The sequence below is a fragment of the Staurois parvus genome, unplaced genomic scaffold (genome assembly GCF_062004578.1).
Source record: "Staurois parvus isolate SC_StPar_1 unplaced genomic scaffold, SC_StPar_1.0 ptg000886l, whole genome shotgun sequence".
Taxonomy (NCBI): domain Eukaryota; kingdom Metazoa; phylum Chordata; class Amphibia; order Anura; family Ranidae; genus Staurois; species Staurois parvus.
In genome coordinates, this window is record NW_028318682.1 from 2557220 (window position 1) to 2790261 (window position 233042).

The 233042-nt window shown below is 42.1% G+C and overlaps 1 protein-coding gene and 1 long non-coding RNA gene across 5 annotated transcripts; one reads left to right on the forward strand and one right to left on the reverse strand.

The window, feature by feature from the left end:
- Positions 1-39155: 39155 nt before the first annotated feature.
- On the reverse strand, positions 39156-232528 carry ATAD2B (ATPase family AAA domain containing 2B). Of its 4 annotated transcripts, none has more exons than XM_089656091.1 (29): positions 232232-232528; positions 197712-197866; positions 193922-193971; positions 192495-192648; positions 189337-189439; positions 186780-186869; positions 185266-185395; positions 184405-184533; positions 183810-183885; positions 174905-175006; positions 173173-173284; positions 163009-163124; positions 149950-150124; positions 146942-147030; positions 140573-140732; positions 135970-136060; positions 132538-132849; positions 131547-131676; positions 129346-129532; positions 124611-124796; positions 115872-116007; positions 114173-114354; positions 100046-100205; positions 90900-91022; positions 87033-87170; positions 63028-63651; positions 58390-58484; positions 58165-58293; positions 39156-48900 (listed from the first exon to the last, which is right to left on the reverse strand). In XM_089656091.1, exons 1-29 carry the CDS (start codon positions 232340-232342, stop codon positions 48859-48861), a joined length of 4287 nt encoding a protein of 1428 aa, XP_089512217.1. In that variant the 5' UTR covers positions 232343-232528; the 3' UTR covers positions 39156-48858. The 4 variants fall into 4 exon arrangements, with proteins under 4 accessions (XP_089512217.1, XP_089512216.1, XP_089512219.1 ...); XM_089656090.1 differs by having other exon boundaries at positions 114158-114354; XM_089656093.1 differs by lacking the exon at positions 186780-186869.
- LOC149442429 (uncharacterized) lies at positions 154085-174502 on the forward strand. The gene is made up of 2 exons (XR_016307192.1): positions 154085-154453; positions 173894-174502. It is a non-coding gene; the product is annotated as an uncharacterized LOC149442429 (long non-coding RNA).
- Positions 232529-233042: the final 514 nt, after the last annotated feature.

Consider the following 233042-nt stretch of genomic DNA (forward strand, 5'->3'; position numbering starts at 1 on the left):
GCATGGGTAGAAATACCGATAGTGCAGGAGGAAATCCAGGAAGCACTGAAGGGTACAGTTGCAGAGAGGAGCCCGGGGCCAGACGGGTACACTGTGAGATACTATCAAAAATTTAAAGAACAACTAATCCCCAAACAGTGTATATATGGATGCATTAGGAGATGGGATGGAAATCAGGGAGGAATCATTGCAAGCATATATTACAATAATACAGAAAGAGGGGAATACGGGATCCAATGTGCTAGCTACAGGCCTATCTCACTGTTAAATACAGATACCAAACTATACACAAAGGTCCTGGCAACTAGATTGAAAGATTTTATGCTGGAATGGATTCACCTAGACCAGTGGTCGGCAAGCCGCGGCTCGGGAGCCACATGTGGCTTTTTGCACACTTCAATGCGGCTCTTCTGTGTGCCGGGCGCCCGCTCCCCTCCCTCCTCTCGGGCGGCCGCCCCAAAAGTCAGGACTCTGCAGCTAGCCCAGCAATGGGCAAACTACGGCCCGGCGGACCTTTTAATCCGGCCCGCGGAGCGTGGCAAACATTGGCTGTCAGGATGTAGGTGGGGCAGCGTGATGAACTCCTCTCCTCTCACAGCCCGCCCTGAAGACCGGAATGGCGCGGGAACACGGCGAGAGGAACGCGCGGAGCAAAGGTAAGTGAATTGACACAATATGGGGAATGAATTACTATAGGGGGGATGAATTACTATGGGGGATGAATTACTATAGGGGGGATGAATTACTATGGGGGATGAATTACTATATGGGGGATGAATTACTATGGGGGATGAATTACTATATGGGGGATGAATTACTATGGGGGATGAATTACTATATGGGGGATGAATTACTATATGGGGGATGAATTACTATATGGGGGATGAATTACTATAGGGGGGATGAATTACTATAGGGGGGGATGAATTACTATAGGAGGAATGAATTACTATAGGGGGGATGAATTACTATGGGGGATGAATTACTATGGGGGATGAATTACTATGGGGGATGAATTACTATGGGGGATGAATTACTATATGGGGGATGTATTTTCAGTTTTAAAAATGTGGCTCTCAAAATAAATTTCAATCGTGGTTTTGGCGAGATTTGGCTCAGTTGAAAAAAAAGGTTGCCCACCACTGACCTAGACCAAGTGGGATTTGTCCCCAGGAGGGAGGGAAGAGATAATGGATTAAGATCATTGTTCCTCATACAAAAAAAGTAAGAGGGAAAAATCCCCTGTACTGATGTTATCAGTGGATGCAGATAAGGCTTTTTATAGGGTAGACTGGGGCTTTATGTTAGATATGTTGGAGGTTTTGGGACACAGTCCCAAAATAAGAGAGTGGATAGGAAAGCTTTACAGTCGACCCTTGGCAGCAGTAAAGGTCAATGGTTCGTTATCAGAGTTCTTCAAGATATTTTATGGGTCAAGACAGGGATGTCTGCTCTCGCCACTGTTGTTTGTTTTATCCTTAGAACCTCTTTTGGCAACAGTAAGAAATAGTGTAGATGTGAAAGGGATATGGATAGGAGAGTTAGAACATAAAGTGGCAGCGTATGCTGACGATATGCTATTTTATGTGGTCAGCCCTAGGTTGTCATTACCCAATCTAATGAAAATAATGAAATGTTATGGAGAGCTGTCAAATTTAAAAATTAACCCGGCGAAATCAGAGATTTTAAATGTTAATGTCCTGATAACTGAAAAAAAAGGTCTCAAAAGAGAATTTCCATTTGCATGGAGAGAAAGAGAATTAAAATATTTGGTAATGAAACTGACCTTGTCCTTAAAATACTTATATAAAATAAACGATATCCCATTAATAAATGAGATCGAGGAGGAGCTAAGGGGATTATTGGTTTGACCTCTTTCTTGGATAGGACGAATAACCCTGATAGAAATGGTAATTGTCCAAAAAATTCTATATAAATTCCATATGCTACCTATACAGCTTCTGGGAACCTATTTTAAAGTAATTTAAAAAATGATATTGAAGTTTATTTGGGGGAATAAAAAAAATGAGAATAAGCTAAAAAGTGTTATGTAGAGATAAAGAGAGTGGGGGTTTAAGTGTGCCTGATTTTAATAGATAATATTACTCAGTGTTTTCACGTATTTTTGACTGGACACACAATGCACTAAAGAAAAGTTGGGTAAATATAGAAAACACGTTAAGTGGGATACAATTGGACTGGATGGTGTGGTTGCCACATCAATATCGTAAAAGAGCAGAAAGCACAAACACTTATACATGAAATGTAATTAGGGTTTGGGATTTACAGTATTTTCTGGCGTATAAGACTACTTTTTATACTTAAAAATATACCCCAAAAATTGGGGGTCGTCTTATACGCGGGGTATAAAATGTGAACCTTGAGTTTGTTTGGGTCAAGCTGGCTGGATGTGTGGTAATACTGTACATACAGTATACCGTGCTGAGCCAAGCTGGCTCAAAACAAATGTCCCTATGACAGATTAATCTGCCGGCCCGCTGGATGTGCGGTATATACAGTATACTGCGCTGAGCCAAGCGGTTTCAAAACATACCGGTACGTCCCTACTGTAATCAGCCCGCTGGATGCGTGTATGTACGGTAGCTGCGGCTACATACAGTATACACTGGGCCAATCACGGCGAGTGATGTATTCTACTAATGAATACAAAGCCTGCTCGGATTGGCTGAGTCAGAGAGGTGGGCTGATGATGTCACAACCTCAGTCAATCCGAGCAGGCTTTGTATTCATTAGTAGAATACATCGCTCGCTGTGATTGGCGACAATATTAAACAATAAAACACAAAATTAAAAAAAAAACTGCAAGAAAAGGGGAAGGGGCTTTTTGTGAAGCAAGGAAAGTTTAAAGCAGTATTAAACCAAAAGCAAACAATTATTATATTGCTTACCAATTCTTAGATTTGATGGCTGCATTAGTTTTCTTTTTTAGGCTTTCTTCTAGTTTCATCTGCTGATCTGACATGGCTTCACATCACTTATTCCATATCCAGCGCTATACACTTCAAATCAAAGGTGGTTGTACCTTATAAAATGATCCTCTTAGAATCCCCTCACTATAGCTCAATAGGCATCCCCAGATTAACAGCATAAATGAAAGCATGGGCACACAAAAAAATAGAAATAAAAAGAACTCCCAAAGTGTAGTATGCTCAATAAAATATAAATGTATTCCACATATTACACTCACATGAAATCCAATAAAAAGCTCTTGTAAGTAAACATCAAAATGGCCATGGTGTTCAGCATACTGATGTCATATGCCACAGGTCCCACCCTACGCATTTCGTCACAAAATTTACATTTTTATTTATGTAAACCTTTTATCCCAAAAGGAACAAAATGGTTACTGTCATTGCTTTTAAAGTGTTAGTTGGAATTTGGCTCCATTTTGTTAGAGTATTTAAATCTGATAGTACATCTAACACTCCCCTTACCCAGATTAACAATGCTGTTGTTCAAATGTGTGCCCTGTGCTCTTTCATCCAGAGTGGGAGCACTCTAATACAAGAGGTGTGCTACTGGCCAGAACACCAGATGAAAACAGAGGGAAAAAGCCTAAAAAAATAATGCAGCCACCTCATCTAATGATTGGTAAGGTGCAATATGTAACATTTTTGGTTTTGGGTTTAACCAGTTGCCGCCTGGCCTATAGCCAGGTGGCGGCTGGGCGAACAGCTCATCCCTCCGGGTGGACGCCGTACGGCGTCCTTTCCGGAACACATATTGTGCATGCCCACAGGGCCATGCTGCGGCGCGATCTGTCAATGGCCGTGTATCTCGGACACGGCCGATGACAGATCTGTGTACCGACCCCGTTGCCAGGACCCCGTGACCTGCTGTGACCAATCACAGCAGGTCACATGACAGTTGTATACAATGGATGTCTTCCTTTCATGCCATCCATTGTATACAAGTGTGTCTAGCTGTGAATGGTCACAGCAATCACATGCACGAGCTGGGCCAATCACAGCCCAGCCGTGTCATGCGATTAGCCGTGGCCAAATCACAGCTAATCACAAAAAAAAAACCCTGAATAAATCGATTTCATTCAGGCAAATGCTTGCTTAAAGCAAAGTAATTCTTTGCTATAAGCAAATTATGTAAAAAAAAAATACCGATCACTTCCCCAAAGTAGTACAATGTTACTATGGTAACATTATACTACTTTGGTCATAGTGAAATATGAAAAAAAATCTTAAAAAAAGAGAAAAAAATGTAATAACAAATTTAAAATAATAAAAAAATAATAAAAATTATAAATTGTTTTCATATTGTCACCAGTCAGTGTCCCTGATCATCGCCATGCCAGTTATATGATGACGCTGTACTGCACTGGTGACGGTATGTAAAAAAAAAAAAAGTGAAAATAATTTTTTTAATCTCTTCATTTTCCGAAAAATTATGACAAAAGGATTACAACTTCAAAAAACTCGCCATGCCTGTTATGAAATACATCAGACTGCCTACTTTGCAAAAAGGGGTCATTTGGGGGATATCTGTACTGATCTGACATTCTTGGACCTCAAGAAATTAGATTGGTCGTCAGTACTTCAGGATTGATCAATATTCAGATATATCCCATAGTTTGTGAACTCTAACTTTCCTACAGACTAAATAATAAACACTGATTTGGATTATTTTCACCAAAGACGTAGTAGAATACAACTCGGCCTAAATTTATGAACAATTATTTATTTGCAAACTTTTATAACAGAAACAAAGAAAACCCTGTTTTGTTTTTTTTTTTAATTTTCTGCCTTTTTTTGTTAATTTAGCAAAAAATAAAAACCCCAGTGTTGCTTAAATACCACCAAAAGAAAGCTCTAGTTGTGTGAACAAAATGATACAATTTTAGTTTGGGTACAGTGCTGTATGACCGCGCAATTGTCATTCAAAGTGTGAGAGCGCTGAAACCTGAAAATTGGCCTGGGCAGGAAGGGGGTAAAAGTGCCCGGTATGGAAGTGGTTAATACTGCTTTAACAGTTGAGGCCAGGGGCGGACTGACCATTTGGAAACTCGGGCACTGCCTGAGGGCCCGGGGTCAGTAGGGGGGCCCATGAGATGCCCCTGGTACCTTTTTCATAGGCTTTTTTGAGTTTGGGCAAGGACACAGGGGCCCCATGATCTCCTATTGCCCGGGGGCCCCATGAGTTGTCAGTCCGCCCCTGGTTGAGGCAATTCCCTATTGCTTCCTATTGTGTCTCTGGGACAAGAAATGAAGTGAAATCTGGCAGAGTGGTGACCATTCCTTGCATTAACCAAAATCAACATGTTATATTTTGGGTAGACTGACTTGTTATTAGTTCTGTCTCCAATGGGAAGATGGATTCACATGTGAAATGCAGCATGTTCCGAACAGATATTTCTAAGAGCAAATAAATCAAAGTTTCTTCCTTCTCTCCATGGGGCCTTGCCTGTTATTCATCATGGCTGTGACACCAGCGACCCTGAGTGTGATGAATGTAAAGTTGGTACATTGTGGCCGGAGGAGGATGTTTCCTCAAGGCTGTACACTGCATTGTTTTCCCTGCTGTACTATATATGTATTATAATCTGTACACAGCCAACTCCTTCTACCTCACACCACCCTACCCTTGTGTTCAGGCCTGCTGGGATTTTGAAGTGTTGAATAGTGTGTGGCCTCTGTCAGTACATGTAGCCTTTGTTTGCTCATAAAGAGCTCCGTTCCTTATCTTTGTGAGGGGAGAGGTAACTGTACATAATGGAAATCTTTGGATGTATTCATTACACCTGTGCAAGAACATCACGAATGAACGCTAATCAGATTTCCTCCGTTACTAACGTGACCTCAGTGAACAATAATTTGTAGTTCAACCTTTTGGGTTGGGGCCTGTTTGGATTGACCCGGAAGTGTTTAGGAATTCAGGTATAACTAAAGGCAAAACTTTTTATTTTAACATGTTTTTATAGAGAATGGAGCGGGATTAGAACACCTGTCAAGTTTTTATTTCTGTCTGTGTTCCAGTTAGGGAGATTCAACCTCTCGATTTGACCTGTTTACCGAAAGTGAAAGAAAATTCCAAATCTTGGGTTGTCATCCAATGGGGACACTAGTTCTGGTGACAACCAGGAATTCCCTCACTTTAAAAGAGATTTCCTCATTTCCTGTTTTGGTCATGGAACAGGAAGTGAAGAGAAATGTAGCGCTAACCCTGTAGGGGCCGATGATATTTAACCAGTTCTTTCCTAACAGTACTGTTAGGATCCGCCAGGTGGTGCCTCAGGCTGCCCACTGGACAGACCTACCCAGAGCGTGGAGTCTAAGCCCGGTCTGTGCTTTCACCAGGGCCCCTGATGGTGGGGATGGACTTGTAACAGACCAGGGCCAGGTCACGACCTCCGAGCAGGCCCACCAGTGGCAGAGGGAGCCTCCGGGGATGTATGTAGGTACCGGGAGAGCCAGATGTGAAGAGGACGGCGGGACCTAGCAGGATGGTCACGAGCCATGGTCCCGTGGGGTAAGCGGGGTACCGAATCGGCAGGCGAAGAGTAGTCAGGTCACACGCAGGGTCAGCAGGATAAGTCAGTCCGCAGAATGGTCAGACAAGCCGGGGGTCAGAATAGGAGAAGGCAGAGTAGTCAGGGCAATCCGGGTCAAGGCACAGGAGAAGGCAGCATAGTCAGGACAATCCGGGTCAAAGCACAGGAGAAGGCAGCATAGTCAGGGCAATCCGGGTCAAGGCACAGGAGAAGGCAGCATAGTCAGGGCAATCCGGGTCAAATCACAGGAGAAGGCAGCGTAGTCAGGGCAATCAGGGTCACTAAACAGGTACAGGAACTCAGGATCACAGATAGACCTTGCGGCAATCTGTGACAGTGCAGGGCATCTTTAAATAGTGCGCCCTGCACTGTCATTGGCCGGCCAGGACGCGCCAACGGGCTGTCATTGGACGCCTGAGGCGCGCCTGCGGCTCCTACTGCGCATGCGCGGCGTCCTGTCAGCCGCGGCCCGCCGGGACCTAGTGCCTGTGTCCCGGCGTGATCTGCCACCAGTGCGCGTGCGCCTGGAGAGGAGCCGCAATCCCTGACAAGTACAGAGGCTGCCCGTCCACACAAGCAGTCCATTCACACAGACTCCAATAAACAGTCTAGAGCAGGGGTGTCAAAATTAATTTTATCGCAGGCCGCATCAGCATTATGATTGCCCTTAACCACTTTCCGACCGCAGATAGCCGAATGACGGCTTCACTGTGGACGGCCAGTTCTGGGAGGGAGTCATATGATGTCCTCCCAGAACGCGCTCTCCCAAGTGGCACACACCTACGGACACAGCTGATCACGCGATGTGGTAAAAGGTCAATCACACCAGCCTTTTACCACATGATCAGCTGTCTAATGACACAGCAGATCACCGGTAAATCCATTTGCTCGTTATCGGCCGCGCTCTCCTCACACTGTCATAGCGTGAGGAAAGGACTGCCGATGACCAGCAATTGTCAGAGGACAGTGCCACCCACCAGTGCCACCCACAAGTGCCCAGCAGTGCCACCCACCTGTGCCCATAGGTGCCCAGCAGAAAGTGCAGGATCTGAAGAAGGACCAGAGGAGGGCTGGAGCCAGCTGCCAGAGCCTGCAGAATAATGAAACCAAGGAAAACAGAGACGAGGGGGTCCTGCAGCTGCACAGAGTGGTGCAGGATATGTAGGAGTTCTGTCCTACTCTGCTGCCAACTGCTAAGACAGAAGGGGCAGAGTCAAGGGGGGTGCCGCAGCTGACCTGGCAAGCCAGAGTCGGCCCACATTTGTGTTACACATGTAGTCTAGGGGATGTCTTTTAGTATTTTATTGCTTGAAGAACGTTAACAGGAGAGGGGAACTTGGGCATGGGATACTTCAAAACGCTCAGCAGTTACTAATAAGAGGACAATCTTCTCTAAGAGCAGTCGCTAGCATTAAATGGTCTAAGGCACCTGTCATGTTTCACATGACTGTCATATGCCTTTAAGTGTTCTTTGTATTTTGTCTCTGCTCCTCCCTTTCCTCTGGTTTAGTTCTTGCTGTATAAATAGCCCACCCCTTTTCCCAGTAATGCATTTCAGCTTGATGCCTCATGTCTTATGGAAGCAGATCACATTATGATCTTTTGACCTATCAGATGTTCTTTGTTGTAAGATTCTCTCAGTTTATGGAATAAACTTGACAAGACGTACAAGGTGTTATCCGATTGAGTCACTGCCTGTGTAATTCAACTAAGATTGGAGTTATCGCTATCTCATCACAACTGTAAATTACAGAGATTATACTTTGAATGCTTAGATTGGAGAGACAGAACAGAGCCATAGCTGAAGACTGTGGGGAAAGTCTTTGAACTGGCTTCTGAAAACCTTGTGCCAATGCAATACTGCTGGTACCCAGTGCAGCTTTCAGCACACTTCCCAGTCACAGGAATCAGTTTTAATGTCACTACTCAAGTCTTCAGGACAATTGCCACCTTCCAGCTTTCTCCAGACATGATCTCCTGTAGTATGTTTCTGCAATCGGCTCAAACCATACAGCATATACAGGAACAAATCCTCTCCATTTTCCTCCTGCAACTGGCGAAAGCTGTCTTCTGCTCCTCTCCCTCCTGCCTGAATTCAGGGGCTGCAGGAGGAAAATGTTCAGCATGCTATTCAAAATAAAACATTTGAAATTCTCAACAATTTAATTTCATTGTGGCAAGCGACAGTTTACCAAAAAAAGTCAGCAGCTACAAAAACTGTAGCTGCTGTATTTTAAAATGCAGCCACTTACCTGTCCCTTGGTCCAGCTGTGTCCTCACCACCGCTGGTTTCACTGGCCGTCTTCTCTCCCTGGCACCGGCATCTTTAGTGTGGGCACCCGGCTGTGACAGCTTGTGGCTTCACAGCCAGTTGCCCACTGCAAATGCGCGAGAAGCACTGCGCTTTGTGAATGGTCCTGTAGTCTTCTGGGACCTGTCACATGTCCCAGAAGACTATGGGGGGGTAGGACAACTTCCACTTCCGATCGCCTAGGTGATGGCAGCGGAAGTGGGGGCAGGTACCTGACCGCACCCCAAAGGTCTGCAGTCTCTGGTCATCTCCTGCACCATGTCCGCAGTCTCTGGTCATCTCCTGCACCATGTCCGCAGTCTCTGGTCATCTCCTGCACTATGTCCGCAGTCTCTGGTCATCTCCTGCACTATGTCCGCAGTCTCTGGTCATCTCCTGCACTATGTCCGCAGTCTCTGGTCATCTCCTGTAGTATGTCCGCAGTCTTTGGTCATCTCCTGCAGTATGTCTGCAGTCTTTGGTCATCTCCTGCAGTATGTCCGCAGTCTCTGGTCATCTCCTGTACTGTGTCCGCAGTCTCTGGTCATCTCCTGCACTGTGTCCGCAGTCTCTGGTCATCTCCTGCACTGTGTCCGCAGTCTCTGGTCATCTCCTGCACTATGTCCGCAGTCTCTGGTCATCTCCTGCACTATGTCCGCAGTCTCTGGTCATCTCCTGTACTATGTCCGCAGTCTCTGGTCATCCCCTGTACTATGTCCGCAGTCTCTGGTCATCTCCTGTGCTATGTCCGCAGTCTCTGGTCATCTCCTGCGCTATGTCTGTAGTCTCTGGTCATCCTAAGCAATATGATAGTGTGACAAGGACACACCTATCAGAAAAAGAAGGTTTCTAAATAATCCACGCGGAGTAATATGAATTCAAAGGAATTTTAACAATACTTTATTTGATCACATAGATCATAGGGAGGTTAAACATGAGCACGGTGTACATATGAAAAAAATAAAATCATGTTAAAAAAGCACTTAGCGTCTTCAATTTAGGGTCATCTTAGCCAACAGAGCACCATATAAGGCGGAGTGGTGCTCTGTTGGCTAAGATGACCCTAAATTGAAGACGCTAAGTGCTTTTTTAACATGATTTTATTTTTTTCATATGTACACCGTGCTCATGTTTAACCTCCCTATGATCTATGTGATCAAATAAAGTATTGTTAAAATTCCTTTGAATTCATATTACTCCGCGTGGATTATTTAGAAACCTTCTTTTTCTGATAGGTGTGTCCTTGTCACACTATCATATTGCTTAGTATGCTGTTCTTTGGGTTTATGTATCCACACTTATACAAGTGAGTCGGAGATATGCTAATGACATCAGTAATTCGTGTCATTTTTGGTGGCCTGTTTTTGCTTTATTGTTGTGAGTCTCTGGTCATCTCCTGCACTATTTCTGTAGTCTCTGGTCATCTCCTGCACTATGTCTGTAGTCTCTGGTTATCTCCTGTACTATGTCTGTAGTCTCTGGTTATCTCCTGTACTATGTCTGCAGTCTCTGGTCATCTCCTGTACGATCGAACTGGATATCGTATGTACTCTCCAGCGCCTCAGGAAATGCCAAAAAGGAAGCCAAGAAAACCAGGACAGCGACATCCAAAGGAAATGCTTCAGGGGTGCAGCCCTCCTCAAACGGGGAGATCAGCCACTAGATAGAGAATAAACAGGTGGCACACACACCTAGTGCATTTTCCAAGGTTTATTGAAAGGTATGAAAGGGAAAAACATACAGACGAAGCATGTATCTAAAAAGCATTTGCATAATGACGATGGCCACAACAGCAAGCAAGGTGTTCCAACTGTCAGTGCGGTCAAATGGCTGACGCTTTTCGGGGACAAATACCTTTCCTCAGAGCTACTGACCAGCCTCTGGTGCAGATGTGTAGTCTATGGATGATGGGAGCCTTGCTGGTGATTCCTCATCACCAGCAAGGCTCCCATCATCCTTTCAATAAACCTTGGATAATGCACTAGGTGTGTGCGCCACCTGTTTATTCTCTATCTCCTGTACTATGTCTGTGGTCTCTGGTTATCTCCTGTACTGTGTCCGCGGTCTCTGGTCATCTCCCGTACTGTGTCCGCGGTCTCTGGTCATCTCCCGTACTGTGTCTGCGGTCTCTGGTCATCTCCCGTACCGTGTCCGCAATCTCTGGTCATCTCCCGTACTGTGTCCGCGGTCTCTGGTCATCTCCCGTACTGTGTCCGCGGTCTCTGGTCATCTCCCGTACTGTGTCCGCGGTCTCTGGTCATCCCCTGCACTATGTCCGCGGTCTCTGGTCATCCCCTGCACTATGTCCGCAGTCTCTGGTCATCCCCTGCACTATGTCCGCAGTCTCTGGTCATCCCCTGCACTATGTCCGCAGTCTCTGGTCATCCCCTGCACTATGTCCGCAGTCTCTGGTCATCTCCTGTACTATGTCCGCAGTCTCTGGTCATCTCCTGTACTGTGTCCGCAGTCTCTGGTCATCTCCTGTACTGTGTCCGCAGTCTCTGGTCATCCCCTGTACTGTGTCCGCAGTCTCTGGTCATCTCCTGTACTATGTCCGCAGTCTCTGGTCATCTCCTGTACTATGTCCGCAGTCTCTGGTCATCTCCTGTACTATGTCCGCAGTCTCTGGTCATCTCCTGTACTATGTCCGCAGTCTCTGGTCATCTGCTGTACTATGTCCGCAGTCTCTGGTCATCTCCTGTACTATGTTTGCAGTCTATTGTCATCTCCTGTACTATGTTTGCAGTCTATTGTCATCTCCTGTACTATGTCTGCAGTCTCTGGTCATCTCCTGCACTATGTCTGCAGTCCATTGTTTCAGAATATTTTTTTTTCTTGTTTTCCTCCTCTAAAACCTAGGTGCGTCTTATGGAGCAAAAAATATGGTAAGTTACCCACGCTCTTCAAAAGGTAGAGCACCCCTGTACTAAAGTAATAGAGAAATCGGAAAGAAGTATACAGATAAGGACATATTTTATTTTGGCTTTCCTGCACACTCCCAAGACACCACTGCTCACATACTCTTTAGTGCACCACAACACACAAATGTGAACCATACATGTACTGAGCCACTCTGCCTTAAAAAAAAAAAAAAAAAGAATGTCGTCCCAGTATCCAAATAGTTGTACTGTGTCCTGGAGGATTTTTCTCTAGAACTACCTTATGTATTGGAGGCTACATGCTTTTCTGGCTCTATCATTTGCTGCCTAAAATGTTACTGTGTAAGATTTGGTAGCCAGGTGTGTCAGTTAGGCTACGAAGTGAAACAACAAGAAGCGCACCAACCTTGTGCATTACCTCAATAACCAAAATTTATTAAATGAAGGAAAGGTACTCACAAACAGCGAATAAAAACAGGCATGTAAGTCCACCCAGGGACTTCAAAGGTAAGAGGCCAGCGCGAATCCCATCATGGGTGTAGGTACTCAGTCCACCTGACGCGTTTCGAAGGTCATGCCTTCTTCCTCAGCTCTGAATGAATCAAGGTAAATAAATGTTTAGTCTTTACAACTACTTTCACCCATTTCCACCAGCCATACGAATATACGTGGCATCATGGAATGTAACTGTATCCTTTCACACTCCGGCACTGAGACTGCACTGTTACTGTAAGCTCCTGCTCACTGTTTGCAATCATGATCTGGTAGGTTGGGCTTCCAATCATGTGACTACTGTGACAGCCAATCACAGAGATCACATGGTTGGGAAGCCCTGAAAAGGAATCCCACCGGCCGTAAGGGGTTGAAGTTTTTGTAAACCCTAACAATGACATTTTTTGCTTATTATTGGTCTGTTAAACATACCATTTAATGTATTTTCTAATATTTGTTTGACAAGTGCAAAAAAATACCTGCTAGATACCTTGCGAAATGCCTGTGCTGCACTTATATCAGTCATAATGTTCCCGGTTGACCTCAAAAAACCTTCCAACTATCTGATGGAGATAAGAAGAGGAGGTGTTCTTGGGGACAGCACTGCTCCTCCATAGATACAGGGGGGTAAATGGGTGTTGTCGCTGGGGGGGACATCAGGCTGAAAAATGAAAGTGAAATCAGTCACAGCTTCTAAGACCTGGTAAACTGCAATATATTAAACTTTTGTACTTGGGTTTAGCTATGCTTTAAATTGCTTAAGTGAAACAAATTCATAAAACGGCAAAAAAATCAGCTTCCGTGAAGATAATCCTCAAATATACAAATTTATTTAAATTTTAGCTACCTGTAGTTATCTTATCAATCCTGTGCAATAAAGAAAATAAGTATGGTAGGCGGCAGTGCTGGAAGCGTAACACAATCACACTACCGATAATGTTGTAGAGCGTGCCTTATATACAAAGTTCATCAGGTTGGCATTTAATTAAAAAAATGGAGCACAATAGTGTTACAAGGGGGCAATATGAAGAACACTCAGACTTCTAGACACATTCATAAGTTCCATATTTACCAAAAGCCCTGGTGCTGCTGGCTGTAACTATTACAGGGTTAGTCTAAATGTCAGCTTTTTGAGAAGACAGTAGAGCCTAACAGTTTCTTCCATCTCTTGGGGATCCATGTTATTTATTTCCCAGGCCTGCACACCTGCTCCTACAACTACAAGGGACTGTACAGCTCTACAAACAACCACCCTGATTCCACCCACACTCTAACCATCTGACCAACCATGATAGTAAATAAAACCAGCAAACCGAAGGGTGGAAAATTATGGCTGCGGCCCCTTTATATGGGTTTTAAATCTGAATCTGAAATAACCTTTAACTTTTCATTCCATCAGATTGTTAACACAATACAGCCGTTAAAACTTTCACCAAACCACCTGCTCAGTCTTTCAGGACTCCAACACCCAATATCTGTACCAGCCACCAGGTACCACCATAAACACTGTCCAACCACACCTGTGGGGTGATATTACCCCTGCTCAGTCTTAGGACTCGAGTACCATGTAACCATACCAAACCACCATAAACTGTGTCCGCCCGCACCTGTGGGGTGATATTACCCCTGCTCAGTCTTAGGACTCGAGTACCATGTAACCATACCAAACCACCATAAACTGTGTCCGCCCGCACCTGTGGGGTGATATTACCCCTGCTCAGTCTTAGGACTTAAGTACCATGTAACCAAACCACCATAAACTGTGTCCGCCCGCACCTGTGGGGTGATATTACCCCTGCTCCAGGGGTGGACTGACCATTTGGAAACTCGGGAACTGCCCCAGGGCCCGGGGTCAGTAGGGGGCCCCATGAGATGCCCCTGGTACCTTTTTAATAGGCTTTTTTGAGTTTGGGCAAGGACACAGGGGCCCAAGCATCCCCTATTGCCCGGGGGCCCCATGAGTTGTCAGTCCGCCCCTGCCCTGCTCAGTCTTAGGACTCGAGTACCATGTAACCAAACCACCATGAACTGTGTCCGCCCGCACCTGTGGGGTGATATTACCCCTGCTCAGTCTTAGGACTCAAGTACCATGTAACCATACCACCATAAACTGTGTCCGCCCGCATCTGTGGGGCAACATTACCCAAATAAAGTTAGAGCTGCAAGGAAGGGAGGGGAGATGACAGCTTGATTGTTGAAGATTCAGGTCATTGTACCAGGCCACAGACGCTGGCACCTATAAAAGAAAACACTTCGTCCCCATTGGTTGCTTGATTTACTTTCAAATTTTGCTTCTAAGCATTTTTTGTTTGTTTATCTGCACAGGGTCAAAGCAGAGATGACGACCTGGCAATAGCGGTCTTCCTTCCTTCTGATCAGTGACCAAGATGTGGGGGGGGGGAAGATGTCCCAGAACCTGAAAAGATAAACAGAGAAAACCAGCAGAAAGATTCTGTACCTTTTATTGTGCTAATTCAATCGAAGCTGTGAACTATGGAAGTCCAATATAGGAGGGAAACGGGGGGGGGGGGGGGGGGGGAGGTGTTGTAAGGGCTGACAACTCCCATTGGGACACATGGTTAGCCCCTTGTCCCTAGCAAGAGTGCCAGACTTCCTGCATAGCCTGTTATTGTTCAGATAGTGCTTTTGGGCTCCAGCTTTCTTTCCAGGTTTAACTTAGCTGGCCATACTCTGAATACAGGATATGTGCTCAATATAAAAGGAAATAATAGTATAATTACTTTTAAATAGCATCCAGGTAATGATAGGATTAAAACAGGAGAACCTGAGGGTCCTACAGGGCCCCAGTACTCTACTTGTCCCCCACAACATCCTCCCATGCTCAAATTTCTCCACTATCCTGTCTTCCCCACCACCTCACCCCCACCAACCTTTCCTCCTCTAATTTCTCAAATACCCAATCCTTCTTTTCTCTTATCCCCTACCCTACTCCATCCTCCTTTCCTCTATTCCTGTCCTTTGTGTCCCCATTCCTCTGTACCCTTTCCCTATTTCATCCTCTTCCGTCTAACCCCATCCAATACTCCATCCTGCCTTCCTATAATCACCTCCCCTGCAACATCCCCCATTCCTCTAAACCTTACCCGTAACCCTCTTCTCTTACTGCACCTTGCCATCCTGTAAACCCCATCCACTACTCCATCTTCCCTTCCTCTATTCCCCTCCCCCTACTCTATCCTCTCTTTCTCTATTCCCCTCCTCCTAGTCCATCTTCTCTTTTTCTATTCCCCTTCCCCTACTCCATCCTCTCTTTCTCTATACTCCTCCCCCTACTCCATCCTCTCTTTCCCTATACTCCTCCCCCTACTCCATCCTCTCTTTCCCTATACTCCTCCCCCTACTCCATCCTCTCTTTCTCTATACTCCTCCCCCTACTCCATCCTCTCTCTATACTCCTCTCCCTACTCCATCCTCTGTTTCTCTATACCCCTCCCCCTACTTCATCCTCCCTTCCTCTAGTCCCCTCCCCCTACTCCATTTTACCTTCCTCTAATCCCCTCCCCCTACTTCATCCTCCCTTTCTCTAATCCCCTCCCCCTACTCCATTTTACCTTCCACTAATCCCCTCCCGTACTCCATTCTCCCTTTCTCTAATCCTGTCCCCTACTCTATCCTCCTTTCTGCTAACCCCCTCCCCTAGTGCATTCTCCCTTCTTCTAATCCCCTCCCCCTTGCATATAAACACTCTATCCATTTTTCCTCTAATGACTGGACCCTCTCTTCCTCTAAACCCCTTGCCCCTACTTTATACTCCTTTCCTCTAATCATCTCCGCTCCATCTTTTCATTCCTCTAATCCCCTCCCCTACTCCACCTACCTTTCCTCTACTCCACCCTCCCTTCTTCTAATCCCCTCCCCTACTCCATCCTGCCTTCCTCTAATCCCCTCCCCTACTCCATCCTGCCTTCCTCTAACCCCCTCCCCTACTCCCTCCTGCCTTCCTCTATCCCCCTCCCCTACTCCATCCTCCCTTCCTCTAACCCCCTCCCCTACTCCATCCTCCCTTCCTCTAACCCCCTCCCCTACTCCATCCTCCCGTCTAACCCCCTACCCTACTTCATGCTCCCTTCTTCTAACCCCACCTCCCTGGAACATACACTCTCCATTTTTTCCTCTGATGACTTGACCCCCTCTTCCTCTAATCCCCTCCCCTACCCCACCTTCCTATCCTCTAATCCCCTCCCCTACTCCATCCTCCCTTTCTATAATCCCCTCACCTTTCTCAATTCCTCCTCTTCCTCCATTCTTCACTCTTTTTTCTGCCACCACCCTATCCCTCCTCCCTTGGCTCATGTTCCCCCACTCTGGCTCCAACCTCCCCATTCCATTCTCCTTCCCCTCTCTATTCACACTACTCCATCCTTGCAGAGTTCTCCATACAACACTATCAGGAAAACACTGAAAGCGCAGCCTTAACACTTCCATTTCATCCAGTATATCAGTTCATTACAATGTGTCACAGAGCAATAACTCGGTCAGCCAGGTAGTTGGGGTTTACGTGTCCTTTCTCCAGAACTATGCATTGTGCTGGAGTCTTAATGGAAATAAGGTCAGGGGAAATATAAAGCCAAGCTGTGAGCAGATGGTAATCATTAACCTTTAGGCCCGGAGTTCTCGATAGGTGAAGCTTTCTAATGTGATCAGGTGCTTCGTACACAGTGTTCATTACATTCCCCACCACGGCTAACTCTCCTGCAAACTCATTCTAGACTAAATGTGATTATCAGCAATTTCCTCGTACAGAACGGGAACCTTCTATCAGATGCCGGGAACTTCTGTAATCTGGAGCTCTTTACCTATTACAGTATACATTCTGATATGCTGTAATCATCTTTTAAGCATAAAAAAGTACAGATTTCAGCAGAATATATATCAGTTGACACTTACACATGGCTATCGGCTATTTCTGATTTTAAAGCTGACTTCTGGCCTTCCCTTCGGTCTTGCACAATTGTACAGGCTTCTCTCCTCTACTGAATTTGCTTACTCGGATTTCAATGCACACTGTGAGCTTCTCACAGCATTATACGTTGTCTTAAAGTATATGTGAACCCTCATCTTGCATAACAACCCTGTCAGTTTAAAATAGAAATGAAAGGAAAAACATTTTTGTATACTTATAAAAACAATATAAATACCCTCTCTGTTCTCAGTAGCATAAGGAGCTTAAGGAGGAGAAACAGCAGGACACTGATCTTCCCAGCGAATGGCTGTGCAGAGGGGTGTGTCAGCACAAGTGTGGTCATTGGAGGAGTGCAGGCCGAGTTCCCAGCAAAGCTAGAGAACTAACCAAGCTGTGCTGTCCTGCCTAGTATGGTCAGTTGTGGAAAGCAGAAGGACTGGCAGGAACATCAGGGATTTCACACAAAGGAAGCAATACAAAGAGAACAGGATACATTTTCTTTCAAGTACCTGGTACAGCAGCACTTATCAGGAATAGGAAATGTTGGGTTTACATATTATTTAAGTCAGATAGAGACCGTCTTAGCTGTCTGGAGGGCATCCAGCCCTTTTTAGCCCAGCCTGTCTCTAGCCTACCTCTTTCATTTATTGGATTTCAGTCCTTTAAATCAAGGCCTTTTTTAAAATATTTTAATTGAATATTGTATTTTGATACAACTGTAGATAAAAAAAAAGCACAGTGGCTAAATGGTTAGCACTTCTGCCTGGCAGTATTAGGGTCGTTGGTTCAATTCCCAACCATGGCACCACCTGCTTGGAGTTTGCATGTTCTCCCTGAGTGGGTTTCCTCTGGGTACTCTGGTTTCCTCCCACACTCCAAAGACATGCTGGGAGGTTAATTGGATCCTGTCTATACTGGCTCTAGTATGTGTATGTATGAATGTGAATTAGGGATCTTAGATTGTACGCCCCTTGAGGGTTATAGACTGATTTGAATGTACAATATATATGTAAAAGAGCTGCGTAAATTGATGGTGCTATACAAGTACCTGTCATAAATAATAAATAAAAAAAATGTAATTTACTGCACGTCATCACTGTAAATATAGGCTTTTACAATCAAGCATCAAAATGAAAAATTAGCACAGTAGCACTAGGGTTCTTTGTTTGAACCACGGAACTATCTGCCTGGAGTCTGTGCCTGTGTGGGATTTCTTCCACACTCCAAAGACATGCTGAAAGGTTAAATTGACTCCTGTCTAAATTGGCCCTAGTATGTATGAATGTGAGATAGGAGCCTTAGATTGTAAGCTCCTTGAAAGCAGGGACTGCCGTGATTGTACAATATATATGTAATGCTCTGTGTAAATTGATGGTGCTATATATGCAAGTACCTATAATTATTAATAACAAATTGTAATATTCAACATTGTAGTAAGAGGCAAATAATATAAAAAGCAAACATACTGTATGCATATCACAAGCATATCCCCTACTCATAGATAACACCAGTGGCTCTAAACCTCCACTCTTACATAACACCAGACCCCCTGTATCCTCCACTCCTGGACAAAACCAGACCCTATAAACTCCCTGTCACGGAGCTGGCCCTTCCTCCCCTATCCTCTAGGCTTGCTGCCTGCCACCCCCCCACCAGCCCCTCACTCTTCTGCCCTGTCCATGCTGGGATTTCTAGTCCTCCGCATCCCTGACACAGGCAGCCCTCAGCAGCCCCTCAACCCCGTCGCCTGCAGTCTGGCCCCCTGCTGAGGGAATCCAAAAACAGGCCCCCACCCCCCCCCTTCCCCCTCTGCACATCTTCCCAGGCTCCATGCCAGACAGGGACAAAGGCCGTGTTCCCTGGGCGGGTCTGGAGACCTGGGGGACAGGGCCCATTGCCATGGTAACCCGACAGGAAGTCTCGGGTTACCACTGCAGCAGCAAGGCGCCCAGCTCTGTACTTGAGAGAGCAGGGCAACCCCCCTTCTGTTCCCTTGTCTGCATGTGTGAGAGAAGGCTGTGCTGAGCGCCAGTTTCTCTCATACGACCATCCCCCGTCCCCCTTCTCCTCTCCCTGGCTGACCTGACTGCCCGTCTGCTGCTGGATCCCTCTCCTGTGTGGGGTGAACTCTCTGCTGCCTGGAATCCCTTCCCTGCCTGGACTTAACCTCTTGTTCCCTGTGAGCCTGCGGGCTGGACACCTTCCCTGCCTGGATTTAACTCTTTGTTGCCGTGAGCCGAACGGACTTAACCCTTCCCTGCCTGGAGCTGCCTGTGTGGATTAACCCTGTGTTGCCGGCATGGACTGTAGCCCTCTGTGTCCGCTCCCCGCATCCAGTAAGTGGACTAACCCCGTGCTGCCCAAAAGACTGAGCCCAATTCTCCCCAGTAACCCGAAGTCCCACAAAACCACCATGCCCTTGCCTTACTGAACGCTGTGGATTACCATCCCCCTGTTGTTCCATATTACCTTCCAGAGAACTTTACTATGTTGCTGTGTCTGGTGTGGATCTGTGGACTAAAGGAACGGTTGTCTGTGCCCCAAAAATCTACCCAATAAACGCCCGCACGTCGGGTTCCGTGCAATCTGTCTCTGTGTGCTCTCTGGTTCTCTTGATCACTAGGGTTACAGGTGGCAGAGATCACATTGCTCTGCTGTCCTGGGAGGCTCAGTGGGTGTGGCGAAGTCCGAGTTGTCATTAGTAACTGGGCCACTGTCACCTAGGAACCACTGAAACCTCTGCTCTCCCAACTCTGCCCCCCAAATGGTCATTCTGTCCCTGGAGCTGGTATAAGGTGACTATGATCTATTGGTGGGTCTGTAAAGGGACACATGGAGGCACAGCCAACAGAAATCCTCACTGGGTTGAGGATACTCCACTGAGTGGAACGCAGTGCGCACACCCCCTCATGGGGCCCCCTACTGGCGCCAGGCCCACCCACCCTTGGACATTCCCGTTTGATCAACACAGCTTCGTTTTGCGAGAAGACATGCAGCATACATGAAGGATTTACTCAAAGGGTAGGATGACAGGAGGATCTCATAGCGTAGAACCACTCCAATAAGTTTATTTGGTAAAAATATAGACACACTCTCACTTGTTTTAGTGCCTTTTGAAACCGGCACCTGGTGTAATCAGCTTTATGTATGTGGAAAAATGGCAGCTACCCGCTCAAACCAGAAGTGGGGTGCATTTCACCGTCCAGAAGTGATGTCGGCAGAAGCTGCGTTGTGGCTATATAGGCCAAGCTTCAACGTGTGGGCAGCACAGTGGCTAAATGGTTAGCACTTCTGCCTGGCAGTACTAGGGTTGTTGGTTTGAATCCCAACCATGGCACCACCTGCCTGGAGTTTGCATGTTCTCCCTGTGCCTGCGTGGGTCTCCTCCAGGTACATGCTGGTAGGTGAATTGGCTCCTGTCTAATTTGTCCCTAGTATGTGTATGTATGAATGTAAGTTAAGGACCTTAGATTATGTGCCCCTTGAGGGTTAGGGACTGATGTGAATGTACTATATATGTAAAGTGCTGAGTAAATTGACGGTCCTACACAAGTACCTGTAATAAATACATAAATAAATCCTGATTGGTGGTCCTCAGGAAACTGAGCTGTGTTTTATATAGCACATATTAGTAACTGCAGCAGTCACTAGAAACCTTTATTACTATAAAGTATTTGACAGCACTGGTTTATCCAAGGCGCAGAGCTACATTTATTTTAAATATAAACTTTCCAAAGTTTCCAATTTACAGTTACTACTTATGATCATACAATCGAGTGAAAAGCAGGCTAGTCTCAGAGATTAGGTGCAAGTACCCCCCCCCCCCCTTCTTATTTAGCCCTGGTCTTCAACCCCTATCTACCTCTGAGTACTATCCCTTGGTTCCACCTCTACTAACCTTCCAGTACTGCCCAGTTTTGGAGAATACTGAACCAAGTATCATTTTGTGGCACTCAGTAATATGTATGGAATTTGTTAATGATAAGAAAAGCACTAAAATAGATCCCCTGCAGCCAGCAACAATATACCCCCAGAAACCATAGATCCACCCAAGCAACAATAGACCTTCACAGCAATAACAGATCTTCCTTTGACACCATAGAACCACCAGCAGCCAGCAACAATAGACCCTCCAGCACAACCCACTACCCTTTGCCATTACATACAGTCAGTGCTAGAGGTGCCAGATCTGTATTCCCGTGCGTTCCTGCTGACACAAGATGTACAATCCTAATAAAAAGAGATGTAAACAGCATCAGGATTATTTCCTAGTAAATTAAACCATCAACACTGTCAATGTTCTGTATCCTAGATTGTAAGCTCTAACGAGCAGGGCCCTCTATTTCCTCTTGTACCAAATTGTATTGTAACTGTAATGTCTGCCTTCATTTTGTAAAGCGCTGCGCAAACTGTTGGCGCTATATAAATCTTGTATAATAATAATAATAACAATAATATTATAACAATTGTTAAAGAACAAGAGATAGGGAGAAAAGCGCTGGAGTAGACAGCCATGGATCCCATAGTTTATTGCATTTATTAGTGCAGGTCCTGTGTTTAAAAACAGGTAATATGATGTTAATTGATGCAAACCATTCCTCTGGGGTTGGGGAAATGGGGGGGGGGGGATATCCTTTTTAAAGCAATTGTTTTCCTAGTAAAGAAAAGCAATCTGGTTATTGGTGCTCTGCTTTCTGGGTGTAGATGTTTTCATCAATAGCCTCCAGGATACAGCAAAGTGCTTCCAAGTAAATTGATGTCAGATAAATTTCGTTTAAAAAAATTCAGCCTGGGTTCACACTTGTGCGGTACAGTATATCGCATGCGATTTGCACAGGAACCGCACCACACTTCTGTGCAAATCATATGTGAATTCTGTGCGGTGAGATTTGAGCCATACATTTTGTATGGCACAAATTGTACTGCATCCGCACCAAAAACGTGCAGGACCCCTTTTTTTGGTCTGCACTAGAATCGGATTGCATGGGTATTCACACCGATGCAATCCAATTCTGCACATCACATTGCATTTTGCAGACCAACTTCGGGGTGTTGCTGACTTACAATACACACCCACAACTTTTGTATGAATGGGGTGCGATTGTGATGCGGTGCGGAATTCGCACAGAAACCGCTGCAAATTCCCCACCGCATCAGTGTGAACCCGGGCTTAGTCTCGTTTGCCAATGATGTAAAAGTTTTGGGCATTTCCATAACAAATGGAAAAGATCTGCTGGTGCACCCTGGCAACTCAGACAGTTGGATGTATCTCTACACTGCCAGCAGAATCATTTTTGTGGGGTATAGTAAACCCTATGGAGAATAAATCCACCTTACTAACCGCTCCGTATCCGCCACCCCCCTCTGCCAATCCCTCCACTGGCTTCCGATTGCCAAACGCATAAAATTCAAATTATTAACATTGACGTACAAAACTGTTCATAACACTGCCCCAAACTACCTCACCGACCTGATATCCATCTACCACACAAAACGCACTCTCCGCTCCTCACAAGACCTCCTACTCTCTAGTTCCCTGGTCTCCTCCTCCCATGCCCGTCTCCAGGACTTCCTCCATCCTCTGGAACTCACTACCCCATCCATCAGACTGTCACCTACCCTCCTCACCATTAGGCGCACCCTGAAAACCCATCTCTTCAGAGAAGCCTACCTCGCCCTCAGCTAATTGCCGATCTCCTCCACTCTTCCTACCACTCCATCCCCCATAGCTATTTCCTCCTGTACCACTCTCCCCTCCCTCCTGGATTGTAAGCTCCAAGGAGCAGGGCCCTCGAACCCCTCATGTATTGTATTGTAACTGTACTGTCTCGTGTAATGTCTCCCTTTATAATGTACAAAGCTGAGCAAACTGTTGGCGCTATAGAAATACTGTATAATAATAATAACTGCATTAAACCTTGTGTTGGTGATAGTATTCACGCTGTCAATAAATACAGGCGCTTGAGGCTTGTTTTTGCAGCTCCTCAAATGTCTAGTAAAGCAGTCTGCAATGAATATGGACAGAGCTCTCCACATTTGAAAAACCTATACCATTTGCATCGCTTTCCATCGCTGGTCGGCAAAAATGAAGCGGTGTGTCAAATCTAGGAGGAGTTGAAGTCCGTCAACTCATTCCATTCAAGTGTATGGTAACCCACTGTAAATGCACCTCTAGCATGTGCAGCTCATTTACAATGCTTTTGACAAGTGTATATCAAATATTTATTATTTATTTCAGGTACTTATATAGCACCGTCAATTTACGCAGCGCTTTATATACATATTGTACATTCACATCAGTGAGGTGGAAAAAATAATCACTACGAGGGCGTCTGGGGTTTATTTTTTAACATGCGTTAAGCACATATTAAACATGCCAAAAACATGCATTAACTTTATAGGCACATTGGTTTGCATTACTGTCATTGCCTAAACATTTGAAACAATTTTCTGGGCAAAGTGGTGCATTATCTGACAGAAATGCAGGAGTGGCAATAGTTTTGGTCATGACTGTAAACTATATGCTGAATAATGCAGGATTTATTTCATTTGACGCCATGTTTTATGTAATAACCTAAGTGTTGGAAATGTGATTGTATTACCCATAGCTCCCAGAGATGAGAGGATAGGTATCAGAGCGAATTAGTAAAAGTCCTTGGTTAGGATCATTACCATTAGAACAGCGGTTCTCAACCTGGGGGTCGAACGACCATTTCCCAGGGGTCGCCTAAGACCATCGGAAAACACATATTTCCGATGGTCTTAGGAACCGAGACACCGCTCCTGTCTCCGGCGATGTGTGGGCGGGATGATATGCTGCCCCTGTCACCGCCTCCTCGCCGCTGATTGGCCACCGGAACTGTAGCTCAGGAGAGGCACACAGGCAGCCAATCACCGGCGAGAAGGTGGAGCTTGGAGAGGAGGAGCCGAGCGGCAGCGCGCGGAGATCGAAGAAGATCGAGGGAGCTGCAGGAACGAGTGAAGAGAGAGGCCAGAGAAGGAAGACAGCTGACAGGTAAGTGCAAATTTTGCTGCTGCAGCCAGGTATGCAGGCTGTAGATGGGAGAGGGAGAGAGCGAGCCCAGGCTGGAGCAGGGGTCAGCAAGGTAAGTATCATTGGTGTCAGTGGGAGGAATAGTGCCCCATCATTTGTGTCACTAATACCAACGATGGGGCACTATTCCTCCCCCCACTGACACCAACGATGGGGCACTATTCCTCCCCCCACTGACACCAACGATGGGGCACTATTCCTCCCCCCACTGACACCAACGATGGGGCACAATTCCTCCCACTGACACCCACAATGGGGCACTATTCCTCCCACTGACACCCACAATGGGGCACTATTCCTCCCACTGACACCCACAATGGGGCACTATTCCTCCCACTGACACCCACGATGGGGCACTATTCCTCCCACTGACGCCAATGATGGGGCACTATTCCTCCCACTGACGCCAATGATGGGGCACTATTCCTCCCACTGACACCAATGATGGGGCACTATTCCTCCCACTGACACCAATGATGGGACACTATTCCTGCCACTGATACCAATGATGGGGCACTATTCCTTCCACTGACACCAATGATGGAGCACTATTCCTCCCACTGATACCAATGATGGGGCACTATTCTTCCCACTGACACCAATGATGGGGCACTATTCCTCCCACTGATACCAATGATGGGGCACTATTCCTCCCACTGACACCAATGATGGGGCACTATTCCTCCCACTGACACCAATGATGGGGCACTATTCCTCCCACTGACACCAATGATGGGGCACTATTCCTCCCACTGACACCAATGATGGAGCACTATTCCTCCCACTGACACCAATGATGGAACACTATTCCTCCCACTGACACTAATGATGGGGCACTATTCCTCCCACTGACACCAATGATGGGGCACTATTCCTCCCACTGACACTAATGATGGGGCACTATTCCTCCCACTGACACCAATGATGGAGCACTATTCCTCCCACTGACACCAATGATGGGACACTATTCCTCCCGCTGATACCAATGATGGGGCACTATTCCTCCCGCTGATACCAATGATGGGGCACTATTCCTCCCGCTGATACCAATGATGGGGCACTATTCCTCCCACTGATACCAATGATGGGGCACTATTCCTCCCACTGATACCAACGATGGGACACTATTCATCCCACTGACATCAGTGATGGGGCGCTAGTCCTCCCACTGCAAAATTACAGTTATGAAGTAGCAACGAAAATAATTTTATGGTTGGGGGTCACCACAACATGAGGAACTGTATTAAGGGGTCGCGACATTAGAAAGGTTGAGAACCACTGCATTAGAAGATCCCCATCCCACTATTTGTTGCAAACGGGCAGCTTAAAAAAAAAAAAAATGTTGTGATCATGTGCACTGCTGTATGTACACTACACATCCCATAGTCCCTAACCACTTGCCCTCCTGAGGATTTATCCCCCCCCCCCCTCCTTACCAGGTAATTTTTTGCATTACTGCACTGCGCTACATTAACTGACAATTGCGCAGTCATGCAATGCTGCACCCAAATTAAATTTACATCCTTTTTTCCCACGAATTGAGCTTTCTTTCAGTGGTATTTAATCGCTTGTGCAGTCTATTTTTTGCTCTATTAAAAAAAAAAGCGACAATTTTTAGAAAAAAATGGCACTGGGCAGGAAGGGGTTAACATGAAGGGCGATCAAAAGGTTAACTGTGTGCTGGGAGTGTTTTACTGGGGGGCGGTGTGTTGGTGCTTCACTGTAAGGACACTGCTCTGGATGGCTGTGCCCGAGCCTACAGGGAGGAGGGCTGTTAGTAAACAAAGCAGCCCTCTTCCCAGTTGGAGATCCTCAGTAATCACTGGGCACGGCTGGGGTAGGGCACGTGCACCCCCTACCCAGAAATGCAAAATCACATATATATATATATTTTGCGCACCCCCGCCGCTCTGTAGCAGTATATCTGCTATAGGGCGGAGGGAAGTCTAATCAAGCTCAGAAACAAGCTATGTTCTTACATTTTTGTGGTCCATGGAGAATAACCCTAACCACCATCTAACAGGCTGTGGTATCATGGCAGCAAAAAAAAAAAAAAAAGCAATAGAAGGGACTTTTTTTTTTTTTTTTAGATCGAACATAACATCAGCATTGGAATAGCAATACAAACAATAATTATTATTGACAATCCAATTTACTGTAGTTTGGTTTGAAAATTGTTCTGTCTGTCTGCTGGCCATCTCTGTGTCTCCAGTGACTAAAAGGTATCCAAATACACCACGTGTCACGCCACTCAGTGCTCAAGGGAGGCTTACCAGATGAGTCTGACCATCATATTATAGAGTGGTCAAATTAGGCACAAACATACTCAAATGGCAACCGCTCCAGTTTCCTCCACAGCCTCCGTATGGCAAACAGCATTCCCGAACTCCAAATAGATGGCAGATACATGTAACAGAAAGGTTTCCCATAGTATATAATCCTTAGCAAGCTTTATTTGAACCAAAGTAATGCACTGACATTAAAAAATCCAATACAGCGCTGTATAAAAGGACAAGAAAACCACGTGTACCACTTCAAACATGGCTGCGGGTGTCCGCGCATGCGTGGTGACATATGCCCTAGCTCCAGGATGTGGAGGAAACTGGAGCGGTTGTCATTTGAGTATGCTTGTGCCTAATTGGACCACTCTATAATAGGATGGTCAGACTCATCTGGTAACATGTGGTGGGGTGACACGTGGTGTATTTGGATACCTTTTAGACACTGGAGACACATGATTGGATTTATGGACATTTCAAGTGCTTTTTTGTTTTATTTAATCACATCACAGTGGTTGTTTTTAATTTGTTCGCATTTTGTGTAATTTTGGTAATTAGCGCTGTACTCTTACATTCATGTTCTTTATATTCTTAGGGTTCATGTGCACTGCAGCTGATAAACTGTCGTTTAGGCGCTGGCGAGCATTTTTTTCAGCAGCCCCTGATCTCTCCTTTATGTTTTCCTATGTGTCCATGTACACATAGTCGTTTACAGTAGTTTACAGGCAGTTGAGTTTACAGGCGGTTTCTTGAAAACTCAAAAATCGCGTTCAGGAGTACAGTTTACCGGCGTTTCAAACGCCAAAAGCTTGTAAACGCGTTTAGAAGTGTTTTTTAGCTGGTCCATATCCAGATGCTGTCCAGAGCCTTTTTTCTTCATCAAAAATGCATACACGGTGTTTTCCATGTATACAAAAGGACCCGGTACGCCAGCGCAGTCAACTCCAGGTTTCGCATGAAGGAATAAATGGTAGAACGTGCTGCATTATTCTCATGATGGGATCCAAAGTGAATACATCTAGAAAAGATAGGTCGTCTCAACACATACTGATCTCTCTGCTCCTGCTATATTTCTCTCAAAATGTCTGAAATAGTTAATTTACTATTTTTCAGCGCATTCTGGGTATTTGGGATGGTCTCCTGGGGTTATCTTTTAAAAACACTTCTAAAACGTAAATGCGCATAAACTGACATTTTTTAACCACTTCAAGTCTGGACACTTTCACCCCCTTCCTGTCCAGGCCAATTTCAGCTTTCAGCGATATCACACTTTGAATGATGATTGTGTGGTCATGCAACACTGTAGCCATATGAATTTTTTATCATTTTTTTTTAGACAAATAAAACTTTATTTTATGGTGGTATTTATTCACCACTGGGATTTCTATTTTTTTGCTATATAAATGAAAAAGTTCTAACATTTTGAAAAAAAAAGTGTTTTTCTTATAACATTTTGCAAATAAATAATCTTTCTTCATAAATCTTGGCCAAAATGTATTCAACTATTTTTTTAGTAAACAAAATTAGTTTATAACCAAAAATTATAATTTCAAAAAATGTTTTTACATTTTTATATTATTTAGGTTTTTTTTTTTTTAACATACTGTCACCCTAGCAGTACAGTTGTACACTGTACAACTTGGGGGGGTGATTTATTTTTTTTTCTTACAGTGATTGCTTTTACACCCATATAGGCTGTAAAAGCAATAATTTCTCCTCTCTAGCTGCATTCTTGCCACCATTGAGAAATACTGTGAGCTGTGATTGGTCACAAATGGTCACATGGTACAAGGCTGTTGTGAATAGCCTTGTACCATGTGACCTCTGTGATCATTCACAAATTTCACATGTAGTAAGCAATGTCAGGAAGTGACATCTTACTTACTATTCATGTGATCACTGATTGGCCAATCAGTGATCACATGATCGGGACCTCACACAGAGGTCCTGTACAGCGATCAATGGGTACTGGATCGCGGTGTGCGCGCTCCCAGGAAGCGCACACAGGCAGGGAATGCAGGAGGATGTTTATAAACGCCCACCCGCTCCTGCACTGCTCCCGTCCAGCCGTTTATATACATGGGCCGGACGGGAAGTGGTTAACCTACGTTTTCCAGCAGTCAAGTTTCCAGCGGTTAGAAGAGTTTTCCCAAACGCCCCGTGTACATGAGCCCCAAGTATCAGAATATAGTGCTGGCAGCTTCTGTGCTTTACTGACCAGCACAGCTTCTGTCACACATTTCACAGATGTGGAAATAGCATAAGTACCTAATCATAAGACTTTAAGTCTTAAGTAATTATGGAATGTGGAAATTTTAAGATTTTACATTTTGACCATAGACACTGTTTAGGAATACATACCTGAATTTTCTTTCTAAACCAGAGTTCAGTAGAGAAAAGTAAAGTCAGTGACCTGCATTAGAAGACAGGCAAACAGAAGCATACATCTTTTGGCAGTTAAAAGAGTAAAACTATATGTATTTCAGCAGTGCAAATAGCAGTTTGTCTGAAGCTTTAATAAGAGATATTTGTATTCTCAGTATAAACCGGAGCTTATTTCTTCTACTTTGATCCAGAGACTTATAGACAATGCTTGTTGCTGCAAATGAGATTTTTTTCCCCTCACCTGTGACTCTGGAAGGCATGGAAGAATGAATTTAAGATGAAAGGCAGCCGAAAAAAATACCTAAGTGCCTTAGACACCTCGGTGAGACAGGTTGAGCTCTTTAAACTTTGATCAGCTTTATCATAGACTGTACAGTTCACACCTGAATGACCAAGACTTTCATCACAGTGCTGATACAGTAAGGCGTAATTCCAGTCCAGCCTCATTCCGAGGAGTGCTTCTAATGATTTCAAGGTCAATTACGCTCCATCAAGGACACCTCCATGTATAGGAGCTGATCGCTGCTCATCCAAAGCCTTGTTACGAAAATGGAGCTCGCTCACAGATTATTCAGCTTGAAGCGGAAAACAAGTTGAAGGAGGTGGCCGTAGAACGTGGAAATAAAAGTGTAAAAATGCAAATGAGCGCACAGGTGCTGTGGTGACTCGGATAACCTTTGCTTGAATATGTGGTGATTCAAAGACAACAAATACCTTTTCGCAACGAAAGACATTTTCAGGGTTCTTAATTTAGAATAAATTAGAGCATGCTCACCGTCACTTACCTCCATGCTGCTAAATCTGATGGTGGATAGGCCCTTAACACATACATACATATATATATATATATATATATGTGATCTTATTCACATTTGTCTTGCATATTCATATTATTTAGCTGGACTATTATAGATTTTTTTTTGTTGTTGTTTCAACAGTAAAAGACCATTAGAGATTTTACATTTAAGTCTTCTAGGTTACAAATATTATTGCTGATCTAGTGGAGTCCAGCCATATTAAAGGTGATAGAAGACAAAGTGGAGCTGTACTGCATTTAAGCACCACAAACCAAAAATGTTATTTAATTTATTGTTAATATTCAAAGCAAACTTCTCCATCCATCCAGGTCTCCGTGCTTTATTTTGCTGAGAATTAATTTTGAAAAAACACCCCCTGGTATTTCTGGCTATCTTGAGTAAGGGCAGATGACTAATTTGCTTCCTGGAATCCATTTGCCCTTAGCTCAGACAATGGCTAAGTTGAGAAAAAAAAACCCATCCCCCCTTGAAGGCTCCTGGGATGTAAGACATCATTTGCCTAGGCATGGAAAGCAGGAAGTAACTGAGGAAACGTTAAAAAAAAAAGTTTAAGACAAGTAAATATGATATATTTTTCTATTTACTAATGCTAGCAGCACAAGGATTATAAATAGTCAATGTTGATTGAGTGAAGTTCCACTTTGACACTTTTTCTTATTTGTCTCAATAAATAAGCCCATAAGGGTGAAATGTGGCAGTACAAGGAGGTTCAACAGGCAAACTATAGGTTCGTTTTATAGCCTGAATGAAGTTGGTTTTAATCCCAGTTCCGTCATTGGTGTGCAATCCTTTTACTTCTGAATCACATGATGTATAGAGTGGCAATGATGCGCTTGTCGGCTGGTAACCGATCCACCAGAGGCTGAAAGAGAGCTGAATGTATGAAGTGGGGCAATTTTTCTTGGATAGCCTGAATAAAGTTGGTTTAAAGCCAAGTTGCTGCTGGCCATATCCTCACAAACGGTTTAAGTTATGCTTTTGCCACTTTCTAGGTTTCTCCAGTTTTAGTTAAGCTTTTGGCTCTCATTAGCCATAGTTCTGTTCCATAGCACAGTTTGAGATTTTGGATGTTTTGGTTTTATCTTAGTGCTCTTTAAACAAAACAACTGAATATTTTTTCTGTTGTGTGCAATTATTGTATACATTTTACTTTTTATATGGTATTATTTTTTCTTTTCCAAATAGTTATTTTTATAGATTAATAAATATAAATACCATTGTCATATAGGAACATATATGTTTCTTTATTTGCATTATAACCCTCACGAAGGGGGAGCGTTTAAAACGTGAAACCGCCATCCATTTGTTGAAACTGAATATTTCATGAAATGCCATCATGTGACACTCTCACTACAATTTATAGAGTTGGTCTGTGATTGTAAACAAAACAAACAAAAAAAACAACAACAAAACACTCTCTCTCTACCCAGGACCCCATTAGATGCAGTGGCATCCACCCACTGCTAGAGAAGGAAGAAGGTAAAGACTACCTGCAACATTCATTGGACCAGACCTAGTATATTTAAAAAAAAAAAAAAAGATATATCCAAAAAGTTTTTGTATAATGGAGAAAAGCAACAGGTTTACTTTAATGCCCCTTTCCCTAATGCCAAAACACTTTCCTTCATGCTCCAAAGGAATCTGTACTTTGAGCTACAAAAGGAGCATGAGACTCACTTTCCTTGCTTTCATGTGAAAGTGCCTGGGTTGCTTTTGCAGTGTGTTTTGGATCATTGTCCATCTGTACTGTGAAGTGCCGTCCAATCAACTTTGCTGAATTTGGCTCAATCTGTGCTGACAGTTATCTCTCTAAACACTGCAAAATTCATCGGGCTGCTTCTGACTTCTGCCACTGGAAGCCATGCATGCCTATGCCATCACACTGCCTTCACCATGTTTTACAGATGTGTGCTTTGGATCATGAGATGTTCCAAGCCTTCTCCAAACTTTTTTTCTTCCCGTCATTCTGGTACAGATTCATCTTAGTTTCATCCGTTCAAAGAATACTTTTCCAGAACTGGTCTGGCTTTTTTAGATGTTTTTTGGCAAAGTCTAATATGGCTTTTCTATTCTTCAGGCTTAGGAAAGGTTTGCACCTTGTGGTGAACCGTCTGAATTTGCTCTCGTGAAGTCTTCTCTTGATTGTAGACTTTAACGATACGCCCACCTCCTGGAGAGTATCCTTCACTTGTCTGGATGTTGTGAATGGGTTTTTCTTTACCATAGAGAGGATCCTGCGATCATCCACCACTGTTGTCTTCCATGGACATCCATACCTTTTTATGTTGCTGAGCTCACCAGTGCGTTCTTCTTTCCTCAGAATGTACCAGACTGTTGATTTGGCCATGCCTAATGTTGCTGCTCTCTCTCTGATGGATTTGTTTAATTTTTTAAGCCTTGCAATGGCCTGTTTCACTTAAATGGAGAGCTCCTTTGAACACATGATGTAGGTTCACAGCAATAGATTCCAAATGCAAAAAACAGCCTTAGAATCAACTCCAGACCATTTACCTGCTTAATTGATGAAGAAATAACAAAAGGAGTAGCCCACACCTGGCCATGAAACAGCTTTTGATTCAATTGTCCAATTACTTTTGGTCCCTTGAAAAAGGGGGGATGGCTACTCTTAAGAGCTATAATTCCTAAACCCTTCCTCCAATTCGGATGTACATACCCTCAAATTCAACCAGAGTATGCGCACTTTCAGCCCATATCATTATATGACTATAGCTTGAGTATGTTTTGGTATGTCCCTGAAAAAACTAAAATTGTGCCTGTGTCCAAATATATATGAACCTAACTGTAGGTATACAGTATGGTTCTACATATCAACCTAGGCCAAAATTCCTGGGAAGCACTTCCACAGCAAATAAAAACCATTACCCACATTTTCATGGCAACAAAGCAGACAATAGCAAGGCCATGGAGCCACCGACTCTTAGTTGCAAGGTAAAGAGTTGTGTACATGGCATGCTCATTAACAAGAACCTAATGACAGTTTTCAATGATACACACAATAAATGTTTACACACTTGGGAACCTTGGTGCAATCAAATACCATCATCAATGTAGACCACATATTTTTTTGAAGTTGTAATATAAGTGTCATGGAATTATCTTTGGTTTACATGAGCCTCTAGGGTACACTTTTCTTTCCTCCACATCCCCACTCTGCCTCGTTGGAGTCTTTCCTTAATCCCTCTTATATTCCTAGCTTCTCTTTTTCTTCCCTCAGCTGTTTTCTCCAACATACAAGTGACCCTCCTCACACAGCTGTGTAAGAACTACTCTGAGTAACTTACCTTGGTCCAATGCGGTCATTTACTTATGGGTTTCCTTTGTTTCCTAAACACCACTACCAGTTTGCTAGTATAAATCAAGGTCCCATTGTCTCAGGGATTACTCCTCTAGCATTTGATTAACGTATTATTTGCATTGTACTTTGGAGATAAACCATTATGTTGATGCTTACACTATCCCTTATTATGACGAGGGTTGAGACGTTGTATGGGCATTTTTGTGCGCAATACACCATATTTTGTATGTGTAAAACTTTTTGTGCTCTCTTAATAAAAATAAAGTGAAAAAAAAATGTCACTCCAGGTTGTTCACCCAGTTAAGGTGGGCCCTTTGAGACTGAGTGCTGCTGGAGCCAGTAAAGATGTAACCAGGCCAAAATGAAGGTAAAACGGTAAAAAGGTAAAACATGGACTATTGGCCAGAATGCTGGGAATTATGGGTTGTATTTAGCGTGCACCAGGAGGGAAAGACCACTTAAGAGCAGATTAGCTATGTGGTCCTGTCCTCAGCGTGTGCTTGGATTGGTACGATGCCTGCCTCTTTTCCTTGCCCTTTGATGCAAAACTCTCCCAGCAGTTTAACAACATCACAGGTACAGAAAACTAACTCCTGGAAAGCCAGTGAGCTCCTAAATTCCTGTTTAGGCCGATGACCGTGTCTCGGCTGCTCTGAAATCTCAAGAAGCGAAGTTGGTCTTGCACACTGGCCTATAGATTAGAGTCTACCCCACCCTTCTCTGTCCCATACATACACACACACAATATTGCCAAAAGTATTGGGCCAGCCCTCCAAATCATTGGATTCAGATGTTCCAATCCCCTCCATGGCCATAGGTGTATAAAATCAAGTACCTAGGCATGCAGACTGCTTCTACAAACATTTATGAAAGAATGGGTTGCTCTCAGGAGCTCAGTAAGTTAAAGTGTGGTACAGTGATAGGTTGGCACCTGTGCAATAAGTCCATTCATGACATTTTCTTGCTACAAAATATTCCACGGTCAACTGTTAGTGGTATTATAACAAAGTAGAAGCCACTGGGAACAGTGGTAACTCAGCCACGAAGTGGTAGGCCATGTAAAATGACAGAGCAGGGTCAGCACATGCTGAAGCGCACAGTGCGCAGAAGTTGCCAACTGTCTGCAGAGTCAATAGCTAAAGACCTCCAAACCTTTTGTGGCCTTCAGATTAGCACAACAGTGTGTAGAGAACTTCATAGAATGGGTTTCCATGGCCAAGCAGCTACATCCAAGTCTTACATCACCAAGTGCAATGCAAAGCATCGGATGCAGTGGTGTAAAGCACACCGCCACTGGACTCTAGAGCAATGGAGACGTGTTCTATGGAGTGACGAATCACGCTTCTCTGTCTGGCAATCTGATGGATGTGTCTGGGTTTAGCGGTTGCCAGGAGAATGGTACTTGCCTGACTGCATTGTGCTAAGTGTAAAGTTTGGTGGAGGAGGGATTATGGTGTGGAGTTGTTTTTCAGGGGTTGGGTTTGGTCCCTTAGTTCCAGTGAAGGGAACTCTTAATGCGTCAGCATACCAAGACATTTTGGACAATTTCATGCTCCCAACTATGTGGGAACAGTCTGGGGATGGCCCCTTCCTGTTCCAACATGACTGCACACCAGTGCACAAAGCAAGGTCCATAGAGACATGTATCAGCAAGTTTGGGGTGGAGGAATTTGACTGGCCTGCACAGAGTCCTGACCTCAACCAGATATAACACCTTTGGGATTAATTAGAGCAGAGACTGCGAGCCAGGCCTTCTCCTCCGACATCAGTACCTGACCTCACAAATGTTCTTCTGGAAGAATGATCAAACATTCCCATAGACACACTCCTAAACCTTGTGGACAGCCTTCCCAGAAGAGTTGAAGCTGTTATAGCTGCAAAGGGTGGGCCAACTCAATATTGAACCCTACGGACTAAGACTGGGATGCCATTAAAGTTCATGTGTGTGTAAAGGCAGGCAGACCAATACTTTTGGAAATATAGTGTGTGTAGAGAGATTTCCCAGCAAAACTCTTGAGATGTAGCTCTGGTGTTGTCTGCCCCTGAAAAAATGTTACAAGCTTGGTGATGAGTTATTAAAGATTGAGACTTCAGTAATGTCTGGAAATACAGTTAACAGCTGGACACGTTTTAAGCTTCATTCACCCTAGCGTTTTTTTAAGCACAAAAACACAATAAAAACGCTGATAATAGTGGTTTTTAGTAGCGTTTGCCAATGTTAACATTTTATTAGCATTTTTACAATACATGTAAAGAAAAAAAAAAAAAGTAGAAAAAAAGCATTTTAGCAGCATTTAGCTTTTTTTCTGCTGGAAAAAAAACGCTCCAAAAGAAAAAAACTGTACAAAACCAAATTTTTTTTCTGCTCCTAGATGCTGAAGCTCAAAAAAATGCTAATATCCTATAGTAAAGTGCATGGACACAAAGGATAACACCATTTGGCTTCTAGCAGAAAAAAATGCTAACAACAGATTCAAGGAGCTTTAAAAAACGCTAGTGTGCATGGAACCCAACTCATGTTTCCTCCAGGATCAGTATGGCACACAACAGTGAAATCCCTAAATCTCATTTACAATAATCTCAGAATTAAAAGATATACTTTGATATTATAGCAAATAATGGCTACAGACATTGCCAGAAAAGAACATCTGTACTAGCTTTGGATGCATCCCTCTGTTACTCACAAAATTGACCCATGAAGCTCCCCTGATAGAAGTTACTAACTGGTTTTTGTGCACAGACACACCACCAGTGCAGATTTAATGCCTCAACAACCAATCACCAAGGACAGGTGAACATGACAGAGAAAGAGAAGAAAATAAGTACTTTCCCTTTAACTTGGTGATGAGGGCAGCCCTTTATTATTGCAGACCTCTCTTGCGCATCCTAGTCTGCACTTTGAGCGACAGCCCAGCTAGAGCCATAAACTGCAATAGAAGAGCAGAAGGCAGCCGGCTATTGCTTAGGGTGACAGACAAGTGACATCTAATATTTATCCTGCAGTGATTTACAATCTTCACTTATTCTATAAGCATAAAACCTCCAAGGAACTCAGCAGTCTTTTGCTGTGTAGGATAGAAATTAGTTCACATTTAAATAGATTGAATAGCTCTGTACAGGTACAATAAATTGCTTTTGCTGACTAGTTATAGAATGATTATCATCTGCAAGAGACATGAAATACGGGGTTTAGAGGACCTGCATTTCCACCCCTCTGCCCAGAGCTAAATAATTGTTTTCCCAGTAGAAGAAATTTAGACTTTTAAAATACCCTGTATGACTGGACGCTTCTTTCCTTATTTAATCCTAAATTCTTTATGGATTTTTAGATTATACCACAATGCAAACAACGATCAAACAGCTGAGAACAGAAAATCTACAAAAAAAACAAAACCCTTCATAGGCCTGGGAAGATAGAATTCTGGGAGTTGCTATCAATTGTTAGCCACCTTGCTCATTCAAGGCAAAGCAACAGCATTTTAGCAAAGTGCCCCCGTCCACTGATACTCACCTTGCCAAAGGTTCTCCAGCAGCCAGTGCTTCCAGGTATGGGGGAGCGTGCGACCTCCTACTCTGACAGCACAATCACAAGCACTTTCACGGGACACATCACCACACCTCCAACATCTGACTCTGGGGATTTTAAAGCCCGCTATGACCAAATAAGGAACATTGGGGAAAAGCTGGCAAGATGAGTATTAGTGGCTCCGGGGCCCCTTTGCTAAGATTCTAATGTCTAGAGGCATAATCCGGAACCTTGCTTCCTGGAATAGCTCGCTCTATTGTTGACCGCTGACTTTTTTTTTTTTTCCTACTGCTATCCAGGAGACAGAGTGATTTCCCTTTACTGCCCTGCTGAAAACAGTTTCACTCAATATCCTTGCAAGACCTCTTGCTCTCTAGCTCCCTTGTCTTCTCCTCCCATGCTTGTCTCCAGGACTTCTCCAGAGCTTCCCCCATCCTCTGGAACTCTCTACCCCAATTTATCAGACTATCGCCTACTCTGCTCACTTTTAGGCAATCTCTGAAAACCTCTCTCTTCAGGGAAGCCTATTCTGCCCTCAGCTAATACTGGAATCTTCTACTCTTCCAACAAGTCCATCCCCCATACTTACTACCTTTTGTACCACTAGCCCCTCCCTCCTAGATTGTAAGCTCCAAGGAGCAGGGCCCTCAAATCCCTCTTGTATTGAACTGTATTGTTGCTGTATTGTCTCCTGTTATATTGTAAAGCGCTGAGCAAACTGTTGGCACCATATAAATCCTGTATAATAATAATAAAGTGATGGACAATCTGTAACAGGGAGACAAGAATTAAAATTCACATGTAGAAAGAGACAGCACACCAACTTGACATCCAGAATGACCATTTACTGAAGTAGTGTAGCAGTAAAACCAATATTTCCAGAGTACGCTTACCCTCTATCTAGCTGGTCTCTGCTTTTCACCTTGGGATACAAGATGAAATAATTCAGATTCATGGGGTTATGCTGCTGCTTCCAGGACAATACCTGGTTGATCCTGCCTGTTCCTGTGTTCCCCTTTTTACAATGACCACGTTTATCATGGCTGCTGATACCATGGTCAGTTTACGTGCCTCCATCATTCTGCTCTCCTCAGCATCTCTTCCCGTCACTTCTGTAGTCCGTGCGTGAGAACCTGATCTCCTCCCCATCCCGACCCTCCTGCCTTTAAGTTAGTTCCTATTCCTCGGCAGCTGCTACTCCCCTCCTCTTTGTTAAAGCTGCAGTGTCTCCAAGAGTTTACTATCTTTGGAGACAGCAGGATGTTTTTCCTGCTTTCACAATTTAAAGAACTGTATTTTTTTCAACTAACATTTCTAAATACCAAATTACTTAGTTTTTTTCATATAAACTATTTATTGCTATAAAGTAACATTGATCATTTGATTATCAAGGCTAGGTTCCTTCGATCGATCAATCCTTCCTTCAATTGATTGATCCATCATTAAAATCAATCAATCCTTCGATCAATCCTTCATTAGATAGATCCTTCATCTGATTGACCAATCCTTCCTGTGATTGACCGACCGTCCTTTCCTTCAATCTATCCTTTCATTGCTCAATCTTTTCTTTGATTGATCGACCAATCCTTCCTGCAATTCAACAAACCTTCCTGTAATCGATCGACCAATCCTTCCTTACGTTGATCCTTCCTGCGACCAATCCTTCGATCAATTGATCATTCAATCAATTTTTCCTTGTCTTTGATTCATTCTTCGAGTGATTGTTCCCTATCCATCTTCGATTGATCCTTCATTATTTTTTTGCTAATTTTTTCATAATGTTCTTTTTCTATATAGTATAATACCTTGTTGGCCCTACCAGAAAACTGTCAGCTTGATCTATCTGCAGCATCTATCTCCCTTCTGTCCTGTACGTTCTGTGGTCAGTGGGGTAGCCAATCCTCTCCCCTCCCCTACTGAAACAAACTAAACCATCAGAAGAATGTGAGCTCCTCTGCTTAGAAGTAGGACCCAAGAAAACCATGTGACTGCACAGAAGCACTGTAGGGAAAAGGTATTGAGAAATTATATTGCTGAAAAAACAAAACCTGCCTTTACTATTGCCCCATAAGAGAGTTTATTGTGGAGACTTAACCACTTTAATATACTGCATTATAGGTACCCTAAGGTTATTGCCCAATGTAGAGTCCAGTGCCAAAAAGAAAGGCTCAAAGAAAGGCTGCCCACCATTGAAGCAAGAGACAACCTTTCCAGCTGAAGAATGGAAACGTGTCTGCAATATAAAGCCTGGCTGGGTGACTTTTCCCAAAGGGGTTAGGCCTGTGACAGGAGATAAAGTCCTTGAGATCAGCATGCTTCAATGGATTTAAGATATGCACAAGCAGACCTGTTCAGCTCCTGGTACTAAAGCTTTGACCCACTGGGGTGGTCAACCCACTGTGCTCCAGGACTGAATTGAGGATAGAAACACTGGTGGTCCATGTGTTGGGCACCAGAGCATAGTGTAGGAAAGTCAGAATCAGCAAATTCAGCAGAAAGTCAGCAGTGCAGATCTCAACCCTGAAAAGTGCAATTGGAGAATTAGATACATCTTGAGGCAAGGGGGAAAACATTTATAACATGCTGTTCATGTGTGACAGGTTCATTTGACAACTTGAACAGCTAGCAGCAGAATGGAAGGTTTTCAACTAAATCAGCCAACAATCACATATTCCCCATCATCTCTTTATTCAAGTATGTCACAGCAGTTATATTACAAATTACAGTAATTTCTTTCAAAAGTCTTTAAGTCCATTTTTTATTTTTTTTTTTTAATAACTTACTTCAAAAACTAATAGAAAATGAAGCCAGGAAAATAAAAACAGACATCAAGTTTAAACACCGTATTTGGATAAAAACTACAGAATCCAGAAAATATGCCATGGTTATTGGAGAACTATTTGAATCTGAATAGTAATAATAAACAATAATAACAATAATATAAAAACAATATCAATGGCAAAATGTAAAAAAAAAGGGAAAAAAATCCAATTCAAGCTTATGTGGTGATCACGAAAGAAGGGTGTTAGGCTCCTGAGCAAAGAAAATTCCAAAACAATGGTAGTTGCAAACAAAGACAAATTAAACTGAAAAAACCCTACAGAACACACTGAACATCAGGGATATAAACAGAAGGAAAACAGCGGTGTTGTCCAAATCAACAAAATGCTTGCTTCAATTTTGTAGCCATTGATAACTATGGTAACATTTTATAGAGAGATTCAATGACAACCTTCTTGTGCTCGCCTCCAACTGTCAGCTACCTAAGCATTTTCCCAGCCAGCTCCCAGTGCTTGTAACATGTTAGGATAGGAACACAAAGAAAAAAACAAGTTAAAAGCTCATACTGCTTATACTCCAAGTCTGATTTCTTGTGAGCAGCAAGATTTGGGAAATATAAGGCAGATTAGTGTACCAGAATTGAATGACTTAAATAAACATGAATCTACAAAGCTAAATGGTATTGCCATGAGTTCTACTTTAGTTGTCCAGGTAGAGAAAATAAAAAGGTTTACTAAGCCCAGCCCCCTCCTCCTAGCAGCATGTACCCCTTCTCCAGTTGTGTTGCCAGGATAGATGAAAGCAAGGCCTGTGTAAGCTCCAAAATGTTAGAGCTTGCACAGGGCTATGGACTCCTTCCCCCTCCACCATGTGACAGTGCCACTCAAAAGCACCAGTGCCATCAAATACTCACCCATAAGTGCTGGGGTAATTAACTTTGGTCTCAGCAGCTGAACAGAGCAAATATGTGTAGGTGTGGTGGAGTTCAGCGACCCTTTTCCTGTGTTTTGCATGACCAAAGTCTATAAAGACTTGCAGGCGGCCAGTTGGGCTCTAGAAGAGGTAACTTTTCAGATGGAGTGTGCCTCCTGTTACTTTACAAACCTTACTATAGAAGTGCACCTCCCACATCATGTAAATTCATTGTAGGTCAGGACAGAAGAATAATAAAGTCTATAAATAACACATTGTCTCTTTGATTTAGGTCTGTACAGGCCATTGATTGATTTATTGCTTTAGAGTTTGCTTGTTGCATTATGATATTCTGTATTAAAAACTAAAATTGTTGGCTCTTACACTATTCTAAGCTGCTGCACACATTACAATATAAAGAGTCTCATGTTAGCGCTCTACACCTCCACTATTGCCTCTGGCTACTGTAAAGACTGTGGACCTCCAAGCACAAAAAGGTTGACCACTATGTCATAAATGCACCCGAATCCCAAGTGCCCTAAGCTGGTAAGTCATGGCTGAGCAGAATGCTGCTCCACCACTTCGGACATGCAGAAGAGAGTGACTGTTCATCCAAGGCACAGGTTATGGTAACAGGGTTCACAGCTTGTTTTGTTCCCCACACAGGTGACAGTAAACAATATCAACGTTTCAACTGTATCACCCTTGGTTATAATGTATTGCTGGGCCTGTGATTGTTTAGGAAAAGGCTGTGATATCCCCCATCTTAAAATTCAACTAGCTATAAAATGACAAAAATAAGCCCTAAGGGAAATAATAGGAGCCATAATATAATCATCTTCATTTGTTACTTGGGCCCTGTGAGATACCCAGGCTTCCAAAGTATTGGAGGAAGATCTGGCAACTAATCTCCCAGACAGTTTAAATAAATGTAGACGAATTTCAAATACAGCCATTGCTAACAGAAGTACCCTTCAGATTAGAAAAGCAAGAGCATCCATTGAAGACTTGTTTTTAATGGTGCTGATACGGAGCAGCATTTCAATTTTGCCTCCACTCCCAAGTGAATCACTGACTAGAATAAACAGGACAGGAGTTAATGGTTGTATGCTTGAACCAGATCAATGTAGTGAAGCCAAGAACAACGGTCTACAAAGTCAGCAACTACAGCTTCAGTATTTGTATCCTCAAAGGTTCACTCTGGTAAATTGGCAAGTATTAAATTATGCAATCGCTTGCAAGCTCCAATCAGCTTTCTGGAAGACCTTAGGGCACCCTTCAGCTCCAGTCTGGGAATGCTGGAAAGAGATGCTAACAGGCGTGCTGGCTCTAGGTTCAATAAATTCTATCAAGCTTCAGCAGTTTATTTGCAAGCCATGAGCATCTGAGCACTGTAAACCACAGTTTTCTATTTTGGGGTATGTTTGAAAGATTCTATGGACAATGGTGCTAGGCAGTGCATTTAAAAATTGTAAGTAGAACATTTAAAGGAACTTTACACTAAAAAAAACCATTGGATTTTTCACTATACATCTCTTAGAAAAGTGAGAGTGGCTCCAGTCAAAACTAGAGCAGCTGTGCATGACAATCAACTCCTATCTTTCATTTTCAAAGCTTAACCGAACTGAAGATAGAAGCCGATTGGTGACATAGGGATAACAAATTTCAATAGTGTACCGATTTTCTCACGTTCTCAGTTCAGTTTTCTTTTTGGAGATTCTGTTGTCATTTATAATCCAGATTGGTCTTGTAAAGCAAGCAAAGGAAACTCAGCTAAGAATAAGGGAAAAAAAGGTCATTTATAATTTTTTTTATATCTTTACACAAATAATTTGCCATCTAGATATGTAGGCCAATAAGCTAAGATTTTGAGATGTTTTCTCCAATATTTCCTGAAAACATGCTGTGGACAACTTACAAAGTAAATACAGAAAGTACCACAAGGCAACAAGCAAAATTGGACCTTTTGGATTGGGTACATCCGAAAAAAACCAAAGCAACAAGTTAAACAGGACAAACAAAACTATTCAAAACATTTTATATTCTGCTGTCCTGCTATGAAATACCAAACTTGTTACATCCCAGCATTGAATCTGTCAATAGGTGTACGGCAGTGGGTTAAAATGATAGAAGCAACATTTAAAACCCATTTGAATTGCAGAACACAGAATAGGTTAGGGCAATTCCAGCAATCTAGCTGCTAGAATCTAAAAGCACCAGCACACTCTGCATGGAAAGCAATTTCCTTGGAGACTGGCATAGGGGGGCAACTTGGCACATTGGTGAAGGCCTGAAGCTTGACTCTAAAATATGACCACCACCACTAAGCAGTATTCATAGACAGTTTCATTTTTTTTGTGGGTCAGGAACTTTTTGCATTGACCTACACAGGAGAAACACAGTTAAAATTTTGGTGATCTCATCCTGGGGAAACAAAATATAGCAAGTCCTGACTGCCATTAAAAGCTACTCTCAACCAATTATTGGTCAACGTAGGTTACTTAAATTCATTTTCCAGCTGTTAATATATGTAGGACAGCCACCATCTAACCATAAACAACTTAATATTGACTGGGTCTGTTGATCACAATGGTGGGTTTAGGTCAAGTGATTTCCTTTAATCTGCAATATCTGGTGATTTTAGCTGTATGTGTTTAAGAACGTCTTTCTCAAAAACCGATTACAGGTCAAAGAAGTTGGACAAAGTGAAATATGGATGTTGAACTTTAGGTTACCTTTACATTATCCGTATGCTGTGTAAATATCCTGGCTATTAGCCTCCATCTGTACAGGCTAATACATTCCCATTCACATGCATGGTCCTTGGGGTGAGTGCTGTATGAAATGTGGACAGATACTGCAGTTTTAATTCAGTTTAGAGCTGCAGAATCTGAAACAATTGGACACTTTGCTAAGTGCTCGTGTGTATTGGTCCATTTTTATCAAATGTTTTGTACATTAAGGATAGGAAGTGCTCATTAAATGCCTGTAGACAATTTATAGTGTGTATTGGGTGGGAAGTACTTACAGTTTGCCAAAAGAATGTGTACCAAGAGGGAGGGTTTGAATAAAGGCTGTCTAGTGCACGATTTTTAGATGGTAACACAACCAACCAGAACATGTAGAGTTTCACAAAAAACACCTTCTGATGGTGGTTCTCGGTGCTAGTCAAAGAAATTTTCAAGCAAGAAATCTTAAGCTGATCTTTTTGACAAGGGTTTCAGCTCTTAACCTGATGTCACACGAGTGACTCTGCATCTCACAATATATAGGCAGGAGCAGTCATGTTGGACAGCCTGTCACCTACCTATATGGAACTGTTCCCACGCTTGCCCCAAACAGTGAAATGAGGAGCCAGAAGAGAGGGAGCACTCCAATGGACACTACTTGTGTGACATCAGCCTTAAGGCTCAGCAATCAACAATATGGACGTATTTCTTGTAGCAGTGTACACTCACCCTAATCTTCTATTAAATGCAAGGTAAACACATGAGGCCTAATTAGCAAGCTGCTATTTTGATAGGAATACAGCATTTCAGAGGCAGTGACATCATTCACTATTAAGCCAAATCCTTTTCGTTTGGCTATCTGAGCATGAGAATTGCACATAAATTATGTAAATCCCGTATCTCAGTATGTTGAATACTCAGAAATAAGAAAACTAGCAGAGTCAACCAGGTCTGGTTATGACCAAAAAAAACTTATGGACATCAGTTCGCTTACCTCATGGCTGGAGGGCCAGGTCTGGACAGGACAGCAATATGCACAATACAAGGGAGCATATTTAGGAGACAAGGGAGTGTAGTTCGGTAAATGCATACCTTGCCAAAAGGGTGGGCAGACGACAGAAAATTACATTCTCCTAAATGGATAAAGTGACGTTGTCTGTTAATGGACCTAACTTGTTAAAACAAATTGCTAGAAAGTCCATTCTGGCTTACTTCTTATGGGGTACCTTTACTTTATACAGTGAAAGGTGGGAAAGCTATTGTACTATTGACCATTAGGCGTAAACAGGGACTGGCCGAGATTCGATCCATCTATGGGCAGGCTGGTTGTCCCTAAGTTGATCCATTGAAGGACTTGGGTACAACCAGACTATCAGGTTTATTACATGGGATTACTTCCGGTAGCTATAGGTGCCAGCACCAACTGTGTTCTGCCAGCCAAGAAGGCTCCCTGCCAGCAGGACACAACAGAGCTGTGGAAGGGATTTCCCCATCAACACTGAATGTGTTGATAGGGAAATCGAGCAATTGTGTTTTCTTCCACCCATGGTGGAAGGAAAGAAAATAAAATATATGGCTTGTCTTACAGAATGAAAGACTACATCAATTTGATTCTTAAACAATTGTGAATTTTTCATCTTCTAGCAGCAAATCCTCTCTATGTGAAAGCACAGTTACTGTGCGTGGAACTTACATTGTGAACAAATCTACAGTTGCTTCTGCCATTCCCCCCCCCCCCCCCCATTCCCATGGTACTTTGAAATGAGATGAGGTCATTGATTCAATAATCTTGCCGGTTGTGCACAGTTACTGCACTTGTGCAGCAGGGGGGTGACAGAACTGTAGTAAAATAACTAATCGCTATGGATTTTGGTCTCCTGGAAAAGTTCTGGTTGACTGAGCACTTCTGCTGAGAACAAGAGCCAAGGAAATATGCTTTTTCTCTTGCTACAATTTAAGGAACCTGTTTCTGCTATGTGGGAACCAAAGTTTCTGATTGCGTGACAGAGAAACGCACGGCAGGAATTAATAGCCAACTTCAGACACCAGTAAACTCCTCTTCTTAAACTGAAACTTTCATCTTTATTTGGATGCCCGTAAGATAAAAACACAAGGGGGTGTATAAGAAAACAGCAGTACAAAAATTATCCTATCTTATATACACATAAGCAATGCTTCAGAATGTAAACCCCATCCCCAGTGGAAAAGCAAAAAACAAAAGTTAATTCTAAAGAAATGTCATAAAAATATCTTCTACATTAACTACATTTTTTTTTCTAGCCAATGTTTATAGGCTGTGGTCAGGCTAAAAAGGGGAGGCAAAGTAAATTGTCCCCTCTGCTAGACACAGTGGAATCCATTTCGTTCCTGTTGGCTATAAAAAGCACCTAGCCTATCAATTAACCAGAAACTAACATGGCAAGGCCACAGAAATGTCAGCAATTGCTAGTCAACTGATAGGTTGAACCATTGCTCAGGGTACAAAATGGCTGCTTTTTGTTTTACCCATTTGTGCTCAGCGAAAAGTGCCCCCTTACCCGACAGCCGTGGCAACCATTTTGTATCTTGAGGCTTTGCTAATGATGATGCATCCTGCTGTTGTCACTGTGAACAGGACGCAGTGCAGCTCAGGCTTCAAAATGGCTGCCTCTAGTTTTGCCCAGTTGTGCTCAATGTAAAATCAATAAAGCTGTTGGGCAACATTTTTTTCCTTTTCACAAATCTATTCCTTAAAAAAAAAAAGAGGAAAAAAAACCAGCAGCAGTCCCATTTCAATACATCAGTTTTAAAAAAAAAGACATTTTTTATTTATTTTTAAATTTTATTAATAAAACTGACCTTGCTTTAAAGTACAGTTGATCCTGCTCAGTGAGGGTTAAAAAAACTTTTGTAAAAAGTTCCACTTTATACAAAGATTGATTGTAGAAAGTCTTGTTTTGTCAGAATTACTTTTGAGTTGTGAGAGCAAGTAGAATTTGTTTCTACAAAAAAGGAGGGGAGAAACACAGCAAACACCTGAGGTCTTCACAACCCTCAACCCTTTTTTACATTTATTTTTGGAGGGAAAAAATTGATAGGTTTCAATCATAAAAAGTGGTATAACTAATTAGCCAGGCTTGTTTAGTATTGAAAAAAAGGAAAAAAAAAAAAAAAACCAAAAAAAAAAAAAAACCAAACATGTATTTACTACAACTTTTGTTAACCTGAGGCCAAGAAAGTTGCAGTTCAACAAAGGTCCACAGGTCGACCAGACATAATCAACTCTTTATTCAAGAGTAAAACTGTCATTGGTGCTAACCGAATAATCAATTTCCATTTCACACAGATAAAAAAAACAAAACAAAAAACAGCAAAAACAAGACAGTGTGACATGACAAAAAAATTAGTTGATATTGAATTTAATAAATATGCTACATTGTTTGGTTTTGCATTTTCCTCAGTCTAGAAATGAACCCAAATGAAATGCTGACTGTACAAAATATATAGATATATATAAAACACAAAAAACTGCATCATTTACACTGAGCGGACATCCTTTCCTAACAACACACGCTAAACTGCAATGACACTGACGAGTCAGCCATTCTGTGTCGTGAACCAGTGCACATAAAGCAGCCTACCAAATGGCTAGGAACTAAAGTCTTGTGCCCTATATTGTCACCAGTTCCTTGCACCTTTACCAGATGTATTTAAATTTCATCCAACAGCTGCTACACAATATGAAAGTAAAGTATATTAACTACATAACCGCCAGAACGCTCTGAAATATAACACTCTAAGACAATAGTGCCTAGATCTTCCACTAAACACAAACCCCAGCCAATCAAGGCAAGTTGCCAACATGTAGATGACACCAATCAACCCCGAAATACCAGTCTAGTAGGACTGAATGTTTGGGTTTCTAGTGGAGGAAGATTACACATCAGCCCATTGTCAGCCAGTGACACCACTAGATGTTTGAGATACTGCAAATGAATGAGTCACAATGTAGGACTCTACTGTATATAGGGAGAAATACCAACCCTGTAAAAGACCACAAAAGCCATACTGACAACATTTACGTAACATTACATCGCTTTGAGTTACAGAGCAGATAAGACAAGACATTGCAGTGTCACACAAAAACACATGTAAAAACAGAAGCCAAAAAGTTTTAAAGTAACTTGTTCTCACATATTCAATACTGGACTGTATTTTTTTTCTTCTTTTAACACGCGCAACACCATTTTAAAAACGTATTTTAGGAGTTTTCAAAAGCAGGTGTGAACTTCAGGACCTTATGATTTTAGAAATCCTAAATAACTCAACCTATCAACTGAATAAAAGAAAAGAAGGAATATCAAAGTTGGAGCAATTGTCACTCTTGAATGGCAAAGATAACTCCATGTTTCTCCATGCCAAATTGCTTAAACACCAAGTCACGTAATAGTGTGTACAAGTAATAAAATGTGACAACAGTTGCACAAAGGAGCACCTTAACTCACACATCAAAAATATATAAAAAGAAAAAAACAAAACAAAAAAACAGGAGATTTAATAGCCACAAAAGCTGGTTCTTGTTGACAGTTTGAGTTCATGCTTGTATAAGTCACAAATGCATGCTGAACAAGGTGTGCTCTACAAACCTATCGGGTGGTGAAGTTCTTTTTTTGCAACACAAATTCAGCAATGCATAGATCAGGACATTTTTGGTGAACTGGGTGCTGACATGTATACAAGACTGATCTCTAACCTAGATGTATCTAAAAGGACTTTGGAGCACCTGTATAAAACTGGTAGTGATGAAGGAGAGTTTTAGTGAAGACTTAACACTTTGGAGTACCAAACATTACAAATACTAACTGGCTTGCAGAACACATACAAATAAGCTCACATTTGACATACAGGCAGCAATCTGTTTAACTCAAATGAACAATGATGAGGAAATCAACAGGTTTTAAACTAGTAATGGTCAACTTTTGGCTGTTGAGGACCCCCAGTACCAGCATGCCCTCTCAGGTGACTTTTGATGACGTATCACAGTTAAGCCACAAAGCTCTTAGTATGCCCTACCAGCCAGCAGCTTATGAACCAGGTTTGAGAAATCAGAGTCCCAGCATTCATTGCCAGCTAGCAGGTATTGAGGAGTCAAAGTTAAGTGTCCCACCAGTATCTAACCGTTAGCACCTGTTAAGGGAACGAGTAATGTCTACAAAGCCCTAACATTCAGCACCTGTTGAGAAACCAAAGCTAAAAGCCTGGGACTATGGCTCCTCAACAACCATAGGGTCACAGAGCTGGCCAGCTTTAATTGTTTAGATTTAAACCTGACAACTTTCCTAAGATAGTTTTGTTTGCTTCCTTCCTAACAATTAGACCCAATGGAAAATTCTAACAGTGTTAAAAAGGCACAAAAAAGCTTTGAGTCAGATTTTAGGGTAAGCTGCCACCAACTACTTCTGACACGTTTTCTGAAGAAAATATGAGACATGGTAGGGAAAAAAAAAGAACAAAAAAAGATCATTTAAGAGTTGATAAAATGAGACAAATAAATACAAGCATCTGGCTTTTTTTGTGATCCAGTTTTTTTTGTACAGTTCCATCACAAGAATTGAAGCCCTCCCAATAGTGAGAAGGGAATGACTGGTGCCGATGGCTTTCTAGCATTTGATATAGACAGATCAGTGGACTTCCCATCCACCCGCCATTAGCACCGCTATTCTTCAAGCTGTAATTGTTGGGTTTGTGTCCACCGGGGTTACGAAGTTCTGTTTGGTTCTAGTAGGCTGGTTGGCATCAAGTACCTGAGACGATAGCACCAATCTTGTTGAACAGCAGATGGTGAGAGGTTAAACACTGGAGAGCAAGGTTCAGAGCAGACTTGGTGCCATTGAAAATAAATAAAATCGATTAAAGGGGCTCTCCCTATGAAGAGTCACAGAAAATAAAAATGTTGCAGTTTTGGCAACGTTCACAGGAATGTTTGAAACTTCTCAACTGTCCTTTCCATCTCCTGCAAAAAATAAACAAAGCCATTTACCTTAAAAAGTCCTCTTCTAAAGCACATTTCTGCACACATTAATATCTGCAATTTTGGCTTTAAAATTACTTAAAACCTCCCCGAAAACACATTTTTCTGAAAACAGAGGACTTATAGAATAAAAACAATTGTAGTTGAAAAATTCTATACCACTTATATTTGTGTAACTGTTCATCAAACACATATTTTCATGAAAAATAACACTAAAAATACAGAAGTCAGATCCAGCGAATTGAGGCAAATTATCATGGGTATTGGTGGGTAAGTGTCCCTATTACCTGCCTCATTTCAGTGCAGTTTTCTGCATTGGTCAGGAGAATTCTCTCTCGGAGTGCAGCGAATGGCAGAGTACAGTTATATGCTGATTCGGTGTTTTGGCTTGCTTGGCTCGCTAGCCTAGGTTACTATGTAGGGATTGGTGGTTGTAAGCTGCCTGCCACGCTGTTTGAATGAATGGGGCTTCTCTTTTTTCTGGAGGGGCTTTGCGGCTGTGGGATGAGGAGCAAATAGCAAGCCCTCAGATATACCCCCCCCAGAATTCCGCCAATTCCTGGGGACAGTCCTAGTACTACTAATGTAGTCTCCTCACATAGACACACACTGCTCAGCATAAATGAGTACGCCCCAACAGATTTGTCAGAAAACCTTTACTTTCCTTTTAGAAACAACATTTTCTATGGGACACTAAAAAATACTCACACAAATGCAGACCCCACAGATTACAAACAAGATTTTTTAATTCGCACACACACAAAATAATTTTTCCTCACAAATTTATTCAAGACCATGTTGCAAAAATGAATACACCCCAATGAAAGTCTTAGGCGCAAAGCTAAATTTTAGAACACAAAATCCTAATTAACAAGAAATCAACTACAGGTGAGTCAATTATTCATTAAACAGGTGTCCAGCAGACAGTTGATTATAAAAGGGTGTTACTTAAAGAAAACCCCTCCCATTTCATGTCCTTGGCAATGGCACCACATGGAAGAGAAATTTTACAAGGCTGTGAAAGAAAATAATTTCTTTACACAAGAAAGGTGAAGGCTACAAGAAGATATCAGTAAGAATACTGTAATAAAAGTGATACAAAAATGTATCAAAGCTGAAACTGCAACCATCTCACAGACATCCAGGCCGTCCACGGACATTCACACGTCCACAGGAGCATTTTCTAAGAGAAGGGTCGAAGAAAAGTGTCAAGCAAGTTCACTGCAATTAGCTAAAGTAGTAGAAAGTCAAACTGGGGTGATTGTTTCCCGTGACACAAAACAGCGTACACTGCAGAGGAATGGCATGCATGGGTGTCATCTACGAAGGAAGCCTCTCCTAAAGCCCATGCACAAAAAAGCCAGCCTAGAATTTGCCAGGGCCCATGATGAAAAAATAGACGACTACTGGGACTCTGTACTCTGGAGTGATAAGACCAGGATAAATGTTTTGGAAGGGATGACTTCAAAACTGTATGCCATTGCAAAAGTGAGGAATACAAAGAAAAACACATGGTGCCTACAGTGAAACATGGTGGTGGAAGTGTCCTTCTGTGGGGCTGCATGAGTGCTGTTGGTATCGGGGAGCTGTATTTCATTGATTTTATCATGAATTCACAAACGTATTGCTCTATATCGAAAGAGAAGATGCTATCACTCTGTGCCCTTGGTCATCATGCACTTTTTCAACATGACAATGATCCAAAACACACATCTAAGGCCACTGTTGCATTTCTGAAGGAGAACAGGGTGAAAGTGATTCAGTGGCCAAGTATGTCTCCTGATCTGAACCCAATCGAACACCTATGGGGATTTTGAAGAGACAAGTTGAGCATCACTATCCATCCAGCAACCAGGCTCTAAAAAGAGGTCGTTCTGGCAGAATGGAAAAAAGATAGATGTCGCCAACTTGTTCATTCCATGCCTAGAAGACTTGGTACTGTCCTTACAAATCATGGGGATCATAAAAATACTAGATTGTAGTATTTTTTTTGTAGGGGGGTGTATTTTTGCATCAATTTGAGTAAAACGGAAGATTTTGTAATTAAGTTATATTATTAATCTTAGAAAATTGTTCTTGTGTGCACTGAGATATTGATTAAAATCTTACTTTTCAAAAAGGGGTGTACTCATTTATGCCGAGCACTAATATATATATATATATATATATATATATATATATATATATATATATATATAAATAACACACACATATATACAAACACACATACACACACACAGTGCCTTGAAAAAGGAAAATGATATTCAACATTTTTAAAAAAAATATTTGAAAAGTGTGGCATGCATTTGTTTTCAGCCCCCTTTACTCTGATACCCCTAAATAAAATCTAGTGGAACAAATTGCCTTCAGAAATCACCCTTTTAGTAAATAGAATCCACCTGTGTGAAATTTACTCAGTATAAATACAGCTGTTCTGTGAAGCCCTCAGAGGTTTGTTAGAGAACATAAGTGAACAAACAGCAGCATGAAGGCAAAGGAATATACCAGAAAGGTCAGGGATAATGTTGTGGAGAAGTTTAATGCAGGGTTAGGTTATAAGGAAAGTATCCCAAGCTTTGAACACCCCACAGAGCACTGTTCAATCCATCATCCAAAAACAGAAAGAGTATGGCGCAACTGCAAACCTACAAAGGCATGTCCGTCCACCTAAACTGACAGGCAGGGCAAGGAGAGCATTAATCAGAGAAGGAGCCAAGAGGCCCATGGTAACTATGGAGGAGCTGCAGAGATCCACAGCTCAGGTGGGAGAATCTGTCCTCAGGACAACTATTAGTTGCGCACTCCACAAATCTGGCCTTTATGGAAGGGTGGCAAGAAGAAAGCCGTTGTTGAAAGAAAGCCATAAGAAGTCCAGTTTGCAGTTTGTGAGAAGCCATGTGAGGGACACAGCAAACATGTTGAAGAAGGTGCTCTGGTCAGACGAGACCAAAATTGAACTTTTTAGCCTAAAAGCAAACCGGTAAGTGTGGCGGAAAACGAACACTGCACATCACCCTGAACACACCATCACCACCGTGAAACATGATGGTGGCAGAATCATGCTGTGGAGATGTATCAAACACAAAAATAGTGAAGCGCTCAAATGAATCCCTATATACACACACAGTGCATATAAAAAAGGAAAAAAAACCCTTTCCTTGCCCTTAATTGTTTCTTCAAATCAAACATTGATAGAAAATAAAAAATCCATAATAATGCAAATAAACAGTGCTGTGGGGATGCTTTTCTTCAACAGGGAAGCTGGTCAGAGTTGATAGGAAAATGGATGGAGACAAATACAGGGCAATCTTAGAAGAAAACCTGTTAAGAGTCTGCAAAAGACTTGAGACTGGGGCAGAGGTTCACCTTCCAGCAGAATAACTACCCTAAAACATATAGCCAAAGCTACAATGGAATGGTTTAGATAAATGGTTTAGATATATTCATGTGTTAGAATGGCCCAGTCAAAGTCCAGTCATTCGTAAACAAAAAACGTTAACCAAAGTGTTTGTAAACCGAGATACACCTGTATAACTATAATGGATATGGGCTGAAAGTGCACACTGTCAGGTTTAATTTGAGGGTATGTACATCCAAATTGGAGAAAGGATTTAGGATTTACAGCTCTTAAGAGTAGCCATCCCCCTTTTTCAAGGGATCAAAAGTAATTGGACAATTGAATCAAAAGCTGTTTCATGGCCAGGTGTGAACTACTCCGTTATTTCTTCATCAATTAAGCAGGTAAAAGGTCTGGAGTTGATTCTAAGTGTGGTATTTGCATTTGGAATCTACTGCTGTGAACCTACATCATGCATACAAAGGAGCTGTCCATGCAAGTGAAAATGCCATTATAAGGTTTCAAAAACTAAACAAATCCATCAGAGAGATAGCAGCAACATCAGGAATGGCCAAATCAACAGTTTAGTACATTCTGAGGAAAGAAGAATGCACTGGTGAGCTCAGCAACATAAAAAGGCATGGGCGTCCATGGAAGACAACAGTGGTGGATGATCGCAGGATCCTCTCTATGGTAAAGAAAAACCCATTCACAACATCCCGACAAGTGAAGCACTCTGTCCGGGAGGTGGGTGTATCATTGTCAAAGTCTACAATCAAGAGAAGACTTCATGAGAGCAAATACAGAGGGTTCACCACAAGGTGCAAACCATTCATAAGCCTGAAGAATAGAAAAGCTAGATTAGACTTTGCCAAAATAAAATCTAAAAAAGGCAGACCAGTTACGGAAAAGCATTCTTTGGATGGATGAAACATTAATCTGTACCAGAATGACGGGAAGAAAAAAGTGTGGAGAGGGCTTGGAAAAGCGCATGATCCAAAGCACAAAACGTCATCTGTAAAACATGGTGGAGGCAGTGTGATGGCATGGGCATGCATGGCTTCCAGTGGCGCTGGGTCATTGGTGTATATTGATGATGTAACAGAAGCAGCCGGATGAATTCTGCGAGATATACTGTCAGCCCAGATTCAGCCAAATGCAGCAAAGTTGATTGGACGGTACTTCACAGTATAGATGGACAATGATCCAAAACACACTGCAAAAGCAATCCAGGAGCTTTTGAAGGAAAAGAAGTGGAATATTCTGCAATGGCAGAGTCAATCACCTGATCTCAACCCAATTGAGCAGGCATTTCACTTGCTGAAGGCAAAACTAAAAGACAGACCCACAAAGAACAACTGAAGACAGCTGCAGTTAGAGCCTGGCAAAGCATCAGAAAGGGGGAAACCCAGTCTTTGGTAATGTCCATGGGTTTCAGACTTTAGGCAGTCATTGCCAGTAAAGGATTCTCCACAAAATATTAAAAATGAACATTTTATTTATGATTATATTCATTTTGTCCAATTACATTTGAGCACCTGAAAATGGAGGGACTGTATAAAACTGGTTGCAGTTCCTAAAATTTGTACTTGATATTTATGCTCAACCCCTTGAATTAAAGCTGAAAGTCAGCACTTCAAATTCATTTGGATTGTTTAGTTTGAATTTATTCTGGTGGCATACAGAGCCAAAAGTATGAAAATTGTGCCTGTGTCCAAATATATATGGACCTAACTGTATTACGTTCCTGAAGTCTCTCCTGATATGTTTTATTACTCAGGCTAGGCTAACACTATGAATCATATAGGAAAGCGCACTGCATTCTAGTGCAATTCATGTGTGATGCGGTGCACTGCAATTTGATTTCACCAACGATTTACTAACTGCAAAAACCAATGGAAACTACTCCATACTCCTACTACTAGACCTCTCTGTGGCTTTTGATACTGTTGATCATCTCCTCCTCCTCAAAACGCCAAAACTCCAATCTCTTAGCCTTCGAGACTCTGCTCTCCTCTGGTTCTCCTACCTATCACAGCGCACCTTCAGTGTTACCTATAACACTGTCTCTTCTCCACTTCCTCTTGCTGTAGAGGTTCCCCCAAGCTCCTGTCCTTGGACCCCTTCTTCATCTGCACCTCCTCCCTTGATCACTTTATTAACTCCCATGGCTTCAAGTACCATCTCTATGCTGATGACACACAAATCTACCTCTCGACCCCTCATCTATCACACCACTTCCTCAAACTCAAGTCTTTCTAAAACAGAGCTGATAATATTCCCTCCAGCCTGTGCCCCCTCCCCTGACTTCTCTATCAAAATCAATAATACAACCATCAGTCCCTCCCCTCATGCCCGGGTACTGGGTGTAATCCTAGACTTCGATCTGTCCTTTCAGCCCCAAATCACTGTCCCAATCTAACAGACTTCACCTCCACAACATCTCCAAAATACGCCCCTTTTTAACCATTGAAACCACTAAGCAGCTTATTCACTCTCTTGTTATCTCTTGCCTTGACTATTGTAACTGCCTCCTCATTGGCCTACCTAATCGCAGGATATCCCCTCTTCAGTCTATCATGAATGCTGCTGCCAAACTCATCCACTAAACCAACCATTCCATGTCTGCCATCCCTCTCTGCCAATCCCTCAACTGGCTTCCCATTGCCCAATGCATAAAATTCAAAACATTAACATATAAAGCCATATACAACTCTGCCCCAAATTACATCACTAATCTGGTTTCTAAATATTACCCAAACCCTTCTCTCCACTCCTCCCAAGACCTCCTGCTCTCCAGCTGCCTTGTCTCCTCCTCTCATGCTCATCTCCAGGACTTCTCCAGAGCCTCCCCCATCCTTTGGAACTCTCTACCCCAATCTGTCCGCTTATCACCTACTCTGCCCACTTTTAGGCGATCCCTGAAAACCTCTCTCCTCAAAGAAGCCTATTCCGCCTTCTGCTAATAACCAAATCTTCTATTTCTCCCTTCAGTCCATCCCACTACAGTTATTACCTTTTGTACCACGAGCCCGTCCCTATTAGATTGTAAGCTCCCAGCAGCAGGGCCCCTCCATACCCTCTTGTATTAAGCTGTATTGTCTCCCTTTATATTGTAAAGTACCGAGCAAACAGTTGGTGCTATATAAATCCTGTATAATAATAATAAAATGAATTTTAGTGAAACCAAACATAATACCCAATGTATTGCAGTTTAATGTTTCTAAATTTAAAATAATGCACCTAGTGAAAAAAAACCTTGAGAGTGTACAACATTGGGTGTACAGTGTTGGCCAGCACTTGAGAAGAAAGACTTATTTATTTCAGATGATTGCAAAAAGAGCAAACAATGTGACCAGGCAGTGGGGAAAGCGAATATCATTCTAGGATGCATCACTAGAAGGATCACCAGCAGGAAGGAGATACTGATTCCCCTATATAGATCTTTAGTAGATCTCATTTAGAATACTAGGTACAGTTCTGAAGACCTCACAAAAAGACACGGATAAGATAGAACGAGACCAGAGATGGGTAACAAAAATTGTGAAAGGTCTGAGGGATAAAACATATCAAGAGCGACTTCAAGGAACCTAACATGTACAGTCTGGAGGAAAAAAGGGAAAGAGGAGACATCACTGAAATTTTTAATTACATCAAGGGGGTGAATAAGGTTCAGGAAGGCAGTATTTTCAACATGACCTTAAACTAACTTGAGGAAACGTTCAAAACTAATCTCAGAAAGAACTATTTTACTGAAAGAGTAGTTGATGCTTGGGACAAACTTCCAACAGAGGTAGTGAGCAAGTCAACAGTAAATCACTTCAAAACGTGCTTAGGTCAAGCAAAAGATCGATCTATAAAGATTACCTATTAGATTCCCAATGTCTCCACCTGCCTTTCTCAGCAGCTAGTCAAGCACAGGTCGGCTGTGTTTGATTGGCTGCTTTCCTGGTTTTAGCAGCCAGGGAATGACTGCTCTGAAATCAGAAATGCTCAGAGCTGAGCACTACCAGAATCTGTATACAGCAGAGATGATCAAGGAATGGGTGTCTGATCTTCTCTCAGTTGACATCCCGACAATTTGAGACTTCGGGCTCCTAAAAAAGGGCGTGGTGGTGCCATATCATATCACTTTTACATGACAGCCAGCTGATCAAAATACTTTTGATACTGATGCTACTGTTCTGCATTTTGTAATTTGTGTTTAGTCTAAGTATTTTGTGCTGTTTTTTAGTTTTGAAATATATAGATCTACAGTGAATATAAAAAGTCTACACACCCCAGTTAAAATGTCAGGTTTCTGTGATGTAAAAGAATGAAAAGATAAATCATTTCAGAACTTTTTCCACCTTCAATGTGACCTATAAACTGTACAACTCAATTGAAAAAACAAACTGAAATCTTTTAGGGGTTGAAGTAAACATAAAAAACTAAAATAATGTGGTTGCATAAGTTTGCACACACTCTTATAACTGGGGATGTAGCTGTGTTCAGAATTAAGCAATCACATTCAATATCATGTTAAATAGGAGTCAGTACACACCTGCCATCATTTAAAGTGCCTCGGATTAACCTCAAATAACGTTCAGCTGTTCTAGTAGGTCTTTCATGACATTTCTTAGTTGCATCCTACAGCAAAAAGCCATGGTCCACAGAGAGCTTCCAAAGCATCAGAGGGATGACAGTCATCAAGTGGAGAAAATATTTTGGAACAGTGACATTACCAAGAACTGCACGTGCCTCCAAAATTGATGAAAAGATGAGAAAACTGGTCTGAGAGGCTGCCAAGAGGCCTACAGCAACATTAAAGGAGCTGCAGGAATATCCAGCAAAGACTGGCTGTGTGGTACATGTGACAACGATCTCTTGTATTTTTCATATGTCTGGGCTATGGAGTAGAGTGGTAAGACGGAAGCCTTTTCTTACGAAGAAAAGCATCCAAGCCTGGTTAAAATTTTGCAAAAACACATCTGAAGTCTCCCAAAAGCATGAGGGAAAATATGTGTTCTGGTCTGATGATACCAAGGTTGAACTTTTTGGCCATAATTCCAAAAGATATGTTTGGCACAAAAACAACACGGCACAAAGCCCAAAAGAACACCATAAAAACAGTGAAGCATGGTGGTGACAGCATCATGTTTTGGGGCTGTTTTTCTTCAGCTGGAACTGGGGTCTTAATCAAGGTAGAGGGAATTATGAACAGTTCCAAATACCAGTCAATATTGACACAAAACCTTCAAGCTTCTACTAGAAAGCTGAACATGACAAAGACCCAAAGCATGCATTTAAATCAACAAAGGAATGGCTTCACCAGAAGAAGATTAAAGTTTTGGAATGGCCCAGCCAGAGCTCAGACCTCAATCTGATCGAACATCTGTGAGGTGATTTGAAGAGGGCTCTGCAAAGGAGATGCCCTCACAATCTGACAGATTTGGAGTGTTTTTACATATTACCAAGTCAAGATGTGCCATGCTGATAGACTCATACCCAAAAAGACTGAGTGCTGTAATAAAATCAAAAGGTGCTTCAACAAAGTATTAGTTTAAGGGTGTGCACACTTATTCAACCATATTACTTTAGTTTTTTTTATTTTTTACTTCCCTCCACCTAAAAGATTTCAGTTTGTTGTTCAACTGGGTAGTACAGTTTATAGATCACATTAAAAGTGGAAAAAGTTTTGAAATGATTTATCTTATTCTCATTTTGTTACATCACAGAATCCTGACATTTTAACTGGGGTGTGTAGATTTTTTATATCCACTGCATGTAGTAAAAAAACATTTCGGGAACAGGGTTATAGGCTACATTAATAAGCTGGCTAGAAGTAAAGCCATAACTTATTTCAATGGAAATTGAGAAATCCATTGAGGACAGGGCCACCCTAATATTAAGCTGGAAATTCAACTTACCTCGACTAGGGCAGTTTTGTCATACTCCATCCTGTGGATGTAAATACACTGGCTGAGGACAGAGTACCACCTCTCCAATTCATCCACTGTCAGATTGCAGCTCTTCTTTACCACAGTATTAAGCAGTTTCTAAAAGGTGAAATATATATATCAGGAATCAGACCAATGTGGACAAACACCAGACATTTTATAGACCAGACATAAGAAAATCGGCAGTATCATTACCTCTAGTTTGTTGTGGTCAACAATCAAAGGTGGTTCTGGGTCATGGTTCTCATTCAAATAAAGGTCCTTGTGTAGAATTTTGCTGCCTGGATTACCTATGTCAGAACAAACAAGATGCATGTTAAGCAGATATTAAATGATTTTGTAGGAAAAATAGAACATTACCAGAAAAATGGTACAGCTCAAGTGTAAAGCTATTTTTTTTTGGAATAGAGAATGTTAAAGCCCTGGTTAGATTTATTTTTATGCCTGTGTTCCATGTAGATGTCATCTCTTAGGAGACAAATTTAATGTCAATTTTCCCCAAATAATCCCCATTGTATTTCAACATCTCCAGCACATTATATCACTCATCTGCTATTCAAGTAGTTGCTCCTGTCCACTTCCATACACATAGGCAGCCTGCCTGAAAAAACCTCCTTAGTAGCTGACCCCACTCCGATCTGCCTTAAAGACAAAACAGGACAGAAGTTAGATCTGTGCCCCCACACAGCCACTCTTGTGCTGTCAAATACTGTACTTTCACTGGGTTCACTAAGCTGTTGCTGCAACAGAGGGAGTGCATTATTTGAATGGGCCAGTGCTGGGAGTACATTTTTAACCTCCAGTAATGGCAAGAAAACCAGGAGAGTCAGCTACCAAGTAGTCCTTTAGGACAGGCTGCTCACAGCCTACATGTATATAGGGAGCCAGGAGCAACTGGTTGAACAGCAAAGAAGTGGTCTATAATGTGTTAGGAATGCATGTGGAATTTCTTTGGAAAATGGTTATTAAAGTTGAACTTACCCATGTGTCCCCAATGACACAAAAGAAAAAGGAAATGCCACCAGAAAAAAAAGTGTCCCCTTTGGAAAATTCCCCCTCTTCTGTTTTGATGACAACTTAAAGTGGTTGTAAAGGCTTGACATTTTTTACCTTAAAGGATAAGTTCATCTTTGGTCAATAATAATTTTTTTTTGCAGGTAAAAAAATGTGCATTATTTTTGTTCAAAAGGAGCCTGGAAAGCATTGCACCACCAATCAGTAGATCGCTGAAGCCATGCAGGTCTCCTGCAGACCTGTCAGAATATCTGTTTGCTGTATGGGATGTACGAGCAAGCAGATATACTGACAGGAAGCTTCAATGAACCACCACGGCACTGCACAGTCACATGTTTTACAAATGCCAGTAGGAAGAGGAAAGCACAGGGCCATCGCTGAAGGTTTATAGATAGATAGATTTTTTTTTTTTTTCACCCCCCACCCTCTCTCTAATCGGGTTATCTCCCAGCATATATCCACATGTAGCTTGTTTTCCTGTATTTAAGCCATTGTATAAGCCATGTGCTATGAATACAAAAATTCATCTCACATGACATTAATCATTAAGGAGAGCCTGACATCGAGCTCCTGATATTTGATATTTTAAGATGATGTTTGACTAAGGATCCAGAAGTGGTTGCTGCTTTGATTATCCAGCTGCTCAACATTTACAACCAGATGGATTCTTTGGGCATAACCTTTCTACACAGCACCAGACTCCCTCTGTCTTCAGGAAGCTCCAAGCAGCCATTTCCAAGGAGACCAAATGCTGAAGCTACTGAAACAGGGACACAAAGCAGAAATAGTTTGCCAGGCACTGGCTATGCAGAAGAGATTTAAAATGAAGTTTCCTCCTGCTTTACAGACTGGTGCAAACGTAACGAGCCAGTCAACATACATATCACACAAAATCCTATTTTATATAAATGAGTTTCTAATATCAGTATTACACATAAAGGAGCAAAGCACATAACCATAGATAAATATATAAAAGTTTCAGAAGATTGTTATAACAGAAGGCTATTTAAAATCAAGGTTACACTTTCTGCTCAGTACTTTCATAGATGTAAGCTGCCATCTTTAGCCTCTGATGGCGGCTAACAAAGTGATAGCTGAGGCCTGTGTCCTTGGGCCTTTGTGTCAGATAGGTTTACCCACACAAGTATATAAAGATGCAAAACCTGCAGGTCAAAAGCAGGTCAGAATGAGGTAAACTAGCGGTTACTGGATTCTGAATGAGCTCGGAAGCATCTTGAATTGATGCCATTGACACAGGCTCTAAAGCAGTGGTTCTTAACCTGGGTTCGATCGAACCCCAGGGGTTCGGTGAGTCAGTCTCACGGGTTCGGCGGAGGTGAAGACCCACACCCGACTCATATGATTCGTGATGACATGCCCCGCTTGTCCATCATTGGCTGCAGGTGGTCACGCAACATCGCTTAGCCCAGTGGTCGGCAAGCCGCGGCTCGCGAGCCACATGCGGCTCTTTACACGCTTTAATGCGGCTCTTGTGTGCCGGGAGCCCGCTCCCCTCCCTCCTCTCGGGCGGCAGGGACTCTGCAGCGTGATCCAAAAAAAAAAAAAACAGAAAGGGCAGCGCGCTCAAATGCAATGATTGGCCAGTCTCGCTGCCACTCACATCCTGATAGCCAGTGATTGGCTGTCAGGATGTGTGTAGGCGGGGCAGCGTGACGAACGTGAGAGGAGCTAGGCTCCTCTCACAGTCCGCCCTGAACACCGGAACGGTGCGGGAATACGGCGAGAGGAACGCGCGGAGCAAAGGTAAGTGAATTGACACAGGGGGGACTTGGCTTACTACTTGCTACTTACTTACTACTACTACTATATAAGGGATGAATTAATATGGGGGATGAATTACTATATGGGGGATGAATTACTATATGGGGGATGAATTACTACGGGGGATGAATTACTACGGGGGATGAATTACTATGGGGGATGAGTTACTATATGGGGGATGAATTACTATAGGGGGGATGAATTACTATAGGGGGGATGAATTACTATAGGGGGGATGAATTACTATAGGGGGGATGAATTACTATAGGGGGGATGAATTACTATGGGGGATGAATTACTATATGGGGGATGAATTACTACATGGGGGATGAATTACTATATGGGGGATGAATTACTATGGGGGATGAATTACTATAAAACAGTGGTTCTTAAACCTGGGTTCGATCGAACCCCAGGGGTTCAGTGAGTCAGTCTCGCGGGTTCGGCAGAGGTGAAGACCCACACCCGACTCATATGATTCGTGCAGTAAATATTCATCATTATGTTTTTGTTTTTGTGTGAAAATCATGTTTTAATGGTTTTGTTCTTTGTTCTTAACGGTTTTGTTCATTTTGTGCACCTATGTATAAATATATACCTATGTTTTGAATTTTAAAAATCATATTTTATTTTTCCAATTAAGAAGGGTTCGGTGAATGCGCATATGAAACTGGTGGGGTTCAGTACCTCCAACAAGGTTAAGAACCACTGCTCTAAAGCATACTGAACTAAATACACGTGTTCTTACTAAACTGATAAAGCCACTGCTGTTAATAATATATGTGCTGTATACGTAAAAGTAATATAGTTTTTTTTTTTTTTTTTTCTAAAAAAACAATACATCTATATAAATGAGACACATACATTGATTAAAAATGAATAACGGTTCTTGGGCTATAATTTCTCATGTATTCTAATCTCAAAGGGATAGCAGTGTTAACACCTTTGAAATATTTCAAACAGCAACAAGATTTGTATGGTTATCCAGCCAGAATTGAGATCTATGGCTTTCTTCTCCACTCTGAGGTTCCAGCTTCTGTTTATTCCTCATACTAATATATCCAGAACACCTGAGATTTTTCAAATAGATCTGTTCCACTTTCAGATGGAAGCATTTTATATAAGACTACATTGTCATATTTCCTACAACAAGCTATATGCAAGTTAAAGTGAACCTGGGCTTGCCCTTGCAGATCAATGCAACAGATTCACTGCCAACTCTTGTGCAGCTTATCCCCACCCTTTGCTCCCTTATCACTCCATGCACGCTTTTGGGAACAAAGAGAAGCGATGGCGTATACAGGAGAGACAAGGGCTCTGTCTCCCCTGGCCTACACAAACTGCTGTTCCTAACAATAGGTAACTCAGGCACCCAGAACTGTATTGTAAAGGTATCGCATTGCCTTTCTATACCTGAATGCATTGGGCCACGTGGAGTGAAGAAAATACACAGTGGCAGGGGAGCAAAGAACTGGGGATAATACAACGGGGATCATGGGCAGTAAGGCCTCATTCACGTGGGCATACCTATTTGTACACCCGTGCAAAAAGCCATCTTCTCCCGCATGGGATGTACAGCTATTCTGTGCAACCATGTGTAGGCAGTCCCATTCATGTCTACTGGGTTGCAGCGTTTGAACAGACCCAGCTGCTGGTATCAATTTAATAGCCGTGCAGGTGCGTGTCCCCGAACAAAGACAGTGTGCGGATAGGTATTCCCCTGCCTGAATAAGGCCTAAAGAAAACCCTTAGCCCGGGCAGGATTTGTGCTTAGTTTTGGGAAGGAAAAAAGTCAATTACAGTCGCAGGCAGTTGAGGATTTGGGAAACTCATGGACTTTAAGGCCCCTTTCACATGGATGCTGCTGACCCACCATAAACTATCAAATACGTGTGTAACATGTTATAAAAAGTGAACTTATCCTTTAAAATAGCCACAGTTCATGCTAAAACTGAATTAACAGTCTAGCCCTGAATGAAGTTAATGATAAATTGTTTAAAACAGATTTGATAAAAAACACAGAAAATACCACTTTACCTTCTGGCTCATCTCCTCTCTCCATTGCTTCCTGCTGGTTAAGCGGACCAGCTGCTAATATCAGCTGTGGTGCTTCATTACTATGCTGAATTTTAGAGTTGTGACAGTTGACCAATTCAATAACTGGGGGGTCTCTAGTCTCTGAATCTTTGTCTGTGGTTGCAAGGGCATTGTTTTCCCTCTTCCCATTATGGAAAGCAGATACAGGTGTGCTTTCTAAGCTATCCAACGAAGAGTTTCCGTTTAAATAGTCTGTGGCAAGAGGCTGGTTCTTGGCAGTAATTGTTTTGCCTTCCAGTGCTGAGTTGCTATTGACCAACATGGATTCATTGGAGCTTTCTTCCTCTGCGGACTCCAAACTGCTGCCCTTGCCAAGTATCCCGTTCTGGTGCTCCACGTCTCCATCTGTCACATCACAAGAGGACTCATCATTTGTCATGGAGTGGTCTCCAGTCTCTTCTCCGTTTTCCTCCAGGCAATCACCATTTTCTAATGGGTCATCATTTTCCTCATCATCTCGGAACTTAGAATCCTCATCTTTCTTTAAACAATAGTTGGACTTCTTCTTCTTAATTATCCCACGACCCCACTGTGAGCGACGGCGTTGCTTCCGGCGAACTGGGACTGTTAAAAGAAAAAAACATTAAAGAAAAAAAAAGATTCCATGTTTTGCGTAGAAAACAAATCATATTGCAAAACTTTTTCCTGAAGTGTGTCTGTATGAAATAAATGTTGGAACACATCTGACAGGAGGATTTTGATAGGGGCCCCCAGTTAGGGAGATTCAGTCCCTCTATGTGTCCTGTTTACCTTGATCATCAAAAGTGAAAATAAAGGAAAATCCCAAATTTTGGGTTGTCCTCGGAACAGTAATAGAGGGGAAATCTAGTTCGGGTGACCTGGGGAGCCCCAAGCGATTCTGTTAATTTGCAGGGATTTCCTCTCATTTCCTGTTTTGGCTATGGGACAGGAAGTGAAGGTAAATCGCCCCAATGGTAAAAAATCTGACAGGGGTTATAACCCTCCCTTACTTATTCAAAATTAAAAAAAAGTTCTGCCTACAGTTCTACTTTAAGGTGGAACTTTAGCCAGAAAATTAAAACCTGCTAGATCACTTCATGCTGGCCCCTTTTGTAGGTATAACTATAAAAACATTAAAAACAAATGTCTATACTGTTTAAAATCCAGCAATACACTGTTTCACCCTGCTCTGCACATGCGGAGTTGCTCTCTAATTTTCAGCATTGGCTGAAAAACAGAGGCCGATCTGTTGACAACCGCAAGACTTGCTGCTGGACTACAGGACCTACTACAGAGCCTTGTGGTACACCATAGTGACTGGTCTTCATATTCACCGAACCCAGCCAAGGGTTAAGTCCTAGCTTGAACAACTTTTATGCAAGACTGTGCTGTGTAACTGCCAATATAAAAAAAAGGCTATGATCACAGCACCACCCAGGTCCAAAATATTTTTAATACAGTCAAAATACACAAAGATAGAAAAAGTGTGAGACTTGTGTTTTAATGTATTGAGGGATAGGATACTCTATATACCCACTTACACCATTTTTTTGTAATTTATGATATAGTCAACATTTAATCAAATTAGTCTGACATTCTCCTCCCTTAGTAAAGCCATGCTGCTTTGGGTCCAGCAAGTTGTGCGTTTTCAAAGTATGATGCTTTTTAGGAGCGATTCCATTACTATTACTACTGCAGCTGTTAAACTCACTGGCCTTCAAAGTTGCCAACTTCTTCCTTACTTGTGCACAGTCCATTCAGAAAGTATTCAGACCCCCTTCAATTCTCAACTTTGTTAGGATGCAGTCTGATACTACAGTTGTTTAAATTCATTTACAAGGTTTTGCAAACTCCAAGTGGAATTTCATGTGTTTTGTATGTAGAAGAGGCTTTCGTCTAGCCACTCTGCCATAAAGCCAAGATCAATGGAGGGCTGCAGTGATGGTTTCCTTCTGGAAATTTGTTATATCTCCACACAGGATCTCTGGAGCTCAGTCAGAGTGACCATAAGGTTCTTTGTCACCTCTCTTACTAAGGCCCTTCTCTCCCAATTGCTCAGTTTGGCTGGGCGACGAGCTCTTGGAAGAGTCCTGGTTGTGTTAAACTTCTTCCATTTGATAATTATGGAGGCCACTGTGCTCTTGGGAACCTTGAGTGCAGCAGACTTTTCTTGCAGCCTTCCCCAGATCTGTGCCTTGCAATAACCCTGTCTATGAGCTCTGCATTTTCTTTGACCTCTTGCTTTTTGCTCATATACTGTATGCATTGTTAGCTGTGAGGTCTTTTATAAAAAGGTCTGTGCCTCTCCAAAGAAAAATGTGAGGCACCTAAGCTAAATTTCATGTTTTGTTGCAAAGGGTCTGAATACGTATGCCAATGTGATATCTCAGTTTTTTATCTGTAACAAATCCACAGACATTTCTAAAATTCTGTTTTCGTTTTGTCATTATGGGGTACTGAGTGTAGATTAATGAGTAAAACAAACAAATTTAACTGTAGTATCAGGCTGCAACATAAAACTGAAAAAAAAAAGTGAAGGGGGTTTGAATACTTTATGAATGCACTGTATATGTACAATATTAGCTTTCACCAGTCATGGGGAACTCCTCCTGTTAGAAGAGAATGTACACAAAAAGACCAGTTAATGGTCCAATAACTACACCTCACATTTCCCTTAGAATTCCAGGAGGAATACCAGCAAGTTTATCAAGCTTTAAGTCAGCCAGTTCATCTGCTACCTCTGCCTTTAAAAATACTTAAAACTAATTGAGCTAGAAACAATGTACTCCAACTTTTTTAGTGCAATTTCTGAGAAAACTTAACAGAAGTAATTGTTCAAATGGTTTGCAACATTCAGGTCTTGCTCAATACATACTGTACCCAGTTTTAATTTTTGTATACATATTTTGTGTATATGTTCTTCCGATTATTGATCTAATTAAAGGTTTCAAACTGAGGTTATCATTCAAGAAATATTGTACATATTGTAATATGCACATGCTAGGCACAAAAGAAAACAGATGAAAATGGATGAAATTTTAAGGGCTTTCAAACAAAGTGAACTCAAAGATGGCAAGAATTCGGTGACAAAAGAGATTTCAGAATTTTCATATGACTGAACAAAATTGTACTTGTATAAGGCAAGTTTTAAGGAAGCTCCCTCTTTGGTTTGTAGGTAGACAGAGGGCTTCAAAAAGTTAAAGAAGAGTTACAGGTATGAATTTCATACATACAGTTGTGGCCAAAATTATTCAACCCCCACTGAAATTGAGTGTTTTGGCCAGTTTGACATTGCTTTTGATCATTCAGTCATCTTGCTTACATTTACATTAAAGAGGCACTTGTAGGTCAGACAAATATAACATAACAGTTATAATGAAATAACCACAAATGTCTTTTCTGTGCTCACAGCATTATCAGTTTTATTCAACCCCCAAGTGACATTCAATCTTAGTACTTAGTACAGCATCCTTTTACAGTTATAACAGCTTTTAAACGTGAAGCATAGCTTGACACAAGTGTCTTGCAGCGATCTACGGGTATCTTCGCCCATTCTTCATGGGCAAAGGCCTCCAGTTCAGTCACATTCTTAGGCTTGCGCACTGCAACTGCTTTCTTTAAGTCCCACCAGAGGTTCTCAATCGGATTTAAGTCTGGTGACTGCGATGGCCACTCCAAAATGTTCCAGCCTTTCCTCTGCAACCATGCTCTAGTGGACTTGGAGGTATGCTTGGGATCATTGTCCTGTTGAAAGGTCCAACGTCTCCCAAGCCTCAGGTGTGTGACGGACTGCATCACGTTTCCATCCAATATCTCCTGGTACTGAAGAGAATTCATGGTACCTTGCACACGCTGAAGCTTCCCTGTACCTGCAGAAGCAAAACAGCCCCAAAGCATGATTGACCCTCCACCATGCTTCACAGTAGGCAAGGTGTTCTTTTCATCATAGGCCTTGTTCTTCCTCCTCCAAACATAGCGTTGATCCATGGGCCCAAACAGTTCTAATTTTGTTTCATCAGTCCACAGAACACTATCCCACAACTTTTGTGGTTTGTCCACATGGCTTTTGGCATACTGCAGTCGACTCTTCTTATTCTTTGGAGACAGCAAGGGGGTACGCCTGGGAGTTCTGGCACGGAGGCCTTCATTACGCAGTGTGCGTCTTATTGTCTGGGCTGAAACTTCTGTACCCACATCTGACAAATCTTTTCTCAGTTCCTCAGCAGTCACACGGGGACTTCTCTCCACTCTACGCTTCAGGTAGCGCACAGCAGTCGAAGTCAGCATCTTCTTTCTGCCACGACCAGGTAGCGTTTCAACAGTGCCCTTTGCCTTGAATTTGCGAATGATGCTTCCTAAGGTGTCTCTTGGTATGTTTAACATCTTTGCAATCTTCTTATAGCCATTGCCCTTCCTGTGAAGAGAAATCACCTCTTCTCTTGTCTTCCTGGACCATTCTCTTGCCTTCACCATGTTTGTAACCACACCAGTAAATGTCTAGAAGGAGCTGAGTATCACAGTCATTTTAAAGCTGCCTAATTGGTGCTTATTATGCTTGATTGCTGCTCGGTGACATCCACAGGTGTTTTCAATACCTGATGGAAAGCACCTGTATGAACCTCTGTTCTTCAGAGTGGTAGTCTTTAAGGGGTTGAATAATTGTGGCAATGAAGAAACCACATAAGAACCATTTACTACTGTATTACATAAACAATTGATGTCATTTTAGTTGCATTTGGGTAGTTACAACGTCCTTGTAGGATTTGATTCTGAATACAATTCCAAATGTACACTATAGTCCCTAAACCCCTTTACAGCATTGGGGGTTGAATAATTTTGGCCACAACTGTAGTTACATTGGCCCAAAATGGACTAATGCCTCTGGAATCTAGAAATTACTGAAGCAGACACTGCTACTGCAATGATCACCACTTGCCTCCAGATCCAGTACTGAGCAGCTGCCCTGCTGCATTCTGAATACAGGCGGCCAGCCACTCGGCATGGGTGCCACTAAGAGAATGCTTTGCATTTTCTGAACAAATTACATTACATCGAGTTTATATAGCGCCAAAGGGTTTGCTCAGCGCTGTACAATAGAGGTGGGGACAATACATGAAACAGTACAGCAACTACAAACAGCACACGAGGGGTTAGAGGGCCCTGCTCTTTCGAGCTTACAATCTAGGAGGGAGCGGGTAGTGGTACAGGAGGAAGTGGTTGTGGGGGATGGAGTGGTAGGAGGAATGAAGGAGAACGGCAGTTAGGTGAGGGTGGGGTAGGCTTCCCTGAAAAGGTGGGTTTTCAGGAAGCGCCTGAAGGTGAGGAGGGAAGGTGACAGTCTGATGGATTGGGGTAGTGAGTTCCAGAGGATGGGGGAGGACCTGGAGAAGTCTTGCAGACGTGCGTGGGAGGAGACCAGGGGGCAAGATAGAAGGAGGTCCTGAGAAGAGCGAAGGGTACGGGTAGGGTGATACCTGGGAATCAGGTTGGTGAGGTAGTTAGGGGCAGTGTTGTGAATGGCTTTGTAGGTCAGAGTGAGTAGTTTGAATTTGATGCGTTGGGCGATAGGGAGCCAGTGGAGGGATAGGCAGAGGGGGGTGGCAGAGGTGGAGCGGTTGGTGAGGTGGATGAGTCTAGCCGCTGAGTTTAGGATGGTCTGAAGTGGGGAGAGCCTGCACTGGGGTAGGCCGGTGAGGAGGGAGTTACAGTAGTCGAGGCGTGAGATAACCAGGGAGTGTACGAGTAGTTTAGTGGTGTCTGGGGTAAGGAAGGTGCGTTTTTGCTGATGTTGCGGAGGTGGAGCCTGCATGTGTTTGTAAGTGATTTGACATGAGGTTGGAAGGAAAGGTTTGAGTCCAGAATGACGCCAAGGACTTTGGCTTGCGGGGCTGGATTGATGGTGGTGTTGTTGGTAGTGATGGATAGGATGGGGGGGGCGCGGGCAGGGGGGAAGACGAGAAGCTCGGCTTTGGAGAGGTTAAGCTTGAGGAAATGGAGCTACATCCAGTTAGAGATGTCGTTTAGGAGGTGAGTGATGCGGGCGGAGAATGTGGGGGTGAGGTGGGGGGTGGAGAGGTAAATTTGAGTGTCATCAGCGTAGAGGTGGTAGTTGAAGCCGTGGGAGTGTATGAGTTTGCCAAGGGAGGAGGTGTAGATGGAGAAGAGAAGGGGTCCAAGGACAGAGCCCTGGGGGACCCCAACAGAGAGGGAAAGGGAAGGGGAGGTGGCACCGTTGTAGGAAATGCTGAAGGAGCCTCGGGATAGGTAAGAGGAGAACCAGGAGAGAGTGGTGTCTCTGATGCCAAGGAAGAGTAGTTTATTAAGGAGGAGGGGGTGGGCAACTGTATCGAAGGCCGCGGAGAGGTCCAGGAGGAGGAGGAAAGAGTAGTCGCCTTTGGCTTTGGCGGTTAGTAGGTCGTTGGTGATTTTGAGGAGGGCGGTTTCGGTGGAGTGTAGGGGGCGGAAGCCGGACTGTAGTGGATCAAGGAGGTTGTTGTCAGTTAGGTGGGCACTTAGGCGGTCGTAGACTAAGCGCTCAAGGAGCTTGGAAGTGAGTGGCAGCAGGGAGATGGGTCTGAGGTTGTTTGGGTCAGTGGGGTCCAGGGAGGGCTTTTTGAGTATGGGGGTGATGTGCACATGCTTTAGGGGGGAGGGGAATACGCCGGTAGAGAGATTGAAGATGCGGGTGAGGGAGCAGATGAGGGAAGAGGGGGGGTGACCGGAGGAGTTGAGAGGGGATAGGGTCCAGGGGGCAGGTAGTGAGGTGGGCTTCTGAGAAGACCCTGGTGACTTCCTCAGTGGTAGTGGGGCTAAAGGAGTGCAGAGCTGGGGGGGTTACGGTAAGCGGGGTCTTGGGTGTGGTGGGGGGCAGTGCGGTTGCGAGGTCAGAGGAGGAAAGAGATGAGGGGAGATGGGGGGGGGGGGGGAGGTAGATTGCGAGTTGACTATGTCCTTACGGATTGCATCAATCTTGCTGTGGAAATGAGTGGCAATCTCGCGGGCGGTGAGTGAGGTACTGAGTGGAGGAGGGGGGGGGAGAGAGTAGGGAGTTGAAGGTGGAGAAGAGTCGGCGAGGGCAGGAGGAGAGGGTGTTGATCAGGGTTACGAAGTAAGCCTGCTTGGCGGCGTGGAGGGAGGAGGTGTAAGTGAGGAAGGAAGATTTGTAGAGGGAGAACGCACGAGGGGACCTGGTTTTGCGCCATAGTCTCTCTAGCGCGCGACTGTGGCGTTTGAGGCATTTAGTGTGGTCGTTCTGCCATGGTTGGAGCGGTCTAGGTTTGATGTAGCGTGTGGTTAGGGGTGCCAGAGAGTCTAGGGTAGCTGAAAGTGAGTCGTCGTACGTGGTGGTGGCTAGGTCAGGACATGACAGTGAAAGGATGCCGTCGTGTAGGCGGTCGGCAGCCGAGTGGAGGGGGGCCGGGTTCAGTTTGCGGAGGTTGCGGCTGGTGATGGTTTGGCGCTCTGGGGGGGGAGTTAGGGGAAGGGGAGATGGAGAACGTGAGGAGGTGGTGGTCGGAGAGAGGGAAGGGGGTGTTAGTAAAATGGAGAGGTGGGAGAAGTCGAGGTCCAGGGTGTTCCCATTGATGTGGGTGGAGGATTGAGTGTGCTGTGTGAGTGCGAAGGAGGAGGTTAGGTGGAGGAGTTGGGAAGTAGCCAGGCTGTTGTCGTTGATGGGGATATTGAAGTCCCCAAGGATGATGGTCGGTAGCTCAGAGGAGAGGAAGAAGGGAAGCCAGGTGGCGAAGTCATCCAGGAAGCGGGGTATGGATCCGGGAGGCCTGTAGATCACTGCGATCCTTAGGGGGGTGGGGGTGAAGAGCCGGATGCAGTGAGCCTCGAAGGAGGAGAAGGTTAGGGAGGGGGGGTTAAGGAGGACCTGGAAGGTGCTCAGTGGTGATAGGAGCAGGCCAACACCACCACCTTTGTGACCGCTCAGTCTTGGTGAATGGGACCAGACGAGACCTCCATAGGAGAGTGCAATGCGTTCTCAGATTGGACGAGATGGAGAGGAGAGATGGTGACAGGGCCAGAGGTGGGGTGAGTATTGCAGCCAGAGCTGTTTTTTTTTTTTATTTATTTCTAACATGCCAGGCTGCTAACTTTATTAAATTATTTAGAAACCTAAAATTGGGCTTTAGTTCCCAGTCTGGAAAAAAAAAAAAATCTAAAGAGCTAGAGCCTATGAATGATATTAATTCCTAGCTATTGGCTTCCAATTTGTTTTTTTTTTTTTGTTTTTCTTTTTAAGAAAAGCTGCCTTTTCACTTAAACTTATCATACATATATGCTCTTTTTCCAGGTACTAGATGCTAAAAGAACAAAGCCTGCACACAGTTAGCAGGAGACAAAAACAGATGAGAGCGCCAACATTTCCGTTTGCCCGCAGCTGGGAAAGAGCGCTTGCACAGCCCACCTCAAATTTTGACAGGGAGACAGAGCTGGAGGCAGACAGGCTTGCTTAACAAATCCCAAGGAAAAAGGCAAATGTGTCGGGTAATAGCTGCAGGCTTTTCTTAAAGCTCACGATACATTTTACCTAAACTTTTGCTCTCTGGTTTTAGCATAATGTAAGGCTGTACTAGTTTTTGGAATCATAGTGTTTAATTTGTGTTTAAACAAGCAGAACTTAAAAGGAAACTTCAAGTTCCTCCCCATCTAATCCCCTAACTCAAAATTTTCCTTACTTTCAAATCCAAAACTTTCCACCCCCGGCACATACAGCTCTGTTCTCGATCTATTTTGTTGTTGCTTATAACAAAATGTGATTACAGGAATGGTTAATGGTACCAACTATAGTATGAAAACCGTTCACGTGAGTTTATAGCGATTATAAAAATTATTTTTGTTTTTTTGTAAAATAACAAACATATCTATACTTACCTACTGTGTGCAGTGGTTTTGCACAGAGCAGCCTGGATCCTCCTCTTCTCAGGACCCCCGCCGGTGCCCCTGGCTCCTCCTTTCTGTTGGATGCCCCCATAGCATGCAGCTTGCATCCAATCATTGCTCCATGTGTCCACATACACATGGAGCTGTGACTTGGCCCCTCCCCCTCTTTCTTCTCCTTGGCTGACTGGCAGTGATCGACAGCAGCAGGAGCCAATGGCTCCCGCTTGCTGTCTCAGCCAATGAGGAGGCAGAGGCCCATGACAGCTGAGGTTGTTGTACACATCGATGGATCTCTATGGGGCTCAGGTAAGTAATGAGGGGGCTGGGGACACTGCTGCACACAGGGTTTTTATCTTCATGCATAGAATACATAAAGGTAAAAAACCTTGAGCTTTCACAACCAATTTAAGTGATTTCATAAACATCTGCTTTGAAAGTAACACGCTTGCTAGTTGTAATGAACCCTTGGACTTCAATAAAAATCTTAAGGAAAACAAAACTAAGAATTAAAGCTGATCTCCACCTTTTGATATACTTTACATAGTTTGTTTGGGACAGCTTGGCCCAAATAAACTATGTCCCTCACTAACCTGTGAGGCTGCTGGATGTGCGGTATAAACTGAATGTAGCTATAGCTACATACAGCAGACCACACTGTGTTCCGGGTGCGAGCCAAGACTTCCAGTCTCATACCCCAGGGAGGCTGATGATGTCACAATCTCTGACTCAGCCAGACTTTGTATTCATTTATAGGATACATTGCTTTCTCTGAATGGCTGAGCGCCGCTGTGATAGACTCTGTGTTCCTGGTATGAGACTGGAACACAGTGCGGTGTGCTGTATGTGGCCGCAGCTGCACATTTAGTGGCCTCACATTATTGAGGCACATACTTTAGGCCCAGCTGGCCCAAACAAAGTATATCAAAAGGTGGAGATCTGCTTTAAAGTGTATTTAAACCAAATTAGAAATGTGTAAAATGTAATTGATTTTTTTTTTTTACGTCACATTTATGGATTGTCTCTCATATTATGAGTTGTAAATGCTCCCTCTAGTGGTTATATTCATATCAGGGAAAGGATTAGCAATCCCTTTCATACCAAACCACATGGTTATGTTCTGTAAAATGTACACTGGTATGCAACGTATAGGGTGATGTGAAGTATTCTAACACCACATTGCACAGTCTACATTTTCTACTGTATTCAAATATCATAAAATGACCCTTCATTCAGTTCTATGTACACAGCGCACTGTGACGTTCTGCAGAGCCGTTTAAGGCATTCTTGTGCTTTGCGCTGCAGAAATATGGCATGTTGCATTCTTATGCAAGACACCTGTATGGTGCGAACAGTGTGTTGAGCCTGTGTTGGACTGACACTGATCAGCACAACTTAATGCATCTGGTGTGGACAAACCTTAAAAATAGGTGCAAACACTATCTCAATACCATTTAGTTTGTTAAAGCACTGTATCACTCTTCCCTATAAAAGCCTTATAAAAGGTTCTTCCCTATAAGAGGCTGTCCTACCAAACACAATAAGGTATGGGACAGATGCTTGCAACATGTGTTTCAGGTGTTTCTCCCTTCATGCCATTGGGTTTCTATATTTGACTTCTAGACTTTATAATGCATCCATCAGATATAGCAAACAAATACCCATACATTAATATGTAACTATTTACTGTACTTTTCCTTTTATTTTCTTTAGTCAGTTTATCAACACGCGCAATTGGCTTACGTCATTTCATACGGACTCGTAAGCTATATGTGTACATTGCACTTAATTTCTTAATAAAGCAGTTTTTTTGGTTTTTTTTTAAACGTAAAAAAAAAAAAAAACCCACAGACTCCTATGGGTGTGGCCTGCAGTCCTCATAAAAATGACATCGCAAAACAACAAATAAAAAAAAAAAAAATTAAAAAAGCAGTCCCCTTGCTAGTCTCCAAAGAAGCTTCAGCTGGCAAGTCCTGCAGGTGTCCACAGGCAGCCATGTAGCAATGGGCCCCTTTATACTCATCTAATAATGACTGCATTATATGTCTTTAAAGCAAACCATAAAAACTGTATCTCAAGGAACACAGAAAGTAAACAAATTAGGAGACATTTTCTCTGGTAATCATAAGATACAAGTTCTTATTCACAGATGTTTCCATGATTAAAGCTAAAGGCATAATAGCAAAGCCAAGAAAACAGACATGAACATACTCCGTGGACACAGAGTATAGTGAAACAAGATCGCCATCTCTTGGTAATACCGAGAAAAGTGTGATCTAGGGAAAAAAAAAAAAAGATTGGACTCTTCTTGAATACTGGACATTAAAACTTTTTAAGGTACTACATTTCTGATGTACACAGATAAATTGTCATTGTCAGAGAGGAGGGAGAAAAAAAAAAAGTTTTCCTGCTGAAAACGCATTATTAGCATGCCTATAAATCTGAATTAGTTACCAACGCTCTGAAAAAATCAGAAATGCACTATTTCGTCAAGCGCAACACACCATAGCACACAATGGTAGAAAATGAATGGCACCATAACGCATGCATAGTGGGGTGCAGTGCAGAATGTGTGTATGAGTAGCCCTTCTAATTTATAAATAAATTAAAAAAGAAAAATAAAAAATCTACCAGTTATGAAGTGGAGCCATCATACCTACATACCCTGTATTTATTGTCCCCTTAGGCCCAAATATCCAATGCTTCTCTGAATTGGCAAAGCTCTGACAATTCTAAATAGTGTTATAGCTTACCTGCCAACACCCACATACATTCATTCCTACTGATCTGCTATGAAGAGATGCCTCACTGCCAATATGAATGTGTAAGAGATGGAAGACTACCGTATTTTTCGCCGTATAATACGCACTTTTTCTTCCCCAAAACTGGGGGGGAAATGTCAGTGCGTCTTATAAGGCGAATATGGAGCGGCCGGTCCGGTATTTCCACCACGGCCGTGTCAGAATACCGGGCCGGCCGCTCAGCTCTGCAGCGGGACCTTACCTGTTCCTCTATCCAGCGGCGTGCTGTCTTCCCGGCTTCTGTAGTGTGGGCACTGGGCATGACAGCCGGGTGCCAAGTGCGCATGCGCAAGAAGCGGTGCTTTTTGTGAATGGTAAGGCGGTACCTGGGACACATGACAGATCCCAGAAGCCGCCGGACCAATCACAAAGCGCAAGTGCTTCTCGCTCATTCGCACTGGGCACCCGGCTGTCATGCCGAGCGCCATTACAGAAGCCGGGAAGACAGCGCGCGGCTGGATCGAGGAACAGGTAAGATGAAAAAAAAACTCTGCGGAAGAGTGGGTACCTGTCAAATTCAGGTACCCGCTCCCCACCTCCCCAAAGGTCAGCAGTCATCTGTGCTGTCCGCAGTCTCTGGCCATCCCTGTGCTGTCCGCAGTCTCTGGCCATCCCTGTGCTGTCCGCAGTCTCTGGCCATCCCTGTGCTGTCCGCAGTCTCTGGCCATCCCTGTGCTGTCCGCAGTCTCTGGCCATCCCTGTGCTGTCCGCAGTCTCTGGCCATCCCTGTGCTGTCCGCAGTCTCTGGCCATCCCTGTGCTGTCCGCAGTCTCTGGCCATCCCTGTGCTGTCCGCAGTCTCTGGCCATCCCTGTGCTGTCCGCAGTCTCTGGCCATCCCTGTGCTGTCCGCAGTCTCTGGCCATCCCTGTGCTGTCCGCAGTCTCTGGCCATCCCTGTGCTGTCCGCAGTCTCTGGCCATCCCTGTGCTGTCCGCAGTCTCTGGTCATCCCTGTGCTGTCCGCAGTCTCTGGTCATCTCCTGTACTGTGTCTGCAGTCCATTAGTTCAGAATTTTTTTTGTCCTGTTTTCTGCCTCTAAAACCTAGGTGCGTCTTATGGTCAGGTGCGTCTTATACGGCGAAAAATACGGTAACTACATTACTTTCAGAAAGGGCTGGGAGCTTGTCCAATCAGAACATTCAGGCACAAAGGCAGCATTAAAAGCTGCTGCAGGTATGTGCGTGCACCTCTAGACATCTGCACTTTGTACAAGCTAGCAGCTACCTCTCTCCCAACTGTTACATTAACCACACACACAGTTAAGTCCATATATATTTGGACACCAGCACAATTTTAGTTTTTTCAGGTATTTACCAAAACATACTCAAGCTATAGTTATATAATGGATATGGGCTGAAAGTGCACACTCTCAGGTTTAATTTGAGGGTATGTACATCCACATTGGAGAAAGGGTTTAGGAATTACAGCCCTTAAGAGTAGCCACCCCCCCTTTATCAAGGGACCAAAAGTAATTAGACAACTGAATCAAAAACTGTTTCATGGCCAGGTGTGGGCTACGCCTTTGTTTTTTCTCTTCATCAGTTAAGCAGGTAAAAGGTCTAGAGTTGATTCTAAGTGTGGTATTTGCATTAGGAATCTATTGCTGTGAACCTACATCATGCGTTCAAAGGAGCTGTCCATGTAAGTGAATCAAGCCATTGTCAGGATTCAAAAACAAACAAATCCATCAGAGAGCTAGCAGCAACAACAGGAGCAGCCAAATCAACAGTTTGGTACATTCTGAGGAAAGAAGAACGCACTGGTGAGCTCAGCAACATAAAAAAGGCATGGGCATCCACGGAAGACAACAGTGGTGGATGATCGCAGGATCCTCTCTGTGGTAAATAAAAACCCATTCACAACATCCAGACAAGTGAAGGACACTCTCCAGGAGGTGGGCGTATCATTGTCAAAGTCTACAATCAAGAGAAGACTTCATGAGAGCAAATACAGAGGGTTCACCACAAGGTGCAAACCATTCATAAGCCTGAAGAATAGAAAAGGAAGATTAGATTTTGCCAAAAAAAATCTAAAAAAGCCAGACCAGTTCTGGAAAAGCATTCTTTGGATGGATGAAACTAAGATTAATCTGTATGAGAATGACGGGAAGAAAAAAGTGTGGAGAAGGCTTGGAACAGCTCATGATCCAAAGCACACAACGTCATCTGTAAAACATGGTGAAGGCAGTGTGATGGTATGGGCATGCATGGCTTCCAGTGGCACTGGGTCATTGGTGTTTATTGATAATGTCACAGAAGACAGAAGCAGCTGGATGAATTCTGATATACTGTCAGCCCAGATTCAGCCAAGTTGATTGGACAGCGCTTCACAGTACAGATGGACAATGATCCAAAACACTGCAAAAGCAACCTAGGAGCTTCTGAAAGAAAAGTGGAATATTCTGCAATGGCCAAGTCAATCACCTGATCAAGCCAATTGAGCAAGCATTTCACTTGCTGAAGGCAAAACTAAAAGGCAGAAAGGTGGTTCACACTGGGGAGGGGCGTGAGAATAGTGCCTTGTGGTGGTTTGGTGTAGGCGCTCCCGACCCCGAGCAATAGTGCTTACATGATTGCTCCATTTGCCCACCCGTGCAGCACGCTTGTGTTTCCGCTGAGATGTGGGAGGTTCCATACAGCTGTAGGCCCTGTAGAGTGGAGAGAGCCCTGCAGCTTGTGTGCCGGGACGACGCCTGTCGTCAGGAGGAGAGGGACCTGGCGGAGGAGAGGAGGACCTGCTTGACCAGTCAGGTGACCGGGTGGGGGAGTCTGGGAGTCGAGCGCTGGAATCGGGAGGATGCAGTCTCCCAGCTCCTCCCCAAAGGGCTTCTGGCCTCTACCCCTATTCAGTGTGACTGATCCCTGGTCAGGGAGCAGAGCGGGAGACATAAGAGGAGCATTCTGCAGAGCTGGCCAGGAGATGCGAAGCAGAGGCATGAGAAAGGGATCACCAGCGTTGGGAGCCCCCAATGCACTGGAGAAGAGCCAGCGTGACCAAGGAGGAAAGTTGAAAGCAACTGCCGGACAGTCAATGTGAACAGTGCACAGGAATGGGTGAGTGGCCAGGGGAGGCAATAAATCCCCAAAGCCAAACCCTGTATGCGACTGCAGAGGTTGGGAGGCATGAGGATAAAATATTAGTGTATTAGTGGGCCCCAGAGGTGAACGGGACAGTGTATCAATGACTTAGTCTGAAAAGTAAACCTTATCTTGCCATCACAATCTTCCGTATATCCTGAGAAATATGAAGAGCAGATCTGTCAAAGGAGGGGGAGTGAAAACCCCCCAACCGAAATACAAGTACAATAAAAAAAAGTACATGCCTGTGCATGAGAAAAGTTCAGAGGAACCAATCCTGGAAACCCAAGAAGAAGGTGGCCTTGGAAGCCAGGGAAGAGTATCTCTTTTGTAGCGGAAGGAAATTAACTGAAAGAAATTTCAAAGCTGGAGGGAGAAAAGAGAAAAATAAATATGGAGGAGCAAGAAGTAAGGTCTCAAATGCCCACAAAAGCAGAAATCGCTGAAACATTCACAAAATTAGAACATTTCATAAAAAGCAAAATGGTGGTGTTGCATGGTGATATGAGACAAATTCTATCACGAGTAGAGGAGATGGAAGAAAAGTTGGAGAAACAATCATAAGTAATTATTAAATTAGAAGAGCAAATGGAGGAAATGACGAGAACAGAGACTTTTCCCCTCTAAATACAAGACCTGGAAAACAGAGACAGGAGGAATAATTTGAGGGTTAGAGGTATACCGGAGATATCTCAAGGAGAAGATCTAAGGGACACTATGAGAAAATTGTTCAATCCAATAACGGGAAGAAGAGAAACAGAGCAAATGAAGATAGAAAGTGCATAGGATAAGAAAATCCCAAAAAGTTTCACCAGATACCCCTAGGGATGTAATAGTAAGGTTCTATCATTATGAAGACAGAAATCATTTGGAAAAAGCTACACAGGATGGCAGATATAAAGTTCGGTGAGACGAAAGTGCAAATCTTTGCAGGCACAGCGTTGAAGACACTTGCTAGAAGGAGATCAATGAAACCACTGCTGGACAAGATGAGAAGTAACAATATCCGCTATAACTGCTTGATTGGGTGTAAGGACGGGAAATCGGTAACACAGATTTCCAGAAGATCTTAATGACTTTTGTGAAAAATTAGAACTACAGACTTTGGATATTAAGGGATGGTCTGTCGGAGAACAAGAGAACATAAGAGTAGCAGAGGAGAAATGGCAAAGAGTTATTAAAAAGAGATAGGAGGAGGTCGTGGAGGGGAGGGGAGAGTAGAGGGGGGGGGGGGTGTGGAGGACCCAAAGGGGATGTTCTTTACTCCCTGTAATATGGGTTTCTTCCCGCCCCCTTTTTTTTTTTTTTAATTCTCTCACTTCTCCGCCATGTCTTTCCCACCATATCTGGAAATGCCTCGGAGGCAAGACCCCCTTCCTCTGAAGGTAAGTTACAATGGGGTACCAAGAGTTGAGAAGAGGTGTGTCAGACAGGCAAGAGAATTGTAATAAAGAAGAATGGGCATGTGGGGGAAGAAGCTGGAGCACCACGGCGAGCAGTAGGGAGGCCAATCATGCTGCCAATTTCAGATCTAAATATGAGAGATCGGGGTCTGAAGGGGTGTGCATGCTCAGAGTTCTATCCAGAAGAAAGAATCAACTGTGGCTGTGGGGAGGGAGGAAGAAAGGGAAGGTCCTCTTACTCCTAAATATCGTTTACTTCAGCCCCTATAAAGGATACATAGAGGAAAATAGTTAAAATGGGAGGAAAGAATACGGTTAACTTTATGACATATAATGTAAGAGGATTAAATACGCTAACGAAAAGACATAAGGTTTTAAGGGAAACAGGCCAACAATTGATAGAAGTGGTGTTTCTTCAGGAGACACGTATTTCCCAGGATTCAAATATTAAGTTATACTCTAAATTCTTATCAACCTAGTATTATGCGGACTCTCCAATAAAACGGGCAAAGGGAGTGGCGATAGGCTTTGGAAGAAATATCAAAATTTACTATAGATGAAAAGCAGGCTGCTACTTATTTTTAAGAGGAAGTTCGCAGGAAAAAGTGTACATTAACAAATATATATTGTCCTAATAAAAATCTGATAGTATACTTGGAAGGAATATTGACAAAACGTACAGATTTTAAAAGGGTGATTGTGGCAGGTGATTTAAACTTTTGCATGGACCCAGGGATGGATGCCTCTTCGTGTGCTAGGAGACAGGAGTCTCAAGAATATTAGAAAAAAGTTACACCAATGGCAGTTGATGGATGCTTGGAGGGTTAACACCCCAAGGAAAGAGATTATACCTTCTTCTCTGCGGTGCATAGGATATATTCAAGACTGGATTATATGTTAATCAAACATAGACTCTTAGAGTCTCTGGTGAAAACTAATATAGAGATAATGTCTATATCGGACCATGTCCCTGTCACAATGAGACTGCGGTTCGGAAGGGAAAATAATAAAGAAAGTATGTGGCGATTAAATGATACGATCTTACAAGACCCAGAAATGTAAAGTAGCGTAAAACAGGAAATAGATTAATATTTTAAGATTAATGAGACTGAGGAGGTGTCTATTGCCACGGTATGGGAAGTGCATAAAGCCTATATAAGGGAAATACTGATAGCAATAGGGGCTGAGATAAAGAAAGATCGTGGGAAAAGAATTAGGAGATTAATGGAAGAACTTCATCAGTTGGAAAAATTACATAAAAAAGTTAAATACAGAGTTACAACAAGAGACAATATTCAAAAGAGAGGAGTTAAAGGTTTTTCTTGTTTCTTGTTCCATAAAGTCTTTTAACGGGGTCTCGAAGGAAAGATATCGGTGGGGGAACAAACCAGGGAAATACTTAATGAGAAAGTTGAAAGAAAAAAAATCAAAGAACTTCATAGACAAAATTAAAAAAGGAAATGTTTTTTTCAACCACCGATATAGGCAACACATTTCACAGATTCTATAGTAGGCTATACGGGCTAGAAGGTAAAAACCAGAAGGAATCAGAAGAGAGGGGGGTGAAAAGTCAGATGTATCTGAATGAGGCCGGTATACCTAAGGTGGATAAAGGCAGATTAACAGCTTTAGATAGCTCAATATCAACAGAAGAAGTCTGTCTAGCATTAAAGGACACCGCTGTAGGGAACAGCCCAGGTCCCGATGGATTAACAGTGAGATACTACAAGAAGTTTAAAGAACAATTAGCCCCTAAACTGTGCACTTATATGAACACTCTGGAAGGGAAAGATTGGTCTCAGTGTACCAGTTACAGACCTATATCTCTGTTGAATACTGACTCAAAATTGTATGCGAAGGTATTAGCAACAAGGATGAAAGAGTTGATGTCCGACTGGATACCAAGTGGGTTTCATCCCGGGTAGAGAGAGAAAGGATAATGGCTTAAGAACACTGCTTATCCTACAAAAGGTTGAAAGAGGAGAGGTACCAGGAATTATTCTGTTGGTAGATGCTGAAAAAGCCTTCGAAAGAGTAGATTTGGGTTTTATGTTTGATATGCTGAGAACATTAGGAATAGGGCCTAGAATGATGCAGTGGATATAAGAGCTATATAGCTATCCCTCAGCGGAAGTGAAGGTAAACCGCTCATTATCCTAATTTTTTTTAAGATTCACAATGGAACTAGACAGGGATGTCCCTTATCCCCGCTGTTTGTGATATCCCTAGAACTGCTATTAGTTACTCTTAGAAATCGTATGGATGTAAAGGGAATGTGGATGGGGGATATTGAACATAAAGTGGCAGCATATGCAGATGATATGCTGTTTTATATAGCAAACTCCAGATTAACATTACCAAACCTAATGAGAAAATTGAAAGAATATGGAATTACCTAACCTGAAAATCAATCCCTTGAAAAGTGAGATCTTAAATATAAATGTTCCAAAGATGGAGAAACAAATGCTACAAAAAATTCCCTTTTGAATGAAAAGAAAAAGAATTAAAGTATTTCTGAATAAAACTAACATCGCCTATAAAAAACTTATATCCGGTAAATTACATCCTGTTAATACATGAGATAAAGGATGAGCTGAGGAAATCCTCCATGGGAAAGCTGTCCTTGATAGATCGGATAAATATAGATCAGATAGTAGTACCAAAAGTTTTGTATAAATTTAATATGCTCCCAATACCTCTCCCAGGGTCTTTTAGATTTCTTAAAAAAATGTTACTCAGATGTGTGGAATAACAAAAAACCAAGGGTTAAATACAAAGTTTTATGCAATAACAAAAAAAAGGGGGGATTAAATAAACCAGACTTTAAGAGATATTATAATTCAGTGATATTATCACGAATTGCAGATTGGATATATAACGCACAGGGGAGAAGTTGGGTAAAAATGGAGAGTTCACTTAATAAAGCACCATTAGATAAGTATATTTGAATACCACAGGAATTTCACACATGGGGTGAAGATACAAGTACTTTTACACAGAATGTATTTAGGATATGGGAAGAAACGCATAAGCAGAAGGACTGGAAGTTTAATTCACTGTCAATCCATTGGGGGGAACCAAGTTTTTTTCCGCCCGGAAATGACAATATTTCAGGGAAATGGATAACTGGTAGAAATGCACGTTTAAAAGATATTGTGGATAAAAGGGGTTTTATGTTCTTTACATGATCTGAAGAGCAAGAAGGGAATATTTTCTATAATAGATGAGTGGCAGTACGGTCAAATAAAGACATTTTGTTGCAAAGCTCCCACAACCACTAAGAACAAAGGACTGAATTCAAGGACACCATGAAGATCAAAGTGAAAAAATGATGCAGCAGGATAGTCCATTTTGCTGAAATTTCATTGCAGCAACTCAAAATGGTACTCAGTAGTTTGTATGGCCCCTACGTGCTTAAATGCATGCCTGACAAGGTCACGGCATGCTCCTAATGAGACAGATGGTGTCCTGGGGTATTTCCTCCCAGATCTGGACCAGGGCATCACTGAGCTCCTGGACAGTCTGAGGTGCAAGCTGGCGGTGTTGGATGGACCAAAACATGATATCCCAGAGGTGTTCTATTGGATTTAAGTGAGGCGAGCGTGGGGGACATTTAATGTTATCAATTCCTTCATCCTCCAGGAACTGCCTGCATACTCTCGCCACATGAGGCCGGGCATTGTCGTGCACCAGGAGGAACCCAGGACCAACTGCACCAGCGTAGGGTCTGACAATGGGTCCAAGGATTACATCACGATACCTAATGGCAGTCAGGGTGCCATTGTCTAGCCTGTAGAGGTCTGTGTGTCTCTCCATGGATATGCCTCCCCAGATCATCACTGACCCACCACCACAACGGTCATGCTGAACGATGTTACAGGCAGCAGAACGTTCTCCACAGCTTCTCCAGACCCTTCTATGTCTGTCATGTGCTCAGAGTGAATCTGTTCTCTGTGAAAAGCCCAGGGCGCCAGTGGCAGACCTGCCATTTCTGGTGTTCAACAGCAAATGCCAATCGAGCTCTATGTTGCTGGCCAGTGAGCACAGGGTCCTCAGGCCACCCTCATGAAGTCTGTTTCTGATTGTTTGGTTGGAGACATTCACACCAGTGGCCTGCTGGAGGTCATTTTGTAGGGCTCTGACAGTGCTCATCCTGTTCCTTCTTGCACAAAGGAGCAGATACCGGTCCTGCTGATGGGTTAAGGACCTTCTACGGCCCTGTCCAGCTCTAGTAGAGTAATGCTGGCGATAGACTGTTTGAAAATCGGCCGATTTTTCGGCCGATTTTTGCACTGTTAGTGGGTTAATTGGTCAGCCGTTTTTTGGGGTTTTTGCACTTTGAGATTTTCGGTCATGTCGGAAAATTCACAGCCAATTTTCCCAGCAATGATGGCCAAATCGGCCAATCGTTTTAACGATAAAAAAATCGGAGCATGAGCAGTGACCTGCAAGGGACAGAAGTTATGGGGTGAACTTTATGATTTAGTCGGCTGATTTTTTAAACTGTTGGTGGTAACGTCGGCCGAAAGAACAACCGATTTTTCGTTTATCGTTCGAAAAATCATCCAATGTTTGACCCGTCTACAGCCTGCATAACTGCCTGTCTTCTGGAATCTCCTCCACGCTCTTGAGACTCAGCAAACCTTCTGGCAATGGCACGTATTCATGTGCCATCCTGGAGGAGTTGGACTGCCTGTCCAACCTCTGTAGGGCCAAATATCGCCTCATGCTACTAGTAATGACACTGATCCTAGCCAAATGCAAAAATAGAGAAAAGCAGTCAGAAAAGATGAGCAGGGAAACAAATGTCAGTGGCCTCCACCTGTAAAACCATTCCTGTTTTGATGGTCGTCTCATTGTTGCTCATCTAGTGCACCTGTTGAAACTGGCTAAACAACCCCTCTGTGCTACATAACTGACCAGATCAATATCCCAGGAGTTTACTTGACGCTATACTCGGATTAAAAAAAAGTGTTCCTTTAATTTTTTTGAGCAGTGTGTATTTTATTTCTCTCTCTCACACACACATACATATATATATATATATATATATATATATATATATATATATATATATAAAAATAATCTTTTTGAAGATGCCGTACAGGGTAATGGGTTTTGCAAATCTTTTTTTATGTCACGTCATTTGTGCAATGGTTTTTCGAACAATTTTGGGGAAAAAATACATGGTACTTCAAAATCTCCATAGGTGACACTATAAAAGCCTTTACAGGTTACCAGTTCAGAGTTACACAGGATATCTGGTGCTAGAATTCTTGCTCTCGCTCTGCCATTTTCAGCAATACCTCACGTGTGGTGCACTTTCCATTTACATATGCGTGCAGGAGCGATGGTGCGTTCATCTTTGTGCACAAACATAGTGGGACAGGGGCACTTTAAAACTTTTTAAAATGTATTTTATTTAAAATATTTAGATTTTTACACTGTTTCTTTATTATCATCACAAGGAATGTAAACATCCCTTGTGACAGTAAATAAGCAGTGACAGGTCCTCTTTACTGAGACATCTGGGGTCTATTAGATTAGATTGCCCTTAAAAGCATCTGATCAACCCAGGAAAAAAAAAAACCCTTTTGCCTTTAGAACCACTTTAAGAATTTTAATAGAACACAATCAGAGCCAGCCTAAAATGTTGCAATGGAGCTGCGTAAAATCTGGCACACACTCTGAAAATAGCGCTAAGCATGAACTGGAATAGGAGTAGAGCACCCTCTCCTGGCAGTTCACACATAATGGCATCTATGCCATCGATGAGTACAGACCCATTAGCACAGCCTGGCTGTAGATGTTGGTGTACATGCCAGCTTCCTAAAAAGTAAAGCTTTATCATGTTCACAACAGTGCTTTATAAATAATAAATATTAAAAATGATTCTCCTAATTAAGGATTGCAGCTGATGCCCTTGTTACAGAGAAATACAAGAATTGCAGTGAGGAAGAAACAGAACTATATATTGTTCTTTCAGTCACTCACTGCCCTTTTATTCAATATTTAAGAGAACAGGAAAAGCATCTTGCAAGAAATGAGCTTTGCTTTGTAGCAGGAACTTGTGTGCTACATTGATATTCATGTCAGCTGTTTGCTAACTATGCACAGTCTCTCGGCTCCATTTCCATCAGGCCAGTGCACAAGCTTTCATATCAAGCTCTATAAAGCTCCATGTGGTGCATGCTGTGTCATTTTACACTTGGCAACCTTCTACAGGGTTCTGTTCAAATAGACATCCTGGCAAGTCACGCTCATGTATACTGAACAAACATGGGGGGCACCAGCTGTCATCTCCTCCAAAGCAACTCCAGTGATGGCAGGCTCCAGAGCAAGCCTGAGGGCTTCAGCACCACTTGTGTACAGCAGCCTCTCTCATCCTGCTTTATTCTGCTGGGTTTTTTTTTCAGTTAAAAATTGTAGGTATCAAATATAATTATTAAAAAATTGTTTTCTATTTGTTTTGCTGTGTGTCTGAGTTTATCTATGTTTTGCTGTGTGTCTGAGTTTATGTACACACAAGAGACTGCAATTAAAAACAAAAGCTAGTCCACAGCAGTACAAATGCTGAATATCTATATGTACTGTATTTCAGCTCTTTAGTCAGCTTTTCCTAAAGTTCTGCTTTCAGATGTGTTACCATTTAGATATTTCTCAATCTGTCCAATCCCCTTTTATGACTCAAATGAACCAGTCTTGCCACAAAACAATTTTGTGTGGCAGTCTTGCAGTGTCCAGTTTCACCTTCTGAGCCTGTGTCAATGGGAAAGTGCAGTTCGCTTCTGAAATCATGCAGGCAATGACAGGTGTATGTATTTGTATGGGGAGAGAAGCAGTTTTGACACCAACAAAACCCCATGAACACAGACCACAAATCTCACACAATCTGAACACACCAGGGAGGACCTCCCTGCAAACTTCTCTACTCCAGTATGCTGCCTACGCATCTCTCATTTCACTTCCATCAACTGAAAACATGAATGGCCTGACTGTCATTCCATGCAGCCCTTTCTAAACCTGATATGGGTTGTGCAGGCGGATTGTAGGAACCCAAAAAAGCTTTAAATCTGTCCTTTATCCAAATCAGAAAGCTTTCAGCCTTTACATATACTTGAAATTGTCTTTTTATTAAGCCACCTGTGTCTCATTTGGTGAGATTTCCATTCACTTTCTGTTCTGCAGACTCAACAGGAAGCAAGAGGATATCTTTTTCCAACTGAAGGGTTATCCCCTCTTGGAGAACTGTCACAGAACCAGTATTCCCTCATTTGTGGAAACTCAGAAGTTTGGCTTTACCCCCACGTTCATTCCTGCTGATCAGGACAATTGTACAGAGTGAAACTCTGTGTTTGGGGCCATGCACTCGCACAGCTATTAAATATGGAGCAGCATTCGTGTCCAAGCAGCCACTGCATCCCAACTGGCACAAATGGGACTGCCAACATAGAGATGCAGGAAACACATGAGCATCCCTGTGCAGGTAAACATGGCCCTCACACAGCTGTATGCTGTAGTACACCCATGTGAACAAGGCCTAAGAGTGAACATTCAGATTTCTTATAATGCACACTGAAGAAAGTGTAAGAAAACAATCAAGTCTATTTAAAGAGGCTGCCCAGAAGCAACCATGCTTTGCAAAGTGTCACTACCCATAGCAATATACAGTTTAAAACTGTCAGAAAGCTAACTATAGCATACTTGCTATGGGTTACTGCATTTTCTGCTTGATTAAGTTTACCGGCCCGCAATGTAAGGAAGGTCTCCGTGTTCCAGTCTCTTTGCATGACACTCCACATTATAAAGACACTTACAAACACATTTTGTTCCAGAGTGGTTCCCGACATCCAGTGCCATCCCGTGCTTGCTCCGTAATGCTTCCTCTCCCCCAGTATCTGCCTTCCGGGCCATGGAACTTTGAGGATTTACTTGCTCTGAAGTCACTGACAAACCTGCACATAGAAGATAAGAGGAAATTTTAAATTAGTCTTGGGTGACACCAGCAAAATATATTTTTCAGCTGTATTTTGAACTGTGGCGTTTTCTTTTGAGTCAGCAAGAATTTCAGAGGTCGAAATCAATTAAGATACCCCAGATTTGCACATCCACATCAGTCCTGCCATATGCCAATTTTTAATGGAAATACCATAAAATGAAATAGCAAGTAAGATTGTCAACCACACAAATTTTAGACAACCATTTTAATCAGAAATAAGGTTTCCATAAGAAAGACCATTCCTTTAGAGATACAATGCAGCTTAAAAATAAATAATAAAAACATTTACACTTAAACGTTTACCTTTCTTAAAGCAGAACTCCACTCACAGCTGCAAACCAACCTAGCACCAGATTTTTTTCATGGTGACACATCCTCAGGGGGTGTGTTGACAATAAACTGGGCTCACAAGGATCTTGCTGAATGATAATGGTTGCTCAGCCCTAAAGAGGTCTGGCAGTAAGACAGAAGTTAAAGTACATCTAAAGCCAAAACCTCCCCCCTTTTTTTTGGATGGGAAAGGGAAGGTTGATTCCCAATACACTTCCTATCCTGTAGGCTCACAGGAAGCAAGAGGATATCTTCCAATTGTGATGAATGTCACAGAAACAAGTGCCCCCAACTGAAACACTACCCCTCTATTCCTGTACTAGGAACAACTTGAAATTTTGGATTTAACCTATTCTTTTTTCCCGGTAATGTTGGTGATCAGGATAATGAAAGAGAGAGTTTCCCTAAAGGGGACACGACAAAAAATAAACAGAAATACTAACCCCTCACCATTCTATACAGAATAAATGGCTTTAATAGTATTTTAAGGTCATTTATTTTAATACAGGAGGAGTCAGAGAGTTCCAGAAATTAAAGTAAAACTAGAGTGCCACTTCAATGGCCCTAGTTATTTTTTTTTCCCCCATTCTGGTGCTCACCTTCCCACTAGCCCTAAATTTGTGTTTGAAAAAATGCAGACCAGGTTCTTCAAAGTATTGAAATCTTTCTGAGCCCTCTACTGCCTTACCTATACGCAAGGGAGCAAGAAAGAGCCAGTTTGCGCTTACAAAAACAATTGATACTTTTACCAAGTGGTTGTAACGCCCATTCTATGCATGAAGGTAAAGAAAATCCTGCAACTTAGATACCCCACCCCCCCCTTATATTAACCTGTACTCCGTCGGGATTCAGAACTGTGCATGAGTGCAGTGGCTCTCTCCTCTCTGTCCCTCCTCACTGGCTCAATGGCTCCCACTGCTGTCAAACTAACGAGGGAGCGGGGTTTGGGGCCGTGGCCTACTGTCTATGGATGCAGACTATGGGGCTTGGGAATGAACCCACACAAGTGCCCCCCATAGGAAGCGGCTTCCTATGGGGGGCACTGGATGAAGGGAAGAAGCCAGGAGCACCAGTGTGGAACCCCAGAAAAGGAGGATCGAGGCTGCTTTGTGCAAAGTATGACGCATTTGTTATTTTAATAAAACTAATTAAACATTACAATCACTTTAATTTTTGAATATCAGCTCTAATCATAAAAAGGATCACAATATATTTTGAATGTTTCGCTAACAAGGAACTCAAAAGTACAACTAAACCCTCAAAAAGTTATTAGGGTTTACCAAGTCCTTAGATGTGGTGGCTTCATTAGTTGTCATTTTCTAGGCCAGAATATTTGCAGCAAGTAAAATACACCTGTTATCTTGCCAGAAAAGCAGTATCCTTGTTTTCAGTGGCCTGACCAGAAAGGGCAAAACAAGCTTGTCTTATTTTTGTTAACTGATAAGCCCATCAACCCTCACATAATGTAGATGAACACAAAAGCAGAAATGGATGACAACCATGGTTCCCTTCATTGATTAAAAAAAAAGAAAAAAAAGAAGGAGGAGCAAGCGTGGACATCCATGGACAGAAACTTCGGTATTCAAGATCAGCAGCTAAAAATTCATGGGGAAATCCTCCTGAAGAGAGAAAAATAATGCAACCACCACAACTAGAAACTGGAAAGCTGCAATAGATTTAATTTTTGTTTTGGGGTTTAGAGGATTAAAAAAGGTGCACTATAGTAAACTTGTTTTTTTTTTTTTTAATAAATCTAAACTGTTCACACAGCCTAGCAGAGTTTCGTTATCCTCACAAAAACAAATATAAAAAAAAAACCCTTGGTCATCAGAGTTCTGGAACACCTAATCCTGAGATTCTGCAGAAATTCCCAGTTACATTAGAGTTTTGCTCTGCAGTCTAATTTTATGCAACTGGGATCATACAGAAATAAATTATATGAAACCCTATCCCTGGCAGGTTAAAGGAAGCTTTAGATTTAGAGATATGTATAGCTCAGGGATAGAAGATGCACTGCAAAAATTGAAGGCATGAAGTCTGCCTTTTTACACACAGACATTTTGAAAGTGCTGCTTAGTCTGGCTTCAAGAGATCATGGAAATTATATATAAAGTCAGCATAAGGAAAATAGAGAGAATGCTATGGGGTTTTAGAATGAAAAGTGGTATAAAGCAATAGCAAATTTGGTGTCCAATGCCACACAGGTTCTTTCATTTTTACAGTCTAGGTCTGGAAATAAATCAAAGTTTAAAGAGAGCTACTTTGGGAAGGGTTAGAAAAAGAACAGATCAGCAGTTTTCAGCGCAGAAATCATAGCGGTTGTAGAATTTGGTGCTGAAGCATAGGCTTCAAGGCTGATCCTTCACTTGATAAACTAAAGCATGGTCTAGCAGGGGATCATTTATATTTGGGTATAAGAGAAGTTTAAAAAGAAACCTATATTAAGAGTTGACTGAATATCAGCCCTGACTAATTCTTCTTCTCTAAACTATTCAAACTCTTCCCTTAGGCAGCTCATAGGCGATTCGATTTTCTGCTATTGTGTTCTGCCAGCAGGGGGTGTGTGGAGCCTTCCCGGACGGGAGAACACAATGATTACTGTTCGTGGCTGTAGCCGTTGGCAGTAATATTATGTAGAAGATCTGACAGGCTGGTTGTAACCAAGTCAGTCAATGTACCAACTTGGGCACAATCAGCCTGCCCATACATGGATCAAATCTCGGTTGGTCCTTGTTGAACCTCGATCCTTGTATGGCTGGCTTAAGTCCATTCTCCACATAAGGACAAACAATTCAGCAAATAAGAACTGGCAGGGTGACCGACAGGCAGACCACCCAAGATGAGATATAAAGAGTGCACATAGCTGCTCTTAATTTCTGCAAGATTAGCCAATTTTTTTTTTACATTTCACCTAACGAAATATCAAACTTTAGGACAGGTTAGAGGCCACAACCTTTGCAGTGAGGATTGGTGGGAGGTGGGAATGGGTCACTGGGTACTTCTGACACGGTTTCAGAGTCAAACATGCCAAGGAACCTACATTGCTAGGCTCCTAGCATTGAAAGTCAACACTTCTTGCAGAAAATGTTTCTTATGACTTTAGGAACAGTAACAGATCCCAAAAAGCAGCAGAAAATCAAAGCATTAATATATTTGTCGCATGGAGACAAAATGACATATCTCCTGTAAGAAATCACAACAGAATCTGAAGAAAGTCAATACAATATCCTCATTCACAAAGAAAAGTGTATCCAGGTATGCACAACACCAAGGTTAATCTGCATTTGACATTCTGCTGTTTGATATGAGTTTTAATTGAAACCGGTCAGGCATGAACGCATGTTAGAACACATACCTCGCTTGGTTCTGGATTCTTTAATTTCCTCACACAGTTTGTTGAATTCAGGATCCAGTTCAGCAGCAATGATGGCGTGTGCGGTGTCTTTCAGTGTGCAGGCGCGGTGCCTGATGATTTTATCTGTACAAGACAATGCAGTGAGACACCCCGGTCAAATGAATTTGAAAATATTCCTTTGTAGAACATACTACAGTAAATCAGCATATTGGGTTCCCTAATTTCTACAGGTCAAATCATCATTCATAGAAGCCTACAAAGCTAACAAAAACTTAACAGCATGGAGCTGTGACATAAAGCAGCCAAACATCTTTAATGAAATTAAAGTGGGCCTGGTTATAAATGGATAAACTGCATATTTGAAAAGGATCATATGATGGAAAAAAAAAAAAAACGCATATACGCAGGTATTTGTGACCAGTGGGTCTGACCAATAAGAAGGCTTGGGTCGTAAGAGGGTGGGGCAAATCTCAACAAGTCAAAATCTGCATAAAACTTCAGCTTTTTATATCTGTGGGTCTACAAATAGCACTGGCATGCAGTCTGCAATAGAGGTAACACTTGTGTATACATTTTTTTTTTTTTTTTTTTTTAATCACATGCACCATTTGAATTGTTCAGGTTCACTTTAATGCAGAACTTTACCCATAACAACTTGATAAAAATAATGTTCTTTAGCAAGAAACATACATTACACATTAATAAATTATGCAGCCCAAAATTGCCTCTAGTATTGCTCCTTGTTTTTCTTGCTGGAGGCTGCCACTTTGCTGAAGCCCAGAGTTGTTATGGGGTTCCTAGTCGTATACGATCTCTCTTCCATCTTTGATAACACATGCACCGGAAAAATGGTGGTTTTCCACCTGTTACACATCTATACTGGCAAGTATCCCAGATTGATATATTGTCCTGCATCTCTAGTTGAATATTATGGAGTATAGTATTTACTGCTCCATCCCTTGTGTTTTATCCTTTTTAGAGAGTTTTTTTTAAACTACATATCTGTCCCCTATTCCAATTGAGGCCTGCCTGCCTGTTGTACTAATTTACCAGAGATTTATATCTCACTCTTTCATCTTGAGCAGAGACATGGTTGCTTGCTTTGCATGCTTCCTATTTTTTTTTATCTATGGGTTTTAGCCATATTACGAAGCTTGTGTAAGTATGATGCAATTTGGGAGGAATCATTGCCCTAGACTTAGTGTCCATGTAATGGTTTCATTTGATATGTCTTTTTCTTTAGCCTATTCATACATTGGCGCTTTGGAATTGTTGATATGGTGCCTATGATTACCCATCTGTGGTCTCTGTTGCATGTCTCCCCTTGGTTCGGAAGGGGGTGATTATATACTGAGAGTCTTTGCAATGCCTTTGTAAGTGCTTTGGTCTACCTCCCCCCCCCCCCCTTTATTTTCTTTTCTTGGTGTTGTGTGTCCATTTTGCTCCCCTTATGGGCCGGATTCAAAGTATTCATGTTATGTACCAATGCATATAAGTGGATTGTATATATATATTTTCTATTTATAGAGATGCTATGAATATTTGTCACAACTGAGCGTAAAAGTCTGAAGAAGCGATTGTTACTGCAAAACGCTTCATTTTTCGCCAACAAGTGTAACTTATACATTATGATCTAGATATAGACATGTATCTAAATCTCCCTTACTTCTGAAGCCTGATCCATGTTTGCATTGCCTGCAGTTGTGGGGTGTTTGCAGTGCTTCTCCATTGACTTGAATGTGTGGTGTTCGGCGGGTGTCGATTGCTACAAGTCAGATCAACTTTGCTGCGGCGTAAAGTGAAGCATTGCAGCCGCAGCACGTAAACACCCCAGTCCACTGCCTATTGCAGCGTTAGGAGGGGAGGTTGTCAGCCGGCAAAAACACAGCTCAACTACAACCCCATCCCTCCACAACCAAAAGTCTAATCGAGACCCAAGTCCCCGTTCACACAGGGCACACTACAGCAGGGCAGTGTTTTACTGCACAAGGATGCACAGGTGTTCCACGCATCCCCATGCATACAGTTCCATTGAAGTCAGTTGGGACACAGAGTCTGCATGGACACAGGCACTGCTCCCACATCCGTATGGGTGTCATGTCCCTGAACTCACACTGCCTGCGTTTGGGGTCATGGACCTACACAGACATACATGGATGTCAGATGGGGAGCAGCGGCTCTGCCCCTGCATTCCAATTGACCCGAATGGGACTGCCTGCAGAGGGATGCACAGAACACTTGTGCATCCCCTTGTATGTAAACATGGCTCTGCATGGGCATACACTTTAGTACACTCTAGGCCTTAGGACGAATTTAGCAGGAATTTTGTAAATTATATTATGTTTGCAAAAAATATTTTGATTTTTTTTGGTGAAAATATGAATTTGATAAACATTTGCGACAGAAATGCACTAATACGGCTACAATCATTTCAAGCATAAACATTTGCGAAACTATCGTGGGCCTAAAAAGTCTGTAGCACACTTTTATTCTCCTGGTTATATGCTTTCAGAAAATGTATCATTGGGGGGGGGTCCTTTTACAAACTCTGAACAATAAGGGAAAAATTAAAACTCCCAGTTTAGACGTTTGGTTATTTCCAGTTCTGCATACCTTCCATTTTCACCATTTTTCAAAAAGGTGCAATTAAAAATCTACAAATATTTAACTCCATACAGGTTTAGCTTTTATATTCCATAGGAATTTAGCTGGAATTTTGTAAAATTTGCAATTTTGTTTTAATCTATTACTGATTTTAGTGTATTTTTAGAAAAAATATTGTTTTGATAAGCATTTGCGCAATTATGATGGGGCCTCAAAAATCAGTAGCTTTTATTCTTTATTCTACTGGTCATGTGCTTTCAAAATATATATGGGTTTTTTTTTGGGGGGGGAATGGCAAAAATGGTCTGGTGACACGAGTATAGAAACAGAGCACACGGCCTGTCAGTAAAAGGATTAATATAGCAGTTTAAAAACTGATGGAGTTATTACTCAAGTTTGTGATGCTTCTGTTTAACCCCTTCCTGCTCAGCCCCAGCATCCCTTTAGGGGATTGTTGACATGAACTTTTATTTCTAAAGAGCGATCTGCATTCAGATCACTCTTCAGAGAGAAGTTGGCAGGCAGTGAGATGTATAGCAACCACGCCACCTGGTTTAACCCCTAAGACCACTCACTAGCGAACTGCAACCACGTGTCATTGCGCACACAGTTGTGTGGTGCTTGCAGAGCAGTCTCATTCACTTGAATAGGTCACATCCAGAAGGCACTGTGCCCACAGAAAGCAACAGAGGATAGAATTTCTTCAACGGCCACAAAACTTCACAGTGGCAGTAGGTGTACAACCCTGTGCTGCCAATCATCCATAAATGTATAGACAGTGTGTATAAAACAGACACTTTCCTCCTATCCGTAAATGTTCATGGACAGGAGAAAAGTACCCGTAAAAATCCCTTTGTCATGGGCTCTGACGTAAGGGGGGGCACTCTAGATCTGATTTAAGGGGGACTCTGCAGACTAATGTAAAGTGGTTTCACTCTGGGGACACTGATGTAAGGGAGGACTCTGATGTGAACGTGGCTCTCATTCGGACTGCTACACTCCATATGTTTTGCCTTTTACTTATTCTGACCCCTGAACATTACTCAAAGATGTGCATAGACCCGACCAAGGTGTTCATTTTCTCAACAGTTGCAGGTTTTAATGGAGCTCCTAAGGTAGGCTCAGTAAGACAGCCCAGACATTAGTCATTTTTCATTCAACAATGTGTTGAACCAAAAAAAAAGAAAAAAAAATTATTTGATTCTCTCATCCACAAATTCAATGTGGATGGGGAATCACTCCCCTGGTAATGTGTTCTGACAGCGAAGAGACTTCAATGCCACCAGAATACACTGATCAGTGCTGCCAGCTATAGCCGGCAGTATTAACCGTGCAGAAATATTCCTAGAGGCCGACTGTACAATATCTGATTAGTAGATCGACTTCTGTACAACAAGCGTGCTCATACATGGATTGAAATTCAACCGGTCCCTACTTAAGATGAATTTTGATCAAGTATGGTCGCCTAGGGCAAAAATATCCTTTTTGTGTGCATAAAAACATGAAATGGCAACAATTAGGGCCAGTTCACACTACAAAATGCACTCCAGAAGCATTCCGGATACGTTTTTGCTTTCAGTTCACGCCACACGCAGTTCCAGTGTATTTTTTATGCAGTTTGCCATGTTCCAGTATGGTTCTGTGCAGCATCTTCTACTTTTTGCAGAGCACAGCCATGCAAAGCAGTGTGCTTACAGTGAAGCACACGGACACAGCACTTGGTAAAATAGCACACAGTTAACCCTTTGATCGCCCCTCATGTTAATCCCTTCCTGCCCAGTGCCACAGCTTTTTTTTTTTTTTTTTTTTTTTTTAGAACTGACCACTGTATTGGTGTCACTGAGGATCTCAGTGACACCAAGTCAGTTACCCCCAGTGTCAGAATGCCCGTCGCAGTCCGGCTATAAGTCGCTGATCTCCGCCATTACTAGTAAAAAGATTTTTTTAAAAAAATCCCAGTATATATACCATTTTTTAATATAACTTTCACGTAAACCAATTTACACATATTGGGATTTTTTTTTTTTTAGCAGACAGAATACATTTTGGCCTAAATTCATGACAAAATTTTACTTTAATTTTTTTACTGGGCATGTTTAATAGCAGAAAGTCAGAAATATTGTTTTTTTTTCTCAAAATTGTAGGTTTTTTTTATAGCGCAAAAAATATTAACAAATGCACAGGCGATCAAATACCACCGACAGAAAGCTCAATTCGTGGGGAAAAAAAAAGGACGTAAATTTAATTTGGGTGCAGCATTGCATGACCGCGCAATTGTCAGTTAAAATAAAGGCAGTTCGCCTTTAAAAACATATTATATGTCCTGTGCACTGCTGACCCCTGTACAATGCCATACTGACCGTCCTCTGCCCTGCTGACACCCTGTACACTGGCCTACAAACTGCTGACCCCTGCAATACACTACACCTGTCCTCCTGCTCAGATAATTCCTGTCCTCTGCCCTGCTGACCTCCCTAGTACACTCTGCTACTGATTCCTGTTCTTGTGCACTGTCCTGCTGACCCCCTATCCTCTGCCCCCTGACATTTTTTATTGCACCCCCATATCAGATTAGCTGGATCCAACCCTGCTGGACACCCCGCAGAATGCTCTGCTTTTACCACAGAATTGTACCCTTGGGACAAGGTAATCTTATAAACATTTTGGAAATGCCCAAGAAAACCCATCTTTGGTTTAGAAGAACTTTATAGGTGAAATGCTTGATTTATGGTGGCATATGTGTCTTACCAGTATCATACCAATTTGAGACATTTCCAATATGTGGATAAAATCACCTTGCCCCAAGGTACTATTCTACTGTAAAAGCAAAGCATTCTGGGGTGTTTCCAGTAAAAACTATGCAGGAACAATAGCTATGTAAGCCTCGAGGAGGGAGATACTATCAGTGACCAGAACCCTGTATTTGGCCAGGAAGACAGCACTTGTCATCCTCCCAACCTGCCACTTAATGTCAGTGGATAAAAAAAGGTAATCGCTATGTGATGACCAGGCTCATATAAGGGTGGAGGAACAGAAAAGGGTTTAGGGTGACACCAGTGCACTTAAGAGTAGATATTTTAGTTAAGTGCGCATATACCAAAACCAAAAAGTCGATATTAAAATGGATCTGGCGGCAGAATGTTAAAACTGAGGCTCATCCTGTTGAGTTGTAGAAGGCTCTGCAGTGGAAGATTCTACAGTAATAAGATCCCTAAATTTCTTTAGAAAGTAAAGGGAAAGTGAAAAATCACTGGTATTCATAAGAGTGTGTGAGCTGAGGTCATCCTTGCAGTAGGACTGTCCTTTGGACATCCGGGCAGAGACCAACTGTACTGTGTATTGAAAACAAACTAGTCCCAAGGATTGATGCAATTTGCTGCATACTCAGAAACTAAGAAGTTTGTATTAGAGCACGTTCACATTTCTGCAACTTTGGACGCAAAGTCACATTACAAGTCACACCCCATGTTTCCCAATGAGTACCATTCATACTTGAGCAACTTGAAAGTAGTTCCTGTACTACTTTCGTGCAACTTGAGGGCCATAGACGTCAATGTAAACCCTCCAAAGTCGCATGAAAGTCGCACCTGAATGATATACATGTGACTTGTGTGTGACTCTGTACATCCCAATCCTCCTTGATCAAAGCCACACTCATCCAAAGTTGCATCAAACTTGCCTCAAAATCGCATTAAGTCACACTGTAAAGTCGCAATGAAAATCGCACGATTTTGAGGTTGCACAAGTGTAAATGGAGCCTAAGTGAATGCTGTCAGCCACCAGCAGTGATAAAATCAGCGAGACCGTGGATTCATCCAGAGACCTGAAGCTCAACAGAGTACTGGAAGCAGGATCTGTGATCAAACAGACCTTCTTCCAGGCGGAGAGCAAATAAGAATTGTGCATGTGCAATAATCCCCCAGATGAATGACAGAGGTATTCAGTTACCTCAGTCTGAGGTGTCCCTGCAGCAAGGGTGGGAAAAGAAGTAAAAATGCCTAATAACTTCCAGTGATTTATTGGAAGATATTCAACTTACTATGAGATTGGGTGCAGTGAAAGCTTTGAGAACGTGCATGCGCACAAAATGCGTCAAGAGGAGGCTACGTGCTGACTTCACGCTGTCGCGTCCACGTGGTGGTCCGGTGGCCATCTTTGTAAGTGCTTTTTATCCATTGATGATTTTATGGCCCATGTGGTTGCTATCTTTTTAATAAAATATACTACACTATATGATACTGTCTCCGGGATCGGTCTGTGAGCTTGCCCTCTAGGAGGAATCCCTTTCCTTGGTTCACCGTGGGCTGGAGATGGAGACTTGGCTACTCTACTTTTGATTGTTCATTTGGTGTATCACTGGCTTCTGGAAAGATCCCACCTTCATCCGGGTCGCCGGCAGGAGAAACAAGCAGGAACACCCCTTAGTGTCATTCCACTCTAGGCTTGCTTGCTACTTACGTCTGGTGAGTGCATTATGGTGGAGGTGCAGTGCAGAAGTCACAGAAGTCACTACATTTTGTTGATTTGATCACATCACTTCTTTTGGGACTATTATGCTATTTAGTGGACTTATACATTTTAATTTGTTATACCGTCCATTTTGTTTCTTCATTGGTGTATGCACTATTCCCTATTTCTTTTTTATGATGTTTCCTTTCCCTTTTACTATCACACTGGTCATCCTTGATTATAACACACATTTTGATTAGTGCTACACATTGATATTAGAGTGTGTTTTGTTGGAGACAGAGGGTTTGCCATGTTGTGCTAGCTGCTTTACTTTTTCCTTTTTTGTCTTGCGCTCACCATTTATTCTTTTGAGTATGGAGAAATAGATGATCTGATGTACAGAAATAGGGTCAGGCAGCGTTAAGGAAGTTTTAATTGAAGAAAAAAAAAAATTAACAAAAAAAACCCCACATTTTTAATCTCCTGCGACACACATACAAAAAAAAAAAAAAAAAAAAGTATGATTGGTCTAGTCATGCTTATTCAAGGGATGGAATGAAGTTTTTGTTTTGCCAGTGCACAAACCTCCTGTAGGCAGCAGAATAACCCAAAAGTCGAAGAATTACTACTATTCTGTTTCCCTGGCTGGATGATATGCAGCCACACTACATTACAGTAATAAATGAAATGGGTTCAAAGTACAGGATCTAATGAGAGTAAAGATGAGAGGGGTATACAATGTGATGCATTGATTTAAGTGGAGATTCATAGCATCTATTACAGGACTTAATGGAATGTTTATACTGGGTACTCTGGGAATGTTTTACTTATTTGGCGGTTACTTGGCACTCTATTAAATCTCTATTTATTTGCATCTGCATGCTTTCCAGAATGTGTGTATAGTCGAGTCCTGTGACAAGAGGTTTTAGGTTAGATTTCAGTAGTGTACTGGTTCGATGATTTACATTAGGATCAGCACAGTGCATTCATTAATTGTACGGTTTTCTAATTGTACCTATACACACCTGCAGGCCATACATTATACAATTTTCTTGAGAATTTCACTTTAGATTTGCCAAAAACCATATAATATGAAGTCAAACCTAAACACTTTCAATTGTATCCAATTAAGCAGGCCCTTGCACTACATAGTTGAAGGTAAATCTGAATGAAATTGGACAGAAACTGGACAGAAAATTGTACAGTATATGGCCAGCCTTGGTTCAATAGAGGTTTTTATTTCCATTTGTGACCCCATTGGGGATACATTACCCCACTTACTGTACAAGAAAGGGGGGATGCAGAAGCCCCAGAAAGACAGAAAAATATTGTTGTCAGAAGTTCTAACCCTTCCTCACTCAACTACAAATGTGTTTTTGTCAATCTGCATAGAACAGAAGTGTGGGACAATCTACCAAAAAGGGACAGAGACATTGATAAAAACCCAACACACGTTTTACTTGTAAAACAAGTAATGTGGAATTGAGCTTTAGCCAGGGGGTCAGGTCAGCCTAACATCCATACAACTAGCATTTACAGAAAGAGAAAAATGGGCAGCCCCCATATTACCATCACAACAGGTTTATTTAACACTATTAAAGCAAACATTTGTAAAAAGCAGGAGCAGCAAACTATTTTTTTTGGAAAAGGCAGCACATCACTTTAACCTAGCAACTTTAGGAAAATGCCAAATGACCTCAGTGAATAGTACAGGATCTCTTGTGCTTTTAACAACTGCAAAATATGCTGGCTGATACAAAGTACAGCAAATAGCTGGGTAAAACATAACTTTATAGATTTCAAGACAGCATTTTATCTTATGCACTCGGCGATTCAGAGAATCAATAATAAAAATATACTACTGTAAAGCAATAAAAAAAAGCAGTTTTTTTTCTTGCAAAGTATTATCTATGTGCCAACGTGGCTCATGTCTTGCCGCACGAATTTTTCCCTTGACTGACAGAGCGGAGTAATTATGAGCTGCTTTTCAGCACATCTCCCATCTGGCAGAGAGAGGTTTAAAAATCAATAGTAGCCTGCAGAAGGGAGAACAATAATAATTGCAGGAGCACTTTGTTTCTTAGCATCATTACCTCCAGGTTCTTTGTCGGGATTGTACTCTAATGCGTTGCTGCAGATCAGGTCCACATCCAACAGGAAGTCCCGCACAGTCATGTAGTGGTGCTTGTCGATTTTGGTCATGATGGTAGAAAGGTCCATGGGTTCTCTGATAACTTCTAGGTAATCTGAGACCTGCAGAACAAATGCCTAGCAATTAGTTTAAACAGGCTCAAGAAAAAAAGATCGCAAACTGAACAGTATAGGATTTAAAAGAAGAGCTCCAGGCAAATGGATAAAACACTGTTTAGTTGCCTTTTCATTAAATGACAGTTTTATATTCAGCTTGTGCTATTCTCTGAACTCGGACTTTACCAGGCTTACAGTGGGAGTTCCTCCTCTGAATGCTCATAGCGAAGAAAAGTTAGGTACCTATATTTAGTTCCTCCTTTATAGAGTACCTATGTTCCATATATTTACAGACTACCCATAACTATTCATCTTACAGTCTTAATGAGCTAGCCACAGTCCAAGAACCTTTAGGTCTAAGTCTGGTCAGAAACACTGCGGTCTGTGGAAAAGGTCCTCAGCAGCCTCAACGCGCTGTTTTGGTAATAACAAGCATGTCCTGTTTCATTGGTAAAGAAACCATGGCACCAATTTAATAAATTGCAGGTAAAGAGCACAAAAAAATAAAAGTATTTAAAGGCTTACTTGAAGCCCTTTTTTCCATAAACCTTTTTTATAAAATAAAATAAAAAAAAAAATATAACCTTCAGTTTTTAAGCATGATTAGCAGAGATTTAATCACTTACCAAGTATGTAGCCTCTAACTTGAAAATTCTTTCCTATTTTCCAGTTAAGCTGGTGCCAGGAATGCTGCTGCTCTAGGTTTTCTGCTTCAGGGTGGCTCCTTTCCCTTGCAGTTTCCTATTGAGCCAACCTTGAATGCAGGAAATAGAGCCATGTCTCCCTACACTATGTGCATCAATACAAACACATAGCCCTGAAGCCTAGGATGGCAAGGTACTCCCCTGCTCCACCCCTTTCCCTTCTCCAAACTAACAGACTAGGGAGACTGCACTGACCACTGTAGACTCTTTCCTATGAAGCCCAAAAGTTCAAGGAAGCAGCACTGAGATAGGGGGAACAAGTAGCATTTAATGTTGCATACTGCAAATTATGGGGTAAGACTTTTAAAACCTTCTGTCCGCCCTGGTGTCCCTTTAAACAGTTTGGAAATCCCAGGGGTAGAAAGGATCGGCGACCATGTGACCACTATCACAGCAATCACATGATCAGAAGTCTGCCCCGCTGGCTACTGATCTTTAACCTGGACCGAGGGCAGTCAGTCTTTTTGTTGAATGCAGGCAGTAAGCGCAATCTCAGAATCAGCAACACATATGCAGCATATGGGCATAAAAGCCCACCCTTTTGCACCTGCACATGTGTTGGGCGGTTGTAAAGGGGATAACTCATAGTTTATTATTAGGGAATGTATATTTTATTGTGCTCAATGTGTTAACTAAAAATGTTGAGGTTTTAACACTACTAGAAGTGGCAATGTGCATTTGAACTTGCTTGCAAATTTGACTAGTCCGTTCCCTAGCACAGTCCCCTCGCTCAGGTCACATGATAGCCCTCTCCTCTTCCTTATTTTGGTCTATGCTGGCCCAGCTCATTCACTCACCACCCTATATAACCTTTTTACGTAGCAGTCAGAGGAGGTGTAAGGGGCATACCATATCAAGTGTCACTTCAATGATTGCTCAGAATCTGCTGACACCAAGCCCAAGATTACATCACTCAGTCTTTTACAGGTAAAGAACATGCATAAAATGTTAAATGCACATCATCTAAAGTGAACATTATTCTTTCAATGAAAGGTCTAGCAGCTGTTTTATAGAGACATGGGCACTGCATCCTGAAATGGGCAAAGTGATAGTAAAGCCATTTCAACTGTATGTCTTAACAGTTTACATGGGTTTTGATTTAAATAATTGCAGGAACATACAACCGCTTTCCTGGTATTTATAATGGTCATTATTTACTAGTAAAATTATTTTTTGTTTTCGTAGGCAGTCATATCTGTGTTTTATCAGTATCCCCCCTCTTTTCCTACAAAGCCTCTGCAGCCAAAGAAGCACCAGCTGCCACATGCCTAAAACTGTTATTGCTGCCTGAAATATGACCGTCTGAGGTACTATGTATTATGTAGACAGAGCTTGTGTTGTTCACTCCCGTTCTTTACTGAATCTCTCAATCCAGACACAGAAACTCCTGCTGTAAGTCAGGTATCCGCTAGTGCACGAGAGATGGAAAAACACATAGAATTACATACAACAGCCTAAAACACTCCTTGCAATCATTTATTATGATGCACCTAACAGAGGTTTTCACATCTGCCCAGAGTTTTAACAGTGCATCAGTCTGTCAAAATGAGCAGCTCATGCAGATAGATGCTGCTGAAACGACACATATAGAGGGAGATTTATTGCATAATGCAGAGACTATCCTTGGAAAATTGCCATTTTAGGCTCATAACGTACAAAAAAAACCACAGTAACTATACTACATGATTAGTGTTTAACCACTTGCCTACCGGGCACTTATACCCCCTTCCTTACCAGGCCAATTTTCAGCTTTCAGCGCTGTCGCACTTTGAATGACAATTGCGTAGTCATGCAACATTGTACACATATGAAATTTTAATTTTTTTCTCACAAATAGAGCTTTCTTTTGGTGGTATTTACTTGCTGCTGGGGAGTTTATTTTTTGCGCTATAAACAAAAAGAGCAAAAAATTTGAAGAAAAAAAAAAAAAAAAGGTTTCTTTGTTTCTATTATAACATTTTGCAAACAGGTAATTTTTCTCCTTCACTGATGTGCGTTGATGAGGCTGCACTGATAGGCAGCACTGATGGGCACAGATAGGCAGCACTAATGAGGCGGCACTGATGATGGGTACTGATAGTCAGCACTGACTGGCAGCACAGCTGGGCTGCACTTTTGGGCACTGGTGGGTGGCACAGGTGGGTGGCACTGAAGGGAACAGGTGGGTGACAATCATCATCAGGGCACTGATCATCAGTGCCCTGATGTTCGGTGCCGATAACTGCTCTAACAACTTCCGGTTCTCGGCAGTACTTTCCCCACGTTCTGACAGCGTGCGGAAAGTGCAGCCGGGAACCGGCAACTGCATTTCCCTGTGATCAGCGTGTCATTGGACACGGCTGATCACATGGTAAAAAGCAGCTGTGATTGGCCTTTTACCACATCAGGTGATCAGCTGTGTCCGTAGGACACGGCGATCATGGAGAACGCCGGGTGTGCACCCCTGGGAGGACGTCATTCGGCTATCTGCGTTCAGCAACTGGTTAATCTATGTGTGTCCTCAGACAAGGGACAGGAGGGCAAGAAAATCTGAACTTTACAAATGTCAACAATTTTTTTCAAATCCTTACCTGCTTTTGTCCTGTAGGCAATTTAAATGCACCTGCTAAAAGCTTTCAAAATGTATGTAGGTCATCTAAGCAGTTCCAGTACCGTAATATGAAAAACAGCACTCCAAGCATCCCAAAGGCTACTTTGCCAAAAATTGAACTCCCAGTACAGTACATTTTAGAATACTGGTGGGTGTTCCATATTCTGGAAGAGGCTGCGAGCTAATCACATGTGGGTTGTGAACGGTCTATAAACAAACTAAATACTGTTCCCATGGCGGACACTGTTTTGGGGGGTTTTTTTGGCTACAAACGGAAAGGGAACCCTTGTTCATTAAACATCATAACTGCTTGGATGGCTATTAGGGAGGTAATATTAATTTTTAATTAGTAGGCAGATTTTGTTTACGTTTGTGCAGGATTTCACAAAGGAAAAAAATGCTGGTGTTTTCAGACACAAACATACACAAAACCTGCACTAAACACTGGGGAGACTAATTTTGTAGCACAACAGAGCAGTGCTAAACAGAAGAATTAGACAAAGACCACACCACCTCAAATTCTCCTTCACCAATCACTGCCTAGTGCCAAGGCATATTAGCATTGCTGTTGCTGGCATCAACACGCCATGGACCGGGTCATTTAATAGGGCAGAGAAATGCTCATCTGTTTCCAAGCACTACACTCTTGCTTGCCAGATGAGTGAGGTGTCTGAGTAATAATGCATGCATTACATGCATGACAGTAAAATCTTCAGTGTGCAGCAGTTCCCCCAAACCCCCCAATACTTACCTGAGCCCCATCGCATTCCAGCAATGTGCATGACAGCCTCGGCTCTCTGTGAACTCTCCCTCTTCATTGGCTGAGACAGCAGCAGGAGACATGTTTTAAAATGTTTGTTATTTTAAAAAAATGCTTTTAATATCACTAAGTATTTCCTATGCACTTTTTAATGATTGCAAGTGTGCCGTGAGCTTTAGGGCACACGTGGTTGCTTGAGTGGTAAAAACAGCCAGTTGAGATATGTTTTTATCCCCTCAAGCTGTAGAGGCAGCAGGACAGGGGTGCACACATGCTGCAGGAAAAGTAATACCCCAGTCGTGTTTGGTGGGCAGTACTACTGACTAACGTGACCTATTCAAGTGAACTGGGTTGAGCCACAACTGTTCTGCTACCATGTGTAATGGACATGGTTGTAACACAGAGATGCAGCATTTACAGCAGTGCGGAGGTTACAAATTTAATGTTCATCGCTTTTCAAACACCTCTGAAAAATGGTCCACCGCAAATCTCTTTTCAGAGTTGTGGCAATGTTAGTTGCATGTCTAAACAGGGCCATCCCACTGCAGATGTTTGAAAAACTACACTATACAGCCAAGAAATGTATAAACACTTGACCATCACTTACCCAAGTACACTATATTGCCAAAAGTATTGAGACGCCTGCCTTTACCTGCACATGAACTTTAATGGCATCCCAGCCTTAGTCCGTAGGGTTCAATATTGAGTTTGGCCAACCCTCTGCAGCTATAACAGCTTCAACTCTTCTGGGAAGGCTGTCCATAAGGTCTAGGAGTGGGTCTATGGGAATGTTTGACCATTCTTCCAGAAGGGAATTGGTGAGGTCAGGCACTGATGTAGGAGGAGAAGGTCTGGCTTGCAGTCTCCGCTCCAATTCATCCCAAAAGTGTTCTAATCTGGTTGAGGTCAGGACTCTGTGCAGGCCAGTCAAGTTCCCCCACCCCAAACTCCCTCATCCATTTTTTTATAGACCTTGCTTTGTGCAGGAAGGGGCCATCCCCAAACTGTTCCCACAAAGTTGGGAACATAAAATTGTCCAAAATGTCTTGGTATGCTGACCCCTTAAGAATTCCCTTCCCTGGAACTAAGGGGCCAAGACCAACCCCTGAAAAACAACCCCACACCATAACCCCTCCTCCACCAAACTTTACACTTGGCACAATGCAGTCAGGCAAGTACTGTTCTCCTGGCAACCGTCAAAGCAGGACACATCCATCGGATTGCCAGACAGAGAAGCGTGATTCGTCACTCCATAGAACACGTCTCCATTGCTCTAGAGTCCAGTGGTGGAGTTCTTTACACCACTGCATCCGACGCTTTACATTGCACTTGGTGATGTAAGAGTTGGATGCAGCTGCTCCGCCATGGAAACCCATTCTATGAAGCTCTCTATGCACTACTGTTGTGCTAATCTGAAAGCCAAATGAAGTTTGGAGGTCTTTAGCTGTGCCAACTTTAGAACACATACAAGACATTTTTGCAAGAACAGTCTCTGTATGCCTAAAGAAAGTTGGTTTTAGTTCCACTTTTGTAACAAATGAATGGTCAGTATTTTATTATGAATTTGGTGCAGGTGTAGAAGTGGAGCAAATTAAAACTACCTGAATTTGGCACACTAGTCACTGTCAGAACCAAAACAACTGTCAAGGTTTTTTGACTTAGGTGCAATACATTAACATGCGCTATTAACACCCAGCTTTACTGAATTCCTGCCTTTAGTTTGTTAATTTTTTTGTGGAGGAACTCTGGTAGCCACCACAGAGCCCTGGGATACTAAATTCCTTTGGGATGAAATGAAACGCTAATTGGGAGCCAGGTTGTATTATCCAACACCAGTAGTTAACCTCAGTCTTTAGCCTGAATTGGTACAAATTGCTGAAGGTGTGCCAAAATCTTGTAGAAACCATTCCTAGAAAGTGGAGGCTGACAAGGCTGCAAAGAATGTGTGAATTTGGGGGGGGGGGGGGGGTGCCTGATTTTATTTCCCACAGTTTTGGAATGGGATGTCCAACAACCTCATATAGGTGTGATGGTAATGTACTCCAAAGTTTTGACCATAAAGTATCACAGTTGCACAGAGTTAACTGACCCCCCGCAAACATGGTCAGATATCCTTTGTTAATTTAGAGACAACCTAATTTATGCTAAATAGGCAACCTAATTTATGCTAAATAGGCAACCTAATTTAGGCAGGGATTCTGCAAGTAACTTGCTTGATAAATCTCCCTCAATGTGTACAAAGTTAAAACAAAATACAAAAGGAACATGCAAGACTAGCAAATAAAATAAAAAGCCAGCAATAAACACAGTAAATGGTTACAAGTTCATATAATACACTTAAAACTACACAGGGAACACACTGCTCAATTTTTTTTGTACATCTCCCCATTGGTCTGGCAATGATCAAAGGTTCAGAAGACCAGAGCTATGAGCAGATTCCATAGAACACAGGTATGGAACAAGGATGTGTCTTATGACACAAATCAAACTGATGAACTGCATGCAGATGACAGCGGTCTGCTGTGCATGTAGCACAAAGCTTTGAATGAGTAACGAGGCAGGTGATGGCTTTAAGGAGAAACTGCCATCAAATGTTTAGTGTTCTCAAACACAAGAGTCAATAGACAACAGAAAAACCATACTGAGGACCCCATCTGACTCCAAGACACAGACTTTACCTGAAGGCACAAGTGATGTAATGGGAAGGACACCTACCTCAAGAGTGATTCATAGGCAGACAAACTATGCTTTCTAAATTATAAATCCCAGGACTAGAAAAAGCTGTAATCCCCAGCAACAGAGGTGGACAAATTAGGCGGAAATTCAGGATTTTTCTTTTTTTTTTTAAAGCCACACGTGTCATTTAGATCTATGCTATTAAGTTTTTTTCTCTACCACACTTTGTATAAAGTATATGATTTTGTCTTCAGCCTATTTTTGTTTTTTTAGAGTACTACAGCAAGGTTAAAAAACACCCTTGGTAGAGTCAGATCACTGCTTTCACACAACTCAGCAGGCCAGATCTGAGACCCAGCTGCACGAGATTAACCCCCCCCCAAAAAAATTAAAGCATAACGAAAGGCGCTTTTTTTTTTTTTAGCTTTTGGTAGAGTGAAGAGGGAAGGGAAATCCCTGTTTTTATTGCGGTCTGTGGCTTTGTCAGGCAGATTCACCCTCTCTATTTGTCCTGTCTACCAGAATCATCCAAAGTGAAGTAAAGAAAACAAATCCCAATATTTGGGTTATAACCAAAACTGCAATAGAGCAGAATCTTCCAATGGGGAAGTTCTCGTTACAAGGGAGTCCCTTGCTTTGAAGGGGTTTCTCTCACTTCCTGTTTTGACTATGGGACAGGAAGTGAAGGGAAATCTCTCCAGTGGGAGAAAAGAGTGTTTAAACCCTCTCTTTACTCTATCCACTATGGAAAAATGTTTTGCCTTTAGTTCTACTTTAAATTACCGTAGTGGTATACTTATGAGAATGCAATGTAAAAATTATACTTGTGTTTGAAGAGGAAAAACTTACCAGCCATCCAAACTCTTCCTAAACTTCCACAAAACATCCCATTTCACTTGCCTGAAGCTAACTAATGTCTTTCAGTAGGCTAAGCCTGTTTCCAAGCAAATCTTGAATGAATCAGGGTGACTGTTCATAAATGCATACATAGCATTGTTCCAAAAACTAATTTAACATCCTTGTCTATACACCAGTCTCATGTCAGAGTTTTCACAGCTTTTGCTCATGTGTGCCATTTAGGCCTCCTTCTCACAGGTGTACAGAATAGGCATCTGGTTTGCAAAACATTCAGAAAGCTTTATTAACATGAAGCAAACGCCTGCTTTTACATGGGTAACAAACAATATTGTATACACAATGGGCTTGCATTGCTTCACATTAATTTTGATCTTGCCTGCAACATTTGGTATCCTTTGCAAGTTGTAAAACCTGCCAAACAGCTTCATTATAGTTGATGAAAGTGCACCACAAACACATTCTCAAGGCATTTGGCAGTACTTCAGGGGTCTTTTCCATGCCCCCCAAAAAACGTAGTTCAAAGAGCTTCCAAAATAGCCTGTGAAATGCCTCTAAAATGCAAACTTAGACAAGGTTAACATATGTGCAGGGCCTGTTTCAGTGCGGTTTGTAAAAAAAGAGTCCTGTGTGGTTTTTCCAGAGGTTCAGGTGAGACTCTGGTGCGAATTTATAAAGTGTAGGACACCGGAAAGCACACCTGAAGCGACTGAAAATCGTACCCCACTCTTTTTAAAATCGTACTGCATTCGGCACACACTTATGTGAACAGGCTTAATAGAAAGCCAGTTTGGTTTACATGTCATGCGAATCGGTTGCAGCTCAAAACGCATCCAATTTGCATACAGTGGGGCAAAAATGTATTTAGTCAGCCACCAATTGTGCAAGTTCTCCCACTTAAAAAGATGAGAGAGGCCTGTAATTGGCATCATAGGAAGACCTCAACTATGAGAGACAAAATGAGAAAAAAAAATCCAGACAATCACATTGGCTGATTTGGAAAGAATATATTTGCAAATTATGGTGGAAAATAAGTATTTGGTCACCTACAAACAAGCAAGATTTCTGGCTCTCACAGACCTGTACCTTCTTCTTTAAGAGGCTCCTCTGTCCTGCACTCATTACCTGTATCAATGGCACCTATTTGAGGTTGTGGACAGGTGTCTTTTATACTGACAACAAGTTCAAACAGTCACACTCCAAACTCCACTATGGTGAAGACCAAAGAGCTGTCGAAGGACACCAGAAACAAAATCGTAGACCTGCACCAGGCTGGGAAGACTGAATCTGCAATAGGCAAGCAGCTTGGTGTGAACAAATCAACTGTGGGAGCAATAATTAGAAAATGGAAGACATACAAGACCACTGATAATCTCCCTCGATCTGGGGCTCCACGCAAGATCTCACCCCGTGGGGTCAAAATGATCACAAGAACAATGAGCAAAAATCCCAGGACCACATGGGGGGACCTAGTGAATGACCTGCAGAGAGCTGGGACCAACCTAACAAAGGCTACCATCAGTAACACACTACACCGCCAGGGACTCAGATCCTGCAGTGCCAGCTGTGTCCTCCTGCTTAAGCTAGTACATGTCCGGGCCCATCTGACGTTTGCTAGAGAGCATTTGGATGATCCAGAAGAATATTGGGAGAATGACATATGGTCAGATGAAACCAAAATAGAACTGTTTGGTAGAAACACAACTCGTCCTGTTTGGAGGAGAGACAATGCTGAGTTGCATCCAAAGAACACCATACCTACTGTGAAGCATGGGGGTGGCAACATCATGCTTTGAGGCTGTTTCTCCGCAAAGGGATCAGGACGACTGATCCATGTACAGGACAGAATGAATGGGGCCATGTATCGTGAGATTTTGAGTGCAAACCTGCTTCCATCAGCAAAGGCATTGAAGATGAAACGTGGCCGGGTCTTCCAACATGACAATGATCCCAAACATACCGGCCGGGCAAAGGAGTGGCTTCATAAGAAGCATTTCAAGGTCCTGGAGTGGCCTAGCCAGTCTCCAGATCTCAACCCCATAGAAAACCTTTGGAGGGAGTTGAAAGTCTGTGTTGCCCAGCGACAGCCCCAAAACATCACTGCTCTAGAGGAGATCTGCATGGAGGAATGGGCCAATATACCAGCAACAGTGTGTGCCAACCTTGTGAAGACTTACAGGAAACGTTTGACCTCTGTCATTGCCAACAAAGGATATATAACAAAGTATTGAGATGAACTTTTGATATTGACCAAATACTTATTTTCCACCATAATTTGCAAATAAATTCTTTCCAAATCAGCCAATGTGATTGTCTGGATTTTTTTTCTCATTTTGTCTCTCATAGTTGAGGTCTACCTATGATGCCAATTACAGGCCTCTCTCATCTTTAAGTGGGAGTACTTGCACAATTGGTGGCTGACTAAATACTTTTTTGCCCCACTGTATATGTGATCCGGGGCTAAAGCTGCAGCCATTTCAGAGGCATTTTAGTCTTAACACCTGTGTGAACGTAGCCTCTGGTATGTGTAGTATTTTAAAATGGCTACAATTATAGGGCTTATTCAATACATACACCTGTCACTTCAAGAAGCTAGATAAAGGTTCTGCAGTTTGGATAAAGATTGAGGCCCAACTGCTGTCTTCATTTTAATAGTCTGCCTGCTGTGATGAGAGCAGAGTTTCAATCACTGATGAGAATGTGGCTTCATAGAGGTCAGCTACATGGATCAACCTTCACTGCACGAATTCAGACTTACTCTGGCCTTGTCTTGGAGTCACATGGTGAACCCTGCACGGGCATGCACAGAAGCGGAATTTGTTGTCAGTAAATACATTTTCTCTTGGAAAAGTAATTGCTTTGGTCATGGCAAAAGAATTTACAACTTTTTGTGAAATAGAACTATTAGGTCAGTACTGTTCAACACATTGTCTTGTCAGAATGCCAATTGCAAAATATCTGACAAAGATCGGTGATGGTTCCCAATGTTGCCAGGTTGTAGCAGTGGCTGCCGGTCACAATTGTGGATTTCCAGGCACACCTGAACACAAGCAGAATGACTATAAATAAGAGCAGAATTGTATTGTTCATACATAGTGAAAACACAAACTGGTAGCTCATAACTAATGCAAACCAGTGAGCAATTTCTAAGCCATAAAATCTCATAAAAATAAAGGTTACCAAACATGCTGAACATAGTGTCCAGTTAAACACATTAAAGGAGGAATTGCCCACTTTCTACAAATGTGGTTTAATATAAAAATGTCAGGACTACCACCTAAGTTACTGCTACATATTCATATTTTCTTAATTCTTTAACAAGAGAGAAGGTGCATTAAACACCATACAGACACCCATCTAGGACAAACTTTCACAAATGCCACTTGTAACTGATGAACATCAAAATGACACATTATAAAGTCAATTCCAGTGACCATGGTTTGAGAGAGAACACGCGTAATTAATACAGAAAAACCTCCATAGATTTGTAAATTCAGAACTCCAAATCTGTATATTTGTCCTGGGTCAGTAACATAGTACTGAAGCCAGTAGATTACTTTGACAGCCAGAGGCATTTGAAAAATAAGGCTCCAGCAATGGTACCCTCCCTGTTTCTCAGGAAAATGTCCTTCAAGTGAAAAAAAAAAAAGTGTGTGGGAGGAAACCTACACCAGCACAGATAGAGCATGCAAATTCTATAGGATAGTGTGATGATCAAGATATGAACAGAGTACTCCAGTGCTGCAAGACAGCAGACAAAAGAAATACTTTGCTTCTTTAATCAATGTAAAATTTAGTTGGGAAACAAAAAAAACAAAAAAAAAACTGACCACATCCCATGCCTTTATCTCTATAATGCTGCACATATAAACCATACTGCTTTTTTGTATGGCACAGAAACACTGACTTTTGGCTAACCTGCTGGAACAGGCTTGGCCTACTCTGGAATCTCTTCATGGAGAAGCAGCTAAAATTCCCGCACATGACACAGCAGGAGCTCAACTAAAGCAAAACACATGAGGTCACTGTTGTATGGGGGAAATGATTCCATGGAATGTTGGGAACAACCTGCCAATAACTAAATTTCATAATATAGGGACTGCTGCAGACTGTTGACCAAAAGCCAATATTGGCTGTACAAATTAACAAAAAAAAAACAAAAAAAAAACACAACTTTCACTGGAAGCTTTTCTATTACACATATAAACAAAATCCAAATTCATCTTTGTGCCAATTTGTAACCGTGAGGAGCTCAGGGTATGTTTTTGGGGAGTGTGAAAAGTCATTCAAATACACAGCTTTGGTCTGTGTGCATTTTTTATGGATATTCTATTGGCTTCTGACATGGCTTATTCAGAGGCTTCAGAAAAAAGGGTTCCAAGTAAATCTTCCTAAAATGACCACATCTGAAAATCTAAAATTACAGCTTGTTCCTTTACAACTCCAACTTGGTAACAAAATTATAATAGCATCTATAAAGACCTCCTAGGCACTATGCTGGTATTCATTTGCTTCACATGTCAGCAGCATGTTCAGAATCGCAATGTAAATAAGCCTTCTGGCAACACGAGTACCCTATTTCTGGATGTGCAACACAATAAGGGTTGCACAGTCACTTCCTGTCATGTGCTGCATCATTTAGACTCCCCTCTGTAGTTACAAAAACTACAAAAGGTGATATCACTATGTTAACTCTGATGGACGAGAAAAGTCCCTGTTCAACGCCTGCAGAACTTCCCAGAAACTACACTTTAGCCCAAAAGACTCATAGGACCTGAAATTTCAGAAAATGTGTGCTGCACACTGGAAGATCATTCTAAAGCACAACATCACAACATTTTTTTTTACAAAAGTGTGGGTATAGTGGACGTTTTGAGACATAGCCTGCTTGGGGGAGGTGTGTAGATCCTGGAATTGAGCTTTAACATCATAAATGACACTAAAAAAGTTCATATGTGGCTGGTATTCTCGGAGGATTAAAACACCCCATTACTCTTGAGAATCTATGTGGACAACTTTCCCTTATGGATACATGGGTGCTGCTATTGCTGGCTTGTGTTTGAAGGTGTAAGGTCTAGAGCTGCCATTTATGGCCTTGCTTCACTACTTATAAAGTCACTGACCTGCATACAACGTCAAACGCAAGTCAGTTTCCATTTTTCTTCCTCATAGGCTCATTCTGGTACTGCTTATTTTACACCAGTTGTGTTTTCACTGTGATAAACAGGTCAAAAGAACTCACATAAAAAAAAATCAGTGGAAATTAAAAGACCAGTAAACCTTCGGAGTTCCAATTTGTATTAAATGGAAACCAAGTTATTAAATACTTACCTTAATTTATTTTTTTTTTTAAAGCCCTACTATGTGATAAAAGAACTGTGCCGCACCCCCCACCCACCCCAAACCATATTTTTTTTTTTTAAATAAAAACACCTATCTAAAAGCCTTTGTTAATTACCTACAGCCAAAGTCATGTGATGCTCCAGTCCCAAGTCTTCTCTTCCGGTTACTTCCTAGTTTAGGTCTTTCTATGGGTGTCCACCTCTGTGCGTGACCAATGTGGACACTTCCTATTGGATGGGCTATAGCAGGATCTCCTCAGAACTGAGGAAACAGCTGACGTTAGCTGAGGGGATCGGTAGTCTCTGGGGGGCATCATATTGCTGGACCAGCGGTCCCTGCACCCGGAAGCAGTGGATGTGGGGCCTGGATGTGGCACTTAGGCGAGTATAACTGGCTTCAAAAAGTAAGGGGAAAGAAAAGCCTAAAAGAATGAGAGGTGGGTGGCAAAAAGTTTTTTGCACATAATGGAGCTTTAAAAAGATTACTAGAACTGAAAAACGTTGTTTTAGGGTCATCGCCTTCCTTATACAAGCGTTGAAGTTTGCTAATACCTTCAGACCATTCAGCATTCTAAGGAATTTTCCATTGGAAACAAAAGATGTAGGTCAGAGATAACGGCAACTCAGTTGAAAAGTAAAGTTTGGTCTGTCATACATGTGCTTGTAGTTGAGGTCAAAATCTCACTGCAGAGGTTTCACTCAGTACTAAATATGTAGCAAGGAACCAATCCTTACCCTGCACCACAGAGAAAAAAAAAAGCTGTCCTTCACTGAAAATGTTTAGGAAAGGTGTGGGTCAGGTGCAATTCCTCCCCCAGCCCATATCTCGCCTACTTAACCCACTTGCATTTTAAGGTTTTTAATTTGCAGTCTAGGTTTACTGACCCTTTAAGAGCCATATTACTGCAAGTCTGATTTACATTCCACTTCCTTGTGTGCGACCATATGCAACCTGGCAGATAATTTGGGTAAGAAATATAAAGTAAGAAAATACAATCCGCTTCATTGTTTGTGCATTACTGAAACAAGACCTCTTCAATATCCACCGGTTTGCTGAAGATGTTAAAGCGTTTGTCTGTGGCCAGCCGCTTGGTAACATCCCTGAGGAACAGTCTCAGCTCCCGCAAAGTGTTCTCTTCATGGTCCTCCATCCTTTGCTTCTCCACCTCAGACAATTGACGTGGGGGAGGAGGTGGTGCAGGTGGTAGAACTTCCAAAGATCGAATTTCTGAAAGACAAAAGTTTTTATCAGTCCTAAGAATTGATTCTTCTATCCATTATGAACGCTCACAGTGGAGGAACAAGGGGGAAAGGAACAGTGGTTGATGAAAGATAAATGACATTTTGACGGTAACAATTTCATTTTTATGCACAGAAGTATTTCGATTAATGTAGGGTGTTATCAGTGCATTGAGTTTTTATATCACTGTATTTTAGCCATCTACTGCCACTATCATAACAGATATTAGGGCAATCATTCCCTTTTTCTTCATGCAGTCAGACTATTCCATTAATAACATAAATCTGTTAAAATGACATTCCATTAAATGTAACAACGGATTACAAGTTATCTAGGTCATTTGCTGAAAGCTAAATCACCCAAGGAATGAATAAAGAGAAACATAAGGCCTAGCTCACACCAATGCAGTGTGCGTTTTGTCCATTTTGCAGTGCGGTTTGTGTTTTTGCCACGTTTGATTTTTTTTTTTTTTTTTTTTTCAGTTTTAGATCTTTTTGTTAAAGGGAAATGTTTTTGTTGCTGGGCAGAATAAAAATGCAAAACGTGGCAAAAACGCACTACGTGCATTTCAGCAGCATCTCCATTTAACTATTGTAGCAAAAACATTGCTTTTTGCATTTAAAAAGTCCACAACCCTCCATGGCACCTCCAGGAATACTGCATAAAGCGGCTCTACTGCATTGTGTGGAGCTGCTCTTCAGAGTGCTTAGGATCTGCCCACCACCAGAGGAAGGAAAGCGTTAAGATGACTTGTGGCGTTACTGGACTGTAAAAAATAAAAAAAAAGTATAAAGATTTTAGCCACCCCACCCCAAGGGTCAGACAGTGCACCTCCAGGGGTGAAGGAGCACCTGGTTGGATAATGCACATGAGTAGTGAACACGTGCTATGCCCATACTGTACATATGTAATGTACACATGTTGTGGCCATGCTGTTGCTAACAGCCGCAGTCCCCATGAAGGACATGAAGCTGAACAATACAACTCAAGCTGGTTGATTACAGTCACATGACAGGGATAACGTGACAACGTTGCATTGCCTAAATACGGATTTGTTTAAAAATTGTCTCCTTTTGCCCCTGCTGAAGCTTTTGGTTTACATGATACTCTGTCAAGAAGGGATCAATCCTTATGTGACAAGGGAAAGCAGTTTAGATGCCATGAAAGGAAAGGCTAATAAGCAGCATGCTTGCAAGCCTTTGATACATTTGTTCGGGCCGTGTTCTGGTTTATCATCTCTGCTGTTTAAGGGGTCACTGCTAAGCATGTAAATCCCATTATATTATCAACGACAAAGCTGCTAATTTACAGTGTACTATTGTGGCGTATGAAGAATAGAACAATGGTGAGAACTAGGCTGGGAATATAGTGCCATCTCCTCTGTCCCAAGAGTTATGGTCTCCTACTGCAGCTGCCTCTTGTGTAAATCAGAGATTAGAATTAAATCCGCTTTTTCCCAGCAAGTAACATATTAATGGGTGATTAAGTACTTCTTGAACACTCACCTGTTTTTTTCTTTTTTGGAGGTGGCATGGCTGCCTGACTGAGGATCAAATCTTGGAAAAAGTTAAACCGATCTTCTTCATTAGGTCTGCTAATGATGAAGACCTCTTCATACGGAGGTCTAAAAATACGCTTCACCTGCAGAGAAACAAAATTTGCAAAAAAATAAAGATATATTACAGCCTTGCAACCAGGAAAGCCTAACACAATGGGACATGCTGAGAATAATAAAGTTCTTATGCATAAAGCTAAATTCCAGGCAGATATAAGAAAATTAATGCCATTCTGTATTCCTTAATTATTAAGGCTTAATAGATCCTTAGATGTACCTGGAATCAGCTTACTAAAAGGCATGTACAACATGTTACATATTGGAGAGCAGGACAAGTAGAACAAGGATACAGTCATGCTGTAGAAGTAGGAATAGTTGCTCCGCCACACTCCTCACCTGGCCAGAGTAGTTAGTAGGTAAAAGCAGCCTCAGTTTGATTCATCCAAGCAATACCCCCATGGCTTGGATGAATGGAGCCGAGGCTGCTTTCACCTGCTAACAGGGGCGGACTGACAACTCATGGGGCCCCTGGCAAATAGGGGATCATGGGGCCCCTGTGTCCTTGCCCAAACTCAAAAAAGCCTATGAAAAAGGTACCAGGGGCATCTCATGGGGCCCCTACTGACCCCGGGCCCTCGAGCAGTGCCAGAGTTTCCGAATGGTCAGTCCGCCCCTGCCTTCTAACCAGGGTGAGGTGTGAGGCAGTAGGGCTATCTCTTCGCTCTTCTACAGCTTGCTTTGGATGAACCTTTCCCTAGTCTGCACTCTAATCAGCCGCATTCAAATCATCAGACTCAGTTAGCATGATCGGGGGCCACTAAGCATTTGTGGGTCATAAGGATCCAATCGGTTATGCTGTAGTGCAAGCAGCATGTCAATAGGAGGAGAGCGTGCAGTACAAGCAGAAAGCGAATAGGAAGAAAGCATATATAAGCAGCACACTGATAGGAGGAAGGTGCACAGTGACAAATGAGAACATCAGTCTGAGCTTCTCCTTTCCTTCCCCTGTTCCTGTCTTTAAAGACACCCTTCACCAATAAATATTAAGACTGAATTTATGTGAACCCCACTTCATTAATTCAATATTTATTCCTGTGAGATCACTATATTCAGTCACATGGTCCAGAGCAGGTTTTTTTTTGTTGTACACTTTTACAGAAGACACTATTGCGTTTGTGTCCTAGCTGCAGGACAATATATCTGGAACTGGAGAGCCCTATGACCAGTTTGCAGCTCTGAGGCAAATTCATGAATAACTACCTAGTATACCATACGAAGGCCCAGGCACGTTTTATATCCACTTTGATACATTATGGTTACCTTAACACCTACCAGGTGATTGGGTAGTAAAGAGGAATCACCGCACTCAGGTCAGTAAAGCATTCCCCTCTCCTTCAAAAAGCAATTCCAGAAAAATTAAAGCCATTAACTGCTAATGGGAGCCAGGAAACTCTGCAACTTTTCCAAAGTCAGAGTTCACCTAAAAGTAGCCTATTCCAAAGCTCTGCATCCAGATACCAAGCAGCTCCCCGATTTCGTCACCTTCCAATTCACACATCATTCAATGTAAGACTCTAAGATAGGGCTGAATCTGACCAGTGGCTGTAAGGCACCACTAAAAACTTTCCACTAATCAAATCATAAATCCTTCCAGGTGATATAGAACAGGCTGCCTTGTGGGTGAGAGGGTGGGTGCTGACTATTCAAGGCCAAGCTCGACTGTAAAGCACCTTTAAACATATTTCCAGTATTAGATTGACAGAACAGGGCGTTTACATTTTTCAGTGTGAAAAAGTCAAGCCAATCTAAAGAAATTTCAGAAAGTAAAAAAAACTTTTTAAATACTACATAACGGAATTAGCGGTGACTTGGATGTTTCTGGAGCTCACCTTTAGGTACAAAGGGGAAAAATGAAGTTTTGAATTTACTGTGGAGTGTGGATAATTATTTTGTACTTGCCTCAGAGAACCCAGTAGTTGCCAATTAGTCACTGTAAAGTTCGGCACACTATAACACTGTTTTTGCGTAAGTGTTTTAACAGGATACAATAGCATTATGTTATGATCTCAGTGAGTTAGAATTCAGTTTTCCGTTACAGCAGCGGAATAAGAGTTCAAGCAGAACATGACTTATTACAACACATTTTAATTCGCAAATACAAAAAAATAAATGTGTTTTAAATCCTCTCATCAAGGACTACTTGTGTGAAATCGAAATAAAATGATCTATTTTAAGGGAAAAAAGGTGTATTTTCCTTTGGAGGATTTTATTTGTGTTTAGTTACTTTATATTATTAAAGCAAACCTGTAGAGATAGGTCCCCAACAAGGACACAGAAAGCTACATTTGCTTTTGCAGCACTGTGGTAAACAAAGGAAGGTTGTAAACAACTGTCACAACCCATTAAAGTGCAGTATATTTTATGACATTTAACACAGACAGACATTGTGTTTAGTCATGCTGCAGTCCAGTCAGCTCTCCGTAGTATTACTCCTCCCGTCTCAACTGCTCTATCTTCCTGCCGGATCTGTTGGTGCAAAGTACAATTTGAGGAGCGGAGGTTACCAGGGGGGAGTAAGTTTATAAAAGTTCAGAAAGATAATGGGGTGCCAAGGCATGAAGAGCTCTATAGGTGAGCAAGAGGATTTTAAAGTCTATACAAAACCTGACGGGTAGCCCCTAGTGCCAGTATAAGGGTAATATAGTCACCTGTACCAGACCTAGTTTGTACGTATTGTATTTTGCATTTTCGAATAGGGGGCACTGCAGTTTCGTGATTTTGCGCACCTGTGCCGCCCTGTAGCAGTATTTTGCAATTCGCGGCCACGGCTGTCAATCACCGGGTCCCCGCCAGTGATTTCTGAGGATCTCTGACGGGGAGAACAGTTTTGTTTACTAACAGTTCTCCCTGTCAGCTCGGGCACACCGCTTTGGATGGCTGTGCACAGCACAGCCATGCAAAGCAGTGTGATTACAGTGAAGCAAACTGACATCAATCCCTAGTAAAACACTCCCAGCTACACAGTTAACCCTTTGATCGCCCCTCATGTTAACCCCTTCCTGCCCAGTGCCATTAGTACAGTGTCAGTGCTTTTTTTTTTTTAGCACTGATCACTGTATTGGTGTCACTGTGGATGTCAGTGACACCAAGTCAGCTCCCCCCCAGTGTCAGAATGTCCACCGCAGTCACGCTATAAGTCGCTTATTGGTGCCATTACTAGTAAAAAAAAAATTTAAAAATCCCAGTATATATACACCATTTGTAAACACTATAACTTTCACGTAAACCAGTTAATTAAATTTTCTAAATTGTCGTTTGTTATGGCACAAAAAAAAACACAAAAACGCACAGGCAATCAAATACCACCGAACCAAAGACGTAAATTTAAATTTGAGTGCAGCGTTGCATAACCACGCCAATTGTCAGTTAACGCAACGCAGTGCCATGTAACAAACAATGGTCTGGTCAGGAAGGGGGGTAAATCCACAGGAGGGCAATTTGCAATAGTGGATTTAGGTACACCAGCAAGTAGAGCATTGCAATAGTCAAGTCGGGAGAACACAAAAATATGGATCAGTTTTTCAGCTACAGTGTATGACAGCATAGGATGCAGCCGAGCCAGGTTTCTCAAGTGGAAAAAAGACGTTCTGACAACATTTTGTACATGAGGATCAAAGGTTAAGCTAGCATCAAATATCACCCCTAGATTTTTCCATTTTCAATTCAGACTGAAGCTCAAGTACAGACCCATCAATGGGCTGTCAGGACTGGCCTTACACAATTGATGTCACATCAGTGTGACATGTCTTGTCACAGTTTAATTGAAGGAAATTATGGGCCATCCAAGAATGCAAAGACTGAGTACATGAGCGTGTGCAGTGTCTGCACCAATGCTGCATTACCTTCGCTGGTGCCAATTTTGAATGTGAAATCTACATTGTTAAAACTTTCTGCATCAAGGCATTCTTGAATCAATTCTACTATCCGCATAGAATGTATTACACCCGGCCCGTTTGTTTAAAATGCATAAGAGAGACGCTCCTATCTGTCATAAATGTGAGAGTGAGACAGGTGACTTTCTACACATAGTTTGAGGATGTAATAGGATTCGACTTTTTTGGTCACAAGTGATGACATTTACTGCCGTTACCTTCTACCTTCCTAATATTTGTTGTCCTAAATGGTGTCTGTTGGGAATATTTGAAGATTTAGAAATGTCTGCCATTTCCAAAACACTTCCTTTGTCTTCTTCTGCTTTATTGTTCCTACAAGACGATTGTATTTAATTGGACTCGAACCGAGACCTTGCATATTGAGCCATGGAAGAAGGTTATTAGCCACACCTTACCATTGTACAAATTGACGTATGAAGCTACAGGATGTCCCAAAAGGTTTTATAAACTTTGGGGTCCTTGGCTTGATACTCAGGACACCAGTGACTATTATCCCTGATATCTGTTCCCATATAAAGAATTGTTATGTTGCTGGCCTAATGTATATCTGTAATTCAGTACTGGAACATGTATATCGCTTTATTGAGTGCTACCTTGACCAATAACCTATTTTCCTTCTCAGGTATAGGTGGATGGACATTTTCTTCTAACCCACTCTATTGGGGTAAATGCTGAGATTTCTTTTTTGTAGATTTCCTTTTTATATGCAGGATGTTTCTGCCAATTGGTTTGTTATGGTTTACATAAGACCATGGGTAAATGGCTTCTTATGCATATGTACCTGTAATTAGTGTGCAACAGATACTATTATAGTGACTGTCCAACTTATGAGGTATACAATCTTGTAATAAATGTATACCAGAGGGGCTGCATTTATCTTATGACACTATCCCTACATTTTTTTTGTACAGATAGTTTGATTGTTGCCACGTATATGCCTATGTCTGATGTGCCTTTTACTCAATACAACAGTTTAAAAAAAAAATTGCTTACTCTCTTGGTTCTCTGGAATTGTCTCACAATCTGCTCTAGCTTGCTGGTGACTCACCTCTGAATCTTCCCTGGATCACTGGACCTCTTTTTCACAATCTGCCCCAACTTGCTGCCAACTCATGTCCAAATCTTTCCTGGATCACTGGACTTCTTTCCTTGCACTGCACCGGTAACAATTGGACATTTCTTTTCTCCCCTACTGTACCCAGATCTCTCAGTCATGCTGCTTGGGTACACTGCACCTCCTGCAACTAAAGCAGAACTATTTTTTTGGCTAAAGGCGCATCTGATTTCTGCCAGAATATTGGGATTTTACGACCAAAGAGATGGTCGGCATGCATCGTGGCACTGGACGCCGTCTCCTTACTTCAAGTACCTGTGCTGTCTCAATCTGTACTTATCAGCGTAAAACTGCAAGACCATCCTGCACTGGCGCCAATCTCAAATTCCTACTTTCACTGACATGCCCTGACTCTACTCTGATTCCCATGGATCCTCCAAGGAAGGCCAGATCAGTGCTCCTGAACACTTGCTCTGCTAATAACAAGGCACTACTTATTTCGGACTTTGGCACAAACAAAATGATAGCATTGTTTTCAACCAAATCACCTCTGCAGGGCACAATTTGCTTGATCTCCCACGTCCCTCTGACAAAAGTTGGAGGTAGAATTGTTATTTACAGCTTGTACATTTAATCCCCTGTTAACGTACCCTCTTTCTCTTCATTTGAATGCCTGTTATCAAGATCTGTGCTCCGCACTCATCTGTTGTTACGGTTTATCGACCACCTAAGTCTTGTAGAGCATTCTTAGGTGAAGTTGCAAATATGCTTTCATTTTTAAGCCATAGTTTTAAGAGAAGAATCATCCTTGGGGATTTTAATACACACAGACTCAATCTTCCAGTTTAGCTAAAGATTTTTTGGCTTTACTTGAATGTTTTGACCCAACTCAATTTGTTTGCACCCCCACGCATATCAAATCACACACCCTGGACCTTATCATTGCTAATGGCTCTTTTGTCTTGGAATGTTCTTCCCTTGACTTAGGACTGTCTGACCACCTAGCTATTCTTTTCAATCTGGAATTAGCAACTTCTAACATCTCCCTGACTTGATCTATTATTGATCAGCCCAAATTTGCCAATTCTGTTCCTTCCTCTTTATCCGACATCTCTTCCTCGGACACCCTTGTTGACAAACTAGATGTCCTTAATGAAGCACTTCCATCTTTCCTTGACGCCTTTGCCCCATAAAAAAAAAAAAAAAGAAAAAAAGAAAAATCCTCCCACATGGCTCCATGGTATAATTCTCACTTACATTCAATGAAGGTAGTCTCATGGAGACTTGAGCATAAGTGGCGCCATTCTGGCCTTACTGTGCACTATTAGGTATGGAAAGATCATTTGTGTATCTATAAGGGTCAATATAAGACGGCTAGATCAAACCATTTTTACCATGCCATAGAAGAGAAAAAAAATCTTAGCAACCCTAGGCAACTCTTCAGCAGCATGGATTATTAAAACCTTGCAGTTCCTCCACATTATCATCCTTAACACAGCTCTGTAACACATTCTTAGATTTTTTTCTTTTCTCCTCAAAAATTGACAAAATACAAGGCAAACTTTTTCCTCACCACACGTTTCTTCCACATCACTTCCAGACCCACCCAGTTTTATTGGTGTTTCTCTCCCACTTCTCTGTACTTGTCCCTGCAATTCGGATTAAATTGGCCTCCAATATGAAATGTTCCACCTGCATACTTGATCCTATTCCCACCCATTTATTTAAAGCCTGTTTTAGTTCTCTATGCTCCATTATGCTCAGTATCATAAATGACTCCATTAGCAACAGTTCTGTACCAACAATCCTTAAAACTGTAAAAAAAAAAAAAACTAATCAAAAAACCCGAACATGGCTCTGGACAATTTAAACAAGATCCTCAAGTGAATTGTGATATCTCAGTTACATAATCACCTGGCTTTAAATAACCTATTTGAACCCCTTCACTCTGGTTTTCGGCAAATGCACAGCACAGAAAAACCACCTTGGTCAAAGTCCCACTCTTCTGTTAGCTTCTGATTCTGGCTCACTAACTATTCTTATTCTACTGGATCTTCGTTCTGCCTTTGATACTATAGACCAGCCTTTCTCAACCAGGGTGCCTTGAGGTTTCTTCAGGGGTTCCTTAGCAAAATGTCTAAAAATTGCCCAAAACTTGTATACAAGCCAGTGAGTGGAACAAGCCTGCCTTTTAGTTACACAAAGCCACAGGTTTTCATTGTGCACCATTACGACCTTCTAGCCACTGACGTCCTGACAACCAATGACATAAGTTGATGAGGATGTCAGCTGACTAGACAGCATCCTAGTTTGACCGTCCCCTGCCCCTCTCCATCAGGGCTGATGGAGAAAAACTGAAGGAGAAGAGAAACACTGGAATACTAGTCAGTACCAGAGTGCAAAAGCATATTTGCTTTTGAAGAATAAATCACCTCTAACGTTGGGTGTCCTACGTGTGTGGATGATGTTGTGTTATACAGTGAGGAACAGAAGTATTTGAACACCCCCCGATTTTGCAATTTCTCCCACTTAGAAATCATGGAGGGGTCTGAAATTAACATTGTAGGTGCATTCCCACTAAGACAGAATTTAAAAAAAAAAAAATCAGGAAATCACATTGTATGATTTTTAAAGAATTTATTTCTCTTGCACTGCTGAACATAAGTATTTGAACACCTGAGAAAATCAGTGTTAATATTTGGTACAGAAGCCTTTGTTTGCAATTACAGAGGTCAGGTTTCCTGTAGTTCTTGGCCAGGTTTGCACACTGCAACAGGGATTTTGGCCCACTCCTCCATAAATGTCAATTAACCTTTAATTGACATTTTAACCCGTGTGTATCATCTTGTGTGTCTGTACCAAGGCTAAACATTACAGGGTATGTAAGCTTTTGTTCCGGGCCATTTGGGTGATTTCTGTTATCATTATGATTTAAAATGCAGCCACACAACTATGTGATAATAAATGGCTTCATATGATCATCATCCTTCAATAAAAGAGCATTTTTTGGCATGATCGGTCATATTTTCAATATCAATGGCAAAATTGCACAATTTCTGGGTATGCAAACTTTTGAGCACAACTGTAAGTACAGGGGGTTTAGCATATAAGCTTTCCAGGAAACCGGTTACTTTGCCCATTCACTTTAAAGAGCAGTGAGGTACTACCCTGTTAAATCCATACCTGATGGCTCAGGACAAGCATGCAAATCAGAACTCCCTGCTGTACTTAAAAAAAAAAAAAAAAAAAAAAAGGGGGGGGGGGGGGGAGGCAAAGACCTGCATCTTTTAAATCCGATCAGAGATGGTATTGTTTCTTTCAGCGATAATCATATAAAAAAAAATTAACACAAGGGACCTGCAATGCTTTTTTTTTTTTTAATTATTTTAGTGTATCAGTAAAAACAAAGACTGATTGCATTTACCTCTGTGGTCATTTTTGCACTCCAAAGCTGCCTGAAAAATTTACACCTCCTGTCGTCAGCTTGAGTGCTCAATATGGCAGCGGTCTTGCCAGGTTGTATGCATTTCCACAAGGGGACACACAAAGCATACAAATATGTACCTCATGCCACAGCAATGTCACTAGATCCTTGTGGCTCCTGATGCAGACTACAGCTCTAACCCCTAATAGGTCTTCATTCTGCATAAATGAAAGGCATACAGATGAAGTGCTTTCTTACCTCATCAGGCAGCTCCCCGTACACCATTTCAGAGGTAGACAGTAATAATATGGGAGAGAAGGAAGGGATATCTTGCAGGAGTGTTAGAAAGGTAGCCCTCACAGTTTCACTGACAGCCTCCCACCATTCCCCGATATGAGGCATGTAAACAACACTGGGTACTGTTCTCCGAGCTTCCCGGAACACCTGTACAAAAAGGAATAAACCAGACTATTAGTCAGGTTAAAGTACAATAACTATTCAAATCTGGAGAAAGAGGCAGCCATGCACATCAACTCACAAACTCACACAGCAGCTCATTCACCAACAAATCAAGCCACATGGCCTGCAGAAGACTTGGGCATCTACAGAGAAACCAAAATCTAAAAGGAGGTATGTACCAAATCAGACATAGCTGTTTAAAAAGGAACATAAGTTCTGAAGTGAACCTCGCACAGTAACATCTTCCATTTTACTTCAAAGATCTGTGGAGCAGATGTGCACTGTGTGTTACACTTTGCATCATTGCAACCTTCCTCACCTCTAAAAAGCGGCTTCTAATCTCGCCTAGGCAAGAAGTACATGTACTCTGTGTGTCAGCAGCCTCCTGATATCCATGTCACACATCCCAAGAGACATCAGCTGGAGGTGGAAGGGCCTGGCTCCACATCAGGGGGCCAGCTTCAAGAACCCTGAAGAGACAGCAAGCTACCAGAGACCTAAGACAAGGGGATGGTGGCATGGAACTCGGCTGATTACAGCAGGACAATGTTAGATTTGCTGGATATGCAAGCACTGTGTATTTTGGTTTTGTGCTCCCTTTGGCAAGACTAAAAAAGAACAAAAAATTGGGCACCAATCCCCTTCCCCCCAAATCTAAATTGGAGCCAGTGGTGGCAAAGTGATGGAAGGGGACAAACAATCTAAGGTCTTCCATGATCACAAAGGTGGGGGGAAGGACAATGTGGCCATCTAGGGCCCCTGGGGGACTTGTACCACCATGACCTTCAGGAACTAAAGTGCAAGCAGTGCAGACAAGCATGAACCCCCTCAGAGGACCTGCCCCCCAAACCCCAACTAGTAAAGGACTACAAGTCCTAGCATGCAGCCCTGAGATCTAAGGATGTCACCCCCCCCCCCCCCCCCAAAAAAAAAATAAATAAAAAATTGATAGACTGAATGTCCCAGCATGAACCCCTCAGAGCTGAGGATGTGACCCTCCCCCAACTAGTGAAGAATTACAAGCCCCACTATGAAACCCTGAGATCTAAAGAAGTGACCCCCACAAATTGAAGGACTACAAGTACACTCCTCCTCCTATCTATCCTCTCTGTATAGGTATCTGCTCTCTGCCTGGCTCCCTCAGGTCATGACACAAATGGTTCCATCCACGGCGCTCGGCCTCACCTCACCTCAGAGTCGAGACTCAAATCCAGTTCCCTTTCCTCTGAGCAATGTAACTGCAGATGCAGGAGGAGGTGGTCGCTCCTAGAGCTAGCCACTAGGAGCGGAGGAGGAATTAAAATCCCCCTCCGCTGTGAATGTTGGGGCCTCGGCCACACTCTGCAATACATAATGTGACGTCACTGGTTGCTAGAAGCCAGGTGGTCCAAGCAACCAGGGGGCAGCACTGCGGCAGCCTTTTTTTTTTTTTTTTTTTTTAGGGGGCATCAGATTTTAAAGTGTGTTCCTTATGCCTGGGGGTGGCCCCGTGCCCCTCCCCCCTGAAAAATGTCACTCTAGGCAAATGCCTTGTTTGCCTCACGGTAAATACGTATAAGTGTGCATACAAGTGTGTTTATTGTGGATAACTCTTAGCGAAAAATATAGAAGGTAATCTTACAAAAAATAAATTTCAACTGACCTTGTTCAAGCACTTCCATTTATAGGGTGGCAACATTTAGCCTCTTTTCTCCCTCCCCTCCAACTTTGCTCCTAAAATTGTCACAATGACTTATAGACTTGCAATGGAGACTACAAGTGGGAGTTTCAGCACGTTATGCTGACATGGCACACTGTTGTCACCATCACGAAAAATAAATTACATGCAGCCATTACTGGAGCACATGTAGCCACAAAGTAGCTGCAGAAAATTGGCATAACGAAGATGTAACAAAGGAAGGTGAAAATTTCACTTAAAGTCAATTGTTTATGACACACAGTGCTTTAAAAAAAGGTCATTCAGTTAGGGCTTACATTTTAACATTTGAGCACAATCCCAAATTAAATAAGCTCCATTGCTACTGCTCTCTGAAATGTATCCATACAAGCTGGCTATTATGATATGTTATCATGCTGCCTCTACTGTTAAGCATTACATGCATCTCAGCTTTCAACTCTGGAAAAGTTAACATTTATTGTATATTCCCATCCAAAGAACATGGAATAAACTCACAAAAACATTCTGAATTTTGATGAGGCAAAGCGATGTATTTTTCCCACCCCAGGCCTCGTACGGCCTTAACAATGGCTTTATCATCTGGAACTCATTACTGGCTGACTAAAATAGATGGGATTTTCTGCCAAGTGACCTAACAAATGCAGATGTAGCTTGTGAATCCGTTTATAGTGGTGTTTCAACATTGCAAGTCAATTTCACCCTTAACTAAATCTAGGCAGCCTGCCCTGTAAAAGTCAGCATTTTAATTAGAATGGCGCATTGTGTGGAGCTGAGCAGCAGAGAGCCTCTCCACTGCTCCTATCAGGGTATTTACCGCGATAAAGTCAATCAAATGAACAATGCGGCAAATTGCTATTAGTGTCCTCAGACTGCAGTCACTCAATTTAAGCATACTGCTTTCTGTGTGAGCTGGAAAGAAGATATATGGCCAGAAATTGATCTACACCCAGGTCTGTCGTAACATGAGGGAAATGGGGTTGGAAGGATGTATTGACAGGCACTGATCCATCACAAAAAAAAACACAACAACATTGTTTTAGCACTTTTTTTTGGGGGGTACCTGGTTTCGGCAGCTACCCACTCCCAACAAATCTGCATTTTTTTTTAAAAGCAGTATATCACCACTAGTGCACTTATGCTTTGGTGTGTAACTTCTAATAAATGGTACTACAGTGCAAACTGCCTTACTGCAAAACATAGGCCTAAAGGACTTTAAATCGATCCTTTACACCCGTCAAACCGATCCTGACTTTAAAATCGCACAACTTACAGTGAAGTCGCATGATTTCAAAGTTGGATGACATGCCAATTTGAGGTGCGATTCGCAAGACATTTGACGCAGATGTCTATGCAAACTGCAGCAAAAGTAGAGCAAGCAATACTTTAGAAATCAGTGCGGCTCCGACCAAGTTAGAACCGCATCGATATGACCGCTGTAATTGCGGACAATAGGGTGCGACTTGCCATGTGATTTGCAAGTCATATGGCATGCAAATCGCAAGCCAAGTCGCGCCTAGTGTGACTGGGGACTAAGCCTTGGTTCACATAGAATGCAGCTTTGAAATCTCTCTACTTCACTTGAAGTAGCCCGATTTTTAAAGCTGCTGGTCAGTGCAATTTCAGGTGTGGCTTGCTGGACAACTGTGCGACTTCATGCACAGATGTCTATGCAAGTCACACATGAAATCACCAAAAATAGTGCAGAAACCTTTTTTCAAAATCGGTGCTGTAGCCCAAAGCTGGAGTCACATTGATTTGAACAGTTCCACAAGCACAAATAGGGTGCAACTTGTCATGTGATCTTGACCTGTCAAATTGCATTGGAATGAACGGGGGCTGAACCTCAATTACAGCCCACAAACCGACAAGGCGTTGGGCCACAAGATTCTGCATATCGGAACAAAGATTAGAGCAATTCTGGAAATTTGTGTCATTACTTGTTCTAAGTCATTCACACAAAAGAGCAGAGTAGGAGGTAATTGTAGTAACTGCTCATTTAAGGCACAATCCTGGAATGTAGGATCCTTGCTGTGTGTCAACGGAAAAAAAAGCAAGGCTTGAGAGCTAGCCTGATGTGTGCCCCCATAGCAAGCAGCTTGGTAAGGGAACATGCAGAAAGAGTCTGGAGCACCAGTGAGGGACTCCAGAAGAGGAGGTCCGGGGCTGCTTTGGGCAAAACCATTGCACAGAGCAGATAATAACGTTTGTTATTTTAAATAAAAAAAAAATAAATACTAGGCTTTACAATCACTAAGGAGAGGGGAAGAAATTACAATAAGGAAGTAGCTGCTCTGGGCTTCAACACAATGGCGGCTTCCAGTAAACTGAAACTGGAGCAATGCTTGAGGCAATTTGCAGCACACACTATGTTTGGCAGCCTGATTATCAAGTTGGAATGTATGTTCTTTTGTTAAAGAACATTGATTGTTATCAAACGGTTATGGGTAAAGTTCCACTTTAAGCATAGAAACTTCTCCATAAAGAATACACTGTTCCTCGCGTAAACAAGCCCACAGTTGAATGACTGCTGAATGAGACTGAGCCCAAACTTTCAAAACTTTGGGATCTAAAGTCTAATCTCAGGTCATACTTAAACATCCTTTACAATTCAGAGCCTAACAGAGGAATGCAAGTCGGGAAAATAACCAGTCCGTAGGTGACTGAGCATACCACCATCTACCCATAACTGAAACCTAAATTTCTGGCAAAAATAAGACTGCTCATGGATAATATACAGTAGAACAAGCAACGTCATTATTCAAGTGAGAATGAATGGCAGACCACATAAAAACGCAAGAAAAACACACACGCAAATCCAACATACAGACAAATAAAATGAAAGGCAGCCACACTAACCTGTGCACATGACTCCTCAGGAGTTTTTGCACTGACTGAGTAAAGTGCCGGTAGGTCCAGTCTATGCACGGAGAATTTTTCAAGCAAGTGCAAGACAGCTGGAGCAAGGTGCGAGGTTTGGCCAGAGCCAGGCTCCCCTGACAGGAGCAGCCTGGGCCGGTAGGAGGTCGGCTGGTGACAAGCGGATCTGTCCAATGAAAGGATTTACAGCATTAAAGGTCAAGCAAGACAAAAAAAAAAAAAGGTTTATGACTTCCTGTGTCCCTCAATGGACTCCAAGAAATTTATAGCAAGAGTAGAGGAACCATGACAGAGAATACTGGCTAAAAAAGTTAACTATTTTCTAAGTTTAATTACAGCGTTTAACAATATTCTGATGATCTCCAGACATGTATTATGAAGCAAGACTGAATAATTCGCAAAAGGTTATTTCATTTTTTAAGAACTTCCCTCCAATTTGCATAATATGAAGAGAAACTAAGCGCCATTAAATGAAAATACATCATTAATTCAAAGACTATTAGAGGAGGAATGGAAATAGTCTTCACCTGATAAAAACTATTAAAGGGGAGTTATAGTTCAGTACAGAAGTGACAGAACCAGCGCACTAATGTATGTTATTAAAGGAAAATTGTACCAAGAAAAATATGGGAACTGACAATGTAGGCCTCCTTGTGAAAATGCTAGTTGTCTAGAATACTTTGAGTAACTTACTTAAAACAAGCATGTATTTAGTGAATTCAGAATATTTTCATTATTCAATTCCTGCTGGGACAATGTACATGTATTACTTTGTCCCGGCCTCCTGGATGCCGTTACTATTGTTTTGAGTTCAGACAGGGCGCCCAACCTTGACGCGGGGTCGACCGTCACCCTATCTAGTAAAAAGGTGGCTGCTTTGATAGCAAGCGTTTTCTACACCTCCCAGCATTTGCCTGAGGCACACGCCAGAGAAAGGAATGAGGAGTGAGGCATGTCTCTTGGTGCTCCTCTTGATGGTGTTTGCCTCAGGCAAATTCTGGAAACTTGAGACCGAAGATCGCTGTCAAAGTAGCCGTCTCCCTCCTACCTGTGGTGTCAGGCGGCCATGCGTCATGGGGGAAGGAACATCCTGACAATGCAGCTAGTGCTAAAGGGCACCCAAGACGATGAGAAACAGTACATGCTGTTGAAACTTAAAAAAAAAAAAAAAATTCAAGCAACCAACATTTTCAAAAATGGGGAAGTCTACAATGACAGACCACATGTTGTTTTCTCACTACAGCTTTCTAAGTTACTTTGGAAAAAAATGTCAGTAAAAGCTCACTGTACTAGAACCCCTGAATACTTACTGCTCTGGAAGACAGAGTTCCAAACCTGCCATCTTCAGGCACTACAGCCTCTGGCACGGTCTAAAGCATTCAACACTTCCAGGATTTTCAGAGTGACAGAACACTTTAACCAAATTAAGCAGCAGAAAGATATAAGGAGCAAGATCTGCCTGTTTCTGTGAATAGCAAGGTCAGATCTCAATTCTTTCTTCCTAACCCAACCAACCATCTTCCCTAACACAAAACAAAGAAAATCAAATGAAACAGGCATTTATCTATGCTTCAACAAGCTGCAGGGTGCACACTGCCCATCCATCAACACACAGAAGAAAAGCTAATAAAATGTAGTGGGTTACTAGGATATTTTTTTTTTTTTTTATTTATTTATTTATATATTTTATACAAATACAGCATTTTGTGCGGCAAGGAAAAATACTAAATATCTTTTCTATAGCAACTAGCTCTCCCAAGGCTCATTCAGATGATTGATAAAAACAAACAAAAAAAAAACCACAATGCACAAAACACTAATACAAAATGCCAAGAGTACTTCCACTGGCTTCACTGGGATTGGATAAAGGTTGCACGCCATATTTCTTTTGGTGAGGAGTGTCTTAAACACTCTTTGAGCCTGTCACAAAGCAGTGACAGATTATCAAACTCATGCTTGGCATTGGTAAAATGGACAGAAGTGGCCAAACTGGCCTTATAAAAAAAACCAACAGACTTTCTATCCACAGAATGTCTTCTCTTTTAATTAAATCTTGCCATACTTATCCCATACAATTCTGTCTTTTCTACTATATTCGGGGAATGGGGCGTGCTGGATATATCTACTGCTTGAACTGCAGGAAACAAAGCGCTCACGGGTGTTTCAATCTTTCCACTTACGTTGTAAAATGGAGAAAGGGCTTGTGGGGAGCAGCTGGTTGCTTCTTTGGTGATCCTGAGACACAACTCACATCAAATATTGACACTGGATTCTCATCTTCACTATCATCCAAAAGAAGGCTCACATCATCTAAAAAGGAAATGCAAGAAAGCTCCGTTATCCTCACTCACCTATACAAGTAAATAACAAAGAACTCCAGGTAGGAAACAAACACACAGCTGGAATATACATGTGAAATATTTAGCAAATTTTGTTCAGGCAGTCTTATGATCCAGACCCTTCTGCCAGGCAGCTAGGTTCTGAACCTCCACTGGAGTAGCAGCACAGCTTCATTCAAGACACATCCCCAACCAATGAAGGAGCAAAAGCAAAACACAGTTATTGCATAAACCTCACACAAACGATGAGAATATCGGACACATGGTCGTCCATTGTATTTTGCATACTAGTTTCAATATTGACAATGAACTGGTTACTCAACTTACGAAAAATCTCATATGACTAAATACATTTCAGAGGTGATGCGATGTATTGTATTGGTATATGTTTGAATCATGTGATCACCAAGTCTGCTTTGACTAATGACCGCATGCAGACTGGAGGAGATATGACGAAATGCTGACATGGAAGGCAGAGAGTTGGTATCCAAAGCTAGGTGCAGTGAATAGCACTCCCCATAAGAAAAGCAAACATGTACACTTTAAAGTACATGGGAAGCTTTGAAATGAACAAGAGGTTAGTGTTTAATGCTACAGATTGGAAATGGAACATGCATATCTAGAGAGATCAGGGATGATTGCTTTAATAGAGCCAATTCTGGATCTGACGAGGTCTGTGCGGTCACGAGGTAGTAAAACTCAACTTCCCGAGACATTGAGCTTTCAGAGGATGGTGATAGATTTGATAATTCGCACTTCTCTAACTTCAAAACAGAAAATGCAGATGTTTCCACAGAGTAAATGATTGAATCAGATCACAAATGCTATTTACCATCCTTCCTGTGGTCTCTGCTGAACTTAGAGTGAGGAAAGACATCATGTAAGACACGGAGCACATCAGAGAACGTCCTCTGCAACAGCGGCCTGATAACTGGGGACAAGGCCTGTCCTGGAGACATCACAGCACGTTGAGAAGCAGGCACAATGTTTTTCATTGCATGGTAGAAATCCTGGGCACCAAGAACAACTGAAGAGATGTCCAGCTGCAGCTTTTGACTGCTGGCATAGATCTGAGGGTAGCGCCGTCGAAGGGCAATCAAGGCAGCCTCAGTGCAAAGTGCTTTAATGTCAGCTCCGCAGTAGCCTGGCTCAACACACAGAGAAAGAGGGGTTACGACACTGGGAATTCAGAATTTCAGATTCATTAACACCATCTAGGCAAATATAAAAATTGTAGCACAGATATGCAATTATAAAGCCTATGTAATTTTTAAACAATTTTTGTTTTTGTGCAAGAGCCGGTTCCCACATATGCAAATTGGATGTGTTTTTGAATCGCATCCAATTCGCATGATATGTGAAAGAAAACTGCTTTCTATTGAGCCTGTTCACATATGTCCGGTGAAACAGGAGTGCGGATTCAGCGTGAATTGAAAAAGAATCCTGTCAGTTTTCTGAGTAGTGCAGTCTGGCTCAGGTACAAATCTAGGCCCATTGACTTCTATGAGAATGCTTCTAAATTGCATGTGTCAATCAGTTGTGATTAGGATAAAATCCTGACCTGATCCGAAACGCTGAACTACTCTGTCAATTAGCTGTGAAAACGAAGCTTCAATTCGCACCGCACATGTGGGAGTCCACATTAAAGTTGCATCTGTGTGCACTTGCAAAACTATGTGTCTTGTAGCTTTTGCAGAATGTCCCCCAGCTGCTGTGCAGGCACCGTACATGACCTAAGATTCTCCATAACCCATTGGTTTCACCTCCTCTAACCGAAGAGCCATAGGCTTTCCACTCCCTTTGTATACCATTATGCTCCTAATTGGCACAGACCATCATGGCACAGAAGAGTGAGCCTCCTCCCAGCCCTGTGCACTCTCTTTGCATTTGTTGACAGCTGCTTTATATAAAACAAGTAGCAAGGGCTGTGGATGGAGCAAGAGAGGGGAAAGATTACGGAGGGGGATAGAACCGCACTATTAAACGCTTGAAAAGAATTTACAAATAAATAAAATTACCTGCCTCTTGGATGTGTGCCTGTGCATGTGTGTGCATCTACATATAGGTACACACATGTATATGCATATGTTTCTCTATTCACAGAGATGCATTACATCTTTTTGACTATGAAGGAGTGAGGTGTCTGTTTTAAATGGAGTCCTCCTGTGCCTGTAATTTGTTTGATGGAAACGGCTTGGGGAATGATGTTTGGAGCAACTTGATCTGCTAAAGAAACACTTTTATGCTAAACATTTGGACATGTTGCCTTATTGATATATACATGCCAGGGAGATATTTAGGATATCTCCTGACAGCTTATATATTCTTTAGATTATTAATCACTTGCCCTCCTGAAGATTTACCCCCCTTCCTGATCAGGCCATATTTTGCGATACAACACTGTGCTACTTTGACAATTACGCGGTCATGCAACGCTGCACCCAAATGAAATTTACATCCATTTTTTTCCAAAAATAGAGCTCTCTTTTGGTGGTATTTACATTTTTATTTTTTTGTGCTTAAAAAAAAAACCAGCCAATTTTGAGACAACTTTTTGCTACTAAACATGTCCAGTGAAAATTAAAAAAAAAAAAAATGAAAAATGTAGTCATAAAATTTAGGTCAACATTTATTCTCTATTTCTTTGTAAGTAGGCAAACTTACAAAATATGCAGGGGATCAACTACTCATTTCCCCCAGTGTATACCCAGAAAAAAAAAAGTATTGCTACAACCATTTTTCTGGTTTACCTGCAAAGGAATGATTACATCACTTCTCTCAGATGGTAGCAACCTTGCATTACCTCTCAGTAATGTAGAATAGCAAACTAGGCAAGATAGCATAAGGATGACAGGAAAACGATAATGTAAAAAGGTAATACTAGTAATGGCAGCCCCACACTTTACTCCTGACTGTGGCACTTTAATGCTGGTACCAGCAGCTGCTTTTACTACAAACTTTCTTTTGATCCCCTTGCCATTTTGTTTATTAGTGGGAGCAAAGAGGACAGCAGTGTGTAAGCTCCACATCTTATCAGGTCACAGCTTACACAAGATCTTTCTCCACTGTCATGTGACAAATGCTGGGTGTTAAAAGTCTAATACCAGCATTTTTAGGGTGGAGGTAGGACAGTGAGCTATATGCTTCTGCATGCCTAGAAATACCAGTTATGTCACTTTGTTTCCCCAGGAAAACAGAGCAGAAGAGATGCAAAGGGAATATGCATAAGCTATAGGGCCTGACAATAAAACTAACCTGTTGACTTGTGTTGCAAGGATAGAACACAGGTGCCCTTTAAGAATTGCTTGGAATGTGCAATGGGTGAAAATGTCATGAAAATGCATTATTATAGCGGTAATACTGAACCAGAAGGCGAATGTTCTCTGTGCTACATGCAGAACACATTAACCTTCTGGTCCAGTAATACACCCCCACCAAATTTCCAAGCACTAACACTGGTTCAGACAAAAACATCTTCCACAAGTCCAAAAAACAGAGCACCCCGCAGAAGGATCCTGGCAGCTCTGCTAATGAATTTTACAAGACCACACACACTAGAAATCACACCTAACAAAAAACTGATTTTCACGCCTGCTTTTCCCATTAGCTGCACTTCTAAAACAGTTCTAGACTTTGGAGAAGGCTTTCAGAAAACAATCTCTATTCATTAAGGAAACCCAAAAAAACAACATATAAATGTAAGTTTAGTTAACAACGTGCATGAATTATAAGGAAAAAACCACACTCAAGACTTTAAACAAGTCTCTGGTTACCAAAGCAGACTGGATATTGCCGTTCAGCCTTTTTTATGTCATAAAGACCCAGAATAGAGTACTATATGTCTACTGATCACAATAAACAAAATCTTTAAAATAAAGCTGAATCTTGGGGTATGAGCACTGGGGACACCAACCTCAGGCTCTGGAAACTTAAGCAGTTACTCCACCTGAGCTGCCTATGTTCTGCTGAAATTCTATTCAATGCCACAAAGCTGGAAACTCTGTGCACTGATCTCTATAGCCCTAATCTCTCCCATCTCTCACAGAATTCAGGGTTCACCAAGTGGCCTATTTCCTGGCCCCCAGGGAGGTTACGTCTGTACAACTACTAAATATCTGCCTTTAGCTTCATAGGTTAACGTGGTTCTGAAAAACAGATGCATGTGAAGCCCTCTTCTATCAATCTCACATCCATGTTTACAACCAATAAATGCATAATCTCCTTTAGACAACTTGGAAAAATTCCATTTAAAACACAAACTCACCAACACATTTTTCTGCTAGTTCCTCGAGGAACGCGTCAGACAATTTGGGATTCCAGTCCCTGGTATGTATTTGTAAAATGTGCTTTCTTGCCTAGTAAAGAAATAAAACAAATATTGTTCACATATACGAGAAAAGAAAAGAGAAATTATGAACCATAACAACTGTCAAAGCTGCCTAAATTGAATAAAAGTTACACAGGAGGCTCTGTCAAAATAAATACACAAACTATCACCAAAACACATCATCTAGTACTTATATCCAAAACCTTTATAGTATTATTTTACGTACTACATTAAAAAGAGGTTTTCATATATATCCAACCAATACTTTTTTGGAAAGATTGGGGAAGGATTAGAACTTCAGTGTATTTTTCACTCACATACAATCACAGTGACGGCGGTTTCGCCAGAAGGGAAGTGAGGGACACAAAGTAATCATGCTGGATTTCTAGGCTTCACCTAGTCTAATTAACCACTTCCAGTCTGGACACTTTTATCCCCTTCCTATCCAGGGCAATTTTCAGGTTTCAGCGCTATCACACTTTGAATGACAATTGCGCTGTCATGCAACACTGTACTCATATGAATTTTTTACCATTTTTTTGAGACAGATAATACTTTATTTTGGTGGTATTTATTCACTGCTGGGATTTTTATTTTTTTTTTGCTATGTAAATGAAAAAGTCCAAAAATTTTGAAAAAAAAGTGTTTTTCTTATAAAATTTTGCAAATAAATAATATTTCATCATAAATCTTGGCCAAAATTTATTCTGTCTTGTTAGTAAAAAAAAAAAAAAAAAAAAAAAAGCCAAAATTAGTTTATAACCAAAAATTCTAATTTTTTTACATTTTTTTTTTTATATAATTTAGTTTAATATATATTTTTTTTTTACATACTGTCACCCTAGCAGTACAGTGTCACCATGGTGACACTGTACTACTTTTGGGGGGGTGATGATTTTTTTTTTTTTTTTTTTTTAAACATAGATTGCTTTTACACCCATATAGGATGTAAAAGCAATCATTTCTCTTTCTCTCTGTCTGCATTCTTGCCGCCATTGAGAACTACTGAGTGAGCTGTGATTGGTCACAGCTTGTCACATGGTACAAGGCTGTTGTGAATAGCCTTGTACCATGTGACCTCTGTGATCATTCACAGATTTCACACGTAGTAAGCAATGTCACAGAAGTGACATCTTGCTTACTACTTTGCATGTGATCAATGATTGGCCAATCAGTGATCACATGATCGGGACCTCGTACAGAGGTCCCGTCCGACGATCGGTGTTTCACTGTGTCCAGAGGACACAGCAGGCACCGGATCGCGGTGCTGCATGCCCCCGTGGAGCGTGCACAAGCAGGGTGCGGGGAGGTCGTTTATAAACGGCCACCCGACCCTGCAGTGCCACCATCCGGCAGCTTATATACAAGGCCGGTCGGGAAGTGGTTAAAACTAAAAAAATAAAAAAAACATCTGTATTACTGCTGCAGATTTTCCCTCAATTCCTGTCTGGTAAAACAATTAACACAAAAAAAAAGTTTTGTTGTGTGAACACGAATTGTAAAAATAAAATCTGACATGGGTTCTAGCCTTCCCCACTCTACTAAAAAAATAGTTTGGCTGGACACACTTTAACCCCAGAACAGTCTGAGTGAAATCTTGTTTCATGAAACTCAAATACTCCATGGATTGAAGAAAAGACTAGACTGACATGTATTGTACTGACACAACAAATGTCACAGATATAATTGTAGTCTCTGCTATGTACACAAATGTAATAGTTGCAAAAGCTATTTCACCAAGTTGCAGGTAACCATTCGGGGGGGGGGGGGGGGGGGTGTTGGCCAGTTTGTTGGTCGATTAAAGAAAGAAAAGAAAATACACAACACACTTATTTGTACATATTATACAAAACATGAAATGGACAAAGGGATCATGAACATCCTTAATGATTATTTCTGCTGGTAAGTGGAAAAGTATGCCCTAGATTTTGGGGGAAAAACATAGTTATTTATACTTTGGTGATTAATTCGGAGCCATGCTGTTAAAAGTTTACAGACACTTGCCTGGCACGGCTCACAGCTTGGTAAGACTTAAAATGGAGCTACTGCTGGCCTCTATCTGCAACCAAGACATGTGCTCAGCCAGACTCATTGAATGGTTAGCAGTAATTAATGTCCACCTTTCCCACAGCTCCATTCTAGCTGCCACAACTAATCCAAGGCTGGAATGGCAATAGGAGAGCATCTAGAAACCTATAACAGCAAGTTAGATGCTACGGTAGTATGGGGTGTTGAAACAAGGCAACGTGCAGCGCAGTTTTATCTCTGCTTTAAAAACGTACTTATTGGGTACTTGTTTGTTTCAATGAGGATCAGCTGAATGCCCTCTATCTTGATCCTGTGAAGCAGATCAAAAAGAAGTTTCAAAGGCAAAAAGGCATAAGTCAGGGTGCACTGACCCCAGAGAGGCACCAAAGCATCTACTGCTTCTGTTCGAGGATCCCTGTACCTGGAGTCAAGCCCGTCCAGTTTGTTTTTAAACCTAGGTGGTCTACTTTGTGCACCCCCCACCTGCAACACAGGTCATGAAACACCTGGAGTGTAGGTACCACTCCTCCATGTCCAGGGGCTGCTGGATGAGGGAATCCACTTATTAACTGCCTAGCCTGGAACACACACAGCAGACAAGGCACGGATATGTAAATCTGCCCAGGAAACTTTTCCGGTCTACCTCTCCTGCCAGATTCTTCTTCATATTCTGCCGTCATGACATTGACCAATTGAATCAAGACTGGATGACCCTCTAGATGGATAGTCCAATGCCCCAGAGACAGCCAGATCACCTGAAGCTCTGGGAAGTTGATTGGCAGACAAGATTCTTATGACGTCAGGGTGCCCAGGGCTCCTCCCCAGCCTGACATCCATTGTGAGGTTCCTCCAAAAAGATGGAAGGAATTCCTTGTTTCGAGAGTTGGATTCCTTAGTCACCAAGTCATGGACAAGTTGGTATTTGGTACCAAACAAATCTGTCCAGAGACCTGGCTGACTTGCCCCTCAACAAAAAAAAACCAAAAAACACAAAAATATCTTTTTAGGGGTCTGGAGTGAATCAGGATGAGGGAGGTGAGAAACGAAGGAGGTGGTAGGGAGTAGAATTCACATTCGTAACTACTGGATATCACCTACAGCCAAGTCTGGAGATGCAAGCTGTCCAACTGTCAGTAAAAGGTTACCAGACATACCCCCACACTCTGGAAAATGGGGAACACTTTCATGCAGAGAAAAGTTTGTCTGAATATTGCAGTCTGAGTGCCAAGCCTTGCGTACAGAATAGGGACCAGGCTTGGAGTATCTCAATGAGGATGCTGAGGCAGTAGTCAGAGAGGGAGAAACTTTATAGTCTGTTCTTTGGGCTTCTTCCGTGGAGCAACATGGCTACTCTTACAACCGATAGTATGTTTGATAATATCAAGAGTGGGCCTGAACAGCTGTTGTCCCTTAATGGCCATGCAAGTCTTTTGCTCTTGGTGAAGGCATTGACGCTCCTTGTTAGGTCCTCTCTTGGACCTTCCTGGATGGATTAGTAACATCAATACCATGCACACTGCATCAAAAGCAGAAGCGGTCTCCTTTTATTTGGGAGTAATAGCAGTAGACTGTTTTCTCAGGGATAAGCTCACCAGTCAGGGACTGGAGCAACTCAGAATCAGACATTCACTGCAGGCAATGACTTGGAAGCTACTAATGGGCAAAGCAAATGAGAAATCTGGGGAAGGCACAGCAAACTAGCAAATAATGAGATAACTTCAAGTCTTACATGACTTTAGAGAAAAACCTCAACCAAAAGGGCACAGGAAGTAGCCACACCTGATGGAGCTAAAAAGGACTTCAAGGATGGGATAGATTCCAGACTGCAGATATCAGCACCATTTATAGGTGTGCTGCAAGCAGTCCAGGAGTTATTAGAAAAGTGTGAGATGAGGTCACCCAAAATAGTGCACCTGTGCCAGATAGATGCAACTGTAGATAAGATTTACCAGCAATATAGAGAACAGCCTTAAAAGGGGAAAAAAAACAAAAAAACAATGCTAGCAAAATAGGTTGGTCTTTTAATATAGTATAGCTAAAAGAAAAGACATCAGTCATCATTGTAGGACAATAGCAAAAAATTGAGGCATGCTGGTAAGAGTGTTATCCTGGGTGGGCCTATACTGTAGTTTTTGTGTTTGCCAGTATCCAATCTTCCCACGGGCAGCCGTATGAGATGAAAGTTAAAAACTTCCCTTGTCCCTCAATGGACAAGAAGTTATTTTCTGATGTTCCTAGCAAGTACACATTGGGGTTAATTTACTAAAATTGTCAAGTGCAAAATCCAGTGCAGCTGTGCAAGGCAGCCAATCCGCTTCTAACTTCAGCTTGTTCAATTAAGCTTGGATTAAAACAAAAAAAACAAAAAACATGGAAGCTGATTGGTTTCTATGCAGAGCTGGGCCAGATTTTGCACTTGCCAGTTTTAACAAATCAATGTCAAAGATAAGCAAGTAAAATGTTATGTCTACTATCTTTTTTTTAGTATAATACATTGTACCAATGAAGTTACCTTCTGATCAGGTAAACTGAAAAGAAATTCCCTGTCGAAACGACCAGGTCTCCTGAGTGCTGGATCTATTGAATCAAGTCGGTTGGTAGCACCAATAACTATTATTTCACCCCGATTATCCAACCCATCCATAAGTGCAAGCAGGGTGGAGACTATAGAGCTGCAGGTGGGAAAAAAAAAAAAAATATTCAAAACAGAAAAACACCCATAAATCAAAGTAAATATCTTATATCACTACTCATGTATAGGATCTTTAAAGGAAACCTGCACTGCCAGATATTAGAGTCTGCCATTGGCGACTTCCACTTGAAAATACTAGTAGATCGGCTGTCATTTTGATCCACAGACTTCACTGATCCAGAGCAAAGTATTTAAAAAAGTACCTAATCCATCGATTTAGCATGCTTGCCAGGCATCTAGCAATTTCAGAAGCAAAGTTCAGCTCCTGTATTAGAGCACCTACACTCTGGATGAAGAAGTAGCAGAGACACCTTTGGGCAACATCATGATCAGTGTTGGGGGAGGGTAGTATTAGATGGACTAGCAGATTTAGATCTAACATTGAAGACAAACTCCAGCTAACACTTTTTAAGCAGTTATAGCAACAGTTTTGTTTCTTTTAGGACAAATGTTTTACAGAAATAAAAGCCGATCATTGTAAGCAACCCTGTCAGTGTTAAATGGCTTTTCTCAACCCTCTTAACAGGTACATCCACAGGACAGCTTGTTCTATTGAAAAAACAGACTTAATGGCATAATCACCAGGTATAAAGGAAAAAACCTAAAGAAATCTAATGCAGCAATCAAATCCAAGAATTGGTAAGCTGCAATTTAATAAATGTTTGATTTTGGGTTTTATACAGATTTAACCATGGGACATATGCAACTACCTTAAAGTGTTACTAAACCCACAACAGTAAACTCAGTCTGTATATGCAGTAAAGCATGCTTGTGATACTAACTGTGGAACCTAAGGGGTTAATCCTCTGCATTGTGTAAAACCACTGTTTGATCCTGACTTTTCTGATCCTCCCCATCTTCCAGTGTCCCTCTCTCTGCATATGCTCAGTTTGGTGTGTATTGCTAGAGGTTTTTTTTTTTTTTTCTTGGGAGAGTGCATGTGATCAGCACACAGCCAATCAGCACTGTCCAGACAGAGGTCAGGGGTTCTGCATCCTAGAGCAGAAAGAAAATGTCTCCTACAAGCTTTAACCAGTGCTTTGCTGAACACTGATAGAAGTCACAAGACTGCTTTAACTGCTGATGAGAAAAGGTATTTAGCAGTTTATATTTACTAAAATAATTGCACTTCCAAGCTCTCTGTACTGTGGGAGACCAGATATAGTGAATGCAGAGTCCTAGGTTTAGTAACACTTTAAGGAGATTTGGTTACTGCTCAAAAATAAAAGCTTCAGGGACACACTTTATATAACCTGTGCCATTCCCATCAAACCCCAGTTTTGTAGCAAGCAATACGGAGATCTAAAGAAAAAAAGGAAAGGGACCCCTGTCCTGTACTTTATGCTGAGAAAAGGATTTAACTGATTAGTCAATAATTCAATATTCTTAATCGTACAGTACAGGACACAGGATCTTAGTCTTAACCATAGGACATGCATAGGCAGTCCAACCGAGGGGTGGGCAATACAGCAACCACTACCAACAGGCCCACATCATACCAACCACACCACCACCAACAGGGTCAAGAAAGTGTTCGACAGAACTTGGAGCAGCTTTCAGCACTTTACGGCTAAAACTGGTATCAGAGGAGACCTGAAGAGCCACCTAGGGAAACTAAAATGTGTTAACAGAAGACCAAGTGGTAGCCTTGAAAATCTGAGAAGCCAATGCCTGATGCTAGAAAATAGCTCAAGAACCAATAAACTAGAAGTGTGCGCCTTAACAGGGAAGAGAAGAGCCCTATACTTTATGCCATATGCTTGAAAGATGAATTGTCTAATTTACTTACAGTAGCAATGGTGAAAGGGGAAGCAGGGAATCTTCAGAAATAATTTAATAAAAAGGAATCCAATCACCAAAAAGAGGTGGTAGTCAAGAAGTAAACTGTCACAACATGTACCACATCCAGACAGGGGAGGACATTTTTCTTTGGATATTTGAGGGGAGGTCAATGTACTGGTTGAGGTGGTAGGAGGAAACCACCTTAGAGAGAAAAGAGGCTTTGGGCCTCAGGAAAACCTTATTCTTGCATAGCACCAGGAAAGGCTCATTACAACATAAGGCCTGCTAACTCAGAGATCCTCTGTGCAGAGGCGACAGCAGTAAGAATGGGCACCTTGCTGGCAAAGTCAGACAAGGGATCATGCCTGACAGGTTCAAAGAATGGTCTCTGAGGAAAAAAAAAAAAAAAACAGGTGAAGATCCCAGAGCCAAAAGGGAACACGCAGGGGAGAAATGTGTGGAACATACTGGACAGACCTTAACTAAGGAATGAGAAGTCAATTGTCAGGGCCGAGCTTTGCCCTTTAACCTGATCACTGGTCCAGACCAGACTAGAGAAAGGACAAGATGCATCCCCATGGAGTACTTACAATGATGTAATTTCCTAGCCTTGCAATAAATCCATGCCAATAAATTCAACAACCGAGCAGTATGGTGGTTCAGTCCTTCGGACAGAAGGTCCAGACAATCCATAAGGGTACACACACAAAATAAAAGGCCACTGCATTAGCCTAGAGTCCCTGGACCTGGTGAAAAAATTGCAAAGAAAGGGCATCTACCATTTCTCCACAGCCCAACAAATTGTCATCTGTTGTGAGAACTTTCCCAGTTTAAGGAAATAGCTTCCCCAATTCAAGAACTGGGTTTGAAATCCATTATGTCAGGGAAAGCCTGGCCTTATGGGTCAGACATGGGAGGTCCAAAAACAGTCCGTTTGTCCCAAGCTGCCAGAAAGTCAAGTTACAGTGGACTTGAGTAAACAAGGAGTACAGCCCTGCTTGGAAGGAGGCTACAACCAGACCCAAGACTTTCAAATGCAAGCATGAATTGTGGTCCAAACCTAGAACCAGAGGGCCTGGGTATGAGAGTGGAGGGACAGAAGTTTGCCTTGGGGTAGGAAGATCCTGGTCAGGGATCGGTAAGCCTGTTCCAGCAAGGACTTTGGATAGTTAAGGATCCAATCAAACTTCTTTACAGTGTCAGAACTGTCCACAGTATATTGGTTGATAGGGTCAGGATCAGCCAAATATCCCACAATATTTACACCCTGAAAACAGAGCACAGCTAGGACCAGATCAAACACCTTGCTGAAACCCCGAGGCGCTGTAGACAGGCCAAAGGATGGCAAATTGGTAATGTTGACTGTCCAAAGCAAAAAGCTGATAATGTTGCTGAACAAAAAACATGTGAAAGTGAAGATCCCTGATGGCCATAGAGGACAGACAATCCCCTGTAGAAACCTTGGAACCTTTCCTCGTTTGGGAAAAGTGTAATGACCTCCTGAGCAAAGAACTGCTGAACAGTGGGTACGACCAATGGGCCAGTGGAGTTCCCAGAGGAAGGCAGGAAATCAAATTGGTGGCAGTTGTAAGAACACAAGGTACTATGAGCTGATAGTGAGACTGACCCCTATGCCCCTGCAGCTAGGCAGATCTTCCATGTTCAGTTTAAAATTTCCCTTACCTTCGCTGCAAAATGGGGTAGAATAAAAGGGTCCCATTCCATCCTGGCTTCGCCCTCCATAATGGGCATAGCCCTGAAGAGATTTTAAGGGTCGAAGCCTCACTGTGACTTGTATACCAGCCTGAAGCTAACTCGATATGATGCATTACATGCCAACACAGGAACAAAGCCAAAGCAACCTCACAGGCTGGCCCTGCATCATCTTCTATGTGGGGTCCAGGCTATGGTATTGTCAAGGTTCAGATGAGGAGTCAACTGATCCAGAAAGCTGCCGAACGAGAGCCACATTGGCTGTGGTAGAGCTAGGAACTTGATAGAAGAATTTTCAGAAAAAAAACAAAAACACAAGAGGTATGGGTCTCTCAATGTCCACCACCTAAGGGCATAACAAAAAAACCAAAAAGGCTTGCTTGGGGTGGGAGGGGTTATAAAGGGGATGTCACTGCAGTTTTTTTTGCCAGTATACAAGCACGTGAAGGTAGCTGCATATAACCCATTGTTAAACTGAAGATCCTGTATTCTGTAAAGTACGATTAAGAAACAGCTTTTTATTTTTCTTACACGATTAGGGTATGTTATCGAAACTGAAAGAGTACTTTTTTTTTTACCTAAGATTAAAAAGTAAAGAGTAAAAATTCACTTTAAAAAGTAACTTTGCTATACTTCTTTATCATTTCAGAGTCAGTGAGTTTAATTTATTAAAGGCAAATAGACTATGCACTTTGCAATGCACTCATTTACCCCAGAGGTTAGTGAATGTGGTAAAGCTTCGCTTTGTAACGAACACCCAATCAGATAAGAAAATAAATACCATTTTTTCTTGCATGTTTGGATGATGGAAATCAGCATAGCTTTGCAACATTCACAAAGCTCTGGGAAAAATTAGTGTGACTGCACTTGCAAAGTGCATAGTCTAGTTGCCTTTAGTAAATCAACCCCAGTGTGTCAAGGGGAATACTCTGATAAAATCCCCCAGGGGCTCAGTGGTTACCACCACTTCCATAGCCTAACAATCCCCTAATTATCAGTGAAACTGCACATCACACAAACAGACCAATAGGAAGGAATGCGTGCTGAGAGTTTCAGGATTAAACAATATTTTAAACAGGAAAGTCTAAATTTGCATTCAAAGGATGAGTGCACTTTAAGACAAAGTGCACTTATCCTTATTGCCCCTTTGCCCTGACCAAACCCAATCTTCCCTTCCATTGCATAGATGCATACTTTGATCCAGTGGCAGTGGCCTCCGGCGATATCTTACATCCAGGAAAACAAGTCTCACTGCCCTGATTTGATTCTGCCCGTGTATTACAGACCCATTGACTTCTATGGGACTCTCTCCCTTCATCTCAAGCCTTGGGACACAGCCTTCCAGAAGTCTACTGGGTTGTAATGTGCAGGCACATCCAGCACAGTATACTCGCAGCACCAAATCTACACAGCCATCAGAGGTTGCAGCTGTTGGCATGAGGTAAGTATGTATCTGTGTAGCGGAAGGGTTAGTGAGGTTTGGTCAAGGCAAAGGATAGAAAAGTGCACTTTAGCTTTAACTGCACATGCCTATATCTCTAAGATCTATGGAACTTTTTGACATGTTTTTTAGGTGAAGAAATTTTGGTTTTATTCATGTGATCAGTTTGAATCACTGAAAACTGAAGAGGATTTAGCTACACCAGGATAATTATGCTTAAGGTATAACTCTAGCAAAACCTTTTTCATTATGGATTGATTTGGGGAAAGGTTAGAATGGTCAAGTATATACTGCTCTGTCTGAAAACATTCCATCTCGCCTCCTGTCCGGATGGCACAAATGAAAGCGGGATCTCTCCAGGCAAACCTATCCTTTCCACCATTTATACACAACTATATATGCTCCAAATTGGAGACTCTCAAAACTATTGGAGGTAGGAGCACAGTATGACGTGGGCACTGCAGCTTCCACATATATTTGCAAATCTATGCAAGAAAACCCTCTGTTTTATCATGAATTGTTAGACAGGGTCAATTTGGTTTGTTTGCAGACTAGCTGGTAAATGTGCTGGGAAATTTCTGTTTATTTGTAAAAGTGAGCAAAAACCTTCCCTTAATTTCACCTATTGCAGTCATGACTAATCAGATAGGTGTCCGCTGTTGGAGATTTCTTCCTGATATCTCTACCATTATTAAATCTCACAGGGACGGAAGTGAAGCCAAGTCTCCCCAACAGAGACACAGGAGGCAAAACAGAGAACCTATAACTTGCACTCTGTTCAAAACTTAAAGTGAAACTTCATTCTCTCAATCAACATTGACTACTTTGAACCCTTATGCTGCAAGCATTAGGAAATAGATAGGAAAATATATCATATTTAAACTTTTTACATTACTTTAGTTACTTCCTAGTTTTAATGCCTAGGCAAATGTCACACATTCCAGGAGTCTTCAGGAGGGGAGGAGGGGTTTTCTCAGCTAAGCACACCCTCCTGCCTTCATGCCTGAGCTAAGAGCAGATAGATTCCAGAGAGTAATTGGTACATGAATTGTCTGCCACTACTCAAGATGGCCATGGACAGAAATGCTAGAGGGTGTTTGTCCAAGTGATTTTTCAGCAACATAAAGCATGGAGAACTAGATGGAAAGTCAATCTTGTTTTGAATATTAAAAAGAAATTAAATAGTGCATTTGGTTTGTGGTGCTCAGATACAGTGTAGTTCTGCTTTAACAAAAAGACACACACAAACTTACCTATGGATCTGATCTTGCCTGCTAGAGCGAACTGGAGCCAGTCCATCTATTTCATCAAAAAATACTATAGACGGCCTCATCACATACGCCTGCAACCGAAGAAAATGTAAAAACTATTGCAAAAGCTGTTGAAGCAACAATACATCCTGAAGAATTCAACACATCAAAAATCTTTCATGGCTTCAACTTATATTCACCCACACAAGACTTGCTATCCATGAGCGCTTAATGCACCCCGAGTGTTTCCAAAACGACAAAAAAAGGAAATAAGGGACTGCATGCATCCATGGAATCATTTATGAACCATGACAATACATAACACACGTGCTTTTATTACACACAATTTGTTAAATATCTAACGGACATAGATTAAAAAGTATCATTTACAAATAATGCAGTCTCTAAAGCTCAAACATTCCACAACGGTAATGTGTAAAGTCTACACGTTTCGTGATTATTACCACTTCTTCTAGACTGTAGGGGATTCATATGGATTAAAATAATAACCCAAAACCCATCTAGAACAAATGACGAAATTACAAAAATATCAAACACAACAACTACGCCAGTATTCAAGATGCCCAAGACTTGTGTGGAGGTGACCTCCTCCTTGTTGAAGGTTTGCTGGAAGTTTCCATTTTCATGGGGTCTGATGGGGCAGTCCTTTGGAAGACAAAGGGTGAGTGAAGAGAAAACGTGGGGCCTGTAGTGGGATTCTTCCTGTTTGGGCATTCATTACATGTGGCCTGTTTGTCTCTAATACCTTATAGTGGTAATAACTTTATTCGCCATATTTTGCGATTTCATTATTTGTTATAGATGGGTTTTAGGTTATCTGAATCCATACGAAATACATCTGCAGTCCTGAAGAAAGGAATAACCACAAAAAGCATAGACTTTACACAATACCATTGTGGGATCTTTGTGAACTTTCAAAAATGCATTGTTTGTAACTGAAAGAGAAAAAAGATACTTTGTAATCTATGTCCGTTGGATTTTTATGGAATCGTGTATAATAAAGGTAAATGGTTTTATCGTTGTTATGGTTCATCAATGATTCCAGGGATTCATATTTAAAAAAGTCCCTAATTTCTTTTGGTACTTGTTTCAGTTTGGAAGATGCCCCTATTGAAACAGCATGTTGTGAATGAGTCCACATTTGTATCTGGTATAGTTTTTGCACCATGAGCTTTTCCAATGAAAATATAACCCCACTGATGTGCAGAAAAAAAAAAAGGGAGGACCGCTGAGCAAATATTCAAAATTTGCACATGTACAGTGGGGAAATGTATTATTTGTTACCCTGCAGATTTTGTAAGTTTGCCCATTTACAAAGAAATTGTCTATAATGTTTTATCATAGGCATATTTTAAATGATAGAGACAGAATATCAACCAAAAAGTTGCAGTTCAGTGAGTAAAATAAGTATGTGATCCCCAAGCAAGACAGGACTTAATACTTGGTGGAGAAACCCATGTTGGCAAGAACAGAGGTAAGACGTTTTTTGTAGTTGGTTATCGGGTTTGCACACATCTCGAGAGGGATTTTGGTCCACTCTTCTTTTCAGATCTTCTCTAAATCCTTAAGGTTTCTTGGCTGTCGCTAGGCAAATCGAAGTTTCAGTTCCCTCCATAAATTTTCTATATGATTAAGGTCTGGAGACTGGCTAGGCCACTCCATGACCTTAATGTGCTTCTTCTTGAGCCACTCCTATGTTGCCTTGGCGGTATGTTTTGGTCATTGTCAGGTTGGAAAACCCATCCACAACCCATCTTCAGTGCTCTGCCTGAGGGAAGAAGGTACTCATCCAAGATTTTACAATACATGGCCCCGTCCATTGGCCCCTCAATGCGGCAAAGTTAGCCTGTACCTTTAGCAGAGACATAGTCCCAAAGCATGATGTTTCCACCTTTGTTCTTGGACTGTAGGGATGGTGTTCTTAGGGTCATAGTCAGCATTTTTCTTCCTCCAAAGACAGCGAGTCGAGTTATTGCCAAACAGATCAACTTTTGTCTGATCTAACCACAGCAGTTTCTCCCAATCCTTCTCTGAATCATGTAGATGTTCATTGGCAAACTTCAGACGGGCCTGTACACATGTCTTCTTGAGGAGGGGGATCTTGCGGGCACTGCAGGATTTCAATCCATTGCGGCGTATTCTGTTACCAATGGTTTGTTTGGTGACTGTGGTCCAACTGCCTTGAGATCATTCACAAGCTCCTCTCCGTGTAGTTGGGCTGATCCCTCACTTTCCTCATGATCATCCTTACCCCATGATATGAAATCTTGCATGGAGCTCCAGACCAAGGGCGATTGATGGTTTTGTATTTCTTCCATTTGAGAATAATCGCTCCAACAGTTGTCTCCTCACCAAGCTACTTGCTGATGGTCTTGTAGCCCAGTCCAGCCTTTGCAAGTGCAGGTCTACAATCTTGTCCCTGACATCCTTTGACAGCTCTTTGGTCTTGCCCACGGTAATGAGGATTGAATGGAAGAGAGAGATTCTGTGGACAGGAGTCTTTTGTACACACAAGTTGTTGTTAGGAGCACCTTCTTAAACTGACAGGACTAATCTGTGTACCACATGAGCACATAGCCAGTCTGTGGGAGCCAGAATTATTGTTGGTTAGTAGGGGATCAAATACTTATTTTACTCACTGAACTGCAACTCAATTTAGAACGTGTATTTTTTTGTTTTTTTGGTTGATATTCTGTCTCTATCATTTAAAATACACCTATGATAAACATTTATAGACCTTTCATTTCATTGTAAGTGGGCAAATCCTGCAGGGGATCAAATAATTATTTTCCCCACTGTCTCTCTCCTTTCCAGAGGCCTACACAGCTATTTTTCCTGCAGAGAGTGTACTGGATGCCACAAATGTTCTATGATGTGCCCCAGATGCACCTACAATTCTTTACAGTTGTTTAGGCCTTTGAAGCAATGAAACATTGGCACTTTAATATCAGATTTTCACCAGAAAGTTTAGAAATGTGGAAATAATTTACTTGATCGAACAAAAGCCGTAGTTGACGCTCTGACTCTCCCACCCACTTGCTGAGGCAGTCTGCTCCTTTGCGCATAAAGAAAGAAACCTTCCTGTCACCCTGGCTGCATTCGTTGGCCAAAGCTCGCGCCACTAAGGTTTTTCCCGTTCCAGGGGGACCGTAAAACAAACATCCCCTGTAGAAAAATAAAACATCACATATTAGAAAGTCAACCATTATCTTCACAGGACAAAGTGAAATCATAGCTTGCGAAGCTTCAAAAGTATGTCAAGGCATTTTTTTTCTTTAAACTATTTTTAAAAAGAAAAAACACGCACCGCAAGTACAGAAAATACCTGCTGACCTGCATAAATCCAGAAAGTTCCTAATTTCCTGTTTGAGCATCACAGTGCCTCTGCTGCAATGAAAACTCCAGCAGTGTTTGCAGCACTGCCCAGACCTTTCCTGCTGGACGATAAAACAGAACACCTTCCCCTCATTTCCATAAAACAAGTCAGGGTTTTACTTTCTGTAGTCCAGCAAGGGAGAACTTGGCAGGGATGCCTACATTGCTTGACAATGTGCTGATAAGAAACCTGCCAATTCTCCTTTTAAGAATGCTAGATTTCTGGCTGTCAAGCTGAAGCTTTGGCTTCAAATAGTAGCTTACCTTGATTCAACATAAATATCAGGAATTCTGACACTCATTTACAGCAAGCTCACATGGGGGTCTGACTAGGTACTGAATTTGGCCACAGCCTTGAATGTTCAGGTGGTCAGCAATTGCAGGGGCCCATACTTCCCCTATGACATGTTCACTATAAGAATACTTTGATAATTACAGGCAATGCTTCCCCTTTTCTGCATTATCCTGACAGTTCTTACACCACAGCTTGTTCACAGAACTCTCAGCATACTTAGGTAGAACACGGGCAAATACAGATCTGCTTTCTCCAGGGACTTTTAGCAGACTACATAGTCGCTGCAGCAGATGGCTACAAGCCTTGCCATGCAGAAGCAACTGGTGTGCCATGATCAAAAATGGCTGTATTGGGTAATATAAGTAGCTATTGAAGCCGCTGATTCTATAAGCTTGCAACAATTTGTAACTCAGTTCTTGACTGTGCAGCTTAAAGAATTTGGAAACACAACATTTCATATTCCTGTTATGTGCCTGCTGTACCATGTACTTGTATGAAAAAGTCTACTGTTCTCTTTGTACTGTTTCCTTTGAGTGAAATCCTTGGTGTTCCTGCCAGTCCCTCTGCTTTCATATTAAAAACTGACCACACTAAGCGAGAGAGCACAATGTGGCCAGTTCTCTTTGCTATGCTAAGAGAATTCTGTGTGCTGTTATGGGACCTCAGGGTGCTCTCCTCCAATGATCAGACTTTTCCCTGACAGCCCCCCCCCCGGACAAGAAGATCAGTGTGCTGCCATTTCCCCTCCCCCCGCTCTTTTGCAGAACAAATGGAATGTGATCACTTAAATAAAAAGGAAAAAAGGTTTTATATTATATACACACACATACATATGCACACAAAATGGCTTGCCTTTCATTTCTATTTTAAGCGGAATAGGTTGTTTTACAAGGTGTAAGTTTACATCTACTTAAAGATATCTTTTTATTTTTTTCTAGTAACAAAACAGTAGGAACGGCAGTTTTGTGGCTGCTAAAAAATTGCTTGTGTGACATGGCCCTAACAACATACAAAGAGAAAAAGTACATGTAAGATTCTTAGTTCTGCACGGGCTAAGAGAACTGGCACATTTCAAAACCCTCCTATGCCACAATTGGTAGTTTTTAGATGATATTAGCGGCACACAGCTGTGGCACTGTGTGATAATGAAGTATTGATCAATGCTACCACACAGCTCTCTATAGGGCTGCATTGCTTTCAGGTTTAGCTTTCATAGCCTGCTATGAGCAGCCAATCAGCAGCAGTTAGCATCAAACTCATGTGTATGCAACTGTAATCTGGGCAGTATGCCAATTCTGCATTGATATGGCATGCTGGGTCAAGTAGTTCTCCCAACAGGCAAATACCGACAAAAATACATCTCTTCTACAGATGACACACAAATAAAAATAATCTTAATATTTGTCTTACATGAATAAAAATATTTCCTCGGTATTTGCTAGAGTTGCTAAGGGAAGGCCCTCGACTTTAACAGTGAATAGTCTTTCATACATATTTTATGACTTATTTCAAAGTAGGCACTTTGAAATTCTAAAAAGCAGCCAAAGTTGAGAAGCTCAGAAATGTATCACTGATCTGTGACATAAAAAAAAAAGAAAAAAAAAAAAGAAAAAAGAAAAACACAAACTTTCGTTCCACCAAGTAACACACAGCACTACACAAAACATGGTAAACAGGCTTAGCCGGCAGCTCTGCAAGCACTGCATCTAATGAAATGGCAGAGCTGGAGATAATGCAAGACTCATCCATAGAGCATATCACTAACAGGTCACTGGAGTGGTGGCAGGGTAATCAAAAACTGATTCGCATAGAAAAATGCTTTTTATATCAAGGATGACACTAACCAAGCTTTAAGCACCTCTACCATGAAGCTCTGGGGAAAGGCTCTTTATAGTTTTCAGAAAAAAACATTGCTGATAAGAGCAACAGAACCGGCACAATAGCACAGGTAATTCTGGTAGTAGTAGTTCTTGGTACTGACATTTGTTGGCACAGAGCTGCAAGGATTTGGCATAGCTGCTCTTGATGCAGAACAAGGCAAATATACAGAAGAGCTTATCTGAATCTAATGCTTAGCAGCTTATGGGTTATGTTAGGGTCAGAGACAAGGGGGTTCAGTATAACTTTTAGAGTTGTGGTTAGATTTCAATGGAAAAGATGAAAGTGGGACCCAACCCCCCCCCCCCATGTATTTTTACCTGTATTGCTAGGTGATCATCAAAACACAAACTCACCTGCACAGAAAATCGAGCATTTCCTGCAGCATTCAACTGTTCAGGTGACATAGCCTGGGTCCCACGCTGCCATCTTGGGCCTCTTCAGCTGGCTGCCTCTAAAAAGGGTTCAGACTGCCAGCTGTCGATGATGCACAAGCCCTGCCATCTGACCCTCTGGTATGGGATCTGTGGCGTGTAGAGAGCAGTGCAAATGACCAAAAGCAAAACTGAGATGGAACAGGACAGATCTGGAACTTTACAAAGGAGGCAGAAAAAAGCTAGTAAAATATTTTTATAAAAATAGAATACAGGACCATTAAGAAGTGGGCATGTGTAGAATATTTTAAGATAGTATTTATTACCACTTTAAGTTCTCTTTGAATACTAAAGTGGATCCTGTGCCTATAAAGCAGAGTCTACTTTTTTTTTCTTTTTTTTTTTTACACACACACACACCTGTGCGCCCCCCCCCCCCCCACTTCCAAGAAAACAAATGCAATCTCCGCATCTAAGAACTAATAAGCTACAGTAAATTACATTTTTGGGTGCTTTAGATACATTTTAAGAGCCCTTTCTCAAGATTACAATGCATTAACACTATGTGCTGTTAATGCACCTTAGAAGAGAAAAAAAAAAAGCAACTTTTCTATCTTGCCAATACTATACTACAGGTGCATTTTTTACTTCTGTGCACTGTGGTGCCAATCCAAATAAATGGCAATGCACCACAATGCACATATACCCATGCATTAGGGTAATGCACAAGTATTAATCCAGCATAATCAAAAGACAAAACACAGGTTGGTGTTGATAATGCAGATTTGATTCTTTTATTGCCCGACAACCACCCTGCATACAAAGGTAAGTTTAAGACGATCTGGAGGTCGAAGATCCCCCTGAACGATGTACAAATGCTGTCATCTGGTAAGAGGTGGGTTCTCAAGCAGATCTTTACTGAGAGAAGGCCTTTATAATCAGCCATCTGTTATGCAAGCAGCTAATCCGTGCAATGTGGAGAAATGACTGAGCTGTCACACGTTCCCTCTCCCTGGCTGATCACATTTTGGTGAAACGCAACAGCTGCTGCCAGGAGATTTAACCCCTTTCCCAATGGAGGCATTATGCATGTTTGAATAAACCTCCTATTATAACTGTGTGACACCAGAATAAGCCTGTATTTATACCAGTCTTCATAAATGTTACTAGAGGAACACAGTGCTTTCTGCGAGGTAACAGCACCCTCTACCGACCACACCTAAAACCAGTCCCTCTAAACAGAGCACACAAATGCACACACATCCACAAAAATTCTTCATAAAAGTACCCCTCTCACCAGGTCATTTTTATTCAAGAGGTCATAAGTACACTTACCTTTCCGGACACCTGTGTACTGAAAAGCTAAAGCAAGTATTCTATAGTTCTGGGTGCGTAGGATACCTGCTCCACCACTGGCTGTGACTATTCCTGCTGGCTCATACGTCACTACAAGACATACGAACTGGAGGAAGGAACCACAGCAACAATCAGCAGAGGAAGTATTCAACTCATCGGACAGTCGATACGTGAATTGGCTGGGGAACTGCAGTGGCTTTTCAAAACACAGTAAAGGTAAGTCTATAAAGGCTTTGTTTACTGATGACCACTTGGCTGAGAGTGACTGCTAAAAGGACAGGGTCACTAAAGAAATGGCTAAACATCAAAAGGCACAACAAAGTTTTAAAAATGTTATTGCCCTTACAAAGAACACCTTGTCTCCTCCGTGTGTGTTTTTAACAGGGCAGGGATCTGACATCACACACTGCACAACTCAAAGAGGAGAGCTGAGTGTACACTGAGTCTTGAGTGGAAGAAATAGACACCGCCAAGTCTACAGTGTCATAGGAAAACATGCACAGCTGAGGCTGTATATTGCTGGAGCTCTACTTCCCATCTCCCTTGATCCCTTGGAGTTTTCATGGCCTGTCAAATGATTTATGCAAATAGCACAGGAACCATACTTCAGACAGAGAACAAACTCGGGACTTTGGATTGAGACAAGTCCGCACTATAGAAGGATATGCTTTTGAGCATTTTTCATGTCAGAGATTAACAACCACTTTACCAAATTACGTAAAACCGAACAATTTACTGCCTATGTGGCTGATATCAGTTGCTGAGAATAACTGCACTGAGCCACCAAGTGTTTCCTCTAGTGCAGGGGTCTCCAAACTATGACCCTCCAGCTGTTGAAGTACTACAAATCCCATCATGCCTCTGCCTCTAGGAGTCTTGCCTGTGGCTGTCAGATTCAAGCAAGACCTCATGGGACTTGCAGTTCCCCGACACCTGGAGGACCATAGTTTGGAGACCCCTGCTCTAGTGGCTACACTACAAACCTGGGAAAAGCAAGTTTGAAAAAAATATGATTGCATGAAAAATCCCTTTTTGAAGAATTACTGCTACATTAAACACAAATGCAGTAACATTTCAATAAGTCTGTCAATAGCAGGATTGTTTTCATGACAGGTGTCCATTTAACAAAGCGTGGTTACAATCTTTGTTATGTGGTTTGGGACCCAACTGAAAAGCTTCCAAAACCTTATAGTGCAGCACCTCTCGAGACTGAAGATTCTCTATGGTAATAGATATGTACAGTAGAGAGCGCATCTGGAGTGTAGCAGTATAACAACTAATTTAATCACACGTCAATTAGCAACTTCGTGAGATCAGGCATATACATACAGAAACGTAATTTGGGGTCAGCTTCTGAGATGGACCTGTGCAGAATAGGGTGAGGTTTCTTGGAAGGGATTGCAACACATGTAACTGTAATGCAAACGAGACACCATCAGGAGAAGCACACCAAGTGTAGCAATAGGTGAATGAATTGCAAGCTATGTAAATAGCAACTCATAAAAGGTAAGGGGATAAGAGCCTTATAATATGCAGGTTTTTGGCCTCACGTGGGTCTGCTCATACATTATCAACATGTAGGAGAGCCGAGTGGGGTTCGGCTGTCACTGCAACCTATGGATGTGGATGGGAGCCCTGGAAGACCTCAAGATAATCAATGGTGGAGAGCACACAGCTCAGGAAGTGATGTCACATGTGTGGGCATGGCTACGTATTTCAAGGTGGGGCTGTCTCTTTTCCAAATCAACAGGGAAGCCCCGCAAATAAATGAGTTTTTATACTGCTACACTCAGATGTGCCCTCTGCTGCCGTTATCTGCAACCACAAGAAACTATTTATTAATGCTGCGCCTTCCTTCTCCTCTATTCAAATGCCCAAGTATTACAAGTGTAGAAAAGGGGAATTCCCCCATCGGATGCACAGGCTAAGTAAAAGCTTGACAAAATGATATACCCAACTAGGTAACCCCCACGCCCCTAAAAAAAAAATAAAAAAATGTTATTGTAAAGCTTTATAGAAAGCTTGTGTTTAGAAGAGAATAAGTTAAAGCTCTTATTGCTGACCACCTCCTGAAAATGGTAGGTGCCAGGCTGTAGTGATGGTCCTACAGCTTGTACAGTTTCTGAATCACCAACCCAGGTAACTGTGCAGATGAGAATTCAGACTTCTAAATCTTATCACATGAAGGTTTTGGCTACTCAAGAAATATACTAAAGCCAGAGATAGATAACTGGCATTTTTATACCGTTTTTGTAGGTCTTTCTGTTATTATAGTTGGTACTACAAAACGAATTAGTTAGGTAAATATTAGATATTGCATCTCAAAAGCAGGTGAAGCTCTCTGCTCCTTTTCTGAAGTTTTTAGGTGACTCCTCTCCCACAATACCCATCGCTCTATGGCATTTTAATCAGAGAGAGCACCTGAATGGGAACCCTATGTATGAATTACCCCCTGTAGATAAGGTTTTAATTTTAAAATGCAAAAATATAGTATCTACCCAAAGCAATTTGTTTCCCTTTAAGAAAAAAAAACAAATACAAAAATAAACAGGAACAACCAGGCAACCCTAGAACATTCTTGAAGAAGGTTTAAAGACACCCAAAACCTTCAAAGCTAAAAAAAATTAAAAAAAAAGAAAAAAAAAAAAACAACACTTCTATTTGAATCTCTAGAGGTTGTTGAGTAACAGCTATTCATAATAAAATCCAAGATGAGACTAAACCCAGTATCACTGATATATACACAGGTGCGATTTCAGTGCCATTTACCTTATAGTCTATGAGAGTTCAATTGCCCTGAAGTGGTGAAAAACTAATGCAGAAACCATTTTTCATATCGCGCTACTTAAAACTGCACCTATTAAGACAGTGCCATAGAAATATATTGGATGCGACTTCAGGTGCGATTTGTAAATGGCATGTCACACCTGAAGTCGCAGTGGTTTGAACCAGGGCTTAAACAAAGCTGCAGAGAAATTACAAGTCCCAATTACCCTGTAGCTAGCTACTACAAACCATAGTAAAGATATCCTAAATGTTACTCAGAAATAAAGCATAGGAATCACAAACTCCAATTTTGCCTTTTTTGACATTTACAAAACAGGCAAACTTTTAGGTGAAATTCGATTGGCTGATGTGAACAATACTGATCATATGCCTGTCCGTGCATTTACACCTGACTGCTTGTTAGAGGGAACACGTTTTTGCTTTATTTTCCTTTTCAAAAATAATCCCCACTATTTACACAGCATGTATGTGACTGAGTCGCAATGACCCCAGTAAATGCCAGCACTGGACTGCTACTTAAACAGCTTTCACATAATTAGGTTTAATCCATAGCAATCTAAAGAGAAATAGTGATGTGAATAGGGCCTTAATCACTCGAGGACTAGCAGTTGCAACCCTTATGGCCCCCGCCAATTACTACAGAACAGCTATGTTCCTACAGATTTTTTTTCTTTCAAGGTATATTGGAATACAACATGACAAATTAACATCAAGAAAATACAAGTTTTAGCAATGACTATATTACATTTATAGCAATAAGATGAATAAAATTTGTTTTTACATATGATAATGGAATGTATGTACGTTCCTTCTGGAGCAATTTTATTCATTTTACACAAAATCAGTATCTATCATAATAAAACTACTTAAAATCCCCAAAACATTATAGATTTTTCTGGGCCTGGTAAAATAAGATTGTAATTGTAATTTATTTTGCACAATATCTGCGCAACTGTTCATCAAATTTACAAATTTTCAGTACAAAAATACACTAAAATTAATGTTGGTGTACAAACAATTTATTGCCCATTTTTCGTACAAAAAAAAAGAGGCAGCATTAAGTAAATAGACAGTAAATATGCCAAGCTTCAAAACTGCATGCATGCAAAATGATATGGTAGTCAAAATGATCAATAGGTAATACTTGAAAGTGGTTATAAAGGCAATACATTTTTACCTAATGCATTACCTGCATTAAGGTAAACAATGTCTCAGCATCTGTATCATCCCCTCATCACCCTAAATACTTACCCAAGTCCTATTTCAATCCAGCGTTGTGTCGGTCTGTAACGGCACTCTTCCCTCTCTCTTTACTCGCAGGACATAGCGGCAGCAGCTTGCTGCTTGGTTCAGTCAATCAAATCCTGTGATGTCAATGTGGGGAGGCGGGGCTGAGCCATGAGGTATGCATCTATGGATGCACATATCCCGGCTTGGAAACAAGCCCACAGGTTTGCCATCATAAGAAGCGGCTTCCTATGGGGGACGCACAGATAAGAGAAGCCAAGAGCGCTGGCGAGGGACCCAAAAGAGGATGTTTGCGGCTGCCCTGTGCAACATCACTGCACACAGCAGGTAAGTATAACATGTTTATTATTTTAACCACTTGCCCTCCTAAGGATTTACCCCCGTTTCTGACCAGGCTTCTTTTTGCTATACAGCGCTCCACTATTTCAACTGGTAATTGCGCGGTCATGCAATGCTGTACCCAAACAAAATGTATGTCCTTTTTTTTACACAAATAGAGATTTCTTTCGGTGGTATTTGCTCACCTGTGGGCTTTTTATTTTTTGCGCTATAAACAAAAAGACAATTTTGAAAGAAAAAAAAAATTTTTTTTTACTTTCAGCTATAAAAAATATATAGTAAACTCAAAGTTAGTCATAAATTTAGGCCAAAATGTATTCTGCTACATGTCTTTAGTAAAAAAAAAAATCCCAATAAGTGTATATTGATTGCTTTGTGTGAAAGTTATAGCGTCTACAAACTATGATATAGATATTTTTTGCAATACAGCGCTGCACTAGTTTCACAGTTGCATGGTCATGCAATACTGTACATAAATGAAATTTATGTCCTTTTTCCACACAAATAGACCTTTCAAATAGATTGCTTAGTGTGAAAGTTATAGCATCTACAAACTATGGTATAGATAATGGAATTTACACAGCTTTTACTTTCTGACTGCCCATCACATTTCTTGAGGTGCTAAAATACCAGGACAGTACAAACACCCCCAAATTACCCCTTTTCGGAAAGTAGACACCCCCTAAGCTATATGCTGAGAGACATACTGGGGTTTATTTACTAAAGCTGGAGAGTCCAAAATCAGACTCCCTTCTGCATAGAAACCAATCAGCTTCCAGGTTTCATTGCCAAATCTTCATTGAACAAGCTGAGGTTAGAAGCTGATTGGTTTCTATGCAGAAGGGAGTCTGATTTTGGACTCTCCAGCTTTAGTAAATAAACCCCACTGAGTCCATGGAAGATTTTTTTTTTTTCCCATAAGTCTTTGGAAAATGACAAGCATTTTTTTTTTTTTTTACACAAAGTTGTCACTTAAATGATATATTTGCTCACACAAGCCATGGGTATATGTGGAATTACACCCCAAAATACATTCTGCTACTTCTACTGAGTATGGCGATACCACGTGTGAGACTTTTTGGGAGCCTAGCCACATACAGGAGCCTGGAAGCCAATGACCACTTTGAAAGCCTGAAGGTGCGTAACTTCATTTCACTTCCTCACTACCTATCACAGTTTCGGAGGCCCTGAAATGCCAAAATAAATTGGCCCTTGTATATGAATGTGAGTTAGGGACCTTAGATTGTACGCCCCTTGAGGGTTAGGAACTGATGTGAATGTACAATATATATGTAAAGCACTGCGTAAATTGATGGCGCTATATAAGTACCAGAAATAAATATATAGCCAATTGAAATAAATAGACACCTTTTTGTACCAGTGTCGAACTTTCCAGGAAACTAGGTACGGATTCATCATTTGGTTGTTGAAGTCCACCTCTCCCATGTTAAGGTTATAGGCGTGTACACAGAGGGGTTTCTCAACAACGCCAGATACCGTGTTAATTTCATGTCTGCGTGAATGGAAGACAGGACGAAAACATACAGTTTGTCCTTCCACTTCACTGCAAGCAATTCATCATTCCTCAAGCAGGCTTTCACCCCCTTTCTAAGTTGGTATTTACAAGCTGTAGGGGGAAGCCCTGGTGATTAGGCCGCCCGGTGCCACATGAGCCAATTCCAAGATTGTACAAATGTCTAAATAGTGGCACGCTTGTATAAGTGGTACCCGTAAAGGAACAAACACGACACCAAGTCCCAAACTATCTTGCCACTGCTCCCCATGTAGTCTGGGCAGTCGGGTGGCTCTACTTCGCTGTCTCTTCCCTCAAACCCTAAATTTGTAGCCTGTGGCCCTCTCACAAAGCTTATACAATTTGATTGCATATCTGGCACGTTTGCTGGGGATGTACTGTTAGAATGCAAGGCGGCCAGTAAAGTGAATGAGGGACTCATCCATGCAGAGGATTTGCTGGGGTGTATACACATCTGCAAATTTCTCAGTGAGGCGGTTTATGAGGGGCCGAATTTTGTACAGCCTGTCATATTCAGGATCACCCCAAGGATGAGAGTGTGTAATCACTGAAATACATGAAGCACATTATCGCCTCATATATATGCCTGGTCATGGCAGCAGAGAACACAGGTATATGATGAATCGGGTCTGTGGACCAATATGAGCACAACTCATTCTTTTTTGTAATGCCCATGTTGAGGGTTAGGCCCAAAAAAAAGTTTTAAATTCGGAAACCATAATGGGTTTCCATGCGAATGGTCTGGCAAGGTTTGAATTTGGGTTTGCAGCAATATATTGTTGAGCATATAAATTGATTTGGCCCAAAATCAAATTGTACAAATCTTCTGTGAAAAGCAGCTCCATAAAATCATGGGGAGTTAAAGTTGCTGTTTCCACTTGAATTCCGGGTTGGGCAGTGAATGGGGGGGAGGGGGTACAGGTGCTGCAGAATCTGTGGGCTGCCAATCAGGATTTGCAAGCACGTCCGGAAGGACACTAGGGGCTCTACAGCCCTGTGTGCAAATTCTTGGTGGCTGCGGGACACTACTTGTGCTCGCCACCGTACCAGCTTGTACTGAACTTATGAGACTCGCCACGTCACCAAATGATACTGGTGCTCGCCAGTTCACCAAAAGGTAGTGCAGCACTAGTACTGGCACTCTGCTACATATGAGACAAGTCATGCGATCCTAGCACTTAAGATCAGGCGTTCCCGACCGCATGAAGCTGAACAGGGACCTCTTCTCCATCGTCCAAGCAACCTGCCAGGGAGTCTTCCCCATCGCTCTCACCTGATATGCTCAGAATCCTGAAGGCCTCTTCACTAGTGTACCTTTCGTTGGACATTTTAGACTCTACATATACAGGTACCTAGTGCGACTCACAGGAAAAAAGCACCTGGCTGACAGGGACTGCTTAAACCGCTACAAAAGAAATTTACCGGCAAGTGCTAACAGAGATCAGGCCTGATTCTGTGAACACTGCAGTTTTGTGAGCAATGTATTACAGATGACAGTGATCAGAAATTATACTGACACTGTACTTCTTGTTAGGGGTGTGGGGGGGGGGAGTGTTGGGGCCAAACGCTAGTGCTGGCAGCGAACGGTAAAGATCCTGCTAACACTGCGTTTTTGGGGACACTAATACTAAGTGGGCACTGGTATAGTTTTGTTTGTGATCAACATATTGATCCGTACAAATACTATACTAGTAATGACAGTAATCAGCGACCTATAGCGTGAGTGCAATAGTGTGCGGGCAATCTAAAGCTAGCTGACCCTAGCTGGGAGGGACGCTAACTGACCCTGACGCTATCCAACGTCGCTAATGACACTAATGCAGTGGTCTGTGAAAAATACTTTACAATGACACTGTACTAATAGCACTGGCAGGGTGGCAATCAAATGGTTAAATGTGGCAAACAAGGGGTTAAAATGTCTCTAACGTGTGTGGGTGCAGTGTGCTGCTTTTACTCCTGTGAGATGTCTTTCTTCTCTCTCAGGAACAAAATGGTTCTAAGGAGAGAAGAACCAGCTAGATCTTGTGCCTGTATTTACAAATACCACCCCCCATCCCGGAAGGTTTTACTACCTTCATGACCAGGTAATTTTTTGCTATTTAGCACTGCGCTTATTTTTGTGTGTTCATGAAACACTGTACGCAAATAAAATTTGTCATTCCTTCCCACATAAAACAGAACGTTCTTTTGGTGTTATTTGATCACCAATGGTTAATTTTTTGCTAAAAAAAAAAATAAATCGAATATTTTGAAGGGAAAAAAAAAAAAAAAAAGTTATTTCCTACTTGCTGTTATAAAACATATCCAGAAAATAAAATCTATTTTCTTCATAAATTTAGGCCAAAATGTATTCTGCAAGTCCCAATAAGCATAAATTAATTGGCACGTGTGAACGTTCTAGCATTTACAAATGCTCTCCTAGTTGATCAACGCAGCCAGGTATCGGGAGTCGCAAACTGATGTGTCGCTGTGTGCTGCCAACCCACAGTACATGAAGTGGTTAAAAGATATTGCTTCACTTACTGTCGCAATGACAACAGTTTTATAATGCAGGAAGTGAAAGAATCAGCAATAGAGTCACACACAGCAATAAAGGGTCTAGCCCTTCCCCTAATCTACACTACTTAAAATCATTTTTTTATATTTGGAGTGTTGCAGGTGGAGGATTTTCACTCACTTTCAGTTAGATAAAATTGTCACCAAGATAGGGGGTGGGTAGCTCTCTCAAGCAGCCGCAGATAGCAGTAAAGAGCTGAAAAAAAGTTCTAATCTTTTAACACTCATTCCAAAAAAGGAATATATGTTCTGGCTGGACATACCAAAGTGCTCTTTTCAACTCTGTGAACTCAATAAGTGCACTGACCTGGGTGGTTGGATCTTGAACTTCTCAAAGATCTCTGGATACAACAATGGGAAAACCACCATTTCTTTCAATGCATATATGTGCTGGCTCAGACCTCCGACACTATCAAAGCGAATCTAGAGAGAGAAAAGCAGAAACTGGCATGTTTAAGTAGAAGTACAAAAGTAAAACAAACAATCTTCATCAACAAAATTAATTTCATACTCAGCAATTGAAAGGTTTCAACTCACTTTCCAATAAAGCAATCTGCACAGAGGCCTTCAATAGCAATACAGCCCTTTAACCGCTTAAGGACTGCCCTATAGCAGATATACTGCCACAGGGCGGCACCTGTGCGCAAAAACACGTATACATACACATGATTTTGCATTTACGGGTAGGAGGCACGCATGCGCGTGTCCTACCCGCGCTGCCATTCATGGCTGGGGATGTCAATCACCAGGTCCCGGACGGTAATTACCCGCCGCTGCCAGGTGATTATCGGCAATCACCAACGAGGAGGAAGACTGTTTGTTTACAGTCTTCTTCCCTGTCAGCTAGAGCACACTGCTCGGGATGGCTGTGCACAGCCATGCCAATCAGTGTGCTTACAGTAAAGCACACACCTCCGCCCCCCAGTAAAAAACTCCCAGCAAATAGTTAACCCTTTGATCACCCCTCACATTGACCCCTTCCTGCCCAGTGCCATTAACACAGTGTGAGTGCTTTTTTTTAGCACTGATCACTGTATTGGTGTCACTGGGGATGTCAGTGACACCAAGTTCGTTCCTCCCCAGTGTCAGAATGTCTGCCGCAGTCCAGCTAAAAGTCTCTAATCACCAATAGTATTAAGAAAAAAAAAATCTCAGTATCTATACCGCCATTTGTAAACACTAACTTTTATGCAAACCAAATAATTTATATGTATTGTGATTTTTTTTTTAGCATGTAGCAGAATACATTTTGCCTAAATTTATGACAAAATTTGATTTTTTTTTACATTTTTTTACTGAACATGTTTAATAGCAAAAATATTGTTTTTTTTCTCAAAATTGTCAGTCTTTTTTTGCTTATAGCGCAAACAATAAAAACCTGCATAGGTGATCAAATACCACCGAAAGCTCAATTCGTGGGAACAAAACAGCGTACATTTTATTTGGGTGAAGCGTTGCATGACCACGCAATTTTCAGTTAAAGTAATGCAGTGCCGTAGCGAAAAAAATGGCCTGGTCAGGAAGGGGGGTAAATCCGCAGGAGGGCAAGTGGTTAAAAAGGGGTAGTAAAGTAAAAAATAAAACAAAACAAAAAGAAAAAAAACACACAAAACAACTTTTCTCCTGCAAGTTAATAAACTAATGTTCTAATGCGCATGTATGAATCGCATATTAGAAAATTATGACAGACTTAACTTAAAAACGTAGCCAATGAATGGCTTAAATGGCTGTGATGACATCACTCCCCGGCATGCCCATGGGAGCCACGATCGCAGCACAATGTTCTGAAGGAATGGCCAAGCGTAGTGCACATTCGCCAGTGACTTCACCGGCTGCAGAGGTAGTGAATATCTCCTAATGGTGCATGTTTAAGAGATATGCCATGCACCTACAAAACATTTCACGTTCAAAACATAGCAGGGTACTGAAAAGAGCCGCTGTATCTTGAAGAGTTACCATCATGTAATTTCGTGAGCGTTTTAATTCTATGCTGCTATGTTTTGAATATGAAAGGAAACTAAAGAGCTTTATTGCTGTTGGAAGACCTCTGTACAGATCATGGACTAAGTGAGTTATTGTAGCCCAGAGAATTTGGGTGGGCTACTGGTTCCTGCATGAGGCAGCGGAGGCTGGTGTGTGCTCTCCTCTTCTACAGCTCTGGCCAAGCGTTTTGAGAACGACACAAATATTAATTTTTCACAAAGTCTGCTGCCCCAGTTTTTATGATGGCAATTTGCATATACTCCAGAATGTTATAAAGCGTAATCAGATGAATTGCAAAGTCCCTGTTTGCCATGAAAATGAACCTATTCCCCAAAAAAAAAAAAACCCACTATTTCCACTGCATTTCAGCCCTTCCACAAGAGGACCAGCTGACATGTCAGTAATTCTCTCCTTAACACAGGTGTCAGTGTTGACAAGGACAAGGCTGGAGATCACTCTGTGATGCCGATTAAGAACAACAGACTGGAAGCTTTGATCAGGAGGGTGGTGCTTTTATCATTGTTCTTCCTCTGTTAACCATGGTTACCTGATAGGAAACACTGCAGTCAACATTGCTTTGCACAAAAAAGGATTCACAGGCAAGGATATTGCTGCTACTAAGATTGCACCCAACCATTTATCAGATCATCAAAAACGTCAAGGAGAGAGGTTCAATTGTTGTGAAGAAGGCTTCAGGGTGCCAAAGAAAGTCCAGCAAGCACCAGGACTGTATCCTAAAGTTTATTCAGCTGGGGGATTGTGGCACCACCAGTGCAGAGCTTGCTCAGGAATGGCAGCAGTAAAGCATCCTGAGACCATTCATGTGTGGGGTTGCTTCTCAGCCAACGGAGTGGACTCGCTCACAATTTTGCCTAAGAACACATCTAAAAATAAAGTATGGTATAAAAACATCCTCCGAGAGCAACTTCTCCCAACCATCAAAGAACAGTTTGGTGATGAATAATGCCTTTTTCCAGCATGATGGAGCACTTTACCATAAGGCAAAAGTGGCTTGGGGACCAAAATATTTACATTTTTAGTTCATGGCCAGGAAACTCCCCAGACTTTAACCACTAGCCTACAGGGCACTTATACCCCCTTCCTGCCCAGGCCAATTTCCAGCTTTCAGTGCTGTTGCACTTTGAATGACAATTGCGCGGTCATGCAACACTGTACCCATATGAAATTTTTAATTTTTTGTGACAGATAGAGCTTTATTTTGGTGGTATTTAATAACCTCTGGGTTTTTTATTTTTTCTTAAACCAAAAACCACTGAAAATTTTGGGGAAAAAAAGTTTTTTATTAGATTTTGTTATAAAATTTTGTAAATAAGTGATTTTTCTCTATCACTGATGTGTGCTAATGAGGCTGAACTGATGGGCACTGATCGGCTGCACTGATGGACACTGATAAGGAGGCATTGGTAGGTGGCACTGATGGGCATTGACAGGCAACACCGATGGGCATTGACAGGCAACACCGATGGGCATTGACAGGCAACACCGATGGGCATTGACAGGCAACACCGATGGGCATTGACAGGCAACACCGATGGGCACTGAAAGGCAACACTCATATGGCACTGACTGGCACCGATCGGCGGCACTGACAGGCAACACTGACTGGCTCTGATGGGTGACACTGAAAGGCAGCTCAGATGGGCACTGATATGGCACTGAAATGTGGCACTGATGGGCACTGGCAGGTGGCATGGATGAGCACTGAGAGCTGGCACTGATGGACACTGATAGGTGATCAGTGCTCTGATGATCTGTGTACATGTTCCCTCCGGGGAGTGCCGATTACCGGCTCTCCTCACCTCACGAGCTGTCAGCGTGACAGCTCGTGGGGAGAGAAATGCCAATAACCGGCATTTCCCTGTTTACATGTGATCAGCTGTGATTGGACACAGCTGATCACATGACCGAGCCGACATCTTTGGCTCTTTCCGTGGATCGGTGATCCGCTGTGTCTGAGGGACACAGTGCACTGCCGATCGCCATGCTGTGCGCTCCGGGAGCCGCGCATGCACGGTTAGAATGGGAGGACGTCATGGGACGTCCTCCCAGAACGAAAGAACCACCTTGCGTCTGTCATTGTACTATATGGCGGGTGGGAGGCGGTTAATCCCATTGAGAACTTGTGTGGTCAATCCTTAAGAGGCAGGTGAACAAAAAAAAAAACCACAAACATACTGACAAACTCCAAGCATTGACTATGCAATAATGGGCTGCCATCAGTCAGGATGTGGCACAGAAGTTGATTGACAGCATGCCAGGGCAAATTGCAGAGGACTTGAAAAAGAAGTCAACACTGCAAATATTGACTTTTTGAATAAACTTAAATGTAATGGTCAATAAAAGCCTTTAACATTCATGAAATGATTGTACTTATACTTTAGTATACCATTGTAACATATGACAAAAAGATCTAAAACCACTGAAGCAGCAGACTTCGTGAAAATTAATATTTGTGCCATTTTCAAAACTTTTGGCCATGGCTGTATAGTGCAAAGGCAAGTCACCGCTCTAACAGGATAGAAAGCTGCAATGAGATTATTTATTAAAGGATAAGTTCACCCTTGGGAACATGTTACACTCATTTTTAGGGTGGAACATCTAACAAGTTCCTAGTGCTGCAGCCAATACCCGATCCGCCCCCTCCCTGGACAGAAGTACGGAGAGAAGCTCCTCGTACTAGCTGTCACTTTTTAAAAACAGCGATCCGCCTACATGGCCGTGTCATTCATTCACACAGTTCTGTGAATGAACTACAAGTCCTGACATGCTTAGCGGCTGATAGTTCTCAATGAACTACCACAGCGCTGTGGAGCACCTGGTAGTTTATTGATTGTCAGTATATCTGCTTGCCCATAAGGGCAAGAAAATATACTAACAGGTCTACAGGAGGCCTGCAAGGAACCAACAACCCGCTGATTGCTGGTGCAATGCTTTACAGGCTCCAGCAACAAAAAATAATAAATGCACATTTTTTTTACCTGCGCATTTATTTTTTGTCAAAAGGTGAAGTTATCCTTTAAGTCTAAGGATTTAGATTTAAAGAGTATTCAATTCATTTGAATGGCATGATTTTAGCCAGATGTGATAGAAAATGTATCTATTTTAAAGTAACATTATCCCAGTAAGGGGGTTAAAAATGATGAGTACGTTTTCTGTGGGTTTAGTGCCCGGTCATACAGTTGTGATTTTAGGTGCAATTTGGGAGTTGAAATCGTACCTGAAATCCCATCTAATGTATGTGAATGTCAGTGTCTTAACATTTGCGAATTGCTGCAGCGCAATTTCTAAAGTAGTTCTTGCATTACATTTTCTGCAGTTTTGTTGTGATTTCACATACACAGAATATAATGGAATCGCACTGCAAATTGCAAGAAATTGTGGAAAACCTACACAAGTAGCAATAAAGTTTTCAGAAATCACATGTTCGTAAGTACACCAGTGGTCATTGCTGTTAAAGCGTTTCTCTGGTATTGCGCAGAGGAGCCCTGAACGTCCTCTTCTGATTTCCCCCTCCAGTGATACTAGCTCCTCCTCCTGCTTGCTATATGGGTGAAAATGTGTGGGCTTGATCCCAAGCCGGGCTGTGTGCATCCATAGACAGACACAGCGTGGCTTGGCCCTGCCCCAATCCCTCTTCACAGCATTTAGTTAATAGCAGCAGGAGCCAATGGGATACGGATAGGGGAGGGGACAGGAGATGTAGCTGTGGATCAATTGAGGGCCCAGGTATTTTGGGAGATGTTGAAGCAGATCAAGTTGTGAAACATTTTTTACCTTAATGCAGGGAATGCATTCAGGTAAAAAAACATTTTCGCTTTATAACGACTTTAAAGTATTATTGCAGGCAAAACTACTCTTAAAAATGCTCTCCCTCCCCCCCCCCAGACCCCCCCCCCCCCCTTAACATCTATTCTGACTAACCTGTGTAAGACCCATATACTTACCCATTTTCAAGTTTCGATTCGGTCACATGATCAAGCTCCCCTGTGTCAGCCAGTGATAGCTGCAGGGAAGAGAGGAGAGCGCTAACAAAGCATGGGCCATACAAGCCTATGGGTGATGTCACTGCTCCCAGGCATTGCCAGTCATTGTCGAGCCCTCTCTCCTCTTTCCTGCAGCCGGCACTGGCTGACATAGGGTAGATCACACAACCAGACAAGCCTAAAAATAGGTAAATATACAGATATTTCTTACACAGATTGGTCAGAATAGGTGATAGGAAGGGGTAGGGAGCATTAAGAGTAGCTAGGTTTTGCCTGAAATTCTACTTTAATGCCAATAATAAAGTATCCTAGTGTCTTTTCAAAGGGTAGCAGGCTTATTTGCAATCCCTATCCCTATGATTAGGTCTGAATACGACGAAACATGTCAGGGTGGGACGGTGCAGCGGACTGGAAGTGACGCAAATCCGGAACCGGAAGTGACGTGACGGCGTTCTGTCCGGCAGATCCGGGGGTGGTGAGAACACCAGCGGTATCTGTCTCACTGAAAGACTAATTTTAAAAGGCTTAATTAATTTTTTAATGTTGTAAGTGCAATATTTTGGCCTATTAAAGTTGTTTACCGTGGGTAATACACGATTGGAGCGAATGTTTTCTCTTTCTATGTATGGAGAGGAGTATGTATTATGATCCTGGCTACAATTCTTATCATGAGTGATTGGAGGAATCTCCCGATCTCAACAGTTTTGGAATCCATACAATAAGGTGGAACAAAGGCTATGTTCTGGTGATCCTAGTATCTGGAATTTATATAGAAGGCTAATCAAAGGCTATGTTCTGGTGAGTGCACACCTGAGAGGAGGTACAGGAGAGGCACAGCACGTGGTTTATTAAGTTTATAAATTTTCACTGGGATTACCGGTCACAGAGGATTCACGTTGTGGAAGATTTTTTTTGGACTTTATTTTTTTATTATTTTTATATATTGTTTCACGGGACTAATAATTGATTTTGAGCACTATAATTTATGTCACATATGATTTTTGTCACCTATAATTTGCTGACATTTTTTTGGTTTATATATAGTTTGTATACTAATATGTTTACATTGTGTGAACAAATTAGGAAGGCAATGAATACACACAGAGATTTTTGATAGGTTTTAATGCATTTATATGAAAGCGCAGCTGATAGTCACCGGCATTGAGGGTGATAACAATTGTGATAAGTTTTGACACAGCATTTAAAGTGGCAGCTAATTGGTTATAATAATATTTAAGAATCATCATTTGGAGCGATTAAGTGATTATTTGGATATATATTGGGTCACTATCAATTAAGAAATTATTTGCAATCTCACCTAATTATTTTCCAGTTCAATTCACAGGAGCAAATGCTGCATCATGAAGCGGATGGTCACTTGCCAAAAACCCTCTGTTCAACACCTGCCCTCTACTCCTTTCAAGTCTAGTTTCTTGGCTCAATACCCCAACCCAGCATCTTTCCTAACACATTGAGCACTGCCACACTGCTCTTCATCCTATCCACTGACACAAAGGAGGCCAAATATAGCATTCCTGCTTGCCTCACTCCTTTCCCAACAGTCACTCACACTGCATAGACAAGAAGTCAGACGGTGGCATTTCCAATGCAGGGATCAGTAAATTCTGCAGCATTTCAAATGAAAGAAAACCTACACTGAGAAGCCATGTAGGCTGCCAGATCCTCTTCTGGAAATGCTATCTCTTGGAGTCTCCTGATGTTCAAGCGGCTTCTCTATTTGCCATGTCACTGACATCAAACAAGTATCGAGATTAAGAGTTCTGACATCACACCAACAGTCCTGATCTGGTAGCTTGTTTTAGGTCAGTGACAAAGTACTAAAGTCAGAGACATCAAAGCAACTAGCAATTTCAAGAGGAATTTAAAAATGGCCTCCAGGATATCAGACAAAAATCACTAGGTTTTGGTGGTGCCTAAAAGTGACTGTAAAGCTTCTTTTTTTCTCAGGATAATAAACATGTTATATACTTACCTGCTCTGCGCAATGGTTTTGTAAAGAGCGGCTCCAATTCTCCTCTTCTGGGATTCCCCACCAGCGATCTTGGCTCCTCCTCTTCACAGAATGCCCACCATAGCAAGCCTCTTGCTATGGGGGCACTTGTGCAGGTTCCATCTTTAGCCAGGCTGCTCCCTCCTCACATGATTTGACTGACAGCAACAGAAGCCAATAGCTCCCGTTGTTGCAGTCTCCTTTGAGAACTGAGAGGAAAAGAGCTGCTGCAGATGGGCACAGTACTGGATATAGATCAGGCTCAGGTAAGTGTTTAAAGAGGGAGCTGAAGGCAACTTTTGAAGGTTTTTTTTTTATCTTAACGCACAGAAAGCATTTATAAGTACCTGAAGTTGCCCTAACCTTTTAGATCCTAACAACCATAATACATCTAGAACAGATAAATACAAGCTTTAACCACTTACAGACCACCCAACTTACATATACAGTGGCAGGGCGGCCGCTCTTCCAGGTTCTTGGTGGGAACAGCACAAGCAGATCAGCGTGTCTCAGCTAATGAATAATGGCTGGGACCTGCTGATCAGCTCAGCGAGTCACAGAACAGTGCCCAGTGTTGATAAACAATACTGGGACTGAACACGAAGAAGCGATCTTGCTGGGTTTTTATCCCTGCAAAGCAGGGAAAAAACCAAGATCGTTTAGTAAAAACAGCACACAGTTAACACAAACATTGTTAGGCAACTAATCAATTAGTGTCACTATTGATGTCAATGTCAGTTAGTGTACCCCTCAGCCAGTGTCAGCTATTGTCTTTCTAGCAAACAATATTCACTGCTCAAAAAATTAAATGAACACTTTGAAAACACATCAGATATCAATGGGGAAAATATCATGCTGGATATCTACATTGATATGGATTGGGTAATGTGTTAGGAATTTAAGGATGCCCCATCATTTGATGGAAATGAAAATAATCAACCTACAGAGGACTAAATTCAAAGATACCCCGAAAATCAAAGTGGAAAAATTATGCAGCAGCCTAGTCCAGTTTGCTGAATTTTCATTGCAGCAACTCAAAATTTAGGTCAGGCGAGCGTGGGGGCCATTCAATGGTATCAATTCCTTCATCCTCCAGGAACTGCCTGCATACTCTCGCCATATGAGGCCAGGCATTGTCGTGCACCAGGACCCACTGCAGCAGCGTAGGGCCTGACAATGGGTCCAAGGATTTCATCCCGATACCTAATGGCAGTCAGAGTGCCATTGTCTAGCTTGTAGAGGTCTGTGCGTCCTTCCATGGATATGCCTCCTCAGACCATCACTGACCCACCACCAAAACGGTCATGCTGAACGATGTTAAAGGCAGCATAACGTTTTTCACAGCTTCTCCAAACCCTTTCACATCTGTCACATGTGCTCAGGGTGATCCTGCTCTCATCTGTGAAAAGCACAGGGCGCCAGTGGTGGACCCGCCAATTAGGGTGTTCAATGGCAAATGCCAATCGAGCTCTATGCTGCCAGGCAGTGAGCACAGGGCCCACTAGAGAACATCAGGCCCTCAGAAAGTCTGTTTCTGATTGTTTGGTCAGAGACATTCACACCAGCGGCCTGCTGGAGGTCATTTTGTAGGAACAGATACCAGTCCTGCTGATGGGTTAAGGACCTTCTACGGCCCTGTCCAGCTCTCCTAGAATAACTGCCTGTCTCCTGGAATCTCCTCCATGCTCGTGAGACTGTGCTGGGAGACACAGCAAACCTTCTGGCAATGGCACGTATTGATGTGCCATCCTGGAGGAGTTGGACTACCTGTGCAACCTCTGTAGGGTCCAGGTATCGCCTCATGCTACCAGTAGTGACACTGACCCTAGCCAAATGCAAAACTAGTGTAAAACAGTCAGAAAAGATGAATAGGAGACAAAAATGGCACCTCCACCTGTTAAACCATACATGTTTTGGGGGCCATCTCATTGTTGCGCATCTAGTGCACCTGTTAATTCATTAACACCAAAGCAGCTGAAACTGATTAGCAACCTCCTCTGCTACTTAACTTGCCAGATCAATATCCCAGGGGTTTAAATGACTTGATGCTATACTCTGATTAAAAAGTGTTCCTTTAATTTTATTGAGCAGTGTACATTTACTGGGATTTTCTTTTTTTATGAAAGACCTGTAGTGAAATATATTTTGAGCTAAATTTATGAAGAAATTAGATTTTGTTTACATTTTTTATTGTATAGATTTTATAGCAGATAGTAAAACAATATTTAAAAAAAATGTTTTGGTATTTTTTGGTTCATATAATAAAAAATTAAAAATCCAGTGGTGATCAAATTCCACCAAAAGAAAGCTCTATTTCTGTGAAAAAGTATATAAATTTGAGTATAGCGTTGCATGACTGTGCAATTGTTAAAGTAGCATAGTGCCATATAGTAAAAAAATGGCCTGGTCATGAAGGGGTAAAATCTTGCGGAGTGCAGGTGGTTAGAGACAATGACTTCTGTGCAATACTTACCGATCGATCCAAGTTCATTGGATCTACATCAGCCAGGCTAGCACCAACTTTGACCCGTTCTCGCAAGATACCACTAGCTAGATCTTCAGCTGTAAGATTCATAGGTAGACACCTAACATATAGAACATAAAAGAAAAGGTCTTAATTTACAGAGAAAATTAGAAAAAAAAAAAGTTCAGCATAGAGTGTCACTGTGCTTAGGACAGTTTTACTACTGCTGCTGCTAGCAGCAGCTTTTTGGCCCAAAACACACCTGACACTTGTAAAAGTGTGTACCACATTTACCAGCGTCAAGTGTTTGGGATATTAATTCATTTCACTGACCAGATTAAATTTATTCTGGCCATTGAAATAAACACTCAAGCGCTAAACACACCTAGCATTTAAGCGCGTTCACACGCGTTTAAGCGCATTGAGTGTTATTTCTGCCAAACACCACTGCTCCAGGACGCACTGGCTCTGGGCTTTTTTCTACTGCCACTAAAAGTTTCTAAAAACCATAGTGTGAATAGACACATAGAATAACAGGAAGGGGCATTTGGAAGCAGTAAAAAAAACCTGATGCTCCTAAACGCGGCAGGAAAAACACCCTTGTTGCATGAGGCCTTCTGGTTGAGAAACAGACTCCAAGTGTTAACTGATAAATGGTATCTAAAGCACATTTTTTTTTCCAAGTTTGTTAAAGTGTAACACTCTATTTATCTTGATCTATTGTTTTCAGGACCGAGTGACGAAAAGTCAAAAATCCAAATTCCACTGAAAAAAAAACTATTTAAGAAGTATATTCTCTAATTTTGTAGAGATTTTCTAGTGAAATATCACCAAAAGGACTGAGAAATTAAAAAAAAAACTGACAGAGTGCGCCACTCTATGGTGAGCCGAGCCTGACAGCCCCGAGCCCAGGTTTTCTGTATTCACTTATGTGCCCTGGAGTGGACATGCAAGTGAGAAGATTCAGTGAGGAGCCATTTAAAGTGCACCTGGATAAGGAGCTTACCTAAGAGGATATACCAATGAGGTGATAACAGCTCTTCGTCCCTGTGTGGGTCAACGTGGGGAGGTGAGCAGGCATTGCTGCCGTTTGGAGGATTTATTTTTCACATAAGAGTGGAGAACACGGTTTTTGAAACACAGATTCACATGCATGGACTTTTTTCACTAATGATTTATACATTGTTTATGGCACTAATGAATGTTAATTAGTTCATTCATGTATTGTGGCTTATAGTCACTGGTTTGTTCACTGCTTATCTTAGTCTGTGGAGTTTCAATTTTGAGTCCAGTCAGTTCACTTAATATATATCTAAAAAAAAATTTTTTTTTTTCTCTCTCACTGTGTGTTAGTCCACAATTTATTATTAACACTAATGGTTTTTCACTAATTCAATTTCCCAAGGAGGGAAGTGCTATTAATGTGGATTGTGTGCATTATCACTGAGCACTTTTTTGGCACGGATTTATTTTCATGTCATTTAATTCTATTTAGCGCTTCACTATTTAAGGGTTTAAACTATTGCCTACTCTGTAGGTCCAACAGGAACATGTGAAAGGAGGAATGGAGTGGAAAAGAAGTGTTAGATCCCTACTATTCTATTCTGATGGGAAAAGCTCTGAGGGCTACCACAGGTAGGAGTGGGTAATGCTAGGAATAAGAAAAGCTATTGTTCCAAAACAATGGAACATTCAGACACCTATTCACACACATTGGTTGTTACATTTATAGGGCAAATACCTGTTTCTGGCTTTGGCCATGCTCTTAGACTTTCTCCTCTCAAACCGCTCTTCATCCGATGAGGAAGTGGTATCGCTGCTGTGAATTGCATGCTTCTTTCTTCTGCAGAGAAAAAAAAAGACCTTTTAACATGTACATTGGAATAAAGTAAATAGACACAAATAAATAAAATAAACTTAATGCTGCATTGCTAATGTAAAATATAAAAATCAAATCATTAAACAATTAAATATGAAAACGTTGAATATACATAAAACATGCATAAATCTTAAAAAATAGAATGTCCATAGAAACAAGTCCATGTGAATATGAATTGGAATGGTGAATCGTGGATATAGTTTTACATCAAGTTCCATCACAACTCCATAGGATTTCTCACGTACTCATAAAACCAACACCATCTCTTAAAGTGCTGCAAAACATGCAGATTGTGCCACCTCAGTGCTCACAGAACTCTCACCTGAAGACAACTGGAATGCACTTAAGATAATTGGGGTCCCTCCACTCTCCTGGTCATCCACCGTTTTAGAACTACTGGGTGCCCTCTTTCCTTTCCCTTTGGAAAGAATGGGTCGCTCTCAGGAGCTCAGTGAATTCAAGTGTGTACCATGATAGATTGCCACCTGTGCAGTAAGTCCATCCGTGAAATTTTAATCCGTGGAGTTAACTTTCAGGGGTTGGGCTTGGCCCCTTAGGTCCAGTGAAGGGAACTCTTAAGGCGTCAGCATACCAAGACATTTTGGATAATTTAATGCTCCCATCTTTGTGGGGACAGTTTGGGGTGGTCCCTCCCTGTTCCAATATGACTGTACACCAGTACACAAAGCAAGGTCCATAAAGACATGCATGAGTTAGTTTGGGGTGGAGGAACTTGACTGGCCTGCACACTGTCCTGACCTCAACCTGACAGAACACCTTTGGGATGAATTAGAGTGGAGACTGTGAGCCAGGCCTTTTCGTCAGACATCAGTGTTAGACCTGACAAATGCGCTTCTGGAAGGATGGTCAAACATTCCCATAGACACCCTCCTAAACCAACTCAATATTGAACCCTACAGACTAAGACTGGCATGCCATTAAAGATCATGTATGTGTAAAGGCAGGAGTCCCAAAAATTTTGGCAATATAGTGTACCTGGTTTAAATCTGAGCAGGTTAAAAATGCACCAAAAGACAAAAGAAAAAAGAAAAAAGAAAAAAAAAAACCTGACTCGATTGTGAGGATGGGGGAGTCCTCCCCACTGAGCTATTGCATTCTGAAAGCAGGGAGGACTCCCCGCTGTCACAATACACTGATCAGCATTGCAGGCCATAGCCTTTGGCAGAATTTTCCAACCTTTTTTCAGTCAAGGCACCCTTTAGAATTGTACACAATCTCGGGGCACACCAGTTTGAAAACTCATTTGCACTTGGAGACACACTTTCTGCCTGTTCTCATTTGTCACAGTTTTCCTATCCTAGCTTGCATTTGTAAAATTCCGCTGCAGCAAAATGCATGGTACTGTGGTACTATGAGTTTTAGCAGGTGTGAATGGCAGCACATTTGCTAGACGCATGGAGGTGCCATTAGGAATTAGCATTTTTGTGGGAAAATGGGCGAGACCAAAAATGTAGTTTGTGAGGCCATCATCTGTAGGTTGTATGCAGAGTTCCGTCATTTGTAATGGAGATCAGTAGATTGTAAGGCAGATAAACCTGCCTTTTAAACTACTCAACTGTGCATTACCAACTACTGAACTGTGCTTTATCAACTACATAACTGTGCCTTAAGCTGGCCATAGATGGCTCAAAGTTCAGCCGTTTGAGCAGGGCAGGCTGATTGTACCCAAATTAATTGTATGAATTGGGTACAACCAGTCTGTTGGATTTTTCATGTGATTGCCAGGGACTATAGCCACTAGCAGTAACCACGGTGTTCTACAGGGAGGGACAGCTACCCCCTTTGCCCCCCTTCCCCTGCGCATCCTGATGGGAGAACACAATGGCTCCATGGGAGGGATTCCCCATCAGCACTGAAAACCTATGGTTGCAGGAAAGAAAAATCCCATTATCTACAGTCAGCTTTAGATGTGTCCATAGATGGATCGACATTTGGCTGGTTAAGCAGGGACCAGATAAATTTTGTCCATATGTGGGCAGGCTGGTTGTACACAAGTTGATATCTTGATTGACTTATGTACAACCAGCCTGTTGGAAAAATTTTGCATCATCAGTGCTGCCAGCTACAGCTGATGGTGCTCATGTGCAAGTTCAGCTGGCAGGGGAAGTCTCCCCGCTGTCAGAATACAATAGCTCCACAGGAGGGTATTCCCCAATCCACTTTGAATGTATTAATGGGGGAATTGATTCATTTTCTTTTGTTCAACCAGTGTGTTGGATGAAGGAAAATAAATCATGTATGACCCAGCCTTAGTAAACCTCTGAATTGTGCCCTAACTACTGAAGTCTGCATTATTTATGTTTATATGTAAAGCGGAAAAATCCAATGGGATCACCAACAGAAGAAGGCAGTGTGAAGCAGCATTCACATGTATCCATATACAGTTAACCAGATTGTATTCAATTAACCAGTTCCTGATCGCACTATAGCCAAAAGACAGCTACAGACAGCTAAAAGCCAGAACTGTGCCCCCCTGTAAATTGGAAACAGTACTGCTGGCTTGTATATAGAAGAGAAGAGGGGCAGAAAGGGTGTAATAGCTAGCAAACTACTCTGAACTCTGACCCAGCCACTGGTATGGCAGCAAGCCCCCCGCCCGCGGAGCAGAGATTCACTTCCCTGGGATTTTACATGCAGGTCTTCAAGCATGGAGCTCGGAGCTCGGAGCTCTGTATCTCTCCACTTGTCACTGTGGCGATTGAACCGGAAGTAGAGTTCTATACTCTTGCCCCGGCACCCCTGGGGACTCTTCACAGCACAGCAGGGTGCAGCGGTACCCCGGCTGGCAGAGAAAGGCTGGCCTATGGCACCAATCAAGCAGGGAAAATCCAACTAGGCAGTCGTACAGAATCCCATCAGTAGAAAAACTTCTGTAAAACCACAGTGCCCATACACAACTTGAAATCCAAATTTCCATACACTTATGGCCAGCTTAACACAGTGTCTACACAGAGTGTAAGTGTTGTCTATGCATTTGAGTTTTCTCAACATAATCAGTATGGCTTTCAATATTTTCCTCTTAATGTTAAAATACAAAATAGTAACTTGACTACTACAGGCCATTCATTCTGACCACATCCTAGACCTAAACTGACTGCAGCACCTAAAGACATCAGCACCATGCAAATGAACAGTGCAAAGCAGTACACCACATCTGAGTTTTAGAGCTCAAAGGCATAACCACGCTGTGTATAACCAGCAAAAAGATGAAGAGGACCTGCCCTATAATTTATCAACCCAATATATGTGCCTGCAGCAAGTTACACATTTGAAAACTAGTGTTCTGCTTCGAATATAGACCCTGTGATCCTTTTTTCCCAAGATGCGAGTCTTAAATTATTATTGGGGAACCATGGAAGAGATCAGAGCAGACAATCTACTGCATACTCTTTAGTAATCTTGCTTACAGAGAAGTAAATAAAGCAATAATCTCAGAGTTCTTGAAAATGTATTAATGCCTGAGGCGCTTTCTGCACTTTAATAATCCATCATTTGGGCTACAAAAATATATTACGAATGGGAGCAAACTGAGGAAATTGCATGCTTTAGAAGAGCGGAATTAAGCCGTCTAGACAAATCTTTTCAATACTAGAGGCTTCTGGGAGAACCATACTGAGAAATTAAGAAAATAGTCAGGGTTTTGTTCTGTTCTGCAGCAAATCTGCATTACAATTGATGCCAGAGTAATAAAAAAAAAATGTAAGGCACCCAGTAAAAAAGGCTTCTGGACCAAACAAGAGCTCAGAAGTATGCAAACGGGGAAAAAAAAAACGTTTTAGAAATCAAGAACTTTATTTTTTTTAAAGTGGAACTAAACACCAAGAAATGTATCCCCTCCAGCTTCCAGTGATGTAGCAGTTACATCCGTCATCTCCTTCCGGTGTTGGGTTTTCAGCCTCTTGATTGGCCAGTGGTGGAATGGGGTCATCCCATGCATGCACACGAGAGTTAATGATTCTGGCACAGCTGGAGTGTGGCGGAAATCCACAGTTCAGTGTCCATTCAATAGAAGACTGCAAGCAGGCATGCGATTGTAATTGCAGAAAGGACACTGCATGTCTCTACTGCAATAAAGAGCTGCCTTCAGTGTTTTAATAGTTTAGTTCCACTTTAAATGGGCTTGTTAAAGTGAACATGTCTCTAACCTTGGTGGTTCTGACTAATGCATTCATGAAAAACTGCATGTTAAAAAAAAAAAAAAAAAAATATGTTTCACTGGCTCCTGAAAAGCTTACTGCACCCGTTTGTTTACAGTATTAAGATGTTAGGCTCCTAAAGGAAATAAGGGCATTGTCAGACTAGTTGCTGGTGACAACTTGGCCACAACACATGACAAAGCAGGGCAGCAAAATAATCTGCTTGCATGTGTCACATCAACTGAGGGTGACACCTTGCTGGATGAGCAAGGTGTCACCCTCTTCCCATTCCCACCAGCTAGGGAGTGAAATGCAAATAGGCGAGTGTTTCAACTGTACATTTGTGACATAAAGGGGCTGTAACTTCAGTGCCCTTGAAAATCCATTTTTCAAAAATGTATTCAGCTACAAAGTTCAGCAGGAGCTTATTTGAAAGCCCTTTTTAAGGCTAGTTGTTAAGTAAATGCTGTACTATCTAAAGCCTGGGCTCAGACACATTTCAACATTTACAGCTTTTTTCACACAACATTGTCAGCATTGGCTTAGTACTGTTCTACAATGGACCCAACCACACGCTGTAGCTCCACTGCTGAAGTGCAGGCTCCAGGATTCTCACACTGACCCTGTAAGTCAACTACCAAGAACACAAGTGCAGCCACTTATATCTGAATTACCATACTGTATATTTATTCTAGGCTTATCATTCTCTAGTCTGTAAAGCTGAGATAAGAGGACATCACTGGAGCAAGCTTTATAAACCAACCAGATTAGCAATGGCCACATTTACAATAACCATCACAAGTTCTTTTAGTTGAGTGAAGTCTGAGCCCAGCTCTGAGATCATAATAAATGGTTAAAGCAGTTGTTGCCATATACAGTAAAACCTCGGTTTAAGAAAGCCTCGTTAAAGTAATTTTCGGTTTACAAATGAAAATCCACTGAAAATAATGCATCGGTTTACAAACTTTGTATGAATTTTTTTCGCAATACGAAGTGTATGTCAGTGCTGATTTTTAAATGTAATTGCTGGCTCTTTTTTTTTTCTTCACTATAGCTCACAGAATTAGCTGTCACTTTGTTGTTTCTTTTAAGAAACAAAAAAGAAACATTGTTTGCCCCCCCCCCCCCCCCCCCCTGACCTGCCAGTCTGCATGCTCTGAAAAGGGTGTGGTACGGATTTTGGGGAGGACCCCCACGCCATTTTGTTTTAAATTTTGGCATGGGAGGTCCCCTCAAAATTCATACCAGACACGAAGGGCTTGGTATGGATGGGAAGGGGGACCCCAAGCAGTTTTTTAAATAATTTTTTTAATTGCCGGCAATTCTTTTACATTCAGCTGTCAGTGGGGAACCCTGCTGACAGCTGAAATATTAACACATGGTTGTCACTACTAAAATGCTGCATGACTTGATAAAATGACTCATGCGGTATTTATTAGTGTTTACTTTTTTCTGATCTCCGGAACAGATAAATTGGTTTTCAATGCATTCCTATGCGAAACGGCGTTTTGGTTTAAGAATTTTTCGCTATAAGAAAAGTCCTGCAGAACGAATTAAATTCTTAAACCGAGGTATTACTGTATATTTGCAGCAATAAACAGGGCCAGTCTGTCTCTGTTGATATCAGAGCTTGGTCTGGACATTCCATGTCCCTCAGCTTTCCTGTAAAGTAGGCCTTGAAATTTCCACTCGCCAATGGTGAGTGGAAATTACGGTGGGGGCGAGTGTGTCCCCCAGGGCCGTCTTGCTGAGCAGGCTCGGAGCTCAGGCCTGATCTGTCATTGGCACTGGGAGCCATCAGACTGCTCAATAGCTGCGCGCAGTGAAAGCAAAGGAAGGAATGTGTGCTGTGCTCTCTGCCTCCCCCTAGAGTGCAGTACCTGGCTCTGTGAGTGAACAACGAAGTACTGCAAATTTTTATAGGGCTGTGTCTGTGCGTGGGTACGTACACGTGCCTGTGCGTGGGTACGTACACGTGCCTGTGCGTGGGTACGTACACGTGCCTGTGCGTGGGTACGTACACGTGCCTGTGCCTGGGTACGTACACGTGCCTGTGCGTGGGTACGTACACGTGCCTGTGCGTGGGTACGTACACGTGCCTGTGCGTGGGTACGTACACGTGCCTGTGCGTGGGTACGTACACGTGCCTGTGCGCATACATGTGTCTGTATGTGGGTGTGTGTACGTGTGTACATGTTTCTGTGTATGCACATGTCTGTGTATGTGTACATGTGTTTCTGTGCATGTGTGTACATGTTTCTGTGTGTGTGTGTGTGTGTGTGTGTGTATGTACATGTCTGTGTGTGTGTACAGGTGTGTCTGTGTGTGTTTATTGGTGGCGAGTAAATCTTAAGGCCTGGCTAGTAGCTCAGGACTTGAAATTTTAAGCCCTGCTGTAAAGGACTGTATACACCTGGGACAGTTAAGCTCTTTGTTGAAGATCCCTCTTTTAGGGCTTGTCAACACGTGTGTTAATTATGAAGAATGAAGCAATGCTTTTTAATGCAACTATAGCATTTATGATGTGTTTTCATTGTGTATATGAAGTGTTAGAAAACCTTCAAGAATGCTTGAAAAACGCCCATGAAAGTGCTTAAAAAAGAAGTGATGTAGAGATAATGATCTACATTGAGGCTTGACTAGGTTGTGGTGTGATAGCAGTCATTTCTGTGAATTCTCTGCAAGATGGATTCATACTTTGATCTGTTTGACACTTGGCTTGGTTCAGCTAAACTGAAACTTTGTCACTGGCAATAAATGTCTTTGCTCCTACCTGGCAATATTAGTATTGATGGCTAGCTGGATGCCATGCCTGCACACAAAAGCAAATAGTGTTAATACATGGCTATTCTGCTAACTGCTATTTACTAACTGCTAAAACTAATGGCCACTACTCCATACTCTTACTACTTGACCACTCTTGGCCTCCATGACTCTGCTCTCTCCTGGTTCTCCTCCTACCTATCGCAGCGCTCCTTCAGTGTTACCGATAACGCTGCCTCCTTCTCTTCACTCCCTCTCTCTGTAGGGGTCCCTCAAGGTTCTGTCCTTGGACCTCTTCTCCATCTACACCTCCTCCCTTAGTCACTTGATAAACTCCCATGGATTTAAGTACCATCTCTATGTTGACACACAAATCTATCTTTCTACTCCTCACCTCACCCCTTCAGTCTCCTCTCACATTACTAACCTACTAAGTGACATCAGCATGGATGTCACTCCACTTCCTCAAACTCAATCTTTCCAAAACTGAGCTCATACTATTCCCTCCAGCCCGTGCCCCCTCCCCTGACTTCTCCATCAAGATCAATAATACAACCATCAGTCCCTCCCCTCAGGCCAGGGTAGTAGGTGTAATCCTAGACTCCCATCTGTCCTTTCAGCCCCAAATCCTATCACTGTCCAAATCTTGTAGACTTCACCTCCGCAACATCTCCAAGGTACGCCCGTTCCTAACCTCGGAAACCACTAAGCAACTTATTCACTCCCTGGTTATCTCTCGCCTTGACTATTGTAACTCCCTCATTAGCCTACCTCATCACAGGCTATCCCCTCTTCAGTTTATCATGAATGCTGCTGTCAGACTTATCCACCTTACTAACCGTTCCATATCTGCCATCCCTCTTTGCCAATCCCTTCACTGGCTTCCCATTGCCCAACGGATAAAATTCAAAACATTAATAACATATAAAGCCATTTATAACTCTGTCCCAAATTACATCTCCAATTTTGTCTCCAAATATCATCCAAACTGTCCCCTCCACTCCTCCCACGACCTCCTGCTCTCTAGCTCCCTTGTCTCCTCCTTCCATGCTCATATCCAGGACTTCTCCAGAGCCTCCCCCATCCTCTGGAATGCTCTACCCCAATCTATCAGACTATCGCCTACTCTGCTCACTTTTAGGCAATCTCTGAAAACCTCTCTTTTCAGGGAAGCCTATCCTGCCCTCAGCTAATAACAGAATCTTCTATTCCTCCTGCCAGTCCATCCCCCACAGTTATTACCTTTTGTACCACTAGCTCCTCCCTCCTAGATTGTAAGCTCCAAGGAGCAGGGCCCTCCTATCCCTCTTGTATTGAACTGTATTGTTGCTGTATTGTCTCCCTTTATATTGTAAAGTGCTGAGCAAACTGTTGGCACTATATAAATCCTGTATAATATCAATAATAATATTCTGTACAAACAGGAAGTGACTGGAGCTGCTCAGCCCTAGTTCTCTAACATTTTCCAATGCATTCTGGGATACAGAAAACTCAAATTCCTCTCCCCCAATGCCCAGTTAACACTTTATAAATGCTTCATTACCACACCAAAAATGCTATACGCGTTGTTTAGGTGCAGTTATCAAGCACTGCCATTGAAATAAGTGGAAGTGTCTGACAAGCATCAATGCCTCATGAAAGCGACATGCTGCTGAATTTTTAACATAATACAACCGCTCCTGTGTGACTAGCACTGTGTTTCCATTGTAATATGTATGACAGATATGGAAGGGAGGTTAAGAGGCTTTTAAAATGCACAATAACTTCTGCATTAACACAGGTTATTGAAGCACAAATAAACAGGCCCTTAGGCTTTTTACTTTTCCCACTGCAAGATGTAAACATACCGAATATGGCTTCTTCTTGCAGGAGATCTGTGTGTATCAAACAAAGTGCTTTGTCGCTTTTTTTGATGTGCTGGCTCTAAACAAAACCAAAACATGTTAACAGATTAGAAAAAATAAAATACATGCCATTTCATGTTTACAAAATCACATCACTACAGTTTATTTTCTATAATGCTATATTCGATTACTTGCTTTATTGGCATATGTGTTTATTAATTTAATTTGCAGCTACATTAACTGTAACACAACATTTAACAGATGGTTAGGTTGGCATCTATACAATTTGTTTTCCTCCAAAACAATCTTTTCTGGGCTGGAGAAAAACAAAAAAAAAAAAAAAACACCTATTTAGATGCCATCAAGAGTAAATTAAAAAAAATGCTAATGAAGGAAACCATGGGTATCAGATGACAGAATCTACTGTAAATATACAGGTGCTTGAAGTGCAGTAATAACTCATCCATTATGAACCCTAAATTGTACAGCCATTCCACAGAATTCTATCAAATTCACAATTACACATATAAAGTTCATCAATTGTATGTGCTTTTCATGTATCCTCAAGATTTCTTAAAACACTAGATGCATTACCTACCAATAGGAGGTGCCTGATACCTTTCCACCGTTTTCCTCTGCCTGAGGTTATATGGTCGATCATTCTCCTCTCCTTCCTCCCCCTCCACCTCCGCTTCTTCATCACAGTCTTCACCTTCTTCCTGGGATTCTGCAATATCAACGAATAGTAAACCGAAATGAGAACACACGCCCCAAGAGAAATTAGGTCTACTTTGGATGGTGGGGGAACTATATATGATCACCACAAAATGTAAATTCCTATCTTTGGTCCTAGGCAGAAAAACCTCCCTTTCCACCAGCCAGTGTGCTACACTCTCGACACTTTCCTAGGAGGCAACTCGATCCATAATGCTGCCATCAAGAAGGAAAACTGGATCTTAACAGGGAGTAACTGTGAAAACACAGTGCCAAAATGAAAGTATATGAAAAGTCTAAACTTTTATTTCTTTTTGGCTTTGGATACAATGGAAAGGGATTGCAAGGAACACCTGTCTAGTTTTTATTGCGGTCATTTCCTTCTGTTACCATCAGTATCTGTTCTGTTTATGGTCATCAATAAAAGTGAAAGAAAATCCCAAACGTTGGGCTGTCACCAGACAAGAAATAGAAGAAGTCTTTCAATGGGGACACTACTGCTGATGACAACTACGTATTTCCCAGACTGCAGACAGATTTGCTCTTACCGTTTTGGCTAAAGGGACAAGAAGAGAAGGGAAATCTCCCCAACAAGACTCAGGTGGAAAAATAACAGAGAGGTTATACCCTTCCCTTACACAATCCAAAATAAAAAGTTTGTTCTACTTTAGGAAAAAATGCTAATGAAGGGCTTGTCCACAAGACTTTCCAAGGAGCAATAAAACCAACCTCATAATAAACTCACCCTCAGAAACCTCCTCCTCCTCCTCCTCTTCTCCTTCAGAGGATTCCTCATGCCGAGTTTTGATTGGATAACTGCTTCTACGCAGACTTTTCCTCCTCCTCTTAACACGGGAATACATGTCCATGTTCTCCTGCAGAAAAAACATTAATCAATTAATCTGGATGGCATCTATTAAGTGTCTGACTCACCCATAAGTAAGCCTGAATACAGAATGTTACTATTGTGTTTTGTTTTTTTCAAACAAAATACAGAAGGGAAGAACCCAATTCCCTGCTATGACATTTTCCTTTCAGACATCTCTGAAAAGTAAAGTCAGTGTGGATTTAAAAAAATTTCAATTCATAAGTTACTGCTGTCTGAAATGAATATCTGATAAGTGTTCATTTTACTGGCATTTAAGCAGCTCTTCACACATCCAGGTATCACCACTTCTTCTGCAAATGATAAAACAGAAATATGCGCAGCATTCACATTTCACATACTGGGAACCCGTATTTGAATGGACTGCTCTATGCGCGTTTGTCATAGCAAAGAAGATCGGAGACCCAATTTTGGCCCTGAGACGGGCACGTTTTTACACGTGCATTTTGCTGCCATTCTTACGTGTTTTGTCCTGTGACAAAATTGCACCGCATTAAGGATGAATGGCACCCAAACGCATGTCTTGCCACAATTTGGAATCATGGGCAGAAACACACAAATGCCGTCCATACTTGTTAAGTGTGAACGGGCCTAAAAGTGAACATATTGAATTAACCCCATCTTCACAGGAGCCACACTTACTGGCGTCTGTGCACTTCCCCATGGTCAGGGCAGATGATAGGAATCTAAAACAGCATGGGGCTAAAAAAAAAAAAAAAAAAAAAAAAAAAAAAAAAAAAAAAAAACCTAAATCTGTATTTGATTAAAAATTGTTCCAGAAATACAAAGTGGTTCTTCTAAAAGCCATTTTAGCCACTTGCCTACCGGGCACTTATACCCCCTTCCTGCCCAGGCCAATTTTCAGCTTTCAGCGCTGTCGCACTTTAAATGACAATTGCGCGGTCATGCAACACTGTACCCATGACATTTTTATCCTTTTTTTCACACAAAACAGAGCTTTCTTTTGGTGGTATTTAATTGCCACTGGGTGTTTTAATTTTTGAGCTATAAACAAAAAAAAAAAAGTTTTTCTTTGTTCCTATTATAAAATTTTGCAAACAGGTAATTTTTCTCCTTTACTGATGTGCATTGATAAGGCTACACTGATGGGCAGCACCGATTGGCAGTACAGACTGCCGGCACTGCTTGGGCAGCACTGATGACCGGCACTGATGCTGCACTTTTACAATTTTACTAGTTATTTTAGAAAGTATATGGTTTCCTTTATAGTGTACCAGCTGCTTCCATCATTAACCTCCCTGGTGGTATTCCTGAGTGTAACTCGGGGTAAAGTTTCAGCACCACAAGCGGTAACCCCGAGGTACACTCGGGAATATCTTGCAGTGTTGTTCTGGGATCCCTTGATCACTTACCTTGTCCTTCGCTCCCGCGATGTCCCCCCTGCAGCGTCCTCTGACATCTCCTCCGGCCGATTCCGGCATCCGTCTTCCGGGTTCCGTTCTCTGCGACGTCAGGACGTAACCGGTGGGAAATTTAAAAATTTTAAAAAGTGACATTCACTAATACACTAAATAAATTACATAGTAAAACATTACTGTATCAAACCATTTCACATACATTTTATCCCTAGTGCTTTGTCCTGTGCCCTGCCTGCATTTTTTCTGTTCTTTCTGCCTGGAAACTGAGAAACGTCCATGGCTTCCAAAAAGCGTCCCTTTAGGTCAAAATAGGTTTTAGACCAGCTAGAGAACAGCGATAGTAAATTAGAACCACTTGCAGAATTGAGTGATAATGATTCGTGGGGGAAATTTGTCATCAGACACTGAAAACAATTTTGCGACTAAGATCAGTGATGTGCGAACTTGGCGCTATATTTCAAATTTCAGTGTTTTTGGTTTGATTATATTATTGAATTAAATTTATTCTTATATTATTTATTAAATTATAATTTATGATTTCGTGTTTCAAATTTTAACATACCCGGGATGTTTACTAGACTCTTGTTCGGACAGATTTCAGTGAGTTATTCCTATATTATTACAGGCCTACAATAAAAAAACGACACATTTCCAAGCAAAAAAATGTACTGCTTTGAGCACAAAAATACTGACATAATCATACCGCTATGGAGGTTAAGTGCTCGCTGAGTCCCACTCTATTTATCACTGCCGATCTGTTTTCTGACAATTGTCTGTTATCGGCAGTACTTAAATGCAGCAGATAACCGGCAACTGCGTTTACCCGGTGATCTGATATGTCATTGGACACAGCTGACCACGTGGTAAAAGGCCTTTTACCACTTCACGTGATCAACTGTGTCCGAAGGACACAGCGATCATGGAGATCACCGGGTGCGTACTGCTGGGGGCTCGCGGGAGGGCACGTTCTGGGAGGACGTCATATATGAACTGGACAACAGCGCTGTAGCCGTCATTCAGCTATAGCACGGTTGCCAAGTGGTTAAAATGGCATCCAAACACCAAATGATAAGCTGCAATCCCCATAGAGCATAAAGCTGCTGCAGACTGCCCAGAATATTCACAGTTACTGCCAACTACCGATAGTTAAGGGGACAACAAAGATCTAAATGCAAATATGGTCATCCACTACACTTTCTTGTCCCGTCCATTTGATCCATAAACAGATAATTCTTGGTCATTAAAAAGTAATCTGCAGGTTAGTAAATAAGACTTTAATAAAGCTTGTAGATACCCAGCAAATCTATGAACACCACAAAGAGATGCCGGATGACCAACATATATGTCCATATTTATTAAAAAAAACTGCTTCACTTTTCCATGGGGCAAAAAGATCATGCACACTATGGTTTTGCATAAACTGCTAATTCATGTTGCCTTAACACATTCTCAGATTCTTGAGATGGTCAGACAGATCAAAATTACGCAGGCTGGTGAGCCTGTGGGTTTTTTCGTCCAATCACTGCTGGTGGCTTTAGCCGCTAGCAGTGATTGTTGTATTCTGCCGGTGGGGAAAGCTCCATGCGCTCCCCACCATCAGGACACAATATCTCTGTGGGAGGGATTCCCCCATTAACAATGACTGTGTTGATGGGGAAATCAAGCATAGGTATAGCCTGCCTTGGTTAAAGAAGTAGGGCCAAAGCTATTATGGCCCCTACTTCTCCTGTAGGTTACAGAAGTGCACTTAGTTCTGCACTCCTTATGTCTGATATAACAATGTTTCCTTTCAACAACTCCCATCACCCATATTCAGCTAACAGCAGGCTAAAGCCAGCTGACTTCACTCAACTGGTCCAGACTCTAAAAGGCATCCAGGACTTTAATCTCGGTATCCACCCAGATACCTGACCAGCAGCTGGCTCAGCCTCTCAGCACGCTGTTGAGAGCCTAAGCCAACCGCTGCAGCCCCCTCCACAACCCGATGCTCCAGTGAATGTTGGAGGGGCAGAGCAGGCAGCCAGTGACTGACAATCACCAGCTCTCTGCTGACTGAAGACCGAGAACTGAGCGATCAGTGATCTTTGATTGCTCAGGTTGCTTGGTGCAGGGGACAGATGCAGCATTGGATCAATGCTGCATCTACCTAGGTCGGCATTATTTTCAAAATGAACACTTCTTTGAAAAATGTTGTACTATGCTCACCAAGACATGTATCAAATGGTCAAAAACATTGCCCTCCTAGTGAAGCAGATGACAGCATTAATCTCTTATTATGCTCACTATTCTGCACCCCCTAAGAGAAGGCATATGGATTCCAGCACTCTTCTAATAGAAGACTCAAGAGCAATGAACCCCCCCCCCAGAGAAATTCCAAGTATTTGGCACCACCCCCTATCCCCCCAATAGGAAGCTTACAAATTCCTGGCTCCCCACCTCTGGGAAGCCTATGGATTTGTGAACCATCCCATACTTAGGCCTAAAGATTCATGCACTCTCCACATAAGGCCTAAGTATTGCTAAAAATGATTTAGGCAAATTATCGACTTACAAATTCCGTGTCTGTCCACATACGCAGCCGCTCCACCTCTCTGGATTTACTGCTCCTCCGGATGTTGATGTTGTCCATTTCTTGGAGGACAGCCTCTGCAGTGCTACAAACAAGTAGTAACATTCAGTCTGATGTAGCGCATGAAAATCTATCGGTGGCAAAAAATTACCATACACAACTCTTTAATCTACTAACCGCAAGTTGATTGGTAGAATAATGTAAATAACTCTAAAAGTGTAAGAAAAATAAGAACTTAAAGATTTAAAGTATGTCGCTAGCATATGCATATAATTATGCATTGTATCCTATGTAAGCCCACACAGAGTTTGGAACTGAACTTTAATACTTCCCTTTAAGCAGCTCCAAGGTGTCTCTGGCAGCTGAACCCCTAACCCCCCTGCAGCAGAGGATCACCTGCTCTTTGCCAAATAGCAACAGGCAGAGCCAGCCAATTAGTAACTCTACCTGAGCACAGATTAGTATGCCCTTTGACAGAGGCCCCCATAAAAGAGTCAAATTGCAACCATGTTTGGAGACCAGCAACCAGAAGAAACCTGGAGATGCAGGTAGACACATTTGATGATTTTTATTTTTTTCGAAGACTGTGGTTTTCAGGTCTGTTTTCAAAGTATATCAAAATGTATCCACATTCCAGAATGTGGCAAAGTTGGAAACTGAAGTGTTTTATAAACAGAAGTGTCTATAAAAAACAGAAATAAAGGGTGTACAATTCTGTAGTGAAGGCAGATATTAAATTCCACCAATGGGTATGATGGGTGGTATGTGCAGGGGACGATTGCAGAGAGTATGATTGCTGAGAGGTTAAGCCAGGTACCGCTCCAGACTCTGGGGTGGATCCCGACTTTAAAGTCAGCCTGGACTGGCTGAGTGACGTCATCCGACAAGAGGCTTCAGCTCGCTGTCAGCTGGAAATGAGTCACAGGAGTGCAGAACAAACTGCATTCCTGTGATCCACAGGAAAAGTACAACCAAAAGCGCTTTGGCTGTAGTTCTCCTTTAAAAATATATCAACACTGCTGCTCCGCAGAGTCATACTGTCTATGCATGGCAAATTTCACTTTTTAATGGTCACCAATAAAAACAAAATGGCATTCCCTGAACATCAAACACTACTAAAGGAGTAGAGGTTGTTCAACTTGCAAAGCTAATGTTTGAAAAGAAATTGAAGCTGCATATCCGTTAACCCTTATCGCTGCCACAGCAGTTTTTTATTTTTATTTTTTTTCACACGTTTTAAAAAAAAATCATTTTTGGCCTAAAGATTGCACAAACCCCTCAAAACATTACATATTTTCTGAAAGCAAACGCCCCATAAAACAAAAGCGTGATAGTTCCAATTTTTTATATCATACGATATTACCGCAAAGGTTTAGGAAATGCAAAATTTCAGTAAACAATACACTAAAGCTAATTTTGAGGCACACAAATGCAACCTCATCTTTTATATCCTACCAAAAATTGGGTAATTTATTGCTACAAGTAAATCGATACCAAACAAGTCAAACCTTAAATTTGCATGCGCCCGTGAAATGGCAACAAACTTCAATACCCTATATTTTCCATAGGCAATGCTTTAAAAGCTCTGTATAGGTCATCAGTTTAGCGTTACAGAGGAGGTTTGGTGTTAGAAATATTGCTCTCACCCTGGCATGCGCAGCAATGTGTAATGCCTGGTACACACACTTAGTTATTTTTTTTCGTACAACCCAGCGGGCCAAAAAAAAAAAAAAAATTGGAGGAGCTTGAGAGGAGGTCACTGTGCTAGCTATGAAATGCTAGTGCAGCGACCTCCCCACCCACTGCGCTATTGTATTCTGACATGGGGACTCCTCCCCCTCAGCCAGAACACACCGGTCACTGCTTGCAGTCATTGGCTGAATGCGTGGATAGTGTTTCGATGCTCATCTGACAGAAGCTGGTCATGAGATCGGCTTCTGCCAAACAAGGACCTGTACATACGGCTGAATGTCAGCCGTTATCTACTGCACCAGCTGATTTCGGCCAATATTCAGCCCGTGTGTACGGATATTTACATGTGTATCACAATCGATGTTTTCATGCATCGCCGCCTCCTGACACGTGTGTTTATGTTCTTACGTGCGTATACATAGGGGTTGGGGGACTCAAAAATCTTCGGAGGGGATGTTATGTGCTGGGGTGTAACTTATTTTTTACAATTAAGAAAAAAGAAAAAAAAAAAAAAAAAGTTTACCTAATCTTTTTTTCCCCATCACAAAAAAGGACAAAGTCCCCCATGTGATGATTTTTTTGGTGACAGGTTCTCTTAAATGAGACATCCAGAGTCGAAGTTCATGGATGTCTTTCCTGTGCTCCACTGAAACTAATGCAGTACAGATCACACTGCATTATTATTATTATTATACAGTATTTATAAAGCGCCAATAGTTCGCTCAGCGCTGTACATTACAAAGGGGGACAGAACATGTGACAGAACAATACCAATACAATGCAAAACATGAGGGGATTGAGGGCCCTGCTTTTTCGAGCTTACAATCTAGGAGGGAGGGGATGGTGGCACAGGAGGAGATAGCTGTGGGGGATGGAGTGGTAGGAAGAGTGGAGGAGGTTGGCATTAGATTTTTTTTTCACAGCCTTGATGGCCAGGGACACTGACAGGGAACTGCAATTGAAGTTTTCAATGTCGATTCCAGGTCACCAACAAGGGCAGGAGAGTGGATGCCCTGCGGGGGACCCCAAAAGAGAAGGTAAGGGGCCTCTCCCACTATACCACTGCAGACAGCAGATAATCATGTTTATTATTTTAAGAAAACAAATTATGGCTTTACACCCACTTTAAATACAAATCTATATGCCAGCCAAAATCCTATTTTAAATTTCAGTTGCGCATGATTAGGTATTTAAATAAACCAGCCTAAATATGTAATGCTGTGTAACCTACAGCTAATTCTAGAACAGATGGCCAGTTTGGTATTGTTTTTATGACAACCTGATCACAGAATGCTTGGCTCATGAGTGAATGGTCACAGGAAACCTGGAATAACACAATTTATCAGAACAGTCATAATCCTCTACGCAGCACAAGTGAGCAGAAGTAATTTCAAAGCTAGGGGGCAGTCGCACTTGCTCGTTCACCACCAGAAAGCTGTCACACTTACCTGTTTACAAGCTGATCAAACAGCAGGCTCTGGTTTAACGTTTCAAATCTGGTACTTTTGGACCTGCAGCTCCTCCTGACTGCTCGGTCCCCATTGATGCAAGGGCGGTCCCCATTTCCATCTTTCTCAACACGGCGGGGGTGGCTTTTAAGAGCTAATTTAAAAAAAAAAGAAAAAAAAAATAATAGTAACTTACGGTAAGTATTTGCACTAGCAGCCCAGCATCTCCAGTCCGCTCAATAGGCAGACCATAGACTATGCAATTCTCTTTTCTACAACCAGAAAATTGCTCAATTACCCCATCAACATATTCAGTGCTGATTGGGGAATCCTTCCCGTGGAGCTATTGTGATATTGTGTCCTGCCAGAAGAACACAGAAATTATTGCTAGTAGCTATAGCCACTGGCAATAATCGCTTGAAAAATCTGACCCGCTGGAAGCACCCAAGTCATACAACAAACGAATTGGGTACAATCGGCCTGCACATAGACGTTTGAAATCTCAGCCATTCCCTGCTGAACTGGCTGACATTCAAACCATCTATGGCTGGCTTAACAGCCAGACCCTCAAAAACCCATAGTTGAGGAAAGAACCTTGCATCCTAGCTAATAGATACATCAGAGGACACTCACAGTTGTCTCCAACCATGTGCAGCCCTCTTTAGGCCACAAAGAATCAATGTAAAACTTTATAGGGTCACCCTGCTTAATAGTTTTGGTAGCGCTGGGCACTGGGTCTTCCACAAGCTTGTATGTCCCAGCAGGTGGCACCACATGTGAAATCAGTAACTGCAGCACTCAGAAAAGCCTTTGGAAAAACACAGTGGCAATGGAAAGTTCCAAAACACGGAATTCCAAAGGCTCCTTTACAGTATAACAGAATGAGATGGACTATAGCAGATATCAACAGCAGTCATAAAAGGGCTTAAAAGAGAAGTTCACCTTTTAGGCAAAAATAATAAATGCAATCTTTTTGCATTATTTTTATCTACAGGAGCATGGAAAACATTGCACCAGCAATCAGTAGATCGCTGATGCCATGCAGGTCCCCTGCAGATCTGACAATGTATGAGCAAGCAGATATTCTAACAGGAAGAATCAATGAACCATCACGGCATTCCACAGCACCGTGGTAGTTCATTGAAAACGACAAAACTGACAGCTGCAAAGGTTGTCGGTACTTGCAGTTCATTCATTCACAGAAGTCCGTGAATGAATGATGCAGCCGTGTGGGCAGAGCCCTACAGGGCCACGCTGGTTTCAAATTTGACAGGTAGTACAGGGAGACGTCTGACTATCTGTCAGAGGGAGGGGAGGCAGCAGCTGCAGCTATGGAAACATGTTACATCCTATAAAAAAAAAAAAAAAGTAACATGTTCCCAAGGGTGAACTTCTTTACAATTTGGTTTTTAAAGGATAATACTTACCTAAACTACTGTGGCTATTCTGTAAAGTAGCACCAGACTGAGATAATAACCTGAAATGTAAGAAAACAGAAAATTAATTGACATGGAAACCATAGTGCAAGTGTCACTGGGAAGGATTTCTAAAGACAAGCATTTTACGGTCATTGAAGTGTACAGGCTCGGAGCTATGCACAGCTAACCACTCACCTGTCAAAAGTAGCAGGAATCAGCAGATTTCTGCAGCAACCATTCGTACTGTGGCTAAACTCCTGTGCAAATGTGGCCTAAAGTGCAGGGTGCAGGGAGAGGACCCCCCGACTGCTGTCACAGGGAGAGAGGGATCAGTTGGAGAAGTTGCAAATGCTGGAATGTTACATGTTCAATCCTAAAAACGGGTAGAACAAGTAACATGTTCCAAAGGTGAACTTATCCTTTAAGACAGTTGTTATTATCACAACTCTATGGCAGAATTACCCCCAGTTCTCAAATTAGGAAGCTGGAGGTAATCAAGACCAGCTCTGAGCTGGCATAAAGAGTTGGGAAGGTGTCATGTACAGTACATGACAGCTTCCCGCACAACTGTTGGCCAGGGAATCTCAACTGAATGCAAATGGGGATACAGATGAAGTCATTACCCAAGTTTGGTAATGCACATGTTCAGGATTTGGCTTGTCAAAGTATGTGCAAGCCTGATGGGGAATTGAGAGACCAGCTCCAAACCAGGACCAGTTTACTCTGATTGACAGTGCACAGTAGTGGGTGGATTCAAAATCCACCATTGAACTGATTAGGGACTATGAATCCGCCCACTACAGTGCAGTGTACCAAAAGTAAGGCTAACTTGATGGGGAACTAGTCTCTCGGGTCCCCCATTAGGCTTGCCCCACTCAGCACAAAACTCCTCAGCCATGTGACTGTCAGTGAGATGGATGCAGTGGCTGGGGAGAGTGCAGTGTGCACACTCTGACCTCAGTGCAGACAGGGACAGATTCACTTGCCTGTTTGTGACAGGTACATGAATGGGTTCCAAGCACCAACACTTTTAAGGCTGTGCCAGAATGGAATTTTAAAGAGCGTCTATGACATCCTTTATAAATTCCCTGGACTGTATTATCTTGGACATTCAGTGCTAGGATGCAGAATCTCAATTTTTTTTCCAATTCTTAAAACTGGATGTAAATGCCTACATTGTTTTTGTAAAAAAAGTTAAACAGGTTTATACTTACCTGCTCTGATCCGATCCTCCCCTTCTTGGGTTCCAGCAATCCTGGCTCCTCTACTCCTGCGACTGCCCCTTTTTATGGGGGCATTTGTGTAGGCTCACTCCTCAGCCTCACTGCCTGCACCTATTGACAGACAGCAGGACTTATTCTCACACCCCGCTTCATCAACACTGCCTTTGATTGACAGCAAAGCCTGAAAGACCGGGGAGTGAGGGAACAGAAGAGCTGCAGATGGGCACAGAGCTGGATCAAGTAAGGGCTCGGCTAAGTGTATGGGGGGTGAGGGGGAGATACTTTAATGCAAGGATTGCATTAAAGCGGAGTTCCACTCACACTGTAAAAAAAATAAAAGTCAGCAGCTACAAAGACTGTAGCTCCTGACTTTTAAAAAACAGCCACTTACCTGTCCCACAATCCTACGGTGTCCTCCCCGCGGCCTGTTTCACCAGCTGTCTGATGTTCCAGGCGTCGGCATCTTCAGTGTGGGCACCCAGCTGTGACAGCTTGCGACTTCACAGCCGGGTGCCCACTGCGCATGCACGAGTAGCACTGGGCTTCCTGAATGGCCCTGTAGTCTTCTGGGACCTGTCACTTGTCCCAGAAGACTACGGGGAAGGAGGGTAGGAGGACAACTTCCGCTTCTGAACGCCTAGGTGATCGCAGCAGAAGTGGGAGCGGGTACATGCTCCACTCCACACCAACCACCCGCGCCCCCCCCCCCCCGCTCCCCAAAGGTGCCAATCTTTAATGAGAAGCGGGGGCTCACATCATCAGGGGAAGTTGTATTTTGTCTTTATAACTCTAGTAATTATTAATTGTTGACGCAAGATTAGCATGCAAGAAGAAAAAAAAAAAAAAAAGGATGATCATTTGTCTGATATATTGTTTACCAGGCTTAAAAAGTAAGCTCTGTACCCCAAACATTTCATATTACTGATATGTGCCTGCAGTACCGGGTACTTGTATATAAAAAAAAAAAAAGTATCCAGTTCTTTCTGTATTGCTTCCTTTGTGTAAAACTCCCTGGTTTTTCTGCTAGTCCCTCTGCTTTCCTATTAAAAATTGACCACACTAGGCATGACAGCACAACGTGGTCAGTTCTCTAGCTATGCTTGGAATTCAGCTTACTTGCCTCCAAAGATCAGACTTGTCCTGACACCCGTTCCCTACCCCCCACACAGTCATTCACTGGGACGATCAGTGTTCTGCTGTTTCTCCTCCCCCAGCTCTCTGTGCAGCTGAGAATTGAGGGTATGTGATCACGTATAAAAATGGGGGGGAAAAAAAAAGTATTTATAATGGGGTTTTTTTTTTTTAAACTATACAGAAATGTTTTGTCTTTCATTTCTATTTTAAACTGAATGGATTGTTTTACAAGTTGAGGATTTACTATCACTTTAAAGTGGAGCTCCAGGCTCCCCCCAAAAAATTAAAAGTTAACAGCTACAAATACTATAGCTGCTTACTTTTAACAGCTGGATCCCTGGACAGGTAAGTGTCCATATATGTCCTCACCAGGGGCGGACTGACAACTCATGGGGCCCCCGGGCAATAGGGGATCATGGGGCCCCTGTGTCCTTGCCCAAACTCAAAAAAGCCTATGAAAAAGGTACCAGGGGCATCTCAGTGCCCGAGTTTTCAAATGGTCAGTCCGCCCCTGGTCCTCACCTGAGCAGATTCTTCAATTGGCTTCGGGTGCAGGTGCCAGCATCTTCAGTAAGGGAAACCAGAAGTGAAGCCTTGCGGCTTCACAGCTGTTTTCCTACTGCGCATGCGTGAAGTGCACTGCACTTTGTGAATGGTTCTACAGTCTTCTGGGATCTGTGAAGAGTCCCAGAAAACTGCAGGGGAAGGAGTGGGGCTCAGTTCACGATCAGAAGTGGAAGCAAGTACCTGTAAAAACCAGGTACCTGCTCCCCCCAAAATGTGCCAAATGTTACAGTGGAGGGGGGAGGGAGGCAAACAAGTGGAACTTGCCCTTTTGGGTGAAGTTCTGTTTTAAGACTAGTTAGGTTTAATCTGGGAATTGTATATTAATGTTTAGATAACCCACAGAAATGCTTTTTAACACAGAAAACAATCCTGTCCCAACGGCAATTTAGGCAACATTCTTGAATGTAAATTTCCTCCCAGAGGAAGAAGAGCTTGTGCCTCTTCAAAACATTGAAAAAACCTTATCATTGTGTGTTTACCTTTCAAGTCCCGTGAGTGGTGCTCATTTTAGATCATATGTACTTAATGCTTTGCTGAGCACTGCCTCTTGGATATGTGTGTGATTGCAACTACTTGATTTCTTTTTTTTTTTTTTTTTTGCCTTTTGTTTTTTTTGAGCCAGCCCCCATAGAGGTCTCACATTTTCACAGCTCTTAATTATAAACAAAAACACCATTTTGTATGTACTAAAACATGAAAACCATATCGTGGCACCTCTTCTTAACATCATATTTCCAGTTCCACAGCATCATTTTGATACAGTATTGGTTAGACTACATAGGTGGACATTTTAAAAGTATTACAGCAGTCATAAACAGAGGACACTATTGACAAACACACAACACAGGCTGGATATTTGAAGGTGGAATATTTACCTGGATCTTCTGGTTGACATACTCCATCCCTCCCGCTGCTTGCTGGCATGGGTTTTTGGGCTCTCCTTGCGGACAGGCTCGACATGTTTGCAAGAACGTTTGGCTGGAGGAGATGCATGGCTTTCACTCAAGCTAGAATCACCACAGGTGTCGGTCTGTAAAGACAAATATTCTGATAAAATGTCTTCATCTTGACACATCAGTGGCTGTCTACTAATCAAAGAAGCCTTTCTAAAGATCATATAGGAACCACAGATATAAAAAAAACACCACCACAAACTATCCACAGAAAGCCGTCAAAAGTACAAATTACATCAAGAAAATGTTTCACCAAACAAAACAGTAGCTTTACCATTAATTCCACAGCATTGGAGAAAAGGAAAAAATACAACTATCCTTGCAGTTATTGTTTTCAGTCCTGTAACAAGTCCAACTACACAGTGGAAGACACTGAATGAAGATTCCAACAATGGTAGCAATATCCCAATTCTGATAAGAAACGCACACATACACAAACACACACAATGAACCAATAAAGTACATTTTGAACACACACTTCTTATTGGACGCGCTTTCATATAGTTAGATAGTTAATCTGGTTGAAGGAAAAAAAAAAAAAGAAAAAAACACAAGTCCATCCAGTTCATCATAGAATAAACTTTTCTTTTGACGTGTTGTGGTTTTTGAGGACTGCCAGGCAAAGAGAATAGATGTCATACAAGAACAAATTCCCAGTGTTATTGACACAATTTCAATACCAAGAATTGTGTTGCGTTCTGATGCTGAGTATACTGCATGCTACAACGTGCCTTCTATAGAGCTACCCATGTTGGGGGAACACAAAAATGGACACAAGGTCTGAAACCACAAACTGCCGATGTGTACAACACGATAAGAATATAAAATACAAGGGAAAAATGTGTTCTATTAGAAGCTATCCATTGAATAGGACATTATTATCCAAATAAACACAAAAGATAGAGTGCAACACTTTACCATATTACTTGTTCATCTAACCCTGTACAAGACATATTGTGTAAGTGTGGGACAACAATAAAATATACATGCATACTCACCTATATATACTCACCTGAACCTCTCCAAAACCGAGTTTCTTGTCTTCCCCCCAGCCCGGACACCACCCCCCATTGACTTCTCTGTTACATCCAACAACGCCACCATCAAACCCGCCCCGCAGGCCAGAGTACTTGGTGTCATTCTGGACTCCAACCTATCCTTCCAGCCCCAAGTCCAATCTTTAACAAACTCATGCAGACTCCACCTCCGCAACATCGCCAAAATCCGCACGTTCCTAACCCCAGAAACCACTAAACAGCTCATCCACTCCCTCATCATATCACGACTCAACTACTGCAACTCCCTCCTCACTGGCCTGCCTCGCCGCTGGCTATCCCCGCTTCAGTCGATCCTGAATACGGCTGCCAGACTCATTCACCTTTCCAACCGGTCCATCTCCGCCACCCCCCTCTGCCAATCCCTCCACTGGCTTCCGATTGCGCAACGGATCAAATTCAAAATCCTAACACTGACGTACAAAGCTGTCCACCATACTGCCCCGAACTACATCACTGACCTAATATCCAAGTACTGCCCAGCACGCACACTCCGCTCCTCACAAGACCTCCTTCTCTCTAGTTCCCTGGTCTCCTCCTCTTATGCCCGCCTCCAGGACTTCTCCAGGGTGTCACCCATCCTCTGGAACTCCCTGCCCCAACCCATCAGATTATCACCTACTCTCCTCTCCTTTAGGCCCACCCTGAAAACCCATCTCTTCAGGGAAGCCTACCCCACCCCCTGCTAACTTGCCGACCTCCTCCACTCTTCCTACCACTCCATCCCCCACAGCTATCTCCTCCTGTGCCACCATCCCCTCCCTCCTAGATTGTAAGCTCGAAAGAGCAGGGCCCTCAATCCCCTCATGTTTTGCATTGTATTGGTATTGTTCTGTCACATGTTCTGTCCCCCTTTGTAATGTACAGCGCTGAGTGAACCATTGGCGCTTTATAAATACTGAATAATAATATATCGCTGCAACATTAGTACAATGCAACAGCTGACCCTGTCAGCTCTAAGACCAAGAAATTAGCAATCCTATGACCACTAATCGCTCAGTCCCTGGTCTTCACTGACCAGAGAGTGGCGACTATCAAGCTTTCAGTGGCTCACTCAGAAGCAGAGCAAGCTGCAATTCAGGCATCTGGGTGGATCCTGACATTATTGGACCAATTCTGTGACATCAGCTGACAGCAGATTTTAGCCCACTGTCAGCTGAATTTGGGTCACAGGAAAGAAAAAAAAAAGTGCATCCCTGTGGCCCAGAAGAAGAATTTGGTAAAAAAAAAAAAAAGCTTTGGCTATTTTTCTCTTTTAAAAATGCACTTTGTAGGCCTTAAGATTACTTAAAACCACCAAATACAGGTACAGTGTTGCATGACCGCGCAATTGTTATTCAAAGTGCAACAGCACTGAAAGCTGAAAATTGGGCTGGGCAGAAAGGGGGTAAAAGTGCCTGCTAGGCGAGTGGTTATTGTCTGGAAGCCATTAAGCAATACCCTCTCTTGTCCTTACTCCCGAAGCTAGTTGCATGCACACAGATTCTGTCTTTGTCCTCAATGTCTTCATTTCGTTGTGCAATAAACTAGAGTAGTAATCAAGTGCTGCATTCTACACACACACACACACACACACACACACACACACACACACACACACACACACTTTCAAAACTCTCAGCAGTTTTACAACCACATCATGTTTTCGTTTTACTTTAACTTACTCAAGCGTGTTGGATGGATGACAGGGCTGACTGCCCAACAAAGACACTGAACAGTGGAGGAAAGCCAGCACAAAAATACTTTTAGATTCTCCTAAACCCAGCTGTCCAGAACCTCTATATACAATTAAATCTGTCATGAAAGAAAACAGAGGTTGCAACTACAGAAACCTACTTCAGAAAACGATTGAAGAAATGCTAAACAGACTTCTGTCTCCAAGTTGATGTGAACACGACCTTCCTGTGATCAGAGGTAAGAAGCTGTTTGGTTGAGTTTTGTTCACATCATATCTACCTATACAAGTCAAAAAGGAATAAAAATGATGCATAAAGCAGATTGATGACGCAACTGCAGGTCAGTTGCTCTAAGCTGGTCAAACGCTCCTGTCAATGAACTCAGAGTATTCTTTGTAGCGGCTCAAACAGTTGTCAAATGCAAGCGGAATGCATCTCAAACTACATTTGTCCACCAATAAGCTCCAATGTTGTTCAGACATAAGAATAGATCTTACATGATAGCAGTACACAACAGGGCAGAGCTGATCAGTTTAAAGTGATTTAAAAAAAAAAAAAAACATTTTTAGATTTTACAAACAAAACAGGTTTATACTTACTTACCCTGTGCAACTAAATTGCACAGAGTGACCCTGAACATCCTCTTCTCGGGTCCCTAGCAAGCGTTCCTGGCTCCTTCTCTTCTTTGTGTACCACCATGAGAGGCCACTTCCTAACATGACACCCCCAAGTGCTCGATCCCGAACCGCGCTGCCTGTGTTCATTGACACAAATGGCGAGACTCAGCACACTCCACACTCACACTCACCCACACTCCATCATCACAGGATGTGACTTACAGCAACGGGAACCTATGGCTCCCACTGCTCTCACCCAAGCCTGTGAAAACGGAGAAGTGGAGAGAGCCGCTGCAGACGGGCACTGCGCTGGATTGGTGAGGGTTCAGGTAAGTATTAGGGGGGGGGGATGATACTTTAAGGGTTAAGTTCACCTTTAAAAAAATAAATAATTAAAAATTGAATATATGCACATTTGTTTGCAGGTAGGAAACTTTGCAACTTTATTTTTTTTTTTTTGTAGGAGCCTGGAAAGCATTGCACCAACAATCAGCAGATGGCAGGTGCAATGCATGGCTTCTGCAGACTGTCAATGTAGCTGTCTGCTGGTACCTCATACAGGCAGGCTGTTACACAATGACAGAAAAAAAATCAACTACCTAGTGTGCAAACATAAAAAACAGTTACCCAATCCAAAAACAAAAACCAATGCAAAAAATCCTAAAGTATATGTCAACTAAAACTTTTTTTAGCCAAAAAACTCATTTAAATATATATAAGGAGAGAGAGAAGCAGTAAGCGGCCTTTATTACAGGAAGTTCCTGCACAGAGATAAAGTTTCACACTGGATTACTGCATAGATGTGGGAGAAATACACACTTCACAAGATATGTAGAAAATATATATTTTTTTTTTTTCAGCTCAGCTTTAACTCCTCTCAGTTTATTTTCCCGTTGTGTTCTGTTTAAGGCTGCTTTCATATTGCTTCATTGCAAGTGTGCTTCCAGTGCATTTTGCACCTGTGAAGAAAAAAAAAAATGGAAATGCGACTCCAAAAATGCACCAAAAAAAGCAACTGCAGGTGCGTTTTGCCGCATTTTCTATTCATTTCAATGGGGAGGTGCGTTTTTTGTGGGGGGGTTTTTACCGCACCAAAAATGCAGCAAGCAGGACGTTTAAAAAAGCAACTGACTGTTGTGAAGAGCTCCACAGGATTTAATGGTCATGCAATTTCTTTTCTGCTTTTGGTAAGGCAAACACAGACGAAATATTGAAAATAAAATAAATAAGGTATTGCGCTCACAACACTTCCATCTGTGCATTTACACAAAGAAATGTGTATTATTGAACACTGATGACCATATTTGTAACTCTTATGGAATCATTTGAATGAACAGCAGCCAGCGGCGGTTTGCAATATATTTGTACTGCCACTATACGAATTTATGTGAGTGCCACCTGTCAGCATAATTAAAACTTTTAAACGATAAAGCACCATGTCAAGATTTTTTCTTACTTATGGAGAACCGCAAGGAGCCAGGAAGATACTGGAGTGACACCCCATGAGAGGAGATCTTTTCTTTACATCACATGTCGCAGTCTATGGATATCTTTCACACAGGAGTTTCTAAAACTAGTAGGTTCCAAAGGAGGTGAACCGCAAGCGTTAATAGCCTAATTGCAGGCTATTCATGAGGTGAGCGCATATCTTCACTTAAGGGAGGAGGCACAAGCAGTCACCATTTTTTATATATATTGAAGATTCAACAGCACAAATTCACTGTTTGAGTGGGACATTATTACTATACAGTATCATATATATTATTTTTTTATTTGATAATATTGAAGATTCTTCAACACAAAGTCACTGTTACTGTGGGATATTATCACTATACAGATTCATATATATTTTATTTTCATTTATTAGATTATTTCTTCACGGTTTCATGTATATTGTTCATTGTATATTGTTCATTCAAATGATTCCATAAGAGTTACAAATATGGTCATCAGTGTTCAATAATACACATTTCTTTGTGTAAATGCACAGATGGAAGTGTTGTGAGCGCAATACCTTATTTATTTTATTTTCACGGTTCTCACATTGGTAGTTATGTGTTAAAGGTGTGCGATCCAACAAACAGGAATTTTTATATTGGGCTCGCAAGATTCTTTTCAAATATTGAAGACACAGACGAAATATTGATCAGTGTGAAAGTAGTTCTGCTTCTTGGTCCTGTCCCAGAGACACAAAAGTAAGCCCTGGTTCACACCTGTGTGGCTTTGAGGTTGTGCTACCTCAGCACAAATGGAAAGCTGACTATCAGTGTGATTTCATGGGCGGCTTGACATCTGTGCAACTTCATTTAACAGATGCCAATGCAAGTCGCAGTGAAGCTGCACAGAAATTGTGAAAATACTTTAGAAGTCGCAGTGATTTGAACAGTTCCATTGCCGCAAAAAAAAACCAAAAAAAAAAACACGGAATCTTAAGACGGTTGTCACCTGAACAGGAGTTTCTATTGGAAGATTTCCCCTTGCTTTTCGATCTGCTGACAACCGTAAAAGGTTGTATTTCCCATCACTTTCTCTCTGTTATAGGGGTTACCAGGACAAACAGAGGAGATGTAAAGTACAAAACAGAGGTTTTGTACTAAAAGAGGTACTAATCTTCCTCCACACTTATAAAAAGGAAAAAAAGTGTTAGTTAGGCCAAGTTCACATCCGTGTGGGAATGCATGCAATCGTACGTGTTCTTGGACTGACATGCCACACACAAAACACGGCACTGTGAAAACAAATGTGCAGGGGTGCTGTTAATGCCAACTTAAAATGTAATGCAGTTTCCTGCAAACACACCCATGCCGATGCTACAGTGCATGCACGTTTTGCATGTTGCATTTAGGACAGCACATTTATGAAAATTGTGCCGAATGGAACCTTGATAAAATGCGTTGCGTCATGCATACAACAGCAAGGTGCATTGAGGTGTCATTCTTTTTTTTAGCAGCGTAAAAATATTGCAGCATCCCATGATCTTACTGAACGTAATATTTTTCCATGCCTATGTAAACTGATCAGCCCTGCCATGATTTCTTACTGCTGTTGTGTAGGATCTAGTCTCACGTCTAAACATTACAGCTGGTCAGTGGACAAATGTGGTTTGATTTATTTATGTATTCCACTTGTATTTGACACCAGTTTGAGCTGCTACAAAGAATACGCAGAGTTCATTGACAAGAGTTGTAAAGCTGAATTCTGGGTATAGTTTACAGTACTTGCACAGTTACGTTGGTCCAGCTTGGCCCAATATAAGTACCCATAATTCATACCTGTCCAGTCCCTGTGCAAGCAGAATCACTCTAGTTGTTACTGCACAGAGATCCTTGCCTTCAAGATCCTGTACGGAGCAACTGCTCTGCTGCATAGTAGCCACAGGAGGTCACTCACTCACCACGGCAGCCATTGAGAGAATGCCTAGCATTTTCCCCAATGAATACAAGGTGTTCTCTGATAGGCCGAAGTTGAGATTGTGATATTACTTTCCCGCACCTCCACCTCTTCCAGTCAAAGAGCACTTTGAAATCACTGAGAAAAATGCAAAGCATTCTCAGGAATGGTACCTGTGCTGAGCTATTGACCTCCCTGTGGTTTTATTTCAGGTACTTATATAGCGCCGTCAATTTACGCAGCACTTTTACATATATATTGCACATTCACATCAATCCCTAACCCTCAAGGGGTGTACATTCTACGGTCCCTAACTTACATTCATGTATACACATACTAGGGCCAATTTAGACAGGAGCCAATTAACTTACAAGCATGTCTTTGGAGTGTGGGAGGAAACCGGAGTACCCGGAGGAAACCCACGCAAGGACAGGGAGAACATGCAAACTCCAGGCAGGTGGTGCCGTGGCTGGGATTTGAACCAAGGACCCTAGTACTGCCAGGCGAAAGTGCTAACTATTTAGCCACTGTGCTGTGGTAAAAATGTAGCAAGGTGACCACTCGGCATAGGACCCTAAGGATAGCAAGCATCACTGTAGTAGCAGCAGCTACTCACCACTCCAAAGGGAACGATCATTTATGGAATATGCATAAAAGGGATAAAAACATAAGTAAAAGTGTCCTGACATTTACATAACACATTTAGACGTACATTTAAACTCCTGGAGAAGGATGCAGATTATTAGACCCTTTGTGAGGTAATGTGAAAGCAGAAAGAAAAAGCAACACTGCTTTTCCCGAGAGCCAGTCACCAGCAAACACACATCCTTAATGTATAGCAGGAAAGTCAACACCAATCCTTAAATGAACTCATGGGCCAAAGGCCAGGAACACACACTATTACAGCTTGAATCAGGCCCTTTCCAAGGAATGCAGCTTTGTAAACATAGCCATGATGATTTATAGTCCCGAGTAGGCTTGACAAACCTATGGACCTTGGAGATAATGCCATAATGTAAACAAGTGCCTTCAGTGCTGGGCTGGTTCCCACTAAGATCTACTGCCATTAAAGAGAGATAACATTTGTAGATTTACAACCAAATCTGTTAAAATAGATGTAAACTAAAGCTGAGTACACACTGTAAGAGAGATAGCCGTACTAACCCAAGCAAGGTTAGTGCGGTGATCTCCCCCACTGTGCCTGTGTTCTGACAGGGGGGCTGCCCCCTCCAGAACACACTGATAAGCACTCTCAGTGATTGGCTGCCAGTTCTGATCAGATTCTGGTTTTCCAGCATGCCTGCTCAACCACAAGACCAGCTTCTCAGCTTCTGTAGAACAAACAGCTGTACACATGGGCTGAAAGTCGGACAAATTCTGACAAACCCATTGTTTTTGGCCCATGTGTACCCAGCTTAAAGCTGCCCATAGATGGGCTGAAACTCAGCTGGTTCAGTAGGGAACAAACACATTGTGATCCATCTATGGCTATTCCCACTTTACAGAAGTCGATCAGTGTATTCTGACAGCAGAGAAGTCCCACTGTGAGAATGGCAAAGGAGGGAGAATTCCTCCATCCAACTTACGTGTGTGGATGGGGGAATCCGGTTTTTTTTTTTCAAGCAGTCAAAGGCGGACCAAAAAATAAATAAAAAGTGACATCTTTTGCCAGCCTCACTTGATGACATTTAGTGTATTAGGACACTGTACCTGTGAACAAAGAAAATATAAATATTATCCATGTGAGTAATAATTATAAATACATAATTAAAAAAAAAAATTAATGGAGGACGTCGATGACGAAACGCGTAGGGAGGGGCTTGATTGATGTGACGTCATTCCGTTTCCCAGCAATCTACTGCGCATGTGCCGAGTGGCTGGGTTCGTTTCATTGTGATTCCTATATGCTGTTAACGCTGGTGTCGGCTGGGACACCCTTTGAGATAAGTGCAATGAGTGCATAATAAATTAAGCTGTTTTTTAATAATACTGCACCATGAAGTTTTTGTTATTTCTTCCAAGTGTCTGGTATTACCCCTTTTGGATACGATTAAAGTGATCTCTTGGAGAAGTGGATTTCCTCAGTGGTATTTAATTATAGAGCATTGCTTCATTGAAATTGGTCTGCTTGGAGCTGGGTTCTGCAGAATATTACTCCCTGAAGACACATCCATGAGTGGTTCATTACTCTGCTAATACCATCGTCCCCAGAGCAATATATGTTTCAGTTTTTTATAGCTCTAGTGAGTTTATTTAGTGCTTTTGGTGGTGGATTGTCACTTTTTTTGTGCACTTTTCTTCGGATTTGTACTACACATCTTAAATTTGGACTGTTTTTGGACACTTTTTTATATAAAAAAATTTTTATTTATTTATTTATAATTATTACTCACATGGATAATATTTTTATATTTTCTTTGTTCACAGGTATAATTATATTTATTTACTAGCGCAAATTATTTTTGTGTTATTTTTTTCACACTTTATTAATTTATGGTGGATTTTGCAGCTGGTATATCAGTTAGTGACCCACATTTTTCTCTCTCCATAGGCGCCATTATATTTATTTACTTATATATTAGGACACTGTATTATCAACATTTCTTTTAAATAAAACTTTTCACATTTTCAGTTGCATCAGTGCTGCTGATCTAAGTTCACCTCTTTGCAGCCACTTCCTGTCTTCAAGCATGAACTCCAGAAATGGCTGTATGAAGTGGGGAGGAAACAAAATCCAAATGTTAGCTGTAGACAAGTACTGTACAATTAAAGGATTAATCCACCTAAAATTTAATTTTTAGTCCCACACAATGTGAATCAGACCAAAAATCAGCGAGCACTCAGGAAACCAATTGTGCAAGCCGCATATGCTCTGAAAAAAAGGAACCCTAAAGCCTTGCAAATAATCAGAAAAAAACAGTGCAGATACTATAATATTACACAGTGTAAGTTAAATAAAGAATATAAATAAATATAGAATAATAATCAATGATACTACTAGATCAATAAATCATTATTAAATAGTGATAATCAATATAAGTGAATGAAGCGCTATGATGGGTGCAAAAGAATTTCGGTGAAACTGTGAAAAGTCTTATAACAAAAAAAAGTGTTCATGAAATAGTGAAGGCTTGACGAAATCATGTCAGCATACAGTGCTCCAGATAAGTCCTAATGTACAAGTGATCCAATAAATCTGTGTGGCTTTATCCGTGCAAAAAATTGTAAGAAATGCGCACTCACCAGATGCGCATGATTAATGAGCAATAGGTTGAACAAGAATCTGCAAGAAGCCCCCTTTAGATGGATCTGACAGACAGCATGGAACCAGGATCCCTCCTCTGGACACAAGCCTCCTCTGCAGCCACGCTTCCACTGAGGTCCTGGAAATCATTAGCTCAAACCAGAGCCAATAAAGAAGATGCTCAGTGTAGTAATGTTGCCACTTTATTATGTAAGAAATAAGTTTAAAAAAAAGTGGCTGAACAGCCACTCTAGAAGATGGCCGCCGGCCACAATGTGGTTGGTTTGGTAACTTCAGAGAACAGATCCCTGTCTAAGATCTTATATCAATTTTTTGTAACCTTGCAGTCTCAATCCTCCTTTACCAAAAAAATTAGCGTTCCCATTGCTCCTGATTGTACAGAGGAAATGTATACTTTTTTTTCAGTCCTCTCCTGTAGCATCTCCACAGACTACGTACATCTACTGCAGTGTGTTCACAATCTCTTACTGTACCAGGTAGCGTGTGGCCATAGGGGATGGAGGAAAGGAGCTGAATGAACACTAAATGATACCCTTAATTTTTTTAAATAATCCATACACATCCATGAATGGTCCTGCAAACTATTTTTTATGAATGCTTCTTACGGTGTTTCTCCGCAAGTTTCCAGAAACTCTCAATTCCGTTTGTAACGAGAAGTGCATGTTGGGTGTGTTCATCTGCCTACTACAAATTCCATAGCCCATGTCAGGAGTGAGCAGGAGAGGGTGACTACATTCCTATATACAGTGGGAGCATAGGACCATGGAGAACGAATGTAGTCTCCCTCTAACAGGAAGCTGGATCACAACAGCAAAATAGAAATGAATCTGGGAGGAGACTGGGAGCAATAGAAGGAACCTTGAGTTGAGAATTAATAGCTCAATAAAACAAGTTTAGGGTGTCACTTTAATGAAAGGTTGACCAATTCCATAGGGGGCATTACAGAAGAAGGTTAACAGTCTACTCTGACCACTCCATTACAATAATTTAAAAGAAAAAAACCCACAAAAAAAACACCACCCATACATACACGTATTGGTTGGCAACTATTTCATTTATAAACGTCACTGCAGAAATAGCCCTAATGTAGCAAATGCATTAATGTCAGTCAACTGAGCAGTCCTCAGCCGACTCCATTCACAGACACTGTGCAGAGTGACTCAGCACCTTTGGTCTGGTGTGATTGGTCATAGAGCGACCAATCACAGTGATCACATGATATAAACAGTGTGCTCACATGTGTGAGGCCTACCCTTCTTACAAAAGGAGAGAAAGCGAAACTAGTAAATGAATGACTCATTCATTAGTTACAGATCAGCAACCACAAGGTCACCATTGTAGTAAAGTTTTTAACCCTTTCACCTCCCCCCCACTCTCCAATAAAGCTAATCTCCACTGATGATCACAGCTGATCTCTCTGCTGGTCCCTTTTTAATTTAACCCCTTTACCTCCCCTTATAGAGCACATCCAAGCATTAACCCCTTCATCTCTATGATCCTATTGTATAGTTGTCTATATTAAACCCAAGATCCATATAAGATCAGTCTTCCTATGCTCCCACCAGATTAATCGGATAGTCATGTGTTGTATATAAATGAATCCTCCTCTACCATCTACTCTTCTGCTTGTGCGCCCAAATAAAAAAAAAATATATATATATATAATGGAGAGATAGATAGGAGAGTATGTCCTCAACCAATAAAATAAATCCAATATATAATGTGCTCACTTTCAATAAATATAGTGTGCTCCAAAATTACTATATAATCTTCCAAATTTGTTATGTGATCTTCACCATTCATAATATTTACTCTTACCCTCCTCTACAAATTCCATGCATGATATCAGTATATTGTGTATCAGTGCACCATCCACCTAAGAAATCATACCACCACTAGTGCTCCACAATCCCCCTTCAGGTCATGTACCTTACCCTCCGTAAACTGGATATGTGCCTTCTCCATGTCTTCATATGACCCTCCACTATGACCTCTTCATTTAGCTCTCGTGTTCCCGACCAGCAAAGGTGGGTGCAATCCCTCAAACAGCCACTAGATGTTACAACACAGACAAAGAGCCGGGATCGTCTGGAGCTCCACCACACACATCTTCCTCCTCCCCGGTCCAATCAGTGAATTCACCGATTCACTGGTTTAATATAGACTGTTTGTCTGCCTGGGGGGGATGTAGGGGCAGTTACATTCTCAGCCTCAGCTTTTGGTGCTAAGGGACATATAGAATATACATTGTACAGTTGTGCTCAAAAGTTTGCATACCCTGACAGACATGGACGTGAAACTTTGGCATGGATATGGACAATATGACCGATAAAGGATAGCGATCGTATGAAGCCATTATCACATAGTTGTATGGCTCCTTTTTAAATCAAAATAACAGATATCACCCAAATGGCCCGGATCAAAAGTTTATATACCCTGGAATGTTTGGCCTTGGTAGACACACAGGTTAAAATGGCAAATAAAGGCCAATATCCCACATCTGTGGCTTTTTAAATTGCAATTAGTGTCTGTGTATAAATAGTCGATGAGTTTGTTAGCGCACATGTGGATGCACTTAGCAGGCTAGATACCTAGCCATGGGGAGAAGTAAAGAACTGTCACAAATCCTGGGTAACAAGGTATTGGAACTTTATAAAGATGGAAAAGGATATAAAAAGATATCCAAAGCCTTGAAAATGTCAGTCAGTACTGTTCAATCACTTATGAAGTGGAAAATTCAGGGATCTCTTGATACCAAGCCAAGGCCATGTAGACCAAGATTGCAGCCACACCTGCCAGAGAATTGTTTGGGATATAAAGAAAAACCCACAGGTAACCTCAGGAGATATACAGGTTGTTCTGGAAGATGATGGTGCAGCTGTTTCAAGGAGCAAAATACAATGATACTTGCACAAAAATGGTTTACATGGTTGAGTTGCCAGAAAAAAAGCCTTTTCTGTGCCAATGCCACAAATAAAAAAAAAAAATAAAAAAAAGCCTGGTGACAATATACCCGACAACATCTTGACACCCTCGCAGCTCTTAGCACACTGTAAACTGGAGTGATGCCAACAAAATAGAGCTTTATTGTCACAATCACAGGCGCTATGTTTGGAAAGGGGTCAAACAAGACCTATGGTGATGGTGACAAGAATACCATCCCCACTGTGAAGCATGGTGGTGACTCACGGATGATTTGGAGGTGTGTTAGCCCTAAACGCAAGATGGCAAGATGAATCCAGCATGTTATCAGAAAATACTGGTAGACAATTTCCATTCTTCTGCACAAAAGCTGCACATGGGACGCTCTTGGACTTTCCAGCACAACAATAACCCTAAGCACAAGGCCAAGTTAACCACCCAGGGGTTACAGCAGAAAAAGGTAAAGGTTCTGTAGTGGTCATCGCAGTCTCCTGACCTTAACATCATCAGGCCCACTCTGGGGAGATCTAAAATGTGCAGATCTTGCAAGGTGGCCAAAGACTTGACCTGGAGACATTTTTCCAGACAAATGGACAGCTATACCACCTACAAGAATTCAAGGCCTCAGATAACTATTACAAAAGATTGCATGCTGTCATTGATGCAAAAGGGGACAATACACAGTATTAAGAACGAAGGATATGAAGACTTTTTAACAGGGGTCATTACGAGAAGTTTTTGCTTTGTTTTTTTTCCTTTCTACAGTAAAAATAAAAAAAAACAGTGGCCATCAGTCTAAAAAATGATAAAGTTCATTTGGGTGCAGTGTTGTATGACCGAGAAATCATCACAGCACTGAAAACCACTAAAAACAACTTTAAAAACTATTTAAAAAAAAGTAAACTACTTTAAAAACTATAAAAAAAAAATAATATCTTGTTACTGACAGCTTTTATTTTTCCTCAGCTTATCTTCTGTGTGTGGTGGATGACTGTAACAAAAGAAAATTATACGTCATTTTGCAACAATCACATATAAAACAGTCACAGTACTGCAGGGCGGAGAGAAAGTATTTAGAAATTTCTCATGGTTTATCTTGTGCAGCAATTGCAAAATGATCTCCAAGGGATATAAAATAATGACACTTTAGGCCCAATGTGGACATTTTCACTTAGGGGTGTACTCACTTTTGTTGCCAGCGGTTTAGACATTAATGGCTGTGTGTTGAGTTATTTTGAGGGGACAGCAAATTTACATGTTATACAAGCTGTACACTCACTACGTCACATTGTAGAAAAGTGTCATTTCTTCAGTGTTGTCACATGAAAAGATATAAATATTTACAAAAATGTTAGGGGTGTACTTCTGTGAGATACTGTACATAAAATGCATATCCTCAAATGCAGATTTTTCTTTGTTTTTTCAGATTTGATCTTAGAACATGCTTAACGCAACTGTGTACATGTTCCCAATGAAAACAATACACCTGCATTCAGATCCGTAAACAGAAAACGATTGGTCAGGTACATGTACCTCAATTATCCAAAAGTTGCAACCAAAGAGCATTGGTGTCCTGTCTAGGAAGGACACACAGTATAAACATACACATGTACATCACAATATCTATATAGAAGATAACCCAAAAGGTGCATACAGTGATCAGTGAGAACTTTACGACCACTAACCTAATATTAAGTAGGGCCCTCATTTTGCAACCAAAACAACCCCATTTGCTGCCAAAACAGCCCTGACCTGTCAAGGAATAGAAGCCACTAGACCTTGGATGGTATGCTGTAGTATCTGGCACCAAGCCGTTAGTAGCAGATCCTTGCGCTTTCAGTACATCTCACAGATGCTCATTTGGACTGAGATAAGGAAAATTGAAGGCCAACACCTCAAACTTGTGTCCTTCAAACCATTCTTGAACCATTTGTGCAGTGTGGAAGAACAGATTATCCTGCTGAAAGAAGTAACAGCCATCAGGGAATACCATTTCCATGAAGGGGTGTAATTGATCAGCAATAATGTTTAGGTAGGTGGTACATGTCAAGTAACATCCACTGAATAGCAGGACCAACGTGAAACATTGCCCTGCTTTCAACATCAACTTCAGAGACAACATGTTTAACATGCTGTCTAATATATCCTACCCGCTTTCAGATGCCATTGTAACAAGAGAATCAATGTTATTCATGTAACCGGTCAGTGGTCAAAAGGTTTTGGCTAACCACTGTATACTGTACATCACAATATGTGCACAGAAGACAGTCCAAAAGGTGTGTATACTGTACATGGACATCGCAATACAGTGAAGGAAAAAAGGTATTTGATCCCCTGATGATTTTAAACGTTTGCCCACTCACAAAGAAACGATCAGTCTAAAAATCCAATGGTAGGTGTATTGTAACACTGAGAGACAGAATAGCAACACAAAATTCAAAAGAAATGCATGTCTAACAAATTATGCACTGATTTGCATGTTCATGAGGGAAATAAGTATTTGATCCCCTTCACAAAACATGACTTAGTACTTGGTGGCAAATCTCTTGTTGACAATCACAGAGGTCAGACGTTTCCTGTAGTTGGCCACCAGGTTTGCACACATCTCAGGAGAGATTTTGGCCCACACCTCTTGGCAGATCCTCTCCAAGTCATTAAGGTTTGGTGGCTGACGTTTGACAACTTGAACTTTCAGCTCCCTCCACAGATTTTCAATCGGATTAAGGTCTGGAGACTGGCTAGGCCACTCCAGGACCTTAATGTACTTCTTCTTGAGCCACTCCTTTGTTGCCTTGGGTCATTGTCATGCTGGAACACCCATCCATGACCCATTTTCAATGCCCTGGCTGAGGGAAAAAGGTTCTCACCCAAGATTTGACAGTAAATTGCCCGTCTATCGTCCCTTTTATGCAGTGCAGTTGTCCTGTCCCCTTAGCAGAAAAACACCCCAACGCAGAATGTTTCCACCAACATGTTTGACAGTTGGGATGGTGTTCTTGGGGTCATAGACAGCATTCCTCCTCCTTCAAACACGACGAGTTGAGTTGATTCAAAGAGCTTGATTTTGATCTCATCTGACCACAACACTTTCAACCAGTCGTCCTCTGCATCATTCAGATGTTCAGTGGCAAACTTCAGTCGGGCCTGGACATGTGCCTTCTTGAGGGACCTTGCAGGCACTGCAGGATTTCAATCCTTGTCGGTGTAGTGTGTTACCAATTGTTTTCTTGGTGACTGAGGTCCCAGCTGCCTGGAGATCATTGACAAGATCCTCACGTGTAGTTCTGGGATGATTCCTCACTGTTCTCATGATCATTGACACTCCACGAGGTGAGATCCTAGATCTGGTGCACCATGCAGGGAGACTCAGTTGTTTTGTGTTTCTTTCAATTGCGAATGACTGCACCAACTGTTGTCACCTTCTCACCAAGCTGCTGGACCATAGTTTGGTAGCGCAGTCCAGCTTTGTGTAGGTCTACGATCTTGTCCCTGACATCCTTGGATAGCTCTTTGGTCTTTGCCATGGTGGAAAGTTTGGAATCTGATTGTTTGATTGCTCCTGTGGACAGGTGTCTTTTATACAGGTAACAAAATGAGATCAGCAGCACTCCCTTTAAGAGACTGCTTCTAATCTCAGCTTGTTACCTGTATGAAAGACATCTGGTAGCCAGAAATCCTGCTGAATGATAGGGGATCAAATAGTTATTTCCCTCATGAACATGCAAATCAGTGCATAATTTGTTAGACATGCATTTCTTTTGAATTTTTTGTTGCTATTCTGTCTCTCAGTATTATAATACACCTACCATTCAATTTTAGAATGATCATTTCTTTGTGAGTGGGCAAACATTCAAAATCAAAGGGGATCAAATTCTAATTTCCTTCACTGTATATGTATACAAGACAGCGCAAAGGTAAATGTTGTATATATATACATCGCAGTGTCTGTATAGAAGACAACCCAAAAGGTACATTTCAGCTAGCTCTTCAACACTACTTGCGTGAATATAAAATGGTTTTATGCACACCGGGAATCTAGGAGTATAAACTCAGTTATTCTGACATTGCTAGAAAGGTGCAGTTCATCTGCATAACTGGAATAGCAAGATTTCACAAGTCCTGCAGAATAGAGAGCTGTACAATCTGTACAAAAATTCCAAAGATACAGGCTCAGTTCATGAATCATGTCCAGAAGTGCCTCAAACATCTGTTCAAAGTGATCACTACCTATAGAATGAGAAGTCATCAGTTACTGTATAACAGCCATTCACATTTATAGACTGGGTGACTGTCTCATGTCTGTGGGTACTGAACATGACTGCTACCCCTATGACTCTGGGTAAAGCAACAGGATGATCTTCACAGACATTTCCTTTCCTTCTGGTGCCCCGCAGCTCCGTTCGGCTGGTGAGAGTTTAAGTTCTGAAGCTTACACAGGACTTTGGACTCCCCAATGGGACATCACCAGTTTCCACACATTGCAGAATCATGCAAAGGTGATGTCAGGCAGAACGAGGGTTGTAGATCATCTTGTACAACATGTCATCCAACACCTATGACAAGGAGAAGCTCCAGAGTAAAGTGTCGGACCATAAAGTTGAAGTTTAGTCTGCCTAAATTTGGTCTTCCCTGGTTTAACCCTCCTCTGTTGCCAACATTTATTAAAAAATTTTTTTAATAACCCATTTTCATTAAATATCTTATTTAAGACCCAGGGACATCATCACTGGGTCTTGGTGTTTGTCTATGCAATGAGGGTAGATCATGGCAGGTGGGAGGCTCAGCAGGGTGCTGTATATAGATTCCTGAAAACATCACAGAACCCTGCCCCAGTACTCCTCTAAAGAGCCCTCAGCCCTGATGCAAGCAGTGGGCAGGCACCTAGGAGGATTTAATGCAAATATTAGCTTGATGGGTAAACTATCTGGAGACTGCATTTTCATACAGACCAACCCAAGCAATGTTCACATGTGATGTAAAGCCTCCATGGCTGAAAAGAAATAAAGCTCAATGAATGGCAGGAATGAGTCAAGGACAGTAAAGCTGGGAAGGGCTAGAAATCAGGGGTGTCAAACTGCGGTCCTCCAGCTGTTGCAGAACTACAAATCCCATGATGCATTGCAGGACTGACAGTTGAAAGCATGACTCCCAAAAGCTGAGGCATGATGGGATTTGTAGTTTCTCAACAACTGGAGGGCCACAGTTTGACACCTGTGGGCTAGATAATACGGGACATACTTGAGAGAAAATGATACAAGCTTTGTTCTGACTTACGGCAGCTTCTCATGAACACTGTGAGCTTACAAAGTGCAGTGAAATCTGCCAGTAACTTCAGTACAGGGGAACAGCCAGTGCAACTGTGCAAGAGTGAAGTTCACTAACATTCAGCTTTAGAGACTATCTCCGGGAAAAAGGTAATCCCCCATCGTGAACGCTCTCCCACCCCACAACTGATCATGGTACATGAAAGAAAAAAAGTGAATACAAGGCATTCTGTGAACAGACAAGGGAAGAGGAGGGGGAAGATAGGTAAGCTATGATTTTTACAGTAAACCGTAACGATCCATAACCAGGATCATCATCACTTGCTTAACTTGGGGTGTGGATTCCTGGATTTCCACTTTAAATATAGATATTTGCAGATTATTCTCCATGTTGGATTAGGTAGTTCAATGACTACGTTGAGTGAGCCGACTCAGACTTGCATTTTAAGAAGAAGCAGTAAAGCACAAGCATTGTGCAGCACAGCAAACAAAGACACGGAGCCTCCTCTTGTAATGAGCAAATATGGCTATCCCTATATTCAGGAAAAAAATAGAACAGGCTGCATTTTTTCTATACAGAACTGTACTGGAATGCGGTAAAATGCACCAGAACGCACAGATCCCTATTTAAATTGAAGAAAAAGAGAGGGTAAAAAAATTAACTGTAATGCATAAAAAAAACACACTGCAACATGTCAAAAATGCACCGAAGAGCATCAAAAATGTGCATGCAAAAACGCATCCGGAGCGCATCTGGACTGCATTTCTATAGTGTGAACCGGCCCTAAGTGAATATGAATGAGGGTGACTATAATTATAAATCAGCTGCTGCATTTGCAGGGCTTTAATGAGGAAAGTAGCAGGGTCTGCATCCCTCTAGACATCACTCTTCTGCCTGGCAGTACTAGGGTCGTTGGTTCGAATCCCAACCACGGCACAACCTGCCTGGAGTCTGCATGTTCTCCCTGTGCCTGCGTGGGTTTCCTCCGACACTCCAAAGACATGCTAGTAGGTTAATTGGCTGCTGTCTAAATTGGCCCTAGTATGTGTATGTATGAATGTGAGTTAGGGACCTTAGATTGTACACCCCTTGAGGGTTAGGGACTGATGTGAATGCACAATATATATGTAAAGCGCTGCGTAAATTTCACGGTGCTATATAAGTACCTGAAATAAATAATAATATTCCTTTATAATTACAAATTATACATCTAAAAGAAATTTAAAATATAAAATTTATAGGACTAATTGCTTCCAGCTGATTTCTATTTGCAGAACATAAATAAATGGGCTCATACACCGCTGGTGGTGTTTAGCTTTACAGAAAAGAGAAAGGATAAACCCATGTCATCCAGAACCCTCTCCCAGAGAAGCCAGCCATAAAACAGATAGGATGTACAAGCCATGTGAAAGGACTCCAAAGTGTGCAGATCGTTTCGGCTCCTAATCTGATTGGACAAGGCTGTTCCTCCTGCTACAGTCACTGGGAGAGCAGGGTACATCTGCCTACTGCATGATCTGAAATCTCAATAACAATCACATCCTAGGAAGGGAGCTCCAAACACTGCTAAGCAGCTGGTTCTTTGTTTACATTCGAGGACGGAGCATTACATTCCGCGCTGCCCCCAGATGAACCTTGATGCTGTGCCTGCGCTAGGAGCATGTAATATGAGCTGACTTCAGATATGTACATCTGAAAACAATATATAGACTGCAACACATTCCACACTTCAGTATTGGATGGTCCAGTCATTAAATCGATTCACTGCTGATATTCTTTTATTTTGAGACAAGAATGCAGTTAACAATGAAAATAGCACAACATTTGGCCAGTAGAACAATGCAAAAATTGACAGCAAACAGTTTGTCAGTATAGTTTGAGCACCAGGTAGCAGTGCTGGGTTGAAGGATGGACATTAAGAAACAAAAAAGGATGGCGGTGGGTCTAACAACTAGCAGATGATGGAAAAGGGGGGGCCTCAGCTGTTACAGCCTAATGTATTTTAATGTTAACCACTTGTCTACCAGGCACTTTTACCCCCTCTTCCTGGCCAGGCCAATTTTCAGCTGTCACACTTTTAATGACAAATGTGTGGTCATGCAACGCTGTACCCAAACTATATTTTTCTTTTTTTTTTTTTAGGTGGTATTTAAATCACCACTGGGTGTTATAATTTTTTGCACTATAAACAAAAATAACAAGTTTCTATTATAAAATTTTGCAAACAGGTAATTTTTTACTTCACTGATGTGCATTGATTAGGCTGCACTGATGAGGTGGCACTGGTGGGCATTGATGAGGAGGCACTGATAGGCAGTAATGATGGGCACTACTGCTGGGCAGAAAATGTGTATTATATAGGGCGTGCTTGTTGGAGCCCAACCTCTGTAGCTGTAAGATAAAGGTGCCAGATGGATATCAGGGATGGATGGATGGGAGCAGTAACACTGAGGCAGCTCTTCTTAGAGTGGAAGCAAGGCTCTAATGCAGTATCAAGAAATGGAGAGGAAGGCGCCTCTAAGTGCAGTATTGACAATTTTATTCAGTAAACAATGGAAAATTTGCACTTACAAGATAAACGGTTAAAAAGACTCATCGGGTGGTAATTAGATCCAGGTGGGACATCCAGCCGTCCAGCAGCAAACTATGCCTATAGGATCAGGAAGTAGAGTCCAGGATGTGCCTGTGCATCAAAAATGAAGCTTGGAGAGCAGAGTCAGATGTAGCAGGTGAAGGGGGCGGTAATGCATTTCGGAGCATACTCAATAGGCTCCTTCTTCAGACTAAAGTGAATAAATTGTCAATACTGCATTTAGAGGCGCCTTCCTCTCTTTTTCTTCTTACTACTGCAGGGCAGCACTGATGGGAGACATTGATGGGCACTGGTAGGTGGCACTGCTGGGCACTTATCGGCAGTACTTTCCTCACGCTGTGACAGTGTAAACGGCAACTGTATTTACTCCGTGATCTGATGTGTCATTGGCCTTTTACCTCAACACGTGATCAGCTGTGTCCTTAGGACACCGCGATCACGGAGATTGCTGGGTGCACACCACTGAGGGTGCCTACGAGGGCGTGTTCTGGGAGGACGTCATATGAGTAATTAAAAAAAGTTTGTAAATAAAGTGATTTTTTTCTTGAACGGATGTGCACTGGTGAGACTGCACTGATGAGGAAGCACTGTTGAGGCTTCACTGAAAGCCAACACAGACGGGTACTAATGGTCACACTGATGGGGCTACACTGATCATCAGGGCACTGATGATCAGTGTAGATGTCCCCCTGAAAAATGGCGATAGCCGGCATTTCCTGTTTACATGTGATCAGCTGTGATTGGACATCGCTGGTCACATGTAAGAGGCTGCACTAATTGGCCCCCTACTTGGAAACGTGATCAGCTGTGTCCGAAGGACACAGAGATCACAGATTGTGCACAGCATGTGCCCCAGGGGACACGCAGGAGGTGAAGTTCTGAGAGGGCGTCCATGGCTATAGTGCGGCCAGGGATTGGTTAAGTGGAGGGTAGGATATCAATTGGAGGATCAGTGGTGAACAGTCTGGTTTGAAACCATTGGGTTTATTGAAAACATTGTACATCTGTAGGCAAGGTTTGAATTAAATATTCCCACGTCTCAAAGGATTTTTGGACCCCGACTCCTTATGTAAGGAGGCCTCCACCCATTCCATACAGAAAACGTTTGTCTATAAACAAAAATAGTGGGGGGTTCTGGGTAGAGCCACTTCTGTTAACCTCGGATATCCTTATGATAAGACGACCTATAGAAAATTGTCAAGAGGAGAGTCCGTGGATATAGATTGACCTATGTTGAGCATGTAACATTCCCACAAAATGACCTTATAGAAAAAGGAACACATGTAATCCTGCGGTTTACAGGTAGAGAGAGTGTCAGGACTGTGCATTTAAATTTGCCTTTTAAAAAAAATAAATGCACATCTTTTTGCAGGTAAAAAATGTGCATTTATTAATGCTTGTTATTGAGTGTTTCTAAAGCACTGCACTTGCAATCAGCAGATCGTGGGTGCAATGCAAGGCACCTGAGGACTGTCAGTGTATCTGTGTGCTCATACCTCGAACAGGCAGACAGTTAGGCTGGCCATACATTATACAATTATCTGCAGATTTTCTGCCCAATTTCCTTTAGATTTACCTTCAACTATGTAGTGCAAGGGCCTGCCTAATTGGATACAACTGAAAGTGTTGTTTAGGTTTGTCCTCCTATTATATGGTTTTTGGTAAATCTAAACCAAAAATCTGCAGATAATTGTATAATGTATGGCCAGCCTTACTCAATGACAGAGAATTGATAAGCTACCTAGAGTGCTCGTCTGCACCCTGGTAGTTCATAGAGAACTGCAAGCTGTTAGTTGCAGTGGCTGACAGTAGTTGTAGTTCTCCCATTCACAGAACTCTGAATGAATGATGCAGAAGGAGCCCTTACGGCCGCCATTTTTGTGCGACATCGGATACGGGAAGAAGATCCCTGGCTCGCTGTCACAACAGGGAATGGGGGGTTGGGGATGCTGCTGCATCAGTAACAGGTTACACCCCAGCTACAGGTGAAGTATGTTAAAAAAAAGGTGAACTTATCCTTTGAAGCAGAACTTCACTCTCTCAATCAGCATGAACTATTTTTAATCTATATGCTGCTAGCATCAGTAAATGGATAGGAGAGTATATAATATTTACTTGTTTTATACGTTTTTATACATTTCTTCAGTTACTTCCTGGTTTCCATGCCTATGCAAATGAGGTCATACATCCCAGCAGTCTTCAGGAGAGGAGGGAGGGTTCTCAGATCAGCCAATGCCTGAGCTAAGGGCAGGTGGATTTCAGTACTAAATGCTACATGAATCATCTGCCCTTATTCAAGATGGCCTCTCGCAGAAATACTAGGGGTGTTTTTTAAATTGATTTCTCAGCAAAATAAAGCATGGACACATGAATGGATGTGGGAGCTCTCTTTGAATATGAAAACCAGACATAAAAAGGTGACCTGGCCAATCCTTTTACAACTTGCAATTTTTCTTTTATGGTTTGTACAACATACACTGCTCAAAAAAATGAAAGGAACACTTTGAAAACACAGCAGATCTCAATGGGGAAAAACATCATGCTGGATATCTATACTGCAATGGACTGGGTAATGGATTAGGAACGTAAGGATGCCCCATTGTTTGATGGAAATGAAAATGATCAAACTACAGAGGACTGAATTCAAAGACCCCAAAAATCAAAGTGACAAAAATGATGCAGCAGGCTAGTCCATTTTGCTGAAATTTCATTGCAGCAACTCAAAATGGTCCTCAGTGGTCTGTATAGATGGCCCCCACATGCTTGTATAAATGCCTGACAACGTCGGGGCATGCTCCTAATGAGGATGGTGTCCTGGGGTATTTCCTCCCAGACCTGGAGCAGCACATCACTGAGCTCCTGGACAGTCTGAGGTGCAAGCTGGCAGCATCTGATTGACTGAAACATGATATCCCAGAGATGTTCTATTGGATTTAGGTCAGGCGAGCATGGGGGCCATTCAGTGGTATCAATTCCTTCATCCTCCAGGAACTGCCTGCATACTCTCGCCACATGAGGCTGGGCATTGTCGTGCACCAGGAGGAACCCAGGACCCACTGCACCAGCATAGGGTCTGACAATGGGTCCAAGGATTTCATCCCAATACCTAATGGCAGTCAAGATTACATTGTCTAGCCTGTAGAGGTCTGTGCGTCCCTCCATGGATATTCCTCCCCAGACTATCACTGACCCACCACCAAAATGGTCATGCTGAATAATGTTACAGGCAGCATAAGGTTCTCCACGGCTTCTCCAGACCCTTTTACATCTGTCACATGTGCTCAGGGTGAACCTGCTCTCATCTGTGAAAAGCACAGGGCGCCAGTGGCAGACCTGCCGATTCTGGTATTCAATGGCAAATGCCAATCGAGTTCTATGGTGCCAGGCAGTGAACACAGGGCCCACTAGAGGACGTCGGGCCCTCAGGCCACCCTCATGAAGTCCGTTTCTGATTGTTTGATCAGAGACATTCACACCAGTGGCCTGCTGGAGGTCATTTTGTAGGGCTCTGGCAGTACTCATCCTGTTCCTCCTTGCACAAAGGAGCAGATACCAGTCCTGCTGTTGGGTTAAGGACCTTCTACTGCCCTGTCCAGCTCTTCTAGTGTAACTGCCTGTCTCCTGGAATCTCTTCCATGCTCTTGAGACTATGCTGAGAGACACAAGAAACCTTCTGGCAATGGCACGTATTGATGTACCATCCTGGAGGACTTGGACTGCCTGTGCAACCTCTGTAGGGTCCAGGTATCACCTCATGCTACCAGTAGTGACACTGACACTAGCCAAATGCAAAACTAGTGAAAAACAGTCAGAAAAGATGAGTAGAGAAAAAAAAAAGTCAGTGGCCATCACCTATAAAACCATTCGTTTTGGAGGTTGTCTCATTAATGACCATCTAGTGCACCTGTTGTTAATTTCATTAACACCAAAGCAGCTGAAACTGATTAACAACCCCCTCTGCTACTTCCCTGACCAGATCAATATTTCAGGAGTTTAACTGACTTGATGCTATACTCTGATTAAAAAGTGTTTCTTTATTTTTTTTTTGAGCAGTGTATATTCTTAAGTAAATATAAGTGACTTAGACTCAATGTTCTGTTTTTTTCAACCCAACTCAGGACATACTCTGCCTTCTCTCTTACTATGACAGACCAACTTCAAAAGTCCATAGTTGATCTTCAAACCAATAGATGGACAGAATGAGTAAACTGAGAGGGACATTTACAAACCATTAAAAGTGTGCCACCCTCTTTTATATGAAACTGGTTACCATGAGCACAAATTACCTTCACATTAAAAAAAAAAAAAAATTCCATCTAATGAACAAAATTTTGCCCAATATAAAGCTAGCCGCATACAACAGTAAACAATCAGCAGGAGATCTATCACCATCTATATAGGCATACACACTAATTTCCCTATTCACATGCATCAAGTAAAAGTCTTAGAGGAGAAAGGCATCAGCTGGAAATTTCCATCAACGACAATCACAATTTCTGTGATACCAAAAACTCTCTCACCCATTACAGCCAAAAGATAGAGGTGGGTGACTCAGACGTGGGATGTCTACTTCGTAGGGATTTTATTAGCAATAACAGAATGTAAAGGTCCAGGTATTTCTTTTCTTGCATAGTTACATTGGTCCAGCTAAGTTTACATAATCCATAAAAGGCCAAATCCTGTGGAAATGGAGAACCACTGTAATAGCCACTGCTACTACTGTACAGTGATCCTCACTGTATTATGTGTCCCATGCCAGGAGGACAACATGGGCGCCATTCAGGTAACACCTTGCATTGCAAGTGTTCTCTGATTGAACAAAGTGATGATTGCAATGTCACTGCCTCACTTAGTGGCAGCTACTACATATATGTGACTGTATGGGGTGAAATAGTGTTCCCGCACATAAAAATGACCTGCATACTGCGACAGAACCTACATCACTACAACAAGCACCTAGCAGGACACAAGAACGTCTCTCCTCCTCACTTTGCATGTATAGCTGACACTTTAGACAACATAACAATTTGAATCTTCTTCCAATGTGTTCACTGAAGCAGAAAAGTACCACCAACAATGAGAATTTATTTCATACGTACAAGAAGAGGTCAAGTCTAAATAATAACTTCATAATAATGAAAAGTGCAATATAACAGTTTAAAATAGTTTAAAAAGCTGAACCCCTCCACTTTATATGAAAAGGAGAAATGTATAAAAATACACACATATATACATTTTACATACACATGAAAGTCTCACATTTCCATCACTTGCAAAAATTACCAGCATAAAGCACTTTCTAAGGTGAATATGTGAGGATAGAAAAATGAAAGCTGCTTTTACAGACTTACATTTTTAATTTTTTAATTTTTTTTAAAGTGGAACTATGCTGCATCTGAGCACCATAAACCAAAATTGCCATTTAATTCATTTTTAATATTCAAAGCGAACTTAACCACCCACCCATTCATGTCTCCATGCATCACTTTGAAAAACACCCCCTAGCATTTCTGGCTGTGGTCATTTTGAGTAAGGGCAGGTGATTCATGTAGCATCTTCCTGAAATCCATCTGCCCATAACTCAGGCATGAGGGTGATTTTAGCTAAGAGAACCCCTTCTCCCCGCCTGAAGACTCCTGGGATACATGACATTTGCCTATACCTGGAATCTAGGAAGTAACTGAAGAAATTAAAAAAAAAAGTTGAATACAATATACCTATCTAATTACTAATGCTAACAGCATAAGGATTTACAATAGTCAATGCCAATTGAGAGGGTGACATTCCGCTTTAATGTAAGCTCTGTGGCTGTCACCCTGAAGCTGGGTTTACTGACTGCAAAGTGTGTAATCTGGAATAAGCATGCAGGACAAGAAGTCTTCTTTTGCTACATGTTTGTTTCAGGTTGGTGACTTGCTAGGCAGTAAACAAAGATCGGCATGACAGCCCACAGACTGTACCTTTAAAGCATGTCAATAAAAGCTGCTCCCGTGCGTCTCACAGTTTCAGTATAACAGAATTTGGGTGTCAGGCATGAGACAAAGCATGGCTGTATGTCTAATTGCAGGGAGGATCTGAATATGTACAGAAGTTGAGAAATATCTCATGTCAGCTTTCAAGGTGTGCCTAGGAAGCCTAGATTGTACAGAGTGCCTTACATGCAAAGCATAGTTAATAAAAAGAGACATATCAGAAAGGCTGAGCAAGGCTCTGGTAAGGGCTGAACAGACCACTGCTATACCTGCTGTCACCAGTGAGGGCGCCCAGGCGGCTGTGACACTCAGACAGTAACAAACCAAGAACTTTTGTTCTTTTGTACAAATTCAGAGAACAACCCACACTGCACACTAACATCTGCTGAGCCCACATTACACCCACACAACAGCCAGACTATGACACTGTATACCCAGTCCCCCTGTGCCTGCAATACAAAGAACCAAACAAGTGTCCCATGATCTAAGCAATGCAACGTCTAACACTATAATGTTGGAACATAGACACCTAGAATTGGAACAATACATGTATTGATTACACAGACTAGCACAATGTAACATACATACACACTAATGTAACAACATATACACCTAGAATTGGAACAATACATGTATTGATTACACAGACTAGCACAATGTAACATACATACACACTAATGTAACAATCCATATACAAACACTATCAAACACCAAGGATTTTAAACAGTGAAATGATCTGTACAATAATTTTCATATTAAAATTATCTCAGATTACACTATACAAAATAATTCCAGGATTGCCAAAATACAATAAAGAGCTGCAGAGAGCCCCGAGGTCAAATATACGCCATATCCTCACATGTCCAACAGATGTCTAATGAGCAAAATGCACGGCACTGGTCAGTATTTACATGATTTAAGTAAGGGGATGTATAGACAACTTATGAACATCTCACATGATGTATCGCCATTTTCTCAGGCATGTTAGAAACACTGTATGTTCATACACACGGCATGAATATTTCTACATCAAGTTATCATACAAGGTACACAATAAGGTACACAAAATTGTATAGTTAGCATTAAAGGATAAGTTCACCTTTTAACAAAATATTAAAAAGGCACTTTTTTTTTGCAAGTAAAAAAATGTTTATTTATTATTTTTTGTTTATGGAGCCTCTAAAACATTGCACCAGCGATCAACAAATCACTGGGGGCATGCAGGTCTCCCCCTGAACTGTACATATACCTGCTTGCTCATACATCCCGTACAGGCAAGCAGATACTTCTTGACAAGAAGGCTCAATGAACTACCACGGCACTGTGGAGCGCCGTGATAGTTCATAGAAAACAACAAGCCAACAATCGCTAAGGCTGTTGGGACTTGTAGTTTCTCATTCACAGAATGCTGTCAATGAATGATGCAAGCAGCTGGAGCCACTTTTATAAAATTTTGACAGCTAGCAAGGGGAGAGAAGATCCCCCGCTAGCTGTCACAGTGTGCATCTAGGGAGTTCAGGGGACCAGTCAGATTGTAACATATTATACCCTAAATATGGGTGTAACATGTTGAGAAAGGTGAACTTATCTTTTAATGTCAGGCATTAGCTAGGACATATCCTGCAAATCATAAAGAGTATTATAGATACTCTAGAAATCGGTCTCACAGCAGCACGGTGAACAGCAATAAACGTAAGTACTTGCTAGGGTTAGGCTGACTTTACATTAAACCGTCAGCTATGTAGTACAAGTGTTTGCCTGCTTACATAAAATGCAATGGGTTGTTGAATGGTCTGTTTTCATAGTTTCAGTAAATTTAAAGGAGATTGTACAATCAACTGTGTAAGGTGTATATATACTCACTGACCACTTTATTAGGTACACCTGTTCAATTTCTTGGTAACACAAATTTAATCAGCCAATCACATGTCACCAACTCAATGCATTTAGGTGTCTAGATGTGGTGAAGATGACTTGAAGTTCAAACAGAGCACCAGAATGGAGAAGAAAGAGGATTTAAGTGACTATGAACGTGACATGGTTGTTGGTGTCAGATGGGCTGGTCTGGGTATTTCAAAAACCGATCTACTGGGATTTTCATACACAACTATTTCTAGGGTTTAGAGAACGGTCCGAAAAAGAGAAAATATCCAGTGAGCAGCAGTTGTGTGGATGAGAATGCCTTGTTGATGTCAGAGAAGAATAGGCAGACTGGTTGCTGCGACATTCAGATGGTAGGGTCAGAATTTGGAGTAAACAACATGAAAGCATGGATCCATCCTGCCTTGTATCAACGGTTCAGGCTGGTGGTGGTGGTGTGGAGGATATTTTCTTGGCACTAGCAAGGTGTACCTAATAAAGTGGCCAGTGACTGTATGTATCTGTTGTATGTCTGACAGAGCTATCATCAGCATGACTCTGAAGTAGAAGACAGACAGAGACCCTATGTGGAGGAGTTGGAAGAGTAATGGAAGCATAAAATATTAGCTCCAGAGGAACACACTGCTGTAGAAAAGCCTCAAAGATGCAACACAATAATTACAGAAGCAATTCAATTGGAAGAAGTCTTGATTGCCTCCACTTTACCCATTACCGATTTGGCAGTATTTCTTTATGAAATTGCCACAATAGTGCTGTCCAGCAAAGGTGTCACCAATTAGAACTTCTGAATTTGTCACGTGCTGGTACAAAACAATGAAAATGTTGCAGGGTGTTCATAAACTTGAAGCAAGGCTTCCAACTACATACACAGCACCAGAAATGTGTCCCAAATGCCTTACTGAATCACCCCCATTATGGGGCAGGTATGGTTAATAAACAAAATATATAACATACTATATCCCTTCTTGCATAATGCAGATTATCAGCACCATACTGCTGGGTGTTAGAGAGTAGCAGTCACCTGAGGTCAATCCAGGCAGACTCAGCTTGTGATCACCATTATACACACAGTACATGCAAGACACAGACCATGGACAAGTATGACAACATTCTGATTAACATCCAATGTACTGTATTACTAAGACGACACTGAAAAGACAGACAGGGCATTAATAGACATATACAGACATGAGAGGAGACAAGACAGACCAGAAGAGAAGACAGGCTGGGCAAACAGCACACATAATGACCAATATCTGTGATCGTTATACAGTGACAAGGCAGACATAAAATACAAACCATTCAGAGGTACGGTGTATTCTGACTACACACACTACTTCATACTTCGGTACAGCACATCATCCATAATAACTAGTATTATTTCTATTCTTATGAGGTATCAGGCAGAATGTGGACATCTCTGTCCATAAATAACAATTGAAGCTCACCATACTATAAATAGTATCAGACATCAGAGGCACTAAAAAGCGTCAAACAAATTCTGTGCAACTCGTGCCATTGTCCATCACAACAGCTTTTATTTCCCACAGTTCAGAAAATTACATTTTATAGTGGAAAGGTTTCCCATGGCAAGGCATTGCGTGAATAATTGTCAGTTGCTTGTGCTCTCAACCAAACTGTCAAGCCACAAATATCTGATGTCATAACTGATAACATGTGCAGCACCATGGCAACTGCCTGGGCTGTAAAGGATATGGAAGTTCATTTCGACTTGGCTGTGCTGCAATAGAAGCACTCATTTCTTAGACACTTTTTATTACATTCCCCCCTTCAATTTTATATAATGACAGTGTGAGGACATGACACATGAACCAGTCACATATAAAAACACTACAGAGGTGGTTTCCCTGTAATAAAAAATTAAGATATATAGAGAAAATCATTGCAAAACCAGGGGTTGCAGCATCATTTATTTATTTCAGGTACATCAATTTACATGTATATTGTACATTCACATCAGTCCCCAACCCTCAAGGAGTGTACAATCTAAGGTCCCTAACTCACATTCATACATGTATATGCTACAGCCAATTTAGACAGGAGCTAATTAACCTGCCAGCATGTCTTTGGAGTGTGGGAGGAAACCCACGCAGGCACAGGAAGAACATGCAAACTCCAGGCAGGTGGTGCTGTGGTTGGGATTCGAACCAACTACCTGAGTACTGCCAGGCAGAAGTGCTAACCATTAAGCCACTGTGCAGCATAAAGTTTATTTAAATCTCCATCAGACAGGAAAAAAAAAGTTACAATCTGGCTACAAAGCTACAGTATGGTTTTGCTGCCTGAATTTGTAGCCAAACTAAAGCAGGCCATACATGGATCGAACTCCGAATGAATTTTCTTCAGAATTTCGCACCGTTAATGGGCCGCAGCATCGTTCATTTATTGTGCGGCCATAAAATTTGAGAGATCAGGTATGTTGGAAATTTTTTGAAAAATGAACCAATTTTCAATCCACGTGTGAGAAATGTAATCAAAAAAGAACTGAGCATGAGTTGTGACCTGGAAAGAAAAGAAGATTCCTAGGCATGAAAATTTTGTTCTGTAGCAAGCTGAAATTGAAGGCTTGGTTGGTCGAATTTTGAAATCAATGGTGGCACCATCGGATTACAAAACACACAAAAGTTCAGATCTTCTGAAGAAAATTTGTTCAGAATTCGACCCATGGATGGCCTGCATTACTTTTATTTCAGACATGCAAACGTTATGTATGCTGCAACCCCTGGCTTCGGAATTCAGCTACATATTGATCTGGGAAGGCAGCTCTGGCTGCAAACAACTATTACACACAACATTCTAGACAAAGGCAGTGTGAGGACATTACACATGCAGGAGGATTTTCATTTCTATTTTTATGAGACATCAAAGTAGGTGTTCATTACAAAAGTCTGTTTATCTCTATACATAAACACTGCCTCACCCCTGGCTCACTTCTGTGCGGATGGTGCCACTGAGTGACCCACAAAAATACCTGCAGCCACACCACCCATACAAAGGAACGCAGAACCCGTGAGCAGGTGCCCTTAATTCTATAGGCACGCCACCTGCACTGGAAATTGCAACCGTACTGGAAACCTCAGTTCCCATGCGGGCTGCGATTTCAAAGTAGTGCAGGGACTTCATCCCTGCTTAGCACAGGAGTCCAATTAAATAAATGGGCTCCCGTGCAAAATCGCAGCCAGCACAAATGTGAACCAGGGCTTAGGCTAGGTTCACATCTGTACTTTTTTTTAATGTGTTTGCAGATCTGCAGAAGCACAGCACCATCTATTTAATATTTCCTATGGTTCCCATTCACATCTATGCAGTAGCGGGACACGTTCATCTAGCACCCAGGGCAAAGATGTGGGCAGCACAGTGGCTAAATGGTTAGCACTTCCGCCTGGCAGTAGTAGGGTTGTTGGTTCGAATCCCAACCACGGCACCTCCTGCCTGGAGTTTGCATGTTCTCCCTGTGCCTGCGTGGGTTTCCTCCGGGTATTCCAGCTTCCTCCCACACTCCAAAGACATGCTGGTAGGTTAATTGGATCCTGTCTAAAATTGGCCCTTGTATATGAACGTGAGTTAGGAACCTTAGATTGTACGCCCCTTGAGGGTTAGGGACTGATGTGAATGTACTATATATATATACACACACATATATATATATATATATATATATATATATGTAAAGTGCTGCGTAAATTGACAGCGCTATATAAGTGCCTGAAATAAATAAAATGTGCACCCGCCACTGTTAACGCATGCAATAGATTGGGTTTCCTGTCCAGTGCCCATTATCAGCCCCCTTGCTCCTCTGTGCCCAAGGCAGCTGACCCTACTGCCCACCCCTTGTCCCAGCCCTGTATCTATACAGTTTCCTGTAGTGTGTTTTTGGAAAAGATGCAGTGAATTTTTTTGACGTTTTTGGCTCCATTGACTACAAGAGAACTGCATCAAAAACACATGCACATGAGTCTTTGAAAAGGTTTTATGTTAACAATCAGTCTCCTCCTCCTACAAGAAAAAAAAGCATGAAAAAATCAACCGTACATGCATAGACGTGACCTAGGTTCCCACTTGTGTGCATTCCCAGTGGCCATGTTCGCTGCATCTGCGGGGAAAGCAGGAGAAGCCTTTCCTAAAGCCGCAGCTGCACAGAAACCGCATAGTGCTGTATCGCCTAGATTGTAAGCTCCAAGGATCAGGGCCCTCCTATCCCTCTTGTATTGAACTGTATTGTTGCTGTATTGTCTCCCGTTATATTGTAAAACGCTGAGCAAACTGTTGGCGCTATATAAATCCTGTATAATATATAAATCCTGTATAATAATAATATATAAATCCTGAATAATAATATATAAATCCTTTATAATATATAAATCCTGAATAATAATAATAATAATAATAATAATATATAAATCCTGTATAATAATAATAATAATATATAAATCCTGTATAATAATAATATATAAATCCTTTATAATAATATATAAATCCTGTATAATAATAATAATAATAATATATAAATCCTGAATAATAATAATAATATATAAATCCTGAATAATAATATTAATATATAAATCCTGAATAATAATATTAATATATAAATCCTGAATAATAATATTAATATATAAATCCTGAATAATAATAATAATATATAAATCCTGTATAATAATAATAATATATAAATCCTGTATAATAATAATAATATATAAATCCTGTATAATAATAATAATAATAGTATCTGCGCACAAAAAAAAAAAAAAAAAAACGCACCGCTGTTTCCAATGAAGGAGGGTGCTATTAAGAATTTTTACCACCCCACACATTTTTGCAGGGTGAATGCATGTGATTTCCACGCAATCCTGCAGCTGCAGAGCAGTGAATCCAGCCTGATTGGTCATCAGTATGAGGCGGGCAGTGCCCTCTGTACAGACGGTTAGACGGGACGCGGTGTACAGGTCTGCCAACCATATACAAGGCAGGGGCCCTTCACACCTCTGAGCGCATCTTTGCACGTGTTGCAACATTCGCAGACAGAGCCCCCCATTCATTTTAATGGGCTGACCTGGTCGCAAAAAAAATGCAGGATAAAGTCCCTGGATTTTTTTTAGAAATTGCGCCGTACAAAATTGCATGTTGCCGATTCAGTGCACACAAAATTGCGCTGCAGCTGACATGTATGGAGGGGGTGTTATTAGGAATTAACAGCACCCCTCCCCCCCCTTACGCGCCTGCTAAAGTGCGGCACATTTTACACATGCGATTGTTTTGAGCGCATTCCCGGCATACAGTACTGTGCACCCAGTCTTACAGGGGGATCTTTCTCTAAACTTTATATCCCTGGTGCTCAACCTGCAGCCTAAGGGCCACATGTGGCCCCTCTACAGACCCCAGGCGGTCAGTAGCAGGAATGGTCGTTTAGAAAGGAGCGGTTGTGTCAGCGATCTCTGACAGTCTCATGTTGCATGTCTTTAGTCCCAGGATCCTCTATTAGGTGTGAAGTTTCTACATAATGAACATTATGTGGGGCCCTGTGGAGGAGTCAGGGGCCACAGCTGGGGCCCCCTGTACCTCATAACATGGGTCAGTGACTGGAGTGTGACGTAGAGACGGTAGATATGACGTCAGCCAGGTCAGGACCCGGATTCTGAAGCTGGGTAACCCCCTTAGGGAGCCCCATAGCCGGTGTTCCCCCTCAGGAGCCCCGTCCCCTGTGGGTGGGAGGCCCGGCAGACACAAAGGCCTTCTCCCCTCCTCCTCCCCGGCCTCTCCCGGCTCTCCGAGACGATCTCCCCCTCACCTTGCCCAGCTGAGCTCTGGCCGCCAGCCGCCGGCTCTGGCCCGAACGGGTCCGGGAGGAGATAAACTTCCCATCGGGGCCCTTCTGGACGCTCCGCCGGGTCTTCACCATGGTTCCGTCCGGCCCTGTCCCCGGCTCCTATCCTCCTCTCCCCCGGCCCCCGGGCCGCCCAGCATACACGGCTCCCCACACTCAGTCCGCTGGAATCAGAGCCGGCTCCCCTCCGGATCAGGCACAGCCGCCGCCGGCCGCCATTTCCCTATTCTCTTTCTCACTTCCCAGCTGGCTTGCGCTAGCTTTCATCCGGGCGCCAGGTGGCGCTCTCCGGCCTGGTTTTAATGGCTTGGTCTCTGCGAGTCACGTGAGTGAGGGGGTGAAGCGCCGGGTGCCATCTTTGTGTGGGTCTATGCCTCTTTATGGAAGAATTAGAAGCGGACCTGTCTTGGTGAAAAGACAAGGGATGTCACTGGTGGATTGTTTGTGAAGCAGCTTATCATAGCTTTGCATTTTATCCTACTTTAAGAGTCGCTGGCCTAGAACAAGTATACAGCCAGTGAAATGTCAGAACCCTGGAAATACTAGGGCTGGTTCTGGGTCATTGACTCCCCTATCTATAAAGGCAATAGCTGTGGAACCCGAAACTTTAAAAAGAAGTCAGCAGTAGCAGCCCTAATACGTCCATATGTCATATGAGGCCTAAGCGCAATTTATATTTTCTGAAGAAGTCTCATATAGCATGTAACGCACAAGGCGGAGTCCTGCCTGAGCACACCAACGCACAACAAGCATCAGGCACTTGCATACACAATGA

Coding starts and splice junctions, on each gene's coding strand:
- ATAD2B (XM_089656090.1), bottom strand. CDS start 232,342: ATGGTGAAGACCCGGCGGAGCGTCCAGAAGGGCCCCGATGGGAAGTTT. Junction 147,031..149,949: donor TACGGCTTTTGTTCGATCAA/GTAAATTATTTC, acceptor CTTCGGTTGCAG/GCGTATGTGATGAGGCCGTC. Junction 100,206..114,157: donor AACCGGTGGATATTGAAGAG/GTCTTGTTTCAG, acceptor TTTGTTCTGCAG/GTCTCAGATTACCTAGAAGT.